This window comes from Xyrauchen texanus, chromosome 3 (assembly GCF_025860055.1).
Source record: "Xyrauchen texanus isolate HMW12.3.18 chromosome 3, RBS_HiC_50CHRs, whole genome shotgun sequence".
Classification (NCBI taxonomy): domain Eukaryota; kingdom Metazoa; phylum Chordata; class Actinopteri; order Cypriniformes; family Catostomidae; genus Xyrauchen; species Xyrauchen texanus.
Genome location: NC_068278.1, coordinates 45,025,287 through 45,253,679, shown reverse-complemented (window position 1 = coordinate 45,253,679; position 228,393 = coordinate 45,025,287). Strand labels below are relative to the sequence as shown.

General features: G+C 38.6%; 9 protein-coding genes across 16 annotated transcripts; 5 read left to right on the top strand and 4 right to left on the bottom strand.

Moving 5' to 3' along the window:
- The first annotated feature begins 11,288 nt into the window (after positions 1-11,288).
- Positions 11,289-17,571, top strand: tbx5b (T-box transcription factor 5b). The gene is made up of 9 exons (XM_052095641.1): positions 11,289-11,373; positions 11,742-11,915; positions 12,534-12,628; positions 12,985-13,104; positions 14,454-14,601; positions 15,020-15,172; positions 15,267-15,358; positions 16,184-16,317; positions 16,895-17,571. Exons 2-9 carry the CDS (start codon positions 11,772-11,774, stop codon positions 17,296-17,298), a joined length of 1,290 nt encoding a protein of 429 aa, XP_051951601.1. The 5' UTR covers positions 11,289-11,373; positions 11,742-11,771; the 3' UTR covers positions 17,299-17,571.
- A 10,552-nt stretch (positions 17,572-28,123) lies between these two features.
- Positions 28,124-32,681, top strand: cfap73 (cilia and flagella associated protein 73). Its single transcript, XM_052095675.1, has 7 exons — positions 28,124-28,262; positions 28,482-28,587; positions 28,701-28,805; positions 28,913-29,113; positions 31,795-32,016; positions 32,107-32,250; positions 32,502-32,681. The coding sequence occupies exons 1-7, from the start codon at positions 28,207-28,209 to the stop codon at positions 32,592-32,594; spliced, it is 927 nt and encodes a 308-aa protein (XP_051951635.1). The 5' UTR covers positions 28,124-28,206; the 3' UTR covers positions 32,595-32,681.
- A 5,846-nt stretch (positions 32,682-38,527) lies between these two features.
- iqcd (IQ motif containing D) lies at positions 38,528-40,745 on the bottom strand. Its single transcript, XM_052111327.1, has 5 exons — positions 40,646-40,745; positions 39,678-40,339; positions 39,262-39,495; positions 39,050-39,121; positions 38,528-38,847 (listed from the first exon to the last, which is right to left on the bottom strand). Exons 2-5 carry the CDS (start codon positions 40,335-40,337, stop codon positions 38,566-38,568), a joined length of 1,248 nt encoding a protein of 415 aa, XP_051967287.1. The 5' UTR covers positions 40,338-40,339; positions 40,646-40,745; the 3' UTR covers positions 38,528-38,565.
- Positions 40,746-41,028: 283 nt separating this feature from the next.
- On the top strand, positions 41,029-64,031 carry tpcn1 (two pore segment channel 1). 3 transcript variants are annotated; one of them, XM_052107382.1, is made up of 27 exons: positions 41,029-41,370; positions 41,464-41,546; positions 47,871-48,001; positions 48,122-48,298; positions 49,594-49,707; positions 49,796-49,926; positions 50,675-50,798; positions 50,888-50,946; positions 51,068-51,167; positions 51,665-51,781; positions 51,912-52,036; positions 52,148-52,196; positions 52,288-52,351; positions 52,554-52,598; positions 52,778-52,834; positions 53,000-53,053; positions 53,171-53,243; positions 53,326-53,433; positions 55,922-55,993; positions 56,082-56,171; positions 56,533-56,648; positions 56,786-56,832; positions 58,177-58,245; positions 58,796-58,892; positions 59,004-59,140; positions 59,236-59,316; positions 60,584-64,031. In XM_052107382.1, exons 2-27 carry the CDS (start codon positions 41,468-41,470, stop codon positions 60,683-60,685), a joined length of 2,418 nt encoding a protein of 805 aa, XP_051963342.1. In that variant the 5' UTR covers positions 41,029-41,370; positions 41,464-41,467; the 3' UTR covers positions 60,686-64,031. The 3 variants fall into 3 exon arrangements, with proteins under 3 accessions (XP_051963342.1, XP_051963348.1, XP_051963334.1); XM_052107388.1 differs by lacking the exon at positions 41,029-41,370 and adding an exon at positions 44,655-44,782 and having other exon boundaries at positions 41,475-41,546; XM_052107374.1 differs by lacking the exons at positions 41,029-41,370; positions 41,464-41,546 and adding an exon at positions 45,376-46,476.
- A 10,170-nt stretch (positions 64,032-74,201) lies between these two features.
- agtr2 (angiotensin II receptor, type 2) lies at positions 74,202-78,424 on the top strand. The gene is made up of 2 exons (XM_052106541.1): positions 74,202-74,417; positions 76,365-78,424. The coding sequence occupies exon 2, from the start codon at positions 76,412-76,414 to the stop codon at positions 77,510-77,512; it is 1,101 nt and encodes a 366-aa protein (XP_051962501.1). The 5' UTR covers positions 74,202-74,417; positions 76,365-76,411; the 3' UTR covers positions 77,513-78,424.
- Positions 78,425-86,281: 7,857 nt separating this feature from the next.
- Positions 86,282-91,532, top strand: si:dkey-125i10.3 (zinc finger protein 185). The gene is made up of 7 exons (XM_052099852.1): positions 86,282-86,307; positions 86,525-86,671; positions 87,542-88,095; positions 88,300-88,369; positions 89,342-89,447; positions 89,562-89,665; positions 91,526-91,532. Exons 1-7 carry the CDS (start codon positions 86,282-86,284, stop codon positions 91,530-91,532), a joined length of 1,014 nt encoding a protein of 337 aa, XP_051955812.1.
- plp1b (proteolipid protein 1b) lies at positions 91,135-99,490 on the bottom strand. Of its 2 annotated transcripts, none has more exons than XM_052109187.1 (7): positions 99,332-99,490; positions 96,909-97,095; positions 96,638-96,794; positions 95,778-95,952; positions 95,609-95,682; positions 95,456-95,521; positions 91,135-94,415 (listed from the first exon to the last, which is right to left on the bottom strand). In XM_052109187.1, exons 1-7 carry the CDS (start codon positions 99,333-99,335, stop codon positions 94,341-94,343), a joined length of 738 nt encoding a protein of 245 aa, XP_051965147.1. In that variant the 5' UTR covers positions 99,336-99,490; the 3' UTR covers positions 91,135-94,340. The 2 variants fall into 2 exon arrangements, with proteins under 2 accessions (XP_051965147.1, XP_051965138.1); XM_052109178.1 differs by lacking the exon at positions 99,332-99,490 and adding an exon at positions 97,757-97,982.
- Positions 99,491-100,276: 786 nt separating this feature from the next.
- On the bottom strand, positions 100,277-139,118 carry nlgn3b (neuroligin 3b). Its single transcript, XM_052112087.1, has 8 exons — positions 138,932-139,118; positions 129,933-130,649; positions 127,937-127,990; positions 122,756-122,911; positions 121,126-121,311; positions 106,546-106,670; positions 104,729-105,396; positions 100,277-102,982 (listed from the first exon to the last, which is right to left on the bottom strand). Exons 2-8 carry the CDS (start codon positions 130,396-130,398, stop codon positions 102,106-102,108), a joined length of 2,532 nt encoding a protein of 843 aa, XP_051968047.1. The 5' UTR covers positions 130,399-130,649; positions 138,932-139,118; the 3' UTR covers positions 100,277-102,105.
- Positions 139,119-141,263: 2,145 nt separating this feature from the next.
- Positions 141,264-223,071, bottom strand: gria3a (glutamate receptor, ionotropic, AMPA 3a). Of its 5 annotated transcripts, none has more exons than XM_052100566.1 (16): positions 222,682-223,071; positions 222,266-222,424; positions 216,191-216,430; positions 204,676-204,863; positions 194,837-194,890; positions 194,586-194,747; positions 188,868-189,035; positions 188,573-188,677; positions 186,643-186,750; positions 180,449-180,655; positions 177,256-177,629; positions 176,248-176,446; positions 153,857-154,104; positions 152,890-153,004; positions 144,186-144,433; positions 141,264-142,556 (listed from the first exon to the last, which is right to left on the bottom strand). In XM_052100566.1, exons 1-15 carry the CDS (start codon positions 222,767-222,769, stop codon positions 144,188-144,190), a joined length of 2,661 nt encoding a protein of 886 aa, XP_051956526.1. In that variant the 5' UTR covers positions 222,770-223,071; the 3' UTR covers positions 141,264-142,556; positions 144,186-144,187. The 5 variants fall into 5 exon arrangements, with proteins under 5 accessions (XP_051956526.1, XP_051956542.1, XP_051956533.1 ...); XM_052100582.1 differs by having other exon boundaries at positions 152,890-153,001; XM_052100573.1 differs by lacking the exon at positions 152,890-153,004 and adding an exon at positions 148,153-148,267.
- Between the last annotated feature and the right edge of the window lie 5,322 nt (positions 223,072-228,393).

Below are 228,393 nucleotides of genomic sequence, written 5' to 3'. Positions count from 1 at the left end.
GCCAAAGTCATTTATTTATGCCACAGCAAATAGGCTACACAATGCATCTAATGTTATATAGTTAGATTTGAGTTGACAAAAAAAAGTGTGTGCAGTGCTTTATTGGATGGCATGATGGATAACTAGTATGTAAGGAGCCTGAGACCTTTTTGGATGTCATAACCTCAGCTGCAGCCAGGCACCCTGCTGGAAATATAGCCTACAATGAAATAAACGTATTATTTTAAAAATCGCAGATTATAATATGCCTAAAAACAGAGACTGTGGTCTTTGGGTTCAGGTTACGGTAGACCTTTGAAATGGAATGAAGCCCGCGGCAGACAGTTTACAGTGGAGCGCGCCACAAAAGTGGCATCATGTTTTTACGTGTGGGCAACGTACTAGCTGCCAGAGGTAGCTGATTGACACGTGGTTTGCCCTATCACAGAGGCACAGAGGTCAGCAGATTGACAAGTTCGTGAGGGGGGGTGTCCGCTCTCTCCGCCACCACCATTCATACTGTACATCCTCAAAGGTAGGTAATGAATACACGAAATTAAATTAAATTAATTTAATTATCTATCACCATGAATTTATAGGGATGTGTCCAATGACATAGGGGTTATCCAGCATTATATTAGCCACCGTATTTAACGTTAGCTGCAGTTGGCGGCAATGTGCTAACCGAGGTCAGAATGATATGATAAGTTGAAAACTTTATTGATTCCATTCTCATGTCACTGCAGCAGCATCAAAATGAGATAGGAGCTATAAGACAAGTGGTAAAATACACACAAAAAATACAATACAATACCTAGATGAAAACAGAAATCAACTTGGAGGTATATGAAACTATGGAGTTTGGGTTATTGTTGCATAGAATGTGTAGGGCTGTGCGATATGGACTAAAAGTCATATCGATATTTTTTCCGTGGACGGATAATTTCATACGTCTATTATTAATGGCCCGCGGTAAATCGCACTCCCACCACTCACTCATAGGCCTACTACAAATCCCACAATGCACTGCAACAGCTGACACACGGCTCAAGGGCAGAAATGTAGTCATTTAAACGCAAAATAAACTATATCGATATTAACGATATCTCGTGCTGTATCGCGTTTGAAAATATGAAACACAAATGTTTGAGTGTTGATGTCTGACACTACTGATAATCCTGAAGAAGGCCAAATTACAAACATTTGTATTGTAACACTTAAATAATGCAGTTCCTTTGTCACTTTGGTTATTAAATGTTGATTGTTTTATATTCTAATTTTAAGATGCCACGAGGGTCAACAACAACAACCTGCGTGAGCTGCAAATCAGCTATTGGTGTGGCCACCAAGACCTGCAAATATTGCCAGTCAGTTCAGCCAAGAAAGCAAAGACTGGCAAAAAAACTTCTGAAATTTGAGGCCAGAAAGGAGACATGGTTGAAAAACCAAAACAAAAACCAAACCACCTCTCATGTTATTGATGAGGCATCTGTCTTGGTATGTGTTTAACGTCTGTAGTTATTATTTACATAATTACAGCCCACAATGTTTCAGACATTTGTAATTGCTTATATTTCTGTATATATTATATAATATATATCTTTATTTTCAGGTGGAAAAGCTAAACACATTGGGGTACAAGGCCATAGTCTTCATTGGAAAGAAAATGAAGAAGCAGAAAACCTGGTCCGCACAAGTCCTCCAGCCAAAATGGCAGCTGTCAGACCATTCAGAAAAATGCCTTGACAGGATGAAGGCTCTCTATGAACTGTTAATTAATGGTAAGTGTGTGCGATTATTTAAAATCTTACTCCACAAAAATAAATGTGGCACAGACACAGCAATTACAGTTGGGAATTTTCTTGGTACCACTGTCATAGTGTCATTGCACTAGAGTATAAAGTCAGCCTCGCCTCAGTTCTACAGAGAGCATAGAGTCCATAGGGCAGCATTTATAGACAGAAGAATACAAAAGACAAATGTACTGGACGTTTCCTTATCGAGCACAGTCACTGCTAGAAAAAAGAGACATTTGTTCTTATTACAGGAGGTGAATAATTTCCTTTTTTTGTACCATTGAGGTTGTACTAACCAGGAGCCCACCACCAGTCCTCCTCCCATCCAGTCCACCATTCAGCCCACCACCAGGCCTCCTCCCATCCAGTCCACCCCCAGTCCTCCTCTCATCCAGTCCACCATCCAGCCCACCACCAGGCCTCCTCCCATCCAGTCCACCCCCAGTCCTCCTCTCATCCAGTCCACCATCCAGCCCACCACCAGGCCTCCTCCCATCCAGTCCACCATTCAGCCCACCACCAGGCCTCCTCCCATCCAGTCCACCCCCAGTCCTCCTCTCATCCAGTCCACCATCCAGCCCACCACCAGGCCTCCTCCCATCCAGTCCACCATTCAGCCCACCACCAGGCCTCCTCCCATCCAGTCCACCCCCAGTCCTCCTCTCATCCAGTCCACCATCCAGCCCACCACCAGGCCTCCTCCCATCCAGTCCACCCCCAGTCCTCCTCTCATCCAGTCCACCATCCAGCCCACCACCAGGCCTCCTCCCATCCAGTCCACCATTCAGCCCACCACCAGGCCTCCTCCCATCCAGTCCACCCCCAGTCCTCCTCTCATCCAGTCCACCATCCAGCCCACCACCAGGCCTCCTCCCATCCAGTCCACCATTCAGCCCACCACCAGGCCTCCTCCCATCCAGTCCACCCCCAGTCCTCCTCTCATCCAGTCCACCATCCAGCCCACCACCAGGCCTCCTCCCATCCAGTCCACCCCCAGTCCTCCTCTCATCCAGTCCACCACCAGGCCTCCTCCCATCCTTCCCATAACTGAACCACCTCAGCAGAAACACGGTAAGTTCTGCTGATATTTTCAAATAGCATATAAATCATGATTCAATTGCTAGTCGTGTTTCTTTTTCATATGTTGTTTAATCATGGTATACATGATAACCATGTTAAACATTTAATCTGTATTAATGAAAATAATACTCTAAATGAAGAAATGTATTTAAAATAAAAAAATAAAAAATACAAGTGACTGATTAGTGTGAGGTGACTTCTGAGATGTTATACCAGTAACTACTAATATGTAGGTCTGGATAACTTGCCTTTCAAATATTACTAAAGGGAAATATAACGTTTCAAAATTCTGACAGGATGATTGACAAATGCTGAAGCAAAAACAAACTTTTGGCTAGTGAATTACTGAGGTGGTATCGGCCACAATGTGCCACCAGAACAGCTTCAATCTATGTAGGAACTGATGATGATGGAGAGCACTGTTGCACATCCAAAGTCTGCTGTAGGTCTTTGGTGCCTCATTTTTAGCTGTATAGAATTCACTTCAGTCTACTGTGTATATGGACAAGCTCAGTATGTGCACACACACACACACACACACACGCGCACACACACACACACACACACACACACACACACATCAAAATACATGGCTGTAACAATTCACGTCCTATGCTGGTTTCTGTTAAAAAATAATAATCAACTCAAAATATGGTGTAACTTAGCAAGCTTTCATATTCTGTGGGGAGCGTGGATTTCTGTCATCATAATCAGTTTCTTATGTCTCAGTTTGTTTATATGTGTTTATACTTTTATAAATTAGGCCCCTGATGATCATACAAACCCCTATTCCAGTGAAGTTCCTATATTCAATGAATATACAACGAAGACAAGATATTTAATGTTCAAACTGAAAAGCTTTATTGTTTGTTTGCAAAGATTCACTCATTTTGAATGTCATGGGGCATGGGTATGCCATGGACACTAACACATCGCCATGGCTTTTGAACATAGCGCTGATAACAATCTGGGAGGTCTTTTTCCTCTTTATCCCGAGGAACATGACGGCCGTGATTTCCAAAAACTATTTTAAATGTGGACAGCACTCGTAGCACTTGTAGTAGCGACAAACTGTGTTAACTGACAATTGTTTTCCAAGGTGTTCCTGAGCCCACGTTAATATCCTTTACAGTAGTGATTCCCACCGTCACATAGCATCCCCAGAAGGCTCAGTCATTCACAAGCAAGTCATCCTTCTTCCATTCTCCATTCCGGGGAGGCCCCTTTTATGCACAATCATGACACTCACGTGTTTCCAATGAACCTGTTCAACAGAATGTTCCAAACATTCCCAGTCTTGAACCTGTCCCAGGTTTTGAGGAGTATGTTGCAGGCCTCAAATTCAAAATGAGTTAATATTAGCTAAAAAACAATAAAGTTTTTCAGTTTGAAGATTAAATGTCTTGTCTTTGTAGAGCATTCAATTTAATATAGGTTGAAAGTGATTTGCAAATCGTTGTATTATATTTTTATTTTAGTTTTACAGTTGACCCAGCTTCATTGGAATTAGGGTTTGTAAAACCCATTGAATCAGATTGACAGAATCTTCATACTTAGTAAATCATTCTGTGAGACCCTGTGCCCTGTGAATTGAAGCATTATCAGTCTGGAAGACACATCTCCCATCAATATTGAGATTATAGGATAAAGGTAATATGTGTAGGAGGAACTACATTCATTGTTTTTCCCCTCATCTTCCAGGCTTTTCCTTCAATTGGTCACCTGTTTGTACATCTTGTAGTCTAAAACCCTTGGTAGAGCGAAGAAGTGACCATACAGCATATGGTTAAACAATTTCCATGTATTTCAATGAGTGCCAAAGATTACAATCTATATCTTTCCAATTGTAATGTGACTGTCACGCATGGGAAGCAGGACAAGACAGGCAGAGGTGCGGATCCAAATGCAGTTACTTTATTTAACTGAACAAACAAATAAACAAAGGAAAACCCTCAATGGGGAAATAAACATAAACTCGGGAAGGGAACACGGAGCAGCATGCACGACATTCAAACATACACTAACTAACAAACAAACATTACTAACATTCAACGATCGACAGGGGCTGAACAAACAGGCAGGGTATAAATACAAGACAGGACCAATGAACAACCAGAACTCAAAATAACATGATAAGGTGATGAACAGAAACCAATGGGAAACTAACGAGGACAGGTGAGAACAATGAACAATGAACACAATGGCTAACAAGACTATGGAGGTACAGAAGGTTCAAAAGTGAAAACTATGGAGTGACGAAAGTATCAAAATGGAAGACAAAAGGGAAACATAAAACAGGACAAGGTCATACGTTACAGTGACATTATATATTTGTTATTGGAATAAACGTATTTACACCAGTATTCATTGTAATAACAACTCTTCACATATACATTTCCTTAATCTCAACAGATATGTCTGCAAAAAATAAAAAGAAGCAGAAGAATTCTGCAGCCTCAGACATGTCTACAAGGAAGAAACTGAGGGGGGAAAAATCACCCAAAGGTTATTAAGCTTTCCTAGATTTACATTTCAACATTTCAAATCAGATATCATGTATTGCCTGTCAAAATCATTTTTAATACATTGATGAAGATGTATGAGGTCAAACTCATACTTTTTTTGCTCTTTCAGAATGTAACCATGGGATCCTAGAAGGGGAAACTTACTACCCAGTGAAGAGGGTGATCCGCTGCAAAATACAGAAGGTTAGCTTTACAATAATTAAAAGTCTTAGATGTACTAGTGTAGTGGAATTGCAGCACCCCAACTGGAAACCCCTTAACCCCCCAACTTTGATGTTTTTTCAGGGGATCCAAATGAAATTGGTGGAATGGGAGCCCTGTTCACTCTGGTATGTACAATTTGTCATAGTTTTGATTGGAATAGCCTAATTCTTAGTACTTCAAAACTTAAATTAATAGCCTTGGCTTGTATTTGTGGGCGGCTGTGGCTCAGTGTCGAAGTGTCCTTGGGCAAGACACTGAACCCACACTTTCCCCCAATGTGTCATTGGGTGTGTGAATACGTGGGAATCCAATCTCCAAAACCTGTCCGCAAACAGTGCTGTATGAATGTGTGTGTAAAAGGGTGGTAGTGATGAACATTGTAAAAGTGCTTTGAGTGGTCCCAGAAAGTATAAAAGCACTATATAAGTGCAAGTCCATTTAACATCCATAATTGCTTCAGCCACTTAACTGAACGGGTTGTATTTGGGATAGCCATCTATATGTAGCTTGCCTTTAATTTATTTTGTGCAAAACTCTTGCTCAAATCTAAATGAATTATAATTTGGTGCATGTGGGTACCATGAGATTAACTGGATGGATTAATTGTTTACAATCAAAACTAAATTATGATGTTGCATGCTGCCTAAAGTTTAAACATACACGCTAAGCAGCGCAAGGGAACGGAGATCTACTACGCAAAGCAAATAACTGAGACTGAGTTTCATTTATCAAAATGTGCTATCACATCAGGCCCGTAAGAGGGCGGACAATTTTTGGCACTGAGTTTTACAGTGTTTGTGTATTTTATCAGTTATGTGGCGCTTACGGCAGATAAACCTGACTGCCATAATGGAGAGACATATGTTGGACATAATCACCAATTTATTCTGAGCAAGGATTTCCTTTTTCTTTATATTGAATTTTGATTAGATGTTGACATTGTGATGCTAAAGTAACACATTGGTTAAAGGCATTTACAAAAGTCCAAAGACTTGGGAAGTCTTTCATGACCAAATTTTCAAGACTATTATTGTGCAGCAAATTGCAGAGGTCTTTTACAATGGATACCTTCAGAGCAGAGGTATATGATTTCAAATAAATGGCTACACCGTAGGTAATGCATATTCAAACCTTAACCAAAATATTACCATAGGCAGGTAATTTACTGTTATCAGGTTACTGTAAGTTTACAAACCTACTGAATGAAGGGGTGGCTTGCTGTTCATCACTTACCCTTAACCTTGACATGTTTGTTTTGAATGTTGTTGTTTTTAATTCATGGCTGATGTCAACACCTAAATTAATAACATTCTCTTTTTATTACAGTGGGAAAACTTGGCCGCCACAGTGGGTGACAGAGGAGAACACCACGAATTAAGGAAATGTTAAATCCCATTGTTTTGTTCCATAAGCTATGTGTATGTTATACAGTTTATTAAAACAAATTCAAAAGCCTGAAAGACTCCCACTTTGTAGCAAACCAGAAAACACATGCTGTGTTTGTAAAAGCTTGACAGCTCATCTCTCTCCTTCACACATACATAGATAGATAGATAGATAGATAGATAGATAGATAGATAGATAGATAGATAGATAGATAGATAGATAGATAGATAGATAGATAGATCGTGATCGAGGAGTAATACCAACAAGCAAGCTAAAAGGACTTCTTCGTGGGGCAATGATGCGTCAAAACCCATCAATGAGATCGCACCACACAGGAAGTTAAATGCACAGAAGATCCGGTAGATTTCAAAATTAAACACAGCAGACCGATCGTAACTCATCACTTTGTCAACATTAGTTTCTCCCGCTGCCACGGAATAATGTGTTGATCAGCAAATCAACCTCAGACGCAACACATGTAGTGGGCGGGGGTTTGATCCATCAGACTGAGCGAAATCGCAAGGGAGAGTCTTATGTGGAATCTGGGGCCACAGCTATGCTAGGCGATAGCAGCGTTGTAGGGCTGCAACTAACGATTATTTTAATAATAGATTAATCTGTCGATTATTAATCGATGAATCGGATTCAAAAACAAAAAAGCATTAATTTGTATGCGCAATGGATAAGACACGGTGTGAGAGACCCGGGTTTGAATCCACTGTGAGACACCAATGTGTCCCTGAGCAAGACACTTAACCCCTAGTTGCTCCAGAGGCGTGCGACCTCTGACATATATAACAATTGTAAGTTGCTTTGGATAAAAGCGTCAGCTAAATGAATAGGTCCTACATGTGTAAATATATAGGCTTTTTAAAAATAAAGTGCACAAAAAGATGAATATTTTTGTTTAAAGGGACCTGAGCTGTCAGAACAATAAATAATTTATAAAAAATAAAGAAAAATACAAATCAGAAAACTTAACAGAATTTGTTTGAACTTGTTCTCTACACTACACTTGCACACACTCACACTCACAGATGCACACACTCACAAACTTGTGTTTTATTTAGTTTTTTGTCAAAGATGTTATAATCTTTAACAAAATCTTTGACATTATTTGACAAGCAAATGCACAAAAATGACAAGTCTCACGCATGGATAATAGGTAATAATAATAATAATAGCAATAATAATAATTATAACAGAAGATACTATCTCTAGTCTATCCTAATATTAATTATAAATACAATGTATATAAAATATAAATACAATATAAAATAAAATAATATAAAAAAACTAATACAATGGATTGACCACCTCCTATGGTGTGTAAGGTATTTAGTAATATATAGCCTACTACGTAGTAGCTATGTAGCAATTTACCGCAGACACACTCGGTCTCTTTCGCGCGATCTCGGACACACTCGGTCTCTTTCGCGCGATCGCGGACACACTCGGTATCTCTCGCGCTCGCGGAGTTCGCTTCGCTTTTGTCCAGTCCGGCGCCTCATAGATGCTCCGCTCCCCACTCAACTCAACTTTTTTTTATTTATACTCAAACGTCTCTGCGAATTATTGACTGGCGTAATAATTGCGCGACACAACGAATCGATAATGAAATTCGATGCCAACTCTTTTAATAATCGAATTTTATCGATTCGTTGTTGCAGCCCTAGTCCATAGCAACCAAAACGTATCAGTTTCACATTATTCTGGCGAGATCTGAAAAATCTTCGCTACAACGAGCAAGCGAGTGCTTATGTACATTCACTGAGTGAATATTATTCACATATAATATATATTTCTCGCTAGAAATGTAATCAAAACTTATTTTTATGCAGAAACTAACTCAAAATATTGATTTTTTTCACTAAAAATGAGAGAAATGTCCGCCATGTTTTTTGTTCTCACGGCAGGAATCTTGAAAGTCACGTGACTTGGACGCAAACGAATAGGCAAAAAAAACGTAACAGTCATACAATTCAAGGGCCATTATTGTAACCCCTCTACGTTTTGCACTTTGGACCAATGTAGTCAGGGTACGTTTTTATATGAGACTGGGTTGACACATCAGGCCGGTGGTATTAGCTAATGTTGTGGCTGATCTTTGTATATTAGTCCAGCAGTGTTTAATCACATCCGTGGAGTACACTCAAATGCAAACTATTATTGCGAACTAAAATGCCGCACAAGCTTCATTCTTGGAAATGTTTTGAAGTGAAATGAAGTGGCGATGACCTTTGATCCGACTCCCACATGGTGGCGCAATTGATTTGTTTTATTGAAAGTGGGACGTGTTCGACAACTCAAATGCCTTAATGAAGCATTTTGAAAATAAGACGTTTTTGTCTGTTTTTTTTATTTATCTCTATCAAGTCGTATGGAAACTTGTAACTGATCTTAACGTTATTTTAACAAAAAGCTACATCGTCGTGAGGAATTTGCATAATTTAATCTATCTACATAAATCTGATATATGGCAGAAATATGTTTTAAAAAACATTAAATATATGTTTAAATTTCATTTTCACATAAGGACACATACTTGTATGCAGGCTATATCTCAATATACTATAAAAATGTCCGTTTTCATACATGAAACGTAGATTTTTCCAAATAGGCTAGTGGGAGTTCAATATGTAGACCAAAATAAATGCTTAAATATATTAACAATCATTTTATATAAATTTCTATATTGGTATCTATCTATGCTACGCATTTTTGTTTGTATTTTTTTTTTTTAATCTCCAGACGTCTCACAGAATCTTAATAAGTGTTTTCTGTTGCAGTTCCTATCCCAGAACTAAGTGAAGTCAGGCATGTGTCTTACCAAATGTTCTGATACTCAGACAGTGATGCCAGAAAGATCAGTATATCAGTATATGTAGCCTACAACACATAATAATATTGGCCATATGGTTTCTGAAACTCTAGAAAAATATGGTGAATGATTTTTAGATGGATTCTTTATCAGTCTATGACGAACAGGCCCAAGAAACCCATGAAAGCATGAATTTATCCATATCAGAAATCACTTTGCAGAAACAACAGCCATAATAATAGATTTATTAGTAGACCTTTTGTAATTATATCAGGGTACATTACAATACGATTCTGTTTGTTAATATAAATTAACTACATTAGTTAACATGAACTAACAATGAGCAATATTTATCAGCATAATCTTAATTTAATTTTCATCAGATTATAGCCTACATTTTTAAATTCCAAAGTTATATGATAATACTAGTCAATGCACTATGAACTAACAATGAACACTTGTACTTTTATTCACTAACATTAGCAAAGATTTGGTAAATATATATATATATATAGGCCTATATCGTTAATTGTTAAATAAATAATGTTAACGAATGGAACCTTATAAGGTGTTACCTGTGGGCTATATCAGTAAAGACATAAAACATCTTTGGTAAATTGTCTAGTCGTTTGTCCAAATCACATTAAACAGATCCTAATCCGAGCACCTGTGCGTCTCGAGTTCAGGGTCAACCTCGCCTGGTGTCCTGTCTTTATCTCAGCGCGGGATTACCGTTTATCTTGACGAGAATGTTCGTAAATCAAATCGATCAAAAAAGAAACAAAAACAAAAAATCCAAGGTTTTATTCCTGTAATAGAGGAATACTATCTAGCCTACGAAACAAATAGCCTACGGACACACACACACAGAGAGAGAGAGAGAGAGAGCGCGCGAGAGAGCGAGACAGACCGCTCTCCTAGTTACCTCCTTTCGACCTCGTCAACTTTTAACCCCGCCGCGCGCAGCTCTCGCGCACATAGTGATGCTGACTGACAAGCGCAGATTATTTACAGAACAATTTAGAGGCTGTGTATAAATTCTGCGCCAGTTAGGTGAGTGGATATATTTCATTTTACGATGTTTTCCTCGACAATTTTGGATACAGCCTGTATTTTTGGAAGCACTTAGGAACAAGCAGATTTATCATGGAGGAGAGGATGTGTTGATCTGGGGTTTTGTCGTCGTGTGTTTATTTCAATGCGCGAGTTTGGACATCGCGTGTCACGAGTGCATGCGTGAATGAATAAAGGTGTGACGACAGAGTAGGCATCACGCTAATAGGAGACAGAGAATGGATGGAGGGAGAAAAGACAGACACGGCAGAAAAGGGAACAGGACAAGATCGGGAAATAAGGATCAGAGAGGAGAGGAAAAACAGAGCAGGAAAAATCGGATAATTAATGACGACATGACAACGTTCTGAACTGTTGCGGAGTTTATCTCTGTGTTCGAGGATTAATATTATTATTTTTACCTATTTATTTATTTTAGAGGTGTAACAGATCAGCGGGAGTTATTTTTAAATACGTTTCGGAATTTAGTGAGCAACGATAGCCTCCGAAATGTTCCTCATACAATGAGGTAGGAGATTATTTAATAATAAAAAATGAAATACAAATTAAATGAATGCAACTCAGACTCTGTAACACAATTGAGACATTTCAGTAGCTATAGAAGCCTAAATCGACATTTTCAACTAACATTCATATTTTTATAATCAAAGGGCATATTTCATTTAGGGAAAATAATGTGTTATTAAACGGTCAACAATTCAATCAAGAATTTAAGGAAGCCAGTTGATTACATCAGTTTGTAGACCATTCATTATTTTAAAGCCAATTCGTTTCTGTTTTAAAATGTCAGCATATATGTACACAATAATATAATCACAATAGTCTGGATAACTCCTGGTGAAAGCATTTCTGCCTTTTTCATGCTCTCATTTTTAGATCACCGTAATTCAATACTCAGACGGAGTTATGGCGAATTTAGAGTTCGGATCTTTACATTCCTGTTCTGGCGGTGTTTCACCAGCAATGGATTTAGAAAAGGACAAAGATTCCGGACGTCATAGTCGGAACAGAACCGGGTCGCCGCCGCTGCAAACTCAGCTCTCACAACAGGTCAGCCATGCACGTGCACCTTAACCTAAGACAAGAATTATTGGGGAAATCCTGTAAGATTTTTTAAAACGGATTTTAATCTTAAATTAATATTATTAATGTTATTATTATGGCAACTGTTGTTATTGCTTTTTATTGCACCTATCACCCCGAAAGCAATAAAGCGTAGGCCTATAATTTGTACTATTTTATTATATTTAGGCTACAATACAGAAGTAGGCCTAGACATAATTGTTTACTAGCATTACATTCATCAAAACATAGGCCTATTGTATTGATCAAATATAATGTCTTTGGTAACCATTACATTTAATCATGCAACATTTAGACAAATTGTTGTGATATTGCTATCCTCAAGATGAACACACAACTTGTTTTAAATAGCTGCCATATTTTTAGGCCATATTAGATTGATTGGAGGTCTACCGTTATTACATTCATCATAAGGACTGCTTCATAATACACTGCATGGTAAAAGCCTTAAAAACAGAACAGAAAACATCTGATCACTTTAAGGCTTTAACGACGTTATCATTTGTCAACAGACTGCAGACTGAAATTATAAACTAAACCCTGCATTAATTTGCACTTCATGTTTTTGCCGCCCCTTGCGTGCAGGGAATGGAGGGAATCAAAGTTTATTTGCACGAGAGAGATCTGTGGGCGAAATTTCATGATGTCACAACAGAGATGATCATCACCAAAGCTGGCCGGTGAGCAATACACTTTTCACATCACTTTTCATTATTCTCCTCAGACCGGTATATCGTCGTTAGAGTACCGCAGCAATTGTACTAAATGCTAAGTTTGATGCTTCTTCTGATATTGAGAACGTTGTTTGTTGTTCAGCAATTATTTAAAAACATTAATTTGTATATATATATATATATAAAAACAGCATATTACACCTATTATTTCAATAGCAAATCAATAAAAATGTATTAGGCTATTATAGTTATTATTATTATTACCATTATTGTTGTTGTGTTTTTAATTGTTAGATTATTTTCATATTGTTTTTTTATTTTTTACTGTCGTTGTACATTAACGTAACATTAATCTTTTGCAGACGAATGTTTCCCAGCTACAAGGTAAAGGTAACAGGCCTAAACCCCAAAGCGAAATATATCTTACTTATGGACATTGTTTCAGCCGACGAGCACCGATATAAGTTTGCAGATAACAAGTGGTAAGTTTTGCGATTAAATAATTTAAAATAAATCTTTAAAAGCTTTCATTTATAGATAGGTCCACATTTTTATTCAGATGTTATAATTCCTTTAAAAAAAATAACTGTTAAAATAGGTTTTTATTTGAGGTTTTGAGTGATGAATGAATTATTGCATGAAAGGACAATAAAATGCTGGCAAAAAATGATCTTGTGGTGAAGTAAATATAGCAGAAAAGATTAAGTACTTTCTACATTGAAGAAGTTTATGTGTGAAAATGAAAATATTAAGTAAATTCTACATTCAAACATGTAAAAATGAATACTCTAGCATAAGTAGATTGATATCTTTACAATGTGTCATTGTGTATTTTTCCTAACCATGTCATATTTATTTGCTAATTTGAGTAAATGTCACTGGTTATGTATATGTAAGTAAATATTTCTTTTTGAAGCTGGTGTTTCCAGCATACACTGGGCTTGAATAATTAATGAGATTGCAAGTTTATTTTTATTGTTAATTTTGTTGTTACATTTGGTAACTTCTTGTTTTGTGCAGTCTGAACTATTCAAAATTACCATTTTCTATTCAAAATTTTCTATTCAAAATTACCGTTCATGATAAAAAAAAAAGATATATATATATATATATATATATATATATATATATATATATATATATATATATATATTTTGATTGTCACCGTCATCTTGTTTTGTGTACCAAGTGTTTAGGTCTGCATGCTCTGTATTTTATTCTGATGCCAATCATGCAAGTTGAGGTCTTTCATAGACAATAAAGCATGCATATGAGTCTCTGTGGGGGGCTTCTGTTTGTCATGTGGTATAATAAATGTTTAAAATGTGACATGTTCTATTAATATGGTAATTTATATTGTACTAAGTTTATTCTAGTAACATGTATATCATTTATGTGAGTAAAAGTAACTGTATTTACTAAACATATTTAAGTTAAATTTAGTCAATAACTTTAATCAATACTATACTGTGAAGGTTAATATATTTTACTTAAACTGATACCATTAAGATTTACTTAGAAAAACTGTGTGCAAAAACATGCAAAATAAAAATAAATTTCTGTAACATTTTTAGGGAAGAGAAAGTAGTAAAGCAAGTATTAACAGAAAATTAACCATTTTAAAGAACTCTTGGCTGGTGTTACATGAAGTTCAAATTACACTATTATGCTTCTTTGTTGGTGAATATTGTTCTGTGAATTGAGGATCCACACAGAATTGCCGTGAAAAACCACTGTATCAGAGACAGTCATTCTCAGACATGTGGAGCAGACGGAGAGGCTTTATCTTTTTGAACTGGACCAACCCATTCATGTCCTTTCTGTTCGACAGGTCTATCAGTGGTAAAGCTGAGCCTGCAATTCCAGGCCGACTGTATGTGCACCCAGATTCACCGGCTTCAGGTGCTCACTGGATGAGACAACTTGTCTCTTTCCAGAAACTCAAGCTTACCAACAACCACCTGGACCCGTTTGGACATGTCAGTAATGAGAGCAATCACATTTATATGTTTATTTATTTGAAAGGAAAGGTCACCCAAACCTTAAAAATCTGTCATCATTTACCTGTTGTTCCAAACCTGTATGACTTTCTCCAATGGATGTTAAGTACTGACAGTCTCAATCTTTATTTACTTTCAAATCATTTGTGACTGAAACTGTCAGTCCCTAACACTCTGCCTAGCATCTCCTTTGGTGTTTCATGTAAGAAAGAAAGTCATATGGGTTTGGAACATCATGAGGGTAAGAAACTGATGACTGAATTTTTGTTTTCTGGTGAAATAACTCTTATCTTTATTGATGGACATAAACTTTCCAATCATTAATATACACCTTAGTTTAATTGAACTGGACACACAACATTCTGACAATGAAATCTCTTTTTGTTCTTTGCTCCAGATAATTTTAAACTCCATGCATAAATACCTGCCGAGGCTGCACATAGTGAAAGCAGATGAGAGGAACAGCTTTGGCTCCAGCAACACAAGTTTTTGCACACACTCCTTTCCTGAGACGGCCTTCATCGCTGTGACTTCCTACCAGAATCACACAGTAAGCGTCATGGCAGGACTGGACCCAATCAAAAATGAATGGATAGATTTTCAGAAAGACAGCAGAGTGTTTAATCCTCGGTTTTTATTATTAGATCACTCATCTGAAGATTGAGAATAATCCTTTTGCTAAAGGTTTCCGTGGAAATGATGACATCAAACTGCATCGCATGTCCCGTACTCAAAGGTGGGACAGACAAAATGTTAAATGTTTTAAAGGATATGCATGTGCTCACACAGATATATTTTGTGACTGTATGTGTGTAACAATGAATATCTAATGTAACATTTTTCTCATCTTCATTTATGTCTATTCTGTGTGCCTACATGTAATTGCGTGCAGCATCTTCTAGGCACTAATGTTGTTTTGGATACACAGAGAATATGTTGTCCTTTTGACTTGCAGGATTTGGGAACCAAAGTCAAAGCTTTGTGTTGACAGTATTGAATGTGACACACAAGAGAGTGATATTTATAGTGTAACAATATTAAGAGTAGTGCAGCACAACACACTGTCACACAGAGAGGTCATTGAGGGGCTAATGTGTGTGCACATCTGTGCATATGCATTTATGAGAGAGTGAAACAGAGAGTGAAACAGAGAGAGAGAGCGAGAGAGAGAGAGAGAGAGAGAGGAATGAGTCAGATTGGGTAAAGTGGGAGAAAAAAATATAGTTAGCTACTGTAATTGTCCCTCAGCATAGCAATTTAATTAGAAACGATCAGTACTGTGCAAATTATATCTCTTACCCCCTTAGCCCCACTATGTCAATACAAAGCATAGCCTTATTTCCCACACCCTGCTCTTGTCTTAACACCCTTATCTATGAACCCAAGTGCCAGTTTTTCTTCAACTACCCTGATTCACCCCCTCATTATCAGTCAGCCTCTGCAATCTCCTACATAACTTTTGAGTTTTTCTTTTAAACATACTCTCAATTTTTTCAAATATTTTTGGGTCTTTGCTGTAGGAATCACTGTGTCTGATGCCCACTTTGCCCTCTTTCCACAGTAAGGAGTACCCACTGGTACCACGTAGCACTGCCCGGCAGAGAGTTGCTCCACCCTCTCCTGACTGTCTCTCTCAGTCAGAATGCACTATGCCACAGAAACCCAGTCCTGGCTACACTCGCTCCAGCACTTCAGGTACACAGTCCTAATGAATTCTCACACTTCAGTATACCGTAGAGAGCACTGACTATGTCAAGCTCCAAAATCAAGCTACCGAGCTACAAAAATCATTAAAAAACAGCACCATGAATATACTGTAAAAGAAGTCATATGGTCCAACTGTAGAACATGGCACTAGCAAGGGCAAGTACTGGGTGTGATAGCCAGGGAACACATACTCATAATAATGTATACATTATGTTGACTGCACTGTACTCATGCGCTATATTCCAAGACTTCTGAAGTCATATTATATCAAAAGACTGATATCTAGTCATTTTTGCTAAAAAATCTTCCTTTGTGCCATAGTTCTTAAATCTTATTTGTACATCAATTCAAATATGGTGTGCCTTGATGCACCACATTTGACGTCAATGTTCTGTCATTAGTTCTTGCGTCATTGACATCAAACTTGGCACGTGTTAACACGCCATGTTTGAATTGAATGAGGTTTCAGAGATTCAGCAGAAGAACGTCATGTATGTTTGGGACAAAATCAGGGTGAGTATGATAGAATTGTCCTGTTTGGGTGAATTTACCCTTTTTTGTGCAGGTGACCGTGACCACACCCTCACTGAAACTCATCCCACTCATGACCCCACCTATCACCTCTTCACATACCAGCTCTCCCCAGAGGTGGCCCCTTTGAACAATGTCCCCTGCAATTTGGATTCTGCACAGCAGCTGCCTTGCATGTATGGAAGCTCTCAGGTTGGCATGGAGGACATCAGATGGGCATCATATACGGACAGCACAACTTACCAAAGCTTTTCCTCTGCTAAAGAAATGGGTGGGACGTTTGGTACAACCCCTGACATCTCTCAGGAACTGTATCCACAATACACCTGTGAGGTGGGCATTCAGTCACATTGCATGATGACTGATTTCTCACTTTATGCTTGCAATCAATCATTGAGCCAAAATCAACAACCAAGCAGTTGGTGTGGGGGCAGCTGAGCAAGTATGTGCACTGTGTGCATGTCTGTTTGTGTGTGTGAGTCTGTGAATAATTGTTGTGACTTCATAAATCATAACATCCTGAAATCACAACATTTTAGTTTGCTCCACAGTTTTTAAATAGTCATTAATCAAACAATGTCTGTCAGGTTAAAATAAATGCTAAATTTTTGTTATCAAAATAAACTGATCTTCTCTCAGTAAAAATAAAGGTTCCATTTAGAACCAAAAAGGAGCACAAGGCCTAAGGAAAACTCTCCCTAACTCTCCAATTCTTCCAAACTATGTAATAGTTATAATAACTATGGGTTCTTTAAAGGAATATTGCGGGTTCAATGCAAGTTAAGCACATTTGACAGCATTAGTGGCATTTGTTGATTACCACAAAAATGTATTCACCCCCCCCCCCCCCCCACCCCCTTATAGTGAGACACAATGGAAGTGAATTGGGGCCAATTCGTTTAAATGAAAATACTCTCTGTTTCAAGAGTTTAGCCTCAAGATGTAAAGTTATTGACAATTTTACAACTTCATTGCCATGATGTAGAAACCCTGTAATCCCCGTAAACAACAATTGTATACAGATAAGACAATAGTTTAGACAGAAGAATTAATGTATGTGCTTTTATAAAATGATAAGCTTCACAGTTCTGCCTTTAAACCCTCCAAAAGTTACCACATTCACTTCTATTCTAAGTGCCTCAATGTAACATCGATCTTTGCTTCTTTTTTTTTTTTAAAGAAAACTAGAGATTAGTCGAAATTATTTTTTGGTGGTAATAATATTATGCCACAAATGCTGTCGATTGAGCATAACTTGTGTTGAGCCCAGAATATTCCTTTAAAGAACACGGAAACTAAAACACTGAAGAACCTAAAATTAATCATCAAGATCCTTTTAATCTCCAGGAATGTTCCTGAGAAAAACTTCACCCGATCATAGAAAATTTCTGTTCACTAACACTGTGGAGCATGTGGAAACTAATGGGGCTTCAGGATAGTTCAAAATAATCAGAGATTTCCACAATATATATATATAAATAGAAAACTTTTCATTTCCTCTTATCCCGAATCCAGTGATGGACGTTTGCATGTCCCCTGCGTCTTTAGTGATGTATATGAGATTTTGTGTAGATTTTTGGCAATCAAATAGCTTCCAGTGAAATGTGTGAATCTCTGTTACTATTCCCACACTGTGAAACATAAATGTTAATGGGATTGTTCCTCTGGATAATATTTCACTTTACTGATGCTGATGTACAAACAATAACAAACCCAAATGCAAGATAGAGTCAGATATAAAACCCTACATATCTTAAGCCTCACATCCTTCTGAACACACACCTCAGAGGGATGGGGGTCCTTTATTTTGTTTATTTTTATTTTGTATTATGATGAGAAAAGGGAATGCTGGGTACTGCTCGTGTCATAGTCCGTTAAGGGAGCCATGATGTTACCAATCTTGTCATGGCCGAAGGCAAAAGATACAGAGAGATAGTGAGAGAGAGAGAGGGAGTGAGAGAGAGTGATGGAGGGAGAGAGAGAGAGAGAGAGAGAGAGAGAGAGAGAGAGAGAGAGAGAGAGATGAGAGAGGTGAAAAGGGAAGTATCAACTGGACATTTATTTATAGACACACCAAGCAATAAGACTTTCATGAGTGAAATGTGGCAATTTTAAAGAATGTTTTTATGTTGTGTATATTCATGTTCAGATTATGAATTATTATGAATTAATAATTGTTTTTAAAGTCACAAATTGTGCTTGCTGATATTTATTTGTAATGCACTTGTTTAATTTATTGAAGATTTTGCATTAGCTTGATAAATGTAAAGTTTCTGTGTTTTGTGAAAGTGTTTTTTGAAAATTGTTGGAATACGAGGCTGAAATAAAATGTAAATCTTTGGCCTGTATGATGTTTAATGTTTATTCAGATTTTTTTTATATAGACTGGTGTTTTTGATAGACTCATTATTTAATTGTATTCCAACTTATTTGCAGTATTATTGAAGTATGGTTCTTTCCAAAACGAGAAAACTTCTGGGTCATAAAATTATATAATTACACATGATCAATGAATTTTTCAATATTGAAAAATCTTAATAATAATAATTTCACATTATTTGTATTAATGTAACAAACCAACCAGGGAATGGTGTATTTAAATTATTTGTAAGTAAAGTAGTGGATTTACATTTTTAGAAGCATAAAATGCTTGTCAGAAAACAAAAGTGACAACAAAGATATTCTTTATTGGCCTAAAGAAAAACTAAGGCATTATTATTCTACATCCAAACCAAAAAGATTGTGATAACATTGTGAGGCAGAGAAAGCTTTTTGGTGCATAATTTTTATAATCATTTTGCAATTATATATTTTTTTATCAGTTTCATTTTGCCAGAACTCGCTTTTTAAAAAATTTAAAAGATCTTGAAGAAATATTTGATCTGCCTTGCAGAAAATATACTTTGACAAAAAAAAATGGCTTACATTTTTCTCATATGCATATCTGGCAGCTGTATAATGGCCATTAAATAAATGGTTAACTTGCAAAAATTGTGCACTGTTTTCAAGATTAAGAGGGCAATACAGCTTGGCCAATGAAACATCTTACCCCACTGCCCCCTATGTGTACATGCATACATGCATGTGAACAGTTTAGTAGTGTGTGTTTGTGTGCCTCAGAGCTGTAGTTTCACACCTCATGTAAGTTTGAGCCGTCGCAGCGAAATGGAGAGAAAGAGACAGAACTGGGTTTTTTTTCTTTTTCAGGAATGACAGTAAATTTCTATAGGGGAAAACAGTTTATAATGTAAAAGCAATGTTTTTTAACAATGCTGCTCAAAGGAAAATAATGCAGCCTTTTCTATCAGTTTTTGTCACATTGCTAGGGTAAAATGATTGACTTTTTGAAATGCATGTTTTTTGTAACCCTGTGGAGCCTGAGGCCTCATACCTTCTGACTGTTCAGATTTGATAACACAAAAACACAGAACTACTTGACTGTTTAGAGAGCAGTGTCTTTTTGTCTATAAAAACAAACCGGCTCCTGACAATTTTGAGAAAAGAGAGAGATTTTGAAGTGTTGATCAATTGGACACTTTACTGTCCCATAATGCCTCGGAAGCTGAGAAGACATCGAGATCAAAAGGTTTAAACAAAACCAGAGTAGACTTTCTTCACGGTTGTTGTTATTACGTCATATATTCGCGTCACGGGACAATACCCACGTTCCTGGATTAAGTATGTCTGGAATCTATTCATACTACTTACATGCATATTTGTTTTGGGTGAATAGTATTCTTCAACTGCTGTTGATGTTCTCCATCAGATGCAAATCTCAAATCAAAATTAAGTCGTTGGGAAGTCTCTGACTCTTACTGGATTTCCCGCTCCAACAAAGCATTGATTTACTGGTAATTAAGTGATCTGATCTCATTTTCTCAAACCTAATGGCAACATTCAGGAAACACGCCACTGCCCCCAGTGCACTCTGGGACACACACACGCATGGTCCTCTTAGGGCCCTTTTACCTCCCTGACATTAGCTTGTAATGTTATTAGCTCGTGCATCGTTAAGAAGCCCATTTAAGCAAAATGAGTCTTTATTGCGGAGTGGTAGGAGATTGAATGGCGTACATCTTAATATTTGAGTTGCTAGCATTGCAGCTCACGGCTACTCTGTTTTATTATTGTTCCTTTCTGAACCTCATTCCAAGGTTTGACCCAAGAACCTTTATCAATTTACTGAGACCCAACTGTGCCTGTATAGTCTTTATTTCTTAAACATTGTTTATACATTGTTCTTTTTTGGGTGTCAGCTTTGCATGAGGAATATTTAAAAAAGATAACAATAAAAGAAGGAGAATTATTTAAATGTAAACAATTTTAAAGGCGAATCATCAACTAAATGTAGATTCAAAATCAAGTTCAATTAATATTCTGGGTTCAATACAAGTTAAGCTCAATTGACAGCATTTGTGGCATAATGTTGATTACCACAAAAAGCAAAAATTGAGGTTACAGTGATGCACTTACAATGAAAGTGAATGGGGCCATATTTTGGAGGGTTTAAAGGAAGAAATGTGAAGCTTTAAAATGTTATAAAACCACTTGCATTCATTCTTAATCTATTATTTGAGCTGTAAAGTTTAAATTGACAATTTTACAGTTGTTTTATGGTTTGTTGACGTTACATCATCATGGATGCAAGGTAATGAAGTTGTAAAATTGGCTGTAAATTTACACAGAAAAGGTTAGTATGAGATTTTATCACACTTAAATCATGTTAACATGCATGGTACATAGCTTGTGGCTATACCTTTGACATTTAACGTTTATGAATTGGCCCCATTGACTTCCATTGTAAGTGTCTCACTGTATCCCAGATATATTAAATTTTTTATGAAAAGGAGGGGCAAGTCAATATGACTTTTTCTGGTAATTAATATTATGCCACAAATGCTGCTGATTGAGCTTAACATGTATTGAACCCAAAATTTGTATTTAAAAAAAAAAATTCACCATTTCTTATATTAATGCTTTATTTAATTGAAACATTCCTCAACATTTTTGTCAATATTCAATAGTCATGGCAATAAAGCTTCATTGAACTTGAGAAATAAAACGCTCTATAGTACTGTATGTAATAGTCAACAATCAGTCTCAAATACCAACAGCCATACGGATTCAGAGTGGGTCAGTGTGTGTGTGTGTGTGTGTGTATGTGTGTGTGTGTGAGTTTATCTGGTGCTTAGTGGACCAGAAAACACTCATATGGAAGCACCTCCCCCAACAGTTTATCCTAAGAAGACTCTTCCTATGGAGACCTTATAATCTTCTGTCATCAACACACTAAAGCACTCAACAGACCCCTCAAAAAAACTTTACATCATTAATATGTTTCTGCTGTAATTCTGTATAATCTGCTATTTCTGTAACATACCCTTGGTGACAGAATAATACTGAGTTCTATGTCGAATCCTCCAATATATTAAACCCTCCAATTAGTCATAATCTTTTTCTCATTAATGTTTTTTTCTCATGATACTGTGTTTCAAAATCTGCAATGACCACCAAAAAACAAACAATCCTCAGGAGAACAAGAGCGAGGAAAAGAGTTCGGACTGAACTAATGACCCATGGCACATGGGCAAAGTGGGGGTGAATGGGGCACCCTCCGATGCACCCCCACCTCCTAATGTTCTGGGGCAGTGTCCTTCGGCAACAAGGAGCCACTGTCACTCTCCATTAGCAAGAGAGACCTAATCCCTCCACGCAAAACTGCCATAATGATATCACTAACCACGGGTGGCACCACCGGCCATGCAGTGTATGTCTGTGTGTGCGTGCACGTGTGCGAGACTTAATGTCCACAGCTTGACCTTTCACAAACACTTGTTTCACTAACCTGGACCTTTTTTCTTCTTTTTTTAAATGTCTTCTTACATCTTTTGTGTCTAGTTGAATATGGTTTTAGCAAACTGAGATGTTTGGCCTCTTACTTGACCTCAAAGGAAATTTGAATGAATATTTCTCAGATCCAAAACATTTAATGTTTAGACAATTTATTGTCATTAAACATTTTGTGTCCTGTAATGACATTAATTATGTTCTTATATTGTATGCACAGTTAATCAAGTTAAGTTTGGTTTATTGCCATTGAAATATACAAGTACACAGTGGAACAAAATGTAATTTCACCAGGCTACAATGCAAATTACAGACAATACAAGGCACATTTCATAGAACAACTTACAGTCTTATGTAAACATACTTAGTAAACATAACCACTGTAAACAATTTACACAGTACATTTCAGTAGTAAGAATGAAGGAACAAGAAGGTTATTCAAGTGACAATGTGATTTAGTGTTTCATATATTAATATGATCATAGTGGTGATCATCTTAACAGTAAAACTAAGTAGTTATAGTACTGATAAAAACAGTCAAAATATTAATAATAAAAACAACAACAATTCAATTAGAACGTAGTTCAAGAGGTGGCTGTAGTCAGTTATTGACAGCTATTACATTATAAGATGCTAAAACATTATACATATCATTTGTAGATCACTGGTAATTCATACAAATTGACAAACATCTTTTAGTTTGTTTAAGCGCTTTATCACCTTTGGAGTCTGTATAAATCTCAGCCTACCCTCTGTCTTATTCTCCCTGTCTTGCTCTATGTCTCTATGTCAGTTTTTCAAACTGAATTCATGTTCAGTGCTGTTTACTCTCCATAAGCAAGCCCTCCATTGACAACACTAAACGATGCATCACAACTATCAAACAAACAAACAAATGCACCCTGACCCCCGCCCAGCAGGAAACCAGTGTTGTCTTCACTTATCACAAACGCAAATTGAGGGTAAACATCATCCTGAACATTGAGTGGCTCTCCTGCCTCACTCACCTCTGTTATGCTCTTGAATAATGAATTTTGCCTGTGCTGTTCAGTGTTCGATCATGTGTGAACACAATAGAGGGGCACACAGAGACCTGATGCTGCCTAAATTCACTGCACAGCCTGCAATGTGGGCTAACACTGAATTTCTATGTTTATTTTTTATTTTTTAGTTTCTTAGATTTAGCAGTGTCAATGTGTCAAATTGTCTGAAATGTCCTAGTACAAAAATGTAAAAGAAAAGTCACAAATGTTTTTAGCAACAGTTCATGATATAATGTAGTACTATAAGAATCCTATTAAAACATGGTTCTATTTTAACAGAATATGATTCCATATATAACACATCCAAAATAAAATAATTTTAGATTGAAATGTTTTGTTCTAAAGCTAAAGTGAACCTCTGTTCCCAAAGGTCACCGACCTTGGAAATTTGTCATGTGATCATATAGTAATTTTTACCTTTAATTTTTTTTTTTGCATGTAAGAGCTGCTTTGGACATTTACATGGGTGTTGGAAATCCCTTACTCTAATTTCAAACAAAGAAAACAGAAACCTGTGTGGCCTTAATGCATTAGGTGAGAAGGTGACAGGAGACAGAAACATGTTTATGAAAAATTCAAGGAAGGTCTGGACACATGCATGAAAACAAAAGGGGAAAAAACACATAAAAACACTTAACATATTTGAATTTATTTGATCAAATCCATTAAGTATCATAAAAAGATACTTTTCATGTTCTCACATTTTTATTACAGTGGAATTATTTATTAAATAGCATAAAAACATATTAAATTGTAATGACACAGACAACAAAGTGCATTTTAGCTGAAACGGCAAACTCTGAGAAGCTCAAGATGAGGTATGAAGTGAAGGTATTTAACAGGCTTGTCTATAAAAATGTCTCATAAATGTGTATGGCGTATAATTACTGCTGCTTCAGAGCGGAATTAAAGGAGTAGTACACTCAAAAATGAAAATCCATGAATTATTTACTCACTTATGTGTTGTTTTTAACCAATATTACTTTCTTTTTTGGTACACAAAGGGAGAAATTATGAAGAAATTTATGCTCAATGATGTCATACAACAGCAGTGGATGGTGACCACCTCTTCAAGCTTCAAAAGGTATAATTCAGAAGTCTAATACATTATTCAATGGGACTCATGCCTGGTTCTTAAAGGAGTCATGTCATGAGGAATCAAATTTTCCTTGATATTTTGACATATAAGAGACATCTACTATAAAAATATACTTTAAATTCCAGAACTCAAAACTTAATCCCTAATGCAATAAAACCATTATTGAAACCAAGCTGACAAAATTCCCCATTCTCTACTTCCGCGACTTCCCTACGTCACTTGGGGTAATCATTAATTCAAGACCTCCACAGCATCAACATCAACATCAACACCTATTTAAAATCATGGCACCCATGGCCCCACCCACTGGTGCTTACTTGGCTCGTAAACAAAAACAGAGAGATGGACAAAAGGCCTACTCTCTGTGGCCTAACTGCTCCTGAACATGAAAGGAGACCCATCTGGACTATTTTTTTTATTATTTTTGTATACTACACAGATGTCTTTGACTGTTTTCATCTCTCTGGCATGATTTTTAAAGACACTGTGTCAAGTTTCAACTCTCTAGAGAAGATGTGTTTCATCAGCTGCTGTGGCTCCTGTTGTTTTGTTGCTTAAACTGCTCAACAAACAGTTTGTTTGCCTATCAGCGCTATTTTTAATTGTTGGTGTATATGTAAAAACTCAATATATAGACATCTTTGAATGTTTTGATTTGTTTCCAGCAGTGTGCACCTCAGTACAGGATGATAAACTGGATGTATGTGTCTTGTGAAGCAGTCATATAACGAAGGAATTGTCACAGAAGGATATGGGGCTGTTAAAAACACTGGACCGGTCAAAATTGTAATTAAAAAGTTCCATACGTTAATATTTCAAATGACATGATTGTTTATGCTGCTGACATGCTGTCTACACCAGGCGCGTGCGTCTGTTGACGAGATGAGACGCTACGGCTTGAGGCTGTCAACACCGGGTGCATCAACATAAACTTTCTGAAATGTTTCTTTGCGTTGTTGGCAGGGAATGGGACAACTGTTTGTTTACTGTTGGAGTGACACACCTCAATGGATGCTTCCATGGTAGACAGCATCATTGATTATAGTGTCCGGTGTAGACAGGGTGTGAGTGTTAACAGTTGTGCTTGAGATGAATAGTGTCATATATTTGAAAGCAATGCGTTGAAAGTGTGTTAAGTGCAAACTGTGAAAAGCCGCAACGCGTAGGTGTATCTGTCACCAATTTTACTTCTAAAAGCCATGATTTAATAAAGGCTTTTTAACTTTTCTATACAATTCGAGTGCCTTGGAATATTTGATTTTTTGATTTTGAGCTTAATTATCCCAAGCAACCAAAGAGCACCGAGATTTTACACCCTGTGCAGCACTTCTTTTGCATTCTTTGCAGTGGTGAAATGTACATTTCTAATGTTTTGGTGCTTGCTTATTCTCTTCCGATTGTGTTTCAACAGAGATCGTTTACATTGAAGTTTAAAGGAGGAGCTGAGACAAAAATCAAGCTTGTCAGATAGATGTGTGGAAAATTCTCATATATTACAAAATTATGACACTTTTGGTGACATTTAAAAAAAAATTTTTACTAACATTATCAGAGGACTTCAAGGAAGATAATGAAATTATAAAAAGAGTATTACAATAAGGTTTGGTGAGAAACAAAATTGTTGGCTCAAAAAGAGGAACTGGAGGCTCGTGCCAATAAATCCATTTGTGAAAATATTGATATATTATTGCTTTCCTGCATGCTCATGAGAGTGCACAAGAGCAGCTGTCCACCGGCATGGAAAAATCAACTCAACAACGCTCTCAATGCTAGAGAACTGTCACATTGGGGCATGTTTGTAACATGTAAAGTGAGTGTGTATTGTCTATTATTGTATAAATGAGCAATGATATCATCTTACTGTATATATGCGCTAGTTACATTTGGGAAGATGCCAGCTTGAATGCATGCAATCTTCCTTTGAGGTCTGTTTGAAGTCTGAATTAAATGTAATGATGTGATTACAACACTGAATCCAGCAGAATTACGTATCAAATTTTGCTGGTCTTTTTACAGACGTCACTGCTTTCATTGCCTGGCGCCTGGCATTTTCGGCTTCTTACTTGAGCAAGTTGAGCATTTCTGGACTTTTTGATGTTCTCGACCACCCTAATGTTTTCTCCGCACCGCTGTCAATCCCACAATCCAACTCGCAGGCCTGGTGCTTGACTCCCATAATTAATCAACAGCTACGCTCAAAACGTACCAGTGGATACGTACAATTATGCAGCCCCAACTTGCGAGATGTGGCGTTCAGGCAAAACCTTGCTTGCATGGTACAATCGGACCACCACATAGATATTAACAACAAAAAACACAGCACAGCTACACACAAACTAAAGAACCAAACTTGCAAACGTACATTTTTTTAAGAGTTTTAATTCGAAGAATAGACGCATTTCTATGCCCAGCCTTATTTTTATGAACCGGAGTACTAAGAAATTGAACTGAGATAGATTGAAGAGTTGCACATATGCTGTATAGTGTTTCACTGTCTTCAGAAGTGATATGATAGGTGTCGGTGTAAAACTGATCAATATTTAAGCCCTTTTTTTAATTTTTTTTATTTTTACAATAAATCTACTTTTCAAACAGCCCTCATATGCATATTCACGAGAGGTTCTCTTCTGTTATTTGCAGATTTGCATTCTTCGTGGATATCACCATCTACTGGGCTGTTGTGCAAATATGATTGATTCATACTTTAACTTTCCTTTATCCCTCTCTTTTTCTTTCTCCTCCCTGCCCATTAGGTGGCAATATGCACGAAGAATGCGAATCGCCAAAAAACAGAGGAAAAAGAACTCTGTCCTTTTGTGAAAGCACAAAGGTAGGCTGGTAAAAGTTGAGATTTATAGTAAAAAAGGACTAAAATGTTGATCTGTTTCTCACCCACAACTATCATATCGATTCTGAAGACATCGATTAAACCACTGGAGTCATATGGATTACTTTTATGGAGCTTTACAATTCTGTCCCATTGGACCTAGAGAGTGGAAATATTCTTCTTGGAGAAGATGTTATACCAAGATGTGTAAGTCATACACATCTTGGATGGCATGAGGGCGAACTATTCCTTAAAAAACAAAAAACAATCACGGACAAAAATTTATTTCTCGGTAACAGTGATCCACAGATCTTTGTAAATTAACCAATGATTTTGGATAATTAAAAAAAAATAAAAAATTGTTAAAGCCAATAAATCGGAAAATGATTTTGCCACCGTAGGGCAACAAAGCAAAAACGTTGACTTTCTCCTTATTTGTTGCCATGGAAACGACAGACGCAAACAAAGTTTTCCTTCTTTCTCGTTGGAGTTCACTGGAGCTTTTGCGAGTCTGACTACAGACAGAAACCATGAGTTTGAATTTGGAGGATTACTTTCGGACGGTTTTCGAGTCGAAACTCTCAATGTAAATATATATATGTATATATAGATATAGATATATGATTTATCAATTCTTACATTACTGTCAAAATATTGCGTGTTATGTTATTATACAATTGGGATTCAAAATTAAAGTAAGTATTTGAAATGCAGAGAACTTTAGCCCTGGTGTTTGTACAGTGGAGAGGTTCGGGGTTCATTGCAGGTTACTCAGAGACTGATATTGTATAAACCTGTTTCTTAGAAATCCGTCACAGAACGAGAATGATTTAAAATCGATGGCCTTGCGACATTTAGAGAAGCGCGCGGAGAGCGCGAGCATGGACAAAGCACTGGAAGCTCAGAAAAAGGTGACTGTAGTGAAAAATCTAAACATTTCCAGTTTAAAAAACATGATGATTACGATTAAATGCTGGACGGTTATTCTTTTTATCGCTCTCCGTTTAATGTGTTATTGTGTCAGGAGTTTGAGATGGAGCTGGAGAGAGTCAGACAGAAGAAAGAAGAAATGGCAAAAGAAGAGAAGAAACTGAAAGAATCTGTACTGCATTATGACAAGTTTATCAAAGTAAGGCAACATACCGAAACACCCGCTTGGACAGGGATGGATATGGTGATTGCTTATAAATTGGCTTGTTCTCATAAATGTTTCTGTTTTTTTCTCTTTCTCTCAAGGAAAATGACGCCAAACGGTCTCGAGCCATAAAGAAAGCAGAGTCAGAGAGAGCTCAGACCAGGCAGAAAGAACAGGAGATTGAAAGGCTAAAGATGAAACTTGATGGCCTGTTGGCTCAAAAAGAGGAACTGGAGGCTCGTGCCAATAAATCCAGCATCTACCAACGTTTGATAGAAAATGCTGTTAAGCGGTCTGGACAGGTAGTGATAAAAATTGACAATTGTTGTCTCCATAAAGATAGAGGTACTGAAAAAACGTGCACATCTCAGAGAAACTGCTGAGATATTCCCCATGGTTCATCTGCTTCACTGAATGTGGAGAGTGAAATATTCTATACATAACTTATAGTAACTAACTAACTTAACTTTAATTAACTTATAGTAACTAAACCTAAGGACGAAGCAGTTCTGTGGGTCTTGCCATTTGGTCAGATCTCTTCAGTTTGTATTCTGTTTTTTTCTATAGGACTTGTGTATAGTAGAGTTTGACTGATAGTGGATTTTGCCGATACGATAACTAAGGTGGTAAAAAGGGCAGATAACCCAGTAATTGGCCAAAAGTTTCTAAAATCAATTCAAAGAATGTTACAACATTTTCTTAGTCGGCACAGACAGAGTCCAGTGTCCAAAATGAATAAAATCCCAGATGCAGTTTATTTTTCAACTAAAATCCCAATAATAATAAAAAAAGAAGTTTGGGTACATAACATAATATTTTGGGGAATAGTTCACCCAAAAATGAAAATTCTTTCACTATTTAATCTCATGCCATCCCAGATGTGTATAACAGTCTTTCATCAGCAGAACACAAACAAAGATTTTTAGAAGACTATCTCAGCTCTGTACATCCTTAAAATGCAGGTGAATGGGTGCCAAATATTTGAAGCTCCAAAAAGCACATATAGCCATCATAAAAGTAATCATTAAGACTCCAAAGGATTAGTTAATGTTGAAACGCTAGGTGTGTGAAAGTAATTGATCAATATTTTAGACTTTGTTTTTTTACAAAAAATTCACTAGAGTCGAGGTCACACAGCCTCTCACGTGATGTAAGCGCGTTGGCAAGTTCATGTGAGATCTGACGCATGAAATATGAAAATATATGGAAGCTCTTTGTTGTTTACAACAGAGCATAGAGATTCATACAAAGATGCCTCATTCGACTCGGTTTGGATATGTCAACTGCGGTGCCATCTTGGAATGGTCAACAAGGAGAGCTGTTTGAATCAGTTTGAATGCAAGTAAGTGGAGGCTTGCTTTTGTGTGGAAACAGTATCATGACCCATAGAAACAGCTGCTAATAAGGTATCTACGTATCAAAGCAGAGGAGGCTAGCGCGCTTACGTCATGTTAGAAGCAGTTTGAACACCACCCTCATAAACGAGCTTGCTTGAAGGGAACATTTTTAGTAAAATTTGTAAAATGTATCTATTTCATACACATACCTAGCGTTTTGTTTTCTGCTGAAGAAAGACAGTCATACACATCTGGGATGGCATAAGGGTGAGTAAATGATGAGAGAATTTTCATTTTTAGGGTGAACTATCCCTTTAACACTAATGAAGCCTGAAATGCATCAGGGACTTTTATTTTCAAATGATGGAGACTTGGCTTCGGTACAATGCTCTATATTTAATATTCACCAAATGTAGCTTTTTATAGCCTATATTATTATTATTCACAATATATAAAGTTGAAGACACAATGTATGTGCTGACGAGTGATGTTTCCATAGTCACAATTTTCTTCACATGCCCTTGCTTCAATTTAAAAAACTTAATTATCAGAGGAACACAGAGGAATAAAATAAAATATCAGCATACATTTTTAAAAGTTATAAAAATCAGCTATTACCACAGATTAATCTGTAAAAAGGATATATCGGTCTACAGCTAGTGTGTAGATTGATTGGCATTTTCTTAATGATGAGGCAGATGAGGTAAAAAAAACTTGTTCAGTAGAGAAATATTCAGCTTTGCTAAACACTGATGTTTTTATTAGGGGAAGGTGACATTCTCTGTCTAAAAGAGCATTTTACTAGATGTATACATTTTACTTGTAAATGCCCTGTGAACAAGATTAGTCATCAATATTTTTGGTCAGTTTATCGAGAATAGAAAGACTATACATTATAAATGCATTTATTCCCCATTTTTTTAAAGTTAATTTAGTGAACTTTTAGGAGTACAGTAGCACATAGATATTTTTCCCCTTTTTCAATCAATTTGGAATGCCCAATTCCCAATGCGGTTTTAAGTCTGCGTGGTCGCGTAGTGACTCGCCTCAATCCGGGTGGCGGAGGACAAATCCCAGCTGCCTTTGCGTCTGAGACCGTCAACCTGCGCATCTTATCACGTGGCTTGTTGAGCTCATTGCTGGAGTCTTCACGCAGCATCCACGCTCAACTCACCACGCGCCCCACCAAGAACGAACCACATTATAGAGACTACGAGGAGGTTACTCCATGTGATTCTACCCTCCCTAGCAACTGGGCCAATTTCGTTGCCTAGGAGACCTGGCTGGAGTCACTCAGCACATATAGATATTTTTCAAGCAGACAGACATGGGCTGAAATCCACAAAACACAAAACATGTCATTACAGATAATGTGTGTGTGTGTGTGTGTGTGTGTGTGTGTGTGTGTGTTTTATTTTATGATTGAGGACAACATAGATGAACTTTTACAAACTGTACAATGTACTGGATGTGCTTGTGTACATGTCTGATATGAAGCTTGGCCCAGTAGTCAGCAAACAGTTACATTGTTGAATTCTGTTTCATTTATCTTGCATCTTACCATTCTGCCAGAACTTCATCTAAAATGTTGCATTAATAATGCTCATATTTTTTCCTCTCTCTTCCTTTTGTTTATCACATTTGAGTTTGTGAATGCTGATCAATTCATTGCCCGTTTTGAAACACTACGGACAATGCGTGAACACTTACTGGAAAAACAAAATGCAATAGAGAAAGAAACAGAGAGAAGGAGGCTGGAACACAGACAGTACTTAAATGAACAGAAATCTCTTATTCTGCACTATACCAACACATTGTACCAGCTTCAGGCACAGCTAGACAGCATACGTTCGGAAGCATTAAAATGGGTATGTACACACACACTAACAGACGTTACTGTGGCACTATTCTGAATAATTTCATCTCCCAAGATAATAGAAAGATAATGTGTTCTACAGGAATCAAAAATGAAGCACATCCAATCCACTGCAGCAAAAGATACACTCCTATTGGGTCAGATACTGTACACAATCCTTAACCTTTATCGCTTGATTAGCAAAGAAACTGTGGATGTTGAGAATGCCTTTGAGCAGTTGGAAAAGGTGAACAATACATAAAATACTTGGAATGAATCTTAGAATAAACCAATATTTGTCTGTGAAGTAATTCACAGCCCATTTCTTTATAATTGAATTAGATACAAATTGAAACAATTTATATTAACACTACAGTATAGTAACAGTAAAGTTTTAAAAGTTACAGCAATGTGTGATGAAGTGTGACATGCTAATTTTTAAACTCCATTATTGCTCTAGTAAAAAGCTAAATTTGTTTTACATCATTTTCCTTCCAGATTCAGGACTTTATCCAGATTCAAAAAGCGATAGAGAGAGAGATGAAATCAGGGATGCTCCCATACTCCAATTCCATCACAGCATACATTTAGACCCAAGCACTGAGGACGTGTAGCCACTGAAAACAGCCAGATGTGCCAAAGCTAAATAAAAAATCATCAGCATTTGACCACCCTGTTGACAGGCTTGTGCACGGGGTGGGGGTGGGGGGTGGGGGGGCTACTCTGTGGAAATTAATTAAAAGGCCCAGGCTTTTATAGGTGGAATAGGTGGAATAGAATTGCATGCATGAGATTTTATTTAATGTTGGTTCTGGTAGATTTTGTGTGTGTGTTATTGCTGTCTATCTGGCTGAGTTAATAAAATATGCAAACTGAAAGCTAGAAGCACAGCTTTCTCAAATTTGATTGGCAGTGAAAGGCCCATTGACTGGCTGTATGTGAATGCACCTAGGCGAAACTGGTTTCACACTGACTTCCAAGGCATTATAATGTCATCTCTAATCTAAAAAAATCAGGTTATCTTATTTCTCAAGAAATAGAAACATAAGAAAATATAAAAAATGTAAAATGAAAAAAAAAATGACATTAAATGTTTTTATTTTTTTCAACTGCTCTGTCAGATGTCATTTGTATTATTTTGAATAAAACAGAATAATAGGATATCTTAGGCAGCAACGGATACATCTATTCTGCCTTCAAAAATCAATCAGATGAAGGCATCCAACTAGACAAGATTTTATGTCAACATTGGATTCAGACATGCTTTTATGCCTTCCTATCCCCATTTAATGCATGAGGAGCATTTTTCAGGTTTCTGACACAGCCAATGTTTTTAACCTAAACAAAAGACTGAAACTGGCCATAGGATCACCAATACGCCTAAAACTTAGCTCTTTTAATAATCAATAAAGAAACAATAATAATTGAAAAAATTATAATTGTTGAATTACTAAATATGTATAGGATCTTTAGTGACCCAAGATATGTAATAGTGATTTAGTGACAAAATTTAACCAAAAAGGGTGTAGATAAAAACATTACCATTCATTACCGTCTTATCGGGGAATGCATGCTGGGGCACTGCCTCCAAACGGGGTTGCCACCAGTGACCAAAAAAAAAGCTAAATTCTACAGTATATTACGTAAATCCTATTGATTTTATTTTATTTTTTAACTTGAATAAAGTTACTTGTAAACAAATGTAGTAATAAAGCACATTTTTGATTAATTTAGTTTTTTGTCATCCCTGTATATATCCATTAAGTTAAATTTGAGAGCCAGTGTTTATTATTTTTAGTGTTTTCATAAAACTAACAAGTTTATAAAATAAAAGCAATTTTAATAATGAGCAATATTAAAAACCCAGAAGCAGAAACGATGTCAACTATTTTCTTTTAATTAGTTTGGCCATTACAATATAGTAGTTTTATTCACAATCTCTTTCAAATAATAATAATTGAAAAAAAAAATTCCCCCACTGTAATAATTCAAATGGTTTGGCCAAAACATCATAGTGTTTCATTCAACATTTCTTTCAGATTAATTTACAAAAAAGCTGAGTAACACAGAGTTAAAGTTTTAGCACTGTAACAGTTCAAATGAAAACACCACAGTTTAAAAATAAAATATGGAACCATTACATTGTGCTCTGCTAATATATTAAAGAACAGTCTTTAGTTTAGAAACAATAAAAACAGTAGCAGAAAGAGGAAAACAGTCGAAAAAGAAAGAAGGCAGACCTCATCTAAAACAGCTGGATTCTTCTGTTTCGGTGGTGACTGGTAAGCTCTCCATTATTATTTATAATGGTTGCAGAGTTATTATCTATATTGATTAAAAATAATGGTATTGAAGGTCTTTCAGCGTTGGATAGACATATACTTTTAAGCCAGTTTGCTGATGATACAACATTGTTTCTAAAGAATGAATATCAAATTCCATTAGCTTTACATTCTATTAACCAGTTTTCTAAAGCTTCAGGGCTACATTTAAACCTAAACAAATGTGTAATGTTAACACTGCATGAGTTTCCTTTGCAGTCATTAGTTAAATATTTGGGGATTATTATTTCTAAAGATAAAGATGTTATGGAGAATAAAAATGTGTTGAATAACATAGATAAATGTAAGTCCATATTGAATAGATGGCTGCAGAGGGATCTTACAATTTTTGGAAGGGTTCTTATAACTAAAATGGATAGTTTGGCCAGACTCATCTATCCAGCCTTCTCCTTGCCCATATCGACACGAATGATTAAATTAATAAATAAGGTGAATTTTAAATTTATTTGGAGAAATAAGTGTCAGTACATTAGAAAGGAGGACATGATTAAAAAATATGAAGATGGTGGGGTGAATGCTATTGATTTTGACATTATGAATGGTGTTTTGAAAGTGAAATGGTTAAAATCCTTCATTCAAAATAGCCACTCCTTTTGGTTTATTGTCCCCAATGCTATCTTTAACAAACTGGGGGGAATACACTTTCTGTTATGTTGTGACTTTGAGTGCACCTCGTTACCAGTTAAACTTTCATCCTTCCATCAGCAAGTGCTGCTCTATTGGAAACTATTGTTCAAACATAACTTCACTCCTCACAACACTCCAGTTTGGAATAGTAGATATATAAAGTTTGGCAGAAAATCTGTATATCTTGAGGAATGGATATCTAAAGGGATTTGGGCTATTGCCCATTTCTTGGATGATAATGGAAATTTGTTACTGTATAGAGAGTTTTGTGAGAAATTCAAGTGTACCGTTAATATTTTTAATAGAATGATTAGAGCTATACCAATTCCGTTAAGATTAATGGTTAAAGAAGACATGTTGTACTCCAAAATCTCCCCAGTACTGAGACAGCTCTCCTTAGAAGGTTATGATTTTTGTGATAAAAAATGCACAAATAGAGTCATTAGAATTATTTTTTTACAGGCTTATTACCCAAACCCAATTAGACGGGAATACGTGCTTAAAGATTTTGATAAGGTTGAAATAAAAAAATTTTGGAAAAATTATTTGTCTTTTCCTCTCCCTCCTAAAGCTAAGGAGGTGAACTTCAAAATTTTAAATGAGATTTATCCTACTAAAGAATTTTTAAGATTGAAATTTAATTTTGATGTGAATAATTGTGTTTTTTTTGTGAAACAAATATTTAAAATCTAGAGCATGTCTTCTTTGATTGTGATCTGGTGCAACCCTTTTGGAGTGAGGTGCAGAATTGGTTAAGGTCTAGAAGGGTTGAACTCCCACCTCTCACGTTGAAGTTAATTAGGTTTGGCGTTTGTCTGGAAAACAAAGCTTGTGATTTTGTTATTAATTTCTTGTTATGTTTTGGAAAGTTTTTCATTCATAAATGCAGATGGTTTAAATCTAAACCCAACTTTAATCACTGGATGAATGAGGTTAAACTCTTGTGCAAATCTTTAAAATTTGTTAAAAATCAGAAAGCCCTTAAACTGATTTCTCTTTTGGATACGTTTAAATTAATTTAAAAAGTCCCTTTTTATTTATTTTTTCATTTGATTTATTTTAGTTTGTTTCTATTTAATTATTGGTTTGTTCATAGTGTGTTTTCTGTTCTTTGTACTAGCTATGCTCAACCTATGGCTGAACAATTGAGGTTATATTCAGAGATTTGTTGATGTACCTTGTTTGTTTGTGTTGTTGAAGGATAACAGTAGTTATTTGAGAACATTTTTATGTATATTTTGATAAGTCACTTGTGATTTGTATCCTTTTTTTGGCAATAAAGATGACTTTATTAAGCTTTAAAAAAAAAAAAAAAAAAAACTTATTTGAATCACAAACTTCAGTAGAGTCTATAAACTGATTGGCCGTAAAATGAACCAATCAAAGACATCTTATGGGGGTGCCCTACCATAGACCGCCCTGCTTGTTAATGAGGGTAATCAGAAAAAACTACTTTAATTTGCTAGGGAGCATAAAGATTGGACTGTGGAGCAATGGAAAAAGGTCATGTGGTCAGATGAGTCCAGATTTACCTGATTCCAAAGCGATGGGCGCGTCAGCGTAAGAAGAGAAGTGCGTAAACAGATGCACCCGTCATGCACAGTGCCTCACCATGCAACATTTTCCCCAAGTGCCTAAAACTTTTACACAGTACTCTGTGTGTTTGTGTGTCTATATATATATATATATATATATATATATATATATATATATATATATATATAATATCAAAATAAACTTCCTTTTTCAGGACACTTTATTTTAAAGATAATTTTGTAAAAATCCTAAATAACTTTACAGATCTTTATTGTAAAAGGTTTAAACAATGTTTTCCATGCTTGTGCAATGAATCATAAACATTTCATGAACATGCACCTGTGGAACGGTCGTTAAGACACTAACAGGTTACAGACCATAGGAAATTAAAATCACAGTTATAAAAACTTTAGACACTAATATTACTGAACTTTATACTGTCTCTGACAAAACACCAAAATGCCCAGGGTCCCTGCTCCTCAGCTTGAACGTGCATTAGGCATGCTGTATGGAGGCATGTGGACTGCAGATGTGGCAAGGGCAATAAATTGCAATGTCCGTAATGTGAGACGCCTAAGACGGCGCTATAGGGAGACAGGAAGGACAGCTGATCTTCCTCGCAGTGGCAGACCACATGTAACAACACCTGCACAGGATCGGTACATCCGAATATCACACCTGTGGGACAGGTACAGGATGGCAACAACGACTGCCCGAGTTACACCAGGAACGCACAATCCCTCCATCAGTGCTCAGACTGTCCAGTCCACAATAGGCTGAGAGAGGCTGGACTGAGGGATGTAGGCCTGTTGTAAGGCAGGTCCTTACCAGACATCACCGGCAACAATGTAGCCTATGGGCACAAACCCACCTTCGCTAGACCAGACAGGACTGGTAAAAAGTGCTCTTCACTGACGAGTAATGGTTTTGTCTCACCAGGGGTGATGGTCAGACTCGCGTTTATCATCGAAGGAATGAGCGTTACACCGAGGCCTGTACTCTGGAGCGGGATTGATTTGGAGGTGGAGGGTCTGTCATGGTTTGGGGCGGTGTATTATCGGACTGAGCTTGCTGTTATTGCAGGCAATCTCAACACTGTGCGTTACAGGGAAGACATCCTCCTCCCTCATGTGGTACCCTTCCTGCAGGCTCATCCTGACAAGACCCTCCAGCATGACAATGCCACCAGCACTGCTCATTCTGTGCATGATTTCCTGCAAGACAGGAATGTCAGTGTTCTGCCATGGCCAGTGAAGAGCCCGGATCTCAATCCCATTGAGCACGTCTGGGACCTGTTGAATCGGTGGGTGAGGGCCATTCCCCCCAGAAACTTACAAGTGCCTTGGTGGAAGAGTGGGGTATCATCTCACAGCAAGAACTGGCAAATCTAGTGCAGTCCATGAGAAGGAGATGCACTGCAGTACTTGATGCAGCTGGTGCCACACCAGATAATGACTGAAATTTTTCAGGGACAAAAATAAATGCAGTTGAAAGTTTTTTTGCTGAGTTTATATATATAAACTATAGCAAGTAAAACACATGGACATTATAATTTGGCTATTGACATTTGGGTGTGCTACTGAAATTCTGTAAGTTTTGTCTATTTAGACTCAATAAGTGCCAGACAAAAATACATATGTATGTAGCTTATGTGTTCTGTAGCTCAATATTGAGCCAGTCGAGTCTTATAACATTTTAGTGTGGAAGTAATGAATCCAGTTCTATCATTTGTTGCATTATCTCTTTAAAAAAATAAAACACCAAAATATACCATATTACATTATATTCTATTAATTTCAAATTGTCTCAAAAATGCCTTGAAAATGTTACACTAACTGGGCATTTTGTAAATCAATTTGTGATATAAGTGCTGGATTGCTAAAACCCAAATATGCAATAATGTTTGGTGAAATGCCCATGCATTTAAGATTTAAAATATGACCTCGCATTTCATGGGTCTCCAAGTCACATGAGCTTTATTCATTTTATTTATCTAATATCTAAGAGTATTAATGTTGAGTTTCTTTAATGCTGTTTTTCTTTAATGTTTTTCTCTTTCATTTCCCTTTTTTCCCCTTTCCTTTCTTTCCTTTCTTGGGCTTTGCTTTGGCCTTCATGGCCTTGCGTACACAAAAGCCTCTCCAGTGGGCCTGGATGATAATGGCGGCTTGGCTATGCAACTCTCTATCTCTCTCCTGCTGTTCCCTCTGCTCCTGAGCCTGCTGTCGCTCCTCCATTATCTGGGAGTACTCCAGGTCAAGAATTGCAAAATGTTCCTCCAGCTCTGTCAGTTCTGCCTTCTCTTCCTCATATATGTTCATTAATTCCTCAAGCTCAGTCTACATAGACACACACCAAAATACACACATTACAAAGAAAACAAAAAACATATGCATATATCACACAAACATATGAGTCAGATGAATCATCTGCTAAAAGTGAATTTAGTTGTACACTAGCTATCAAACATTGACTACAATTTTCTTTTTCTCATAATAAAATGTGTCAAAAAAGTGAAACTCCAGAAAAAAGTGAATCTACCTGTTTCTCGCCCATTTCAGCATCATATTTCTGGATCCAGTTCTCTATCTCAGTTTCCTCCTTGTATTTTTTCTGCACATCAAAACCAGCAACATTTACATTTAAAAAAGATTTTCACTATAGTCATGCTGTTACTGTAATTATTTGACATATTTGTAACACATATACTCAGTTTCATTAACTGCACGACACCTGGATGTGCATTAACACACCTTTCGTAGTGCCAGTTCTCTCTCTCTGTTCTCTGCAATCACGTTTTTGAACTGAGCTCTCAGTTGATTGGCCTCCTCCTGCACACAAGCCGTTTTCCCCTCTGAAGTTTTCTTGTCTGATTGACTCTGTTTCTCAGCTTCCTGTTGAGTTCGGACCACAAACTCCTCCAAGCCCTTTTCCATCCGATGCAGTGAGCTCTTCAGCTGGTGCATTTTCTTTGTCAACGTGGAGATCTGAAGAGCAGGGAGAGACAAACCGAAAGAATTAGCGAAAAAAGGGCACAGAAATAGAGTGAGAGAATGTTAGAGAATTTTTTTTATCATTTATATTCAACTGTGCAGATTCTCAATCATCCAAGACGGTCTTAATGTCAGTGTTTTCCATTTGTTCAATGCATTTCATCGTAGCATCTCACCTCTGTGTCCCTGTGTTTTATTGCCATGGCAACCTCTTTGTCTAGTGAGTCTATCAGCTCTTGGTTTTCATGGTGTAATAGGCTGACTTCCCGCATCATCTGACTGCGTTCCCTTTTCTCTGCTGGGGATGTGAGCAGCCTCTCCGATGCAACTTCCCATAACTCACACATGCCATCCCTCAGCTTCTGAGACTCCATCCTTTCCTCTGTGTTAGGCCCTAGCCCTTTAAGCAGATCTAACCCTGTGTACTGTCTGACCCTAAATATCCGTAGAATGTTCCGGAAGGAGTCCTGAACTTCCTTTGACTTGGCGTGTTGTTCCCCGAGTTCACCTTGATTGAGACCCCCATCAAGCACCACAGCTTGGTACATTTCCCCAAGCCTTTGGTGCTCTTTCAGCGCCCTGACCACCTCTTCCCCAAGACTCAAGGAAAGTGCTTCTGTACACCTCAGCAAAGTGTGTAGGAGGGAGACTATGCCCATTTGCTGAACACACTCATCTAGTACCCCAAAAATGAGCTGTGTGTCCAGAGAGGCAAGTGTCTTCCTGGGAAGGTTGATGATCTTTAAGAAGTCTGATTTCGTTTTCTTTTGGGGAGCAGGGGTGAGCATGTCTGAGGGTCTGTTTCGAGAAGAAAGAGCAGCTGATTGTGAGCCCATCACTAGAGAAAGAGAGAGAAAGAACTATTCAGATGTCAAATAACAGACTACCCGTGATCTGACAAAACACTAATAATGAAATTATTTTGTTAGTATAATAATAATAAAAAAAACAACATTTAAATCAAGTTTATTTTAGAGACAAAATTAAACCGATAATTGATAACAACTCTGCTCTGATAACAGATAACAACTCCACTCAATGTCTATTTACCAATCACAACTGATGTAGACTATTAATTCAATATCAATTGTCAATGTCTAAGAAACAATTATTAACAATCTGCTCTAGAAGACATGTTCATTACCGTCTTATGCTGGGGAGAAACGGAGCTTGCAAAAAGTTAAACTTAAGTGACACTGGATGTGTCTGTAAGTCTGAAAGACAAACGCAAACTTTGGTGTTATTTATATCAGTTGCTATGACACCCGTTGGCATGACATTCTGAGCTTCAAACCTCCACACCATTCAGTGACTTCACATTCCAGCAAATGAACAAAATTAATAATCTCGCTCGTGATTTATTAATATATGTATATAGATACAATTCACATATATTTATTTTATGAACCCTGATATTATCTAATAGTTTTTAAAGAAACATATTTTTCAAACGACCGGGACTTTTAATGTGCAATTTTATGTTTTCCGTCTCGGCGAGCAAAAACGACACTGTCGTAAAAAGGCTGTCGTAAAAAAGTCAGAGGCTCCAGCTCGTTGGCGGCGATTCTTTTATTTATAATGTTAGAAACTCGATTACACATATTTTTCTCCTTTATAAAGTTACATTTGTTTTGTACTAGCTAAAAAGCCGCAGTATACTTTGTGCTTGTTTTTGTATTTTAATAAGTGATGACGATAATGACGCAAAGAGCCTGTCTCTGTTGCGGTTTTAATGATGATTAACTTAGACAATTTAAGTTAAAATAAAACAGATTTAGCACAAACTCTCAGTTTGGGGGAATACATCGTTTTCTGTAACTCGTGTTGTGTAGTGCTACCAGTGTTAAAGTTTATCTGCAGCAGTGAAAGGTTCGTTTATTGACCACATATAATCGTTGCCCCATGTAGAACTGTTTATATGTATACAAACTGCGATCTTCTCTCATCGTTATTTTGTTATAGCGGGATGACGGACGGGGACGACGACGTTCCGCTCATTCTGACCTGGGACGATGCGAGCAGCGGGCTACTGGAGGAGGATGAAAGTGCGTATATGTGTGTTTGTCCTAATAGATAATTCAGCTGATGCTTCACATGCACTGATGTTAGGTCACGAGAGTTTCAATGGTAACAGAGCAGGATTGAGATCTGAGGAGCTGTCCAGTCAAAGAATCAGACCTTTTTTTTTTTTTTTTTTTTTTAGACCTTTGGTTTACCAGAGCTGCTTTTTAACCATTCGGCACTTGCCTAGAGCTCTGTCACAGGATGTTTGTGTGTGCAGGCAGTGGCACCAGCTCTGGCTTTTGTCTCCTGGGTCTGACCTGTCAGTTACTGTAGGCCAGGGCATCAGAACCCATGTAGTTAGTTTCGTGCTAACAAAGTGTGTTACTCTTACAGGGATGTTGATCACTAGATTTTCTGAGATACAACAGATTCTGGTGTACATTAAACTGGATATTTAACACACATTCTCTCTGAATAAGATCATTTCCTTCGTTCAAGGACCTTCATCATGTCAATAGGTAGGGGAAAAAAAGCAATTTAAATTATTTAGAGTTCCAAACACTGACTCTAGAGGGCGCTGCAGTGTAGTAAGTATTTAGTCATGGTTGGCTCTAAAATGCTCATTTTTTCTGCACAAGTGTAGTGTCATTTATGGAGGAGACATGTTCTGACCAATTTATAAGAGCGTGTCTTATGTTTAAAATGTAATAAGCGTACGCCAGGTTTGTATCTCTCAGCTCTATTTCTTTGTCGTTAATTCTCAGTCCAAATGCAAACAAATTCACCCATGCTCCTTATTTATATCCTGTACAATTCAGCTTGGTTGTGTGTTAAGATCCAAGAATTTTGGTTGAGGGTTCAGAGAGTTTTATGTGACATATTTTGTCATGTTTTGTGTGTGTATACTCATTTGTGATCACAGGAATGTTTTTTTGAGGGTCGGGGTCGGGGTAGGGATTGGGAGGGGGTAGGGAGTGGAGTTTAAATGTTGATTCTATGTATATGTTTTGCTTTTATTTACTGTATGACTCAAGGAATGTCAATCACAAAAGACTAGACAAACCGGCTATTATACCATATTACCAAGCTCAGTCGTCAGCATTTGTGACATAATGTTGATAACCACAAAAAATATTTTGTCTCGTCCATCCTTTTATTAAAAAAAGAGCGCAAAAATCATGGTTACAGTGAGGCACTCACTATGGAAGTGAAAGGAGCCAATGTTTTGAGGGTTTAAAAGGCAGAAATGTTTATTATTATTATATATAATTATATATAGTTATTTATATAAAAGCACTTTGAATTGTTATGTTAAAACTCTAATATTGTACCTGTGTTGTTGTTTAAATCGTAATTTATACAGTCATTTTCCGGTTTTAGGGTTTGTTGACATAACAATAGACCGACATATTGGCTTTATGATTAATCAGTGACGATAATTGCTTTTAAGAACTATCGGTTACCAGCAAACATCTATGCCGATATTTGCCGGTATTTTTTTGTTCCACCATGTTCCTCTGGTAATAATGTTTTTAAAATTGAAACGAGGGCATGCAAAGAAAAATGCGACTATATGGAAACGTCCCTCGTCAGCATACTACGTTTTTTTTTTTTTTTTTTTTTACATACATACGTATACTTCATATATTGCGAGTAATAATAATAATAATATATAGGCTATAAAAAGCTTCATTTGGTAAATATGAAATATAGAGCACTGTAACTGAGCCGAGTGTCCGTTATTTCAAAATAAGAGTCCTCGGTGCCTTTCAGGCTTATTTAGTGTTAAAAGTCCCACGTTATGCAACCATACTATGAAAATGTAGTAACGTTCTATGAATCAATTTTAATCAATCAGAATTAATTGGCTATCAGCCTTGTCCACCACCTTTTACTTATCAGTATCAGCAAAATACACTATCGGTCGACCTCTAGTTGACATTATGTCGCCATGGCACAACGTTTTAAAATTGGCTGTAACTTTACACAGAAAGGTTAGTAAGCAATTTTAGCACACAAAAATAATGTTAACTTGCATATTGTTTATGTCCTGTGGCTATACTTTTGTAAATAGTGAGTATTTTAATGTTTATGAATTGGCCCCCATTCACTTCCATTGTAAGTGCCTCACTGATTTTAAAGAAAACGAGGGACAGGTCGAAGTTAATTTTTGTGGTAATCAACATTATAAATGCTGTAGATTGAGCTTACATATTTAACCTGGAATTTTCCTTTAATAAATAATAAATATTAATAAATGTTCTGCATTGTAAAAAAAAATCCTGTAAAACAGAACACCCCAATGTTCATAACTGATATAAAAAAATACTAAGAAACATAACTATTCCCTTAATGAACTTAAAATCATGTGGGCTTATGTAAGTCTGAGGAAAGAAATGATTCACCACTGAATACAGATCTGATTGTTTGTTATTGTTTAAATTGCATTTTGGCTTGTATCTTCTCTTCATGATGCAAATCTTAAAGTGCTGTATTCATAACTGTAGATAAGAGTCATTAATAGATAAAATGAGAGACTTTGAAATTGATGAAGTGGTAGTTAGTTAGTAATCACTGGGGAGATTCTGCTTCCTAGCGCTGATGCATGGTATTGCACGTTGGTAAAAGCAATCAACAGTGATAAAAGATGCCTCCTCATTTTCTGATTTGATCTCGTTGTCGCTGCAACAGAAAAATTCAAGACACCAGAAACATTTTATATTACAATATTATGCCTTTTCAATAGCACAATTCACTCAAGAGTCAAGCTACTGTGATATCCTTTGTTGTACTGTCACTTTAAGAGTGACGTATCCCCGACCCCAATGGTCATCTGTTTGCGTGTCCACCACAGCAGCATACCGGCCTTTGTACCACACACACACAAGAGGCAGAGAAGTTAAAATGCTGTGTCAGCCTTATGGCATATACCACACTGTTTGTTGCCCCCTCATCACTCCCACCCTGCACATTCACTCACGATGACCTTGTGTCAAAGCTGTTTGGTAGTGATGAGCATTTGGTCTAAAGCTTTTGAACATACGTTTTGTTTTTAATATTTTGGACGTTCCATTAGTTAGCTAAGAACATTCTTCGAAAAAAAGAAAAAAAAAATCAAGGGAGATTTTCTCCATTCTTTTTGGTTCCAGGACAGGGAAGGGTTCTGTCTCTTATTTTTGGAAGAAGAAAAAGCTGAACTGAACATGTGAAGCCTTCACTTCCTTATGGTGCATCAAACTGCTGCGTCAAAATGTTTTTTGTTGTCATAGTAAAGATTGTGAGTATTGTTTTGACATTTTTATTTCTGTGTTTTTTTTTAAAAAAAGCGTCAGGTCAGGTCACATCTCTGATCACAACTTTTTTGTGTGTGTGTGTGTGTGTGAGTGTGTGTGTGTGTGTGTGTGTGAAGGAAGGCTGGATCTCACTGTGTTACATGGAACTGGACCTGAATAGAAACACGCTGTCAATACTGTCTGTCTCTCTTTCTTTCACTCTCTCCCTCCCAGGCACTTATTGATATTGCAGAGTGGACCAATTCTGTTATTGTCATGTGCATACTAAGTGAGAGCTGTTTACAGACAGCTGTGAGTATCGGGACTGATCAGCTATAAAATAGTAACTCACAATTAGCTTTTTCGGCCAAACTGCCAACACTATGCTGTTTGTGATTTAATTGGTGCAATATTAAATAGCATTTTGCTCTGGCCTGACAATACTTTGAAAGGCTATCAGTAAATATTTATTGCCTACAGAGAAGTGATAGTGAGTTTAGCTCAAAAAAAACGAATTGAAACTTTTTACTTCCCTCAGTGAATGAATCATGTATGAAGCTCTCAGAGTAGTGGATTTATTCAGAAGTGTCCTGCCCCACACAGCACAGCTACATTTTTGGGCATGGGCAAAGAAATGCACTAAACTTCACTAAAATGGCCTAAATGGCCTAAATGCCAGAGAGAACATGGCACAGGAAAAAGAAAGTGACACGGAAGAGGACTAAAACAGAAATGGAGATGTCTGGAAAAGGGACTAGTGTCAGGGGAAGCTGTTTGGAGGATCTACAGGACATTATCGCTGTGTTTGGGACTGATGCTTAAGAAAATCCACTGCAAATTTGATTCTTGTGCTGGATTACACTGTGAACCATCAGTGCCGTCTCCTGCCAAAAGTCCAGGGTGGAAGGCAGATATAGATGCCTAAAATATATATTTTCACTGACTTCCTCAAATCCTTTTGGAGTAGTGAGCTGTTTGTGATTTGACTGTAACATTTCTGGAATGCTGATCTCATTGTTTTGGGAACCAATGTAAATTTAGTTTTGGTCTTAATCTTTTGTATGAAGTGCATTTTAGTTTTCAGTAGTTTTATTTTTTATTTTTAGTAATATTTTAATCTTTGAATCAATACTTAAATCTTTCAGTCTTGTTTCAGTCAATGAAAGCTGCCCTAATCTAATTTGTCACATTGATCTGTCAAGTTTTGGCTAATGCACTGCACTGTTGCTCAACTGTATCTTTTGGTTTTTGCTATCAAAAGAGGAATTTAGTTTAATTCTATTTTATGTAATGTTTTGTCATTGTTGTCGACAAAATTCTCACTCGTGAAAACGAGGAGAGGGATGTGGAATTTTAATGGAGCATTTGGTCAGTTGTGATTTAGGTTTTTTGAAAACATTGTCTTCATTAGAGTGATTGTAAGCATCACCACAGGATTCTCTTCTGCTTTCGGACCTTTGACTGCAGAAACTGCGGCTTGCACAATGAAACTGGCCTGGTGCAAGAGCATTGTTGATAATTTACCCTTGCAATGCTGACAACTGCTTGACCAGTGACATGCTCTCTGTCTGACTACTGGGGCCCGGGGCAAACACAGTGGCTGCCATGGAAACCAGAAGTAAATACAACAACCTGACAGGGCTGACACATGATTGGCCTGTCCAAACGTCCTCATTCTGCCAGCAATTTGAGTCTGTTGGTATGTGTGTGTCTGTGTGTGAGAGAGAGAGAGAGAGAGAATTCTAACTGAAGAAGCCAACTTGTAAGCTTCTTCATTGCTCAGTTAATAAAACATGCTTGGCAACTGAGTGAAAACCTAACTTGCACATATCACAAAGGCTAACCGCAGTAACTACAGATGTACTAAAACTGAGATAAAAAAAGGATTGTGTATTTTGTACAACAATTTTCACACTGGCTGTGTCTGAATTTGTGTTCTGTCAGAGTATGTATTGCATTTGAGAAGAACGTACTTCTTAAAAAGATGTTTAGGTATGCAGAACTTCATCCAGGAATGTGGGCACTGTCCCGTGGCCTGAACATATAACGCTGTAACAACAACAACCATGGAAATAATTACTCTGTTTTTGTTAAACAAGTACAATTTAAAGGAATAGTCCAGGCTCATTGCAAGTTAAGAGCATTCAACTGCATTTGTTGTACAATATTGATTACCTAAAAAAATAATTTTTACTTATGCCTCCTTTTCTTTAAAAAAGCAAAAATCTGGCTTACAATGAGGCACTGACAATGGACGTGAATGGGGCCAATCTGTAAATGTTAACTTTTATAAAAGTATAGCTCAAGACATAAACAATTACGTGTTAACGTGGTTTTAATGCGATAAAATATATAGCCAAATTTACAACTTTGTTGCCATGATGATATAATATCAACAAACCCTAAAACGACAGTAAAAATGCAGATTTAAACAACTTTACAGAAACAAAACAACATTTTGTGCTTTTGTTTTTTAAAGAAAAGAAGGGATGAGTCAAAATAGTTTTTTGTGGTTATCAACATTATGCCACAAATGCTGTTGATTGAGCTTATCTTGTGTTGAACCCAGAATAGTCCTTTAACTATAAGGAACAACTTTTTTGGTATATAGCATTTACAGTTTAAAAGAGCTGGCCGACTTGTAGTTTTCTGCTGGGGTTTTTTTTTTTTTTAAGTCAGCATTGTGAATGTGATGTCTCCACAGTTCCAGTGGCATTATGGGATAGTAAAGTGTCCAGTGAATGCGCACTTTAGAATCTCCGTGGATGTAGAAGGTCATCCTATTATCTCTTATCTACTATTTTATGAATACTGAAGATTCGGACATCCTTCTCCATTGACACTGCTTTTTGCATACTATATACTAGGGGAGTATGCATATTCGGATGCAGCCACTGTTTTCTCTTAATATGTGCATAGTTGAGCTAAACCAGTCTTTCACAACTCAATTTTGACCGAATGTGTATTTACTGCCTTTTACCTTTGCTAAATTATATTTTCAATAAACTAGCTAGTGTACAAAAACTCTTGGAAACAAATAGATTTTTGTTGCACATGGAAATCATTTAATTGGTCTTTTTCTTCTTCACACAGATGGGGTAGGAAACTATGATATTGTAAATAATGTCGTCATTCCAACCCCAGGAGCAGCAGATACCAGAGGCCAGAATTCTCTACGGCAGAGCTGGGAAATGAACTACCAAGAAGCAGCAATATACCTGCAGGTCATCAATTACACCTACACGCACACAGTTGGCTCACTGTAAATAGATGCAGATGATCATAAGCAACCACTCAAGGCTAAAAATTCTCCTCTGCCTATTTGTCTCCGTGTTTGTCCTCAGGAGGGAGAGAATAATGACAAGTTTTTCACTCACCCGCGGAATGCCCAAGTGCTTCGCGCGTACCTGTTTGCTCATAATCATCTCTTCTATGTGATGGAGCTGCTGACTGCAGTGTTACTCATGCTGCTATCCCTCTCTGAAGCTCCTGCTGTCCCGTTCCTTCGCCTGGATGTCTATGTATGTGCCTTTTACATTCATGCCAACCGTTTGGAATAATGTACAGATTTTGCTCTTATGGAAAGAAATTTGGTACTTTTATTCACCAAAGTGGTATTCAACTGATCACAATTTATAGTCAGGATGTTAATAACATGAAAAGTTACTATTACAATTTAAGATTATATTACAGAATTTCTTAAATTACTTCAAAGAAAAAAAATGTTCCATGTACAGTGACAGCTTTGCAGATCCTTGGCATTCTAGCTGTCAGTTTGTCTCAGGTGACATTTCACCCCACGCTTGCTGTAGCACTTGCCATTGATGTGGCTGTCTTGTCGGGCGCTTCTCACGCATCTTACAGTCTAGCTGATCCCACACAAGCTCAATGGGGTTAAGATCCATAACACTCTTTTCCAATTATCTGTTGTCCAGTGTCTGTGTTTCTTTGCCCACTCTAAACTTTTCTTTTTGTTTTTCTGTTTCAAAAGTGGCTTTTACTTTGCAATTCATCCCAGAAGGCCTGCAGCCCTGAGTCTTCTCTTTACTGTTGTACATGAAACTGGTGTTGAGCAGGTAGAATTCAATGAAGCTGTCAGCTGAGGACATGTGAGGTGTCTATTTGTCAAACTAGAGACTCTGATGTACTTATCCTTTTGTTTAGTTGTTCATCTTGCCTACCACATCTCTTTCTGTACTTGTTAGAGCCAGTTGTCTTTTGTCTTTGAAGACTGTTGTGTACACCTTTGTATGTATTGTCAATTTGTTTTATTTCAAGCATTTCAAGAGAAATCTGTTTCACTTTGCCATTTTTTACCTAATATTTTAATATTGACCTTAAGACATGCCAGTCTATTGTATACTGTGGCAACTCAAAAACAAAGACAATGCTAGGCTTTATTTAATGAACCAAATAGCTTTCAGCAGTGCTTGATATAACGGCAAGTGATTTTCTAGTACCAAATTAGCAATTTATCATGATTACTCAAGGAAAAGGTGTTGGAGTGATGGCTGCTAGAAATGGGGCCTGTCTATATTTGAGCAATATGACTTATTTCAAATAGCGATGGTGCTGTTTTTTACATCATTAATGTCCTGACTATACTTTGTGATCAGTCGAATGCCACTTTGGTGAATTAAAATACCAATTTCCTTCCAAAACAGCAAAATCTGTACATTATTACAAACTTTTGACTGCCAGTGTATGTATTTGTAAATGTGAGTATGCTTGTGTGTACACATGTTTTTACATTTTGTTTGTATGCTTGTGCATGCATGCCTTACAAAAAATGTGTGTGTAATTCTGTTCCTGTCAGGTCCATGCTACACTGGAGTTGTTGGCATTGGTATTGGTGGCCTTTGAGTTGTGTATGAAGCTCCGATGGCTTGGGTTTCACACCTTCATACGACATAAAAGGACCATGGTGAAGGTGTGTTTTCTACTAATTGTTTTGTTTGATTTAGCACTACAAAGAGTAAAATGTCCCCTGATATCCTCTGATTTTGTGTTCGTTTCAGACATGTGTCCTGTTTATTCAGTTCATCGAGGCGATTGTGGTCTTAGTTCGACAGACTTCCCACCTGCGTGTAACGAGAGCCCTGCGGCCGATTTTTTTGGTGGACTGTCGTTATTGTGGAGCAGTGCGAAGGCATGCAGCTATTTGTTCTATTTAATTCTGTTTAAACAGAGCTCAAAGCAGCTTTGCGAAGTGTCAGCCCTTAATAGACCAAAGACCATTTTTTCTGTTTGAATTATAAAAACAATTTTTTTGAGTATTATTACATACATAAACTTCATTGTTAATAAATCTATTAAAACTAGGTAGAGCACACAGTCAGTTTTTGATTCTAAAATGATAATGTGGTAATGTGTTCAGCTTGTTGGCATTGGTGGAAGAATTATATTTTGATACTTGCAGAATATTGTGATTATTATTATTATTATTATTGATAAAGGTAATCATTTATTTATGTTTATAAAATGAATGATTCATTATTGCTGTTGCTGTGATTTTATATAAGCAATTAGAGGCTGTGCGTTTTAGTGCCTAAAAATAACTTTCTTAATCATGGTAAAATCAATGTAAAAATCACTGACTTGAATTGCTCATTGTTTTTAAAAAATTGGAGCAAAAGCAATATGATAAGATACACCAATTCTATTTTTAAGAAACATTTACAATTATTCATCATCATAATCACAATAAACAATTCTTCCTGCTAGAAATATAGTTTGCCATCATAAGGCTTCAAGTGAAATTCATTTGATGTGCAGTCACAGGCATGCATATGGCTGCTTTGAAGGTGGCTCATCCAATCAGATATTAGAGCCAGAAATATCCATTTATAATATATGATGTTCTTTCTGACACTCTTTCTGTTTCTGTCTTCCTTCAGAAACTTAAGGCAGATTTTTCAGTCCCTTCCTCCCTTCATTGATATTCTCCTGCTCCTGCTTTTCTTCATGGTTATCTTTGCCATTCTAGGATTCTGTCTATTCTCTGCCAACACAGCCGACAATGTAAGTACATTACTCTCGCACTTTTGTGTTCCACATTTTCCTCTCACACAAACACACACAATCTCATAGATGCTTCTCTTTCTTTCTAGTATTTTAGAACACTGGAGGACAGCATTGTGAGTCTATTCGTCCTTCTGACCACCGCAAAGTGAGCTTGCATTCTGGTGCATACATTCTGTGTAAAAAAACGTCACTTTCAGTCTCAATGGGGATGTTTCATGTCCTTCTTTAATTTTCATGTGTTTCTTCTCCTTTTTTCTTTTCAATAGTTTTCCAGACGTGATGATGCCAGCATATTCAAAGAGTCGTTGGTCATGCATTTTCTTCATTGTGTATCTTTCCATTGAGCTCTACTTCGTCATGAACCTGGTCTGTAATCAACATCAGAGCTACTTTGTTTTGCAAGATATCAGATGAGCTGTAATATTGAAAATGTTATAATTGGAGGTTCGACAAACACCCTCAAAGATATTCCCTTAGACTAGACCCTAACCAAACATGGCGCGTATGTGATATGTGATGAAAGTATCTCTTCCATATTAATCAGAATTCATCATGACATTCTGACGATCTCTTGATTTCTATTTTTGCATACTCGCGCTGGTCTAAAATCCTGCTTCTAAATGCTGTACAGTACAACATCAAATATGTTCTGATTGGCTCTGATTGCTAATTATGTTCAATTTAGGTGTAGACAGACAAATTGCTTGTCATTGGAATCCTATCGCATCACGTCTGGTTTGGACTCATAGGCTTAACAGTGCTAACTCAGCTTAACTCAGCTGCTACAGCTTGTCCCTTTGAAGCAAGTCTTTGTTTACTTTGTTGTTCGTTCCTGTAGATTTATAAATATTTTCACCTCACAGCTCCTGGCAGTTGTTTTTGACACTTTTAATGGAGTTGAGAAGATGAAGTTCAAATCTCTGCTTCTACACAAGCGATCTGCCATTGAGCATGCTTTCCAGCTGCTGGTTAGTCGACAGGTGAGCTTTGGGAGATTTACACAGCTCACACACATTCCCACTCAGAAATACTGTATTTTGGTTGTGTATGTGGATGAAAACGATTATATGTGTGTGCTTCTGTTTGTATGTGTGTGTTTTTGGTTTTTAGAGACCAGATGGAGTGTCCTTGAAACAGTTTGATGGACTCATGCGATTCTATCATCCACGAATGACAGCACGAGATCGTTTCCTGACCTTCAAAGCCCTCAACCAATCAGGAGCAACCACGCTGAGGTGCATACACACACACTCGCATGTGTGCACACACTTTGTTATTTTAATTGATGATATGTTCTCAAAATAAAATAAAAAAATAAAGTTTTATATTTTTTGCTTGTGTTTTAGCCTTCAGGACTTTTATAAGTTTTATGAAGTCATCGGGCTCAAATGGAAGGTTCGATTTCAGAAACTGTAATATGTTTTTAATCCTGGGTGTGTATTAAACCCTTCAGAGCATGAACATCTGGTCTATATGTGTGTCACAGGCTAAACGGAGTGGAGAGCACTGGTTTGATGATTTTCCTCGTACTGCATTCCTCATTTTCAAAGGTCCTTGTCATGTTAATTCAATATTCATTTGTAGCAGTATCAAATATTCTACTGTTCTTTATATTTAATTGCTCAAAATTACCAGATACTTTCATGACTAGTTTGGGCCAACATATCAATTTCATCTGGCATTAATTGTTTTCTGTCATAATGTATCCTTTTTATGATCATTTATTCTTGCTGCTTCTTTTTTTTGAAACAGGAATCAATTTACTCGTGAAATCTAAAGCTTTCCAATATGCAATGTGTAAGTTAGAATCTTAACTACCTTGTGGTATTAATTCTTTAGATATCAACCCTTTAAATGCAATACCTAATCAATAAAATATCACCCTTGAAATTCATGCATTAGCATTTTTACATTTACACTAGATGCATTGCAATATTTTTTTACTAACTTAATTTTTCATGATTATTCTGCTACAGATCTGGTAGTAGCAATTAATGGCATCTGGATCCTAGTGGAGACAAATACATTTCACGGTATGATCTGCTTGAGTGTTGGTGTGTTGGCAAGTAGTGCAGTTGTGGTGCACTTCCATAAATGCACAATTCAGAAAAGCTTTTAACCACTGGGAAATGTGAAATAACTATTTTGTGTATGTAAGTCCTGTTGAATTTGGCCCTCATGTTGTTCTCTCTTCACAGATGGGGTCTCTTGGAATCGGGATGTTCCTTTTAGTTACATTATTTTCCTCACAAGTAGGTGTAAAATGTAAAAAATAAAAAAAATCTAGTAGTAAATGTAAATGTCTAAATACAAATATTAATGAATTGTTCAAAATATTGAAAACCTGCTGATGTTTCTCTGGGGTCTAGTTTATGGAATAGAGGTCTTATTGAAGATTGCAGGCCTTGGTCTTATGACATATTTCAGCTCAGGATGGAACCTGTAGGTACACACACACACACACATTTATAGTAATAAGGACAAACACACACACACACACTTCTGGTTGTGTTTCTGTTTCCAGCTTTGATTTCTCAGTAACGGTTTTTGCCTTTCTGGGATTGATTGCTCTGGCCTTTGACATGGAGCCATTCTATTTCATCGTGGTGTTGAGACCTTTTCAGCTTCTCCGGTGAGTGCGCATGGGTGCTGTTTGGTTTGAAAATAGTTATAGTTGTTCATTTTAAACATGTCTTGTTATTCATAAATTCTGTGTTTCTTCAACTTGTGGCAATTTCATGTCCCATTTTTTTTATTAAAACTGACATATTACAGCTTATATATATACACTCACCTAAAGGATTATTAGGAACACCATACTAATACTGTGTTTGACCCCCTTTCGCCTTCAGAACTGCCTTAATTCTACGTGGCATTGATTCAACAAGGTGCTGAAAGCATTCTTTAGAAATGTTGGCCCATATTGATAGGATAGCATCTTGCAGTTGATGGAGATTTGTGGGATGCACATCCAGGGCACGCAGCTCCGTTCCACCACATCCCAAAGATGCTCTATTGGGTTGAGATCTGGTGACTGTGGGGGCCATTTTAGTACAGTGAACTAACTCATTGTCATGTTCAAGAAACCAATTTGAAATGATTCGAGCTTTGTGACATGGTGCATTATCCTGCTGGAAGTAGCCATCAGAGGATGGGTACATGGTGGCCATAAAGGGATGGACATGGTCAGAAACAATGCTCAGGTAGGCCGTGGCATTTAAACGATGCCCAATTGGCACTAAGGGGCCTAAAGTGTGCCAAGAAAACATCCCCCACACCATTACACCACCACCACCAGCCTGCACAGTGGTAACAAGGCATGATGGATCCATGTTCTCATTCTGTTTACACCAAATTCTGACTCTACCATCTGAATGTCTCAACAGAAATCGAGACTCATCAGACCAGGCAACATTTTTCCAGTCTTCAACTGTCCAATTTTGGTGAGCTCTTGCAAATTGTAGCCTCTTTTTCCTATTTGTAGTGGAGATGAGTGGTACCCGGTGGGGTCATCTGCTGTTGTAGCCCATCCGCCTCAAGGTTGTGCGTGTTGTGGCTTCACAAATGCTTTGCTGCATACCTCGGTTGTAACGAGTGGTTATTTCAGGCAAAGTTGCTCTTCTATCAGCTTGAATCAGTCGGCCCATTCTCCTCTGACCTCTAGCATCAACAAGGCATTTTCAGCCCACAGGACTGCCGCATACTGGATGTTTTTCCCTTTTCACACCATTCTTTGTAAACCCTAGAAATGGTTGTGCGTGAAAATCCCAGTAACTGAGCAGATTGTGAAATACTCAGACCGGCCCGTCTGGCACCAACAACCATGCCACGCTCAAAATTGCTTAAATCACCTTTCTTTCCCATTCTGACATTCAGTTTGGAGTTCAGGAGATTGCCTTGATCAGGACCACACCCCTAAATGCATTGAAGCAACTGCCATGTGATTGGTTGATTAGATAATTGCATTAATGAGAAATTGAACAGGTGTTCCTAATAATCCTTTAGGTGAGTGTATATAGGTACTTTTCTAATGCTTGTGTAGATTTTTCTGTTTTAGCCTTGTCCCTTTCAATATTAAACTATGAAAATGTGTATACTAAGAACTATGATTATCTAAACAAAGAGTGAAATGAACATAAACCACTTCAATATGTATTCTTTGAAAATGATTTCTATCAGTTTTAAAAAAATAACAACTGTCCCACAGTTATAGCATAATTTCCAGCACATCAGACAATTCTGCTCTTAATAAAATTTTTTAAAAGTTAGTGTACTTGTTTACCAAGTCAACAAAAGTGTCAATAAAGAGCTTGCTTGAGAAGAAATATGAGTCAAGTGATGTTTGAAGAAAACCAAGAAAATTCAAGGCAAATATAACTTGTAAGCCGAATATTTTTAATGGGCGTCTTTTTAAGTAAAGCTATAATTTTGCCAAATTATTTTAAAAAGTGTGAAAATATTATTTAGGATACTTAAATGTTAGCTATGAAATTAGCCTTAGTAAGGCATAAAAAGTTAAGGATGTAATTTCTATCACAGAATTCTATAAAACCAGGGCCATTTCTGAGCATATGGGGCCCTAAATGAAATCCTACATGGAGGCCCCACCCATGAATGACACCATAGACAGAATTTTTAAATACGTATTTAAAATGTATTTATTTTTAAATAAACAAAAAGATGACCTTGCTTTGTGGGGCCCTCTGGTGGTTTGGGGACCTTAAGCAGCTGCTCATACCACTTATAGCTAGAAACAGCCCTGTATAAAACGCAATCCAGAATTTGAGATGTGGTGGAAATGTCACTGTGGTGGGAATTTTTATGACTTTCAGAGAAAATGACAAAAAGGACATAAATCTCCTGTGATCCATGTTCATTCACTCTTGGACATTGTTTGTAGACACATTAAATAAACTAGTGAGAGTGTGAAAAAGGGTTTAACAAGCCGGTGTGTTCTATAAGTGGCGTTAAAAGTGCCCAAAGTTGAAGAAACAGATGTATGTCTTTTGATGTTAACATTGACCCAGTCACTTTGTTTGAAGTATTAAAGTAATTTATAATTTTAAGATTTTTTCCTTTTTAACAGATTTACCTAATTGTTTTTCCTACCTCTTGTGAAGGTTGTTTAAAATTAAGCAGCGTTATCGTAATGTTCTGGACACAATGTTTGAACTCTTTCCGCGAATGGCCAGGTACAGAAATAAGAATCCATATCAGCTCATTACTCACATACTCTCAGACTTTCTCTTACTCCACCACTCTCATTCTCTCTCTCTGTAGTCTAGGTCTGACGCTCATTATATTCTATTATTCCTTTGCTATTGTTGGAATGGAGTTTTTCGCTGGTGTTGTTTATCCAAACTGCTGCAAGTAAGTTTCTTTGATCAACATATAAATGTATTTGCTATTTTACATAAAATGTGGTTTGTGGTCCTGCTTGCATTAGATTATAAATTAGAAAACCTAAACAGATTGAACACAATCAGTATTCTTCACTGTAATCTACATTACATGAATTCAAAGCATTAGAAATTATAATAAAATTGTCTATACTGCTGTTTTCCTCATATATATTAATATCTATTTTGCTTTTATTCAGTTGTGCTGGACCCATTTCTATAAATGTGTCCTCGTGTGTGTTTGATACAATATTCTGTTGTAATAAACTGGATAAGCCTTGCTTTAATTGTGTGATGTATGTGTGTAATGGGACGTTCTCTGTCTTTCAAAGCAACAGCACTGTTGCCGACTCGTATCGTCAGATTAATGTAACCGTTGGCAACCAGACAAAGCTGGAGGAGGGATATTACTATCTCAATAACTTCAATAATATCTTGAGCAGCTTTGGTATGTGGATGCACACACAGAACCACTCTTATATACTGTAGATACACACTCTTCTTTCTCTCAGGAGAAATCTTATGTACCGGTATATAACTTTGTGTTGTTTGTAACTTTTTTTTTTTTTATCCCTGCCATTTCAGTCACACTGTTTGAGCTAACAGTGGTAAACAACTGGTACATCACTATGGTAAGTCTTAACATGCAAATGTTTTTATTTCGGTTTTTAGTTTGGTTTAGGTTTATCTATACTTAGTCTTGAGTATTTTAAATCAAATTCATATAAATAAAAAAAAAGACTAAATTTATGCCATAATTTTTTTTTTCCGGCTAGTAAACGTGTTTGTGAGTCATGTGACCCTGCTGTTTGGGTCATTATCAAAACACGGTGACTAACAGGTCCCTTGACTTTTCAGTCATTAAACATGTTTCAAATTTCAAAAAGAAACCCCATTTAAAATGCATCTTTCTATAACCTAACCTTTTACTGAATAATATGAAATGGTTTGACCATACAGTATATATTGTTTTACAAATTTTTTAGAAAGTATTTTTTGCTATATTTTTGTCAATTGCCTAAAAAAACCCTTGCCCCTTCATCTGGTACACCTCTTCTATGACATTTACAGGTATTTATGAGCATATTTTTTAATCATTTTGTTTTCTCTGGTCAAGCATTACTGCAAGTGTGCAAAAAAAGCAAAGTAAAATAAATAATTGATATAAATAATAATTTAAATAATAAAAAAAAACGTTTGTCCCTTGATTTCATATCAGTGGTGTTACTAATGTTAAAAGAACGTTCAAGGTCAAAGTTAATTTTTTTCCACGTGGTTCATTTAAATGTCATTGGTTGTACATTGTTTAATGTTCATGTGAACGATTTTTATTGAAGAAAATGTATTTAATGGTATGATTTGTCGATTTTAATCTGATCAGTTTATGTTTTATAATGTTATTGACACCATCTTAGAAAATTCCTCTTTTAAGATGTATTATCACTGGTGTTGCAAACCTTGCTTAATTCGTTAAACAAAATATAATAATAAAATAAGACCAACCGGCAATATTTCCTTTATGAATAAAAATAATGTCAAGATGTTACATTTATTTACCCTGAGCTTTTATTTGTGAAAACGGAACTGAACTGGGTTAAAAAAAAAAAGTTAAAAAAATATTTTATATGTCGGAGATGTTTTTTTTTTTTGTAGAATTACCCGTGTACTGGATTTAAATGTTGGTGACAGTGACTGTATCTATGTTCATAATAGCATATGAACATACTACTTTTTTCGGTTTCTGCCATATCTATGGCCTTAATGTGGCTGCATCTCTGTCAGCAGACTGAAGTTTGTATGTAATTGTATATACTGTAATGTATATAATATGTTTAAGTGATGCAGTGCAGTGACTTTAACCCTAAAGTCTCTAAATGCTTGTGTATTGTATGTTTGTAGCAGAAATACTATGTATCTCTACATGTATCTCTACTATGTATCTGAGTTATTGATGGATTTTATCCTTGTTTTCACAGGAGGGTGTGACATCACAAACTACCCACTGGAGTCGTCTGTATTTCATGACCTTTTACATCGTCACCATGGTGAGGGTTTGTGTTTACATATATGGGCTGTTGATAAATAATGTGGATATTATTTTTTATAAGGTAAGTGGATTTTTAAGGTGATGTAACTGGTTGCCATTTCACCATGGTCAAGAACTTTACCATTTTAATTACTTTTTAGCTGTGTTCATCTCTTGAATGAATGCGAGATTTAAAAGGCACATCATGACGTTAATCAAAAATATTTTGATTAAAGCATAGCCTACTGTTGACAAAAATATGATATTAAAAGTGCAAGATATAAACAGAAGGAGAAACATTTAGAGATACATCTGTGTATAGAAAATGTTTTGACAGTTTATTAAAAAACGTTTACTAAAATGAATGAATTTGTCAAATATTTTAAAGGACATTTTCATCAAAAGACAAACTGTGACTAAAGAAAAAACTGTGTACAAATGAACTGCTTTTTAGCTTTCAAAAATATATTTTTTGTTTGTGTTATGAATCTGAGTGAAGTTGTTTTACTTTTTAGAGCCCTGTTTTGTTTTGGGGTGTTTTAAATATCTCTGTGATGCATTTCATACAGGTTGTCATGACGATCATTGTGGCCTTCATACTGGATGCGTTTGTCTTCAGGATGAACTACAGTCGAAAGAACAGAGAGCCTCTGGGCGACCCAGAAGGTTCTGAATATTTAGAGTCATGAAATGTTATGCTTAATAAAATGATGCTTATTTTTGGTGCAGAGAGGAGTATGAGATTGGAGCTAATTTCTTTGTTGGTGTGTATTTTAGATGAAAAGGGGATTGTATTTGAGACAGGGGTCTCTCAGACCGAAGCTCTACACACTCTGGACTTGTATAAACACACATTTGGTGTCACCAATCTGAGCTCACTGCAGGACATGTGTGTTGCACTGGAGCGGAGTGGGGTAAGCACACACACATGTATACAAAGTCCATATGATTGTTTTTTTTTTGCTGAATTAATGGATTTGAGACAGATACATTTTGTATTTGCCCACAGCACTCATCATTATTGTTTCTGGGTCGAAGGTCACGTACCAAGAGTGACCTCAGCATGAAGATGTATGAGGAGGAGATTCAGGTACTAGTTTCACACATGAAAAGGAACTCCACCGTAAAGATTAAGTGTGTCATTTGTTTTAGGTTAAAATACTTTCCAGCTTAATTTTCAGAGACAACTATAACATTTGTAAACACTGAGGCTCTGTGACATAATCCAAACATTGGTCTGTTTGTTTAAACAGTGACGCGAGTTTGGTATTTGACTATGTTTGGCCAGCCAATGGAAGACAGCAAGAGAATTTGAAAAACTATTTAAACAATCACTATTTTTGCAATTTCATTTGGTGACATTAGCGGTTCAGAAATTACACACTTATAGGAATATTCTTAGTTGAATACAAGTTAAGATCAATCGACAGCATTTGTGGCATAATGTTGATTACCACAAAAATGTATTAGGACTTGTCCCTCTTTTCCTTTAAAAAAAAAGCAAAAATCTGGGTTCCAGTGAAGTACTTTCAGTGGAAGTGAATAACGTAAACATTGAAATACTCACTATTTCAAAAGTATAGCCACAGGATGTAAACAATATGTGAGTTAATATGGTTTTAGTGCTATAAAATTGCTTACTAACCTTTTCTGTCCCTAAAACCCTAAAATGACTGTAAGATTGACTCTTTAAACAACTTTTCAGCTCAAATAATACATGGGTTTTAACTTAATTTTTTATGTAAGAGCTTTTATAAAATTATGAGCCTCACATTTCTGCCTTTAAACCCTCCAAAAATGGTTCCCATTCACTTCCATTGTAAGTGCCACACTGTAACTTACATTTTTGCTTTTTTTAAAGAAATGGATGAACGAGTCTAAATTATTTATTGTAGTAATCAACATTATGCCACAAATGCTGCTGATTGAGCTTAACTTGTGTTGAACCCTGGAACTTTCCTTCAAGCTTTCAAAAAATTTCACTTTTCAGTTAGAGTAAATCTTAAGTCTTTTATGTCATGTCATAATTATAACAGATTATTTTAGCTTTTGACAATTTATATATCTGCACGAATGAAATATTCAAATATTTTTAGCAAATCATTCACACTCAGTACACTGATTAGATCCAAAAATGTAATCTCATCATGGACGTTTGAAATAACCCACGGTTGTTTATACAAGGATATGCCCAAGCAGAAACTTGGAAAGTTCAGCGAAAGGAAATTAAAGCTGCCTAAAATGATTTAAATGGTATATTTGTTTTATTTTGCATAGAGAAACTTCAAAACTATCTTCACTTCCAAACGGGGAAAGGTATGTTTGTTTAAAATTTGGTATTTGTTTTTTGTCAAAAGGAATGGTATGAGGAATATTCCAGAACAAACCTTCAGACTGATGAGACATTCCATAGAGATCTGGACAGTCCTGAAGCCAGTGCAACAGACTTAACTAACTAACTTGCACATACTCTGAACACAGCAACAGCATTAACTAACACCCTCACTTGTACCTCTGGGGGACCTTGGGACCATCCTCCTCCTGTTAAATGAAAGTGCAGGTGCTCGCCATGACAACACTGGCGTTCACCATGACATCTCAGTTGACCTTCCTTCCACATGGAGACCCATAGAACTTCTTCACTTTAAGCCTTATTCCCCCAAATCCTTAAGGTTCTGTGGCCATTCAGGGAAGCTTGAAGACATGCACTACATCCAGGAACCTTTTTCTTCCCAGAAATGCACCTCATGATATTTGCCTTGTGTTGGATGACCCTGAATGATTCAGACTCTCTTATGGATTTAACAAATGGAGAGCAGTGATGGAAGGTTTCTGTGGCTGATGAATCAGAACTGAATGTGAGGATTTTAACTTAAGTGACTTGCGACTCAGATAAAGATAATAATGATAACAATAAACTAATGGTGTTTATAAACGAAAGCTGATTTTTGCTGGAACCTTTGGACCTAACGAGAGGCTTATTTCATCATAATATATAAAATAGATATACATGCAAATTAAACATACTGTCGGCACTGAAGCCACACTTAAAAATGTATGAATGTTTTTGCAGTATACAAAATATCAAACCAAGTGGCAATTATTTTTAAAGAAATATAGTACAAACAAAGAAAAACATTTCACAAAAAGAAGTTAGGTTTGTAAGGTTTCTAATGATAAAAAAAATTATATATTAAAGAAATGTTTTTTAAATTAAGAAGACAAGTATTTGACCCATTTCTTGTGGGAACATGTCCATTATTGATGTGATGTAAAACACATTAAAAAGTAAAGAAAAACTTTCCAGCATCATTTGTTTGCATATTCCACTTTGTTTGAGATTTTATATCTAATGCACTTAACGCTTTTAAGTGTGACTAAAGTGTCCAAGACGTTTTTGGGGCCATTGTATGTTATTGGTTACAGAAGACACAGTTGAGAGTCAAGTATTTAAAGTACTGTTTTGACACAAGCACTGATAGGTCAATATGGGCTGGTTTTCCGGACATACCTTAATCTTGGACGTATATGCTAGGGATGACTTGGAAACTTGTCCTGTACCTTTCAGTTTATTCAAATGTTTGTGTTATCACCCAAAGATGTTTTTTTTTAAAAGTCAGTATTGTTTTACAACTAAATTGTCATGCTTAGAGTAATTTTAGATCCTTTATTATGTAACCCTCACCCTCAAGAGGTCTTCTGTTTGTGTGGGATCCAGTTAATATAAAATCTAGTCAAAACCACAGTTGTGTTCCACTCTTACCCTACCATCCTATAAAGTCTGTGAATGAAAATCTGTTCCCAAACCTAAAGTTTCCTAAACTGTAGTGGTTCAGGATGATTATGACAAGGTTAACAAATTATTTGGTCTCTCTGATGGTTTTACAAACAGTGTTTTAAATATTGTATTTTATTTATTTACATTAAGGTAAATAATTGTTTAGCTGAATTGAATGAGTGATTTTTATGCCTTTAACAAAGGGTGAGGGAAGAAATATGAAACCTCATAAATGATTGTTTACTCTGTTGTCTAGAGAATCTGGCATATAGTGTGTTAATGAAGGTCATTGCTACACAGCTTTCTTCCTAATTGGGTGTTAAATTGCACAGAGATGTGCAGCCGATCTGCTCTTGAAGGAAACATGAAGCAAACAATTTGTGACACAAGCCACACCAGCTCCTCCCATACTGTAGGCTTTACCTGAGTCTCAGTTCTCTGTGCTTGTTTTTGTACATGTACAATAATTCCACATATTGAGAAAATAATTTGCTTAATAAAACTTCTTTGGATTTTGTTCATAAATAGGACTGTTTCTGATATACTAGTTAGGCCACAGCTCCTCTCTGAATAGGTTGCTATGCAAACCCAACTGTCATGTAATCAACAGGATTGTCTGCTCAGAGAGGGACTGGTTGTGTCTGATGCCGAAGGCAACTGTCTTGCTGCCGAGTCGATTGATGATTTCAAAGACAGTCTTTTATTTGAAGGTACCTCTTTAGGAAAGTGTTTCACAAACCTGGTCCTGGAGTATACAGAGCAAAGGAAATAAAAGTACCCAGGGGTTAAAGGCACTTTTGATTTTAATGTCTCCACAAACACTACCATAGCACTTTCCCACACACCTGTTTGTCACTTTATGCACAGAAAATGTCCTGATCCACGAGGCCATCTCATTCAATGTCTAAAGTATATACTAGTGTACGTCTACATGTTGACAAAAGTTGTTTTCAGAACATATAAGCATTTAAAATCTGCAGTCTCTCTCTTCCAGCTAAAAAGATTTGGGAACATTCATGAAGTCACACAGAGGTTGTGTGCCAATCAAATGCTTTATAGAACAAGAATGCACCCTCCCCCTACAACTGTTCATCACATCTGGCTGTGTTCTAACTGGTGCTGATTATGCCTTTACAGGGCACTTCAGAGGGTGCATTACCCATGCTGTAGGGTTAAACAGAATTTCTAATAAGAATCATTCAAAAATGTTGTTCTGACTGACAGTTATCACTTTTCAGCCATCTGAAGCACTCACAGTGGAGGGTAATTGTCTTCGAAGGGAATAGGGCATGGGGATGATCATTTATTAATGGGTCACTCCAACGTTCGGGACACAAGAAAAGTTACTGGAGTATATTTATATTTTTTGTGCAGTCTGAGGTTTCTTTGGATGCATAGATTGAGTAAGTGTTCTTTACTTTTTTATGCTTAGTGTATTGTGAGTATAAACATGGATATTTTATCTTTTACTTGTTTCCATTTCATCTGCATTGGACTTGCACAACGGCTCTAGTCCCATTGTAAGCAAAGACCACAATGTGCTGTGTGTGTGTTTGTGGGCTGGTTATAGATTAATTTGTCAGTTAGATCATCGTTTTGTTCTCAAGTCTTTGGAAAAGCTGTCTGGTATTGAGATTGCTTCTCAAGTTTTTTTTTTTTTTTTAAAGCCGTGCTCTCACTTTATGATTTTGGGTTGGATTTTGCTGTCGCAGAAAGATTTCCGAGTTCAGTGACAAAACTCCCAGATCATAGCCAAAACAGTGCTCGCTATGGTCGGCGATGCTCGTTAAGTATGAGCAGTTTAAGGATGTGATGTGAGCCAGTCTTGTGCTGTCACAGATGCTGAATTATTTCAAGCATGTTTGATATTATTGCCACATTATCTTGTAGTGTGAGCAATGCAGCGACAACGCCGAACTGCTCCAGCCAATCATATCTTACAATGCATCTTTGTACAGGAATGGAAAGGCACAAATTTGTTTTATTGTAATTAACTAACAAGAATTAATTTTTAACAAATAAATGGTATGAGAACTACTTGATATTGTGCAGTTTTATTTACCTCCAACTTTTTTCCAAAACAGACACAGACAGCTTCACAATCATCGTTTCTGGCATATTTTCTTTTGTTTTTCAAACTAAAAACTTGCACTATCTGGTAAAATTTGGTGATTAATTTCTCCGTGAAATTATGTGAGAGAACTTTTTCCACTGTTGGTCGGGGATGCCTCTTGGCCAAAGATCTTATAGTTTTTGCATTTCATCTTTGATCTGTCATGTACTGTAGAATATGCACTGCTACAACAAGATGATGACAAGTAACCTTGTTGTGTAATGTGAGCAGTACAGCGATTTGCAAAGTTTGACAGTCTTGTAGTGAGAGTGTGGCTTAAGCGGCTCTGACATAAGCAGCATTGTATAAAGGAGTATGTGTGTGTGGCTGTAAACTGAAGCCTATTGGCTATTTATTTAAATGGGACAAGTCCTCCCACTTCCTGTTTCATTAGGAAATAACGGCAAAGTCAAAACACCAAATCACCAAATCTGAACTGCACATATCAAGGCATTTCATGGGGACTTTAAAAGCCTATACACACATGCATCGGCATAATCACTTGATGTTGCTAGTCTTTATACTGTAAAGTCACAAGTGGCTGTTTCTTCTGCTGTCACTCTAACAAAACGTCTAGCCTGCACATCTGGCAATATCTCTTGAAAATCTGATCACAGATAAAGTATTTTGCCAGTAAAACTTACTTAGATATCATTCTCATTAATAAAAAGCATGACATTTGTCGCTTTGTCACTGGAAGTCGCTGCATATATGTACAGGGCATAAGTTTTGAAATATGAACAGCAGAAAATGTATATACACACACACACATATACACATAGAGAGAAAGTGAATGCCTCATTGTGAAATGCCTAAGCCTCATAATGTAGTGGCAAGCAATGATTTGTAGCTGAGTTGCATGTTTTTTCGTATAATTTAATCTACAAATCATGTGTCAACCGTGTCCTTTGAATGTTATTGCAAACACTTTATATCAGAGACATGTTTATGATTCTTTATGATTCTTCTTATGATGGTAGAGATGCAAAAGCTGCATTTCTCCCATCCGTTTTCTTGAGAACGGGTGTGTTGCTGAACAGCAGATGTCAGCACAGAGTCATATCATCACCATAGTGCATAGTGCAGTCATCCTGTCTAATTTACCAGTCTCTGTCTCTGCAAGAGGAGAGCATACTTACGTGAAGTATCTTATGTTTCATCATCCTCACAACACTAAATGTGATGATGTGAACTCTGAACCATTTAGATCCCGCTTCTCTCTTTCTCTTTCCAGAAACAGCAATGTGAGATGTGTTTTCTGGTCATAAATTCTAATAAACTGAGTCTGTGATGTCCTCAGACATTCAGTTGAGGGTATCAGATATTAGAATAAACCTCTTAGATGACAATCGCTCCAAATTATGTTCCCCAACAGAGCAATACATCAATCCAAATACTGTGTTGGCTCAAATGCATCCTTAAAGGAATTGGTTAATAGCACACATGAGTTTCTTGTTTTTATGTTGGAACAGTATGCTCTTTTCTCAAATTGACTTGTAGCCAGGGTTTTCAACTGGGGTTCCATAGACCCCTGGGGGTCCAGGAAGGTACTGCAGGGGGTCTGTGGTCTAAAACAAGACATTTTGCCCAAAATGTTTTTTCTGTGTAAGGATCTGTGGAACTGGCTTCCTACAAATATAAAGACTTAACTAAATTGTCCACCTTCAAAAAACTAACAAAGGCCTGGATCATACAGCAGCAGTAGTCTGATCATGCCATATGAAATGTATAGCTGTGTGTATGTGAGGTGTGCATCTGTGTGAGTTCGAGTGAATGTGTTTATTTACTATACTAACTTTTATTGGTGCTAACTGGTTTCTGGACATTTTATTGTATTCACTGTAAATTTGTATTCCTTTATTATTTTAACGGTTAAAAGCCTTTCTAGGGACAGGTGTTGCGAATTATCCACGGCTATAAACACTGCGATACAGGCATCGGATTGTTCTTTATGTAATAATCTTGTTTTCTTTTTGTATCTGTCCCTATTCAAATAAACAACAATAAAAAAACATTTCAATATTATACATTGTAGAACAAAATATTGTTTGTTTCTTCTATACTGTAACTATATTTAATATGTGTGGTTGAAGAAGCAAGCTTATATTCCATCCTTGGATTATTCAGTCGTTTCTATAGAGGATAAAATCACCATAAACAAATTTAAATCTCTCTCTTTCTATCTTGACCAATACAGCGGTGAGATTAATCCAAGATATGGGAAATGGTGAAAAGGTAGGCGAATCAATTGTTGTGCTAGGTAAATACTAGTATAGCATAACGTAATAAGGTTTGTTGATGTATTAATGGTAGAATAGATGTTGTATGCCATTTTATATTAGTGGGTGGCAGAGTTCACTGCAAGTCTGGGTGGAGGGTCCCTGGGTCGGTAAAGACTTATAGAGGTAAAGTCATAATAGCGGCTTTGGCTTGATAAACATATGTGACATGTTAAGCGCCTCTTTGTGTAATAAAGCAGTTATGCACAATGCCACAAAACTTTAATAAACAATTCTCACTTTTGTAGATTTAGAGCCATTCTCATTCTGAGAAGCCACCGGTTGGACCAATGAACTGTCAGATAAGTTATTTTTGAGGAAGGCTAATCAGAATGTTTTTTTCAGCTATATTTAATTTTCTCAATGTGGATTGTGTTAGATCATGTCAAATTACTTACTGTCATATTGCTGTATACACAAGTGTAGTAATGAGTGAAAATCTTTCTTACATGCAAGTTGCACCACAATAAGTAATTCCACAACAATGTTAGTGTAGTATCTGTATCATTACATTTTGATTATCAATGTTTTTTGTTTGTGTCCACAACGTAAACACAACACACATACTCTTTCACTCCTCACACAGAAAAGTCTATTATTAGTGTGTTGAGGCTGAGCCCTTGGGATGGTGGTTTGTGAATGTACATCTCATATTCTCTCTGTACATTCAGGCTTGTTCCTAATTTATCCCTTCAGACTCTCCCCCAAACCAGCATCCTGTCCCCTCTGTGACCCTTCCTCTTCCTCCCTTCTCCCTCTTCCTCTCTTTCTCTGAGATCTTCTGTCAGTCACTGGGGAGAACTGCTGATGCTCTTAGACAGGGAACAGAATGTGTTCAAGACTTTGTTCATTCTTTTTCCCCCTTTCTTACATTTTAAGGCATAGATTTTTATTTTTTTCATGTCACACACTCCGGGTTGGGAGGGTTACTTTTTAAATGTATTCCACTACAGATTACAGAATGCATGCTATAAAATGTCATTTGTAGCATATTCCGTTAGATTACTCAAGGTCAGTAATGTAGTCTAAATACTTTGGATTACTTCTTCAACACTGGTAGTTTTTTTTTATTCTTTTGACTATAAACACTGCCAATAAAGTATGACAAAATACACATGTTAAAAATACATTCTCTGAAAAACCTCAATATCTTATGTAGTGTTGTTTCTAAAACAAGATAAACATTTTTTATCTTGTTTTAATGATTTTTATCTTGTTTTAATGAATGGAAAATAATACAAAAATGATTATCAAGAATATGATTTTTGGCCTAATATCAAATGTCTTACTAGAAAAAAAGAAATTATGATCCAACATGAATTTTCTGGTTACATGTTCATGTAAAATGGCTAGAAATAGCATTTTAGCTTAGTATAAAGCTAACAATTTAATATAAACTGCTCTAAACTTCAAATTTACTTCTCTGTCTACTCGTATGAATGTAACACTTCCTAAGAAAGGGTTTCACTGCCGTTCAAATGCACTTTGGATCGCATCATTTATATTTATAAATGTTTTCCGTCTGAAAGGACTAAATATTAACTGAAACAAATGACAATAAAATGCAAAGTAATCTCTTCAGTAATAAAAATACTTTTGAATGTAACTGTATTCTAATTACCAATGATTTAAATTGTAACTGTAGTGGAATACAGTTACTTATATTTTGTATTATAAATATGTAATTCCGTTACACATACTGTCTCATTCTGCATGATTAAACAAAAAGGATGACCATATACTAGTCACGAATATCATCATAACCTTCCTGTGTTAACAGAACTTGTGTGTAAAGATAACATTAAGAATAGTTCCCATGAATATAGACATTAGATTGTCCGTCAGGGAGAAGAAATACTGTTTGGGGTTTTATGTCTCTATCTTGTATCTCTATCATGATCTAATTTTGCTTAACAAAGAATACATTTAATTATTTCTTCAGACATCATTTTAGAGTTGTAACTGCAGTCATTCAATTAAATGTAGATTGACTTTTGTTATTAGTCTTCAGTATGTTTAAGTGCAAAAATATTGAAAGGATTCACTGTATATATGATGATTTTTCATGAGCCTAATTGAGGTCATGTTAAACTTGTACAATTGTTCTTTGAATAACAGCAAGTGTGTTTATATGTACACCAATTCGCCGATAAATACCAAAAAATGCTCTGGTTGCAATCAGTCTCAACGAGCACCTCTAATAAAAAATTTAAAAATAGCGCTCATGCCCATCAGAGAGAGAGAGATATGTCACTCATCTTTTCATGTGCTTGTGGAAACATTTGCAATGAAAGAAGTACACAATACAACACAATGCACAGTATCAAACAAACACGGAAGTGACTAGAAATAATCCACTTGCTGTAAACTTCAGTTTCAATGAGGAAGCAAAGATTTGAGCATCTAGAGAGCACATGAGATGTTGTCTAAACCCTGAAGAAGAAAATTCGGACGAAATGGAGCTGTGCTTCGGTTTACATGCCCGCAATGACGTGCACATAAGAGGTGGAGCGTCAAGTGCAATCTACTAATTGATTGCCGTGATTGTAAAGGGCTTCAGAGAACGTCACTCCTGGGAGGAGCTTTCCCATAGCATCAGCAACTGACGCAGCGTCGAGGTGACTGATTTGAAAGCATATCAAAACCTCTGACAACCCAAGAAATTCGCTTTTACGTGAGATTTAAAATCATCAGGTTATTCTTCGCTTTTGACATCAAAATGTAACAGGCTTGCGCACAACACTTGCGCAATTGGATAGGCTGTAAAGAACACAGATAAAGGTGTTTACATGCACCGAGAAATCTGGGTAATGAGCTAAAATAACATGTGCCAATTGGTTTCTGCTTTAACAGGTTATGACCATACCCTGATAAAGGACAGCTGTTTAATGTATTAATATGACCACAAAATGTGTCAGCTTATTAAGCATCATCTGTGTAAGATTGTGCATGTAAATACACTCAATATGTAGGTAGTTCCTACATACTGCAGACAAACATAAGGTTTGTCTAAATTTCTAAGTTTAATTTTGTCGCTGAGTATTATATAATCTCTATGAATACTTTTATTGATCAATTTATTTTGACTAATCATGATTTGGTTTTTATAAAGCAGATTGAAATACAGTGCCCATTCTAGTGAGACGGATGCTTTTTTTTTTCAGATTTAATCTTTATAGTGTTGTTCAGTCTTGACGTCAATTTGTAGGTCAACCCAGACGGGCGATTAACTGTTTATGTGCTTCACAAATGATGTGGAATTCATCAGACAACTGTTTTAGTCCTTTAATCCAAACACTTTTAAAAACACGTTTAAGATATGAATGTATGTTGTAGAACAAAATAGGAAAGAATATTCAAGTAATGTTAACCACACATACCTTATTTTAATAATAAAATACCACTATCCTAAAAACCCACTCGAAATTCCAGAGGGAATCTATGGTTTAAAAAACATTGCATTTCTGATCTGGGTTTTACGCTTGCAAACTGAATAGCTTTATTAGGACAGTTAAACAAGTTTACATTGGTAAGTCATATGTCTAAGTAATGTTAATTTTAGGAGTGTTTAGGGGGGATTTCATGGTTACTGTGCTGAACTCTAGAACTGAGAATATTGCTTTTCTTGGCCTATTATCATGGGCTTGCCATCATTCTCTTATTATTTACTTTTCAGTTTTTGTATTTGATCTATTAGTACAAACATACCATTGTCATGCTCATAAAGCACATTGACACTTCATTGTTGGTGACCCCTTTAGAGAGAGAGACCTATATGATACTTTTTAAGTAGATTAAAATTAGTTTAGCATATTATTCTTTTAACTGAACATTTCCATGGAAAAATATGTCCTTCAGATCAAAGTGAAGTGCCCTCAGAAGTGATCTCCTTAGAGCATCTCTGAGAACCTCATATCTGCCATCAAGACCATCTACTCTGTTTTCCATTTGCCATTTGTGATTTTAATTACAAACATACTTAAAAACATTCCCATTATTTATAACCATCTTGTGCGTGTTGGTCAGTTAGAAAAAAGCCCTTAACAAATGTTGTTTTGAACTACCTTAAACTCCTAAGACCCAGCCATGATTGCTGTGTGCATTCATTTCCCATTATAATTTGTACAAGTAGCACCTGAGAACCATCCAAACAAAGCAATTTTGTTGAACAGCAAATACCAAGCTATAGAATATCAGCTTTGTGTATTAAATTTTTATAAAAATGTTTTCTCTAATTTGGCAAAACATCTTAATGTTCTCAAATTCATACATGCATTATCAAACAAACAAAGTATTCGCCAATGCTGCAGCATTTGTATTTGTATATCAGAAATGTACTTTATTCATTCTAAAACAAAGTAGTGGTCAACATAGCCCACTGATTGCCAACCATGTCGATTAGTGCAAAATGTTATTTGCAGCCTGGAACTGAAGTTGTGACCTTAAGTCAAGAGTGAATGGACTTGTCTGCAAAGGAAAGCTATAGGCAGCTATATTGCTTCCTTGCTGCCTATCAGTTAATGGCTTAACCTACAGTGTTTTGTATGAATGCACTTTTCCCAGAACAGTTTGGCACATTATTTGTTTATTTTCATTACATTATAAATAAATTAGAAATGATTTTAAATTAAGTCTCAATTTGTGATTAACAGTGTTCTGCTTTGTGATAAATTACGCAATTTTCAAATTGGCACATCAGATGAAACTAGAGATGTTACCCTTTTGACAGGTTTTAATGTAAAAACGTAATGAGATTTCTTACCAGATGCACGTTTGTTTGTTCTGCTCACATAGAAGCATTTTACTGAAATCGTATTTTTTCATTATGTTATGATCTCATCCTTTGATCATTTAACACATAAAGGACCTCTTTCAAAACCCAATCACAAAAATAAAGTACTTTGCATATTTTGTAAGTCAGAATTTTACCACAGAAGAATCATTACCAGAAAATTTGAATGACGTATCATTACTTGGGCAGTGCCAGTGCTACAATCAGAACAAGACATTGGTCGTTTTCAGAATGCAATTCTACCATATTACTCTTCCAAATTCTGTTATACATGAAAGAAGCAGTAAGAGTAGTGTGGTAGTATGCCATTCCGAAAATGATCAACATCTGCAGCGCTTTTCATGTGGAGTTCAAAGCGGCGCTTGACACCCTGATGTGAATTCCTTATCCAAAGTGGATAGCTACAGCCAGCCAGCCAAATAATTTTGTAGAGGATGAGGATTTAAGGGATTTAATGCACATCGCAATGAATACGAAACCTATGGGGACTAGTTCATTCAATTAGTCATCCTCCCACTTCGACTTTGGGAAACAGTTAATGTTACTTGGCTTTCATTGGTGCTATTTTAGTAAATTTCTATCTCTATACTGTTAAAGGTTTTGTTCGGAAAAGGCTAAAAAGCATTATTGTTAAATTTTCTTTTCTTTTCTTTCCTAAGGATATAAATGCAATTTGAAAGGAAAGAAGAATTTAGAAAGACAAATTTCAGCACTTTAAATATCTGCGGAAAAATTATGCATTTAATAATTTTAAGCACTCTACAAACACATCAGAGGTTTTAAACACTTGCTCTTAGTCTTTGCTTTTTTAAAAAAATCTTTCTTTCTTTCTTTTTTATCCTACCCTCAGTTTTCAGTGTTCAAGTGAATTTATCTTATATTTCTTACACCATTTTAGAAAATGTTATGATTACATAATGAAGATTTGTTAACACACTCTTTCCCTTGATGGATGCCAAAAGGAAGTTTTTGAGAAGAGGGGGAATATTTCAGTGAGAGAAGATGGATATGGATCTCGGTAATTAAGCGTCCTCTCTGAGGTCAGACACACTGGATGTCAAACAAACACAGGAAGAACATTTATACACCATTAAGCAAACCATCACGCATTCTGAACTATGGTGGTTTGGTGATATATAATTGAGACCATGCATGAATGAAGTCATAAAATAGTACTACTGCTGCTGTGTGTCATTATACTGAAGAAGTCTAATAGGCCATAGAGCATCATTCCAAAGTGTCTGTCTTAAAATACAATTTTCATCTGTGATGTCAGATATTACTTCAATTGTAATTGTAATTTTTTGGAAGTAAATTGGTTGGACTAGTTTGTAAACACACACATGCAAGCTGTCTGTGTTATTTCATCAGTAATTATCCAAACATTCTGTTATCTTAGCACTCCTCATTTGAGACATCATTATCTGCCTTGTTATGAGATTATGACACAGCTGCCTGTGACCCCTGAGGGGTCTCTCGCTGGGTCATCATTGCCATGGTAACTAAAGAGTGAATGGGGAGCTGCTGATGTCTCTCATTTTCCTGTGTTTTAAGAATCTGGTTTCATGCTCTGGGTAAAAGTGTCTCTTAAACCCATACGAGACATTTTGAAGAATGTTGACGCTGCTCTTTTTTCATACAATGAAATTGAATAGGGTTATCATTTGCTAACATTCTGCCGAACATCTCCATTTGTGTTCAGAAAATCATAAGGTTTGGAACAACATGAGGGTGAACAAATAAAAGACTTGAGAAAGGTTGTATTTATTTTTTAGTGAACTGTCCCTTTAATGCTGATACAGAACAAGATTCAAACCCAACATTTTAGTGGCAGAATCCAAAACTCTTGTGAGACAAAGAACCAATAATTTCATAAATAGTAATTAGGGTTGCAAATTTTAAGAAACAATCAACAATCTTTAACGTTAAAGGTGCTGTAAGCTATTTTTTTAATGGAAAGGTATGCAAAACATATTCATACTCCAAGAAAGATATTAATGAAATAAGTTTCGTAAGAAATCTCACTTTTCTATGTGACAGCTAGACTATAAACAGCAAACAAGAATGTGATCGAGGGCCGCGGACAATGACGCTTTCGACCTGTCAATCATTTTGCACGTTCTCATTAGTATTGTAGTTGCAGCGAATTATTGAGGCTTACTGCCATTTTTCAGCCATGTAGTTCATAACAGTTGTCTGTTGAGGGCACTATTTTGCTGCTGTTGTTTTAGACAACCATTTCTGCACTATGTTGTCTCAAAAAAGCTAATTTGGTACCTTTGGTGTGCTGGGTTTTGGAAAGATGGGACATGGCTATTCAACAGCTCAGTCTCGTGGAAGTAGAACAGCTGAAATTTCTCACAGCAACTTTAATTTATAAAAATCGATAAATCATTAACAGAAACAGGTGAACAGCTTAATCAAAAAACTACAAAAAATTCTTCAATCAAGCTTTATTTATACTTACTGTAGAAGGAAACATGAAAACAAACAGTACGTGCACACGAGTATGTGCATTTCGCATACTGTTTAAATTTCATTTAAATTGTAAAAATGTAAATAAATACACTTATGAAATGTGAGTATTGATATTTTCCTCTTATACTTTATACAGATGATAGGCAACAGAGAGACCAATACTTGTTATGTAGTACTTTAACACACTATCACATTTGCAGTATGCAGTAAACGTAATGTTTATTTCTAGAGAAATAAAGTGAATTAAGTGAAGGATGCATCTTTGTGCTTTTATTTCTCTGTTGCTGACAGGACGTGCAAGTAGCACGCAAGTTGTAATGCAAAAATGTTTCCCTATTACTCTCTCTCTCTTTCTTTAACTTGTTTGCTTCTTGCTCTGTTTACACAGAACTGCTTAACCAAATACGTGGACAGATGCTTTTAACACAAACAAAGGCATTTCTGAAAAGGAAGAGAACATCCCCTGCCATCCCGCCACCCCCATCAACATCCTTCTCCACCCTCCTTTTCCCAGTGGACAACTGTGGACAAAATTTTTTTAACAAATCCTACATATGGTTGGCTGTTTACTCCCTCATATACTTACACATGCAGAGAAAAGTCTCCACTTCCAAAATGAACAAGTCCGCTGGGGGCAAAACAAAGAGAATGCATCTTGCTTTGGCTCATTCATCAGCGTGAAATGCGTGCCAGTTTTTTAACAACTCAGAGGGACAGAAGACTTCTCTAACTTTGCACCGGAAACTTAAAGGTATGGTGAAATGACAGAGTCAGTGTTTAAGTGTGCTGTGCTGAATTTTTCTAAGCTTTGAACATTGCTTTTGCAAGATGATTTTATTTAATAATGAACTGCTTCTTAAGATCCAGAATGTAAAACCACATGTTACTAGGTGTTCGGTATAGCAGACATTATAAATACACGATAATTCATTTAAAAATTATAGTAACACAGGTTAAAAACAATATTAAAAACATAAATACAAGTTGATGAGGGCAATGATAAGTATTAGTCTTCTTACATGTTCTGCACTGTGACTCCAGAAGTCACTGCATTTTGTTTTCTCAGCTACCACGTTGGAGTGAAATGACAATAAACTTCTTGACTTTTAACTTTTGAAATTATACAAGGAACAAATTTTACAAAGTTCAAAAGGCCACTGAACACTAAAAACCATTAATATGTTAACTGAAGCTTAAGACATAATTGTTTTACTGTTGTTCCGTGGCTATAGGACATGTAACATGGGACTGGTTTTCTCAGGAAATGTCGTACTTTGTTTTAACGCTTCCCTAGACGAGACTGCGGTTATAAAAACAAATACTTTTAATTTCATGATTTTCTTGGATTGATAAATGCAATCTTTACCAATGACATAAACAGAAATTACATGTCTAGAGTCAGGCATAGCATTCTAATTAAGAACATGTGCTACATTTGAAACATGACAGGGATTATTTTTACCTGCTGTGAATATACTTTAGGGCTCAGAGTGTATAATGTTAATCTTCATAAACTGATTTTCATGACAGCGCTGAGCATATATGAATGATGAGAAACTCATTATATTCTAATTTAGGCAGAGTAACCAGATTCCTGAGGATATTTCATGTAGTTAAACTGTACTTGTTTGACAGATATTTTAAATATAATAATTATTTATTTAGATATTAAATGTAAATCTACCCACTGTAAATGACAAATATTAAACAGCCTAAAAAAAACTACATTACCTTTTTACTAAAAACTTTAACTGCTTGCTAGGTGAACAGTTCATCAGAGGATTTTATCTAATTTTCAAGTCTGACTGTGATATCAGTTTTTCAGGACCTGTGGCTGTAAGTTTGTTTTATGTTGTGCAATATTGCATACAGTGCCTAGTCTCAATAGAAAATATGAACAAAAAGTTTGGGCACCTGATTTGAGTTATATAGACTTTATGGGGAAGTGTGATTAAAACCTCCCTCCTACACCCCCAACCTCCGCAGCCGATATTCCAGCCAGTCAAATACCTTCATATGCCCCACGCCTGCTAACAGTAACCAGATGTATTGTGGAGTGCAGCCTACTGAGGGCTATAAACCACATCTGCAGTGGACCCAAATTCAACAGTCACACACTCACACGTGCTTAGAGGCATGTTTCATTTCTTACATTTCTCTCTCTCTCTCACACACACACATATTTTCTTTCTCACACTGATAAGTTGTAGAGGATGCAGCATCCAGTCCCCGTGGACAGTCCACGGTCAGTATGCGGTGGGATTTTGTTCTCTACAGCTCTAATAACATAATGCAGAATATTATAAACATATGGGATAGCATAGTCACACACTCTTTTGAACACTTTTTCATGTGTCTCAGCTCATTCTAAGAGAACAATGTTTTTCTGCCTTGTAAATAAATAATTTTTATTTATTTTGGCAAACTTGAAAGTTCAGACTATGATATACTGTACAGCTGTTTTATGGTTTTTACTTTTGGACTAAGAGTTCACAAATTTCACAACCTTGTATTTTCCTGTTTTAGGGCACAGGATATCAATAAGGTTTAGTGAAGGTTTAAGATAAATAGAATATGATGGATTATTTTACATTTTATCAGAAGGCTACAAATAACACATTTCATCATCAGCCTGAGAATGTGTTTTATCACTCTATAATGTTCTCTCTCTCTCTCTCTCTCTGTTATTCCATTTTAGAACTTGAGAACGTTCCTGTAAGGGTCTACATTATCAGAACTTACACCATGGAAACAGACTCCACCCACAACCTGACCACACCAAATGTGTCATTGTTGCATCATAATATCATAAATTCATCATGTGACTACATGTCCCCCTCAACCTACCATTACCAAAAGAAAGTGATCCCCACCTTCTACAGCCTCATCTTTTTGTTGGGTTTTTTTGGCAACATGCTAGTAGTGTTTGTTTTGTATCACAGATCAGGGCGAAGGACTGTAGCTAACACATATCTGGTGAATTTAGCAATGTCTGACTTGCTCTTCCTGAGCTCTTTGCCATTCTGGGCTGTGTACTACTCTCTGGATTATAATTGGATTTTTGGGAAGGTTATGTGTAAACTGTGCGGGTCTCTGCTAACCATAAATGTCTACGCTAGTATATTTTTCATCACTTGTATGAGCGTGGATCGATATCACGCTATCGTCTACCCTCTACACTCCCAGAGCAGTAGGAGTGTGAATCGGGCCAGGTGTGTTAGCTGCATCATTTGGGTCGTGGCGGCTCTAACCACGCTGCCCACAGTTGTGTTCCGTGACATACACACTTTCCCCATAAACAACGTGACAGCTTGTGTCATATATTACCCCAGTGAGCATTGGCAAACCGGGTTAACTCTTGCGAAGAACATCCTCGGATTCTTCCTGCCGTTCGTTGTCATAGCAACCTGCTACAGCCGAATCACAGTACACCTGATGGCCGCTCCCAACTACCTGGAGCAAGACTCTGCCCGATTGGTCCATGTCTTGCGTATGGTGGTCGCCGTGGTATTGGCATTTTTCTTTTGCTGGTTCCCATTTCATGTGCTGACATTCATGGGAGCTGTAGGAGAGCTGAGTGTGGAGTGGGATTGCTGGGTGCTCCAAGCAATCAATAATCTACTGCCGTTCTTCCTCTGCCTCGGCTTTTCCAACTCTGCTATCAACCCTTTCCTGTACTGTTTTGTCGGAAATCACTTCCGGGAGAGGCTTTGGCAAATTTATGGAGAGATGCTGACGCAGAAAAGAGATTCTATTAGTACAAGACTGTCTTCTTTCTCCCGGAAACTGAGTGACCTGAAAGAGACTGTGCCTATGGAGATTCTTGAGCAGCAAAGTGCCCCCTAGTGCAGGGGAGACTAATGTGAAACTATAACCTTTATATACTGTAATTACAAAAAAGTGGACAATGTCAGTGACAGTCATTGCCCTAAATGTTGTTCTATGACCTGCTATTGGTGCAGGATGATCAGAGCAGATAGATCACATCTAGTATTCCATAGAGTTTGTTACTGGTTGTGATTAAGGTAGATTCACTGTGCCTCTAAAATGTTGGGTTTCAATCTTGTTCTCTACCAATGTTAACGGAATAGTTCACCCAAAAATAAGATTACCTCTCATGTAGTTCCAAACTCACATGACTTTCTGTTTTCATCTGTTTTCAACACATCTGTTTCATCTGTTTTTTTTAGATGTTAGGCAGAATGACAGCCTCAGTCACCATTTACTTCCATTGGGGGTAAAATGGAGGCTGTCATTCTTCCTAATATAACCTTTTATTTCCACGGAAGACAGAAAGTCATATAAGTTTGGAATAACATAAGGGTGAGTAAATGGTGATAATTGTCATTATTTGGGTTAACTATCCCTTTAAGTTTTGCTTTATTTCTTTTCAAACTGTGCTGTGATTAGCAGTGGTATCAACAACAGTTAATTGCATAATAATATTCTAAATTTGAAGTTGCATATTTTTGAGTTGATCAGACTCTCTCCAGCGTGAGGAATTGTGGTTTTGCTTTTTGATTGTCTTGCAGAAAAATATATATTTTTTGAGTACAGACAGTTATAATGTCAGAGTTATTGTTTCATCAATATTGCTAATATGACCAGAATGTCATATATGTAAAATCATCTAAATTGCTGAAGTCTGCCAGAAAGTTGCCAAAAATGCTATATATAAAATATCACACAAACTGTTAAAATAATAAAATCATTATAAATGACATTATAACTACAATGGAGTTTTGTAAATAAATCGTGTTGACATATATATGATGTCAGTCTGTTTTATTCTGTGATTTGCCTTATATGACAAGTGAAAGACACATTTGGCAACTGTGATCATTGTGAAGCTGTGATCATTTGCAAAAACTGATTACAAATTTCTACATAGCAGTGTTTCCCAACCCCAATTCTGGATTAGGAAGACTTCCAAAATGCATACTGTTGGGAGGCCTCCAAGAACAGCATTGGGAAACACTGCTCTAGAGAAACAGCTGTTTTCAGGGGTTGTTCTAAAATGCTGTTTAGTGTTATACTGTGTGTGTGTGTGTGTGTGTGTGTGTGTGTGTGTGTATATATATATATATATATATATATATATATATATATATATATATATATATAAATCTCTTAAAGCATATTCTAGGAATATGATGAAACTAAGGGCCATATATTCTGGTTATTATGATTGACAAAGTGACTTACAATTCAATTCAATACAGTGCTTTTAACAATAAAGATTGTCTAAAGGCAGCTTTGCAGGGTATGAGGCCTGATAAGCAGTTGATTTATCAGAATATTTTCCTAATGCTTTCAGAGTCTTTAAATGCTATCTGTAAAACTAAAGGCTCCGATCCAGCAACTCAACCATATAGACCTGATTGTTGTACTGCATTCAAGAAGGTTTCAACACTTTGATTGAGCAATAAGGCACGAGAGGCAATGCTATATTGTGAAAATAGTCGTGGATAAAGAGGCATTGTTAGGCATGACGCGAAGCAGAGTTCTTGCAACCTATTCGGCCGTATTGACAACATGAAACAGCCTTGAGTGCCTTATTGTATTTCTAAATGGTTAGTACATAATAAAAATAGTGAGAACACAAATGTTTATTAAACTTAAAAATTTTAAGTAAACTCATTAAATGCCTTCTTCCATTAGAAGATACAGTATAGGGCCATATTTCAATAGTGCTGTCATTAAGCATAAGTCATACATGCAAAATCAATGACCATGGTCATTTTCATGCAAGGTGCAAATGGTTGAGGTTCTTTTCTGGCACCATCTGCTTCCTATATGTAGTCCATTCCCTCAAGCACCAGTGATATAAATAATACTGACTTGCAACAAATACATAAGAACTTGGTAGTGTAAATCTAGTGGACGGTATGCAAAAAATAAGAATAGAAATATGGACCTAAGTTCTTTTGTGCATTAACTGACATGGACAAGTTCCTTTTACATGCAAGGAAAATGAGGTTCTCGTCAGGATTTGGATTAATGTTCCATTAAATTATAATGTAAGTATTAATAATAATTTGTATTTACTGAGAAACACATCATGGCTAGTAACAGTGATTGTATCGGAATGCATTTCACTTGTTAAACAAAGTTATTTTACAAAATCCAAATATTTTACATTCTCCAACTTCTTCCATCGGCCCCTTTTGCAATGTCTTAAAATTCATGACAACTGTTGAAATAATAGAAGTACAAATCTTAAATACAATATAAATATAAATATAATAATAATAAATGAAAAATAACCATGACCTAAAGATAATTTGCGGCACTTCATTAACATACAATACACCCACGGATTGCGTGCAAACACCCACGAAAATTAAGCTAAGAATTAGCAATCTCACAAAAATTGGATAAGAATTTGCACATAGTTATAGAGCCCATAGTTAGTAAATAGTAAACAGAACATCATTCAATAGTGTATCTATAGCTGAATGCAGTCCTACCCCAAACCACACAATCTTAATTTCTGCATAGTGTCATTAAATGTATTGCAACTCACTTTGGATAAAAAAAGCATCCGCTAAATGGCAACTTAAATGCTTAATAAAAAGCATCAACTAAGAGCATATGCATTGAGCATCAATTCATCATCATCACACTGGTGAATCTGGTTTCAGTCCAAAATGCTCAGATTAACTAAAGATTCAATAACTGTCAAAACATTAGAGAGATTGTGTTAATACAATGTGTACACAAAGTGTTTTATGTTTATGTGCACTTTTTCCAGGAGGCAGATGTAACTGCACATGTTAATGTAGAGTTGTGGAATACTCACCTTTCGTTTACTCCTACTGTTATCTTCTCTGTTCTGTCTTCACTGGTGACCTGACACAGGTAAACATTTTAAATTCTCTCTGAAGTAAGCAAGCACACATTTGTTCTCTCCAGATCTTGACTGGACATTCTCTGTACTCATGGCATCTCTCCTGTCTGTTCTAATAGATGCTGTCTCTTTAGAACACCTAATCTCCATAGCAACTGCTCAGATTGCTGGAGACAAGTGACAGAATAGTGAAACCAGACTGCAATTGAACCTGAACTCTCTAAGCAGGTTCTTGGCCAAGTTCATTTGTGAAGGCAAAGAGAGAAAGTAAACACTACTACAGATAAACTGACAAATGTATTGACCCCCTTCTGGGTATGAAAATCAAAATAAATAAATAAAAATAAGCTCTGATCGGATCAGTTTTGTACAAATGATCTTTTAATTCCTGTGTTATAACACTGGCTAAATATGCACTGTTGTTGCCAAATATTGGTTATAATATCTACCATTGCATTGCTATCTTTAACCCTGAGTCTAGAATGTCTGATTTCTGAAGTATGTGTTCTAGATATACTTCCCAAAGTGTTTGGCCCTCTTCAATATCAAGAATGATGGCCAAATAAATTTGCCATTCACTTTTGATTTCCAAAAAATAGTTTTCTGCTGGGACAACATGTAGGGGATTATTGTTGGTCTAACATGCATTTTTATTTAGATGCAAAGCAATTCACATTTAGTAGTATATAGACCTCAAAAAACCCATATGCTGGAAAAGATGTAACTGCATTTGTATACAACTTCCTATGTAAATCAGAGTCAGGTTTTGCCCCTCTATTCCCAGTTCTGGTATTGCAGACATAAAAAAAGTATCTGATTGGCTCTTTTACCTGTAAGAAGGGACTTCCTTTTCTACACACTCCTTATTGGCCATTCCGATTTCTCCAATTTATTTACATACAAGTTTACCATCTTAGGCTAAATAGTCTCTGGTTCTTATTCTCTTTCCAATTCACCCCTGTCATCATCTCTTCAAATTACCACACCTATTGTTACAACCCTTGCTCAAGGGAAGCATGACTTCAAGCAATGTAGATGTCAACTTTTAGTATGTTGAAAGATCTATGATACACTAAAAAGGCTAAAAATCTTTGGTCTTTGAACAAATATCTTGCATTAAGAAGCAGCTGTTCTTGGGAATCTGGGAAAACCTGCTTGCAGCATCTAATGATCTATGATCGTTTCTGTTTCTAACAGTTTTGCAATATTTCTTCTGACATGGGTAGTACATATTTCTCACGGTTTACTGATTGATGCAATTTCATAAGGTCCTAACATTTCCTGTCAGGGGGCTACTGGCGCCATTGCTGCACGTCCTCAACAATGTCTTTATCTATCATTCTTATATGCTTGTCATTTGCTCCATCATACAAATTATTTAAAGTACTTTCAACAAGAAAATAAGAGCAGGTCAGTTCCTGTCAAAGAAACAATTAAACATACTCTACCAGTCAAATGTTTTGAAACACTTGACTGAAATGTTTCTTATATGATCTTAAAATCTTTTGATCTAAAGGCATATGCTTAAATGTTTGAAATTAGTTTGTAGACAAATATATATTTGTGCCACCATATTAATTTATTTCATTATAAAACTAAAATTTTTATACATTTTTTTATTTTTTTTAAATGATGACTTGGACCAAATAATAAAGAAAAGCAGCCAATAATTGCCCAACGTATATGGGAACTCCTTCAATGCTGTTTAAAAAGCATCACTGGGTGATTCCTCAAGAAGTTGGTTGAGAACATGTCAAGAGTACATGTCTGCAAATTCTAGGCAAAGGGTGAGTATTTTGAAGATGCTAAAATATAACACAGTTTTGATTTATTTTGGATTTTAGTTTAGCCACAACATAATTCCCATAGTTCCATTTATGTTATTCCATAGCTTTGATGACTTTACTATTATTCTAAAATGTGACAAAAACACAAAACTTTTGACCGGTAGTGTATTTTTAAATCTCTTTTACTTACATCAACTTCAGACCATTTATCTCTTTTAGTTTCTTCATAATTACAAAAGCTTGAAAAGCATGAAAACTAATATGCATACATTTTTTATTTAATAGAAGATCTCATACTTGAAAAATTGGACTTGGCTGCATCTGCAGGCTGTAACCCTGAAAACTGCTGAGTCATTTATAAGGTAATGACAAAAGTATGAGCGTACAATTAGAGGCTGTTTTTAAACGGCATTAAAAATTAAAAGGAGAGATGACAATTATTGATGTCAAAAAGAGAAGCCAGGATGATTGTTACATAATAGTTAAGATTCTTGGTTGCTAATGCAAAGGATTTAGTTTCAGTTATAAGGGTGACCCAAACAGAGATTTACTGAGTTAACAGTTCTTCTCTATCACCATTGTGCCCTTAAGAACTGAACTCAAGATTACTTCACAAAGACTGAAACTACTATTTTAGCACACTTGAAGTTACTTTCAGTTTCAAATGTAACAGTGTTGTACAAACTGTAGGGCAGTCTATGTAAGACTCACTAAAGCATCATGGAAACAATCACCTATGGAAATATTGTTCTTTCAAATACAACGTCCCCACAATGTATCTAGACACACACACTGGTCACACTGGCACACAAATATTTATTGCATATATTGAAAACTTTGCCCTTATTTGCAAGATTTTTTAACTGTTTCCAAAGGTCATTTTTAGTGGATGTTTAAAGTTAGTTTACCTTAAGTTCACACAGGTGTCCTGGCAGAGAATTTCTCGTCTGCTAAGACACATTTCAAGAAACAAAAATGAGGACAATTTTTTAGGTTACAAACAGGTAATTACAAGGGTATTATGCTATAAATGTGGCTTATGAGGACATTTCTAGTGTCCCCATATTGAACATATTAAACAATGTTTTATTGAAAATGTAAAAATGCAGAAAGTTTTTTGTGAGGGTTAGGTTTAGGGGATAGAATCTATAGTTTGTACAGTGTAAAAATCATTATGTTTATGGAAAGTCCTCATAATGATAGGTAGACCAACGTGCGTGTGTGTTTTTCTTTGATAAAGCGCTAAAATATTTTGGATAATGTTTTAATGTTATATAAATTGTAATGTTTTTTTTTTTTATTATTAAATTCTCTGGACACCTTTAAGATCTCCTTTGAGCATATGACCTGTTTTACACATGGCTATATCACAGCATGCTCAGATTCACAAACAAATACGCTCCTATCAGAATCTTTACGATACAGAATGCTGATCTTCTTGTCTCATGATCAGCTGATACTGATCCCGATACGATCACCTTTTTCATCTTTTATCAGGATATCTGACATAACTGGCTATTTGTAAGCTTTCTGCACACTGTCACAATTCATTGAATTTCCCTTTTCCCAGTAATACACTTTGCACAGTTTTTGCTGATAAAAAGGCTTATTAGAAAAGCTTTTTAAAAAAAGCTTTTATGTAATTAAACATAAAAGCTTTGTTATTAAGCTTAATGTGACATTTTTGGTTATGAATTAATTATTTTTTTCATATTGGCCTAATTATTATTATTCCTAATATTAAATGTAACATTATATTTTATTATCTTAATATTGTACAGAAAATATTATATTTATAAATTCCTTCCCTGCCTTTTCATTTAGTTGGATGATTGTAATAATTGCTAAGTTTTCACTTGTTAAGGCTTGAACTTTAATGAGGGGAACATGTGCTCTCTCGTGAGGGAAAGAGATGAAAGGAAAGCGGAGAAAGAGCGCATGTTTCTGGACTCTACGTGTGCAACTATTGGAGACTATATGGAGATATTTAATAAATATTTTTGAATTACACCACATCTTGTTATTTTGCTTTATTACTGAGATGCCTATTCCCGGCGGAGTCTGAGAAGTTGCCGCCATGAACGATCATAAGGACCTTTTTTCGCAGCTCGCACTGTTCCCTCTTCCTTGTCGCGTGCGAAACGTCACATTAGCTGTAGCCTACAGTACACAAACATTTCAGATTCGCCATACTTGTCCTACTGCATCGTTCTTAACTGCTGAATCAAGTTTGTCTTTTAGAACACTGTCAGCATCCCCCCTCTCTACGATGCCATGACAGTGCTGCTCAAGTCTTAAAGGAGCCGCGCGTCTTTTGCGACATGAGCGATCGGTTTATGCGATCGTCCAAATTACCGATCACCGATCGAGTCATCGGTGGCCGATCAATCAGAACTGTCCATTCAACTTGAGCAATCATGAACAAACTTCTGAAGCGTTTATGTATTGCAAATGTGCCACAACAACGCTGTGCTGGGCTCTGAGTAGGCTAGTGCTTATTCACTTTCTTCTGCCATTGCACCAAACTCAAAGAATTCTTTACACTGTTGCATTCATTTAGAAATACAAATAATGTTACTAAGCGAACTAAAATAAATCCTACATATGTAAGGAATGGTTTGAGGTATTTCACCAAGAGTTTGACAACTGAAATACTTTTTGTCTTTACTGAACAATATGTTTATTGTTTTATTATTTAAAACAAACTTCTTTTTGTTGAATTTTTCATTATGTGTGTGTATGTGTGCATGTGTCTGGATCTATTAATTCTTACACTTACACTTCAACATTCAAAAATATTAACTAGCACGCACCCATACTTCATAATAACACACCTGTGCCTCTAGTTTTGCAATTTTGCAAACAGATGGATTCTGTAGATTTGACATTATGTAAAACTCCCATGTGAGGTCAGAGGGTCTTCAATGCACACCATTTGTCTTACTCTGTCATTGTTTCAGAAGAAAAACAGAACACAGTGTTCCTCAACTACAACAATTTAGAGTCCACACACACACACACACACACACGCGCACCTTCACTGTCATACATCAAGCTATGAATGTGTGTTATGTGCAGTTGCAGGGGGGTATGCATGGTAGATGTGTGTGCATATATATGTAGTGATTGCAGTCTAGTAAGTCAATCTCTTTTTGTCACACTCACAGATTGAGCTGCACAGACTACTACACACAGGTAAGAATGTCTGCTGTGCTCACACTATAACAGAGAAATGCACTTTTAAACACACTTTTGCATTTATAAAAACTTTTGTGTGTGTGTGTGTGTGCGTTCAAGTCAAGGGTGTGTTTTGTCTGAATGGGTTTGGGTTATGTGGCAGGGGTTCTTCCTCTCAATTTGATGAATGACAATACAACAAAACAAGCAATGAAGATGATTTGACTATTCTGGGAAGTAACAAGAACATCCTGCCATTATGTTAAGGTTTACAGCTACATGTGTGTGTGATGTTGCGCTCTTTGATCCTGGAATGTTTTTATTATGAGGACACAGCTTTTAAGGAGCTAAACTGGCAGCAAACGTAAATTCTATTCCAATTCTGGTCTGAGCTGGTCTTTTTTAGCAAAGATGCAAGGGAAAACCTCAGCATTTTCACAAACACTCACATACAGAATATCATCAAACACGCAAAGCTCTTCTTCATGCAAAACAGTTGCAGATGTTTGAGACAAACTGAACCTGTTCTTTGATTCCTTCAAAGCTGTAATATTTATTAACAATCGACACCATGATAATCAGCACAGATAAGATTGGGTTTAGAAAATCACAAAGCCTATGATTGTATATATCTCATAGGCTGTAATATTTCTGATTTTATATTTCATATGTGTGTTTCTAATGTAGGCCTCACTGAATAAAACTCTCTAAAATAGTTTTATTTTTATTTTTTTATGATTTTAGAGGTTGACAGTCAGGCCGTGTTCCATGCAACAAAAGTCAAAACATCACTGAAACAAGATGGAAGCTGGATTCACAGATCTCAAGTGAATCTAGACACACAATTAATTGAACAACAAACACAGTAAGTACATGCTGACATTGTCATCTGCTGGCTGAAAGAGGTAGTATCAACCAGACAATGGATTTTCCCATTTTTACTTCTACACTAAAAAGAATCAACGTGAACATCAACGTCTTCTGCTCTTTCTCACTCAATTTATCTCAGTCTCTTTCTGCCTTCTTTTCATCTCTCTCTAACAGAAAACCACCAGTTCCAGTAAAGCCTTTGTCATCAGCTGAGAGCAGTCCAGTGTCTATGCCATCCACCCAGAGCCCTGCCTCCTCCAGCCTGGACTCACCCAGAACCCGTCAAAGATCATATGTCCTGTCAGCCTTAAAGAAATTTGAGTGAGAGGTGTTTTTTAAGGGCTCGGTATACAATATAGATTTCACTGTACAAAAACAAGCATATAATACAACACTGACATAAAGCACACGCCCAAAAGCCAACTGTCAATCAGTCAAACAGCACTTAGGTTTTATTTGGAAATAAAAAGTTATCTTTAAGGTTCTCCTTATTTGTGTAAGTTTCTGTCTCTACTCCCTTTTCCCTTTGGCCTGTTAACGAGATTAGCCAGTGGTTGTCTCGCGATCCACTGGTCTATCGCGATAGATACAAAGAGTGCCCATGGCGCCATGATTTTAGAATTGTATAAATGATAATCCTGATTAATATGAAAATCGATTATTTTTTTTGCCTGCCCTAGTTTTCTTTCCCCTCATGTATGATTCCTTTCAGCTATTACTTATTTCTTCAATCAGGGCAATAGGGACTCCTGCTGACATTCTAGCAGAGGAAGTAGTAAAGATACCAGTACACGCATATGTACAAAAAGCATTGAAGACACCTGCAGAGAAAACAGTGGGTATTTACATTTACATTTATGCATTTGGCAGACGCTTTTATCCAAAGCGACTTACAGTGCATTTATTACAGGGACAATCCCCCTGGAACAACCTGGAGTTAAGTGCCTTGCTCAAGGACACAATGGTGGTGGCTGTGGGGTTAGAACCTGTGGGGTTAGAACCTGTGACCTTCTGATTAACCTGTGACCTTTTGATTAACAGCCCTGTGCTTTAGCCACTACGCCACCACCACTCCCGGTATTGTCACACATGTAGAAGAATAATCAAAAACACTTGCAGATACTCCTGTAGAGGAAGCAGTGGAAACTCTTACTGTTACTCTTGTAAAAAGCAAATTTATTACACCTGAAGCCCTTCTAAAGAAAAAGCAGTAGAGACACTTATTGTCACCCATGTAGAGGAAGCACTGAAGACACCAATAGACACACCTTTAGAAGGAGTGGAAACAGTTATTGTCACACATGTAGAAGAAGCATTGAAGACATCAACAGACACTCCTGTAGAGAAAGCAAAGGAGACAATTACCGTTACACATGTAGAGGAGGCACTAAGAACACCTATAGACACACCTGTAGAGGAAACAGTGGAGATACAAGTATACACACGAGTACAGGAAGCACTGAAGACACAAGCAGACACTCCTGTAGAGGAAGCAGTGGAGCCAGGTATTGTCACACAACTAGAAAAAGCAATGAAGACACATATTGTTACAAATGTAGAAGATTCTGTGGAGAAACCAGTTTATACACATGTACAGGATGCTTTGAAGACATCTGTAGATTCTTATGAAGAGGAAGCAATGAAGACATCTGCAGACATGGCTTCAACATATCATGGACCTTACAGTGAAGCACTGCTGGAGAGAGCAGTGGAAACGCTAGACAAAAACCCAGCAGAAACATCAGGTACATACATCACAAAGAATGGGGTAGATGATACAGTTGAAATAGTCACAACAGCCATACAACATACAATAGAGGCCACTTTTGAATCCAGACAATCAGAAATCCAGCATAGAGAAGCCATAAGTTATCATGAAGTATATTCACTAGAATTTGCCCTAAAAGCTTCAAATACAAAACCATCTGAAACTATGGTGTTATCCACAGAACTGACTGTAGAACCCAGTGTGGCAGCCCCAGCAGAGCATCACAGACTGAACAGCCAAGCTGGAGTTAAGTAAGTCATTCATCTTTACAGACACCTTAATTTATACATGAGGTATGTGGTCCCATAAATATGGCCAGTGCCCTGAAAATGGTAAGATTATTGAATAATTTTAGAATATATCACCTGTGGTCACTTACTCACCCTTACTCACTTTCCAGCTCACAGGGTTAGCAGAATAGTAGATAGGAGCTTCTCTGTCTAGTTAAGAAGGAAAGACAAAAAGTGTGGTGAGCAGAAGTGAAAAGTAGGGATAGAGAATATCACAGCCTTAGACACAGGGTTGGTGCATATGGTCAAATGGGAGATTGTGCCACACGGAACTGGGGCACTGGGAATGCATTAATGGTGCCAGTGGGGCTAGCACAGCTTTAGCCACCGGGTTGGCACGTTTAGTCGGATGGGAGGTTATGCCATATGGAACCGGGGCACTGAATATGCATTAACAGTGCCAGTGGGCTAACACAGCCATAGCCATGGGGTTGGCACATAGACAATCCAAAGGATCTAGTGTTCAGCTGTGAGGGGTGTCAGGGAGACCGCTGCCCTATCACCAGGAGATGTTCTGGAATAAATAGGATGAAACATCTATAATGGGTAGCTCCTGGATGATTACCCCATAGATGGACCGAAGGCTTTGACGGAGGTTTGGCAGGCAACAATGCCCAACAGATTTAGACAGCTACCTGTACACATGACTATAGAAATAATAATTACACAGTAAGTACCAGTAGTGGCATTAGAATGTGATCTTTGGGGGAAGGGGGATGGGGGCACTCAACTAACTCCCCATCAAACCTGGGGAGTTTTCAGATGTCTATGTACCCTAAAAGTACATAGACTGTCATGGTAAATCATTGCCGTTATTTTAATGCTGACATAATAAATGCAAAATATCAAATGTTCTCTTTTTATCGCTTTTTTGTTCCCCATTTTTCTTTTACACATCTCTATGCATCTCTCTATAAATCTTTCTCTTTGTAGTATGAACGGTAAGACCATATGTTCCTTCTATAAGCTGCCCATAGATGGAAATGTGAAAATCATAGTCAACATTCCTGCCATTTCCTGCCATCCGGATTGTTTCAAGGTTCTGTGTTTCAGTCTCTGCTTCCTTGGTACTCAACCAGCACCTTGTTGTGTCTCTTTTAAGATGTGCTGCAGTGTGATCAGTAATTGTGTGTATAATATGTGTCTTTTACAGTATGATGGTTGCAGCAGGTTTATGGGTAATCTCTTGTCATCCATGTACCACTATGCTGGGACAATCCTCTGCAGGAGATGCTTTGATAAAACATTCTTTCTCGAGTAAGTCCACTGCTAACGATCCATCACAACAACTTGTAGCCAAAACAACCAAGCACACCTCAGAGCTTGTTACCGAGGTTATATTAATTCAGCACTGTGACAATAATTTAAAAAAGTCTTCAGTTGAGGAACTGCTGTAATGAGTTTACAGGACATGTACATCACTGTGTTCTACAAATGTTTATAATTATGAATTTTTATGTACAAGATCATGGATATAACTAAATGGCGGGACAAATGTAAACTTTAATAATCAGTCATTGAAAACCAAGAATGACCAGTATTCTGAATTTATGGGGGGTGACGGGGGGCACTTTCCCCTTAATGTCTATGGTTTATCTAGAGTATGCATGTCTTCATATTTGCATTACTTATTTATCCTCTCTGGAATTAATAGTGTATTGCAAACTATTCCTCACTGTTGGACACGAATGTTCAGGTATCTTGGGTCTTTTTAGCTTTGAATTGTTTGGGTCCTAATTTAACATTTGCCACCAGCCAAATGCAAATCATAACTGGCTTTGGCTTAGGATCCGAAACATACATTAAAATTTTGTTTGAGTGGAACTGTCCAGTTTAGCCTTATCCTCGCTGAGGTGAGCAGCGCGAAGTTAGGCATGCTTCAAATTAAAGACATTGCACTCATCCTTTAAAAACAACATCTGTTGTGGCACATCAGAAATTCATCTAGGATAAAAAAAAAAGTTTTCCTTCCAGAAATCCATGTGACACATTAAGCCATCAAAAATATAAAGAATAAACTAAGGCTACGTCCATATAAATCATGAAACATTCACAAACTGTGTTTTCGAACACGCTGCCATTTTCAAATATTTATCTTTAACAATGCTATCAAAGTGAATAGCAGGCACAATAACACTGCTACAACATGGGCTGCCATCTTGATTGTTTTGGGTTAAATGGATCACATGACTGCGTCACATGACAACACATAGGTCATAGTTTTCATATAGCTCTTTTTTTACCTGTCCACACTACAACGCAAAGATGGAGTTTTCAAATGTATCCACTTGGGAGTGCGTTTTCATAAAGCTCAGTTTTCGCTGTCAAAAAAAAACATCTCAGTGTGGACGGAAGAGCAAAACACAGAGAAAAAGATGCATTTTCAAGCAAAAACGTATTAGTGTGGACATGGCCTAACAATGTGTCATCACATTTCTGTGACTTCTGCAGCTTTATCGACAGGCAGAGACTGGCTCATATCAATGGCCTTTGCTGTTTGTCACTAATATGTAAGGTAAATATTATTTAGTAAAAATAATGCAATACAGTTTTATGGCTGATAAGAAATATAAACTATTTGTTCTGTACATTTTCTCAACACACTGTGTCAAAAAGTAGCATATGGACCCTGGTTTCACTTATAGCCTACTTTTGATGTGTTAAATTGAACCCTTTTTGAATATGTACTGTGAAATGAATTGAAAACACTGATATTCAACTTTCATTTAAGAATATTAGAGTTTATTGCATGAGTTTCACTGGTCAACACACAAGATTTAATGTAAACACACTTTTGTTTAAATTCTGCAGAATGTTTTTTAACAATTTACAGTTACTCACCAGATTAAAATAAACAAATCATTTTAGTGTTCTAAAATGAGCCAGAACAATATAAACATGATTAGTTTGATCGAGCACCATCATTGATCAGGTTCGGCATATTGCCAAAGACAGTTAGTTTTAAAATATACAACAAATACACACTCACAGACACCCACACAACACATCACACACTATACTGTATGGTTTGACAATGAAAGTGTCTGCAAATACTGAATACAGATACACAAAGACAGCAGCTTATTTCACTTCTGTGTCTCTATGTGTGTCTCACAGAATATAAACCCACATCTCATCTGTCCACTATATCAGGAAACAACAATCATACTCAAAATCTCCCTCATCTCTCTCCCCTCCCTTCATGTCTTTGGCACTATTGACACTTGGTATAAACATCAATCTCGAGCGATCAGATCACAAATGGCCAGCCAGGACAAATTGGCGTTTCCACTTTGGTTATACATGGTTCTCAAATACATCTGCTGTGACCACCTGTAATTGGATGTTGTTGTGGGGCTCTGATTTCATGACTACATGCATCACTGTGTTACTGCATGTTTATAAAGCACAAAAAAGAAAAAGAAAAGTAAAAACAAATCAAAATGGAGAATAAAAAGTTGACACACCATTGCTCCTAAATATAGTTTTTAGAAATGTGACATTTCAAGCTAAATAAATGTTATTTTACTTTTAACCAAATGGATGTTCATGCTTTATGCAATCTAGATTTGTTCACTGTGCAGACGCAAATTATCAGTATCTGCATGTAGATGGCAGACATTTCCAAGTTGTACCATGAATTCTTGTGCATACTGTTTGTATGTATGGCTTTTTCCAAACATTATAATTGAATGGCTATTTTCGTTTAAAGCCACACATAACAGGCCAAGTTTAAAACCCTTGTTTTAACGTAATGGTCAATTGACAGCTGAGAAGTTGATCCATTCCTGTTATCCATGAAGCATCAGGACAGATTAGCGTTTATACAACAAATGCAATGTGATGATCACCACTGTTGGTGAAGAATTTCACTACAAATGACTAATTACTTATCTACAATTAAAATCATATTACTGATTTTACTGATTACTTTATTGGAAAAGTAATTACATAACTAATTACTTTTAAGTTACTTTATAAAACACTTTTCACATATAAGTTTTTGTTTTTCCATTCAATGAATTCAAAATTATGTATTTATTTCCTGTGTTATTTGACTCGTTAGGGGGCCCTTCATGTTAATTCATGTTTTAAATGTCTTCTACATAAATATTATTTAAAAAATACTGTATGTATAATCCAAGAAATACAACAAGTAACTTACCATAATTGAAAGACAGTAACTGTAATCTTATTTAAAGCATTTGAAATGTAATGCATTACACTACTTTTTGTACTAAAAAAGTAATTAGATTACAGTAATGAATTAATTTGTAATTAGATTACACCCAACAGTGATCACATGTGATTCTGACTCCCACTGTATGTGGTTTGAGTGATCCTAACACTAAATGTTATGGGTCTCCTTTACACCTGTATTTATCGCTATCCACTTGTGATCAGATCACTGGCGATGGATGTTTAAACCAGGTGCAAATGAGCTCTTTGAGAGACAGAAGAAAATGCAAAGTGAGAGAGAAGGATGATGAGAAACTAAAATTCTGGTAAAACTGTAAGGCATTAATATGACCATAAAGCAAAGTGAATACAATCATTAAAATGAACAAGTGACCGTGAGAGAAAGGGTAGAGCAGTCTAAGTGTGTGTTTATGTGTGAAAGAGAGGAAGAGAAAAACTGAAAGACAATTCAGATGCTAGATTCCACTCCTGCAGAGATCTACAGTTTTGTGTAGTGCTAAAATGAATTTTTGGTTGATCAATGCTCCGTGTAACACTTTACAGTTCAGGTTTCAGACCATTCCTAAACAAATGCAAAATAAATAAATAAATAACAATGATAATTTTTTCCCGGTTACTTCATGAATGGATCATTTACCTTTTCTGTCTTTTTCTTAAATTTTTTTGAAATTGTGAATTCAGAAATGATTTTGTGAATAAATAACTGTTGACCAATAAAAAATTTTTAATCCGTTTTGCTGTTTCCGCTGTGGTACCAATACCATGGGGGTGTGGGTTGGGGAACGGACTACTTATTACTGCATGACGTTGAGGAGTAGTCTAAAAGGCTAGCCCAGGAGTTGCCAAAATAAAACACGCATGTCAGTATTGGCTCTTAAATGCAATAGCGGCTGGCACTATTGCGGCTGGCACTATTGCGGCTGCAATAGCGGCTGATAATTTTCTTACAGGAATAAAGATAATACAAGTAGAAACAGACCATGCAAATTACAAGTAAGCTCTGTATAAAGGCTTTAAAGAATGAATGCAGATTAATAACCCTAAATTTAAAAGGGAATGAATAGCAATTAAGAAGAGTTTAGCATTGGTTATTGCAAGTATGCAAGTATGCAGCTGTGCACTGCGAACAATGCACAGTTGAAATGATGTGCTTTGCACTCTGTGGGTCACACGAATGGTTTGTCCACTCCCTCGCTATTGCCAATAATGACCCCTCTGCGTGCCAGTGGTTTCACGCATGTCTTAGTTTGCAGACCCCTGGGCTAGCCTTTTAAAATACTGCTCAGCATCCATGCAGTACGCAGCCTGTTCCCCAACCCACACAGCGCAAACTACAAGACACAAAAATGAACAAATAGAAAATATTTGTATTTTCTGAAGTCACAGTATAGTAAAGGTAAAACTGAAAAAAAGGAGACAAAAGGTCAATTATACGTTCATGAATTCACCTTAAAAATAAATGAAAATTTCATTTTTGTATTTGGATTGCGTGGTCTGATACTGTAAAGTGTTCACAGGCCATCACTTTTATACATTTCTTAGTGTATTTTGTACTTATTTGTCTCATGAAACCAGTGGTTTGGTGTGGTGGTCAATGTGTTTGTGTGCTCTGTAGGATAGAACTCTGTAGGGGTTTCATGGAGCTCTTTTGCGTTTCCTCACTGGCCACCTTGACGACACAATTGAAGCCACTGCAACAGGCATCAGGAAAGAGAGCTTGGCAACAACAAACCTAGCAACGGATCCCCTTTCTTCCGAGAAACCTTAGAATAGCATAGTTGTAGGTGGTGGCAACCACGTAAATGAACTAGAGCAAGAGTTAGAGAAAGGAACGACACATCAGCAGAGGATCATTATGTAATTTCCACTACAAAAGGAAATATTTAAATAAAGTAAATTTGAAGGGTGCAAAGGCATTAGAGTTTCTATCCCTTTGATGCAAACACAGCAGTACAATTTACTGGGCATGTACACTCACTGACCACTTTATTAGGTACACCTGTACACCTTCTTATTCATGCGATTACCTAATTAGCCAATCATGTGGCAGCAGTGCAATGCATAAAATCATGCAGATAAGGGTCAGGAACTTCAGGTAATGTTCACATCAACAATCAAAATGGGGGAAAATGTGATCTCAATACTTTTGACTGCGGCATGAATTTTGGTGCTAGAGTGTAACTGCTGATCTTCTGGGATTTTCATACACAGCACAACAGTCTCTAGAGTTTACTCAGAATGGTGCCAAAGACAGAAAACATCCAGTGAATGGCAGTTCTTCGAATGGAGATGCCTTATTGATGGAGAGATCAATGGAGAGTGGCCAGATTGGTTAGAGCTGACAGAAAGGCTACGGTAACTCAGATAACCACTCTGTATGAGTGTAGTTAGCAGGACAGCATCTCACAGAATGCTGTTCAGAATGCACAACATGTCGAACACTTAGGCTGACGGGCTACAGCAGCTGATGACCATGTCAGGTTTCACTTCTTTTAGCCAAGAACAGAAAGCTGAGGCTGCAGTGGGCACAGGCTCACCAACACTGGAAAGTTAAAGACTGGAAAAAAATAGCCAGGTCTGATGAATCTCAATTTCTGCTGAGGTACACAGATGGTAGGCAAACAGCTTTCAGTCCACAGAACTGCCGCACACTTTAAGGTTTTGGCACCATTCTGAGTAAACTCTAGAGACTGTTGTGCGTGAAACTCCCAGGAGATCCAATATTTCCCAGCTAATAGCTATTTAACTAAATGTCTAAAATCTGTGCCCTGCACAGGGCATCAGACTTTCAACTTTACTTTACTTAGTGGGTTAAAGTCAACAAATGAAGGATAGGAGATCACTAACCAGGGCGAGGAGGGTGATTCCTGCTCCAGCAAATGCACAGATGTAAAGGTCATAGGTCAAATAGAACTGGAAACATGAAAAACTATGTAAGCGATACAATCTTTTAAAACTCTGAAAGTGTGTGTGTGTGGTGTGTGTGTTTGTGCATCTAACCTCTGGTGTTTTGCAGATGTTGGCCAGTGTAGTTCCACAAACGTTCCCCGGCACAGCATTCCAGGGAAGAAACCCTAATCAAAACATAACATGACATGAACACAAACACATCCTTACACACGTACACACATAGATTCACACATATAATTACAGACAGGCACAGACATACCGTATTGCCGTGCATCCATGCAGACCCTTGAGTGCTGGCTGAAAAGGGTGGTTTCTGACATAACGTTGACCGTGTGACAGGAGTGTGCCATGTTAAAGAAGAAAAGCACAGGAACAGCCGTGAAGGCAAAGACAGCCAGCCAGATCACGGCGAGAACATATGTCAGGATTATAAACTGGACAAGAGAAAAGAGCCAATCAGATCATTGCAACACTTACAATGATTTAATGTTGTAACCCTATTTGTTTAATGTCACACTACTTAAATATGTAACTATCAGGTGATATTATTTAATTCTTCCATCAGAACTTCTAATTGCAGAATTAAATAACATCCTCCAATTGTTATATCTAAAAGTATTCTCTTCTTTAAATAAACTCAATGCAGTTAGTAGCTTTTAGTGTAGCTAACTACTTTTTTTAAAGAGTACAGAAGCTCGATTCTAGTTAAACTACCTTGGGATATTAGTAGCATGTATGAGTAATAATTTCAAAGTAGCTTCCCCAACACTGTGCTGTAAAAAAAGAAAAGGTCAAATAACCTAAAAATGATCAACATGTATTAACATCTAAATAAGCTGATTTTATTCAAAAGAAAATATTATGTAATAATTACTGAAACAACCAGAATACATTTGTTTACTCCAGTAAAAGTCATTTTTAAGGGTCAGATCAAATAGAAATAGATTTTAAAAGGAACAACTGCATAGATACACTTTTTACAGTACAAAGATTATAAAAGCAATAAAACGTCTTGAATAAACTATATTAGAAAGATACAAAGCGATCAGCAACCGCACAATTAAAAAACCAAGTCAAACTCAATTTCGAACACACACACACACATATACACACACTTACAGTCAGGCTGATGCAGCGCCCAAAACTGGTGCTCCTGAACTCTCCAAAGGTCTGTTTTACGGCACTGGTGGTGTAAAAACCTTCAGCCAACAGCAACAATCCATAGAGGAAAAAAAAGGAGGCTAAACCGTAGATCACATACTGGAAATACTTTATACTGCAAAACACACACACACACACACATGGTTAGATTAGTGACAAAAGCATACAGAAACTGGCAAGATTAGATACACAATCACATTTCATATAGCAGACATAGAGAATCACTCACAAGTCTGCCAGCACAATAAAATCCTGGACGTCCCTGGCAAAGTAGAGTTCTACGAATGTATGGGTATGAGAGAGCGCCTCATGCCCTGCCCCACAGAAGAGCGCCACGCCAGTGTAGCAGAGCAGAGTGGCCAGCAGGCTGGTGTAGGGCACAGCGCCCAGGCAGCGGATGCAGCAGTCATAGCAACCTGTTGGTGAGTAATATATGAACATACACACTGCACATGCAGCACACAAAATACACACACACATTTATACACACATGCACACTCACCTCTACACTAGAAAATTACATTCAGACATACATGATCTATAAGGTAATACACACACACACACACACACACACACACACACATACATGGCTAAACTAACACGGCTGTCATATAAATGAGCATGCACACATTTATACCTTTAAAGTGCTTTTAAGGGTTAAAATATGATGTGCACACAAGTTCACAATATGCTCTACAAATAAATAGTCAGTGTATCATGGAATCAGATGACAAATGCAGCACAGCAATCATACAGCAGACAAAATGAACGCAGATGCCCTTCTCTAACCACAAAAAAACTACAGCAGCTAAAACACAGACAACATCTGAACATAAAATGTGAGGAATTAAGATGCTCTAGAAGCACCGAAACATTTAACAGTTAACAGGCAAAACAACTGTAGCAAAAAAAGGACAAAAAATATATGTTTTAATGAAGCAACTTAACCAAAAGAAGCCAAACTTGAAGACTCAGCTTCTCAGAATTCTACAGTTCCCAGCATGCTGATGTGAGTGATGCAGATTGGAGATAACCAAATGAAGAGCAGAAGCATTTAGGAGGCTGGTCTCAGGTCACCTAGCGCTTTACACAACCACGGCTGTTTCACTGGAAACATTGATGCCACTGAGCTGAACCCAAGACAAGAGAGTTGCACAGCCGCTTGTCCACTCACTCCAGAGAGCTCTGGACTACCAGTCCTTTTCACACTTGAGATTTGTCTTCTCTGTTGTTGATTCCTAAATTCAGAGAGGTAATTTCTGTTTCTTCAGATACACTCCGCTGTCCACCTCAAGGAAGAAAAAATGCATCGCTTAAGCTTGTCCTGTCCCTCCCTCTTCCCCTCCCTCTCTCTCCTGAGTAGGCTGGTGTCAGGTTGTGAGAGAGATTTGAGTGTGTGTGTTTAAGGTTTAGTTGTCAGAAAAAAGAATCACACAGTGATTGTTATAATGGCTTTTGTTTCCTCAACAAAAAGAATCTTTGTGAACTAACAACACACACACACACACCAGTCTCACCAGTGAAGTACGTCATTGCGTTTCCTCTCATAGCAGCACAGACAGACACACACTGACACCACTGGGGGTTACAATGGGGTCAAGATCATGGCAGGTCAGGTCATCCACATTTTACCTTCTCTTTTCATAAAGTGTTGAAAACAGACACTCATACAAATCTGATTACTAAATGTCTCAGGACACCAAGTTCATCCACACCAAGGCAAATCGTTTTGAGGAAGTGACATGGGCCAAATACAGTCCCCATGACCAGCTAGCTGTACCTGCACATCGGGCATAAGTCTAAAATGTAGACTTATCACGTCTACGGTTTTGGACCGTAGAAGTTTGTATGTGTGCCTAACAGTCAATAAATGTGTTAATAAGCAGTTTTATAAACCATGCAGACACACCCTGAGCTCAACTGTACACTGTTCAACACACAATACAAATTTGAGTAGCATCATCAACTGAAGCTAAAACATACTGAAACGTGGGTTTATGTTGTAGATTTGCTTTAGATAACAACATCTGCTAAATGAGTAAGAACCTGAGTTCTAAACCTTAAAGAAACAGTAATTAAGAAATCCATTCCAAGTAGAAAACACAATCACATACACTGCTGTCACAGTGCAAACCGAAAACATGAATATACAAAAGGCTTATAAGAACCTCAGATTCTCTTTCCTCCTGTCCTGTCTTATTAAGCAAACTACTTTGCTGTCTGTTTCTGCCGCTGCAAAAACAAACCTTCCACTCTCCTCACACCAGCAATACAATGTATGCAAATACTGTACATGAATACATTAAGCAACTACAATAAACATCTGTGCATTATTAGACTGGAACTGGGCTGTACAAGAATGAAACACAAGAAGAGAATACAAGACAGAATAATTGACCTAAAGACCTGGTGTGACCTCTGGCTGGAGTCTCCTGAGGTTTCTGTTAATTTCACCCACACCTCTGCTCTAAAGCGTTGCAGTCAGTTAGGAACCATTTAAACAACCATTACAAATAGGGTCATAAAATCACATATCCAATTATGTAAACAGTTTTATCAGGCCAAAACATACTGTATCACAGAATTAAAAGTTCTTAGTTAAAATCATGACATTGGTTAAATATTGGTTCAGGTGAGTACAGGTATACTTACCCATGTGAGTTTGTGTGTGTGCGTGAGTACTGCGCTCTGTCTCTCTGATGTGCCGTGAAGTTTAATCTCTCTTGATGCTTTTATGATTCTCACTCACTCTTTTGTCCCTGGAACAATAAACAAACAAACCTCTCTGCTCTCTTACTCTCTCTCTCTGGCTCTCTCTCTCTCTCAAACACACATGTACACTCACTTAGGAAGATCTTAAAGATGCAGTGTCCCTTTCTGCTGTAAAATTATAAATAAAGTGTGTGAGTTTGAATAAATGTGTGTGTGTGTGTGTCAGTGGAATGAACCCTTAATTTTCTCATGCATGTCGCATACATGATAAAGATTTACACATGGGCCAAAACATTCATGTTCCAAATTTCACCTCTGACCCTTTCATTACTTTTTTGGAGTTCTGACATAAACATCCTTGCTTAGACACACACACACACACACACACACACACACACACACACACACACACACACACACACACACACACACACACACACACTTTGCCGAGTGAGGGAGGTGGGACCTAGAGAGTCAGACTGGGACAAGGGCACATTTGATACAATACTATAGTTGTGTTAGAAATGGGATCACAAACACAGACAATTCTCTCATTCTTTAACAAACACAAATACTCAAACTCTCTCACTCTCTTGTACACATCCACACAATACTATTACAGTGGCAATCACAATAAGGCTAGTGTGTGGTTTGGAATAAATATTTTGTGTTCTTTTTGTGGAGCACACGCCAAAAAATATATAAATAGACACATTATTGCATAGCTATAAAATTGGGTACATTTACTTCTAATATTTATTTTGTATAAGGCTAATTATTGACTAAACATAACCCTACCTCTAAAATACAACTTTTTGCATTTTTAGAATAATAAAAAAAAGCATTTGATTTAAGAATACATTTTCCAATGTCCAATCCATGAATGTCCCCAATGGATGGATTTGTTCCCAAACTAAAGCTAAGTATGTACACACACTTCAGTCTCAGTCAAATTTAAAGAACAAAGGAGAAGGAAAACTCAATATTTACTTCAAATTTGAGGCAGAAATGTACAGAGTATAAAAGGACAGACTTCTGCAAGCTGTTGTACCAACAGACCTGAGCAGTTGCACACAGGTTGACCTCTGCCAGGAGAGACACACTTGGTGTTGTCTGACTCCATGGATCCATTTACCAGTGTCTTTCCTTTTCAATGTCCAAATGAACTCAAACTGTTATCAATACTGCAAATTATTTTATAAAGCTGTAGAACTTTCACACAAATACATTTAAAGACAAACTTTCTGCTGGTTACCAAGGAAACTGTATCCAGATTTGGCACAAAATTCATGGCAGGGGTGGTTAGCATGGGTAACATGAATAATCTAACCATCTGGCAGGTTATGACACCATTACTATACTACCGTACCCCTGTGAAATCTCAGTTCCATATTTAACACAATATTTTTTAATTACCTTTGTCAGAAAATCCCTGTGTTTTGACGTATCACCACATTCATGTATCATAGGAAAGAATAGCATCATAAGTTCTCAGCAAAGCCTGTATGTCATGAGTGACGTCATATACTGTAACTTTATGAGTGATATCATATCACTGACAAATACAGAAAAAAATCTCAATGCTTTTAAATTGAACATTTTCACAAAACATATCAAACAAACTCAGATACGATACATATTTCAAATGATTAAAAAGCATTTGCACAAAATGAAAACATTAAGCATGACAAATTATCTAAAGATATTTAACTTTAAAATTGTACACTACACATTCGCTTTCTCTCACTCACAAATAATCTCACACACACACAAATAGACACACACAATGTGTTCTTTAAAATACTTGATTTGATCTGCTTGTATAAGCTACTGTACAACTAAATGAATTGTTTATACCAAAGTAAAATGCACAATTCATCCATTCAGAGAGATAGAAAGAGAAAAAAGCGAGAGAGAGAGAGAGAGAGAGAGAGAGAGAGAGATGCAAAAAATGAATTTCTTTGATATGGAAAAAAATCTGAGCTTAAAAATGATTAGAAATAATTTTTCCAACACATTCAAAAAAGCTGTCTGTACATTGACGTTAATACATATGTTATAACTGTACAATAGTCGTTAATATGCTTGTTATTACATGTTATTAAATATCTTATAATAAGAGCTTGGTTGTTTCACAATGAACCACATATGGGGTTCCAGCAACCTCTACTGTTCTTTCTCCGGGCTCCACCTGCCGGGTTTAAGAGTCTTGCAGCACCACCTAAAGTCAGCTGCGGTATTGCAGCTCATCCTCAGGAAGTCTGGCCTTTCTACTATATATGGTTCTGCAGAGCAGGTTCTTATCTATTCTTATAATGAGAATGTTGTCTCTCCAGACATACAGAAAGTCACTCTACAAAAGCAGTGTGAAACTGACACCATTCATTCTGGTTCACATTGTATTGCACCAGTGTGTTGCACTGACACGCTTCATTATGGTGTATATAGTGTTCATTTGGATTTATCCTGATGAATTGCATTGATTCATATTAATGAAAGAAATCTAAGGTGATTGTGCTTGTGTTACGTATTGTGTTCACCTGCTATTGTACTTTCGAATACAGTTATAACAGTTTGCACCGCTTTGATCTGGTTAAATACTGATAATAATAATAGATTGGAATTGCAGTGATTGTGTTGTAGAGATTTGTAGTGTTCATTTACTGCATGTGAGTGTGGTGAGTTGGTGTGTGGGTATGTGTTTGTGTTGCATGTTATACACGTGTTGTTGAGTGTGGGTGGGGCAGAGTGGTGGAGTTGTATCCATGTGTGAATGTGTTGTAAGGGTGCATGCTGGGATACCCCATCAAAGAATTGGGTGACATGGTAATGGTGTTGGGTGTCATGGTAACACTATTGGGTGTCAAGGTTACAGTGTTGGGTGTCATATTGCCACTATCCGGTGTCATGGCGACAGAACTTGGTGTCATGAGAGGGGTGTCATCCGGTGATCGGCGAAGTGTGAGGGCATAATCCCGCGGAGATGAAGCTGGTGTCAAACGGAGGGGGTCGCACAATGACCCTTCCTCTTGGTTCCCCCCTGAAATGGAAGTGGGCATATAGCTGAGGTCATTGGGTGGGGTCTGTCGTTGAGATGCAGCCTGAGGGGGGGTGTCTTGTCTACTGCGCTTGTCCTTGCGATAGTAGAGCGCAGCAAAGGCCAGCACATTGAGGAAGAGGAGCGAAGCTCCAACGGCGATAGTGACGCTCAGCTCGGTGGAGTAATCGCGCGGGTTGGCGATGACCAGTGGTCCACTGCGTGCTGTGGACTGGGGGGGCTGTTTACCAGGGGTACGGACCTTGTTGGGGCGGGGCGTGGCGCTTTGAGAGCTATGCGTGGTCAGAAGAGGTGGAACCCTTGTGGTGGTCGACGTGTAGTGGAACATGTCATGCAGGTTGTACAGGTGAGGCACCAGGTGCTTCCAGAAGGCCACTTTAGTAGCACGATAATGATCCCGAACACGTGGTTTTAGCCCGATGTGCAGGTACAGCTGGTCATGGGGACTGTATTTGGCCCACGTCACTTCCTCAAAACGATTTGCCTTGGTATGGATGAACTTGGTGTCCTGAGGAACTGGCTTATTTGGATCCCTAACCGCATAGACAGACAAATACACACACACACACACACACACACACACACACACACACACACACACACACACACACACACACACACACTTAATTAACTGTTCACACATACTGTATACAGTGAACACAAACACATTATTATGACACACAAAGTTATTATACACACATATAAATATTAATTATTCAGATATGATTATTGAAATTTCAGATCTGAATGAAACATATATATATATATATATATATACATATACATATATATATATATATATATATATATATATATATATATATATATATATATATATATTTTAAGTGTGAATACATATTTGTGCTTGTGTGTCTGAATGTGTTTAAAGGGATTGTGTATCCAACATTTTTAATTATGTCATCACTTACTCATATCGTTCCAAAACTAAAGACTTTCTTTCCTCCATGAAAAACAAAAGGAAATGTTAAAGAGAATGTTAGGGAATGACCACCTTTTTCACATTTCACTTTCATTGTATGGGGGAGGGGGGAATCCTTTTGTGTTCAACAGAAGAAAAAGTCATATGGGTTTAGGGTGAGCAAATGATGACAGAATTTTCATTATTGGGTGAACTATTCCTTTAAGTGTATTATTGTGAGGAAATCTATGAGAAGGTCCTCACTGCAGACTGTAGCACTATGATGTAGTGGATCTAGTAGTATTACTTAGTATTAAAGTATTGCATGAAGAGTTTGTGTGTAGCTAAGTTCACATTTACATCAGCTGTATGTTTTTTTTACATCTCTTCCACTATACATAAATACCCAGTGCCATTGGGTGTATTATTTGTATTTGTATATTAACTTGTAGTGGCCAAACATATTTAAATTAAGTAAAAGTTAAAATAAAGTGAATTGCTCAGCGCACGTAAGCAAACGGACCAAACTAGGAGCACATCAGGAGATAGAGGTGCACAAATACAATAGATGAAATAATGGACATTGTATTTTGGCTTCACTATACGAAACGCATAATTTCAGTGGGGCCTGGGTAGCTCAGCGAGTATTGATCCTGACAATCACACCAAGAGTGGTGAGCTCCAGCCAGGTCTCCTAAGGAACCAAATTGGCCCAGTTGCTACGGAGGGTAGAGTCACATGGGGTAACCTCCTCGTGGTCGCAATGAAGTGCTCTCCTACTTCAAGGTCAAAATGTCATCTATTCTCTAGTTTACAGCTCACACCTGTTTTAACATTATGTGGAGGCTAGGTAAGATGTCAGTTAATTGAGTTATATTCTTACAATGTGCTATGTTGTGATATACAGTTTTTTTGTGATCTGATGTGATGTAGTGTACTGTGATGCTGTGAGTTGTTTTGTTATCTGATGTCATGCACTGGACTGTAAACAAATTCATCTAATTGATTATGGAATGTCAGGAATAGTATAGAGTTTAGATATTTAGAAATAGTCTAGTTGCAAATGAATGAACTATCTGACATTCTGTTTGACTTATGAAAAAACCTTATTGACTTATGACTTATTGTTTTGAATAATGAAAAACTTTACTTTCACCTATTGCTATGGTTCTGTATGGATAATCTGTATGTTGCTGTACTTTCTACTGTTAAATTGCTTTGCTAATGATAAAGCTCTTTTTCATTTTGTGTTGCTTTGTAATGTCCAATTGTATTGTATTTTGCATATTGTTTTGATGTGTTAATTAGGATACTCTTGCATGTATTTTAGGTTTGGTGTTATTGTGTGGTTCTGTTTTACCCGGTTTTTGCAAAGTTGGTCCAGTAGGTCATGACAACGGCACTCAGCATGATGTCATTGCGGGAGAAGTTGCAGGGAAAGAGTTCTGTCGGGCCAATAAGTGGAATTCCAAACACATAGGGCAGCTCATCACCGTGTGCAGAATCAGCCCATGGTGGTTTCATGGGGCTCTGGCAGTGATGGTAGAACGCATAGAAGAAGGTTGGAGAACCATAGCGTGCGTGCAGGTCTGCCGTCACCACAGCTGGCTCCACCCACTGGTGATCCGTAAACATGGCCACCAGAGTTTTGCGGCGAGTTTCTGGATTGTCCCGGTCAGCCCAGTCTGTGTACATGAACTTTATGGTCTCTCTCAGAGTGTCCTTTCCTTCTGGGTATCCGTATAGACCATCCACAAAATCGGAGACTGCAAAGTCAAAATCCGAACCAGACACTCCACCCTCTTCTGGCTCCACCACACCCTCTACAAAGCGGAAACCCTCTCCTTGGTTGACGCCCAACATGATGTCATAGTTAAGGAACTCCCCCTGCTCCATGAGTACTTCAGGGTCATCAGGGATGAGGTCACCATCAATCACAGGCCCAAAGGCCACATGGAAGCGCGCTGGCTGAATTTCCTGTTCCACCAACTCCCTGTAGCTACGTTTCTGCATGCAGAGGACCAGGTCCTGTATAAAACACACACAGATGCAACTATTACATCACCTTCACCTACACAATTGATAAAAATGGTTTCAACCAGCTGATCTGACTTTTCAAAGAAAAGTTGAAATAAAAGTTTTATAAACCAGTTTCTGCTTCCAAAGGCATGCAATGTTAACTCATTACCAGCCCACGTCTGCATGCAGAAAGCTCTTCAGATTTTTACAAAATTGTTATCCCTGTTATTAAAAAATGTCAACACATACCATAACACTTTTGTGCTTGTTTATTAAATATTTTGGCTAATTGAATTGTTTTTCTTAGCTCCATTTAATACATTTTTATCATGCTTACACCCATTCTGCAAAGTTTTTACAGATTATTTTCCCAAAATCCGCACAGAAACATTAAAATAAGAAAGGAACACTTTACAATAAGGTTCTATTTGTTACCATTAGTCAATACATTTGTTATCACAAACTAACAATGAACAATAATCTTTGACAGCATTTATTAATATTGGTTAATGTTAATTAATATACATACAATTACTCATTGTTAGCTCATGTTAGTTCACAATGCATTGACTAATGTTAACATATATAACTTTTTATGTAAAATTGTATTAGTTTGTGTAGAAATTAACATTAATCAAGATTAAAAAATGCTGTAAAATGAATGATTTTATGGGGAAATCTGTAGAATTTACCTTTTATTTTTAAATTCCAATTTGTGGAACAGTATTTCTTACATAGTGTTTTCATGTGTTGTTTGTGTTTTATCAGTTTTGATGTAAATTAGCATGAACCAAGATAAAAGTATTGTTAATTTCTTGTTCCTTTTAACTATTGCACAAACTACTGTTAAGAAATGCAACCTTATTGTAAAGTGTTACCAAATAAAAACACTTCAGACGCTAATCAATCATAATATAATCTTACTTTAACTTATCATCAGCAGGTGTGGGAAAACAATTATGTAGAAATTATGCTCTCTATTGACATATGCTGACTGTTGTGTATTATAAAAACATAAACAGCCATATGTTTCATTTCCATCTCACTGGACAAGGTTCTACATAAAATATCCTAGTTTCAGTGTGTCTGCAGTAAATAATGTCTCCTTAATAATTGAAAAGTCATAGATGAATTAATAGAGAAATCTCTGATTCTTACATGCGTGTCAAGGACATTACAGCCAACACGCTCTGCAAGGAGACGAGTGTATTTCACAGGTTGATAGTTCACTGACCAACTGGACAGAGCTGAGCCACTCTGAATGATTGCTCTGTGGAACAAACCTATTGAGAGAGAGAGAGAGAGAGAGAGATGTGAGAATAAAATATATTAAATGTCATATCAATATTCCAGCAAAATAAGTATATTAGTATTGTTTTAGAAAAGAGCAGAGTTGAATTATCATTCACCTTTATCAAAGAATGTCCATCCACATTCATGTTTTTTAAGAGCCTTTATGTGATACCATGACCCTCACAACAAATAGGTGATGGACACCTACTAATGCATAGTGCCTACTACAGAATCAATACACATTTTCATCAACCACAGTTATTAAATTAGATAACTAAAGACAGTAGTAGCACATGTTCAATGGGTAATTTTTTTCTGCCAACAAATAAACTAATGAACCACAGCTACGAATCTGTCTTTGGATGGGCAACAGAATTTAGGTAGGCTGATATATCAGTTTTACAGATTAATCTGTGATGATAGTTAAATTTTGGAACAATCGATTATGGGCAAAAGTCTACGCCTATAGTTGTTAATAGTTTTCTTTTTACTCTGTGTTCATCTGTTGCCGGCACTAGAGTATTCTGTAGTTAGAATGGCTTGGTTCTACAGTGGTTCTCAACCAGGGGGTCAGGACCCACTAGGGGGCCTCAGCACACTTCCAGGGAGGCCTCAAGATCCCTTAAAATTATTTAAAACAAGGAAGATTATTATATATTTTTAGAATTATTAAAATTACATTTACTGAAAATGTAAAAAAAATAAAAAATAAAATATAAATTCCCTATAACAGCTTGATTTTTATGAAAAACACACAGTTCTAGACATTTCTGGAATCCAAAAATGTATCATGATTACTTGTTTTAATCTATTTATGCTAGTAGTTTCTTACATTAAAAACTCTGAAAAACAAGCTTTGTCATCATTACAGTCCAAGTACAATGGGTGGCCTTGAAGTCAAAAAGGTTGAGAACTACTGTTCTACAGTACAGTAACTGCGGACACTATAGGTGAAATAAAAACAAATCACAGGGATTTGCTGTATCTATATCTTTCATCATTGATAATATTTGTATCCTCACTTTAATGAATATTTTGATTAGATAATCAAGTGTTCTAAATTAAATCGAGGGCATGCAAAAAATATATATATATTTGACAAATGGAAACATGCCCTTTCAGCACAAACATTGTGTCTCCAACTTCATATCTTGTGAATAATAATAAACCTCATTCCTCACTAAAGGGTCATGAAACCCCAAAACAAATTTTTTTGTGATGTGAACAGATGTGTACAGGATGCACATCACTGAATACAATGATAGCGCTCATTATGTTTATTGTATAGGTTTAAGGGGTTATTTTTTAATTTTATTGAGCCTTTTAATTTTTCTGATTTCAAAAGGAAAGTTGAAGCAACGTCACAAAAATAAGGTATATGCGGTAATCTCAGAGTTATTATTGGTAAGACAGCACACATTCACTTCACTAGATTCCGCATTATTCATGAGAAGGAAAGTTTCCATCCAATCACAGCTCTGCCTCATTCATGAGCTCACATTACAGCCACAGCTGAGAATTAAAACTCATGACATGGATGTAACCACTGTTCCACAGGCACGAGACTTCAATAGCACTCGGGGAACAGAAATGAGAGTGGACTTTTACACTAAACAATGTGATGAGATCGAAATCAGTCCACAAAATGCACCGCAGTCCATAACCAGACCACATCGATCATTTCTTGGCTGCAGTTGTGCAAGTCCGACTCCAAACACACCGTTTATGAGGGAGGGCTACCAGCACTTATTCCATCGCTTATTCTCCATGTGTCGGATAATGGACATAAGATTGAAATCACAAGGCAGAATGGACTACAGTCCACTCCATAACCGCACCGAAGCGAGCAAGGTTGTTGGTTGGCCGCTGTTGCGCTTAAATATGGGGCAGAAGTGTATTATAGGTGCTATCTGCCTTGAGATGTCACACAGGTCACATAAACTACAACACATAGAGACTGTATCACCTAGATATCACATTGTTACTATGTCTGTTCAACAAACTACCAAACACAAAACTCTCACTAAATCAAAAATTTGATTAAGGTCAAACTTTAAAAAAATAAATGAAGATAAAAATAATATAAAATTAGAGCTACTAAACATTAGATATCTTTCTACCAAAGAACTTATTGTAAATTAAATTATTACAGATCACATTTTGGATGTGCTCTGTTTGATTTAAACCTGAAATAAACCATTGGAATATATTAGTTTAAATAAATCTACTCCCCCAGGTTGTTGTTATAACGTCTGAAGGGTCGAGGAGGAGGTGTTGCTACAATTTACAGTGAAGTTTTTGGTGTTACTCAGGAGGACAGGATATAAGTTTTAGTCTTTTGAACTAATAATGCTTAATATGACACCGTCAGATATAAATAAATTATCTCTGTCATCTTTTGCCCTTGCTACAGTATATACTGTAGATCACCTGGACCTTACTCTGGTTTCCTTGGTGAATTTGCACATTTTCTATCAGATCTAGAAGTTAATGAAGATAGAGATGTATTTGTTGGTGACTACTTCATTCACATAGATAATGAAAATGACACATTGGGATTAGCACTTATTATATTCTCAACTCTCTTTGAGTCAGACAAAACGTGGCAGGACCAACTCATCGCCATAATCATACACTAGATTGAATATGGAGTTGATGTTTCCTATAGAAATTCTACCGCAGATTGATGACATTACCAGAGTGAGATCATTACCTCATCTCTTGTTTGTTGTGATCAGCTAATGTCACTCAATCTACATAATGCTATCATTCAGGTAGAACTATTCTAGTTCTACCTGAATTCGACCACTAAAGATAGCTTCACTGTTAATCTTCCAGAATTGTCTCACATACTCAGTAAGTCAAAAAGTCTAGAAGAACTTGAAGTAATATCAGAAAGTATAATAAAGTCTTTTCAAGCACTCTTGAGTATATCAGAGAAATCAACATTTGGATGGCCAGAAATTTCCTTCTACTCAATTCCGACAAAACAGAGGTAGTAATGATTCGACCAAAAACCTCAAAAGATAAGCAGCTAAAATATTATTTGATTCTCGATGGATGTACTGTTACGTCGTCTTCTACAGCAAATAAATTAGGTGTTATATTTGATACCAATCTGTCTGTAGAACAGCATTCTTCCTCCTGAGAAATATTGCTAAATTATGACACATGCTCTCTGTTGCTGATGCCGAAAAACTAATTCATGCATTCATGACCTCAAAACTAGATTATTGTAATGCATTACTGGGAGGATGTCCAGCAAGTTCAATAAATAAACTTCAATTGGTTCAAAATGCAGCTACTAGTGTGCTGACTAGAACCAAGAAATATGATCATATTAGCCCCATTCTATCGTCATTATTTTGGCTACCTGTTACATTTCGTATTAATTTTTAAATTCTGTTAACTACATACAAAGCTTTGAATGGTCTAACTCCACAGTACTTAAGTGACCTTCTGACATGCTATATTCCATAACGAAATTCTGGCTTGTTAATAATTCCAAGAATTCAATATCCATGGAGGTATCATACTTGGCTCCGAAACTATGGAATAGACTCCCTAACACAGCTCGGGATGCAGACACACTCACTCAGTTTAATCTAGATTAAAGACTCATCTATATAGCCAGGCACATAATTTATCCTTTAACTCACAATTAGGCTGCTTAATTTATGTCTGCCAGAACCAGAAACATCCATCATGATCTATAACTCTGGATAAAATTGAATGGCACCTACGCTAATATAATTTTTTGTTTCCAAGTCTCAACCTTGGGATTCATATCCCGAGGTTACCAGAGCCAGACATATCCAGCTCCGTTCCTGCTTGGACTCCACTGCTATGTGTCGCTGAAAGAAGACGACAAACTACAGCCAGCACCAGCCAGACATCACTTCAGTCTTTTGAATTCAGAGGATGAGCTGATGCCAGCTCCAGCTATAAGACATCGGGTACTTCATATGCCACAGCATTAACCTTGGATTTAGGATGGACCCCACTGAACTTCACCGAAATGACCAAATGGTTGAACTGTGATGCACCTCATTAATCTCTGCCTGCATCACTTTTGTCTATTGATGGACTACACTCTTGAAATGGAAAACATACTTTAATATATATATATATATATAATTTGTATTTCTTTTTTTTTTTAAACAATGGACCTCAACACTTACTTAATAAACAAATTTAAAACCATGACTTGCACTGCACATAAATAACTAATATTGGCATTATATTCATGTTGTTTAGCCAGAGGGGAACTGGCCCCCACAGTGAGTCTGGTTTCTCCCAAGGTTATTTTTCTGTTAGGGTTTTCTGTTCCTTGCCACAGTCACATTCAGCTTCCTCACAGTGGTTCTAAATACAATTATTATTTAATTACTTAATTTCTGTACACAATGTACAATGTCTTTAATCAAACTACACAATGATCACTCTAAGACTTTATAGATATTACAGTTAGATTTCCTGTAAAGCTTCTTTGAAATGATGTGTGTTGTGAAAAGCACTATACAAATAAACATTACTTGACTTGACTGTTAAGGGAGGCTTTTCTGTTTATACTGCGCCTATCGCATCTACTCGCCATGTGTCTGATCATAAACAGGACAACACGATGTCTTGTTTAATATCGGAAGACCGAAAACTCAAAGTCATTTCAACTCTATCTTGGATCTACTTTACATCAAGTTTCCCGGATTTACACCTATTGTTTACCGGTGTTACGTAGTCATGACAATGGAGTTGAAATACTGGATAACTTTACACAGACAAGGTAAGCAATTTTAATGCTTGTAATTTGTGTCTGCAAAAAGTATTGTGTTTATACTTTTTAAAAAACACTGTGTATATGTTTTGTGTATCTGACATGTTTACCTTCATTGTATGTGCCTTATTACTGCACTTTTTTATTTTTTAATTTAGAAAAAGAGATGATTCAAAATTATTTTCTTTGCCAAATCAACATCATGCTTCAATACTATATTAAACCCATTACACTCTCTGTAAGAATAAATATCTAGGAATTATTGTAAAGTCTTAAAGCAGAGCTGGTTTTGATGATAATGTCTGCTCTGAGTGCTGTTCTCACTTCATTCTTAAAAGTTTGAACAAAACAAATCGCTCTATCGCATTAACTCTTCACACTTTTGTCCAATGATTAATACAGTAAAGTGCCCCAAACTATTTTGTTTTCATCTCCACTCATAATGTGAGGTTTAGCCATCCCTGCTGTCTGTGTTTTTGGAAGTAGTTCATGACCCCCTCCCATTTTCCCTCTTCCCACCCACATATTTACACATTTTCCTGAAAAATTCGAAGTCGTTCCGCTGGCTGAGGTGTGAAAATTGGAGCTCAACTAGGTCGTTTTCCTGACCCTTTAAACCTCAGCTGGTAAAATATATATACAAAAACCATAATCTGGTGAATATAAGGTTATAAATATAGAATATAGGTTATAAAAGGCAAAATTTGGTTACTATTTAAATATAGAGCATTGTTTCAGAGCCAAAGGAATGATTTGACTAATTTTGGACTCTTTTGGCCTCTATGTCTGTACCCGTCATAGTAAATAAAGCCTTTTATTGGTAACGGTAAAGTCCACTATCGGTCGACCTCTACAACAGACATCCGGTGATAATGATAATGACAGGCATCATGCTTTTGCTTCTGGTTAGATGTTGACGAAATACTTCTTTACTCTAAATATGCATAATTCCCTAAGACACAGCCACCATGGTGACAGAATCTTATAGGGGAGACTGAGGCTAGTTACACAGGTAAGTAGTCACAATTAAAAAAACTTAGTAACGATAAGATTTGGGGTCAAAAGTCCAATTGCAAAACTGTGTTTTCTCTAGCAGAGGTTTTGTATGTTGGTTTCAGACATTTACTTCAAAACCCTCTTAAATTAGAATATTTTTTTGTGAATCCACCCTCCAAAGTAATTTTTTACTATCATCATATTTTTGATATAGCTCTTGTTTAAAAAAGCAAACAAAATCAAAACACACTGCCGTACATTCAGGCAAGGGTCAGCTAAATTATGAAGGCAGTTATTTTACTGAAAGTTTTAAATGTTTTATTAGGACAAAGCTATTTTTCATGAAAGTCAGGTCAGGTCATGTCAGGTCGTGTTGTCACATTTTTATTAAGGCAGATTGTCACAAATGTTTTAAATATCACACATTTATTACATTTCTTAAGTACAATATTTGTAGGCCAAAACAAGTTTTTGGCCTACTCTATTCAGAGTTGTTTTGTTTTTTTATATTTCATGAGATAATACATTTTTTAATTGTTATATTGACAACTAGCCCCGGTCTCCCCTATATTTGCCATATTCCCTCATGTCAGAAGCCTCATATCTTTATGACATTGCAGGTTTGCTTTTTCGCTCACCATGGTCTTTTATTTACATAGATTTATAAACCAGAAAGTTGCTTCGGTCCCAGGCACAGAATGAGCTATGAGTCATCACCATTACTCCCCCCAGATATCTCCATAAGGACTGTCCCTGTAATAAGTTCAAAGTGCCTGCAAGTCATGTAAACAAGTTCCATTGATCTTGTTCATGTGGATGTAACATTTCTATTCTATTTGATTCTATCACATTACTTCAGCCAAGACAATCATTCCATAATGACCATCTCTGATTCATGCAAATTACTCTACACATAAAAGTGAAAAAGTGTAAAACATGCCCACCGCCCACCACATGGAGTTTCAATTTCTTGAATTTAGGGGTTGATATTTGTCAAACCAGCTACTATCAAACTGAATACAATACAGTCTCTTTGATAATAGGCTACTGTTACTCATGTTTACTTTAAGATGAAGTATCACAAAATGAACGAACAAGTACAAGTTACAGGCAACACTCCCAAATCAGATCACACACACACACACACACACACACACACACACACACACACACACACACACACACACACACAATTGTCTTGGAAAATTGTGAATATATGGTCTTGCTCTATCGCTGTAATGTAGAAGCTACGGTTTAATTTAATCCAACTTGATGAAACTAAAATGAAACAAAGTCTGCTAAATGACTAATTGTAAACATCAATATGCAGATTTATTGTAGATTTATAGAGTGCTCCTTGTCTGCAGAATAGCTTTTCTAGTGAACTGTGAAATATATGATTAATTGTTTGAAGTCAACTATTCCACTTGGTCTGGAGCAGTGCAAAAAACTGAAATAGAGATTTAATCTTAATGATTTAGTATAATTTTTAGAGGAGCAATAAGACTGCAGAAAACACAAACAGGACAAAAGGGAGAGAGAAAGAGAGAGAGAGAGAGAGAGAGAGGACTCTATTGCTCCACGCAGGGCATAGAGTGGGACAGGGATATAGCTTGACATCTACTTAAACGTTAAAGCAACAGGACTAGTGCAGTATGCTGTTTTTGGCCTCACTCTACACACATTGAAATCAAGTGTCTGCTCTACACGGATGACCTGGTTCTGCAATCCCCACTGATGACGGGCTTTAGAACTGGTCCCTGCTGGAGCATTAATTACAGAAATGGATACTGGCAGTCAATCTGGACTAAATTAGAACTTAGGTTTTCCATTGCTCTTGGAGCCACATTCTAGTTTAAAGGGACAGTTCACCCAACTACTACTCACCCTCATGCTGCAAACCTGTATCGTCCCATGTGTACCCTCTTTCATCAGAGGGACTGAAAAGGAGAATGTGTACCCTCTTTCATCAGAGAGACACAAAAGGAGAATGATCAAAAGATGTACATGTAATTCCCCCCCCCCCGCAATTACAACAAAATGAGGACTGGAGCTTTCGAGCTTCAAAAAGGAGGCAGAGATAACATTAAAATATTATATCATAAAAGTAGTTAAGTCGTTATTCACAGAAAGTTCATGAGAGAAATAATGATGTCCCATTCATGAACAAATGGTTCTTTTGAGTCAACAACACGACCACATATAAATATTTTGAAGTTTATGTAAGTGCACTGTTGATTTTAACTGGCTGTAAAAGCATTATGTGTGAAGATTCTACACTGTTAAAAATGTTCTCGTCAAAAAACACTAAAGAACTGGCAGCAGGGTTGCCAGCATGTTACTCTAAAATTAACAGTGTCTTGGTGTTGCCGAAATTAACAGCTAGATATTGTTTTTACAGCTACAGTATACAACTGTAATTTAGCTGCATATATAGCTTTCAAACTACATACTATCAACTGCTGTTTAACTTAACAGCATTGTTCCCAGCATGCACTGCAGCATGAAGAAATTACTTCTGATGCCTCTCCGAAGACTCTATGGCCGCTAGGCTAGGGAGGAAGAACGTCCAGGTTTCACACTTCTTGCTAATGCAACTGGGAAAAGAGCGCACGTCTTCGCCACAAGGGAGGGGAAAGGCGCTATGCACAAGCAATACACCCGGTCAGCTGACCCGAACTTAACTGTTTGTGTCACCTGATAACACATGGGATGAAACTGGCTCAACCCTGATATTATAGAACCTTGCAAAGGTGTTAGGTGTTGCCCAGCCCGCGGCTCTACATATGTCTGCTAGAGAGGCGCCGTGGGACAACGCCCAAGAAGCCGCAACACCCTTGGTAGAATGGGCTCGTAGGCCAGCAGGGGGCGGCACGTGCTGGGCGTGGTATGCCATAGTGAGGACATGAACCATCCACGAATGCTGACTGTGCGTGGGTGGAATCCAGCACTGTATGCTCAGCACAACGTAGTGTGCGAGGGGGAGAACCAGTGGAAAGCGCCGTAGATCCAACAGCATGTAGAGATGAATGGAGGAGGCAGAGGAATTCAGCTCTGTGACTTGCTCGCTCGGCTCCAAAGAAGATATCTGATGTTTACAGCGTCACTCCTTTTACACCCGTATGTCCGGGGAGTGGCATGCAAATTCCACACGCCAATTTCCATTGGCCATTTCTCAAGATCAGAGATGTCTGGGCTCCACAGGAGTGACCCCTAGTGTCAACTCATCGACACAAGGTCGAGTGAGTGACAGATAGGGAACTATTGTATTTAAGAATCATAGTAGATTGCTGTAAGAATTTGGCCATAAATTTACAGCAAATTTTACGGTGTTGAAAAACATATTATACAAAATTACAATTCAGTAAAATAAATACACCAATAAAAGAGTAGATAAAATTATATTATTTGGAAATACAAAAATAAGACTTTCCTGTATATGAACAAGAAATATAAGGACCAGCTTCAATCCAAAATTTCCAAAGAGAGAGGGAGAGAGGAAAGGGAGATAAATAGAGGCAGAGAGAAAGAAAGAGAGAGATGAGGAAAGGTAGCAGAGACAAACCGTTATCAATAAATTGAAAAAAAAACATTGTAGGATCAATAACCCTGCAGGTGTGATTAGCTTTGATCTCTGTAAAACACACTTAGATACACACACACACACACACACACACACACACACACACACACACACACACACACACACACACACACACACACCTACAATCACACTCAAGTCCCAAAACAGAGGGATAAGGCTGATGAAGCAGGAGAGGAGTTACCATGGTAACAGCAGAGATTACCGTGGTAAAGGAACCTTGGATGTGACAGTACTCATGGTTGCATAGGCAGCTGTCTCAGCAGTTATGGACCGCAATAATGCACAAGCCCCTTACAGAGACAAACCTTTAAGTGCATTAGCAAAGGTCTTACAGATAACATATTTGAACTGTATTCTTATTGTATATAAACCTATTTAACTGACAGAACAGATCATTACTTACAAGGGTGTAGATTTGGTTTGAAAGTTGTTAGGGGCATATTGCAAGGATATTATTCAAAATGTTGGTATTAAGAAAATGCGAGAAAGTCAGTCTGGTAAAATAGGCTAAATAACATTATTACCTCATATAACAAGTCTAATTACTTTTTCTCTGCCTCACAATATTCAATATTAGAATTAAGAATAAACAAATTTGGAACTGACCACTAGGGTTAGGAGGAACATTTTGATATGCGATAAACTTGGATAATTTGACAGCAATATTTGATGCACTAAAACTAAGATTAATGGGTCAAATTCAAATATTATATTTTGGGAGAAGATTTTCCTCGAGAAAATTATCCCCAAGGGAAATGAAGATGACATTCTGTAAAATGTATTATCCAGCATTAAAAAATGGAAGTGTAGCATAAGTTAACAATTGATATGTGCAAAATGACATCACAAGATAAACAAATTATGGGAATAATGGAACATTGACATTTTCCCCCACTTTCATTTCTCATATTGCTTATTTATAGGTGCTTACTTTTTGTATGAAAAGTAGGCCTCCTGAACAAAGTAGGCTTTAGGATTAGCCTACAACTCAAGACTTTTTTCTTTTTTACATTACAAATGCCTTATTATATTGCCGAAATATTATTATTCAATATGTTCTTCTCCAATGTGCCAAATAAAACATTTATTGGGAGTTATACCAGCATCTTCAAATCCTGTACCTCTGACACATTCGTTACAATTTTAAGATATCTTCCTCAAGAGGGCTCATACCGGCTGAAAATACTGAATCCTCCCTCAGGCTGCATGAAAAATTCAGAACATTTTTACACGAAAAGTATGCTTGTTTAAATCTATTAATTTCAAGGATTGGACGTAAGATATGGAAATCCGCCCCGGTTATTTAAAAAAAAAAAAAAACTTTTTTTAAAATCCTACAAACGACTGTGATGCATCCTGAACAGCACTGATAAAAGTAACAGGTGCCACATGACAACACCATTTATGAGCTGCTTCAGAAGAGGTAGGACAATAATTTACACATGAATAATTATACCATGGACCTTTAATAGTCGTCCAAATGAAAATAAAAACATAGTATAAAGTATTTTCTGTGTAATAAAATTGCCCAAATGTTGGTCGGGACTTTTCCGATTTCTGAAAGTTAGTAGGGACATGTCCCTATCATCCCTATATAAATCTATGCCTAAGATTACTTATGTTTACTTACTTACCATTATCAGAATCCTTTTGAGCCATTTTTAAAAGCACAAACTGCTTTACATTTACTTTTATTTTCTAAATAGTTTTTAATTCTATGTTAATTTATTATTTAATATAACTGTTTTCAATATTAGTTTTCTCAAAGCGTACTCAATGTCCTCTCATCTTGCTCTGTTTTAATGCAGTGTTGAATATTTTTGGGATTAAACTATTTGATTTGACAAGAACAAACTGACTAAACTAATGGATTTTAAGTTTGGAACAGTATTGAGAAGATTTTTCATATTAACTGGTAATGGAATAGTTCAACCAAACATTTTTATTATATCATAATTTACAGTCCCTCATACCATCCTTGATGTGAATGACTTTCTTTATTCTGCTGAACACAAACAATGATTTTTAGAAGAATATCTCAGCTTTTTAGGTCCATTCATTGCAGGTGAATAGTGACCAAAACTTTGAAGGTCCAAAAACCCAAATAAAAGTAATCCATTCTCCAGCAGTTAAATTCATAAATTCAGAAGCAAAATGATAAGTGTGGGTGGGAAACAGATCAATAATCAAGTCCTTTTTTTTATATAAATCTCTATTTTCTCACATTTTCAAAGTGAAGATTTATTGTGAAAAACAGATATATAAAAAAGTACTTAATCTTATTTATTTTAATATTTATCTGTTTCTCACCCACACCAATCATATCACTTTGGAGCTTCAAATGTCTGGTCACCATTCACTTGCATTGTATGGACCAACAGAGCTGAAATATTATTCTAAAAATTGATTTCATTAAGCAGAAGAGAGAAAGTCATACACATCTGGGATTGCATGAGGGTGAGTAAATGAATTTTCATTTTTGGGTGAAATATCCCTTTAAAGTTATATATTGATTTAAAGGAACAGCTCAGTCAAAAATAAAAATTTGGTCATTCATGTTGTTCCAAGACTGTATGACTTTCTTTCTTCCATGGAACACAAAAGGAAATGTTCGACAGAAGTTAGGGACTGACAACCTCAGTAATCATTCACTTTTATTGTGTGGAAAAAGGTGCAATTAAAGTGAATGGTGACTATAGCCCTATTTGGACTGACTTGTTCTCCCTCAGGAGGTTAGGAAATTAAGTGTTTCACAGATGTACTTTGTGATTTTAATCCTGTCCTAATCTGACAAGTCTGTGATTTTCTCACACAACCTCTGTAAAACTTCCAGAGCAAATTACCTACTGTTTTTCAGATAACTAGAGGGTCCTCTGAGAAATCTAATCCCATCTGAATGCAGATGTCTGCGATTGCTGATACTGAATTTTCACACCGCTTCTCCTCATATATTTTGACCGACATGAACTACCGTTAAGATCGTACTTATATGCGTAGTGCGCACAATCTTCTGCCTGTTGCGCGTCTTTCAGTTTGGATGTAGATTTTTTGCCATCCGACAAAAAATAATACAATTAACAATGAAGCCAAATCTCAGAAATAACTAAGACTGGCCACTGTAATATCAGAGTCTGGTATGATACTCACCTTAATTACTCTGCTCAGTTATGTAATGTTATAAATATATTTATTATTTCATTGGGTTTATTATAAGCAGCCATAAACTCATACAAATTTCTAATGTATAATTATTTAATTACAATTAAATTAATAATTATTTTAAATTATTTTAAAATAAGTAGACTAATTTTCAATTTAAACTGATACATTTTTAAAGGTATGTTAATTTTTTCACCTAAATGATATGTTCAAACTTCTGTAACACACACATCTAGAAAACAGACACTCCCACCTCTGTAATAAACACTTTAGTCCTTTAGAGATCTTTAGTCCTGTCCGAATCATTTCATTAAATCTCAGACATCGTGTGATAATAATCGTAACTCAAACATCATTCAGAGAACTAATCCCATCTGAATAGGATTTAAGACTAACTTTCTACCAAACATCTCCTTTTGTGTTTCATATCAGTTATGAACAACTTGAGGATGAGTAAATGGTGACAGAATTACATTTTTTGGGTGAACTGTCCCTTTAATGAAATGCTATGTGTCCCTTTTTTAAATGAGAGTTTTAAATGAAAGTTAGGGGTGAGCTTGTTCATCTAGTCCTGTCAATCGCAACTCAAGGATATAGTATGAGTGGCTGCTTAATTCAATCCTGGGACAATTATTCTGGTTTACCCCGATCCCCCATCTTCACCTTTATACTCTTTGCCTGTGCATTTTAAGTCTAGGCATTCAGTGAGATTCATGCCATTAAGAAAACACAGTTTCACAACGAATAAGAAACCATAAATCATACATTATGTCACAGTCAACTAATAATACCAATTGAAATTTTAAAAACATGTCCATGCACGAAAGCCAGAACCAAGATGGTGTAATACCAATAAAAGCTCTCTAATAATATTTGCAATATAAATTTTGCTTGTAATACATTTTGTTTCGTCAGGGTACACAGTTACTTTTCAACACTTGATCTGTCACTGGATGCTCAAGCAGCCTAATGTACACTTAGAAAACTCCTGATGTTTCTAAAGCAATGCAAAAACACTTACCGATTTGCTTGAAGTGAAAATAAGTCGTCCTTTCCTGTTTAATTAATCAATCGCACATTCATGAGGAACATCTCAGGTTTTTAAACTCATAAGGATCTCTTTCTCTACGGCAATAACAGCAGTGATGACATCCAACTCGTCAGCAAGATCTCTTAATCGTACATCACTTAAAGCATGATTGCATCACTCAAGGCCAGCTAGAAGGACTGGACTGGGACATATCCTAAAGACCACACCCACCAAGAACAAATAAATCAATGTGATTGGTTGATTAATCTGATAATCTGACTTCAGATTCCCATTTATTTGCACTGTTGAGGGATTCTGTGGAAATTCTGACGGGGTGGAGCTCAGACTCACGCGCAGCTTCGGCTAAGGAGCATGGCTTCGGGCATGCGATTTGTGAAACAGCTGTCACACTTTGCGTGTAAGCATCGAGGAATAAATTCTGATTGGATACACTTTTTGTTTTTTGCTATTTGTTTGTAGATGAATTAGGAGCTGAAAGCGATTGAAAATACATAAGCAAAAAGGTAAATGAGAATGAAAGGATGAAAAAATATTTATTTATTAAGCATGTTACGCCAGCTCCGAGAAATCCCCACTGCTCTTTACTATATATTATCTTTCATTAACTATGTACTCTTTTAAAGCTTGAGTTGAGTCTGGTGTTCAGGCCCCTCCTGTATGCAAAATATGTTTACCTGTGATTCTCTTAAGGATTAAATGATCATGTGATCTCATGAATTCAATTATCCATTCAATTTATTTGTACACCGCGTCTCATAGTCCATGTTGTTCAAAAGCAGCTTTACAGAGAATAGTGTCTCATACTACTCTCTGTAAAGACAATAGTGTCAATATGCTGAAGTGAGACTTGGAAATTCTGACCTTCGGAATGGTGTGAAAGAGTAAGCAAACTGACACAGGACGCTCCGATTCCTGAGCCAAACACCGTGACACGGCCAGGATCGCCACCAAAATATCCAATGTTCTTACTGATCCAACGCAGGGCCTGAATCTGATCCAAGAGACCATAATTCCCTTTAGCAGCCTGATCACCAGTGCTTAAAAATCCTAAGAGAGAAACAGACAGGCATAAAGAGAGCGAATAGGAGGAGTTGAAAACTTAATCAATGATCTTGACAGTGAAACGTTCCATAATTAAACATTTCTTTGTTGGTGGCAGTTCTTTTAGTGCCTTATCAACCAGAACAGTTCAACAGATATTTAGACAGTTAATTAAATGAATACAGTCTTAGAATGTCAAAACTGCTTTTATAATACTATGTGAGCACTACTTTGATAGCAGATACTGTGCACATAAATATGTATTCCTGTGATTGTAGGTATATATATTTTTTATCTTGACAATAAAAATCCTTAAATAAAAAACTGAATGTGAAAATGTAATGCATAAGTGCAGATGTAACAGAAAATAGCTATATGAGCTACAAAAGCTAATGAGTTTGTTATCATTTAATAATGTGTGGAGCTGGGAACAACATTTCAGTCTGAGATGCAATAATTGTGTTAATATAATATACAGTATTGATTTTTTTTTAAAATGTGTTAAAAATAAATTATTGCACCTGTTCTGAACAACTGTTTACTTTTAAAGATATATTTTTTTCAGTTGTTGTTTTATCAACCATATATGTGGACATATGTTAGAGCTTCTGTGTTCCTTATGATGGCTTTAGAAAGCTTTTTCCTCTTTTTCTCTCTCTGTGGGTGTTATTCTGTCTGATCACTGCCTGAATTTCAGTATAATCTGCAGTGCAAGAAAACAATCTGTGCTGTTTTGTGCTTAAATTGCAGAGATTTAACAGAATAAGATATCTCTAGTAAAGATGAAAACATACAAGTCACACTAACAGCATACTCTCTGAATGAGGCAATACTGGACAGCTGTGTCCAGCTGTACTGCTCCCTAATGCATTTATAAAATGTTATTAAGGTCTTCAAAAGACTCTGATGTTCTTAAAACAGCTGACATGTTTTGTTTGAAGTGACATGCATGCTGTTCATACACCAACTTATTATTCATAGAAAAAATCAAATAATTAAGAGGCTCATCAAAAAAGCATGCTAAAGCATGGGGTCTTTTCGAATGTGACAGATTACCTGTCCAAACCTTGACCATTTATTTCCATGCCAGCAATTGTTTCCCTCTTATATGGACAGCTTAAATTTGAGTAATTGAGTGTGTAACAACATAACCACTCATTGTTGATTATTTGTCTTTTGTACTATTTTCTTATCATTATTTTAACATTATTTATATATATTGTATCTGTAAATTTATGTTATTATTATTATTTTTTTTTATTCTACTTTTATTGAATTTTGAAAGCTCTTGCCAATCCTTCCTGCATTGCTGTAACCTTCCTGCATAAAATGTAACATTTTAAAACCAATTAATAGAATTTAAAAATTATCCATTAATTTATTTTTCAACCTTAATAAATTGATTTTAGCAAAAGCAAAAAAAAAAATAAAAACACTTCCTTGTACATACCAAGTATTCCGACCCTGTAGTTGAGGGTTATGACAATGACGTTGCCGTAGCTGGCCAGCACACTGCCATCCATAATGTTCCCTGTACCCTCCATGTAAGAGCCACCATTAATGAACAACATCACAGGACGGGGGTCATCTCGAGAATCCCGAAGCCCTGCACTCACACACACACATACACAAACGCACAAGATGCTCTGAGCTCTCAGCACTCTGAAATGCTTTTTCATCGCAGCTGCTCAAAATCTCAAAGTCCGCTGAGATTTTCTGCACCACTGACAGACTTGAGCTTTAAATAATCTATTTAACTTCTTGACATTCCCAACACAAGCGTCTGTGGAGAAGCAGCAGAATCACCCCTAAAATAACAACGTTATCAGCCAAGAGCTGCCTCTGAGACTTGCTTTTAATTACTAGACTTCTTTGAGTTTAATTCATTATAATGATTATAGTCATTTTACAGGAGTGTTGTCTTCAAATGAAAAGTTTCCATATAACAGAAAGGCAGAGTGGGTCAGAGTGTCTATTCATCAGGTGCCTCAAAAAGATTATCAGCTTTAATAACTGGTCAGACTTACAGCATCTAAGTTTAAGTATCAAATAAAGAGTGTTGAGTTGCACAATGTAGCAAGGCTATAGGCAACAGATCTGTAATATTATAGTCACTGTCACGAACCCCGCTCCCTCGCTCCGCCCCCTCGAGCTTCCACGCTCGTTCCGCCCCCTCGAGCTTCCACGCTCGTTCCGCCCCCTCGAGCTCGCATGCTCGTTTTGCTCCCTCGAGCTCGCACGCTCGTTTTGCTCCCTCGAGCTTCCACGCTCGTTTTGATCCTACGAGCTCATGCTCGTAGTAGGTCTCCCTCCTCGGGCTCACATGCCCGCTCCCAATGGCCAGAACATTATGACCACCTGCACTCGTCTCTATCACCCCTTGATAGAGACGAGTGCGGAGGTTTTCAGCGCACTCTGCCCCAGGATCTACCAGTGGGAGTCATGATCGCGCGCTCACAGCCCAGGGCCAGCAGGTATGTGCGACTTTTGATTTTTGTCACCCTGCGTCACCTGTGTCTGCCCCTGAGCCCGTTTATGCTTCCCATGCATATTTGAGCGCCGTGAACTCTCCACCCCGGAGAGGTTTTTTGGCTCTTCGGACGCTGACCAAGGGGTTTTTATGCGAGGCAGCGGTTGGGTAACTCATAACCCCGCCCTCGACATTAAGGAGCCAGCGGCCCGACTCTTGGGGTTGCGTCAGGGGAGTCAACCCTTGGAGGTTTTTGTTATGGATTTTTGTGCCCTGGCGTACCAGGTGAATTTTGATGAGGTGACTCTGAAATAAATTTTTCAATGTGGACTGAATGAGCCAACCTCATCATTCATGCCAGGTGGTCGCTGCTCTCTCAACCTGGCTCAGTTTATTGACCTCGCCCTACTGTACGCTGGTTCCTCGTTTACTGTGGGGGAGGCAGAAACTGAACCAGCATTCCATACCACGGCCCCCGTCTTGAAGCTTATCACGGCCCCCATCTTGAAGCCTACCACGGCCCTAGTCCCGAAGCCTGACACGGCCCCAGTCCCGAAGCCTGTCACGGCCCTCGTCCCGAAGCCTGTCACGGCCCTAGCCCCGAAGCCTGACACGGCCCCAGCCCCGAGGCCTGTCACGGCCCCAGTCCCGAAGCCTGTCACGGCCCCAGTCCTGAAGCCTGTCACGGCCCCAATCTCGAAGCCTGGCACGGCCAGCGAGTCAACGCCCAAGCCCGCCACGGCCAGAGAGTCAGCGCCCATGCCCGCCACGGCCAACGAGCCAGCGCCCATGCCCGCCACGGCCAACGAGCCAGCGCCCATGTCTGCCATGGTCGGCGAGCCAGCGCCTTTAGCCTCGACCGTCCCCATGGCCACGTCCCCTGTTGGCCGAAGACGTAAGAGAAGGAAGAGGGCCCCTTCTCCCCAGTCTTGTCTTGTGCTCAAGACCGCAGAGGTTCCCTCAGAGTCTTCCACGGCTCTGCCGGGTTCTGCTCTGCCCTCAGGTTCTTCCACGGCTCTGCCGGGTTCTGCTCCGCCCCCAGGGTCTTCCACAGCTCTGCCGGGTTCTGCTCTGCCCCAGGGTCTTCCACGGCTCTGCCGGGTTCTGCTCCGCCCCCAGAGTCTTCCACGGCTCTGCCGGGTTCTGCTCCGCCCCCAGAGTCTTCCATGGCCCTGCCGGGTTCTGCTCCACCCCCAGAGTCTTCCACGGCTCTGCCAGCCTCTGCTCGCCCCTCAGAGCCCTCGCGGCCTCCGCCTCTCGAGTCTCCCAGGGCTCCTCTCAAGCCTCCCAGGGCTCTTCCTCTCGAGCCTCCTAAGGCTCCTCCTCTCGAGCCTCCCAGATCTCTACCTCCCAAGCCCCCCAGGGCTCCTCCTCTCGAGCCTTCCAAGGCTCCTCCTCCCAAGCCTCCCAGGGCTCCTCCTCCCAAGCCTCCCAGGGCTCCTCCTCTCGAGCCTCCCAGGGCTTCTCCTCTCGAGTCTTTCATGGCTCCACCCCTCAAGCCTCTCACGGCTTCACCTCTCGAGTCTCTCAGGGCTCCTCCCCCTCTCAAGCCTCTCAGGGCTTCCCCTCTCGAGTCTCTCAGGGCTCCTCCTCCCCTCAAGCCTCTCAGGGCTTCCCCTCTCGAGTCTTTCAGGGCTCCTCCTCCCCTCGAGCCTCTCAGGGCTCCGTCCCTCGAGTCTTTCATGGCTCCACCCCTCAAGCCTCTCACGGCTTCGCCTCTCGAGTCTCTCAGGGCTCCGTCCCTCGAGTCTTTCATGGCTCCACCCCTCAAGCCTCTCACGGCTTCGCCTCTCGAGTCTCTCAGGGCTCCTCCCCCTCTCAAGCCTCTCAGGGCTTCCCCTCTCGAGTCTCTCAGGGCTCCTCCTCCCCTCAAGCCTCTCAGGGCTTCTCCTCTCGAGTCTTTCAGGGCTCCACCCCCTTCCAAGCCTCTCAGGGCTTCGTCTCTCGAGTCTTCCAGGGCTCCTCCTCCTCCCGAGCCTCTCGGGGCTCCGTCTCTCGAGTCTTTCATGGCTCCCCCTTCGAGCCCCTCGAGCCTCTCGAGCCTTCCAGGGCCCCACCTCTAGAGCCTCTTGAGTCTTCCACGACCTTTTTCCCCGAGCCTCTCACGGCTCTACTCCCAGAGACTCCAGAGCTTCCTAGGGCTCCGCCTCCCGAGCCTCCTACGGCTCCGCCTCCCGAGCCTCCTACGGCTCTATCCCCCGAGACTACAGAGCCTGCCAGGTCGTCGCCTCAGGGACCTCCCACGGCGCCACCTCCATTGGCTCCACCTCCTGAGCCTTCCAGGCCTTCCCCCCAAAGCCTCCTTCGGCTCCACCTCCAGAGCCTTCCAGGCCTCCGCCTCTAGAGCCTCCCACGGTGCCACCGTCATTGGCTCCACCTCCAGAGCCTTTCAGGCCTTCGCCCCTAAAGCCTCCTTCGGCTCCACAGCCAGAGGTGCCTACAGTGCCGCCTCTGACGGCACCGCCTTTCACGGCTCTTCCCTGGCCCCCTGACCCTGTCCGGTGGCCCCCTGACACTCTCCCTGTCCTGTGGCCTCTTCCCTGGCCTCCTAACCCTGTTCCTGTCCGGTGGTCACCTTCCAGACCTCCGGACCCAGTCCCTGTCCTCCAGTCGCCTTCCAGACCCCCTGACCCAGCCTCTGCCCTACGGCTGCCCCCTAGATCTCCCGACCACCCGCCTGTCCGCTATGTTCCCCCAGACCTTGCCTTGATACTGCCCACTGACCCCATGGACTGTCTCATTTCCCTCTGTGCCCCTTGGACTGCCCTCAATTTTGTTTGTGTGTTTTGTGGGTTGTCTGTTCAGGGTTTTTTGTTTGTTGGGTTCGTCCAGCACCACTTCCTCGCAACCGAGCACGGCCGTCAGGAGCCGTCCGTTTTAGAGGGGGGAGTACTGTCACGAACCCCGCTCCCTCGCTCCGCCCCCTCGAGCTTCCACGCTCGTTCCGCCCCCTCGAGCTTCCACGCTCGTTCCGCCCCCTCGAGCTCGCACGCTCGTTTTGCTCCCTCGAGCTCGCACGCTCGTTTTGCTCCCTCGAGCTTCCACGCTCGTTTTGCTCCTACGAGCTCTCATGCTCGTAGCAGGTCTCCTCCTCGGGCTCACATGCCCGCTCCCAATGGCCAGAACATTATGACCACCTGCACTCGTCTCTATCACCCCTTTATTCGTTTCACCTGCACTCGTCTCATCACCTTTCATTGTTTACACCTGCACCTTCCCCTATAAATACCACAGCACATCCGTTTCACGGGGGTTGGTTATTGTATTTAGTTTCCCGTGTCTTTGCCCCCGCTAGTCTCGTCTAGTTTTGACCTCCTCTCGTTCACCTCTTAGCTTGCCAGCTCCCCTTGTTCCCCTGTCTTTTGCTCCCACTTGTTTTTCTTATTCTGATTACCCCGGCTTTGACCCCCTACGCTCTCGTTGACCACTCTCTCCTGGATTTGCCCCTTTACCCTATCTTGATTCCCCGGCTTCGATTTAACGCTCACCCTGACCATTCTTCACTGGATTTGCCCTGTTTTTGTACTGTTGCCTGCTTTGTTGGAATAAAGCAGTTTTCTCCGACATTGTGACTGTCTCGTCTTGTGTTTGTGTGTGCGGGTTACAGTCACAAAGTAATTTAATTGCATTTGTACTATATAGTGGTTGATGCAAAATCTATAGAGCAGGGTCAGCCAATTGCCTTAAAATACTTATTTTCTTTCTTTTTACTGCTTGTTCCTGTAGGGAATCCTTGCTGCGACTTAATGACTAAACCATCTCATTTAGAGAGCTGGTTAATGGAATATTATGTAATGCTTGCATTCGATTTGAGTGCCTTAATCACAAGTTGATTACACAATGTGGCAATCACAAGCACACATGGCAGAATGTGCCCTTAAGAATAGGAAAACCTTGGAAAAATGCAGCACCTGGATTATTACATTGGGGTATTACATACGGTGAGGTCTCTATTGCTCCGCTCTAATCCGTGTTTTTACGCCCCGCACTAACATAAGGAACCCTAGACGACCCCAAAAATCATATTGAAAATGGTGCAACAGTGTGTAAATATCATCCACATTATTCTATCTTACATTAACCACGATGGGATAAAAAATTAATAGGAAGAAAAACATAAAAAATGAATTCAACAGAATGAATGATGAAAACAAGAAATACCATCATCCTCTGTGCGATCTGTGTCAGCTGACATGTCCCCTGTTCTCTTAGTGCCTAGTGAGAGAGAAAAAGAAAGAAAAAGTGAAATACATTATATATGAGAGAGAGAGAGAGAGAGAGAGAGAGAGAATGACAAATTAGTAGATTAGACAGAAACAAGATAGCTGAGAAACATGTGGGTGTGTATGTTGTCCGTATATAAAAGCTCACTGGACTCTAAATTACAGTACCACATTTACTTTCTCACACAAAAGCCTGCAATAGCAAAGTTCCCCGTCTGTCGCTCACTTCGACTTTGTGTCAAAGAAGCGACACTAGGGGTCTCTCTTGAGCACCGAATATACCTCTGATCTATGTAAAAAGGCCAATGAGAAGTTGGCAGACAGAATTTGCATGTCCCACCCCCAGACATACAGGAATAAAGGCGGGGAAATACATCTGTTTCATTCAGAATTTTTTTTTCGGAGCCAACAGCCGCGGGCCGTTGGAAAGGGGCCCTGCTGCGCTGGCACATCCTACATGCCTAGAGCTGTTGACTGTATTCTTTGCCCTGCGGAGGTTTCTCCCACTGGTTCAGGGCAAACACGTTTTGATCAGATCAGACAGCACCACCGCGGTAGCGTACATAAATCGCCAAGGCAGCGTACGCTCCCGCCACATGTCACAACTCGCCCGTCGTCTCCTCCTCTGAAGCCAGCAGCGACTCAAGTAAGGGCCCCAGCCGTTGACTCTATGCGAGAAACATAGAAAGAAAAGAGGCCCGGCCAGGCTCGGCCCATTCCCAGGTTGGCAAGTGTCGCCTTGTTCCCCTGTATAGGGTAACTATAAGGATTCCGACGACTTTATGGGGCATTGGGGTAGGGTACGTGCAGTCTGATACAGCTGGTTGTTTTGGCACGTGAAGTACCTGCACGCTCCTGTGTCAGCAGTACACGTACACGGCTCAGCACATGGCGTGATTTAAATTGGACCCCTATTGTCACTTCTTTGACACAACGTCGAAGTGAGCGACAGACGGGGAACGTCTAGGTTACGGATGTAACCTCTGTACCCTGATGGAGGGAACGAGACGTGTGTCCTCCCGGCCACTTCACTGAGCCGAGCCACTGTTATGGCTGGACCATTTCTGGATCCTCAGAAAAATCCTAAATGAAACAGACGTATTTCCTCGCCTTTATACCCGTATGTCTGGGGGCGGGACATGCAAATTCTGTCTGCCAACTTCTCATTGGCCTTTTTTCATAGATCAGAGGTATATTTGGCGCTCAAGAGAGAACCCTAGTGTTGCTTCTTCGACACAACATCTCGTTCCCTCCATCAGGGAACGGAGGTTACATCCGTAACCTAGACGTTTTCAACATTTAAAAAATAAAAAAAATAAAACATTGTTTGCAGTCTTTCCTATTTCTTTCAGCACGTCAGTTCCAACAGGCAGGAAAATACTAAAACAGCACTTTCACATGGTCATCTAAACCTGAACACTTCAAGGTCAACACAGAGGTGATTCTGGCTATGTCAACTAAATAAATAAAAACTTTGTCATACTTCTGATGTTGTTTAGAAATACTGATTTACCACAAGAACAGGATGGATGGATGGATGGATGGATGGATTATTTAATTGTGACTAATCAAATATAACCAATTTGCCATGTTAAATCGTTTTTACTAAAGGTCAAATCCATGTTTCTATTCAAGCACAAAAGTTTGCTCTTTGGAACATTCTCAAATCATTATGGGATAACATGGATAATCTGGTTTGCACAAACTTGTGTAGTCCATGCCAGCTGGTGTGCATGTTGTCATTAAAGTAAAAGGGGCCAAATACAGTACTAAGAAATTGTGAAATTCATGTACATTTTTTATCAAACAATTTATTCACAAAAAAACATTTCATATTAAATTTGAAAAATAGATGCATTTTCTTTAGTGGTTTCAGACTTTTGGGCTTGTTATGAAGAAAGGAATGTGTGCATGCATTTTCTGTGTGTTCTCACCACTTTGCGTGGGTACATATATATTCATGTACAGACAGTCCTCGCTCTGCTCTTGCAGGTATGTAGCGACCGTGTCAAGGTTGTAGGTGGCCCACACAGGCATCATGATGTCGGGCACTGCGTTACGGACAGTCTGTGGGCACACGGGAGGGAACCGGGTGGCGTTCCGTAGACCCGACCAGGCTGATGGAGCATCGGGCGGCATGAATCGTTTCTCTCCTACGGGCGGGGCAGCGTAGGGCACACCCAAGTACTGGTCCACAGGGCCTAGACCCTCTGTCGCCACAGCAACACGCATCCCCCTTAGTCTGCCAAGTGCTGTGTTTACTGTGGGCTGGTAGGTCAGTGCTGTTGCCATGGAGATTGACCACATCAACCACACAAACAGCCAAGACAGGGTAAATTTCAGAGGTCGGCAGAGCAGGTGGGTAAGCGGCAGATAAGCTGCTGACTGTGTGAGCCACATGGTCCCTCTTAACAGTAAACACTCACATTCACACTAAAAAAATCTTTAACTTAAACACACTTGCTGGTTTTACAAAATCACACTCTAGCACTCAAACAAGCACAGAATATGCACACGCCACACAGGCAGGTAGATCCAGTGGGCATCTCCACAGAGAGGTGTACACCGCCAAGTACTCCATTTTATTGGTTGATGAGTTCAGAAGGTGAAGCCATTAATTTTTCCAGAACAAATTCTCTTTTACCACAAACCTGTAACACACAGACACAGTATATAAGAACCAGATCCTGAATAACTCAACTCACATCGCACATACACACATAAAAAAAGAGCCATATTGGAATACCACTAATAAAATGTCACTTCTGCCTTACAAATATCACTGAAATAAGTGTCCTGAGAAATCACACCTGTCCCTGTAACAGCCCTTAGATCTGTAAATAGCAAAAAAGTAATCATTGAAAAAACAAACTAAAAACAACAACATTAACAACAACAAAAATAACCCAAACAACCCAGACTTCACACTCTGCCTTTTACAGGTTTGGGTTTGCTGAAATCAGATTGGCTAAAATGTCTTTGGAAGGCATCTGGTTGAAGGTAGTGTATCAGGGTGGTTTAATTTAGTGGCTAAGTCTAGCAGAAGTTACAGCAGCAAATGGCTGAAATCGAATAGAGCACCTTTAAAGGTATATTACAGATTTATTCAAACTGAAGCACAATCAACAGCATTTCTGGCATAATGTTGATTACCACAAAAAATTATTTTGACTTGTCCCCGTTTTTCTTAAAAACAAAAATCTGGTTTACAGTGAGGGACAGACAATGGAAGTGAATGGGGCGAATCTGCAAACATTAAAATAATCAATGTTTAAAATGTAAAGCCACAAGACATAAACAATATGTGTTAACATGATTTTATTGTGATAAAATCACTTACTAATATTTCTGTGTAAATTGATATCCCATTTTACAACTTCATTACCATGACAAAAGAACACTGCAAACCCTAAAATGCTATTAAGCTATGACTTAATAAATGATGACTTAAACAAATTTACAGCTCAAATAATAAGAGTTTTAACAAAATAATTAATATAAGTGCTTTTATAAAATGCTACGTTTCAAATTTCTGCCTTTAAACCCTCCAAAAATTGGCCCCATTCACATATTTTGTAAGTACCTCACTGTAACGTCAATTTTGCATTTTTTTTTTTTTTAAAGAAGGGACGAGTCAAAATAATGTTTTGTGGTAATCAATATTATGCCACAAATACTGTCGATTGAGCTTAACTTGTATTGAACCCAGAATATTCCTTTAAGCCACAATTAAAAATACATGAATTCCATTACATTAGATAACAAGATATCAAACATAGTGGCATTAATTTTAAAGAGAGATAGCACAGGCAAAGATTTAAAGAATTTACTGTTTTCAGAATTATGATTTTAAAAGTAATTGGACACTTCATGATTCTCAAAGTTAGTGGAACATGATGAACTATACATGTTGCAACATCCACTAAAAATCAGCTTGAAATGGCTAAGAACATTTTTAGTTTGAGAAATGGTCAGCATTTGTTTGCAGATACTACTGGGTTGGATAATTTGCCATCTAATGCAATGACACTCAGACATTTTTAAGTGTGGCTTAAGTGTCCAAATATATTTTGTGACACTGAATATACATACTTCAGACAATAGAGAAGAATCAGAATGCAATAGTACATCTCTACACAGGAACTCCCTAGAAAACGGTGTGAGAGAGAATTAAATCAGAGACTAGTGATTTCAAATGTGAGCGCACACACTTTGTGGTTCACAGCATTTTCACACATGCACTAAGAGCCATGTATAGAGGCTCTTCAACCTCAGATTTAGCACTGCAGGCCAGGTCTCTTGAGGGAGCAGATATGAACAGAAGATGTATCTCATGTCTTCTAATGGGAGGAGCTTGAGTCTCACAGTGCAAGGCTTGTTCAGAATGCAGGTTATGCTAGTAGATCGATATGCAACGCTTCAACCAAATACACACAGAGCAGCTGCTTTATCTGAAATCAATGTATGTGCATGACGCTGTGGGACGGCAGAATGTAGAGCCGGCGGGCTGAAAACCACAGCATTTATTAACCCGCACTGCAGCGATAAGGACCAACCACAAAACAAGAGATTGCATCTGCATCCCTCCCTGCAAAACCTAGCAAAAGATCGGACCTGGAGGTTTAATAGTTTATGACTGATTTACTTATGCACAGAAGAACTTTCTACATGTCTAAGTGACAATATATCATTAAGATGGCTTAAATTATAGCCTGAGAGCTCTGTTCATTTTGAAATTGTAAAACCCATATTTGATCACTAACTCACCATCAGTGTTAATTAGTTTTATGTTGGGTTTCATGGATATTTTGTTTTAAATAATGCAAATGAGCCCTGAAGGTGTTTCACACGGTCCATCACTCATAACCAAAGTAGAGAATTGTCAATTCTTTAGCATGTGTTCCCTTTTCAGGACAGTTGCCTTGCATAGATTTGCAGTTTAACCTCATGAATAGCAGGCCAAATACACATCTCATTAGCCAACCATGTACGAAGATACATGGAGCATTTTATGAGGATCATTTCATGGGCCACTAATGCAGAAATGTCATGTACCATCTGGGATAAATAAAATCTAGCCACAGTGTTAATTTCATTAATTAAAAACCATTCATCTGTAGCAAAGAACTTTAAAAATCAAAGAAAGTAAATACCCTTATATTTATCTACAATTTATTTTTCAATATCATGCTCTGTGCTTAAGTAGTTTAAACAAAGTCTATAAAGAACCTGAGTGACACCAGGTCCAATGGTCCTATTTCCCATTTCCTCACTGCTCCTGAGGCGTTTATAGAAATCTGTAAGCCTTAATGAGCCTTTGACAGACAAACACACTCTTTGTTGGCAGAAAATAAAAACAGACTGATTTGCAACATCTTTTCTCAAATAAAAACAAACCACTGTGAAAACTGTAGGACCACAAAAAGTCTGGAACTTCTACAAAATGCAAGCAAAAGAAAATGACAATCTACTTGGGTAGAAATAAAAGTTCCAAGGAAGAGGTGGATTGAGATTTCTCTTTATTTGTTCGATTTATAAAAACAATGATCTCTACTTTTGAAATAGCATGCTACAAAAAATATTTATGTAGTCCAAGTCAAATGAATTACGTAAACGTTTTAAGTATTTTTTTTAAACAAATTTAATTGGATAGAACATAATGAAATAAAGTATTGACTAAATGTTCTAGAATTGTGTTGCTTTAGTAAATTATAATTAAGCAAACTGAACAACCTGCAAAAAATCATTTTAATTGTGTGTATTGCCTGGCAATCTTACAGGTGTGAAACAAATTTTGTAAGTACACAAATGCTGGTGTGTTGAGCAGGTATTAGCTAATATGGTCTATTTTATGTAATTGCCTTTTCAGTTAATTCAACTTTAGAACCGCAAACAATCCAACAAGTAAAAAAAAAATTTAAAAAAGATCTCCTGCAACGTTTTTTCGGCATTAAAAAGTTTACAATTTATGTAGGAAATCATGACCACTCACATTAAAATGAAGACTCCAGTCATATCAGTAATCTTATTCAAGCTGTTTTATTCTACATGGAGAGGGTCCGCATATGGGGACTGCCATTAGAATCAATCTCAGTAACCATCCTGTTATTTGACACTTTCACTCATTGATTAAAGTAATCAAGGCCGACTGTGAATACAAAATTTCTACAATGGCATCTGAAACGGAAAACTATTGATTTGAAATGATGTTGCATCCAAGCCACTAGGTGTCAGTGTCCAAGTCCAAGATGACACAAAGACAAAAGATACTGAGTGCACCTTTTACTGATGATGACTGCGTTTCCCAAAAGCATCGCAAGCTAAAGTTGATCGTAGAAGCTATTGGCGCCAATGGTTCCTATGATCTACTTAGGCTAACAATGCTTTTGGGAAATGCAGCCCACACTAGCTGACCAAAGGCAATTGCTATGCAGATGACATAGTTGGCATTATTATGCCATAAAAGCAAACTAAAATAGCTTCAATTATTTGTGCATTTAAGGTGGACATTCTTGTTATGTAGTTCCTTTTGTATTCAGTAACTTTTTAAAAATGAATATGCTTGTGTTGTAATTTAAAGTAGTATTTCTATAAAAGGGTATACCAGACTTATGCCAGAAATATGCTTTGGTCAAGGTCGTCCAATACTTAATTAATTATAACTTGACCATTTACACAATGGCAAGAAAATGAAAATGATGCAGAACAGAATAGAATACAACTGGATGTAAATAAAGACCTAAAGTTTCTCAGCAAGGGAATAAGTGTTAGCCTACGTGAGAGTGTTAATTTGGAGTTACTTCTGAAATATTTTACACATCTTTTGATATTTTTATGTGATCATACAGATTTTGTCATATACCGATACATTTCTAACAGTATGGAATGTTTGCGAGTCAGACAAACCAACCTTAGGCATAGATTTATATAGGGATGATAGGGACATGTCCCTACTAACTTTCAGAAAATCAGAAATGTCCCGACCAACATTTGGGCAATTTTACCACACAGAAAATACTTTATACTATGTTTTTATTTAAATTTTGATAACTATTAAAGGTCCATGGTATAATTATTAATGTGTAAATTATTGTCTTACCTCTTCTGAAGCAGCTCATAAATGGTGTTGTCATGTGGCACCTGTTACTTTTATCAGTGCTGTTCAGGATGCATCACAGTCGTTTGTAAGATTAAAAAAAAAAAAAAATCTAGAGATAGCAGGGGCAGATTTCCATGGGTCCCTTATGTCAAATCCTTGAAATTAATAGATTTAAACAAGCATACTTTTCATGTAAAAATGTTCCCTGTCAAAAAGTTACAAATATTCAGATTTTTTCATGCAGCCTGAGGGAGGATTCAGTTTTTTCAGCCAGTATGAGCCCTCTTGAGGAAGATATCTTAAAATTGTAATGAATGTGTCAGAGGTACAGGATTTGAAGATGCTGGTATAACTCCCAATAAATGTTTTATTTGGCACATTGGAGAAGAACATATTGAATAATAATATTTTGCCAATATAATAAGGCATTTGTAATGTAAAAAAAAAAAAATCATGAGTTGTAGGCTAATCCTAAAGCCTACTTTGGTCAGAAGGCCTACTTTTCATACAAAAATGTACATATAAATAAGCAATATGAGAAAAGAAAGTGGGGGAAAATGTCAATGTTCCATTGTTTATCGCATATCACAATTTTCCTTCTAACAGTGCAGCCCTAGTGGTCAGTTCATAATTTGTTTATTCTTTAGAAATTCTTTAAAAAAAAAAAAAGGCTAATATTTAATATTGTGGGGCAGAGGGGCCTGGGTAGCTCAGCAAGTAAAGATGCAGACTACTACACCTGGAGTCGTAGGTTCGAATCCAGGGTGTGCTGAGTGACTCCATTCAGGCTTCTTAAGCAACCAATTGCCCCGGTTGCTAGGGTGGATAGAGTCATGCTGGGTTAACCTCCTCGTGGTCACTACAATGTGGTTCTCACTCTTGGTGGAGCACATGGTAAGTTTTATGTGGATGCCGCGGAGTATGGCGTGAAGCCTCCACATGCGCTAGGTCTCTGCGGTAACATGCTCAACAAGTCACGTGACAAAATGCACAGATTGACGTCTCAGATGCTTAGGCAACTGAGATTCGTCCTCTGCCACCCAGATTGAAGCGAGTCACTACGCCACCATGAGGACTTGGAGTGCATTGGAAATTGGGCATGTGAAATTGGAGAGAAAGGGGTGCCTGGGTCGCTCAGCGAGTATTGACACAGACTAACACCCCTGAAGTCACGAGTTTGAATCCAGGGTGTGCTGAGTGACTCCAGCCATGTCTCCTAAGCAACCAAATTGGTATCTGTCCAGTTTTTGAAGTAGCCCTTTGGAAAATGATTGATAAACTCAACGTTATCACACTCAGATTTGAACTAGATTAGTAAAGCTTGTGGCTTTAAATTCATTAAGCTTTTAGGTAGTGACAACAACAGTGTCATATATATATATATATATAACAAAATATTATTTGAACTGTTCTTTATAACTTAATTAAAAATTTTGTACAACAATCTGCTAAGTGTCTTCTGTCAAAAGAGACCAGGGTTCATGAACAAAAGCCATTTTTTACAGTAGTAGTTCACTTAAAAATTCAAATTCTCTCATTTTCTCACCCCAATATTATAACAAACCTGTATGCTGTTTTTTTTTTTATTTGTATCTTTACACAGCTCTGTTTTACAACAACAATTCATAGTGAGCAGGGCTGTCCAGATTTATAAAAGAAAATAATTTTTTAAAGATGAATGACAGGCATGGACAATTAAACAAATATCTAAGTCGTTTCTCTATAACAATGCATATTTTAAATTTCTTGCCATGTCGTATATTTCAGGCTGATCAGATAATTTGCTTGCTATGTAGATACTAATTAACAGTTGAATTCTTGTAAACTTTTCAAACCAAAAAGTATTTAGGGCCTTTATCACATTTAGAGCATTATATAACAATATTTTGTATTATTCAAGGATTTATATATATGAGGAACAGCTATTTACTATACAACAATATTCCCAAGAAAACACTTTTGTTTAAAACATTGTGATTAGAGAAAGTAAGAATTAATAAACTCTAGTATATTTTTGGCAACTGCTTAATCTGCTCAAAAAAAGTAGTGTAATTATTTAAAATTCACCCCAAGTTCACTTATGAAATATTATCTGAGGCCTATATTAATACGACGGGCACATTAATAACATACAGTATACCCAAAGGGTTCTTTTACATTTAAAGGACCTTTCAGTGTTTGTTTGGCCCCATGTCGCTGATCGGGCCTGCTACCTGTAGGCTATATCAGCAGATCCAAAGAAACGTGCTCTTCTATTCTGCGTTTCTCGAAATACGTTTCAGCCCTGTGGCTCTTATATCCCTGTAATGTGGGTCAGATAATCTGAACCGTTAGGGTCCATCAAGAGAATACTGGGAGTCCGTTTATTCCTTTGCCCATTTTCCAATCCCGAACAGACACGTGAGGATGGCGCGCCTGAATCAGGTCAGCTTTATATGGTTGTGATGTGTTTCACGAGTGGGGCCTTGATATTTTAACCCACATATCTACGCACGAAAAATATAATAGGCTTTCATTAAAATTTCACTGTTGCCAATTCAGTTTTAATGATACACACGCAGATTATTTTCTGCATTCACCAGAAATGGGGCGAGTGTGTAGGCCTATGTATTACCCGGATTCACGCCGGGAACAGTGAAAGAGACTACCATACGGGAGATGAATACCAATAGTCTTGTCCCTTCTCCTCCTCCTCCGTAGCTCCGGCTGAACGGTGCAGTGGAGGGATAGCGCGCGGATGATAAATTATGCGGGGGCATTTCATTATGAAAATGCTTGGTAGGCCTATATTCACCGCACATACGACGAAAAGGAGCTCGTGGGAATACTATGGAAGTGTCACGAGTTGACCCATCTTGTGAAATACCAAATATCCGTGTTTAACATCGATATCTCGTAAATGTTAAAAAATAACGCCTTTGGACATGCGCGTACACACATACCGCGCACGCGGTCGCCCGTATTCTAAAGCTTAAACAATCCGACCCAACAGATGGTAAAATCACCATGACAACTTGGCTTCGGCACGAGTCTCGCTTCTTTGATTCATACACACGGACAGTAGTTGTCCTGGTTTCTGTCTGACACTCCTGCTGTTACCTTTCCAACAGGTGACAAACTGCAGCTTTAATTCGCACGCGCCGTCCTTTGTTAATATATCAGCAGGTGTTGAGCATGCACGCGGAGTACGACTCGACCCCCGAGTGTCCCTCGCGCAGACGGGCGAGAGGCCTGTAGACCAGCTTAATAATGGTGCTGACAGAGGTGTTTTCAAACAGATGCGAATTAGTTTATGTATCTGAAAGAGAGTAGTAGTACAAAGGCGTGCATTTACGACGATCTAATGACTATGATTAACGAGATCCTACTGCCCAGATGCAGCAAATCATAGCTTTGAGGTTATCGAACAATAATACTCTCTCTTTCTCTATCAATCCGTCTCTCTCTCTCTTTTTTTCGCTCTCCATCCTCACCTCCTTGCGATAGGAAGCTGTCTTGCTGCAGACGGAAGAATGGAGACAAAACTACCGTAGAAAAAAGATGTGTAACATTTGAACATATATTCTCGTATCTTTTTTTTTTTAATGGTAGCAATTTCCCATACACAAACATTGCGGCACATTCATTAGAACAGCAATCATTGTTCAATCAAATCGCGTCCCACATAGGCTACACAAAGTCATTCAGGATCCAATTTATGCTTCTTCTTCTTCTTAGAAAAAAACTACCCACATTTTTTACCCACCAGCTTCGGAAATTTTTATTGCAGCCGCCTGATATTGTGAACCGACGGCGCGCATCAGATCAGCCATAAATAAGAAAATTTGGGCTCACCTGCCGAGTCTCTTAGTCGGTATCGCATCCGAGCGTGTGCTGGATAATCTCATTTCTCAACATTCTCACCATCCAACATGCACCATTTTCCCCGTCAAGACGTGTGAACGGAGCGCGGCTCTTCTTGCGTTTTTCTTATTTTCAATTAACGTCAATCTCCCCGGGTCTATTTTAAGCGCGCGCGCTGTGCGCGGTCGCGGACGCAAGGTCAGGAGCGCCCACTGCCACGCGCGTTGCCAGGCGACCGAAGGGACACGAGCAGTCTTACAAACCCACAGCAAACAAAATAAAAGAAATAAGTAAATAATGCAGTTAGCCAGTACGGGCTCGTCTCAAGCAAACCAGTCATGCAGAAACAAAACATCACACAGTCATCGGGAAATGAGAGCATTTTACGGCAGTGGTGGGGTGTGGCGGGTGCATCATAATTTACTATCTGAATAAAAAATCATAAGATCGGTTTTCAGAATGCAGTGGCCTAATATGCATCAGCCAGAACCTTATTTAAAAACAGAATAAAAGAGATTAGCATAGACTGTGCCTGTGTGGGCTGGTTATGGGCTGAGGATAAGATTTCTATTTAGGCTTTCAGTGTCACAACAAAAACCACATAAGCCTCACTTTTTTAAATGTAAGTAAGTAGTTATTTACTAGACACTTTTATTCACTGATTTCCCACAGCATACTTAAAGACACTCCTCCTGAAGGTGTTCAGTGTCTTGCTCAAGGGAACAATGGGGATAGCTCAAGGCTTGAACCAGCAACCTGGTGAGCAAACGTAAGCTTTTGCCACTATGCCACGCTATCAAACATAGTCCTCAGAGGAATCAAGCAGAACTACACAGGTTAAACAACATAAAAACAGCTAAAGTGAATCATGTTGTACATTCATCTCTTCTTACCCCTAATGGAAAATTATAGCTTAAGCTAGTTGCTGTGTTTTGGAACATGGTAGCTGGTTTCGAGCTGGTCCAAGCTGGGAGACCAGCTTAGGCCAGCTACCAGCTTGTCATACCAGCTCATGGTGGTCAAGCTGGTTTTTGTAGATGATCGACCAGCTAAGAACCAGCTACCAGTTTAAGATGGATTTTTCAGCAGGGATAAGAATCTGTTTAACTGTCAGCTGCTGCAGTGCAATATTTACATGCACAGCAGGTGCTTATTTGCTCGGCAGGTGGCATGTATTGGAATTGAGATGCATACTCTTTGTAAGTGATTTATTAGAAATATTGTTATCTTTTTATTTCGATGTGGAAATACTAATCTACAATGCTGAGTTATCTGACATGATCTCGTTGTAGTTTTTTTGTTAGTGGAACATGTCAATCAGCTGAGCAGAGCTCCAGCTGTGTGGCTGTCAGACCTGCTAAAGGATGACTTAATGTGACAGATTTATTATAATAGTGGTAAAACAGGAGCATGAAATATGGAAAGTGAAATAAACAAAAATAGCTTGACATTAAAACATTCAAGGATGTATTTATTCACACCTTACCACTTGTGACAGGAGGCCTATCTGGATTAAAGGTGAACTCAGTAAAAAATGTTAAGGCTATCTGCACTTACACTAAGTGTAAATAGCAACAAAAATCATTATTTGTCATAGTTTTAGACACTATTTGTATTCCTAACAGTAACAAATTTAGGTTAACCACAGAGATTCCGTATATTCTAATCTGAGATTCGTAATACACTTTCAGAAATTAGAATTTACAAATTTTTAAACTTTTTTTATAAATATATATTTTAAATAATAGAATAATCTCTAATATTCTTGGTGGGCCTGGGTCTAATTTGGCCATGATATATTTAATCTATGAGTTTAATAACAGAGTGGGTAGTGTTCCTAACATGGCAGCCCCCATGAGGGGGCCCTCTCCATGTGGAATAAAACAGCTATTATAAGGTTACCGATACATGATTTTATACATATGTTTAAAAATTACAATTCTTAAAATGTTTTAGGAGTAAAACTTTTTTAATGAAGCAAACATTACTGAGTGCACCTTTAAGGAATAATCGGAGCATTGCAGCAGCTGGATTTAAATGGCTGAAAGTGACCTGTTGAGGAAGCAGGGAGATCTCTTCTTTGAGTAAACCAAAGCTGCTACTAAATACTATATGTAGTACAGACATGCATTGAAACTGAAATCACACATTAACCAGAAGAGATTTGTCATAAATCTGTCTTTATTTACCAAATATATTCAAATGATCAAGAGTTGGATGCAGTCATGCAGAGGGAGAGATTGCTGTCCTCAAGATGGATCTCAATCAATTCTTTTTTATTTTGCTACTTTTAATTAAACAGGGGGATGAAGGAGCGGGGGGTTTAGGGAGGAGGGGTGAAGTAGGGCTGGTCAGAGGGGTGGCAAAAAGAGGCTTTATAGAGGGTAAAGCTGTTTTTATCGCTATATGCAGTTTTCATTATAAATAAAACAAATAATTTATATAAAATTTTCTAAATAAAAATGCATGTACCATCTAAACAAGTGCAAACAATTTAAACAAAGTTTTTTCTTTTTGTCTGTCAGTGTGATAACAGAGATCATAATTTATTTAGGTGACAATAAAATTTTTATTTTATTGAAGTATTTTAAAATAAATAGAACTATTACCAACTATTAAACTTTGAATTTATACCTTTTTGTGTTTCCTAAGCTTGACTGAAAAACAAACTGATCTAAATGGGGTAAAAGACTCTCTTGATGTTTTTTAACCTGTTAAAGATGATTAATGAATGTGCTGTTATATTTTTTTGTTAATAAAGCAATATGCCAAGTACATTTACACCCTTGTTGGGTTTAGATTACAGATCGCGAAACACACATAAATAGATGCACACACACTCATGCACAGCCTGTGGTTACAACATTCCCTCAAAACCAAGATGAACACAAAATGATGAACTAAAAGTTGAAAAAACCTATACATTTTGAAAAGGAAACATTTTTGACCATTAGATCTCTGATGCCATAAAGTGTCTAAAATTATTATTTACCTTACTTATGACATAATGTTCAAGACATAGAATCACAGAACAACATTTTAAACCAACAGATTTCTGCAATGTATTTCAACAATAAATTAATGAACAGACAGACTCCTTTAAAAATATTTTCTACAGTTTGCATAAAATGTTTTTCTGCAGATACTGCTTTTGGTGTGAGTTGCCATGGAGACTAGCTGACTGTCACTCATGAAAACACTGTCATCACTTATAGTGAGATAAACCAAACCAAACCCTCTCTCTCTCTCTCTCTCTCTCTCTCTCTCTCTCTCTCTCTCTCTCTTTCTCTCATAATAAGAATAATGAATATGATTTCAGACTTAGCACCCAGCAAGACATCTCCAGGGCTTTGGTGAGATGGTCTGCTTGTTTTTGACGTTTTGTCAGTGGTTCAATAAGGCACTGAGAGAGGGTGGCAGGTGGTTGGTCCATCCGATAGTCTGTCACGTGAAAATTGGTTCAGGTTGTTGTCAGAGTCGAGTAGAAGTGTGTTCCAGTGAGATGAGTTTTGAATGGGTGTGTCCACTTTCTAAAGGGTATCGCAGTCGACTCAAAGAGACAGAGAATCCATCCCATGCCACATATGACATGATCAGCAAGGGACAGGCTTCCAATCTGAGAATAAGAAAAAAACAGCTGTCTGACCCAATTGGAACTTGAAAGGAGCTTTCTATTTACAATAAACAGAACAATTTAACAACCTAATGGCAAATCAACAAAGCTCTGTTCTAAATTCAGAACGTTTAAAGAGTTGGAGCTCCTGATTCATAGCATCACTTTAAGCTGCTGTAAGTGATTTTAGCCATCAAAACATAGCCCTTCAAAAACATGTAAACAAACCTGATTATTTAAAATATGAAAGCATCAGCAGAACAGTCTGCATTTATTTAATGTTTTCTCACTGAAGTTATGCATGAACATATACTTTCGACAGCAATTCCCAAAGAGCCGAATTGCCTACAAATAATAGACATTCACAAGGCTCTACTCCATGAATTGCATTCTAAAACAGTCTATTACAATTGTTTGTGTTCACGCGGTACTCCTGTTCTTGTTTCAGTGCTTTACATCGATTAACTGTCAAAATGGGCTGATGCAATACGTGACTGGGAATCAGAAAGAAATGTCAGAAGCATTCGTTTTGTCTGTCTCCCCTCTTTCATTCTTAATCGATGAGTGTGACAGACCTCCAGCAGAAGAGAGTGAGATTTCAGCTAAAACAGTCAATAGGTGTGACATCCCCAGAATCGAGTTCTTTTAAGTCAGTGAGTAGGATGCTGCCCTAAACATGTGTGGGCCATACTCAAACTCTTTTTTTGTTATTTACAGAGCCTTGTGCTGTTAGAGTCAGTTAGAGTGTGAGTTCTGAGGACATCTATCTATTAAAAAGTTTTGTTTCTTACAGCAGCTTTAACAGCTGAGGAAACTTCTCTCAGTACTGAATCTCAACTCTGACATTGTCAATTATGACATCATCACTCAGAAGATCCTCCAGCTGTAAACTGTTCTCACAGAATCACATTATACTATACTATACCTACGTTTTTGCAAAATGATTTTTTTGAGGCTTGTTGTATGCATCGTGGCAGATTCTTGGTGAAATTAACACTAGAGGCGCTACAACAAAGACTTATATTAGCTCTCACACAAAACATCAGCTCAAAAACACATACTTTTTGCCCTGTTATCGTATGACATCTAAACATTTTTACAATAGCGCATGACTTGTGAGGCAATCCGTTTATAACCATTTACAAGCTTGTTCAAGTGCATTCAAATTGTGCAGTTGCTCAACTGCTTAATTGCACTAGCTGGGAGGCCAGCCAAAAGAGCATTACAGTAGTCCAGTCTTGAAATGACTAAAGCTTGGACCAGGAGCTGCACAGCATATTCAGACAGGAAATTACCTGATGTTGTAAAGCGTGAACCTGCAAGACCAGCCGGTTTTTATGACACTATCGGTTAGGTTTAAGGTTTAGGCCGGGTATGGAGGTTGGTTTTGTTGATTTTAAAGTCGATAGGCCATTTAGCTTAAAAACCTCAACTGTTTGGGAGAAAATTATACTCGCTTTTAGCATCACACAGTGGACATTTCACCTTGGAACTGTCGTGATACAGGTAAGAAACCACATAATCTTATTTTGCAAAAATGTCGCCACAGTCACATTATTTTCATGAGATCAGGCTCTTACTACCCTCTAACAGACACTGAAAAACACACGCAGAAAATAGCCTTACACAAACCATTATATTTTGACGCTCTCTGTTCCGTAGACATTATAGCCTTCTCTGTATGTGGTGAAACTCTGCGCAGTAGGTGGAGGAGCTGGTTTGAAGTTCTGGGCATTTTTGGCAAGTTTGAGTCGTTTGGTCTCCTGGTGCGACTTATAGCAGAACTCCACCAGAGCCACAGTCATGGCCAGACCCAGACCCCCCACCAGGATATAGAACACACCAGCCACATTACTGAGACTCAGCGCACTGGTCTTATCCTGTGAGGGGAGAGACAATTAGTACACAACCTTACTTAGATGCACATCAAACCTCTATATAATGACTTAAAGAGGAGCTAAAATATATTCATGCATGCTTTCACAACCCAGCATATACTCATTCATACAGACACACAGTCGCGTATTCTCACTTTCTCTCTTTTACAACATATACGCAACTCACCTAGAGGGAAAACACGATTAGCTGAATAAGAGGGGGAATATGAGGACGGTGGTCATAAGGGCATAAAATCATTATGAGGTATGCCCAGAGGTCAAATGTTAAAGTTGATGGTTTAAAAGCTTAGGCAGCTCAAGAGAGGATAAAGTTACTCCATCTCTCCACTCATTCCTTCAAAGACAGAAAAATACTGCTTACAAATACACACACACACACACACACACACACACACACACACACACACACACATCTAAATGGGGACATACAGTAGCCTTTAATAGATTTTATATAAAGATAATTATAACAACTTAAAAGTATACTAACCCTACACCCTAAAAGAACATTTTCAGCATTTTTCGAGAATTATTTTTTAAATTTACTTTGGGAATGTTTTATATTTTTATTTTTTCAAATGAGAACATCCAAAAATGTCCCCAAACTAGCTAACTACTGTATGTACACACCCGCTCGCACACAAACACACAGGTTAAGAGCCAGCTCTGAGCTTTTTGCCCCCTCTAGAGATAAAGTTAAGTCAGTACAGTAACATTACAAATAAGCTGCCATCAAAGAGCTACAGTCCGATCCTCTGGCTTCTTCGGTCTGCCATCTTATCAGGGGGAGGAATGTTAATGTTACTATGGCAATTCCCCTCTCTGAACTACTTCTGCAAGCTTCACAGCCTTCAAAACTCATTAACAGACACCTGCATGCGACCAATGCCACACCTCAAAACACAGACAAGCCTCAACAGGACTCAGTTCTGCTGCTGTGACTGAGCCTTAGTGTTTTCCAGCGTTCTTCTATGAACAAACACTGTCTATTTTCATTGTACACCTGTTTAAGGGCATCAAAGCAACAGAGGGCTGGAAGTGCATCATTACTGTTTTGAATGCACAGCTAGAGACCTGTTTTCCAATAAGGTTACCATGGTTATGGGCCCATATAGTCAGAAGTATTGCTTGTTAACAGATCTGTTGAGCATATGCATATGGGACATGTTTTCAGAGTTAATTAACTTGTTTATGAGTCTGGATTACATTGAGAATTGTGATAACACAATTGCCTTTTATGCTTATTCACTGGTGTCTCCAGGCAAACATAGGCTGCATCCAAAAGAGTGTTGTCTTGCTGCCTAATCAGTTAATAGCTTAACCGACAATGTTTTTGAAAAAATTTAACTCTTAAGAAAACTGGTCTCAAGGGGGCCTGGGTAGCTCAGCGAGTTTTTATGCAGACTACCACCCCTGGAGTTGCGAGTTCGAATCCAGTATTGAGTGACACCAGCCAGGTCTCCTAAGCCAGGGGTTTTCAAACTTGAGTCCGGGGACCCCTAGGGGGCCGCCAGGAGGTGCTAAGGGGTCCACAGAAAAGGAAAAAAAAAGAAAAAAGACCCAATTTAACAATATTATTCTTTCATTCTACTTTTTAAAGAGTATAAATGTATTTCAATTCAATTAAAAACACATTTCTTCAGGTTTGTACATCTATTATAACTCTAACGGTGGGTATAAAAAAAGATATGCGCTCAACTTAATACAAAGTAAAACTTTCCAGATTTTTTTTATATGATATTTGAATAATTTCTTTTCATTTTTAATTTCCTTTATTACAAAATAACAGCCAGTTATTTAATTTTGCAAAGCACTCTTAAATTTATAAAAACTTTTTTCTCACACAGTTTAAAAGGGAATTAATATCTACAATATAAAGCTAAACATTTTTGAAAAGGGGTCCCTCGCAAGGGGATCATCGTGTTTGGGGGTCCTTGGTATCAAAAAATTTGAAAACCCCTGTCCTAAGCAACCAAACTGGCCTGGTTGCTAGGGAGGGTAGTCACATGGGGAAGCCTCCTCGTGGTCGTAATTAAGTGGTTCTCGCTCTCAATGGGGTGCGTGGTAAATTGTGCTTGGATTGAGGATAGTAGCATGAGCCTCCACATGTTGTAAGTCTCTGCAGTGTCATGCACAGCAAGCCATGTGATAAGATGCACGGATTGATGGTCTCAGAAGCGGAGGAAACAGAGATTTATCCTCCACCACCCGGATTGAGGTGAGTTACCGCGCCACCACGAGGACCTAGTAAGTAGTGGGAATTGGGCATTCCAAATTAGGAGAAAAGGGAATAAAAAAAGAAAACTGGTCTCTGCAGTTCTAAAGGCTATCTCATTATACAGCCTATGAAAGCAGCATTTTCCAGCTTTTGGACGCAGCCATAGTCTCCTGCAAGTGGTTCTTATTGAAGTGATGTAACTGGAACAGTTATTGGCAAAGAATTGCTTTCAATGAGGGGCAAATGAGGCCTTCAACAGGGGGCACTCTGCTGCTCAAAATACTGATTCCCCTAGATCAGGAAAATTTTTGGCAGACTGGAAATAACTGTTCATCTGTAAATTCCAAGTATATGTCCCTGGCATATACATCTGCTTGAGCAGTCAATGCAAAATTATATATATATAAAAAAGCCTTATCTTAGAGGTTGTGATTTGGTCTATCTTCATTTGTGTTGACAAAAGAGGCACCATGTAATTCAGACTTAAACTTCATTTTAACTTCTAACTTCATTAGCAGTATTGATATTTGACATAGCAATTAAAAATGCCTTCTGAGTGATTGTGCTTCTCATTATATTCCATTATAATGATTTTAAAGGTGCTGTAAGTGATTTTAGCCATTCTACTAACATGAGGCTGAGCCGTTGGATTAGCCACGCCCCCTATTTCCAAAACCCGCACTCCAAAGATACCAAATTTGCTATAGAGAGAACATCATCTTTCAGAAGTAGTTGTAATGAACAACAGCAGCAAAATAGCACCCTCAACTGACAACTGTTATGAACAACATGGCTTAAAAATGTCAGTAAGTCTCAATAATTCAAGTAGGTAAATCTGCAGTCCGGAGACCTCCAAATGGGGGTGGAATATCTTAACACTTATTTCAGTAATATCTCTCAGGGAGTAGGAAATTATTTTGCGTACCTTTCCAAGAAAAAATAGCTTAAAGCACCTTTAAAGTCTATGGATGTTACTTAGAGATATAATTTTTTTTTGTCTAACCTAGATAAACACAATATATACTGTACAAGAATCAGTAAACAGACTAAAAACAATGAGAATGAGGCCATGTCACAACAGCAGAAGAGCAAAATCTAATGAATAAATCGAATGCATTGCTGAATTACTGTTATGAATTCTTACTACAAAATACCTTTATGTAATGCTTAATTACTACATCATTAAAATGATGAATTGCTTGAATGTGTGGTTCTAAATTCTCATAATTGCTTAGCAAATATGCAATATAGGACTGAGTGGGTGAGTCTTGCCTTGGTGTCTCATGCTGTTTTGATTTTGTGATTTATGATGTACTGTGATTGCAAATGTAAAGAGCAAGGGGCCAGAATGAACTAAATCCAGCTGGAAGCAAATCCATCAATACCAGCAAATAATACTGGGGCACTGGGCTGGATTTACGAGAGTCTGTTTTAATTATGTTGTTTGTAGAATATGAAGATGAAGTAAATAAGTGAGCAGACTAACCTTACTCCCAGAGTCTTTGGTTCCACATTCACCCTTATCGTACCACCACTTGTTTTTCAGCTTGTCTAAGATGCCTTGTTCACTGAGTTTCAACACTGCAAGGTTTACAGGAGTTCTTCACGAGGGGAAATAACATAAATAACATGGCACCATTATGTTATTTTATGTTATTAAAACTTAAACCTACCGAATATCTGTTAACCAAAGTGATACTGTAGGACACCTGGTCTTTTGCTGTTGATATCGTAGAGAGCGAGATAAAAAGAAAGAGAGAAAGATGGAGAGAGGGAGAGAGAGAGAGGAAAGACCGGCAGGGCTAGCCTCAGTGTTACCTTAAACTTTTGACCTGGCAGTGCTACCTACTGTAATCGCTTTGAGTAATCGGCACTCACTGATCCAACAGAGGCAGAGAGAGTAACCATGGTAACACAGCCAAACAGAGCATTATTACAAAGAGCATTGAAAAGATGAGTTTTGTTATTGTCATTGTGGTTGAAGTGTAGCTTTTATAACCCAGTATTCAGCAAGCTGGATCCATCAGGAGAAAACAAAAAACCCTTATACTTGTCAAACAGACAAACAGGACCCAGCAGTCAGAGGGGGGACCAGTCTGGTTGGTGAGGGCTGAAGCCAAACATCTTACAAACGAAAACACCATATTCTCAAAAATGTTAAGATGGTTTACAGCTATTAAAATTCATCTGCAGATACAGTATCTGCATAATATATACTATAAAAAGACATTTTCATTTTCCTATAGGACGACAGACAGCATAACAGCTTAAACCAGACAGCAAATAGTGCTTCTCATTGATGATGTTATATTCCTGCAGGGCATTTTGGTTTGTAAGATGTTAGTATGTCATCGGCAGGACTGCTGGGAAACTCAATTTATTTTCCTTCTGCTAAATGATGAGAGTTGTAATACAGCAAAGCAAATAAACCATACTTAACACCTCAACACGAGCCAGCTTCAAAAGAGACCACAAGAAAGGTTTTCCCTTGTAAATATTACCTTGAAAGAAAGATATCTGTTTATGGGGGAATTAATCTATGGATGTGCTTGAGCATGTTTAACTTGTATGTATGTGTACTTTTATTTATTTATATTAAAGGTGCATTCAATACGTTTTTGGCAGTATGGCATTTGTCTTAGTCTACATCCACACTAATATGTTTTCTTTTGTAAATGCGTTGATTTTGCTACGCTTTTGCCTCTCATTCATAATACTTTCTCCACTGAAAATGGAGACCTCTAAAAAATGCTCTTTCTCATTACAAATTCTTTGATAAATGGTTATGTTAGGAAACCGAAAACAGAGTTTTCAAACTTAAACAGATAAGTGTGAATGTGGCCTCATACTGACATTGATGCCATTGTAGAAATGTGCTATGCGCCGTGAGCCATGATTCATTTATTCCAAAAGTGAAATGTAAACTTTCAAATAACAGGTTATCTTAATATAAATATACCATTAATATTATATTTTAAACAAATACTGCTCATTTTACTGAGCGCACGTTTAATAAGCAAACTTGCCAAGGTGAAAATCCATCCAAATTGATTTTGTTTTATTTGTTCATGCCACTTAAATGTGTACAACACATGGCTATGTACAAATATAATTTTCCAGATTTTCATAATGTAAAATAATTAAGTTAACACCTTCTTAGTCTCTGTTCTTTGAACTTAACTTTCAAATTAAATTTGATATGAAATATATTAAGAATGGAGCTGCCACTGTTGGGGAAGACTCCGTGGATCACCTTCATTTAAAAAGCTGTGAACTAATCCTGTTTACATTAAATAAATCTGCTCCCAAGTAGGTTTAAGCTTACAAACCTGCTGCACTGACAACAATTCTGAGATGTGCTTTGAAGAACTCAAAATCCAGGATTGTGTCAAATCGTCAACAATTAAATACAGCTAACTCAGTAATCCACTTACATGGAACGGGCCTTGATTTCTGAATCCCAACATTTATGATCTCACCATATAGGTGGATTTTCACTTTGAGTTTGGTCTACTATTCCTTTATGTTTGCTATGTGAAGCTGTATACATCCAGTATGTAGGTGTTTTCTAGGGTATTTTGAAGTGTGTGCTAATTGTATGGTATATTTGCCAGGTTTGCTGAATTACTCCATTCATGCATTTGGGATCAGATTCAGGTCAATAAATGAGACACATGCAGTTGTGATGTCATAACGGACTAGACACCCTCCACCCAACATGCTCAACTTATCAATGTAGGGACTAGGCGGCCATCTTGAGCTTAAAGCTTAGGTGTTACTAGTGAGTGAGAGCCAATTACTGTAGAGAACCCATATTTGAGGACCAATCAGGATTAAGAGGGGCTGCCTTGCCCTAATGACAGGCTGAACACAGGGTGACCATTTTGCAGGCACAGGAGCTGAAGAAAAGTGGTCATCAATTAATAGAGAAGAGTGTATGTGTTTTGTGATTGCAGAGATAACGTATGAAGGATTCTGATCAAATGTGTGGTTGTTTGTGATGTCTTGTGTGTCTGTGCATTCATATATAGATAAATGTGTGTTCTGTGAGTCTAAAATATGTCACCAGATCATTCTCCATCTTTGTGCTCCAGTTATCGTTTTTGTGAGGAACTGAAGGATTCCAATTGAGGGCATTGTTAATTAGAATTCTCACGTTTACCTGTGATGTTTTATTCTACGTCCACATAAGGTGTTTTTGTTTTCGAAATGCTATCCGACCACACTGCCGTTTTCAAGCGTTTTCCAAAAATTGCTCATTCACACTAAAATGTATGAAAACTCTTAAATACCCTTACTAAGCATACGAAAAATCGCTGTTCCATGTACGGTCTGAAACGTAATTGTCCTTGTGTTCCGTCACTGGACAGCAATTCCAAGTAAACTTCCCATTGCCTTTGAAGGAATACATTGTGGAGGTTGTATAAAGTAATGTAAGCGCAGCGTAGTTATAGCGGGAAGACTAGCAGCTGTACATCATCACACCATTAGCTGGGTAATTCCTAGCCAATCACATGTAAGCCATTGCTTTATAAGTCTGCTCACAATCTATCACATTGCTGTTTCAGTGTGCTAACACGGCAACCTCCACCATCCCACCACCACCAGTTGAGCCCCGTCCCGCACGGGGGTAGGCTCCTCGCCCCTGCCTCCTATCTCCGGCAGGATATGACGGTTTAGAGTACAACTCCCTCGGACCGCCAGACGGGGCCTACGGCAAAGAGAGACATTACCTTTCTGTTTTAAATTCATCAAATATATGGCATCTTAAACCTCACTCAAGCCTTTGCCTCTTCCCAATAGAAACATTTATCTTTAACAACACTATCAAAGTGAATAACAGGCACAACAACATCGCTACATCATGTGCCACCATCTTGATTGTTTTGGGTTGAATGGATCGCATGACTGCGTCACATGACAACAAATACATAATTGTTTTCAGATATTTTCCCGGTCCACACTACAATGTAAAGATGGCATTTTCAAATTTATCCACTTGGGAGAGCATTTTCAAAAAGCTCAGGTTTCGATGTCAAAAAACATTATCTCAGTGTTGACAGAAGACCAAAGTGTAGAGAAAAACATGTTTTCAAGCTAAAACTTATTAGTGTGTATGTGGCCTTAGTCCCCTCAGAACCATGCTGTTTGCCTTGCTGGTCTTATATTTGTCTTAAATGCCAGCAAATCAGAGCTATGAGGGCCAGTTACAGTATGTGTTGACCAAAGACAATGGCATCTCATCTGTGAAATTACCAGTGGAAAACAACACCATCAGTTTTATCTTAGATGTTACTTAATCAGTTTTAAATTCCATGGAGATGCAAAGATATCTTCTCATTATTACACGCAAACGATGTATGCAACAGCACATAAGCCAAAACTACACACTAATTGTGCATCAGAGACCTTCAGATACCCTTAGCCAAACATCAGTCTTAGAAAATGCAAAGAACTTGTCTTGTATTTTCTGATTTGTTCTATTGTGCACTGTCCACTATGTATTTGTCTGTGGGATCACTGTGCATCACATTTCTGTTTGTTTTCAGTTGATGGTCCATTAAATCTTTGAGCCCTGATGTACACAAACAACATAAAACATTTCAGATCAGTGAACAGCCACTGAGCACTCCACTATTCCACTTAAAACAAGCTGCCTGTTTCCCACACAAACAATCCTGCGAGGCAAATACAATAGACTAAACGTCCTAAAAAGATGTACTCCCGGTGACCTTGACTCCACACATCCACCTACCCCATCCTTTACATTTACATTTACATTTATGCATTTGGCAGACGCTTTTATCCAAAGCGACTTACAGTGCAATTATTACAGGGACAATCCCCCCGGAGCAACCTGGAGTTAAGTGCCTTACTCAAGGACACAATGGTGGTGGCTGTGGGGATCGAACCAGCAACCTTCTGATTACCAGTTATGTGCTTAGACCACTACACCACCACCACTCCTTTATTCTTCTCCTACTCTGCTTCCTTTCCTCCCTTAGCCAAGTAAATGGTCACGACTGATCACATTTTGCCTGATTACACAAGCTTCCAAAATGGAGACAGCAACTAAAGTTTGTAGTGCTAATGGGCTATGTCCCTAGGTCATTAGGCTCAGTTTGCTGAGGGTCACGTTACTGTTGCCGGAGGTCATAGGTCAAAACCTTGCCGATTACTCGTAGCTAGTTGATATGGTTGTTTGGATGAGATTGAGGCTGACCTTCGAGTCACCTCCCCCGCTGCCGCACTCTCCCTTGTCGTACCACCATTTATTTTTCAGCTTGTCCAGCAGGCCCTGCTCATTCAGCTTTAACACCGCCAGGTTTACAGCACTTCTTCAAACGAAAAAACATAGCTCATAAGAAAAGGGACAGGTTCGTGAGAGATCTAATAATGATTAGATAAACAAACTGCAGCAACTAGCAGTTGCTTTTGTTAGGGGTAAATACAAGAGGAGAGACCTGTTTACTGGTGAAGTGGTTGGGATGTTTGATTAGTTAACTGCTGAAGCGGTTAGGCTGTTTCATTAGTTAATTGCGTAAGCTACTGGGTACAGACAGAAGTGTGTGTGCAAGTGAGGTGCATGTGGTGCTGAATACAGAGGGAGAGAGAGAAAGAGAGAGAGGAGAGGGAGAAAAATAGACACAGCGTTGGTGAGTGAGGGGGAAAGATGCAGGGATAGTCCGTTGTTAAGTGGAGAAGAGACATCATATAGCATGACATGCATGGCAGCAGGCAATACAGCGCCAGTGCAGAGAATAAAACCAATTCAACCATACAAATATTACATAAGTGCAATCACAGCACAGAGCAAGGGACAGAGAAGAGAAGACAAAAGAGGAAGAGTAGGACAAGAAAAAGGGGGAGGGAATCAACAGCAACAGGCATCAACTGTAAATTAACAGGTAAAGTGACATTTCTGTAGAGAGAAACACAATAAAAACATTAACAACACATACATACAAATGATTGAACATACAAGATGCAGTTACCTTAACATGAACAGCAATAAAGAGAGAGACAGAGTGAAAAAGATAAAAGAAAGAAAAGGTTTTGTTGACGGTAGAGGGAAAGAAAGAAGGTTGAGTAGGGTGAAAAAACATGAGAGTGAGATAGAGAGAGATGGTGGAATCAGGGTAGGTGGAATACTATAACAACAGAGGAAATTGTTATATTATTCCACCCACCTTAATGCCGACCCTTTGGGCGTGGCCACGCCGTAGCCCTTTGAGTCCAGGTTCCCTCCCACCTTCATTGTGTCGCACGGCTTTCTCTGCTCGATGTATTCGTTCATTGTAGACTCAAGCAGGAAGGCAAACTTTCCCTTAGACTTGCGCACACGAGCCACTCCATCAGGGGTCGTTTTCACGAACACAGATGGCTCAGCTGACTTCATATAAGACCACATCTTCTCATAGACAGCTATTTTGGAACGCTGAGAAAGAGAGAGAAAGAGAGAAAATAAATAATGAGATTAACAGATCATGAGAAATATGTTACTACTTTCTGCTTGTGTTTGATGGAATAGTTTGGAGCGTAGATAAACAATGCCTAGTTAAACCTGCCTGTGACCTTCAAACCAAATCCTTCATCAAATTCAACAAAATATAAATGATATAAATGAGAATGATGAATAAAAAAAGGACATGTTTTTTCAGGTGCCGCACAACATGGACATCACTCCAGAGAAGGATCCATGTGTCTGAGACCACAATGAAAATCTGGGATTCGAAATCTTATTTAAACCTGGAAGCTAACAAAATGTTTTATGATTTCATATATGTCTTTTAAAAACGAAAAAATTTTATGATGTAAAATAAACTTGAGATACTGTATGTAAGATTCTGCACTATTTCGAAGTTACTAATCAAAAAAGCACATTTGTGTCATTCACATTGTTAACCCTATCAAGCTGTGCGAATCACATTTGAAAATATTTTAAAGCCTCAACATCATCAACATGATGAATACTTTGGTGAAAAACCTGTAGTATGCAGTGTACTAAATGTCTACTGCCTGCTTAAGATTCTGTGCTCTTCTGGAAGTAGAAAACCTTGTCAAATCATTTTCAAAATGGCCACCTTCGTACTTTGAGGCACATGTTTTTCTTCTGTGAAATCTTTGCTGAATTTGATAAACTAAAAGTAACAGTAATGTTTATATTGTTACTGATATTTCAAAATGAGTATTTGCTGAATTTAAACAACTTGTTTTTTGTTTGTTTAGAAAAGTCATGTTGAAATACATTTGTAAAAAATATGATACAACAGGCTTTTGATGTATATCTGTCTATCACCATTACATTACATTTATGCCCACCACAATAAAAAAAACAGAGCTTTGAAAATACTGACGTATAATATTTACAACACATGCAGACTGCTCTCATTGTTTTACATTGCAAGCTTTTACTGTGTCATCTTACTATAATGACCTTTAAAGTCAAGGGTATGTTGTCATCAAAGCAATAGTAAGCAAAATACCACACACTAATGAATTCTTAAACTCAACCTTTCACTTAAATTTCTATGCTGAAAAAATTATTTGAAATGAATGACAAAATATGTGTTTTCAGGCATTTGTACTGCAGGGTATTGACCTGTTTCATGTGACGTCACTGTATGACTACACTGTCATGTTTGTGACCAAAACTCCATATTACCTTCAGTGTGTTGCGCTGTGGGATGCAGAAAGAGTCTTTTATGTTCCTAGTTATAAATCTTGAAATATTGATACTGCTGTTTACTTAGCCAAAATAGTTTTTTTATTCAATAAAGTTATATAGTTATATCTATCAATCCTTTATCAATCTCATTTTGCACAATCATCCAGTGACAAAGAGGGAGAGCAGGGATAAAACACTTGTACGTTTTTGCTAATTTATTCAGACATGTCAATTATCTGTACAAGTGTTAATTATATTTATAACATAATTGAGTCGAATACAATTAAACTGGAAACACATCATAAGATTATGATGAACAGGGGCGGCATTATAATTTTTGGGCCCAATGACAACTTTGCACTCTGGGCCACATATCTTATCGCAATAAAATGTATCATTATTCATAAACGTGAACATAATCATGACTGCACATTCAATAAGAGACACTTAAAACAAAATTGAGTTTGAAAAGATTCATTTAAATAACAAAGAATCTAATAGAAAGAACATATACAATAAATGAACATTTTAGAATGATTGATCATGCAATTTTATTGAGTTGGCAGTGTTTTTCAAATGGAAATATTGGATTTTTATGTTTTAAATGTTGATTTATATCATCTCTTGAAATATCTGAAGCCCCCTCCACCAGCAAAAGTATTAGAATAGAACACATTTTATTCAAGTAAAAAACTGGTAAGATTGGTTCATAATACATAGAGGTCCAGCATTTAAAGCCCTTGATTTAACTTTTTACATTTGAAATAATGAAATCATGGTTAGTCCATGGATGGCTCGTCATTGAGTAGGTCAACGTAACTAGTTTCTATAAAACAATCTAAAGCATTTTGTTATGGAAAACAAACAGTAGCCTAAACACATTTAAAATCTACAATTAAACCACCTTTGTTATTATAAAAACTACAAAGACTCCCCCTTACCATTTTAATAAGAATCTATATCATTTCTTTCAAATCATACCCGTTACTAAGTTGGTGATGCTACAATAATGGCATACATTATGTTTTCTAGCCTTTTCCTCATCAGTGATGTTTATAATGTTGGATCTTCTTAGCCTTTATTGTTCCAAGAAGGCCCACTTCCTAGCCTTTAGGCCCACTGCAGCCTTAGTTTTCTGTTCTTGGCTGACAGAAGTGGAACTTGATGTGGTCTTCTACTGTTATAGCCCATCCAGCTCAATATTCGACATGTTGTACATTGCAGATGCTATTCTGCTCATTACAATTGTACAGAGAGGTTATTTGAGTTACCGTAGCCTTTCTGTCAGCTCGAAGCAGTCTGGCCATCAACAAGGCATTTTTGTCCACAGAACTGCCGCTCACTGGTTGTTTTTTTTGTTTTTTGCACCATTCTCTATACACTCTAGTGACTGTTGCACGTGCAAATCCCAGGAGATCAGCAGTTACAGAAATACTCAAACCAGCTCATCTGGCACCAACTACCATGAAAATTAAGGTCTCTTTAAATAGCACTATGCAACACAATTTTTTTTCACAACTCCCTTTCCTCCCCACAGAGAACTCGGTCCGCTGTGGACAGTCCTACATGTGGTAGTGGTGTCCCTGCTGTCCCAAAGGCAAAGATAGCAGGGAAACTTGGTAAAACCGCCATGGAAACCCATCAGGAATGCCACCATTTTGAATTCTCCTATGACTTCCCAGCCGTACTCATCATACTTCAAGGCATCCAGCAAGATCTTGATATGTGTCCACTTAGGCAGCTGGAACTAAACTGAACTGGTGGGCTTAAGGCCCCTGTATTTATATTACTGGAAATTTCTAGAAAGATGTAGAAGTTACTCCAAGTTTACTCAGCACAGAATCATATCTGGAATGTTCTGGAAAATAGGTAAATTTCAAATGATCACTGTCCTGGTCACAAAAGCAAAGTTTGCGGGGAATAATAGCCATTTTCTATACTTTTGAGGCATAAGCAATTAGGAAATAAAACGTACTACCCAGGAACCAGAAAAAATGTGTTACACGGTGTAATCACTGACAATGTCATTTCCATTCTCTCTCTAAAAAAAAAAAGGAAGAGAGTCTGTCATGCTTGTGGAGCAGTAAGGTGGTACAGTACATCATGAGCTTTTCCAAGGCTATTCTTTTCAGTGACATTACAAATAAGCTTTATCTCAAAAACATGGGAATGTTTCGGTTACGTATGTAACCTCGGTTCCCTGAGATGAAGGGAACGAGACATTGCGTAGCTATGCATATGGGGAGTGCCTTCATACAAAATCTAGTTGAAACCTCTCTACAATAGTGCCAATATTCTAATATTGGGTATGGTGTTTGAGCCCCGCCTGTTTTGGCGCGAAACTATAAAAACAGGTGCACAAACACCATTTCTGCCTGAGAACAAGGAGCGCATAGCTTGTGCCTCAACTCTGAGTCTTGTAGTGTGGCTTGCGTTCGCAATGTCTCGTCTCGTTCGTGTTTTGAGAGGACCATCCTGCTGCAAAACATATGTTTAAGGACACACCATTCTTCCATGCCCATGAGGAGGCCATGCCTCTAGTTGAGTGTGCTTTAACACCAATTGGGCAAGTCTTACCCTGTGACTCATAAGCCAGGGTAATTGCATCGACAATCCAGTGAGAGAGCCTTTGCTTAGAAATGGACATTCCTTTTGTGTCTCATAGCATATAAAGAGCTGATCAGATAGTCTGAACTGGAAAGTGAAGGTTAACCCCTTGCGCTTTGATGGGAATGGTTAGCCCCTTGGGTACTTAGCCTTTCTTGGGTTTGACAGTGGCTCTACTGAGGCCAAACTACAAACATGAATTGTTGACTGATAGTGAATGTAGGTCACAGACTCGTTTTACTGAGAGCAGAGCCAGCAGTAGTGAGGTCTTAACTGAGAGCATGCACAGTTCAACAGAGTCCAAAGGCTGGAAGGGGGGCCCTGCGAGAGCTTTAGGACTAAAGTTAAGTCCCAAGTTGGGACTGTAGCCGGCTGAGGTGGGTTTAATCATCTTGCTCCTTTAAGGAACTTTATGATTAAATCATGCATGCCTATACAGGTGCCAGCTTCCTGTGCGTGACACACAGATATAGTTGCCACATACACTTTGAGTATTGACGGGGTGAGTCCTGCATCTAATCGCTCTTGAAGAAATATTAGAATTTCATGTATGGGGTAGTTTACTGGGTCCTTGCAATGTAAGAGACACCAATCAGTAAACACCTTCCATTTAAGTGTATAGAGGCATCTCATGGACAGTGCTCTGGCATGTAAAATGGTGTACATGACTGAACACGTCAGTTCTGGTGCATGTAGTGCACAGGTTTTCAAACCCTGAGTCGCGACCCTCGGGTGGGTGAGACTCACGAGACTTTAAAAATGGGTCGCCAGGATGATTTAAGGATATTGTTCCAAAAATGTATTTAATTTTAATAATAATAACAAGAATAACTTTGAATAGAAGCACACTGAAATACATCATTCAACTAAATGCAAAATAAATACTGACCCATCAACCACTTTTTTTTTTACCACACGCAGTGCTCAGAACATTATCATGTTGTTGACGCAGCCATTTTTTTCCCCCACTGTGTTGATTCAAAGGCTTCACTAGCATGACATTACGAGCCAGTCTTTCATTTATTTTATGCTGAACATGAGCAGGCCAAAATCAAAAAATACCATTTATGATTTTTTCACAAGAAAAAGAGGGCCTGAGACCAAGACCCCTTCAAATGAAGCAGCAGAAAATGCTGTCAGCCGTCCAAACCTGCTGCACACAGTGGAGATCAGCAGAAAAGATTGTGAAGGCAATGCATGTGAACAGCGTAGCAGTATCAGTACTGATAGTTCTTGCCCATCAAAGAAAAGCCAGAAATCCAGAGTATGGCCATAAAAAGATGATTTTTTTTAAGTTTGGGTTCGTCAACTGTTCCGACGCAGGTCATGCTGCAATAACAATGTGCGTATTATGTGGGGAAAAGTTGCCAAATGAAAGTTTGAAACCAGTAAAGTTGGAAAGACATTTAAGTACACATCATACCAGTCTGGCGGACAAACCATTATCTTTTTTTCAGAGAAAGGCTCAAGAAATTCAGTCATCAGCTTAGGTACTCAGCAGAAGTGTAACACACAATCACAAACTGCACTTGGTATCGTAAAAGTTTCATATCATGTTGCCAAATAAAAAGCACCCCACACAATTGCAGAGAGATTAATATTGCCTTCGGCACTAGACATAGTTTATATAGTTCTGGGTGAAAATGCATCTGAAAAGCTAAAACTAATACCTCATAGTGACAATATTGTGTCACGTCAAATTGGGGATATTGCCCAAAATTTGGAAGAACAGCTTATAGCGAGATTGAAGTCAGCAAAGTATTGTGCTATTCAGATGGACGAGAGCACTGACATTGCATCAAGCACTATGTTATTGGTTTATGTTCGGTATGTTTGGCAACGTGAATTTGTTGAAGATCTTCTGTGCTGCCTAACATTGCCTTCCAGCATGTCAGGAGCACATATATTTGAAGAGTTAAATGTTTTCATGACAAAGTGCAGTCTGGATTGGGCAAATTGCAAAGGCATCCCCAGCGACCAGGCAGCCAACATCACTGGCAAAAATAGAGAAGTTGTCAGAAGAATTAAGGATGCAGCAGGACAGAAATTTTTTTGGAATCATTGTTTTATTCATCATGAAGCTTTGGCATCAAAAGGAATCCCACTTGAGCTGTGAACTACATTAAAAGGTAGTGCTCTTAACAGCGACTTTTCGAGGCCCTGTGTACTGAAATAGGAGCCGAGCACACACATTTGCTCTTTCATACAGATGTGAGATGGCTGTCAAAGGGCATGGTGGTCAGCCGAGTGTATGAATTGAGGGATGAAATATATGCTTTCTTAACTGAGAAACCGTCTCCTCTCGCAGCCTCATTCAGTGATGAGAAATGGCTTTTAACCCTGTCTAATCTTGCTGACATATGTACTGTTCTAAAAGAACTGAATCTAAAATGACAAATTCAGGCTTTCCAGAAGTCACTCGAACTTTGGCAGCTGCGACCCAAAATCCCAAGCTACTATATGTTCCCAACAATGATGAAACATATTGAAGAAAATGGTGTGTCAAAGAAATCGGTCGCTGGCCTGACGTGCCTCATTCAGTCACATCTGGATGCACTGATGGGGAATTTCTCTCACTACTTTCCCCAAGAGAAGTTCAATGAATTAAAAGACAAACGGTGGGTGAAAATCCCTTTGACTTTAAAACCCCAGATTCTATCACTGAACTGAATTTAACTTCTTAGATTATGCAGAATAAGTAGGCCCACCCTTCTCATTAAGTTATATTCATACACACACACACACACACACACACACAATATATATATTTTAGGGTTGTCAATCGATTACATTTTTTAATCGAATTAATGACATGGTGTCCTGATTAATTAATCGCGATTAATCGCATATACAAATATTTGTATAACAATAATTAAATATATAATGATTATACATATTTATATCAATATATAATTATACATAGTTATATTTAAATATTAAAAAGTATATATATATATATATATATATATATATATATATATATATATATATACATAAATAAAAATATTGAGATAATTAAAATGCATTACATTCTTAATCATTGATAAGACAATACAAAAAGCGGCTTTAGAATACAATGTATTGTTTACTACCATATTATTGAACATAATCCATCATTGGCATACAGTTCACAAATATCCATTTCACAAGTGAATTTGTAAATCAGTTGGAGATTTATTATGAGGGCTTGTTTAAGGACCCATCAATTTACACCTGCGTCAGAAATTTTTTAATTTTTTTTATTAATGCTTATAAAACGTTTACATCTAGAGCCAAGAGATATAATAAAACAAACAACAGCAAAAGGGAAAATAAATAAATAAACAGTTTAATAAAAATATCAAATTGTTTACATATTTCAATACACTTTACAGCTTTCTTGTTACTCAAATTGGAAATTGTTCTTAGGTATTGCTGAACCTCTGAATTAAAAATTAAAACTAATGGTTTATAACCACCATACTTACATTTCTGAATATTAAACTTTGCCAACAAAAGCAGAACATTAATAAAAAGAATATTCTTTATGAAGAGATATGTCATAGCTAAAAAAACTAATAAAGTTTTTTCAAAACGAAGTTGAAAGCTGGGAATAATATGATCTCTAACAATCTTGCTGAAATCAGACCAAAAACAAGTCGAGGAGGGACAACCTCTGCAGACCACAAAATGTACAGAATATATCGACATCACAATTAAATCTCTCTACAAGAAAATAATTAGTGAGGTAGTACTTGGTAGAAGTTTGAAGGAAATTTCTTTGATTTTATTCATGATTAAATATTTATGGGTAATTTCCAAATTTTGCACCATCTCCATTCAGCGTCAGCCATGCTTGTGTAGTGTCTCCGGTGCATTGCATCATAAACATAAAATGTTTAGGTTACTGTTTCAAGTTAAATATAGTTTAATACTCAATCTTTAAACACATCTTGAGATCCCTTAGTTCGCATTTGCGCTCCTTCAAGTGTTTTGAACGCAAGAATGTAACGCATGTTTGTGTTGTTCTGCCTACTGAAGTGTTTTATTCACTGTATAAACTCCACGTTGCTCATACAGCTGAAATTTCACTTACTGCCATCTTGAGTAAACAGGTGGTACTACAAGCTTGCATTTCTCAGGACTCTTCCTTATTATGATCCGGGGGCATTGCGATTAAATGCATAAATATTTTAACACGTTATTTTTTTGTAAAATTAAATCGCACTGAATTAACACATTAAATTGACAGCCCAAATAAATAAATAAATACATAAATACATACATACATACATACATACATACATAAATACTGTAACGGTTACCCTGTCTTGTCCCTCTGTTGCCCTTTGTTTGTAATTTTGTCACTTTTGGTATTCCTTAGTTTTCACTTTCGTCACCCTTGTACCTCCATAGTCTTGTGTTCACTGTTCATTGTTTTCACCTGCCCTTGTTAATTTGCCTTTGGTTTCTGTTAATCACATTGTTATCTTGTTTGAGTTCTGTTCTTTCATTGGTCCCTTTTTCCCTGTCTGTGTATTTATACCCTGTGTCTTTGTTCAGTCTTCGTCGATCGTTGTTTGATGTTAACCCGGTGTATCTTTCCCTCCCGAGTTCCCTGTTCGTGTCTACCTTGGTCAGCTTACTCAGTTTATGTTTCATTTCCCCATCGTGGGTTGTTACTTTGTGTTTTCTTATTCTAATAAAGTTCAAACTGCGTTTGGATCCTCATTTCCTCGTCTGCCTCGTTACTCAGCATAACAGAACGATCGACCAACTATGGATCCAGCAGTTATACGGGCCAACTGCCGGTTGCTCAACCTCAAACAAGAGGGCCGCCCTGTTTAAGACCACATCAGCGACTTCCTCGCGCTGGCGAAATTCACAGACTTCCCGGACTCAGCCCTGGTGGTCTTCTTCAGGGACACTTTACACGGTTCAGCTCAGGGAGCGTTTGCGCCGGCAACGCTTGGTTGGACTCTCCACGACTTCCTGGAGGCGACCTTACTGGTCTGCGGCTCACCCTACACCGTGGTCTTCGCCGAGGAGGATTCCACCTCTCCTCCCACTGTGGTGACTCCCCAGTCGTCCTTGGCGCTTCCTGTCGCGCCAGCCCCACCTGTCAGCGAGCCCGTCCCCACGCCAGTCGCCTTCCATGAGCCAGCGCGGCCCACTGCGTCTGCTCGGAGGAGGGAGAGAAGACGGGCTTACGCCTCCCGGCCCGCGCCAGCCCCGGTCTGCGAGCCAGAGCCCACGCATGTCACGGTGAGCGAGCTAAAGCCCACGCATGTCACTGTGAGCGAGCCTGAGCCCTCGACCGCCCCCGAGCCAGTGCCTGTAGCCTCAGACGTCAGTGAGCCAGTGCCGTTAGCCTCGACCGTCCCTGAGCCAGTGCCGTTAGCCTCGACCGTCCCTGAGCCAGTGCCGTTAGCCTCGACCGTCCCTGAGCCAGTGCCGTTAGCCTCGACCGTCCCTGAGCCAGTGCCGTTAGCCTCGACCGTCCCTGAGCCAGCGCCTGTAGCCTCGACCGTCCCTGAGCCAGCGCCTGTAGCCTCGACCGTCCCTGAGCCAGCGCCTGAATCCTCGACCGTCCCTGAGCCAGCGCCTGAATCCTCGACCGTCCCTGAGCCAGTGCCTGAAGCCTCGACCGTCCCTGAGCCAGTGCCTGAAGCCTCGACCGTCCCTGAGCCATTGCCTGAAGCCTTGACCGTCCAAGAGCCAGTGCCAGTAGCCGTGACCGTCCAAGAGCCAGCGCCAGTAGCCGTGACCGTCCAAGAGCCAGCGCCAGTGGCCGTGACCGTCCAAGAGCCAGCGCCAGTGGCCGTGACCGTCCAAGAGCCAGCGCCAGTGGCCGTGACCGTCCAAGAGCCAGTGCCAGTGGTCGTGCCCATCCTAGAGCCAGCACCTCTCGAGCCTTCCAGGGCTCCTCCTCCCGAGTCTTCCAGGGCTCCGCCTCCCAAGTCTCTCGAGTCTTCTAGGGCTCCTCCTCCCGAGCTTTCCAGAGCTCCGCCTTCCGAGTTTCCCCAGCTTTCCAGAGTTCCGCCTTCCGAGTTTCCCGAGCTTTCCAGAGCTCCGCCTTCCGAGTTTCCCGAGCTTTCCAGAGCTCCGCCTTCTGAGCTTTCCAGAGCTCCACCTTCTGAGCTTTCCAGAGCTCCGCCTCCTGGGCTTTCCAGAGCTCCGCCTTCCGAGCTTCCCAGAGCTCCACCTCTCAAGCCTCTCGAGCCTTCCAGGGCTCCGCCTCTCGAGCCTACCAGGGCTCCGCCCCTCAAGCCTCTCGAGCCTCCCAGAGCTCCGCTTCTCAACCCTCTCGAGCCTACCAGGGCTCCGCCCCTCAAGCCCCTCGAGCCTTCCAGGGCTCCGCCTCTCAAGTCTCTCGAGTCTTCCAGGACTCCGTCTCTCAAGCCTCCTAAGCTTTCCAGAGCTCCGCCCCCTGAGCTTCCCAGAGCTCCGCCTCTCAAGCCTTCCAGGGCTCCGCCCCTCAAGCCTCTCGAGCCTGCCAGGGCACCGCCCCTCAAGCCTCTCGAGCCTGCCAGGGCACCGCCCCTCAAGCCTCTCGAGCCTTCCAGGGCTCCGCCTCTCGAACCTCTCGAGCCTTCCAGGGCTCCGCCTCCTGAACCTCTCGAGCCTTCCAGGGCTGCGCCTCTTGAGCCTTCCAGGGCTCCGCCCCCGAGTCTCCTACGGATCCGCCCCCAGAGCCTCTCGAGCCTCCTGCAGCTCCGCCTACGGGGCCTCCTGCGGCTCCACCCCCAGAGCCTCCTACGGCTCCGCCTCCAGAGCCTCCTATTGCTCCGCCTCTCGATCCACTCAAGCCTTTGACGGCTCCGCCCCCAGAGCCTCTTGAGCCTCCTACGGCTCCGCCTCTCGAGCCACTCAAGCCTTCGACGGCTCCGCCCTCAGAGCCTCCCGAGCCTCCTATGGCTCCGCCTCCCGAGACTCCTCCGGCTTCGCCTCTCGAGCCACTCAAGCCTTCGACGGCACCGCCTCCCGAGCCTCCTACGGCTCCGCCGCTCGAGCCACTCAAGCCTTCGACGGCTCCGCCCTCAGAGCCTCCTATGGCTCCGCCTCCCGAGCCTCCTCCGGCACCGCCTCTCAAGCCACTCAAGCCTTCGACGGCTCCACCCTCAGAGCCTCCTACGTCTCTGCCCCCAGAGACTCCAGAGTCTTCCTGGTCTCCGCTCCTAGAGCCTCCCACGGCGCCGCCTACCCCGGCTCCGCCTCCTGAGCCTCCTTCGGTTCCACCTCCTGAGCCTCCCTCAGCTCTGCCTTCTGGGCCCTCTGAGCCATCACCTCCCTCGGCTCCGCCTCAGAGGTCCTCCTTGGCTCCGCCTCACGCGGCTCCGCAGGCCCCCCCTGTGGCCACTCCATCTCCTAGGCCACCAAAACTGGCCTCTGTCCTGTGGTCATCGCCCAGGTCCCCTGAACCGGCCCTTGGCCCACGACCACCTCCCAGGCCACCAAAGCCGGCCTCTATCCTGTGGCCTCCTCCCAGGCCTCCTGACCCGGTCCCTGTCTTGTGGCCACCTCCCAGGGCTTCTGACTCTGTTCCCGTCCTGTGGCCTCTTCCCAGGCCCCCTGACCCAGTCCCTGTCCTGTGGCTTCTCCCCAGATCTCCTGACCCAGCCCCAGTCCCGTGGCCTCTTCCCAGGCCCCCTGATCCAGTCCCTGTCCTGTGGCCTCCACCCAGGCCTCCTGACCCTGTTCCCGTCCTGAGTCCTCCCTCCTGGCCTCCTCCCAGGTTCCCCAAACCTGTCCTTGCCCGGTGGCCAGCTCCCAGACCATCAAAACCTGTCCCTGCCCGGTCGATACCTCCCTGGCCCCCTAACCCTCATCTCCACTTGTGCCCCCATGGACTGTCTCACCTTCATTCGTGCCCTCGTGGACTGTCTCATTTCCCCCCCGGACTTCCTATCTGCCCCTGGCACCTCCCGGACCTGCCTGTCTTGCCCTCTGTGCCCCCCGGACTTCCTGCCTGCCCAGTGTGCCCCCCTGGTCTGCCTGTCTGCCCATGTGCCCACTTGTACTGTCTGTTTGCCCCTGGTGCCCTCATGTTGTTCTTGTGGATTTTTGTCTTTTGTTGTGTGTTATTAAGGATCGTCTGGTATCCGATCCTTAAGGGGGGGGGCTATGTAACGGTTACCCTGTCTTGTCCCTCTGTTGCCCTTTGTTTGTAATTTTGTCACTTTTGGTATTCCTTAGTTTTCACTTTCGTCACCCTTGTACCTCCATAGTCTTGTGTTCACTGTTCATTGTTTTCACCTGCCCTTGTTAATTTGCCTTTGGTTTCTGTTAATCACATTGTTATCTTGTTTGAGTTCTGTTCTTTCATTGGTCCCTTTTTCCCTGTCTGTGTATTTATACCCTGTGTCTTTGTTCAGTCTTCGTCGATCGTTGTTTGATGTTAACCCGGTGTATCTTTCCCTCCCGAGTTCCCTGTTCGTGTCTACCTTGGTCAGCTTACTCAGTTTATGTTTCATTTCCCCATCGTGGGTTGTTACTTTGTGTTTTCTTATTCTAATAAAGTTCAAACTGCGTTTGGATCCTCATTTCCTCGTCTGCCTCGTTACTCAGCATAACAAATACACACACACACACACACACACTCACACACACACATTACATACATTACATACTAGTATTGTTATTGCTTGACTTTTGACTGCAACATTTTAAGTAGTGGTTGTGTATATGGGTTGCATCAATTTAAAAAGAAATAAAAAGGTTCACTCTTTTTTGATTGTGCCTCGTGCCTGAAAGATGAGATCCCTCCTTAGTAGTATTTATCATGGTGAGCTATACAGCATCTCAACCATTTCCTTGTCCTCTCAGACTTTGCATTAGCATTTGAGTGAATAAGGCATACCGGGGGAAAAGCATTTTTGCTTTCACCGGCCATTTGTGTGCCATTGCGTCTGTTCCCACCGGGGCTTGGGACTTTGAATACCAGAGTGGACGGTGGGCATTCTCCACTGAGGCAAATAGATAGATTTCTGCTTTGCTGAATATTTAGCAAATCTTTAGTTCAGTTTAAGGATGAAGTGTCCATTTACCCAGTTTCACCCCTTGGCGTGACAGTAGGCCTGTGCCGTAATTCGGGCGGCCTGGGACATATGTCGCTCTCAGGGAGAGGAGATGATGCTCGCTCCATAGGAGGAGGCGACGCGCCAGTCTCAACAGTGGTGGTGAATGAGTTCCGCCTTGGCTGTTTATATATGCCACAACTGTCCTGTTGTCTGAGTTAACCAGGACATGACAGCTCGCTATTTCTGACTGAAAAGCCTTTAAGACTAGAATTACAGCCAATAGCTCTAGGTTGTTGATGTGCCACACCCTCCGCTTACCTGTCCAGGTGCCAAAAGTCGGGCATCCATACAGCGGAGGGATATAGTGATGCACATATAGTCAAGCACATCGTGGCACACAGTGTGAAGAGGTCTCATGTGTAAGAGACCTAATGGAATGATGGCAGATGCCACCGCCATAAATTCCAATGCTTTCTGTTACAGCTTCAGTGGAAGAGTTCTCCCCAGTTTGAACTGTAGAATGACTGAAGCAGTAAGTCTCTGTGCTGGCATAACAAAGCCTCTGATTGTCTAGGAAACAGCCAATCGTCAAGGTACTTCAAGATGCGTATGCTGCTCAGTCTCAGAGAGGCGAGAACTGCATTGATGCAATTTGTGAATATGCGAGGAGCCAGAGACAGTCCAAAGGACTTTGAATTGATATGCTGTTCCCTTGAATGCAAATCTCCAAAACATCCTGTGATGTCGTATAATTTGGATACGAAAAGATGCATCCTTCAGATCTATTGACCCAAACCAATCGTGTAGGCATAAGATCCGTTTCTTAGTAATAATTTTGAATGGGCGCTTTATGAATGCGCGATTTAAATGTCTCAGATCCAGGATTGGCCAAAGTCTGCTGTCTTTCTTTGGAACATTATTGGGAATGTGTAAGCATCTTGTGCATTTGCAACTAATGCTGTATTCTTTTTTGCACTTATTGCATTTTTTATTGCATTTATTTGAGTGCAAGACACAGAAACAACATTCTGAACAACAATATTCCTTTCCCAACAAACAATAGTGGAGAGATGGGGAACAGTGTTTTGTGTCTCCATTCAAGCCTGTTTTGGAGCAAACCCAGAGGGAACGACTTATTTCCCTGCGGAAAGCAGGGCTCTGCTTCAAAGGGTTGTGCCCATCAGGAGCACTTTTGCTGCGTGTGCTGATATGCAGGTGCTGGTGAGGCAGCAGGTATGGGGCCTTTAGTCGGGACTTATTCACTACTTATTCAAAGAGGCCGGCTGGAGCATGCAGAGTGGCTCTTTCCTTATCACTCATTTCTGTGAGGGTAAGCCATATATGTCGATCCAGAACTGCCAGGTTTCCCATGGACTTGACGATGGCCTGCGCTGTGACTTTCGTAGCATGCAGCACTAATTCTGTAGTGGTGTAGAGCTCTTTAAATGCCTCTAAATCGAAGCCATGCTCGGCCATTTGCCTTAGGTTTGCCGCTACTACCTCCTCCACAAGGGGTAATTAGGCATAACCGTTTTCTTCCCTGTGATCCACATTAAAGAGGATGGCATCACTGGACTTGGATAGTTCTTTATGAACTTCAGGGAAGAATGGGGCGGACTGCTGGAATCATTCATCGAGGCAAGACTGTTCAGGTTTCTCTGGGGGAGACCACTCAAGGTGAAGCTCTCCGACTGCCCTTGTAAGGATGCGGAGCATCTCCCGGTCAGTGGCGTGTGCAAGTTGCACGCCCTCGCTGGGGGGAGGGGGTGGCAGCATCATCCACTGGCCACTCACCTAATGCAGAGAGAGACATGATGACATCGTCATTATTATCCCCAGCATCAGAACCGCTGCACGAGACGAGGCCGCCTGCTCGTCTCAGGAGCTCGTCTCGCACAAAGCGTATCGGAAAACATGCGCTTTGGAGAGATTGGGTGCCGCGTGGGGCATGTGCCGCCAAAAGGACCACCTCAAAGTCATCTTGCTCGACCTCACTGTCATCTCCCTGTGTGAATCCTCAGGTATCACAGAAGAGGCGGGTGGGAGGGCACGTGGGTTCTAAATGAGCTAAACCAGCAAGACTTTTCAAGTACGGTTTATACTGGTCCACCAGCCAGACCAGCTCCAAACCAGCACTGACCACCATAAACAAATGGGAATCTCGTTACTACACCTATATTTTTGAAAAAAATATTTTTAAATGGCTCATTGAACGCATCACATCACTACTTGTGAAATTAACACTAGAGTAGCTAAAAAAATAAATAAATAAATACTTATTACCAGTCACAAAAATCGTGAGTAAAACAGCTGATCAGTTCAAAAACAATTTTTCTTCACCCTGTTCCTCACACAATGCTATCTTATGACATCTAAACACTGAATGTAGTGCATGACTTTTAAGGCAGATACATTTTAAAGTTTGCAATACAGAACCACCTACAATTACAAGTTTGTTCGGGCATGGTCAAATTGTGCAGTAGCTAAACTGATAGAGCATTGCACTTGTGATGCAAAGGACCAAGGTACAAGTCTTGAAAAGCATGCAAGTCAACACGTGAGCCGAAAGTGTCATAGAAGCACCACAAAATTACTTACTTCAGCTATTGTATTTTTTTTTTTATCTCACATTTGCTTTTTATGACACTCTCGTTTAGGTTTGGAAATAAATTTTAGAGTAGGGAGGTATGCTTTACTGATGTAAAACTTGAATGAGTATTAAAATTAAAAACCTTGAACAAAATGTAACCTGCTCGAGGTGGAGAATAAAACTCTGAAATGCTGCGATACATGTATGGAACCACGCAATATTATTTTGCAAAAATGTCGACACAGTCACGCAATTTTCATTAATTCAGGCTGACTATAACTCAGCTTGGAACCGCATGGAAATTCATTCTGGTCTAGTTGGCCTTTTCATTAGAGATAACAACCAATCTCCAGTTTTCAAACACGCAAAGATCTTCTTCGGAAGTTCAAAGAACAGCATGCTGACAGCTATTAGAAAGCATCTTCGTTTTGTAATATATTTTGTAATTTCAGCCAACTTGCTCCTCTTCCAGGAGAGAGGCAACTTTCCAACAGGGGGAAAATGTATTGAAAAAAGTAAAAAATTAACAAACCTGCAAATTAAAAGGCTATTTTGAGGGTTGTGTCACACACGACTCTCACACAGAGAGAGAGAAAGCGTTCATTTAAGACTTTTGAGGCCAATCAAGTCTAAAACATAGATCAAAATATTCTCTGTGTTCATCTCTTGCGAGAATAGCTATAAATGGCCATGTAGCAGACAGGATATCTCTGGAGAAAACACACACCTAAGTTTTTTAGGACAAACACACACTCCTGCTTTTATAGGACACACTATTAGACACACATACATATCATACAACTTGTAAGTAGGTTAACTTGACCTCCAAACAGCTGGTGTATGAGTGCAAGTGTGTGTGTATGTGTGTGTGTGTGTGTGTGTGTGTGTGTGTGTGTGTGTGTGTGTGTGTTCGGAAGTGACTCACCTCAATCCGGGTGGCGGAGGACGAATCTTGTTGCCTCCGCGTATGAGACCTTCAATCTGCGCATATTATCACGTGGCTCGTTGAGCGCGCAACGACAGAGCTTTCTTAACTACTATTGGTTGAAAATGGCATTACATTTTACATTATGAGGCAAATTTTGCCACCTGGATTTAATTTTCAAAGGCCATTTTTTCCCAATTATTTAAAACATAAAATGTGTCTCATACATTTATGTCAAATACTTTAATTTAATACTGTAATTCGTTAATACAAATTCTCAAGTTTGATAACTTATTACTTCTTACCCTTAAAATATAACTAATATAAACTCATACTTAATGCAAAAATACATACATCTGGGACTACAATAGATAGTTAAGATATACGCCCCGCCCCAGACATACGGGTATAAAGGGAAGCGGGGCAGCGAGTGTCAGTCAGGATTTTGCACTGAGGAGCCGAAAATAAGGTACGGCCGTTTACAGTGGTAGGTCTAGTGCTGTGGCAGGAGGGACACAACGTCTCGTTCCCTCCCTCGGGGAATGGAGGTTACAACAGTAACCATGACGTTCCCCTTCTGTCACTCACTCGACGTTGTGTCGAATGAAGTGACACAAGGGGTCCCATCTAAAAACGGTGCAAGCAGGCTACTGCGTGCTAGAGGCAACTGTGTCAGCTGCACGTAGCCCTCCCCAACGCCCCCAAAGAGGTGTCACATACAGACCTTAGGTTCCCCGCACCCCTGAGGGGGGGAACAGGCACTACATGACTAGCATGGGAGCAAGCCCGGCAGCCGCGCCTTTTCTCTCACTATGTCTCTCACATAGGACGTGAAGCGGCTGGGGCTATCATAACACTATGAAATGCTTCGGGGAAGGCAGTCTTTCCCGGTCCTATTCTTTCATGGGGAAAAGACCCTGTGGAGGCCACATCCTGCCCAGTCTAGGGGGAGGTAACATGTGGCAAATACACCATGAGGGTTGTGAAGCCGTACGTGGGAAATGGCGTGGTGGTAGGTCCAGCCTAATTGGGGGGACTCTACAAGCACGGCGACCGGGGCAGCGGGGCTGCCCAAGGGAAAAGCGGGTCCGCCGACCATACCGAGGGAAATAAATCACGGGAAGTTTGCCTGAAAAGGGAACTAAGCCCATCGAGCCCGACCCCAGTACAGAGCACCTGTGACTCGTAGTGGGTCTGGCCGCGAATTGCTCTGCTGAATTCGCCGGCCAGAAGGGAGGAGAACATTCAGGGAAATGCGGCAAATGAAACCAGGACTCTCTTCCCGGCCCTCCACCGGGGAACGGATTGGTCTTGGTACCAGCTCTGGAGCGAACGTCTGACTGCCTGGGTCGCCCGTCTCAGGAGCTTTCCTGGTCCTGGAAGGGGTCCTGGAGGCGGGCAGACTCGTAGGTGGCAGCCCAGATGAGTCATCAGCATCAGATGCCGCTGTGACGCTCTCCGATGTAGTGGCGATGTCGTCATCCAATTCCAGGGGCTCAAGGGAGAATGCAAGGCAAGCCGCACTCATCCCGAGCTCGGAAGGAAGCAAGCAAGCTTGGATGGAACACGCAAGCATGCCAGCAAGCTCGCATCCAGGAACTACACAGAGGCGGAAAGACATCTTTAAAAAGATGCGTCCTGAAAAGGACGTTCGATGCCTGCTGTGTATTGCTCTTTTATGTGTTTATGACTCAAACTCTTTTAGAGGAAATAAACTCTTTTTAGGAGGAGAAACACTATTTCGGGCAAAGAAAGTGCTGTCGAAGCGCCCAGGGGCTTAGACTGCACAGCGTGCAGAGAGAACGGCAGCTGGAAACGCGCCATAGATCCAACAGCAGTGCTTATCGCCAGTAGAGGTGAGTGAAACAGTGGAGAACACAGCTTGTTGTTGCTCAACCGTTCGGCACCGAAGAAAAACTCAGGTTCAGAGGTACGTTTGGCTTGTGTCACTTCATTCGACACAACGTCGAGTGAGTAACAGAAGGGGAACTATATCAGATGTTAAAAATAAAAAAACAGAATAATTAATTATTTGTTAATTCATTCATTTTTGTCATTTTCAGATTACAATAACCTCAAGTCATGTGTGTTTTTCTATTTAATATGATATTACACTGATTATAATTGCCCATCGCCTTAGTATCTTGCTTTTTTATCATCTAGTGTTTTCCCTAAACACTAAAACTCTAAGCAGCATCTACTGGCTAAGAAAGAAAGGACAACAGAATTCACTTTAATTGCCTGTGTATGTTTTGTAATAGCTGCAATAATAAGTTATGAACACAAGGTGGAGACTGTCAATAACAGCTCTCCCATCACAATCAATTCAACTCTTTGTCAGCTGCTCTCCCCGTCATAACTGCTCTCATCCAGTCTGTTTGAAGATGACAACTTATGAAAGAGAGAAGTGCAGAGGGCACCACATTTCATGTGTTCTCTCTCTCTACCTGTCTCTCGCCATTCAATAGTGGGTGTGTGAGGTGACAGTGTAGTGTGAGTGAGTCACTGATTATGTGTATGTGTATGCTTTCACACACATGCGTATACACACACACACACACACACACACACACACACATTAGAGAGTAATCATGACATTAAGGTGGAATGACAGGATGAGCTCATCAGTAGTGGTGTATCTGGGTCATCTTAAAACTACCCTGTTCCCTGTCATCTCCAACACGCACACATATACACTTTCTCCCTTTGGCTTCAGATTCAGTAAAACATGTTTTTGTCAAACTTGGAGACATGTCTATAATGACTGCATGTCATTGCCAAGAGTCAAATGTTTCTTGCAGATAAATACTTATAAATGTTCTTTCCTTGTCTGTTACTTATTCAGTTTGTATTTCAGCTCTTTAAGGCTGCCATCAACTTTCATTCCAGCCTCCTTATGTATATTAGCATTGTGGTGACAAGTGAGTTTTTTTTTTCCTAACCAATTGCAATCATGACAAGTGAAAATATATTTTGTTGCTTTGCACTGGGTAGCTGGGCCCACAATGAAATCTCATTGATCCCAAATCCCGCTCCACAAATCAAGCGTAACATTTAAGTTCCTCTCGTGAAATAAAACAATAAAGTGCAACATTTTGGTTCCAGAAGTAAAAATCCCATACATTTTCTCCATAGACTAATATTTGTAGTCAGTTAGGCAGTTAAGAGTGACAGGATGTTGAAGGAGAGAGGGTGGTTGGATTGGGACATGACCCAGGTCGGACCAAATGAAATTCCAGGAATCCCTGTTTATGGCATGGCACATCTTTAACTGTAACTGTTAAGGCAAGGAAAAGAAGCTCAATTTTGATTGGATCATGGTGGACTAACACAAACTGTTGCCAAGCAGCCATCAGATAAGCTGCTTGGACAACTACCAGACACCTCAGAAAGAAGGCCCCGGACCTTCCAACACATTGGAAAAGTCTTCTCATTGGTCAATAAGTAGTCTCTTATCACTGAAATCCTGAGCAAACATCTCAAACCCTCCATCCTAAGTCTTGAGCTAAGGACCATAAAAATTCCTCAAGACCTCTCAAAGCAGCATTACCACTTACCACGTATATAATTGACGCCAGGTTTAAAGGTTAAAAAAACACTTATTCAAGATTATTTTAATTTTATTTCAGTTAGATTCAGAGCCATGGATTTTTATTTTATCTTAGTTTGCTTTTTCAATTATGTTATTTATTTATTTTATTTTTTCAGTTTACGAAAATGTTTTTTTCATTTAGATTAAGTCTTCCTTTTGGGTAATAACCATATGGTTCGGATTCCCCATACCAGAGGATAACTACAGAAATACTAGCGACAAGGATTAGCTCTGGAAGCAAATCTTCTCATTAAGTTTCTTCAAGAAAGAATCAGCAAAAGACATTAATCTTTCCACATCACCTCACAAATACGGGAATATTACGCACAGCAGAGAATTTCATATCGAACAGTGATCGCCTCGAACTGTATTGTTGATGCATTGCTTTGCTGTAACAACAGTACATAAAAAGACTATACCTAAAGCATTAAAGAGACTAAACTTCTTGCAGAGGATTTTACTGTGCTGACACATAACACAAAATAGCACTCTAAGAAGTTGCCTCTCTCAATTAATTTGAGAACTGGATCTCCCATTAGAATCATAATGACTAAAAATAACTCCACTAATCCACGAGTCAGTCAGTTAAACATCTAGTCGATTAGTCAACCACCCCTAGATATTTCAACTTAAAAAAAAAAATCTTGTTTAATCTTGTGTCTGTCTCTTTATACTCTCAAACTACTTATATATTTGTACATATCTGATCATTTGAGGTACAATTATAAGATATTGTTTCTATACTTATAATTAACAACTTAATATCGATAGTTTTATTTATTTCCATTACTCTTAATTCAGTTACATCATACCCAATGCTTCATGTGATTGTAGTTCATTTCCTAAATAAAGATGTTAAATACTTTCGTCTTTTTGTCCAATTTTCAAATACCTTTTTCTTCAAATCATAGCTTGCAATCTTGCAATCTCAGAGCTCTTTCATTTAAGATTTCATGAAATCCCTATAAAAAAAATCATCGTAAAAACACTTCCGGAACCAAGACAAAGTGGGTAGACACTGTTGTGCTCTATTGATGAAATGACTGTGACGTCACACAGCAAGTAAACATGCTTCTAGGTTCTTCTAAAAAGTAGCATTATATGGTGGTTATGGGCAATGCTACAGTTTTAACTATCAGTTAAGCATTATCAAATGTAATAATGTTTTTAATGTTAAAAAAGGGATATCTATGGTTTATAGTGAAATAAGAAATGTTTGTTTTAACACTATGGTCCTAGTAAAGTGCCAAACCAGTCTGGCCATTCTCAGTGGACCTCTCTCATCAACAAGGCGTTTCTATCTGCAGAACTGCTGCTCACTGGATGGTTTTTGTTTTTGGCACCATTCTGAATAAATTCTAGAGACTGTTGTGTGTGAAAATCCCAGGAGTTCAGCAGCTACAGAAAAACTCAAACCAGCCTGTCTGACAACAACAATCATGTCACAGTTGAAATCACTGAGATCAAATTTTTCCCCATTCTAATGGTTGATGTGGGCATTAACTGAAGCTCCTGACCCGTATCTGCATGATTTTATGCATTGCACTGCTGCCACACGATTAGCTTATTAGATAATTGCATAAATAAGAAGATGTATAGGTGTACCTAATAAAGTGTTCAGTGAGTGTATGTGCAAAGACATATTTTAAAAGTAGCATTTTAAGTTTAATTTGCATATCCTTTCACAAACAGCCAGTATGTTATGCGCCTCCAGGAAATTAAGGTGCATTTTGGAAATTAAAAACAGCCATTTGCAATCAGATTTTGTGTGATTCCATAGTGAAAGGTTCAAATCTTCCAACAGTAGCTGCGGGGCAAATCGGGCTAACAATGACTGGGACCATGAAATACCATAATTTATGTCAAAACCTGAGTTTGTCCTGATCCACATTCCTGATGGAAATCTAAGGAAGCCCCACAAACAGAACTATTTTTTTATGTTTTCAGCTTAATTTCAGCTAAACAGACATTGAAAGGAGTACTTTTCTGGGATAATAAAAGATCCTGGAAGTGCTGCCGCTGAGTATTTATAAAAAGTAACTTTATCTATAAATACCAAATAGGTTCTGATTAGCTGTGATTGTGTTGCATCCTGTAGCTTTTTCACTTTAAATGTTGACAGAAAAAATTATTGTTGCCGGAAACACTCTGCTTAACTGCTTAAACTACATTTGATAATACATTGCTACTGGTGTCTTACCCTGAAGAACTCTTTGGTGGAACCGGAGTCAAGGGTCCCATAGGCGATCTCGGTCTGCTTGGCGAGGTCTTCTGCACTCTCTATAGGCGACACCATTCTTTCCACAGTAAGAAAAGCGGCTAGATTTGCAGTGTAGGATGAAATGATGATCAGCGTGAAGAACCACCATACCCCACCAACTATGCGCCCAGACAGAGATCTGAGAGAGAGAAAGAGTGAAAAAAAAGAAAGAAAGAGATGTGCAGTAGGGGAGCGAATAGATCCCCTCAGACAGATCAGTTAGGTTACAAATTAGCACAGATGCATTAAAAAAAGCTATCCTTGTTGACAAAAGATGCAAACATTTTCAAGCAACTGACAATACCACCATCCAAAGAACTGAAGCAATGATTAGTCAAGTCTGTCTCATTAGAGACAATAGAAAGATGAGGATGAGAACAAGGTAACGAGGAACACCTCAAAAGTAAAATAACGGAATCCAAGACTCACAAAGAGGTAAGCAGAACATGGTGTGAATGAGTAAGATGAAAGAAAATGAATTAGTGAATGAATGGTGAAAGATCATCTTGGTGAATGAGCGAAGAGGGCTGACATTCCTCCACTGAAACAATTTATAAACACCAAACTGCTGAAAGTAAAATAGAGACATGCAACAAGAACACGGTAGCCCTCCAAGAAAAAGAGAGAGAAAGAGAAATAGACTATCTGTATCATGGTGAATATAAATTATTTTAGTTGGTGCACTGCATCACTTTAACCAAGCTGCAGTTCAAAAGAGAGAAAGAAGGGACTGTGATTAATGTGACAATAAGTGATTGAGTGAATTAATTAACAACTGATTTGACAATTGAATGGTGAGATACTGTAAGCTTACAAAAAATGAACACACCCCAAATAGAATAACATATATGCACCATGTAAGACAAACCGACAATTAAATGTGAAGATGAGGGGAGAGAGAAAGATGAAGATGGAGGGTTAAGAATGTGCTAAAACAAAAGCACCAACCTTGGTGAGATATCACATCCTTGCTGCATGAAAGCTCCAAGTGAGAACCAGAGACTGTTAAAGATGCCAAAGTCGTTGGGTGGGTCAGGTGGTGACTGCGGATCCTTTGCCTCTTCGTTCTCGTCCAGGTGCCATTCGTATGGACTGAAACGACTCACCAAGAAGAGAACCACACTCACGCCGATATAAGCAAATACGATACACATCCAGATCTCATAGGCCAGGGGGTCCAGGAAGGAGAAGACTCCAGGTTTGGACTTCTGTGGTTTCTTGATCATGATGGAAATGCCCAGACTCATGAATGGCTTAGAGAAATCTATCACCTCCTCCCGGACAAGGGTTATAGTGAGGGGTGCCACAGCTATATCTGCTCTCTGGAAACATGGAATATAGTACATATTAGTTCACCATTTGAGAAAATAAATAAAAAAGCGTGATAATGGAAAAGTTGTTCAATTGTCTGGCGTTTTGAATATGAATATGAGACAAAAGTGCGAAGAATGAACAACTTTTTAAGCTTCAAAACAGCTGTAAAGCAGAACTTTTGGGTTCAGAGTTGGTTCACTTGATATTTTCTTAACATTATATTGTGTTGCAGGTGTTTGTTACCATGTATTTGTCTCATAATCCTTTCTTGTCTCTGATCACAACTCCAACTGCTTATGAATGCAACCCAAAGCTCACACAATATTTGATAATTCTATTAAATATTTAATGATAAGAACACAACAGACTGAGAATGCAATTAAACCTCCTGCACAGTTGAATATTAAACAATATGTATCAGATTAATTTATTATATGATACATAGTTAATTGAAACAAAAGCAGATGCACACAGACAAACACAAATTTCTCATTCTTATAAGTTGTTTAGCTTTAGGAACTAGACAGGTTGAGCTAATTTTCTCCTACAAAAATAAATGCAGTCTGAAGACAGACCATGTGATCAAGAGATTGTAAGAGAGAACTGTTTTGGAGCTTTATCATCTGAGAGCACTGACCATTGCCAAAGACTTAGGTAGGGTCAGCAACACCGGAAGACTTGAAATACCTTCATTTTAAAATCAGATCAGACTGTCAAAATAAATTAACATGACACAGGAAAGACAGTAGAGAACAACAGATTAACAAGCACTAAAATTATCAGTAACATATGTGTGATTTTGTGAGATAAATTGGTGATAATTGTACAGTCAGCCATTCACTGATGTAAAGTGCTTATTACACAGCTACAGTACTTATCAAATAAATGGACTTGAAAATTTCGAAAATATAGCACAGCTTCAAAGGAAATTTGTTATCTGGGACAGCAGTCATTTAAACAGTTAAGCGGTCATTAAGCAAAATATTTTATTGGAGACTGCAGCAATTGAGTAGTCAGAATCAAGAATTTCAGTTTTGTAATAATTCGGATGAATCCTTTTATACCCCTAAATGCATGTCTAAACGCATACCTCTGGTGTTAAGTGACCCCAGATCTCATTTCACTGCTGTACCTCATTCATTTTTTTGGAGTTGTACCCATACCTCTTCGGTATACCTCAATCTCTCTTATAAGTAATGTCTCACTTTCAAATCTCTGCACGGCTTGGCTCCCTCCTATCTCTGTAATCTGCTTCACCCCTACGCACCGACCCGCTCTCTACGATCCTCCGACTCTAGCCTTCTCGTCGTCCCTCGGCATCGCCTTGTTTCGATGGGGGGCAGATCATTCAGTGTTGTAGCACCCAAAATATGGAACTCTCTACCCCGATCACTCTGTTCTGTTAACACTATCTCTGAATTCAAATCCATGCTCAAAACTCACTTATTTGCTGAATGTTATAACTCTTAAGTTGTACTGTTTTTTTTTTTTTTTTTTAGCTGGGTGCTGTCCCATCTACCTAACCTTCTCATTTTCTGTACCTTCACTGTTATCTACCTGCTGTTGTTTTGTCTGCTGTCTTTGTCCTCTGCCTTTATTGTTGCTTGTCTATTGTAAAGCGTCCTTGAGCTCTGGAAAGGCGCTATATAAATAAAACTTATTATTATAATGTACGGGGGGAAAAAACAAAAAAACATTACAATGGTTACCAGAAGTGTATAAGGTCAAAGGATAGGGTCTTAATCCTGTGTCAAATGTCCTTTTTAGTTTTTATCATATTTAGTCAACCTTATCCTATTTTAGCTGACAAAGTCTGGGCTTTTTAATGTAGTTTTAGTCAATAAAAACTGTTGACATTTTAGAAACATTAAGTCATATTGATATTTTAGTCACTGAATACTGTAAACATTTTATCCATAAGAGTAATATTGATAAGGATTTGTCAATCTAGTCTATCCAAAACCAATATATATAGACAAATGACAATCCACCGAGTGCAACGTTTGTTAGTGTTTTCCACGAAGACACCCACCAGATTTTGTAGACAGCAGGAGGAGGCACGAAATTTGACGGAGGTGGCCGCCTAGTAATTCTCTATGCAGGAAAACCATGTATTCATACAAATAAATACTACTGTATAGCATGTTGATTTTCTGTGCAACAATGAATTAACAACAATGGTGATTTCAGAACTCCTTATGTGTGTACACATACATATTATATGTTATTTCTTACTCAAGGTGGCGCTGATGTGTCAGTGATTGACTTGGTTTACATTTGACATTGCTATTTGATGAAGAAACAAAGTGGAAGTCAACTATAGCAAGTGTAACACAGGAACAGTATTTAGCTATTGTCATTTTGGTGTACTACTAAAATTATGTAAGTTGTGCATCTATTTAGACTAAAATAAATTATGTGTAACTTATGTGTAGTTCAATGTTTTTGACCGCCAATTGTGTCTCAGGAAATTTCAGTGTGAAAGTAATGAATCCTGTTCTTTATTTGTCTTTGATACATGAAAAATAAAACATCTTGAAAATATTTGTCAAATTTGACAATATTCTGTCAATTTATAGATCAATTTTTGATAGATATACCGTAAGTGTTGGGTCTCTAAAGACCTGAATATGTAAGAGTGCTTGGTGAAATTCTCATGAATTTAAGAGTTAATCATACAAAGAAAACAAAATGGCTTTTTGTTGACATTTATTTTGACAGCAGACTCAGTGATTTTATGTAAGGGCCTCCTAAGTGTTACTGACCTCACACAGCCACTATCCCACCCCTCATCCCCAACTGCTGACAATTTTTTTACAACACTCACCCCATATACCAACTCCCCCACCATGCCGTTCCAGGTCTTGGTCTCAGGGTCGCGTGCTCCGTACTTCCCATCAGCCACAATGGACAGTTTGTACCTTATGCCCACATGCTTGGCGATTTCTGATGCCAAGTCTACACAATAGCCCTCATACCGCTCATTCCCATCCAACTGCATATAATTCCTCTTGTACATTACATAGGGAGCTTCCTGTTAACCAAATCAGATGAGGTTCAGCTTGCTTTGAACACACACACAATAAAAAAACAAGATCATTCATCTGCAATCATGCTGATGTTTCTCTCTCTCTCTCTCTCTCTCTCTCTCACACACACACACACACCCACACACCCACCTATGTTGGGTAAATTACTCAGTAAAAGTAATCCATTATAGATTGAGAATTATATAAAAAAAATATCAGATTACTTTACTGAGGTATTTTTCCAGAAAGTACTCACATTACAAATTACTTTTAAGTTACTTTCTAACACACATTTCACAGAAAAGTTAGTTTTTCTGGTCAAATTCAAAATAATGTCTACATTATTTCTAACAGAATTATTTCTAACAGAAATGCAAAGATGTACATATAAACATTATTCATTTTTCAAATGTATTCTAAATGAATAATATTATTTAGAAATATATGTAGCCTAAGTTAAGTGCTTAAAAGCAATTTACTCAATTTAAATTAATTAACTGTAATCTTATTTCAAGAATTTAAAATGTCATGTTTTACACAAATGTGATACTTTAAGAGTAATTAGATTACAGTAAATAATTACTTTGTAATCAGATTATACCCAATACTGACACACACACACACACACACACACACATAAGTTTCATTCTTACTTACACCAACACATATTGAAATATAACACGCACAGTAAGTGTCATAACAGCAATGTGACAGCCAAATGCAGCTAACAACAACAACGACAACAAAAAACTGCTAAAAGCCGGGGCTGCAGCTGGAGGCTAGTTTGAATTAAAACTGGGTTGTGGGTTTAAGCTTTAGTAGTGGATTCTAAATTCTCAGTAAGGAGAGCAGAGTTAGATGGGTGGAGTGCAGAAGAGAGCAGACGGAGGTACATTTGCAGGTTCTCTCATTAGGAAACTGGTAGGCTAAAGCAAGCAAGGATGGGGAGAGTTGTTAAGAGCTCTATTTCAGAACCTCACACACATGTACACATACAGTGCATGCAGGAGGTGTGTTAAAAAGGGCAGCAGAGGATTTCTCATCTTTGATGATCTTTTTTTTTATTATCAAACTCTAGTTCATCATCATCAACACCAAACCTTAGCTTTAACATCATTAGATGAAACTCTAGCAGAAACAGATCAAACAAATTTCTTTCAATTCATTAAATCAAACTTTACATCATTAAAGAAATGTTTTGTTTTAACAGCAAATCAAACTTTAGTCCTAACAGAATCAAAATAAACCTAAGTCTCAAATATATTGCATCAAAGTTTTAAGAGCACCAAATCAAACTCAAAAGCACTGAAATCAACATGCGTATTCTGATTCAAGCTGATTTATCATACTGTTTTCCAAAATGCATCTCAAACACATAATAATTTGGGATTTCAAATGTTCTTCAAAAATAGACCCAAAAATCTGTTTTATGACAATGAATTGAGACTTAAATTGAAATGGGGTCAGTTTATATACACTGCCTGCCAGGCATTCAAAAGTCGCATACTGTAATATTTCATCAGACCGCCTTATGGGATAACCTTGTCATTTAGTACATTCAGGTAGTCAGCTGTCTTAATTTTATTGCAGCATAACATTGCTGAGCCTAGACCTGACCAACAGATAACACTGCCTCCAGAGGCTTGTACAGTGGGCACTATGCATGACAGGTGCATCGCTTCATGTCCTTCCCTTCTTACCCTGACGCACTCATCGCTTAAGCATAGGTTAAATCTGGACACTGTAGATTTAGGAGCAAAACACACAAGCATAGAACAAGCTATGCATTCACTTTCAAGCAACCTCGATGCTCACGCTCCCGATTTCATCCAACAAGATACTAGAGTTTTCTGTTTATTCTTCTTTTGACGGAACAATTCCAAATAAATAGCGAGTGGCGTTTGGGGTGTAGGCGTTCTACCTTCGATGTTTCTCTATTCACTGTTCATCAAATTCATTATCTGCATCAACAATCACTTTTCAAGTGGCAATGTTCATTTTGTGGAAATCTTTCACATTACAAGAGTTTTCGATGCACATTGCACACCGATTTTCATATTAGGTGTAAGAAAGATTGTGTGTTCTGCAACCATATCAGCCACGTCATGCTGTTTACAACTGATTACATCAGCATTGTATGCCCGAGTATATCCCAGTAACGGGGAACCAGCATGCATGTCAGAGGCGGACTGGACATCGGGAGAACTGTGACTTTTCCCGGTGGGCCGGTCGCAAAACAGGGCCGCAATATGCAGGAGACAGTGACACATATTGCCACGACACCTACCCCCCCACCCTGCAACAACTTTCGCAGCATTAATGCAGACAGATATGTAAAAATTTTGGAGCAGCACATACTGCCATCCAGCACTGATGTTTCCAGGGACGTCCTGGAATTTTCAGCAGGACAACTTCAAAAGACATACTTGCCGAATAGGCAGAGAGTGCAGGTGCTAGTTTGGCCTGCCTGCAGTCCTGAACATCTCCAATTGAGAATGTGTGGTGCATTACGAAGAGCACAAAACTGCAACAAAGACCCCCGCACAATTGCGCAGCTGAAGATCTGCATAATGAATAAATGGGGAAAATTCCACTTTTTAAACTTAAACTTGTTTCTTCAGTGCCTAAATGTTTAATAAGTGGTATTAGAGGGCCTGTGTAGATCAGCGAGTATTGATGCTGACTACCACCCCTGGAGTCACAAATTCGAATCCAGGGCATGCTGAGTGACTCCAGCCAGGTCTTTTAAGCAACCAAATTGGCCCGGTTGCTAGGGAGGATAGAGCCACATGGGGTAAACTCCTCGTGGTCACGATTAGGAGTTCTCGATCTCAAAGGGGCACGTGATAAGTTGTGCATGGATCACGGAGCGTAGCATTAGCCTCCACATGCTTTGAGTCTCCGCGGTGTCATGCACAGTGAGCCACGTGATAAGATGCACAGATTGACTGTCTCAGAAGCGGAGGCAACTAAGACATGTCCTCTGCCACCCAGATTGTGGTGAGCAGCCGTGCCACCACAAGGACCTACTAAGTAGTAGGAATTGGGAATTCCAAATTGGGAGAAAAGAGGATACAATTTGTATTTATTTATTTAAGTGTTATTAGAAGAAATGGTGATGTTTCACAGTGGTAAACACTCAACTGTCCCAACTTTTTTGGAGTGTGTTGCAATCATCTGATTTGAAATTACTGTACATGAAAAACAATTAAACAAATGTAAAATTCACAAGGTAAAACATCACGTTTAGTTGTAGTGCTTAAATTATAGCTAAGGGTTTTTGTTTTTATTAGCATTTTTCAAACTGTCCAAACTTTTTTGGAATGTCAATTTGGATGTTTAAGAGACCAAGCTGGAGTGACTCAGCACACCCTGGATTCAAACTCGCGAATTCAGGGGTGGTAGTCAGCGTTAATAATCGTTGAGCTACCCCTATCACATTCTCTCTTAAACAGAAGGATGTTGCTGTTTGCTACTGACATCTAGCGGTAGGCAACTGCACATCAACATAACTGAATGAGGAATCTTAGCACAGCAGGCATAACTGCTGCCAACCAGAACATTTTGAATGAAAGGGAAGGACCAGCCATACTGTGCATATGTTTTTCTTTTACTAAGGTGTAATCTCAATGTACCAGTGTAGGTATATCCATTGTTGGTTAAACTGCCCTAATAATGTCTTTATTATATAATCGTCTTTATCAATCTACATTTATGTATTCAACATATTACAGCTTGCCACATCATTGCATGGGTACACTGTTTGGTGAGACACATTGCAAGCATTGTCGCCCATTCCATGATCTGTCTGTTTTACAGACACATTGCGTTTCAGAAATGCGTCACAAGGCAATGCCACCCATATCATGGGCAGTCTGTTTCACAAACACATTGCAAGCAATGCCACCCAATTCATGGGCAGTTTGTTTCACGGACACATCACGAAGCAATGCCACTTCCCATTCCATGGGAAATCAGTTTGCACAAACACATTGGAAACTATGCAATTTCACAAAGCTAGTCATCTTTCTGCAGGATATGGCACTATTACATACCATTAGTAAGGGTTTAATGTTCGCTAGTCATATAAGGTTACATTAACAGTATTACTAATATCTCTGCTTCTTTCAGATTCTTCGTCTGAGACCTGGTCATCTAAATGTAACTATTAGTTAGTTCTCCTTTTGAGGGGATACAAGTTAAATTATGTTGTGTCACCATGTCACTTTCAACCATCGCCACCCCAACACCACCAGTTTAGGTCCCATCCTGTTGTGGGGGGTAACCACCTCTTCCCTGCCATCATCGCCTTCCGGCAGGTTCTGATTGTTCGAGCGAGAATCCTGACACTGAAACATAGGACGGGCCTTACGCTAAGGGAAACTACTCTATAACTAACCATTGTTATTCCATACTATCGAGTTCTCTAAGAGAAATGAGAAGCTACACACTGCACCAGTTAGGTTTAAAAGAATTGTTACCAGCTGAAACATAATACCGGTAATCACTGCAATTATGATCCAATCAAAGGCTCTTAAGTATCTGCTTATTTAAATCCAAACGGTGACTTTTTCTTTTGGCAAGGCAGTGTATTAGACACAAGCACATCTGCCCAAGATTTGTTTTCTATGCATAACAAATCATTCTTTTCACAAACTCCATTAGTTATTAGTGTATTTCACTGTCTGAATCTACTTATGAGGTCATCATAGGCAGAGTCAGAAAGAGGTCATCATTTATTTTAAATGTAACATAAGGTGAACCTTATAGTACATTTAAATATAACTTTGCTTCTCTGACTAACTAAATTAGGTGATATCTAGATGTGTTAATTTCTGTTATTATAATTGACTGTATACATGTTGACTTTGCTAATAAATATAACAATATTTAATGATAATGTTTTTTGTATGATCAGCTTCAATGACAAAATTACTAAGTTGATTTAATTTTCTCCACCATGCTTGTTTTTCTCTGTCTGTGTGAAAGGTTTAGCTTCTGTGACCTTCAGGTCATACATTATTCAAATGGCTTATTACCATATTCACCCTTTAATTAATATTCTTGCAGATTGTTCTCAGTCCTTGCCTCTATGTTTCTCCCCCGCTCTCAAATTCTCTGATTTAAGGACATAATAATGAATCTTGTTTAAGACCAGCTGTAATCACTGTATAGTCCTCACTGATTTAACTTCCAGCATTTGGCTTAATTAATCATTGTTTGACACATTGTGACTCAGTCGACGTAACATGTCCAGTAGACATAACATTTCCACATGCCTAACATATATTTAACTTTGGCACGTCCTTTTTGAAATGCTCTAGATCCATCTTTTGTTAAAAAAAATGTTGTGGACCCATAGAGATACGTGAAGGTTCTGCAGGGGGTCTGCAGGACCCTGCAGGTCCTGTTGACTACATATTAATTTATGTTTATGATCTGTTAAGCATTATAGAAAATTTAATTTATGGGACTACTGAAATTGAAAAACAGGACCTCAGCATTGTAACAGAGCACATCTAAAAGACATAAAATGATGCACTTTCTTGTTTATTATGATATTTACTATTTCATAGCATGTGTGAGAAATTTTTTGTGTGTGTCTTTAATATGTATTTTTATATCATTAGCATCCAGCCCAGCATCTCAGTCCTCTTGCGCACTGCAGAGAAGCCATTCAGTACTTACGTTTGGTGAAAGAACAGCGGTAGAGAGAGGGAGATTGTAACCTATTTCTTACCAAACACAGTATTGTGATGTCACTGCTACAACAGGCCACCAGAATGGAACTGAAAATGCTTAGGCACTCACACGGATACAGTTGAAACACTCTTCTGTGATCGACTGTTTCAAAATGTAGTGAGTGAGTGCAAAGCAACTCAAACAAAAAAGCGTTCTGCCCCCCCAGAATACAATGCAACAATGACACTAAACCTGGAAGGGCAGAAGTATCATGGTTCACGATATTTAAAAGTAGCATTGGATAGTGTACCATAATAGTAGTGACCACAATGGTTCTGTTTTCCACAGAGGAGGATTCGTTGGTAACCTGCTGCTCCACTATATAAACAAATTTCTCATATTCATTCCAGTAGCCAATCTGCAAGGGACAGAAACAACAATGGTATAAATAAAATCGACCTATCACAGTTAACAAACAAAAGACTCAACAGCAATTCAGAAAGAATATTATACCATACAGATATGGTTTCTGAAAAGTGCATGCCAACTTTTGGATACAGCAGGAGATTGAAGCTTCAATAATAACTGACTGTTGGGTTTTAATTAGGTCACAGAAATATATTTAAAGAATTTAATGGGAAAATAGGAGTTACATTTAAATATTACTAATAGTATTTTCTAATGGTTATGCTGGTTTATGCAGCATTAACAGTAAATGCATTAATCGTGATTAAGAAAAATGTACACTTTAAACTTTTTTAATTAATCACGTGTTAACGTGTTAATTTGACAGCTCTAGTATTTTCACAAGTAGATGATTTTCTAGGTTTCTAGTGGGACCCCAAGCATAAAATCAGTAATGTCACTCTAAACAGGAAATAAGTGTTAAAGAAGTTAAGCTCAATCGAAAGTATTTGTGGCAAAATATTTATTACCTCAATTAGATTTTTATTTGTCTCTCCTTTTATTAAACAAAAACAAAAAAGCTAAAATCTGGGTTCCAGTGAGGCACTTACAATGGAAGTGAATGGCACCAATTTATAAACGTTAAAAAACCCACTGTTTTAAAAGTATAGCCACAAGACAATATGCATGCTAACATGATTATAGTGTGATAAAACCGCTAACGTTTTCTGTGAAAAGTTATATTATTTAAACCATTTTACATTTCAAGTTTTTAGAGATGAAAGTGCTTTTATGAAATTATTAGCTTCACATTTCTGCCTTTGTACCCACCAAAAATTTGCCCCATTCACTTCCATTGCAAGTACACTGTATCCGCAAAGCAACCAGCATTGTGGATGACCCCACACACCCCTCACACAAACTCTTTACCCTCCTGCCGTCTGGCAAGAGGTACCGAAGCATTCAGGCCCTCACGGCCAGACTGTGTAACAGCTTCTTCCCCCAAGCCATCAGACTCCTCAATACTCAGACACTGGTTTGACGCACACACACACGTGTCCTGAGTTGCACTTTAATTACTGTCACTTTATAACTGGCTGCTACCTCAATAACTGCTATGTGCATAGAACACTATCTCATAGTATGTTATGTTTACGTTTTTAGAAACTGTCATCTTTTTGCACTACTGTGTACTGGTCGGCGCTGCACTGTCTCTCACTGTGCCTATTGTCCTGTTCATTGTTAGAAATTTCTTGTACTGTCCCGTACTTTTTGCACATGTTTGCACGTGCACTTTATATAGGTATATAGGTGTATATATATAGGTATTTTATTAGTTGTGTAGTCTCATGTGGTCCTGTGTTTGTCCTATGTTGTTTTTATGTAGCAACATGATCCTGGTGGAGCGTTGTCTCATTTCGCTGTGTACTGTAATAACTGTATATGGTTGAAACGACAATAAAAACCACTTGACTTGACTTGAAGTACCTCACTGTAACTTTTAATATTAAGCTTTTTTTTAAAGGGGAGATGAGTCTAAATGATTTTATTGTAGTAATCAACATTATGCCATAAATTCGGTTGATTCTGTTGAACTTGTATTAACCCAGAATATTCCTTTATGTCTACAAAACATTATCAAAATAACACATCAATTTGGCTTGAGAATAGTTATGAACAATTAGATTAGGTGTGAAGGGCAGTGTTTTGTAGATATTTTGTCTTTGAGATAAGACAATGTAGGCATGTCTTGCTAAAATTTGTAAAATGACACATGGCTCCACTATGACAGTATTGTGTAAATTTATAGATACTGCCCTCCCAGAATCACTAACCTTTCTGGCTCCTCCAGGTTTCATCTCATAAACATCAATGGTGTAATTTGATCTTCGTCCAAATGAGTCAAACTGAATATTTCCCGTCATACCCTGAACCTGTACCTGCAGGATGAGAGCACACAGGAGCAACAGTAACACCCACAAAATAACAACCACAAAAAAAAGACAAGCATTAAACAATGTCAGCACATATACAGGCAGAAAATAAGATAAAATCCTTGCAAATCCAGAAATATCTCTCAGCTAGTATGTGTCTGTGGGGTGGATGAGGCCCTTTGGAGACCCCTCCTACCATTTTGAGAGCTCTCTCAATGTCGATTCCCTGGCTCCATGGTACAGCTGGATTGGCAAGGCAGTCACCCGCACTCCCTCGACGGGAAATATCCACACGCTGACGCCTCAAATACCGAAATGCCTCCACTATCACCAGGATGGCATCATGAGTCAGCGCAGAGGTGTACTAAACAAAAGAACAAACAGATGAACAAATGACAAAGTGCAGGCACACATCAGTATTTAAACAGAACTACACAAACCCTCACAGGCCTTGTTCACACAGAACACAAAACAGATTATTTTTTCAAATCTGATATTTATTGACTATATTTATAAGGTATACACTGATGAGCCAAAACATTATGACCACCTGCCTAATATATATGTTGGTCTTCTATGTGCTGCCAAAACAGCGCCGACCCGCAGAGGCATGGACCCCTGTAGGTCTACTGTGGTATCTGACACCAAGACATTAGCAGCAGATCCTTAAAGTTTCGAGGTGGAGCTGCCGTCAATCGGACTTGTTGGTCTAGCACTTCATACCAATGCTCAATCGGATTGAGATCCGGGGATTTTGGAGGCCAGGGCAACACCTTAAACTCATCATATTCCTCAAACCACTACCGAACAATGTGTGCAGTGTGGCATAGCGCTTTATCCTGCTGAAAAAGGCCACTGCCATCAGGGAATACCATTGCCACGTAGGGGTGTAACTGGTCCACAATGATGTTTAGGTAGGTAGCCCATGTCAAATTGACATCCACATGAATGGCTGGACCCAGGGTTTCACAGCAAAACATTTCCCAGAGCATCACACTCCCTCCAACGGCTTGTCATCTTCCCACAGTGCATCCTGGTGCCATCAATTCCCCAGGTAAATGACGCACATGTACACGGCCATCCACGTGATGTAAAACAAAATGGGACTCATCTGACCAGACAACCTTCTTCCACTGCTCCAAGGTCCAGTTACGCTGCTCGCGTACCCATTGTAGGAGCTTTTGACTGTAGACAGGGGTCATCCTGGAAACTCTGACCAGTCTGTGGCTACGTAAACCCATATGCAGCAGGATGTGATGCACTGTGTGTTGTGGCACATTCCTCCCTTAACCATCATTCAAGTTTTCTGTGACTTGTGCCACAATAGACCTTCTGTCGGTTCGGACCAAACAGGTTAGCCTTAGTTGCGACTGTTGTAGGCGTACACAGAATTTTGAGTTTAGAGGGATGGACGTCGTTTGGCGCTGTCGTGCATGGTTAATGCGCACGTTTTTCTTTTTTCTGATTGTTTGGTTCGGGGGGAAGTTCGGGATTTAACTGTTGCGCTAATGTTGGAATGTGGACTTTATAATTTTCAAATGTCAAAATGTCAAATTTTTATATGAGTTGATTGTCTCTCTCTCCACGTGGAATGTGAATAGGTTGGGGCACCCCATAAAAAGATGGAAGGTCATTTTTTTTCTTAAACGTAAGAAATATGATATAGTCTTTCTTCAAGAAAACGCACCTTTCCCCGCAGGAAGCAAAAATTTGGGGAGATTATGGGGTGGACATGTTTTCTTTAGTGCTGGCAGATGAGTCATTACATTGATAAGTAAATTCAATTCAAATGTCTCAAACAAATTAAAGATAAATTAGGAAGAGTCATTATTGTTTTAGCAGAAATTCAGGGGCAAAAGTTGATTTTAGCCCATTTAAGCCCCTAACGCGGGTAACTGGGACTTTTTTATAGATCTTGATGGGATGTTGCAAGCCGTTGGCACCCCTCATGACATAATATTGGGAGGAGACTTTCATCTTTTGATGGATTCAGTCATTGATCATAGTGAAGCAAAAGTATGTAAGCCCCCTAGAGCAACAGTGATGCTTCACAGGATTTGTAAAAAATCTTGGTCTTACTGATATTTGGAGACTTTTGAACCCATCTGGTAGGGACTATACATTTTTTAATCATTCTAGTATAGATTTGTTTAATATATCCAAGTCCCTCATTTCATCTGTTGTTGATTGTTCAATTGGAAACATATCAGATCATGCCCTGGTGAGTTTAGAGGTGCTGCCACATATGGAGAAAAAGAAATCATATAGTTGGCGCTTTAATGTATCCCTTTTGCAAAATCCTGATTTCCAACAAATGCTAAAGGCCGAAATCAATGTATTATATGGAGACCAACTGGTCCTCAGTATCCTCTGTGGGCGTGGCTTGGGAAGCACTTAAGGCAGTTCTTAGTGGTCGGATCATACAGTATGCCTCATTCATCAAAAAATCCAAAGCACAAGAACTTGTGGAGTTGGAAGGGAATATTAAAAGTGCAGAGACAGAGCTGAAGTGCTGATTGTCGTCTGATGGCCTCAGAGAATTGACCCAATTGAAATACAGATACAATACTATTTTGTCTCGGAAGGTAGTGTTTTGGTTATTCAGGGCAAAACATACTTTGAGTCAGGGGACAAAGCAGGGAAGCTATTGGCTAGATATATAAAGCAGAGCGATTCTTTTTCTACCATTCCCTCAGTGTAATCTGGTGGTGAAATATTTACCTTGGCAATTGATATTAATAATGCTTTTAAAGAATTCTATCTTTATCTCTATTGTTCCACGTTTTCTTCTACTGATAAAGATATTAGAAACTTTGTGGAACCATTAGAACTCCCTAAACTGATGAATAAGCAAAGCAATTCTCTTGATTCTGATCTTGGAGGAGCTTGGCAAGGTAATTAAGGCCTTGCCCGCAGGCAAGGCTCCGGGGCCAGGTGGCTTTGCCATTGAGTTTTTTAGATGTTATGCTACAGAACTGGCTCCACTTTTGCTCTTCTGATAACGTTAGCCATTTCCATCACTATTATGTGGTCAGTGGCGAATTATCAGATTCTGGTCGCGGCCATCTCACTTGATGCATAAAAGGCATTTGATATGGTAGAATGGGATTATCTTTTTAAGATTTTGGAAATATACAGGTTCGGGAATACATTTATTGGATGGATTAAGTTACTTTATAGACACCCGGTAGTGGCCGTACAAACAAATTGATTAATTTCAGATTATTTTACTCTGGACAGGGGCACCCAGCAGGGTTGCCCTCTTTCCCCATTAGTGTTCTGTCTTGCCCTGGAACCATTAGCAGCCACGATAAGAAGGCAAGATGATTTTCCAGGGGTGGTGGTGGGATGTATGGTGCATAAGCTTTGATTTACGCAGTTTCTATTTTATTATTTGTCTCCAACCCCACTAGATCTATGCCATGCCTCCATAGAATTATTCATTTCTTTTCTAATTTCTTGAGATACAGTCAATTCGTCTAAATCTGAAACTTTGGCAGCAAACTGACAGCGTACTGCCCAGTAACTGCTTTCCAGTCGGGCACCTTCCAGTGGCCCAAACAGGGCATTCATTTGCCTGATTTATTTAGTGTTAATTTTGACCCCTTAATAAAATTATTTTCGAGCGATGTGGGCAAGTGGGCTTCATTACATTTATCTATGATTGGGAAGGTTAATGTTATTAAAATGAATTGTATTCCAAAAATCAACTACCTGCTACAATCTCTCACTGTAGATGTCCCCCTCTCTTATTCTAAGCAATTTGATAGCATAGTGAAGTCCTTCATTAGGAATGGTAACTTTCTTAGATTGCATTTTAATAATTTACATAGGCTGATTGACAAAGGTGGTTTAGGCCTACCCAAGATTTTGTTTTATTATTATGCATTCGGTCTCAGATATTTGGCTCATTGGTTACTTAAACCTGAAAGAGCCACTCACTGGTTTTGTATTGAAAAGGAATTTCTTTAGGCTCTGCTGACTTTTATAGGTATCTTCAGATCAGGCACTATTTTAATCAGGACCTGAAAGTGAATTTAAACAACCTAGGATTTGTGGGAACATTTATATCATTAACTACAAATTTAGGAGCACACAAAATTATATCCAAGTTATACAAGAGCATCCTGCGGTGTAAAAAAAGACAGCACACATTACGTTAAAGCGAAGTGGGAAAAAGAAGGTAATTTGATAATCACCGAAGAATGTTGGGAACACATGTGAGATACAATGGGTTACAACAGGATCTAATGTATGGCGTGAATTTTGTTGGAAAAATATAATGAGATTTTTCATCACCCCTGTTCAGAAAAGGTATCGGGGCATTGGAGATGCGTGCTGGAGATGTGGGGGGGAGGGTGCTAACCATTACCACATTTTTTGGGAATGCCAAGTTATTTCTCAGTATTGGGCTAGAATAACCATATACAGAATGTTTTTGCATTTGTTTTTCCATTTACTTTTGAAACCCTATATCTAAGTAATATATCAATGGATAAATTGGACTCGAAGGACAAGAAACTTCTATACATCTTATTGACAGCAAGTAAAAAGGCTCTAACAAGGAGATGGCTCAAACCAGAACCACCGACAACTGAGGACTGGATAAACATTGTGCAAGAGATCTACACAATGGAAAAACTGTCCTTGATACTCAAAGGGCAGAGGGACACTTTCTACAGGATATGGTCCAAGTGGACGGAATATGTTAAGCCGGTTAGATCTGATTTTTTGTAAACACTGCTGCTTTTTACTAATTGTGCACAGATTTAAAAGTTTAAATGAATAGCATAAATAATTTGGAAGTAAATTGGTTTCCCCGCCACCCACACTTGAGTTCTGATGATCTTGTAATAGAAAGTAAAAAATGGTAAAGCAACGTAATGTACTTCATATGTCAAACAATTGTAAAATTCAACATGCTTTCTCAATAAAAGTTAATTAAAAAAATACAAAAATAATGCAGGTTTCCTGTAACAGGTTCAGGTCTCCATTTTGATGTAAGATTCTTAATAGGTTTTAATCATTCTATAACTCTCCTGCTCTGTAATAAAGAAACAGGTCACCGTTCTTTGGATTCAGAGATTAAAAATACAGCTGATATGTCACTGTTCTGATTTAAAAATAAACAATTGTGTATTTAGTGTTAAAAAAAAAAAAAAAAAAAAAAGTAATTTCTTGCCCCTATCTTGCCATTGCAAAGCCTGTCTATTAAACTAATCTGAGGAGTTAAGTTACACCCGTTATCTCACATTTGCACTCGTGTGGATAAAAGTGTCCAGAGTGTTTAATTCTGACATTTATTTAAATGTTGCCTCAAGCATATGGCTGAATGATGCAAGGGTGCGCCTAATGCAATTCAAGATTTTACATAGATTCTATTGGACCCCCTCTAGATTACATAGGCTTTGTCTTAAAGACACACCCACCTGCTGGCGAAGCCAATCAGAAGTTGGAGACACAACCCATGTCTTTTTGGGGGGTGTTAAGATCCAAGAATTTTGGTTAAAGGTTCAGAGTTGTTTGTGTGATGTTTTGGGCACTCAAATTTTACAATGCACCAGACTTTGTATTTTGGGCAGTGGGACAGTCATAAATTTGGGAGATAAACATATAAAAAAAAATTGGTTCTGACCAGTAACATGATTGGCAGCAAATTATTTTAAGGGGTTGGAAGTCGGATGGAGCGCCATAATGTCCAGAGTGGTGTGTGGAGATGGGGAGGGTGGCAAAAAACTCAAACAGGTCATTTATGTGATATATGGACTATTTAAGTCACACAAGCATAACAAATATATGATCATAATCACACACTGCATATATGTTTAAAAAATTATACATAAATAAACATCATAAATACACATAAATAAGCATACAAATAAAGAAAGAGAGAGAAACAGACAGGAACAGAGACCTTCAGAGGCGTGTTTCTAGACTCAGGAAACTCTCTCTCGTCGAGTCGTTCCCAGCGCTGGAGAAACTGCTGCACAATTGGACTTTCAGGATTTATAATTTGGAAGCCGGTTACGTTAGCACCACCTGAGAACACCTTATCCAAACTTATATTAGAAAATCCCTGTGGAAAACCAGTGTCAATGGTCAAAGAAAGGTGGCCAGAAGAAGAGTGTAAGTGAAGTGCTCAAGTGTGTGCGTGTATTTCCTCACAAGATTAGCTAGGATGTAATGATATCCTCGACTGTTCTTTCCTGAAATCACAACCTGTAAATAACAGAATAAAAGAGTGTGTTACTCAATACTATACCTAATTGTTTACTTGGATCATTTTCTGAAATTAAAAAGTGACAGATGAAACCAATTAAATAGAATAGCCATAATCCTGAAAAACTGCAGAAGGCTGAATTTGTATATGTGCATTTTGCAGTCCCAGCAGTGAAAATGCTTACATGCAATTTATTACAATTTATTTACATAAATAGTAAACAGTTGAATAAATATACTAAGGAAAACGTTAGAATATGAGTGACATTTGTAAGGTATTTTATGGGTGAAATAAATGTATTAAGTTAAAATTTTATGGGAAATGTTTACGCCAAATACCCCAAATACTTTCGTTTTCAATTAATAAAATAATTCAAGTATCTAACTTAAACAGTGTTCATTTTGATTTGTGTTGGTGAATAAAACATAATAACACAATATATCCAATAATTTATACCAAAAATATATCACCTGTCCCCAGGTTTTGTCATTAATATAACATTGATTCACTTCTGGTAAACCTGGATTAATACATTAATTTCACATGGAGAACCGAAAAAGTTGGAAAGATATGTGGAATGCAAAATTAAAAACTTCCAGGTATTCAAAATAGCCATTAGCGGATACAAAAATCAGCATTTCCCTAAAAGTCATTAATACAACATTATTACCATATTGTGGTACTGAAAATGTAAGATGTAATGATGAATGTCTAAAAAAATTAAAGAATGTTAGGTTAAAATACCTAGAGTGTAGAAGAACACATTCTACGTATGGAATTTTGTATTTAAAAATTTTTCATGAAAAAATTATCAGGTCAAAAGAGCCCATGATTAAATATTCATCCAAAAATGTATGAACTGTCATAATTTCCTTGCGTGAATTTGTTTGACATCATGGAGCTAGTATTACATCGATTCCACGCACACATCACTGGGATGTGTTATTATTTATTGTTCCTATTCTATGCAGGTACTTGAATGCATTGGCAATATTAATATAGTTTAGTGTCATGCCAGTATAGTTTTGCTGACTCTTGTCCACAACATAAAGATATGACCCACACACACACAGTTATTGATTTTCAAACAGTAGCAGACAGACAGTCTGTTGAAAGCGCTGTGCTCTGATTAGCTTTCTTTGAATGTTGATTGATTTACTTGTGGATTTCATTATCTCTGTGACCTCCCAGTGACACACTCACATTCAAATTCTCTCCTACTTTGTCTGAGTGTATATATGTGTGTGTGTGTGTGTATGTCTGTGTGTGTGTTTGTAAAAGACTAGAAATATAGAGACCGAGAGGGAAAACAGAAAGAGTGATAGAGACAAACAGAAAGGGAGAATGTAACAGTACCTTTGAGAGCTGTATTTCTGGATGAGAGGAAAGAGTATTTTTAGTTTTCTCACTGTTCCCCTGTTACAGGACACTGTGCCCTAGTTAAACACACACACCTCTCACCGTAACACTATTTTTATCCGCTTATTTGCTATTTGCTTATTCGAATTTTGAAAAGGTATTGATTATTTCCACAAAATGAACATTGCCTGATCTCTCACGATAGATTTGTGATAGCATTCCAATCTACATCTTGATGTATTCCTTCCTCATGATCACAAAAAAAATTTCATGAGCTGAATGGGAGACTAAACAAAAAGTTAAAATATGACAAGACTGTGGGGCCTGGATAGCTCAGCAAGTAAAGATGCTGACTACGACACCTGGAGTCACAAGTTCAGTCTTCTTAAGCAACCAATTCACCCAGTTGCCAGGGTGAGTAGTGTCACGTTGGGTTAACCTCCTCATGGTCACATAATGTGGTTCTCGCTCCCCCCCCCAAAAAAACAATGTGACAAAACTGCAGTATACCCAACAGACTCATCCAGCACGTGCAAGCCATTTGAGCATCATGAGACAGCAGCGCTTCACTTTCGGTTAATCGCACAAGTAAACGTGGCCGCTTTGCTTCGGTCAGGCTGCGTGGATGACAGCCTACAGTAGATTGGAATGCAGGCTCAAAAATCTTCATATAAATAAAATAGCCAGCACCTCTGTTGCTTGCATGCTAGTGATTACCCCTCTGTGTGATTTTGAAAAATGTATGACATAATATTTAATATTCCACACAATTTCGTGATCAGTAATCAAATAAGCACATTTGTGACATTAACTGTTAAGTAATTTGTACAAAAGGACAGGTTTTATTTCATTAAAGCACTTAAGAAGTTCTGTGAAAATTCACATGCAGGATCATATCATAATCATTTGGTTTTGCACAACATTTTCACTCAAACTGTTATGCTAATAATATAATTTGTAATGAAAAATGAACTATTAAATTAGAAAAATGCTAAAAAGTAATTGTTGGAAAATTGAATATATTTGCATGGTTTTTTTTGCGTCTGCACAGCCATTGACCAGGAAAATAACGAAAATGGCACTACATATCAAAACGTTTGCTGACCCCTGAGAGAGAGATAGACAGACAGACAGACAGAAAGACTGACAAACAAAATAAATCTCTCTGTCTGCAAGAAGTTTTAGTACCCCATGATGTCGTAGACATAGCAAGAGTTTGTTTCACCGTGTTGAGCAAACACACTTGCAGCGCGGCACACTCAGTCAACCAATACGCTTGAATGTTACTACAGAGACAATTACCGAGGTGGCTGGCATGACAAACACATAAAGACAAGCATGTAGCCAATGTACTACAAAATACATGGCAGTTTCGCATAGCACAGGCCTTGACAACTGGTAAAATCGCACACAGCATTTGTGCAGCCGAGACGGTGCTCGTATCGCGGTTTCGTCGTGGTTAAGAACTTCATTAAGTCAAGTCACCCACATCATGTCTCTCACAGTTTACCATAAAAACATACAGTACTGTGCAAAACTCTTAGGCACATAAGATGCTTCACAAAGACATTTGTCTTTAGATGGTTATTTATATCTTCAGCTTTAGTGTGTCAATAGGAAATATACATTTTAAACTCCCAATCATTCCTTTTGCAAATAGAATACAATAGAAGAACAGGGAGCCCTGCAACAGATGGCAGGGCCCCCACAAAGCCCCCCCACTGAACAGAGTCAGTCTGAGATTACATCAGTCTGAGATTACAATCAATTGAAACAGCCTAAACAGATAGAAGAACTGTTGCGAAATCTCCAAGAAGCTTGGAACATCCTATCCAGGTGCACCTAGTGCATTGGTGCTGTTTTAAAAGCAGGTCATACCAAATATTGATGTAGCTTTTTTATGTTTACTGGACTTTGAATGACGTTAATTGATAAATGAAAACTTTATATGGCATTACTTTTGAAGATATCCTCACAATGCAACATTTTTCACAAGTGCCTAAAACTTTTGCACAGTACTGTATAAAAATACTAATTCAGAAATATATGATTAATATTGGGCTATTCATTCTTTTTAGGCATAATGTATTCACACATGTAGGCATCTGTAGTCTCTTGTGTTCCACACAGTGTTGTCAACTTAAACTGGTCCTTGATTAATTAAATGTAACTTTTTAAATAGTCTGGCATTTTTTTTATTGCTATAGCATACTGCAACCCTGCAAAACAGAAAACAGCACCTATTTTACTAGTTTTTCTATTTTAAAAGCATTGACAGGCTGCTTAGAATATGTTATTTTACAGTTCTTTCCACAGTAAAATGCACAGTGAAATATGAAGTTATTTTGGGCAGCTAAATATTTTGTTAATTATTTAATTATAGATTGCGTAACCAGACGTCCTAGTTTATTACACAGGACAGTACAGGTTTTTGGTAGGGTCACTGATTTTTTTCAGCTTAAATTAAACTCCTCATTGTTCTTCTCACTATTGTCTCTGGTAACCTTTTCAGAGAAGAAAATTAATTTTGTTGCGTTGCACGTTGATTTGATGATTGTCACGAACCCCGCTCCTCTGCCTCATCCCCGCTTCGTCGCACACACACTCACTCCCTCGACCTCACTCCCTCGCTCCGCCCCCTCGAGCTTTTCACGCTCTTTTTGCTCGCTCGAGCCCTCACGCCCACTTTGCTCCTACTCGCTCACATGCTCGTAGGTTATCTCCCTTCCTCGAGTTTCTCACGCGTTTCCAATCCCTCAGAACATTATGACCACCTGCACTCGCGTCATCTGCACTCCTGCACATTAGTTTCACCTGCACTCGTCTCATCACCTATCATTGTTTACACCTGCACTCGCCCCTATATATTTCACAACCCGTTCGTCTCACTCCTGTTGGTTATTGTATTTAGTTTCCCGTGTCTTTGCCCCCGCTAGTCTCGTCTTTTGATTCCCTCTTGAACTCCTCTTGCTTACCCCCTTAGCTTGCCAGCTCCTCGTTCCCCTAGTACCCCTGACTACTCCCTTTGTAAGTTTACCCGCCTCTCGATCCTGTTTACCCCGGCTTTGACCCTCGCTCCCCTCGACTACTCTCCTGGATTTGCCCCCTTTACTCTCTTTGATTCCCCAGCTTTTGACCCTACGCTACCCTGACCATTCTCCCTCTGGATTTTCCCCACTGTACCTTCGCCTGCTCTTTAAAAATAAAAAGCAGTTTGGATTTACATTGTGACTGTCTCGTCTTGTGTGTGTGTGAGCGGGTTACAAAATAACCAACCTCACCGTAGACAGTCACAATGCGTCACGCGGAGGATTCGCGCAGCTCACTAGAGCGGAGAAGCACGTCACATTCGGCGCGAGGAGCTACAGTTTGGAGGCAGGACCAAGCGCTCGCGGCCCAGGGGCAGCAGGTATGTTCTTTGTCTGACTTATGTCACCCTGTTTCACCTGTGTCTGCCCCTGAGTCCATTTATGCCTCCAGTGCATTTCTGAGCGCCGTGAGCCTTCAACCCCCTGAAAGGTTTGACGGCTCTTCGGGCGCTTGCCAAGAGTTTTTCGTGCAAGGCAGTGGTGGTGTAACGCACGTCCTTGACATTATGGAGCCAGCGGCCCGACTCTTGGTTTTGCGCCAGGGGAGCCAACCCTTGGAGGCTTATATTATGGATTTTTGTGCCCTGGCCAACCAGGTGAATTTTGATGAGGTGGCTCTGAAAGACATTTTTCAATTTGGACTGAATGAGCCAGCCTCATCATTCATGCCTGGTGGTCGCTGCTCTCTCAACCTGGCTCAGTTTATTGACCTCGCCCTACTGTGCGCTGGTTCCTCGTTTACTGTGGGGGAAGCAGACACTGAACCAGCGCTCCATACCACGGCCCCCGTCTTGAAGCCTACCACGGCCCCCATCTCGAAGCCTACCACGGCCCCCGTCTCGAAGCCTACCACGGCCCCCGTCTCGAAGCCTGACACGGCCCCCGTCTCGAAGCCTGACACGGCCCCCGTCTCGAAGCCTGTCACGGCCCTAGCCCCGAAGCCTGTCACGGCCCCAGTCCCGAAGCCTGTCACGGCCCCAGTCCCGAAGCCTGTCACGGCCAGCGAGTCAGCGCCCATGCCCGCCACGGCCAACGAGCCAGCGCCCATGCCCGCCACGGCCAACGAGCCAGTGCCCATGCCCGCCACGGCTGGCGAGCCAGCGCCCATGTCCGCCACGGTCGGCGAGCCAGCGCCTGTAGCCTCGACCGTCCCCATGGCCACGTCCCCTGTTGGCCGAAGACGTAAGAGAAGGAAGAGGGCCCCTTCTCCCCAGTCTCGTCTTGTGCTCAAGACCGCAGAGGTTCCCTCACAGTCTTCCACGGCTCTGCCGGGTTCTGCTCCGCCCCCAGAGTCTTCCACGGCTCTGCCGGGTTCTGCTCCGCCCCCAGAGTCTTCCACGGCTCTGCCGGGTTCTGCTCCGCCCCAGAGTCTTCCACGGCTCTGCCGGGTTCTGCTCCGCCCCCAGAGTCTTCCACGGCTCTGCCGGGTTCCGCTCCACCCCCAGAGGCTTCCACGGCTCTGCCAGCCTCTGCTCCACCCTCAGAGCCTTCCACGGCTCTGCCAGCCTCTGTTCGCCCCTCAGAGCCCTCGCGGCCTCCGCCTCACGAGCCTCCCAAGGCTCTTCCTCTCGAGCCTCCCAGGGCTCTTCCTCTCGAGCCTCCTAAGGCTCCTCCTCTCGAGCCTCCCAGAGCTCTACCCCTCGAGCCTCCCAGAGCTCCGCCTCTCCAGCCTCTCAGGGCTTCTCCTCCTGAGTCTTTCAAGGCTCCTCCTCCCAAGCCTCCCAGGGCTCCTCCTCTCGAGCCTCCCAGGGCTCCGCCTCCCGAGCCTCCCAAGGCTCCTCCTCCCAAGCCTCCCAGGGCTCCTCCTCTCGAGCCTCTCAGGGCTTCTCCTCTCAAGTCTTTCAGGGCTCCCCCTCCCAAGCCTCTCAGGGCTTCTCCTCTCGAGTCTTTCAGGGCTCCACCCCTCAAGCCTCTCACGGCTTCGCCTCTCGAGTCTCTCAGGGCTCCTCCCCCCCTGCTTCCCCTCTCAAGTCTTTCAGGGCTCCTCCTCCCCTCGAGCCTCTCAGGGCTCCGTCCCTCGAGTCTTTCATGGCTCCATCCCTCAAGCCTCTCACGGCTTCGCCTCTCGAGTCTCTCAGGGCTCCTCCTCCCCTCGAGCCTCTCAGGGCTCCGTCCCTCGAGTCTTTCATGGCTCCACCCCTCAAGCCTCTCACGGCTTCGCCTCTCAAGTCTCACAGGGATCCTCCCCCTCTCAAGCCTCTCAGGGCTTCCCCTCTCGAGTCTCTCAGGGCTCCTCCTCCCCTCAAGCCTCTCAGGGCTTCATCTCTCGAGTCTTCCAGGGCTCCTCCTCCTCCCGAGCCTCTCGGGGCTCCGTCTCGAGTCTTTCATGGCTCCCCCCTCGAGCCTCTCGAGCCTTCCAGGGCCCCACCTCTAGAGCCTCTCGAGTCTTCCACAACCTTTTTCCCCGAGCCTCTCACGGCTCTACTCCCAGAGACTCCAGAGCTTCCTAGGGCTCCGCCTCCCGAGCCTCCTACGGCTCCGCCTCACGAGCCTCCTACGGCTCCGCCTCCCGAGCCTCCTACGGCTCCCCCTCCAGAGCCTCCCACGGCTCCACCTCCCGAGCCCCTCACGGCTCTGCTCCCAAAGACTCCAGAGCTTTCTATGGCTCCGCCTCTCGGACCTCCTACGACTCTACCCCCCGAGACTACAGAGCCTGCCAGGTCGTTGCCTCGGGGACCTCCCACGGCACCACCTCCATTGGCTCCACCTCCTGAGCCTTTCAGGCCTTCGCCCCTAAAGCCTCCTTCGGCTCCACCTACAGAGCCTTCCAGAACCCCACCTCCAGAGCCGCCTACAGTGCCGCCTCTGACGGCACCGCCTTTCACGGCTCTTCCCTGGCCCCCTGACCCTGTCTGGTGGCCCCCTGACACTCTCCCTGTCCTGTGGCCTCTTCCCTGGCCTCCTGACCCTGTTTCTGTCCGGTGGTCACCTTCCAGACCCCCGGACCCAGTCCCTGTCCTCCAGTCACCTTCCAGACCCCCTGACCCAGCCTCTGCCCTATGGCTGCCCCCTAGATCTCCCGACCACCCGCCTGTCTGCTATGTTCCCCCTGACCTTGCCTTGAAACTGCCCATTGACCCCATGGACTGTCTCATTTTCCTCTGTGCCCCTTGGACTGCCCTCAATTTTGTTTGTGTGTTTTGTGGGTTGTCTGTTCAGGGTTTTTTTTTTGTTTGTTGGGATCATCCTGCACCGCCTCCCGCGGTCGTCAGGAGCCGTCCTATTCAGAGGGGGGAGTACTGTCACGAACCCCGCTCCTCTGCCTCATCCCCGCTTCGTCGCACACACACTCACTCCCTCGACCTCACTCCCTCGCTCCGCCCCCTCGAGCTTTTCACGCTCTTTTTGCTCGCTCGAGCCCTCACGCCCACTTTGCTCCTACTCGCTCACATGCTCGTAGATTATCTCCCTTCCTCGAGTTTCTCACGCGTTTCCAATCACCCAGAACATTATGACCACCTGCACTCGCGTCATCTGCACTCCTGCACATTAGTTTCACCTGCACTCGTCTCATCACCTATCATTGTTTACACCTGCACTCGCCCCTATATATTTCACAACCTGTTCGTCTCACTCCTGTTGGTTATTGTATTTAGTTTCCCGTGTCTTTGCCCCCAGTAGTCTCGTCTTTTGATTCCCTCTTGAAGTCCTCTTGCTTACCCCCTTAGCTTGCCAGCTCCTCGTTCCCCTAGTACCCCTGACTACTCCCTTTGTAAGTTTACCCGCCTCCCGATCCTGTTTACCCCGGCTTTGACCCTCGCTCCCCTCGACTACTCTCCCGGATTTGCCCCCTTTACTCTCTTTGATTCCCCGGGTTTTGACCCTACGCTACCCTGACCATTCTCCCTCTGGATTTTCCCCACTGTACCTTCGCCTGCTCTTTAAAAATAAAAAGCAGTTTGGATTTACATTGTGACTGTCTCGTCTTGTGTGTGTGTGAGCGGGTTACAACGATACATTATTTCTAGTCTTCAGCAAATCAGCTGAAATGTGTCTGTTACCATGGCAATGATGTCAAGAGCTCTTTGTCATCCTGTCAGTCAGGGCAAATGCCCAAAATAATGCAAAAATGTGTTTTCAACAACGAGCTGAAAGGTTTACTTGAGTCCGACTCAGCCCCTTTTGGACTAAGACTCGATTGTTTAAAGAATCGGACTTGACTCGGTCTCGACTAAGGTGGACTCGATTGTTTAAAGACTCGGACTTGACTCGGCCTCGACTAAGGTGGACTCGATTGTTTAAAGACTCGGACTCGACTAAGGTGGACTCGATTGTTTAAAGACTCGGACTCGACTAAGGTGGACTCGATTGTTTAAAGACTCAGACTTGACTCGGACTCGACTAAGGTGGACTCGAACCCAACACTAGTAGTTTGATTCCCAGGTTTGTTTGGCAGCCATATCACTCTGGAGCTCTAGACTGGTTACCTACTGAATTTAAGCAAGGTTGAGCCTGGTCAGTCCCTGGATGGGAGACCTCCTGGTGAAAACTAAGGTTGCTGCTGGAAGAGGTGTTATTAAGGCCAGTAGGTCTGTGTGGGTCCTAACACCCCAGTATCCACCTTTTTCACAGGCAGCGAAATTACTCATTATGCTTATCACGTTCTTCCAATGTGGATGCAACATACTTCCACTTTGCAACTTATTCCCATTACCAAGCACTATAATATCACTAACAACGGTCAAAAACGGAAGAACAGTCGGTGTTTACTTAATGTAAATCACTTTCTCACTAATGTTTGGACATTAGGATTCGACGACAATCCCGAATAGATTAGAACACAATCACACACACATTTGCATGGTAAAGTTACTGGACTCTAGTGCTTGCTGCATGTGCACTGTATGTGTGTATGTGTGCCATTGCATCATCCAGGTGGATGCTGCACACTGGTGGTGGGTGAGGAGAGTCCTCTGTTCAGTATGTAAAGCACTTTGAGTGTTGTCAGAAAAGTGCTATATAAATGTAACATTAATTAATTCATCCCTGCAGATAGATAGATTTATTTTACAAGTTTTATTGCCTGAGTGTGTGTATTTGTCAAATCTATTAGGGTTTTTAAACCTTTTGTCCAATGAATTTCCATGACTTTTCCAGTCATTTATGATTATGTTAGGAAGATTGTAATCACAAAAGAGCAATTTCTAGCCTATGAAATATTTAAAACTGAACATAACTACAAAAAATACGATTTTGATAAAAAAAAAAAATCCATGACTTTTCTAGGCTTACTTTTAATATTCCCTAATATTTCCATGTTTTCCATGATCCTGTAATACTTCGATTTAATCCCGAAATGTTTGTGTAAGCATGTGTTATGTGAATGTTTAATGTACCTGCTCTAGAATACTGTTAATACGTTCAACCTCACAGTCGATAAGAAAACGTTTCTCCTGCCGTCGGTCCATCTCTTCAATAATCCGTCTATATTCCAGCGGATCCACAATGTTGCCCACTGAACGTGCCGTCACCTGCCAATTATTTATTACTGCAGACTCCATTATGGCCTGCAGAATGGAAAACCCTGAGAGAGAGAAAGACAAAGATTCAAACATGGTCTAAAACAGCTATTTAGAGCCTGTGAGTGTAGTAACAGGGCAGAACTGGGCCAGAATGATGGAGCAAGTGCTGCTTCATTTCTCTCACAGAGGAACTGCTGATGCAGCACAAAAATGTAAAGGATGAAAGGAGGGAAAGCATACAAGGAGATATGTTAAATGTATTTACTGCAACTCTGGACTAATGATGCTAATGCAGAACACATATTTTGCACATATTGTACATATTATATGTGCATATTTTCTTTATATGTATATTTGTGCATTTGTGTGTGCATATTAAACATCCATACATATTAAATCCACTCCGCTATAGATCAGATCCAGTTTAGATATACTGCAGTGAAGATCATATTCTTTATACAAAAAATTGGGTCTCCTGCACAACAGATCAAAATAACTGCAGTGCATATCAGACCCCCTGCAGAGACCCACCCCACCCCAGTTAGTGAGGGTTTGTTCTCTGACATAGATAGCCTCTTTTACTCTTTTTTTATGCCAGAGATTCTCCATTATGACATGACAGTAAGCGACAAATGAATACTCAAATGACGTAGAATTGCAGAATGTCAACCTGAGTCACCATTTACTTTAACTGTATTTACTAAAGGTGAATGGTGACATTTTAGCAATTGTCTTTTGTGAAAAAAGTAATACGAGTTTGGAACAACAGGAGTGCGAGTAAATAATGACAGAACTGTAATTTTTGGGTGCTCTCTCCCTTTAAGCTCTATTAACACGTGTGGCAACAGTGCAACAGTTTCACATTTTAATATTTTTGTCCCACAGATTTCCTTTGTACATTACTGTACACATTTTTCCTTCATTATTACAAACTTAGATTTGATCTAGTTTCTCAATTAACTACCTTTACATTCTTCGCAATGTCCTGGATTCATCGCAAACACTATTCACCAACAGAGAGAGATTTACATTTGTTTAATCATGATTTACCCTTTTCAGAAACAACTAAATCAGCCAAATATGATATAAGAGGCGGTTTCTTTCAGACATAAATTTTAAAAAGCTATAGAACAAATTAACCACATTTAGATACAAAGTATTTTGCACAGGTTTTATGCACTTGTGCCAAAATAAATATAATAAAAGTAATGTCATAAATAGTTTTCATTTATCAATTAACGTCATACAAAGTCCAGTAAATATAAAAAAGCTAAATCAATATTTGTTGTGACCACCTTTGCCTTTAAAACAGCACCAATTGTCCTAGGTCACCTGGACAGTTTTTCTTTGTTGTTGGCTTATATGATGTTCCAAGCTTCTTGGAAAATTCACCACAGTTCTTCTATCTATTTAGGCCGTCTCAATTGATTTAGTCTCTTCATGTAATCCCGGACTGACACCGTCTCTGGCTCTATGGAGGCCCTGCCATCTGTTGCAGAGCTCCCTGTTCTTCTATTGTATTCTATTTGCAAAAGTAATGATTTGGAGTCTAAAATTTATATTTCCTATTGACACACTAAAGCTGAAGATATAAATAACCATCTTAAGACAAATGTTATTGTGAAACATCTTATGTGTCAATGATTTTTGCACAGTACTGTACATGTTATATAGTTTACACTGCAAAAACTTTTAACATAACAAATGTGGTTCATGTGGTAACATCTAAATGAACTGGAGCTAAAATATTAACATCACTGAATCAACCTGAAAGCATTAGTTTATCCCAACAAAACTCATAATAGGGGATAGATCAGGTAAAAAAAGGTAATAATTTCAGGTTAACATTTTTTACAGCATATTAAAACATCTATATATATATATCAGTCCACTGACCCTATGCAGTACCTTTATGGACCCTCGGTTGAAAATGCTGTCTTTACAGAATTCAAAGCAAAAGTTGAAGATAAAGTAATGTTCCCTAGCATCCATTATAACCTTCAGCTCAAGGCCATAAACACAGACAGGACAGAAAATCAGCACTGTTCCAGTCAATCTCTATTTTAGCACCGTGATCGGATTAATTATACAACATACACACACATGCATTCAATCACTATTTTAATTAGCATGCATCCTGGAGTGCTGGGCCACAAGGCTGTTTAGCTGTGACCAATTAATCAAGACTGACAGCTCACAGAGAGGTGAGAATACAACAGACAGACACACATACACACAAACACTTAAACTCTAAAAGTCAAACCAGTTAGCAGTGGGAAGGACATTCTTCCACAGAGTATAATGTTAATATGTGTGAGAAGTGCTGAGACCTGCTGAGCTCCGGTTTATTAAAGATCACTTTATTAACATTAGCTTCTCATTTTTAATTAATCTCATAGATAGATGGTCTAGCTAAACATTAATTTATGAGCACTGCATGGACAAAATCTATGGCACCTTCATTAAATATCTCTTCCTCTTAACGGGTCTGGATATTTCAGCTACACCCAGTACTAACATGTGCATAAAATCAAACTTACAGCCATCCAATCTCCTTGGACAAGCATTTTTAGTTCAGTGGGGCGTCCCAAAGAGCTAAGTGACTTTCAATATGGCGCCTGTCACAGAATGCCATAAGTAAAATGGTTTGGAAGAACCTGACTGACCTGCACAAAGCTCAGACCTGAACCCCACTGCACACATCTGGGATGAAATCAAATGGCATCTGTGAACCAGGCCCATCCCCCAACTTCAGTGCCTGACCTCGCTGATGCTCTTCTGTCTGAATGGGAGCAAATCCCTGCAGCCATGATCCAGCATCTAGTGGAAATCCCTTCCAGAACACTAGAAGCTATTAGAGCAGCAAAAGGAGGACCAACTCTCTATTAATACCCATGGTTTTGAAATGGATACATTCAGGTGTTCAGGTGTCCACATACTTTTGGCGTTGTATGATGCAAGAGACCAGCACCACCAGGCCAACTTCCTTCTGAATGTGGTGGATGATTTCAAGGGTGATAAGAAATGTATACTGTCTGCATTATTTGTATTACATAGAGTGATTTTCTCTGAATATGGGCATTTGAGAACAGGTATCGTTCTGCAGTGCTACCTATCAGGCCCGTAGCCAGCCTAGTGGAAGGGGGGTTCTTCCCCTCATTTTGTATTTAATTATGAGGTTCAAATCATTTTGGTGACTTTTTAAGCACTAATTTGTGCTGGATTAGCTTGTCTGCTGGTATCTTAACGAGCACGCTTTTTGATTCCCTGAAAATATTTACTACAATGTTGTCAAATTACTTACCAGGTTTAACAACCGTACCCTGTTTAACAGTCACTTTGAACATATGTTCGATTTTCTGAGATGCTGCTGCCTGCTTTCTCTTCCCTCTCTCCTGCTCTTTTCTCCCCATACTCATTATCCAGCTGGATTTCGTTGGCCTCACTGATTTAGCGCGGTAAATTTTTACATTCAACATTCGGTTTCGCAGATATAAGGGACCGTCTGAAAACTCCACTCACTATGCTAAAACATAGGAGATATCCACTCATTCATTCAATTCACGTGCAAGTTTTACATGGAAAAAAACCGGTAAAATAAATTTTCACATTCAGAATGTTCTTATAACTTCCCAGAGGGCAGACAGACATACTACAGGTGAGATTATTACAATATAAGTTACAATATAAGTATATAAGTACAGTAATCAATTAGAGGATAAAATTACTTACTACTTAATCACTAAAATTCTAAAAATAAAAATAAATAAAAAAAATACAGCAGAAAATATACATTTGGTGAATTTTTTTGATTTTTTTCTATAAAATAATTGATTACTGTAATTATATAATTGATGATACTGTAAAAATCTATCCTGTAATAAGTCTGTCTATCCTCTGGGAAGTTACTATAACCTATAGAATGAGAAAATATAATTTTGGTGAATTTTAGTGATTTTCTAAAAGGCCTTTCCCCAACAACTGTTCCATGCAGCTCCTTGTCCAGACTGGATAAACCTCAACCTCACACTCTTTGCTGGACTGCCAGTATCTACAATACTTCTCTTTAAACCCATCCAAGATGCTCCTGCTTAACTTGTCTTCAACATCCAGAATTTCTTGCATGTTACATGTCTGCTCATATCTATTAGCAAAACAACCTGGAGCTGAACACGCTCAAAACGGTGGAGATTATTGTAGACTTTAGGAGGAACACCCCAACACTGTCCCCCTCACCATTCTATACAGCACTGTGGCAGCAGTGGAGACATTCAGGTTCCTAAGCACTACCATCTCACAGGACCTGAAGTGGGAGACACACATTGACTCAATTGTGAAAATGGCCCAGCAGAGTTTGTACTTCCTTTGCCAGCTGAGGAAGTTCAACCTGCCACAGGCACTGCTGATACAGTTCTACTCAGCAGTCATTGAGTCTGTCCTCTGCACTTCAATAACTGTCTGGTTTGGTGCAGCTACGAAATCAGACATCAGAAGACTACAGAGGACAGTTCGGACTGCTGAGAGGATTATTGGTGGCCCCCTGCCCCCCCCCTTCAAGAACTATACACTTCCAGAGTGAGAAAAAAGGCTGGTAAAATCACTCTGGACCCCACTCACCCTCCCCACTACATTTTTGAACTGTTGCCTTCTGGCCGACACTTCAGAGCTCCAAGCACCAGAACCGTCAGGCACAGGAACAGTTATTTCCCTCAGGCCATCCATCTCATGAACAGTTAAATTGCCCCATTGAGCAATAATTATGTACAATACACAGTTAAGTCTATTTATATTACCCAACATATCCAATTCTGCCATTACATACATTGCACTGTACATAAAATACTGTATTTTTGTTCTTTATATAACAGTTTTGTAATAGATTTGTATGTGGGTATGTATGAAGGTGAGTGTATGTACGTATATGTGTAATTATTTATTGTATTATTATTATTTTTTATTTATTTATATTATTACCTATGTAATGCTGCTGTTTTTGTATTGTTTGTGTTGTTGTACACTGGAAGCTCCTGTCACCAAGACAAATTCCTTGTATGTGTAAGCATACTTGGCAATAAAGCTTCTGATTATTCTGATTCTGATTATTTGCCTCTGTCATCTAAAAATTAATTGAAGATACTGTTCCTGTATTGCTGTCAATGGTCCAGCCCACCACCATAATCAACCATCACCATGGTCAGCCAATTCCGGTTGACTAGTCCCCTCATCTCTCTCTAGATGAAGGGATCCTGGCAGTCCAGGTCCAGAAATCTTTGCTTCTCTTTGGTATGGAAGTCCCAATAGCCCCTTTCCCACATATAGTCTCGGTACTTTCCCCTTTCTTGATTTCTAGAAACTTTCATGATAAGAACTCTTAAGATGAATTGTGAACTTTTCCCACTTGCATTCGAACACACAAAAGTAAACCCCATAGTGATGTCATCTATAGTCGACCATTTTTCTTCTGAGGATGTTTGCACGCATGATTTAATAGCAGCAACAACAACAAAATCAACAACACTGATAGGAGGACGCCAGGATTGGAGCTACACTTTTGTTAGGGCTGTTTTACAAAGTGTCTTCAGGTTACAGTCTTTATCCTGGGTGCGTAAGCCAAATTGTGCTGCATCCCTGAAGATGCAGTGAGAGTAGAGATGAGATAATTTTAACCACACGGCACAAGCTGAACTCACTGGAAAACATGTTGAAAATTCACTATAAACCTATTTATCAACACAATCTTTTACAATGCTTTTATGACTCAACATGAAATACCGTACTGAACTACTCACTTGATAGCTTAAAAAAAGATGTCTTAATGCAATTTAGCACTATATTCTTGAATATTTTCTCTAGCACCGAACACACTTTATTACTACCCTTTCGCGCTCCGCACGCATTGCCTCTGCACCGGCCCACGATATGAGATGCCGCATAGTAGAGATGCAGATGTGGTTATTTTAACGACAGTAAACCATAGCAGAGAAATACAGTGAGCAGCAATATAGATGGATACAGGCACCTGAAGCAGAAACAATTTTCATGTGTCTGATATGACTCTGACAGTTCAGCTAAGCAAAGATTTGTGACAGGACAATTTATCGTGGTTCCAGAGCACCTATAGACTAGAATATATATGTGTGTGTGTGTGTGTGTGTGTGTGTGTGTGTGTGTGTGTGTGTGTGTGTGTGTGTGTGTGTGTGTGTGTGTCTAAAATTCAATTTATTAATCAACATGTTGAGATTTTTGTTCACATTTTGTGAAAATTAAAGAGAGATAATATCATCTCTGGCATGGATGGCAAGACAACCAAAACCTTGAAATTACGAGTTCTCTGCTTATGAGGAAACAAATTTCCATTATTTGATAGTCAGTCCCTTTATACTTAATGATAGCAAACAGTATTTTTAAACTGCACTATTTAGATGTACACTGTTTGTTTTTGGTAGACTTGCATTTTAAGGAAAATATAAAAATTATCCCTGAACCCCATGCATTATCTTTCCTATGTATATAAACTGTGGAAGACCCCATAGTCCACTACTTTTTTTAATTCTTGCCCAGTTCTTACGAGACTATTGATTTCAAATGTTATTTTTACTGAAAATGTATATCAGCCCAAAATATTGGTTATCGGTCTCCTTGATTACTAATAATCGGTATCGGTCCTGAAAAAAAAAAACATATCAGTCGACCCCTAGTATATACCATTACATACCATATTTTGTCTATATCTTGGTTATCTTATGCACAGTCAACAGAAACATTCAAATGCAATACCAGTCATGACTAATACTCACTGAACTTTGAACTCTAACATAACAGCATTTGAACTCATCAGCAGTTGCGACAACTAGCAAACTTCAGGAAACGTTGTTGTGGTGGAGGTTTCTTTAAAATCAAAGTGACTTTTAACTTTAAATACACAGATATTGCGACATTCAATCCATTAACGAAGATTCCTGAAGAAAACAAAATATTGTCTGTCTTGTTAAAACTCTCATAACAAAACTGTTCCTCCAAGCTCTAATTTCAGAGTAAACAAACTTGGAAGAGTCTTTGATTGTTGGCTATATGCCCATCAGGTGTTCTGGAACCCACACAGTGGAAAACTGTTCTTCATTATATCAGTGTTTTACTGTGCTATGTTACATTTCTTGAGCAGAATTTGCAAACCAAATGTGGTTCAACAACTCGTGAGTGTTGAATGTCTTTATAATGTATTAAATACATATTAATGGCACAATGAGCCATTTTAAATTCATTTCTGCATTTACGTGTACAGTTGCATGGAAAGGTATGTTATATTATATGTTATTGACAATCTGTCTAACAGTGGACTGATAAACATCAACGCTTTATCCTCCTGAGACCAGAGCGTGACTGCTGTGTGCATTTTCCATTCCACTTTTTCATTAGTAGCTCCTAAGAAACATGCAAAAAAAACTTATTTTCAAACTTATATTTTTCCTAAGGGGGAAGATTTTTTCATAACATTTTTATTATGTTTTTTATCCGGCGTAAAACCTGTTCCAAGTCAAATATGCAGATCACAGATGGTCCACTGTGCTGACCCCTAATGGGAGCAGTCGAAAGAAGAAGAAGAAGTAGTTTATTATGTTTTTTTCAGGAGTGTTGGTTATTCATATTTTTACATTAAAGACATTACATCAGAAGTTAGCATAAATAATTCTGATTCAAAGTAATGGCCAAATCACTGCCAACCATGTTAAAATTAAATTTTGCATGAAAAATTCTGAATCTATGTATTGATTATCATTTTTCCATGTCTGCCAAACATGTTGAGTGGTCCAAACATCATCTTGCAGCCTGAAAATGAACTTTTGACCGGATGTTAGGAGTGAATGCACTTGGCTGCAAAGGAATGTTCCTGTATAGGATGCTCCCTTGTTCCCTAATTTGGGAATTACTTAACCTCCTGTGTGCTTTCTATCAGCAATGGTCTCAGAAATGCACCTTATTTTCATCCCAACTCCATTTACAGCCCCTGAAAGCAACATTTTCAAGCTTCTGAAAGCATCCATTTATCATTGTGTTTAACAGCCTGACATTTCACGATACATCAATGACATTTTTAAAATGGCATATCATATGAAAACTACAGACTCTACTCTATTGAGTCAAACAAGTTTTAATGTAATGTAATGTGGGTTTGGTAACACTTTATAATAACTACATGGTGTAAAGTATTTGTAATGCATTTGGTTGTAGTAATTGATAATTTGTAAATGTTTGTTCCTACATTATTAATACATTAATAAGGTAGATATAAATTGTATAGTATTTGTTTTTTATTCACTTTAGCACATGATTTATTATTACATAAATATGCAGTTTGATAATTTTTTATATCCTTAGTAAACAGCTTATTAATCATACTTAACTGATGTATTTTATTTGATGCAATCCAGTGGTAAAGAAGTGTTTATAAGAACATTAAGAAAGCATAAATTTACAGTTAATAAAGATATAAAATATGTGGTTAATTGTATACAGCTTAATTATCTGCTTAATTAATGTGTTTATTAATGTTTTAGGAACACTTAATATTAAATCAATTAATGCTTAATAAAGGTCATAATAAAGCACTTACTAATGGCTAGCTGAGCAGTTTGCCTGACCTAATCTAAAGTGAGAACTATATATGCCTAATTAAATATTTATTAACATGGTTCAACAGCAAGTATGGCCAGCTGGCCTGGTGTGAGAGTTTTGCCCTTTCGGGACAGTACTGTGCTGTCACAAAATCTTCCGTTGATCTTGTAAATGTGTTGTACATGTGTCCTAGTCTGATTATTAAAACACAGCAGCCTGCAATTTCATTTAAGAAATATCCAGTTCTCTTGTGTTGCACGCTCCAAAGTGATGTGACTGGCAATGACCCACTATAAACCACATTATGACTTCTGTAATCTGTGTATTAGATTACAGAAAGCGAAACACTCATTTAATGTGAAGCAGGCAGCATATTCCAGACTACTTATTTAATGAAATTGCAACCTCTTATGATGTAACAATCAAACGACTTCCAGAAGTGTGAAACCTCCGTCAAACAAACACAGAAACTGACACAGTGATCCATCAAAATAAAAGTTAGGTTTAAATGGATGCATGAAACTGAAGAAATTATGACAAAAAAAAATATATTACTACTGCATACTAAAAATGTAATATTAATTTTAATAATAATTATTATTATTTTATAACTATTATATCAGGAATAATTATATTTAAGCAAATTTCACAAGCAAGTTTGCTGTTGTACTGAATGTACTATAGGTTTTTAATTTATACAGTGATTCTCTGTTGTGCTCATGTTATTTTGACAATTGTTATAGATTCAGATGTGAAGATGCTATTGAAGCACTTTATATAATAAAATAATTTAATTTAATGAACTCTTTATATATTCATTTAATTATTCAAAAGAATTTGGGAAAACAAAGTAGAATTAGGAAAAAAATTGAAACATTTCATTGAAACTTATATATTTTTCAATGAGAGACAAATGTGTTTTCCTGAACGCCTCCCGTCCTGAAACCTGAAAGCTGAATTCATTGTTGATCAGCATTCAAATCTGAATTCATTGTTGATCAGCATTCAAATCTGAATTCATTGTTGATCAGCATTCAATTCTTAGGACGTTGATGTCATCCTTCAGACATTTGTACATTAAATTCTGTGCGTCACTACAAAGATTGGTACCTGAGAGACAAATCCACCCTTGCAATCTCTGGAAATGTATTACATAACATGCCCTATTCAGTAACCACAAACTACATGTAGTTCCTACGGCGTGACAACAACGCCTGTACACTTCAGCATCATATTAAGGAAACTTTAACTAATGAAATTGAATAGGTACTGAATTGGCAAAATATAAAGTCAATAATATAACATTACATGCTCTTTCCTATTTTATTTTATTTTTTATTTTTTGCACTGTCATGTGACCGTGGTGATGTGCTGCCTGTTTCCAGAGCACGCACACAGAGACTGTGGTGGGATTTTTGACTTTCCTTCTGGAATTGGATTACCTTTAATTAAATATTTATAGTAGGTCCACTGGTGAAACTGAACTAAACAGTAATTTTAATTGGCAATTATGAGAACAAGTCTGCTCATAAAGCTTAATAGGATGGAACAAGCTAAAGTGGCGTTTGAGAAATTAGAGGATCTCTTATAATAAACTGTGGATTTTCCTCTCTATTATTACAGTCCTTTTGTGTTGTGCCTGTTTTTGTTTTGTTTGTTTTTTAAGCTTTAGTCTATGTTTTGAGCCTTTGTGATTGAGATGCTGTGGATATGGTTACTTTCAGAGAAATGGATCATTAATAAATGTTTAATTAGGCATATAAAGTTCTAACTTTAGATTAGGTCATGCAAAATGCTTAGTTATCAATTAGTCAGTGCTTTATTACGACCTATATATTAAAGAATAATTGCTTTAATAATATTACAAAAACAGTAACAAATGTATTAATTACGTTTAAATGTAAATACAATTAATTACATATAGAAGTTCTTTATTTACTATTAATTCATGCCTTGTTCATGTTAAAAAAAAACATTATCAAACTGCCTAAAAATGAACTTATTAAATTATAATATTGTTCTATAGTGAATAATGTTAAACAAATAACAAACTAACTATATGCAGCTTATTAATGTAGGAACAACATTTTTTATAAATGATCAATTGACTATAAATTAATACTTTACAAATTTTATACCATGTAATTATTATAAAGTGTTACCAAGGGTTCTTACCAGAAGTAGTTTTGTTGCCGTTTCTCCCAAAGGCAAACTCAGCTGAGATCGGCGCTATGTTGTTTTGTCATATGACTCATTGCTTCAAAAGTTTAACCCTTTAATGACAACCTAGATTCTCCTGAACTAAGATCAGTAGGGTTAAATAAAATTATGTATAGCCTATACTGAAGCCAAAACGTAATGTCCATGCATCTGTACGCGGTGTCTCAGCAACAATTCTCAATCTAAGGTGTTCTGAAATATCTTTTGTTTGAGGCACTGTTCACATTAGGCATTGTTTCTAGTGAATAGCTTATTGGTGAGTGTTTTCTATAGGGCAGGAAAGCTCTGAACAACACCTCCAATCTTGTCTTGTTGCGTAGAGATTCACATACTTTTTCCACTCTGCACTGTGAATGTTTACACAGTGTGTTAAATAACGATATAAAAATATCTGTGTGTTATTTGCTTAAGCAGACTGTGTTTGTCTATTGCTGGGACTTATGCAGAATATTCCTGCACCTGTATATTGTCTTACAGAGTATCTGTGTAAAAGTATTTGTGATTGTGAGTGGGTATGCATGTATGTGTAGATGTATATGTATGAGTGTAAACTCACCTCTATCAGTGTCATACAGGTAGACAAATTTCTCCCATTTGTAATGGGCTAGCAAGCTGAGCAGCACCCCTCGGAGGCTCGGCCTCATCTGCAACACAAACTGCACATCTGTGTCCGTGGGAAAAGATGGAGTGATGAAGGATGTGTGTAGAGCTCCGCAGAACGATGTTATCGTGTTTATTGACCTCCTGTCGTAAAATCCAAATATTGCATATACGCCCCTTGAGAACTGAGAACAGACTGCCAGACAGAGAGAGACAAAACAAGAGAAAATTAATGTTAAGATACACAAACATCAGATGAGAGATGAAATCCGGCAGACACACTTAAGACCAAAACTAATTACAAAAAAACATTGTTTGTTTATAGTTGGTGATTTACACATGTTTTTCTATGTTAAAATACATTATCCTATCTAGAGTAGTGTGTTAGCCATTCATATGTTTGAATTTAGGGACTACCTGTTGTACAACCATTGGCAGGTGGGTGGAGTGTTCGAGAAACCAATCTGCAAGTCCATTTGGTGCCTCTAGTGTCTCCGAAATTTTTAGATAATCAATGCATGATGCAAACTGAGAAATGTATGCAAAAATATGCAAACGGTATTCGTTGTCACTCATACAGCCATATAGCATGTTTATGTGCAATTGTGTGTGTGACCAGAAACAATCTCAGCCACAGTTGGCTGTCAGACCTCTGTAGTTGTTATGATGAAATCTCTACTCATTGTGTTCATAGATCCAACTCTTCCTGAGAGATATAATCAAATCCATCATCACGCTCACATAATTCTCACACTCACACCCAGCGTGTGTGTTTGTGTATATGTGTGACTGTTTGTCTATATGTATGAGTATCTTTAAATCCACCTGTTTAGAAATGATGTGTTAAAAAATATGAAAGACTGGATGATGATCATTAGAGTATAACAAATGTATAAAAGTACAAAAGGTTTAAGTTTGTGTGATAAAATATTTTGTGTATATTACAAAATTATATATTTAGTAAAAAAAAACATTTTATTAATTTGTAAAGATTGTGTACTGAAGGAATTGATGTATAGACATCTTGTTTTGTTTTTTGTGAATTGCTGGAATTTAAAAATAAGATTGTAAGGCTGTATAGTTTAAGGGGAAAAGGGGAAATAAGAATTAACTTCAGCCTTTCCTTTTCAGCATGATTTGATGAGAATGTATTGATGTGTGTGAAATGGAGTAGTCTGTGTGCCAAATAAATAAAAATAATCTGAACAGACAGTAGCCTGTTAGCAGAAATAAAGCAATTATGACATCATGCTTGATGGCACACACGACATTGAATGTATTGCAATCCAAATCAAATATCTTTTTAATAATTTACTATTAAATAACCCACAATCAGTTGTCATCTAAATTAGTTGAAAATAAATTGTAAATGTTTCTAATTCTGGCAACTATGTCATTAGACTGACAGCAGACAACTTGAGTTGACTGAATTTTCTTCAGCTACACTAAAAATGTTTGGTCAGGCAACCATATGTACTATGAAGCCAGAATAATATCAAAAAGAGTATATTCACAAAATATGATTCACAACTCAAAACATAATTAACACTATAATAACTGGTTTTATTCAAGTCAAAATATGTTAAAGCAATGAAAGTCAGAACAGGTAGAAATAGCACCTAATAGTACATGGCAGGGTCAGACTGGTGGTTAGTAGATTCTATAGTAAAAATGAACAAAAGGACCAAATGTTCCAGAATGTGTTCAGCAGAAATACAGAACAAAAAAGCAAGTAGAAAGAATAAGGTGACGTGTTGACATGAGGGAGAAAAATGCAAAAAATACAAGCAAATGTCAAATTACTCAAAGAACCCAGGGGTTAGAAATCATCGCACACACACAGATGCACACACACACACACACACACACACACACACACACACACACACACACACAGCATACCCTGAAAAACACAAATGCTCAAACAGCAAAGCAAACACACTCACACAGCTGAGAGCAGAACACCTCCATAAACCTTGTAAGAGACAGTTCAGACCTACACACCTTACATGTAGTAGACAAATTTAAAGACACAAATCTTTGCACAGAATGTTGCATGACCAGTGAGGCAAAACATAGTCTAATAAAGTTTAATACAGCATATAGTGTCACTTTTGCAAAGAGAACACCACTATAATTATATATATAAAGTTCTACAGGCTTATAAAAAAAGCTATTACCTATAATGACCTGAATAACATGGCATATCCCTTTAAGGATCTTAATAACATGGTGTTTTTCTTCAACTTCTGAAGCAACTTCATGTCCCAAGGGACACATTTTTTCATTCTGTTAGAATATTACACGAAACCATTTATCAGGCCTTCATCGTTTATTTTTGGTACTTTTCATGTGCATTTTATGTTTAGATTTTATAATTTTAGCCTTGTACCAGAGCCAGACTTTCAATATTAAAGTATGAAAATCCATTATAAAAATAAACAAATAAGATTTTTATGAAATGTAAAATAAACAAACAATATTTCAATATTTATTGTGCCAAGATTATTTATATAACTTTTTCAAAATTATGACCCACAGTCCCATAGTTCTAGCGCCATTTCCCCCCCAAAAAAGTGCCCTGGTCTGCTTCCATACCTTGGCCCCATGGCTCAATTGGTAAATTCCCATTGGCCCCAGATCTTCTGAGATGAGGCTCTTAGTTTGAAATGTATATCTTCTGTTTGTGTTTGTCTTCCTGCTCATTGCCCTAATTGTATCCCAGGTGTTCCTCGTCCTCTTGTTAACCCATGTGTATATATATATACCCTCTTGAAGGTGAAACATTTGAATCCCTCTATGCTCTTGAAATTTAAATCATTTAATAATCCTCACTAATTCTTATTATATTAATTAATTAATGTTCTGTTCCTCTTTTCCTAAAAGGTACAAGTAATATGTATGTAATCTGAGGGGTAACTGAGGGTCTGGCCCATGTTAGGAGTGCAGTAACAGTGTTTAATCAGTTAGCCCGGCTTCTGCAGGATGTGCAATTTATGTTGTTAATTTTTATTACATAATTAATCATATACCCTATATAACCATTTGATTATATTGAGGATTGATTCATCACAAGTAGTAATGTAAGAGAGAGACATCAAAGTTATGATTTTTTGTTATTATCTTTGTTTTATGGTTTGTAAAAGTAACCATGACTAGACAACACATCTACCACATGTCATCAATGAATTCAAACATGAATTTACTTCAACTAGATGCAGCAACAGTGTGCTCTCTTGTGCCCTTTTGTCTTAATGTTCCACAGATTGTGAGATCTGGTATTCCAGCAAGGATGGGGAGAAGGCCTCTATTCCTCAGAAGGAGATAACACCTACACATTGCATTTCTAAATAACTAATGTCTCTGAATTATTTACGGTTATTGTGCCCTCTTAAATGTGACTTTGCCATAACAACTTCCAAGGATTTTAATTGCTCTCCTTGGTACCTCTTTGATGTAAAGAATTAAGGAGTAGCCCTATCTGATAGGTAAATTTGATATCTGACAAAAAGTTGTTTCAACCAAGGATGGGACCTCGATTCATGTTGTGGCTAACAATTATTGTTTGCACAAAGATGGAAACAGTCCATATTTCTAATATGTTAAAATGTTTGAAGTAGTTGGCCTACCAGAATGCTAGAAATTGTGGTATGATGACACCCTTAATGTAATTTGCATATGACTATAATTGTTTTGGAAAGTTTGTAAAACTACACTTCAACTTCCTGTCTTTCTAACTGTTGTAGCTTATCGACTTGTGATGACTATTGAACCTACAGAGAACAATCAGTAAATTCTCTCTCGTTTGATTATCGCAAAACCTGACTCTCCTGTCCTGTTTTCTTTCTATTTGATATGTGTGGGTGAGAAACAGATCAATGTGTAAGTCCATTTTTTATATAAATCTCCATGTTTACTTTCATATTCTGAAAGTAAAATGAAAGTGAAGATTTATAGTAAAAAATTATTTAACTATTGATCTGTATCTCACCCAAAGGAATTGCATCGCTTCAGAAAACATATTAAACCACTAAAAGACTCATTTTCATGAGGCCTTTGTGATTTTTGGAGCTTGAAAGGTCTGACCATCATTCACTTGCATTGAATGGACCTACACAGCTGAGATATTCATCTAAAAAAAACAATTATGTGTTCAGCAGAAGAAAGAAAGTTATACACATCTGGGATGGCATGAGGGTGAGTAAATAATGGGAGAATTTTCATTTTTGGGAGAACTATCCCTTTAAGTGAAGTGAGGATTACCCTGTTATATGTTATTTGAGCTTTTAGAGCATCTTCACATAGTTTATTCATTAAACTTTAAAATCACCTGTTTGTGACTTGGAGTGTCTCCAATTTGAAAGTAATTTTATTTAGATTTTTTAAAGCAAGCTGATTTTTGTCTGAGGTGCCAAACAAATGCCTGGAGCAGTGTGTGCCTTTGTGTGTGTGTGTGTGTGTGTGTGTGTGTGTGTGTGTGTGTGTGTGTGTGTGTGTGTGTGTGTGCAGTTGTGTTAATGCAGTGAAGAAAGATCAATGACTGCAGCAATGACACCATGATAAGCCAGGAAACCAACAATTACAGCTACGTGTGTCTCTCATACACACGCTCAGATGAGCAGCCAGGCCAGTAAGAGACACAAAGTGGTGATGACAGCAGCTGTAAACAGGCATTTTATAATGATGGTAAAGCTCTCTCCCTCTAAAGTACACACACAAACACACAATGAGCAGGGCACTAGACCCTTGCACTGGTTTGGGCATGTGTGCAAATGTCAGCCTGCACTCATCATCTCTCTCGCATTCTTTTACCCTTTCTCTCTCTCTCTCTCTCTCTGTCTCTTTATCTATTATAAAGACCTGAGGCTTCTGCCACAGAAGAGTTTTTCACTTTTTCATTTCTCCATCCTTTTTCTCTACCAACTTCTTGCACTATATGCCTTCTATCCACTCTCTATTCTGTTTTTCTTCACCCTCTCTTCTTCTTCTTGATATATTCAACTATATTACAGGAACTATCAAATTCATGGTAGTTTGTGATAATTCAACAAAATTTTTAAAAGTGAGGAAGATCAATATGCTCAAAATGTAATTCAGTGAGTGCTGTTCATGAGTACTCTTTAGATGTGCAGACCTTTTGCTTTTTTAAACAGTCAACCCCAACATGTAGTCATGTACAGTACAATCTAACAGCCATGTTCAAACTAATTCTTAAAGAAATTGTTCACCCAAAAATAAACATTCTCTCATCATGAACTCACCTTCATGCTATACCAGATGTGAATGACTTTCTTTCTCCTTATGAACACAATAAAGGTTTTTAGAAGAATAGCTCTGTGGGGCCATACAATACAAGTGAATGGGAACCAGAATTTTGATGCTCCATAAATCACATAAAGGCAGCATAAAAGTAATCCGTAAGAATCCAGTGGTTAAATCTATGCCTTCAGAAGCGATATCATAGGTGTTGGTGAGAAACAGATAAATATTTAAGTATTTATTTAATATAGATTCTCCTCCTGATGGTATGCACTAATGCGAACTGCCAAAAACAAAAGAAGAAGAACGTGAAAGTGAAAGTGAAAGTGGGGATTGATCATTAAAAAGGATCTGTTTCAACATCATAAATCATATCGCTTCTGAAGATATGGAATTAACCATTGGAGTCTTATGGAAAAAGTCGTATACATCTAGGATGGCATTAGGGTGAATAAATGATGAGATAATTTTCATTTTTGGGTGAATTATTCTTTTAAAGCCCAAATGAGATTAATAGAAAGGACAGAGGAGAAAAAGTGAGCTCTGAGAGCTTCTATTTTCTGCATGCACTCACATTTCTAAAGAAGAACAGGATTATACATATTATTGAATCATAAAAATTTTGCAGAAAAACTGTTGGCCCTAATGTTGCTGCTTGACCCATAAAGAGCATTATAACGCTTTATAAACATGTTATAATGCATTTATAAAAACAAAAACATGTGCACTTTGTCTCACAGAATTGTATGACGAGAAAAGGGCAAATACTCACAAGCGTGCGTAACAGAGAAGCTATTGGATGACTCCAGGTTGTCCACGTTATAATTCAGATGAAAGGGTTTCTCCGTGATGTTTTGATTGGTGTTATAAAGCTGCACGGCAAAGCGGAACGCACTGTGCTCTTGGACCGTGGAGCGCATAAAGAGACCACCTGAAAGCGAGATCCGATGAGTTACTAATATTTATTAACATAACTTTAGACTTGTTTGAGAGAATGATGTACCATTCGTGTAATTAAACTAATTTCCACTGTTAACCACTCCGTTTGACACTTCAACTGTAAACTTATCATAGCGATTCACTCTGTGGATGATGCAGCAGGTAGATTTAGGCGGATGAGAGCATCCCAGTGCGTGTGCGTGGCAGATTAATTTGATAATGTACTCAATAAATGATAAAATCACTCACCGATATTGATCTGGTTTGGAAAGCCCGCCTGGGTTTGCAACATCAGCCAGAGCAGTAGCAAGACGCAAGCGTGCGCCTTACGACGCATTTTTACTCCGACCTCTAAAATTCTTCAGCTCGCGCGAAACATCCAGACCCGGGCGCGAGGGCGACAACAAAATTCGCCAGATGTGAACCGACTCACTCACGCGATGCTGTAGAGGTGCATTCTAGCTGCAGGATGAAAGCAAGGCGCTATACTTTGCCGAGCTTCTCAATTCAGGACAGCGGAGCGGATCAACCTATCGGACCGCGAGAGACCGGGGATAAAACTTGATGTGACGTGAAATTATAACAGCACCCGCGTGCGCGCAAACGCACGCGCGCAACCCGTCACTGCGGACTCGTGTGTGCGTGACATGCGCAGCTGCGGGGTTTTGTCCGCATACAGCTCAGAAAAAGCGGCAAGCGAACAACCCGCGCGTGGGAACAATCCACTTCTCGTCCAACAGCTGTTTTCTCGGCGTGCGCTGTAACAATATTGAAGACTGTCGTTTTCAGACCCCAATATGCAGCTACAGTTGGTCCCTTGGACATTCGCGCGCTCACACGCAAACGTTTTCGCACGAGTGTTTATGCATCTCCAAAACAACAGAAAAATAAAAGATTCACGTGCAGCTGCCCTCAGGGCGAGAGCCACGCATCACTACCCCCATCGCGCTTGTACACACGGTGTAAAGATATTCATTTCTGGGTGACTCCTAACTCTGATAGTCCGTGATGTGAATTGCAGAGTATTCATTCCTTACAGAATTTTTATATTTAATAGAGAAGGGAGGTGATCTCTGCCAGCTGCGAACTTGAGGTCTTAACCAAACACACTGCAATGCGTGTTTGCAAACAATCCAAGATTTGCAAAGATTTATTTATTCAGCCTATTTATAGTACGAGTTTCTCTTTTGATTTTATCCTCTTCACATACAACAAATCATTTGTGGGGGTTTGTGTACTGATCTTGATCATTTGCTGCCTGTGTGTGTGTGTGTGCTGACAAAAGATCAGCAAGTCTGTCTCTGTTGCACATAACACATGCACTCCTTTATGGCTATGATTTAATTGACTTACATAATGAAAAGAACCCATTAAATTAAAGTGTTCATCTACATTGGAGTTTTTGTTCATTGAGAGTGTCTGTTTCATTACAGACACTATATATCAATATATTTATTTTGAAATATGTTCTGCTCAGAGAAAAGCACTCTACAACGTCTGTAATTATGACATGCTATTTTTACATTGTTAGCATTGCATCACCAAAAGCTCACAGCTCTAAGCTGGATACGGCTGACTAACAGCGACCCAGATTTCAGTTTCTTATACTCAACTCAGACTTAGAGTATGAGTATGTGCGCACGTTTATACTGACCATACTAGCCATGTCTGTTTATGCTAAATTTACTACATCTCATGCACACAGATGTCTCTTACTCATATTCTTTCAGACAGATGGATAGATTGTCTTGTTGCTTTGGTTTAACTAAAGAAATGTACAGAAACATTGAGATGGATGGATGGATGGATGGATGCACTTGTTGCTTTGGTGTGTCTAAAGAAATGTACAGAGCATTTGGATGGATGGACAGATGTACAGACAGCTTTGGAGTGACTAAAGAAATGTAAAGAACATTGAGATGGATGGATGGACTTTTTGCTTTGCTGTGACTAAAGAAATGTACAGAACATTGAGTTGGATGGAGGGATGGATGAATGGGTGGACTTCTTGCTTTGCTGTGACTTAAGAAATTTACAGAACTCATGGATGGATGAATGGTTGGATGCATTTTTTGCGTTGGTGTGATTAAAGAAATGTGCAGAATATTGGGGTGCAGGGATGGATGGAGGGATGACTTGTTGCTTTGGTGTGACTAAAGAAATGTACTGGATGGATGGATGGATGTTTACACTTGTTGCTTTGGTGTGACTAAATAAATGTACAGAACAGATGGATGGATGGACTTGTTGCTTTGGTGTGACTAAAGAAATGTACTGGATGGATGGATGGATGTTTACACTTGTTGCTTTGGTGTGACTAAATAAATGTACAGAACTGATGGATGGATGGATCCACTTGTTGCTTTGGTGTGATTAAAGAAATGTACAGAACATTGGGAGGGATGGATGGGTGGATGGACGGATGTTTGCATTTGTTGCTTTGGTGTAACTAAAGAAATGCTCTGGAGGGATGGATAGATGTTTGCACTTGTTGCTTTGGAGTGAATAAATAAATGTACAGAACAGATGGATGGATGGATGGATCCACTTGTTGCTTTGGTGTGATTAAAGAAATGTACAGAACATTGGGAGGGAGGGAGGGATGGATGGGTGGGTGGATGGATGGATGGACTTGTTGCTTTGTTGTGACTAAAGAAATGTACAGAACATTGAGATGGATGGATGGATGGACTCGTTACTTTGGTGTGACTAAAAAAATGTACAGAACATTTGGATGGATGAATGGCTGGATGGACTTGTTGATTTGGTGTGATTAAAGAAATGTACAGAGCATTGAGATGGATGGATGGATGGATGGATGGATGGACTCGTTACTTTGGTGTGACTAAAGAAATGTACAGAACAGATGGATGGATTGGTGGATGATGCACTTGTTGCTTTGGTGTGATTAAAGAAATGTACAGAACATTGTGATGTATAGAAGGATGGATGGATGGAAGGATGGACAGACTTGTTGCTTTGGTGTGACTAAAGAAATGTACGGAACTTTGGGATGGAAGGATGGATGGGTGGATGGATGGAGGGAGGGATGGATGTTTGCACTTGTTGCTTTGGTTTGACAAAAGAAACATAACATTCAGTTGCCTACATTTTACTTTATCTTAGCATACAACCTTTGCCACTGAAAAAGTTAAGTAGGATACAGATAGCTTTTTCAGCCTGAAACAGATTCAGAGAATGAACACAGCTGATCTGATGTCTTCTGAGTCCTCTATACACCCACGAAAAAGCAAAGCACAAAAGTTATATTACGAGAACAATAATCATTGTGGTGCCATCCCAAGCTGCAAACCCAGTGCAAACTAGCTTGTCCATGAGGCATGAATTATTCTGGAAGTACCAGAATTAATCACTAGATTGATTAATTAACTGAATTCATAGCAGAACACTTAGTCTTTTTAAAAGAATCCCAACCTTGCAACCCATCTTAATATTGGTTTAAATTATATCTTCCCTATAAAATCAATTGCTGACCTTGAGATATTCATTAAACATCACACACGCACACATAAAAAAAGAAAAAAATCACTGCCAGCTAAAGCGATTGATGAAAGGAACTTACTAATGAATACATATGCATGAGCACTCACACACATACAAACACACGCACACACATGTACACCAGAAGCCCTGGGGGATGATCTGTCCTATATTCAGGCAAGTGGAAAGTTAATTCATTCTGCATAACGATTGAGAGCTGTGAACAAATTCCCTTTTACTGCAGGTTACATCCAAACACCTGCGAGATCTTCCTGTCTCTCTCTGATCATCACGCATTCCAGTAATATACATGTACTGTGGCCTCAAAAGGTTTTGGACACTTGAATCACACATACAATATCCAAATTTCTTTGCATAGACAGCAAAATATCAATCCAAATGGCTTTTGCAAAGAAATTACTGTAGACCTTTTCTCAACAAAAATTTTTTAATTATCTATGCCATTATGTCAATTACTTTAAAGCAATCATGTGTATCAAGGATATTTTCAGTGGGTGCATGAAGTCAGATTCTAAATTTCAGAATGATTTTTATGTCTAAAAATAAGAGTGTATATGGCCGCAGAACCTGCTACTTACAAACTTCATCTATCTCTAGCTTTAGTGTTTTTGTGGTGAATGTCTATGTGGTGTTTTTCTCAAATTTGGAGATGTGTATAAAGTCTGCTCATGTATGTCAATTGTTCACTAATTAAAAGTTTGAGGGGTTTTGAATAAACTACGAGTGTGCATGAATTCAGTGCTCAGCACAGCTGTCACAGTGATGTTACCATAATGAATGTGGAGGAAGTGATGCGATATTAAACGTGGCCAGTTGCATCAGCTGGTGGGCAGTCATCCAATGAGATGCAAGCTCCACATTTTCAGCTATCACTCCATTTTCACACTGAACAAAGAATTAAGTGAGAATGAGTCAGTTCTAATTGAAGCATCAGTGCAGATTAGATTATAATCTAGGGCACAAAAATTAATACAAGAATAAAGAAAGACACAAAGCTCTGTGATGGTCAATAATTCCAGAATTCATAAAATAATTAAATAAGGAATCAAATCATCATCAAAGTTATGAAGTCTGAGTAATGGTATGTGTCTGAATGTAATTGTTATGCCTGGTAAAAGAGAAGAGCATGTGGTCTGATTCTAATTGAATCAATCAGCTACAGGAGTTCTCAAATGGTCGCAGTTCCATTCTGATAGGGTTGCGAACAGTAGGGAAAAACAATTCTTAAATGTATATAACACAATGCAACTAGCTATATGATCATTCAAAGTTAAGATAGCAAAATAAATAGGCTGTTAAAAAACACTTGCCATATCTTTTGTTGTTCATGTCAAAGGGCATGCGTCCAATTACATTTGATGGAATTTCAGCACAAAATGATCTGTCATTCTGTAACATGGATAATATTTCAGCAATATTTGGCCCAGCTTTTTAGTAATAAATTAGGTAAATTAACCACTTTACAAAATGTTAATTTACCTCTTCAGCCTATGTCATGCTGTCCAAATTGTGCACATTTTTGGGCCTAGGCAGTTCATGGTAATATTAAAATTCATGATATTAATATTCATATTAATACTCATATCATTAAGGATGTTTTGGATTTTACACCAGCATGATAATTTTGGAAATGTGTTGAGTTGCATATGATGAAAAATCTGGTTCCATGAAGTAAAATCAGTTGCAAACCATTGGCCTTCAGAAGCGGTTTTAAGAGAAATGTGATTTCAGCAGTAAACAGCTTTTGTTCATTTCATTTTCCCAGAAGGCATTTGGCCCCAAACTGTCACTTTAACAAGCAGCATTGATGAAACTGAGCATTTACATCAAAACTGTCATTTTAAATAAGAGCGAATAAGCACTCTAAAGCAGCAGCCCTCTCCAAATTCACCAATAAAAATGTGTGCTTGCCTTTTAAAAAAATAAACAACTGAGTCAGACTTTGGCTGTGAAAGTAAGACATTTAAAATTAGTGATGGATGAGAAGACAATAAAATAATGAAGAAAGACATCCAGATCTGAAGAACGACTGAGCTGAATTTCAGTGAATGATGTTGAACCCAATGACAGCACGAGTATACTGATAGCACAATCACATTGGCTCTAGAAACCTTTACGGTCACTTTAGTAAGAGTGTCCAATTAGATTTAGCACTCTGGATTGGGTTTATGTTCATTTATGAACTGAATGGGTTAATGTCATTGTTTTGTAAATCAGAGTCAAGCCTTGAATCATGTCCCCTTCAGTCAAGACAAGTTTTAACTTTAGGCCTGTGTGTTTTCAAGGCCATGTCCACACTAATATGTTTTCGTTTGAAAACGCATCTTTTTCTCCTAGTTTTGGCCTTCCGTCCACACTGAGGCAGTGTTTTGCCAGCGAAAACAGCTTTTTAAAAATGTTCTCCGAAGTGGATCATTTGAAAACGCTGTCTACACGTCT

What these genes read in the sequence shown, in the direction of transcription:
- plp1b (XM_052109178.1), bottom strand. Translation starts at nt 97,796, where the DNA reads ATGTTTCCAGTGAAACAGCCGTGGTTGTGTAAAGCGCTAG. An exon ending in GTGGTTGTGTAAAGCGCTAG is followed by an intron (nt 97,096 to 97,756) that starts GTGACCTGAGAC and finishes ACTCACCAACAG; the next exon opens with GTTGCTATGACTGCTGCATC. An exon ending in GAATCACCCTCCTCGCCCTG is followed by an intron (nt 94,416 to 95,455) that starts GTTAGTGATCTC and finishes CTCTTGCTCTAG; the next exon opens with TTCATTTACGTGGTTGCCAC.
- cfap73 (XM_052095675.1), top strand. Translation starts at nt 28,207, where the DNA reads ATGAGTTTGAATTTGGAGGATTACTTTCGGACGGTTTTCGAGTCGAAA. An exon ending in CACTGGAAGCTCAGAAAAAG is followed by an intron (nt 28,588 to 28,700) that starts GTGACTGTAGTG and finishes TTATTGTGTCAG; the next exon opens with GAGTTTGAGATGGAGCTGGA. An exon ending in CCTTTGAGCAGTTGGAAAAG is followed by an intron (nt 32,251 to 32,501) that starts GTGAACAATACA and finishes TTTTCCTTCCAG; the next exon opens with ATTCAGGACTTTATCCAGAT.
- tbx5b (XM_052095641.1), top strand. Translation starts at nt 11,772, where the DNA reads ATGGCGAATTTAGAGTTCGGATCTTTACATTCCTGTTCTGGCGGTGTT. An exon ending in AAACTCAGCTCTCACAACAG is followed by an intron (nt 11,916 to 12,533) that starts GTCAGCCATGCA and finishes CCTTGCGTGCAG; the next exon opens with GGAATGGAGGGAATCAAAGT. An exon ending in ATCATCACCAAAGCTGGCCG is followed by an intron (nt 12,629 to 12,984) that starts GTGAGCAATACA and finishes AATCTTTTGCAG; the next exon opens with ACGAATGTTTCCCAGCTACA.
- tpcn1 (XM_052107374.1), top strand. Translation starts at nt 46,383, where the DNA reads ATGGAAACCAGAAGTAAATACAACAACCTGACAGGGCTGACACATGAT. An exon ending in TCTACTTCGTCATGAACCTG is followed by an intron (nt 51,168 to 51,664) that starts GTCTGTAATCAA and finishes TTCACCTCACAG; the next exon opens with CTCCTGGCAGTTGTTTTTGA. An exon ending in ACAACTGGTACATCACTATG is followed by an intron (nt 56,833 to 58,176) that starts GTAAGTCTTAAC and finishes TTGTTTTCACAG; the next exon opens with GAGGGTGTGACATCACAAAC.
- nlgn3b (XM_052112087.1), bottom strand. Translation starts at nt 130,398, where the DNA reads ATGTGGCTCACACAGTCAGCAGCTTATCTGCCGCTTACCCACCTGCTC. An exon ending in AGATCGCACAGAGGATGATG is followed by an intron (nt 122,912 to 127,936) that starts GTATTTCTTGTT and finishes GTGTGAGTGCAG; the next exon opens with GGCTTCGGGATTCTCGAGAT. An exon ending in TCTTTCACACCATTCCGAAG is followed by an intron (nt 106,671 to 121,125) that starts GTCAGAATTTCC and finishes CTCTCTCAATAG; the next exon opens with GTTTGTTCCACAGAGCAATC.
- si:dkey-125i10.3 (XM_052099852.1), top strand. Translation starts at nt 86,282, where the DNA reads ATGGAAGCTGGATTCACAGATCTCAA. An exon ending in GCTGGATTCACAGATCTCAA is followed by an intron (nt 86,308 to 86,524) that starts GTGAATCTAGAC and finishes TCTCTCTAACAG; the next exon opens with AAAACCACCAGTTCCAGTAA. An exon ending in AACAGCCAAGCTGGAGTTAA is followed by an intron (nt 88,370 to 89,341) that starts GTAAGTCATTCA and finishes TTCTCTTTGTAG; the next exon opens with TATGAACGGTAAGACCATAT.
- agtr2 (XM_052106541.1), top strand. Translation starts at nt 76,412, where the DNA reads ATGGAAACAGACTCCACCCACAACCTGACCACACCAAATGTGTCATTG.
- iqcd (XM_052111327.1), bottom strand. Translation starts at nt 40,337, where the DNA reads ATGGGCTCACAATCAGCTGCTCTTTCTTCTCGAAACAGACCCTCAGAC. An exon ending in TAAAACACAGGGACACAGAG is followed by an intron (nt 39,496 to 39,677) that starts GTGAGATGCTAC and finishes CCTGCTCTTCAG; the next exon opens with ATCTCCACGTTGACAAAGAA. An exon ending in CTGAAATGGGCGAGAAACAG is followed by an intron (nt 38,848 to 39,049) that starts GTAGATTCACTT and finishes GTGTCTATGTAG; the next exon opens with ACTGAGCTTGAGGAATTAAT.
- gria3a (XM_052100566.1), bottom strand. Translation starts at nt 222,769, where the DNA reads ATGCGTCGTAAGGCGCACGCTTGCGTCTTGCTACTGCTCTGGCTGATG. An exon ending in TCCAAACCAGATCAATATCG is followed by an intron (nt 222,425 to 222,681) that starts GTGAGTGATTTT and finishes TCTCGCTTTCAG; the next exon opens with GTGGTCTCTTTATGCGCTCC. An exon ending in GGATGTGATATCTCACCAAG is followed by an intron (nt 176,447 to 177,255) that starts GTTGGTGCTTTT and finishes TCTCTCTCTCAG; the next exon opens with ATCTCTGTCTGGGCGCATAG.